Source organism: Caretta caretta, chromosome 5 (genome assembly GCF_965140235.1).
Source record: "Caretta caretta isolate rCarCar2 chromosome 5, rCarCar1.hap1, whole genome shotgun sequence".
In the NCBI taxonomy this organism is placed as follows: domain Eukaryota; kingdom Metazoa; phylum Chordata; order Testudines; family Cheloniidae; genus Caretta; species Caretta caretta.
Window position 1 is genome coordinate 101,407,540 of NC_134210.1, and position 229,944 is coordinate 101,637,483.

Below are 229,944 nucleotides of genomic sequence, written 5' to 3' on the forward strand. Positions count from 1 at the left end.
TCCAAGGCAGCCTACGGGAGATTCAAGCGTGTAAGAGCAGCTTGAAATCAAACCGTGCCCCGTGCTTAAATGGTGATGAAATAGATGTTGGGGCTCAAGCCATTTCCCCCCCCATGCGTCTGGCCCAGAGAGTTGATGCAGCAGAGAGTTGGCCAGGGGTATGCACTGCCCAAGCCTAAAGGAGACAGGGCACAAATTAAGCACTGCCTGTGCCTTTACTACGGTGCCATCCTTGCACACAGACTTTCTCAAAAGGGGGCATTTCAGAGAGGTCTGCTGCACTGATATTCCTCAACAAGCCACGATACTAAAAATGGATTTCTAGTCTAATAATTCCATTGCTGAGGAATAGTTTGGCATAGGGACAACCACTTGATCTACCTGCCTGAGGTTTCCCATTTAGAAAATCGAGATCACTTTCTCACAGGGATGTTGTGAGGATTGGTGAATCCATAGGTAGAGTACTTTGAAGAGTAAAACCCTTGTGTTTTCATTCTCATTGATTAAAGGCTAAGCAGAGCTGGTAACCTACAGTTTAGATTGACTTAAACGTTCAGTTGTAAGACCCACTGCCAGTTGCTTATGAATCTGCCAAACTTCAACTATTTGGGCTGAAATTTTCCATGCCAAGTACCTGGCTTGGGCAAAAGTTATGTATTTACTTACTTTTAAGTTTCAAATAAAAAGTGATTCAGCCATTTCTGAGAGTGAGATAGGCAAAACAAGATAGTTTGCCCTATGTTAAAATGTTCTTACAACATTTGGTTGGGAATCTCTAGTCCCTCCATCATACTTTGGAGCTGGGACTTGAAATTTTGCAGGATAGTGATCCTGGTGTCAGGGATGTGTCTTTTGATGTCCTCCCTAAAATCTGACCAAAGTTAGACAAGTTATAAGCCTTTGAAAAAGCTCAGGGTGCACATGGTCAATAGACACTTGTTAGAGTTTGGCAACTAAATAAGAGTCTACCTATAAGGATCATGCTTATAGAGTCTACCTATAAGGATCATGTGGAGGTTGAGAAGGATTTACTCCGTAATTACTGCTCCTGGCTGCCGTGGCCTGCTCTGGCACGGGAGACAGCACATATTTCCTCCTCTCCCCAGCAGCAGAACTGCACCGATCCCACCCCTGGAGGCCCTCTGTACCCATAAGGGAGCAGGCAGGATTTGCCCCTTCAATTGCATTTTTAAAGAACGTAAATCAGTCCTGGGTTGATACATGAATTTTAAACTGGAGCAGATTTTTACAATTGTTTCATGCAAAAAGTGTTTGCAATGGAAAAATGGACAGACCCTTCCCTAACACAACACTAACTAGCTAATCCTTATTGTGACGTGTTGTGTGGTCACATTCTGACTTCAACACAGAACTGGGTTTTCCAGTTACTTCAGTGGTACATTTCTCTTTTTAATTTAGTGGTGGAATCAAGTAATAAGAGAAAAGGGTTATTGACTGGAGCTGGTCAAGAATTTTTTAACAAAATGTTTTTCCATTAAAAAGTGGCAATTAATTGAAACCAAAGCTGTTTGCAGGAAAGGGATGGGATCAACTAATTTCTTGTTTAAAAAAAAGTTGTTTTTTAATTGTTGAAACATTCCTTTTTCACATTTTTTGAAACAGGTAAAATTACTGTTGTTTTGAACTTTATGTTAATTTATATTTTAAAAGGTTGAAAAATGTAAAAGGTCAAAATCAAAATGAAATGTTTTGAAATTATTGAAACAAAACATTTTGATTCATCTGATCCAAATTTTTGTGTGTCTGATTTTCAGTTTGTGAAAATTTTCAAGGGTTCAACTTTTTCTCCCAGTTCAGGATGGGAACAAATTCCTAAAATCTTGAAAATTCTCATGGTACAGGAAAGCCATTTTCTTCTAACTCTGTTATTAACTGAATAGAAAAAGCAGGCTAAACATTGTTTTGTCTGAGAATAAGGATTAGAACACTGGCAACAAAACTTTATCAAGAGCAAATATTTGCTGCTGAGACTTATAACCCTATATATCTGCTGAGACTTATAACCCTGTGGATTTGTTTTCTCAAAGTTATACCTCCAGAAAAAGAGCCATTTTTCACCATTGCTGTGGGTTTCTAATTATTGAAACACAGCCATTATACTGTATTAAGGAATACTTTCACACAGACCTGAATCCAAATTGGCTCATAAAAGCCAGGCTACAGATTGGAACAACAAGAATTCCTTAAGAACTCAGTTGTCATATTGACAACTGATTTATTAAAGCTTCAGCCACCATTAGTACTATATAATATCAAAAATAGGTTATAAAGATACCTGCCACAATATGTTAAATTTAAAAAAAATCCAGAGTATGAAATCAGAGAAACACGTGTGAAAATAACATTCAGCCCTAAATATTCAGAGATGCACAGGATTAAACACCACAGTCTCCTGTAAAACTTTGAAAGTTTAGGGATAAATGTCTGATTCAAACCCCTAAAAACAAGGAGGTGCAAATTAAGACTTATACTCTGTGGCAACTTAGAGCTAATGTTTTACTTACAACTTTTCATTTTGGGGTATATTTACTGAGGGTCCGGTTCTGACACTCTTATTTGCATTGGGTCATTCCATAGAACAACTCAGGAATGCTCATGGAGTAAGGGACTACCCAATATGAGTAACGATGCCAGATAGGGTGACCAGACAGCAAGTGTGAAAAATCAGGGTGGGGGTAATAGGAGCCTATATAAGAAAAAGACCCAAAAATCAGTACTGTCCCTATAAATCGGGACACCTAGTGCCAGAATCAGGCCCTGTATGAGCAATAACATCATTGTGCATCTTCTGCCAGTATGGGGAGGAAGCAGAATTGAGCATAGGCACAAGCAACTACTTTCGCTCCGACCCTAGTCCTGGGGAAATTCAGCAACTCGCTTGTTGCCAGTAGGGTGACGAGCAGGAGAAGCAGCTCAAAGTCACATTCCATTTCTCCTACCTTCTTAACAGGAGCTTGGAGTTTTGCTCATACGAATGCCAACAGTGGTGAGGAAACAAAATATAGTCTAATATAGCCACCGTTAGCCCTTTATACAATCCTGCCTGGGGATATACAAGGCTGCTCCCTGGAGCCTCTCCCCTAGAGCAGTCATTAGTGCAACTCTTCCCATGTGCAAACAAGCTATCAAGTGAACCACTAGCTATGCCACATGTTCCAGTAGGTTTCTTAGATCTGGTTCACCTGTTACTCACTGCTTATGTAGCAGGAAAAGGAAGTCCATTGGGAATGAGAACAGCTGTGTCAAGGCTCAAACCCACTTATTCCACATGCTGGATTTGTAAAATGGCTGTGTAGACAGGAGAAAGGATCAGTACATAATGACTTCTGATGGAGGTCTGAAATCAAAGAAGGTAATGGACATGCACCCATACGTATTACAGCTGTAGATTCATCAGTCTGCCTACATTGGCCCTGTTGCATTAGGGTTGGAGAAAATATTACTTGGGTTTTATTGTTTTAGCTCTTATGTTATACAGCTTTTCTTTCTGCTGTTTGGTAAATCTTTTTTACCAGATGTTAGGAAAAAAGATTGCCGCTAATAGTTAAAATAACCTGTAAACTGTATACAAAATCTTAGGCATGTGCAAGCTACCAGTCGAGCTGTAAAATGCACTATATGCAAGGGAAGCATGCCCTCCCCTGCCACTAGAAAATCCTTCCACCGTTATAAAGTATGTTTAAAAAACCAACAACAACAAAAAAAGTCCAGGTTGGGATTTACTTCTCTTTGCAAGATTTTTCCTGTGCATGGAAGTTATTCCAAACACTTCTGGAATGTGAAGGATGAGAAATAGACCCTTCATTAATTATACCTGGTAAGTAAGAGGGACTGTGGACTGGTGGGAAGGTGCTAGAGTAGAGTCATGTGGCTAGGGCTTAAAGTGGACGAGGTGTAGATAAAAGTTAAAAAACAACAGAGATGTCCAAAGTGGATCTTAGACAAGTTGTTCCAACAGGAAGAAGGGGGCATTATAACAACTACATTTATCTGTTTAAACTAATGAACTAATTAAATTCTATGGCTGACACTCTAGGTCTTCCTTGTAGGTATTTTTTGTCGGAACTTGTGTTTTCTCCTTGTGTGACAGGACATGATCCTGAGAGAGGCAGAACACCCATGTCTCCCATTGAAGTCAAGCAGTTTACACCCAGTTTCTAATTGCCAATGTATAACACATCCAATGCTATCATGCGTGAAATTGCACGTGCACTCTCCACCCTCTCTCTCCCCTGTGCAGCAGAGACACATTCTGTGTGAGAACCTGTTCATGCTGCCAAGAATCGACATGTTGCCAAATGGTCATTTAGCAAGAGATTTCCCCATATAATCTAGAAGTTACACACTTCCAGTTATGGCTACTCTGCCTCATGGATTAAAGGAATATTGGAAAGCTTGATTTATTTGATTGAAATTCTGACAGGATATATTTTTGAAAAAAATCTTACGCTGAAGCAGCCACAGATTAAAGGTTTGATTTTGAAAGGTGCAAGAGAAAGCACAGCTCCAGCTGAAGTCAGGGGGAGCAGCAGATGCTCAGTACCTCTAAAAATCAGGCCCTCAAGGCTATTCTGCTCAGATGATATCACGCTCTATAACCATGACAAATTATGCCTTACGGATTGTGCCAACTGAATGGCCTTCTCCAAATGGTCTCCTACGGGTATGCTTCAGAAGCTTTGCAGATATATTATTTCATGGTCTAAATTTCACTCCTTCTAGCTGGCATTAAACTAACAATTCACTACATAGCTTAATCCTTTCGAACAGTACTTTTTTTTTATCCTGTATCAAATAAAACTGGAAAAAAATATTCTCAGCTGTAGCTTGATAACTGGACACTTTGGACTGTACAATGGTAATACAGTAGTGGAACATGAGTCCTTAAAAATGCCCTGGTTGTTTCTTTTAGCTGCCAGCTCGAGGGAAGCTTGTTAATTATGGCCACCTAAGAGAGTGATATATTTCTAGACATTATAACCGGTGACTGCATAAGGCAGAGGTTGAGATTGTAGTACACAACTACTGTATGTCCAATAGTAGGCTCTGTATTTTTGATAAAATCAAAGGAAATACATTTTAAAATGTGCAAATGAAAACACCAGCCTCTTGAAATTAACACATACTAGAAAAGAAGGCAAATGTCCATGTTTAGTTGTCTAGTCCAGTGATTCTCAGTTTTTTCCATACGAGAACCCTTCTCCCATTGAACCAGATGGAAGGGGCCAGGTCACAGCCCCTTGACACCCATTTGTAACCCTCCACTCCCTGCACCAGGATTAATGACCTCCAGGTTTTTCCAACCACAGACACAAGAGAATCAGCATGGTACTGTGAGTAAGGCAGAAGAGTGGGACTTGGGAAACCTAGGATCTAGCCCGGCTCTTCCACCAATCTGCTGGGTGGCCTAGAGCAAGTCATAGTGCCTCTTTGTGCCTCATTTTCCCCACCTGTAAAAATAGTGATAATATTTACTGTCCTTGGCAAAACAGTTTGAAATTATATCTGTGGATTAAAAATGCTATATAATTGCTATGCTAAACATAAAATTGAGATGGGTCTCCAAGCAAAAGCCCAGTATACCCCTGAGTTATACAAATACTTGAGACTGGCCTCTTTAGTATCTGGCCCGATTTGTTTGAATTGTATGCTGCTTTTTGTCTAGATGTTTATTCACTAACCCTCTCCCCTCCCCCTCCCCCCACACAAAGTGTCCATTCTAACTACCCTCTCCTCAACTTCCTCTTCTGGCTCTGCACCTCTCCTCACCCCCTAACCTACTTCTTGGTGGGTCTCCCCTCCACCCCACTTTTCTTCTTACCCCAATTCCTCATTGTTTGCGTCTTGTTCACCTCTCCTCACTCCCATGATCCCAGTGGTTCTGCCCCTCTCCTTATTGAGACCACTAATAATTTGGCCACTTCTCTGTTCTGCTAGTCCCCTGGCACTGCAGCACTGATTCTTTCCTCTGTGGGAGCAGTGGCTACTTCACGGCCCCTATATCCATAGGACTGCAAGCAATTCCGGGGTAGGATTTATAAATTGAATCCATAAAAAGAAAATATAAGAATATTCAATGTGATACTAGCATGTCCTTTACATACAATAAAGGTAATTTAATATATCATTTGTTTATGGTATCTTGGCAGGCAAAACATTCAGGATTTTTTTTTGTTTAGTGTGGGTTTCCCTCCCTCCCTCTCTCCCTTTCATCAGGGATGAAATAACCTTTCATCAACTAATCAGAATATCCACCTAACAAATATTTAATAACTTCCTTCTTTAGTCTGCAGATTTATTTTATGGTTCTATTACAATTCATATCCTAACAGCAATAAAACCCATTTATCAAAATAAACCCTAGTATCTGCTAATGATTGTCTCAGTCTTTGAAGTGCCTTTGATTTCTTCTTTGGCTATTAATAGAAACAGATATGATCTAAGGGCAATTATTGCTTCATTCTTATTGTTTGAATATTTTTAAATTACACAGCCGAAGGAATTTAAATATTGCAATAACACTGAGGCTATGTTGCATAAAGCTCAGGCCTTTGATAAAAACAGTATTAAATAAATGAGAAGGAAATTATTCTGTTAATCAAAAGGAATGGTTTCAAATGGCATCAGAAATTCAAAACAGACCAGATTAGTCCTTTGAGTTCTATATTCTCATTTTAAACATTAATCATTAACTCTAGAAGCAATGTAGAAAGTAGACAAACAGCACCACCTGCAGTGAGAATATTTAACATAGCCTATGTCAATGTCTGCACTGATCTTCTCTCCCTGTGAAAAACAGGCTTCATTTGGTCTACACCACATTATGTTGCTCCCTCTGGTGTGCAGAGGTGAAAAGCATGGAGACCCGTGCATGCTGATTCAGTAACTGGTATCAATTCCACCACCCCATCTTAATTAGGTGTCTTTATTTGGGTGTGCAATTTTAGGTACCTAAATTCAAAAAATTTAGCCTCAGCCTTTCTGTAGATCCAGTTTCCTGCGCCAGATTCTGATTTAAATTGTACCCATGTAAATCCAGAGTTACTCCACACTCTAGATTCATGCAGGTGTATCTGAAATCGGAATTTCATGCCATCTCTGTAAAATAGGAGTAACAATATTTACCGGTACATTAGGAAGTGAAATAAATTTTCAAACAAATGAAAATACACCATCTGCTGGAAGGCCATTGTAGGAGCTGCGTGGGGCAGAAAGTATATGGAGCAGTCCCATAGGGCTGCTTGAGCATCCCCTAAAAGTTGTGGATAGAGGCCAGTCTCCACACTTACTGTGCATAGGCAGGTGTGGAAGGCTGCAATAACCACAGACTATGAGACTGGTGTGAAGGAAAATCAAGTGATCCCAATCCCATGCACAAATGGCACAGAGGAGCAGCGGTTTTTGTTCCAACACACACTACAAGATTCCCACTAAGTGCAGCAGCTTGGCCGCAATCCATCTCTTTCTCCTTGTGCAGCTTGAAGGAGGAGGGGTTGTGAAGTCCACATGCAACAATCCCCATGCGCTCCCAGTGGCACTGCTGAGAGGCACAAGCAGGGACTTCCCCTTGCAGCAGCTTCCGCATTTGGGGCAACAACATGAGCAGCTGCGGGTATCAAAGGCAGGGAAAGGCTCAGCCTACCCAAACTGCCTGCGTGGCCTCACCCACACTCCACCCCCAGTCCCCCTCCTGCTTCCTGCCGTGGCTCTTCTTTCCCATGTGGCCAAGCCCCGGGCCAGTGGCACCGGAACTGTGGGGAGGCCCATAACCCTCACACTTTACTTTTTGCCGGGGCGGACCTTGTCCCCTTCCCTTCCTCTTCCCCACCAGACCCCACCAGCCCACCTCCTGGCCAGGCCAGCGTGGAGCCCAGCCCAGGAGCCTGGGCAGCTGTGGGGAGCCGCGGCGGACCCTCCACTTGCCCGCGGGGGCTGAGAGCAGCCCCCGACCTATGTCCCCACCCCCTGGGCTCCCTGTCCCCACAGGGAAGGAGGAGAGTCTGCAACCCTACGCCAACTCCCCACAGCTGCCTGCGCAGCTCTCCCCAGCCCATCTCCAACCTGGGGTGGGGCCTCTGAGGTGCAGCCTGGCCATGGTAATAGCCCCACATGGGCAGCTGTGAGGAGTCGCAGACCCTCCACCTGCCCCGGGTAGGTGGGGAAGCCGGGTGGCAGGGGCTGCTTGGGCCCCCTGCACTGTGGGCAGGTGGAGGGTCCGCCACGGCTCCCCACTGCTGAATGCCCAGCTCTTATCATGGCTGGGCTGCAGCTCCGAGGCCTCTCTCCCCGCAGCCAGAGCTGGGTTGGGGAGAGCTGCACAGGAAGCTGTGGGGACCCTGGGTCCCTCCACCTCACCTGGGCAGCGGCCCCTAACCCCCCCGCCCCCGCCCCTTTTGGGAGAGCTCCAGTGCCCTTGCCCCAGGTTGAGGCTAGTGGGGGCAAGTCTACCACTAGGGACTTCAGGAGGCTGGACCCGGTGCTCATGACACCCGGGGCGAGGGGCTGTGCTGCACCCACCCAGTGCTCCAGGGTGGGGATGGGGCATGCTCAGCTGCCTGCCCACTTGCTGGGCACTCTGGAGCTGGGTGGGGGCTCGGGGTGCTGGTGGGGGAAAAAGGGTGGGAGGGGCAGAGCCCCAGGCAGAAAGAGCGTGCCAGCCGGGGACTAGCCTCCCCACGCCCATTGGTCACCCGCTGCCCATAGGTGGGAATTTTGGGTTCCCTGCAGCCCAGTGCTGCCGCCCATCTGCATGTCCTTTCTAATCTCAACAATCTATTTACATCAGTTTACACTGACAAGCCATCTACACAAGGAGAGGGCTTGAGTCTTACTTTGCCAAGGTTTCCTATTTTGTATTCTCCTTTACAGGACTCAAAGGCCTGCTCTCTTAAAAAGGGGTCCCCCACAGCTGACAAGCACAGGGCTGTAATCAGGACAGAGCAAGTAGGGCAGCTACCCAGGGCACAAGGTTGCGGGGGCAGAAAAATGACCAAAAAAATTGTAGGAGAAGTAGTTTTCACTTGCTCACCCCAGGTGCTAAAATGCGGAGTTATAAATACTGGATAAGCTCATCAGCATCTCCCTTTCTTCAAGGCCACATCCCCTTTATTATTGTGGTATGTCTCAAGCACAGGTATGTTGTAGCATAGCCCCATTTCCCTCCCCCATTGTTCTTTTTACGAAGAGTGGTATGCATCTGTATACCATGCTGAGTAATGGAAGGGTGTGTATGGCCCATATTTTATAAATATTAGCGGTATTCTGACAGATTTCAACATGTTAGTCTTTAAATTAAGTTCAAGCTCTTCTTTTCTTTCTGCATTGTTGAAACCCTCTTACTATATAGCATGTGGCTCCGAACAATTTTCAAGAATTTGACAGAGTAAATACTTTTTTAACAATGCAGGGTAAGGGTTTCTGAAAGCAGATGAATTAAAGAAATTGGCTAGTTTCCCAGCTGGTATAAATCGATGCAGCTCCATTAATGTCCATAGAGCTACACTGATTTACAGCAGTTGAGAATCTGGCCCCTTGTGTATCGCATGCATTGGATGTGAATGTTACATGAAGATTTTATTTACACACAGCCTCTGACCTGGTAGTGATTTGTTAGCAAGTGTATTGCCTGGGGAACTGCTGGAGGGACTATTGTATTTTGAAATATTTTTTAATTTTTATGCAATAGGGTACAGACCAACGTTTCTGCATGATTTCTAACATTTAGAAGTGAAATACTGTGCATACATATGGTACTGCATAAAAATGATGCCTGCCTGTCTATACAAAAAAACATACTCTGGTTATTTATTGCTTTTCTAAAATGATCTATAAAAACGTCCTCACTTGTTGTTGATCAGGGGTTGGGAGAACTGAAGCCTAGTTTTTCAGCCTTGTTTGATGTCATCGTCCAGTCTTGCAGTAACTGATTTTGGTAAAATTCTCCAGCCAAAAAAAGATGGAAGCCAGAATACTCCTGTATCTGATGTAAAACACAACCAGGTAAACATCAAATTAAAAAAAAATCCAAATGGAATTTTCCCCCCCATCACTGTTTATCTGGGAAGGAGCCAGTTAATAAAGTCATATATAATATTTCCTATGAGAAGACACTAAAACAAGTAAAAGATTTAATTTTTATTAATGCTATCAAAATAATATTCCCTTCAAAATGATCATATTTTATGTATAGTTTCTATGCTGTCTTATTTATTTTATTACTATAAAGTTGTGAATATAATTAACACATACAAATGCAGTGATTTAGAAACAAAAGTGCCGTTAGTCATAAGATTCCACTGTGCACACATTTAAAATTGTAGTTCTCTGGGTCTATTGTGCCATTCCTTTTTAGGTAGAACTCCTCACTGATTTCTGTGGGGACTTCTGCATAAAGATCTCAGCTCAGCAAAGCACTTAGGCCTGATCCAAAGTCCATTGAAGTCAGTGGGAAGATTAAAGTTAAGCATGTGCTTAAATGCTTTGCTGGATCAGGACATAAAAGACTTATCATATGTCCCAGCATTACTGATAATTATAACAACCAATGCTGAGCAGGTCATCAAATGAACTTTACCACTAGAGGGTAGCAAATACCTGTTTGCTGTGACGTTTTCTGCCTCAAGCAGGAGAGTGAATAGGAAACAAAGGTAGGCTAGGAAATCTCAAGCCAACATAGCAGGTGGAATAAATACTCATTTGGGGCCAGATACTGCTCCCATTGAAGAGAACAGCCAAGCTCCCACTGAGCAAGAGCCGACCTGTTGTGTTTTGAGAACCCTTTTCTGTTTTAGTCTCAATAACACACTACTGTGGTGCACATTATTAACAAGAACAACGAGGAGTCCTTGTGGCACCTTTAGAGACTAACAAATTTATTCGGGCATAAGCTTTCATGGGCGAGAACCCGCTTCATTGGATGCATGGAGTGAAAATACAGGAGCAGGTATAAATACATGAAAGGACGGGGGGTTGCTTTACCAATTCCTGAAAGACAATCCCTCACTCTCACAGACCTTGTGAGACAGGCCAGTCCTCACTTACAGACAGCCCCCCTCAACCTGAAGCAAATACTCACCAGCAACTACACACCACACAACAAAAACACCAACCCAGGAACCAAACCCTGCTACAACCCTGGTGCCAACTCTGTCCACATACCTATTCAAGGGACACCATCATAGGACCTAACCACATCAGCCACACCCTGAAGGGCTCATTCACCTGCACATCTACCAATGTGATATATGCCATCATGTGCCAGCAGTGCCCCTCTGTACATTGGCCAAACTGGACAGTCTCTACGTAAAAGAATAAATGGACACAAATCAGATGTCAGGAATTATAACATTCAAAAACCAGTCGGAGAACACTTCAGTCTTTTTGGTCACTCAATAACAGACCTAAAAGTGGCAATTCTTCAACAAAAAAGCTTCAAAAACAGACTCCAGCGTGAAGCTGCAGCACTGGAATTAATTTGCAAACTGGATAGCATCAGATTAGGCCTGAATAGAGACTGGGAGTGACTGGGTCATTACAAAACCTAAACTTAATTTCCCCAATACTAATTTCTCCCTATTGTTACTCACACCTTCTTGTCAGCTGTCTGTAATGGGCCACTCTCATTACCACTTCAAAAGTTATTTTTCCTCCCTTGGTATCCTGCTGTTAATTGATTTATCTCGTTAGACTGACCTCACACTTGGTAAAGCAACCCCCCATTCTTTCATGTATTTATACCTGCTCCTGTATCTTCCACTCCATGCATCTGATGAAGTGGGTTCTAGCCCACGAAAGCTTATGCCCAAATAAATGTGTTAGTCTCTAAGGTGCCACAAGGACTCCTCGTTGTTTTTGCTGATACAGACTAACATGGCTACCACTCTGAAACCTGTCATTATTAACAAGAAGTATTAATCCAACCCTGCTCTGAATGAAGAACTTTGAGCTGTGCAAACTGCTTTAAAATTAGGAAAACCTCTGTCTTGTGAAAAATTTAGTAATAAAACAGAATAAATTATTTTCAGAGGCTTACAATCATCTTGGATTTAATTGAAAAAAATTCATACCTTAAATTTTGTAAATTAGCATTACTTGCTCACTGGGCTAGAAAGAAGTCCCCAAAAATAGTGTTGGATTTGCACAAGTAGATATTTAGGCAAGGATTCAATGTTAAACTAGTAGGGTCTCCAATTTCCAAGTTAAGACAACAGAATTTGACCCACAAGGAAATTTTTCTGACATTTTTCCTTTGCAAAACAATAGGTGTTTTTAAAGCAATCAAAATATATATTTTCATTATATTGCTTGAAATATTTATACAGAACAGTTTTCTTATTGCTCTATAGTGACAGATACAGAGTCCAGACCACTGACTTTCATATAGCTGTAAGTACAGGCCCAGTCCTCTACCCAGAATGTCCTGTGAATTTACTGGGAGCAGGCCTTTGTTCATACCTGTTGACAGCTCTGCCAGAAATGATGCCTCTGGTCCAGAGGCAGGGATTTGTGAAGCAATTGGGTCCAACGGAGTTGGACTTGCTCTCTGTTTCATTTGTATGTACGTACCTGACTACAAGTAACTAAAGGACTTTATATAAGAAATAGGCAAAAAATAGAAACAAGTGTAACACTTACAAATACTGGATGGTGAGAAGAGAAGTGAGTGTGAATGGCTACTCAGATGGAGCATGTCATAAATCAGACAGCCTGCTAGAAACTGAGCTGAGAGAAGAGAATCACCAATCCACGCTGAAACTTTGGAGTGAATTGTTGCAAACTGCAGCAGTCTCTTGCAGAGAAATAAATACCCAGGGCTTAAGTCTGATCTCACTCACATTTCACTATTATTTATACCAGTGTAAAAATGTCTTCAGGGGTGTAGCTGCAATGACTTCAGGAGTGATTCCTGATTTAGGCCTCACTCCTGCAATCAGATATACTAGCATGGCCATCTGCACTCACAGAATCTCACTGACTCCAAGGAGAGTGGGGAGGGCACCATGTGGGCATCCCCTATGCAGATACAAGTGCATGACTGAGGTTTTATACAGAGTTAAGTGAGAGTAGAATCTTGCCTCCAAGAATGTATCGAATAGTAAACAATACATTAGGCAACCCTTAGCACCTATCCAAAATGAGAGTGGATGCCTATGAATTAAAGCAGTGGTTCTCAGCCTCTTTCCTACTGTGAGTCCATATTACTAATCTAATCGCCTTTTATGATGAGATTACTGGTTCTGTGGATGAAGGGAAAGCAGTGGATGTATTGTTTCTTGACTTTAGCAAAGCTTTTGACACGGTCTCCCACAGTATTCTTGTCAGCAAGTTAAGGAAGTATGGGCTGGATGAATGCACTATAAGGTGGGTAGAAAGCTGGCTAGATTGTCAGGCTCAACGGGTAGTGATCAATGGCTCCATGTCTAGTTGGCAGCCGGTATCAAGTGGAGTGCCCCAAGGGTCGGTCCTGGGGCCGGTTTTGTTCAATATCTTCATAAATGATCTGGAGGATGGTGTGGATTGCACTCTCAGCAAATTTGCGGATGATACTAAACTGGGAGGAGTGGTAGATACGCTGGAGGGGAGGGATAGGATACAGAGGGACCTAGACAAATTAGAAGATTGGGCCAAAAGAAATCTGATGAGGTTCAACAAGGACAAGTGCAGAGTCCTGCACTTAGGACGGAAGAACCCAATGCACAGCTACAGACTAGGGACCGAATGGCTAGGCAGCAGTTCTGCGGAAAAGGACCTAGGGGTGACAGTGGACGAGAAGCTGGATATGAGTCAGCAGTGTGCCCTTGTTGCCAAGAAGGCCAATGGCATTTTGGGATGTATAAGTAGGGGCATAGCGAGCAGATCGAGGGACATGATCGTTCCCCTCTATTCGACATTGGTGAGGCCTCATCTGGAGTACTGTGTCCAGTTTTGGGCCCCACACTACAAGAAGGATGTGGATAAATTGGAGAGAGTCCAGCGAAGGGCAACAAAAATGATTAGGGGACTGGAACACATGAGTTATGAGGAGAGGCTGAGGGAGCTGGGATTGTTTAGCCTGCAGAAGAGAAGAATGAGGGGGGATTTGATAGCTGCTTTCAACTACCTGAAAGGGGGTTCCAAAGAGGATGGCTCTAGACTGTTCTCAATGGTAGCAGAGGACAGAAAGAGGAGTAATGGTCTCAAGTTGCAGTGGGGGAGGTTTAGATTGGATATTAGGAAAAACTTTTTCACTAAGAGGGTGGTGAAACACTGGAATGCGTTACCTAGGGAGGTGGTAGAATCTCCTTCCTTAGAGGTTTTTAAGGTCAGGCTTGACAAAGCCCTGGCTGGGATGATTTAACTGGGAATTGGTCCTGCTTCGAGCAGGGGGTTGGACTAGATGACCTTCTGGGGTCCCTTCCAACCCTGATATTCTATGATTCTACAACAGAAAAATTATCAGGACCCCTCCAGTGTATGCCAAAAGAAAAAGAGGGAGGATCACAGCCCTCAGCCTGTTGAGGGATAGGGGTGAAATCTTAGCTCCATTGAACTCAAGAAAAAACAAAATGGTTGCAAGCCCTTCAAATAACATACAAGCCTCAAACATACCTTACTCTTCTGCTGCCTTTATAATATAGGATTTCATGATTTTAAATAGAGAATGGGTGTATTTTTCATATTATTTCACCCAATTGAGTGCCATAGCAGTATATGACACAAAACAAAGTTGTTTTGTTTTTTGTTATGAAAGGGCCTAGATTTTATCATTAATTTTAAGAGGTGGAAGAAAGACATGTTTGTTTTATTTTCGGGTTTTATGGATTTTGTAAAACCCTGCAGTTTTTTTCCTGTGAAACTCAAGCTGGTAACTTCTTTCACGCTCTCTTTATTTTTCAGTTTAAGGAGTTTTGCTCTAGGTTAATTAATTTCTGGATGCTTTGGGTAGGGTAAGAAGGGAATGGTCTATATTCTTCAAGGTGAAATATGTTGCTGTATAAGAATGCTTCCCATAACCTCTTACCTCTGAGTCTGATCGGAAATGTACTGTCAGCCGCCATGGACACGCGCTCAATGTGCTAACCCTTAGTATGAAGGTACATTGTCACGGACTCAAGTCTCTCGCTAGGTAATTAGGAGCTGGCCTTAAATATCACTCGTGGTGCGTGTGAACATTTTCTTCCCCTCTTGAAAAGCAGATGCCTCGAGTTAAAAAGACCTGACCTGATCACCTGATCAGTGAGCACGTCCTGAAGTATTCTCTGTTAACACAGTAATTTAGGCTGCCAGCCTACGCAGTAAGGGCCGGATCCGTCCCCTTTGATGTCAGCGAGAATCTTTCCATTCACTTCACTGAGCGTTGGCTATCACATCATATTGACCGCAGAGAAAGATTTGAGGTAGGAAGCGGGGCTGGTGTTGTGTAATTGGGGACGGAGGTTTGGAATAATCTTGATCACCCTTAATGTAGCCTTGAGGCGCTTCTTAAAAGTCTCTAACTCTACCAGAGGCTATTTTCTTGCCATTTCAGAACCCGATCCTGCAGTCCAAAGAGTTTGGCGTGAGTTAGGACTGCAGGGTCGGGCTCAAACACCGCTGATGAATGCTTTGGCCTTTTATATTTTAAAAACACGAAACAAATTTTAATGATGAAGTATTACAGTTTTAAAAAACGGGTGCTTACCTAGGCAGAGGTTTTGGCATGATACACATACTCGTACATAAAAGGAATACTGCAAGCGTGTAATCCCAGTGTACATCATCTTTATAATGTGGTATTGTCTCATTCGGAATACAGCTCATCTCTGCAGGGATGGGGGGTTAAAGATAATATGAAAACCATGGTTTCTTTTGATTGGGTTCATCAAACGTGAAAACCCTTAAATACTAGATAGTTTTTCTCTTTATTTTTTTAAAGATAAATATCTGTATAAAGTCGAAGAAAATGATTATTAGCAATAACACATAGCTCTCTGTATTAACCCAACTAGTCACATAATAAAACCAATGAAATCATTCGTTTCTGTTTCACCTGAGGAGATATCATAAGTATCAAGTTAACAGTGTGGCAAGATTCCAGTACCTGCGGACCATTCCTTAGAGGCACTTAGATGGCCTCATCTCAGAGCCCTCCGCCCCTGCGGAATTTAAGCACCAGGAGGTGGGTTATAGATGAATTTTCAAGGGAAGTCAGAATGTACGCTGCCTTTTGGCTGTGATACATTAACTGCGCGGCCTCCCGTGTGAGTTAACATTAGGAGGGGGATATTTGATTTTAAAGAGGAAGAAACAAATTATTTAGGTGAAACTTCAAATATGTACAGTCTGAGGGAGGCGGTTCATCTTTTAACTGTAAAAAAACTGACGGTCAGAACGATTCACTGACTGTCCATTTCCTAGTCACGGGACAGAAAGGCGCAGGAGAAGAGCACTGTTCGGTGTTAGGCTGAAATAGCCAAAGCAAAGTAGTAACTGCTGATGGTTTCTAATTGCACAGCAAATTCTGAATCTCTTGTCAGTTCTCAGCGCCTCATCACTTCAGTGCGAACCACTTTCCCGTGCCATTTGCCCTCATCCACAGCCCCCTGCAGTCTACGGAATGACTCCCATTGACTCAATGGGTTTTGGGTCAGGCCTAGAGTCCCGCTGTTTACTCCAGTTCTCCGAGTCCAGAAATGTAGGATCGTTCAGATTTTTCTGTGCATTTGGCTGATTTAGAGGAAACGTCATTTTGATTGTTTTAAATAAATATGCAGCTTCCTCGTCGTTTATATACATTGTATATATTTTTAATCCATGGATTAAAGTAAAAACGACCAGGACAAAAGTGGAGTGTTTATGCAATTATTGCCGATTGTCTAAACTGGTTTGAGATTTTTTAAAAAAAGATTCCTTCCCCCCCCCCAATCAATGGAAGGGGGGGGGGGAACAGATCAATGCTCTGATTAAGACAAGGAGTTACCTCCTGGGAGAGTTTGTTCCTATTTACTTCAGAAGGAGAAGGAGAAGGAGCTAGCCCTATTTCAGAGAGGAAGACATTTTCCTTTCCTTAGACAGTTAGAAATTCTCTGAAATAGGACGGATCATTAATTAGATTTGTTACACACTGCGGGGCCGATCCTGCACCTAGTCCAAAGGCAAAATGCAAATGTTCAAAAAAGATTCAAGGATCGACCTCGTAAAGGGAACAGAGCCTAAACACCAATCTAAACTACCAAAAACTACTTCCACACAAAGTTTATCCTTCCGGATACAGGACCTGATCCACTTCTTGCTATACTGAATGGGAGCAGAATCGGGTCCTTCGCACATTACTGCTTCCTTTAAATCGTCTTGCTCTGTGCAGCCTGCCAGGCTGGATTATTAGCCGTTGGGAAGAAGCATATTAAGCATGGCGCAAGGGAGGGTTGCACTGTCTGGGTCCTGTTTTAATAATCAGAGAAATGCAGCCTGGAAAAAGAAAAAAGGCGTTGGCGTGAACAGGCTCAGGAATCCTTAACTTTTCAGGCGACAGGTGACCACGCGTTACAAAGCGAATAAAATAATCCAGTGCCGCTGAGAGTTGATCATACAATTACAGGCAGACTGTGACACACAGGTAAGCGCATAAGAAAGAACCTTCATTTTTCGTGAGCCTAGTAGAATCTTGTAACACCCCATCTCCACCTTTAAATGGCAACTCCACTAAACAAACAACGCAGGTTGTGCGGGCGGGGAAAGCTACATTCATTTTGGATGACGAGAGGCGTTATCTTTTTTGAGCTCAACTCTCTACCGGTTCTTCTGTGACCAGCCAGCAGCCCGTACACCGGCGGAGCATACGGGTTCTCAGTAGCAACAGGAAGTTTTGCCTCGATTTGTGAGGCAGAGGCAAGTACACTGCGCAGACTGCAATGTGATGGGATCATATTGTGTTTAATCTCCTCGCCCCCGGTAACTAAACAATTTAGAAGTCTTAAGGCGTAAGAAGTGTTGGCTGTAAGGAGTGAACCAAGGGAGCAAGGGTTTTGCAATGCTCCAGGGCAGGTACCTTCCCTGGGAACTGTCATTAATAATTTTATTAAGATGATGTTGAAGTAAAAAAGAAAACGGTAGAGAGTTTAAGCATAGAAGTTTCTGGTTATCAGGGAATAAGGTACAGATTATCAAAGGGTCTGAAATTCGGTTTAGGAATGGGTGGCATAAGGAATACATAATCTGCAATCTTCCCCATTGGGGGTAAAAGTTTAATGGGTCAAAGTACAGACACTGAGCTATGGGGGTTATGATGTTCATATAATGGCTATGTTCAGGTGTGGAGTATAATGAGCGGATACCATGATGAGCATGGATTTACCCTCATTTGGTGGGATTTAATGTTCAGTGAGTTTATGGTTCCAGTTCATATGGTCCAATGTGGGCATTGACTTAGAGGGACTTGCTAAACCCTACCCCCGATCTTGGCTTCTGCACTCTTCCCTCCTTTTATATGTCAGCTCCATTCACTGCTTTCCTTTCAAGACACCTAAACTAGCAGTGAGCTTCGCAAGAATGTTCTTTCTGGTGGTATCCCTCCTTGCAGACTGAGATGTGGAAATTACACATTTAAAGGTAGATTTAAAACAAATACAATTAACACATTCACCTACCGCTAAGAATCAGAGAAACCAGTGCCATTTGTTTTCCATCTCCTAGCTTGTTTTCATTGCTCATTGTGGGGAGGAAGGTGACACCTGGTATCCCAATGTACGGGTCCGATTCTGCTCCCAGTGAAGCTAGGGGCAGTTCGGATCTCAATTTAAATCAGCTTCTACTGGGGCTTGAACAAAAAAACGCCTCTGATTTTATCAAATAACATATAGAAATAAACCCTAAATCTAAATATCCGAAACACTTGGAAATACCCTAAATACACCCCCTAGAGGGCCTTCGAAATGACCCTTTTGTTCCCATTAAAACATAAAAGGGAAAAGGTCTCTTTCGTTTGGAAAGTAGGCAGCTAGATTTTATACATATTATGATGAGCATATGCTTAATTGTGTTATCCTTTGTAACTGACTTCAGAAAAAGGAAAGACAAGCACTGTATTGTTTTTTATTTAGGCTATACACAAGTTTATGTTAACATTTCCCCACGGAAGCTCCAAATACAGATCACAGGCAATAAATATTCAGCTGCAATGTCTATTTATATTGCAAACCCGTTACAAGAGGAAACACAGGATACATAAGTATTGTACGTTTGGCATTTTGAAAAGTTTGTCGTTCAAAGGAGGAGAAAAGGAAACGTATTATAGGGGAAGTTGTCCTGTGTTTGAAGTTTTTGTTTGAATCCCACAAGTTACCCACTTAGTTCATTTCTCACTCAGATAATGCAGACCGGATGCGCTTTTGACGTTGCACAGGGAGAGAAACCGCAACGCTCACTATAGTGCCCGGTGACCTGTTCCTTAAAAAAACAACCCGCATTTAAAGTCTTTCGCTTTGTAAACATTTGACAGACAACACACGTCCGTGAGGGGATTACTTGCTGCATGATCGCCACGCGCCAGAGCCGGAGCTGCTGCAAGTTTAGCAGAGTCGGTCAGTTTCAGCTCGCAGCATAAAGTCAGGCGCTCCATGACAATCGCCACCCAGAGACGGATGGGGGGGGGGGGGCAGTGCACAAGCCGCCCGCCCCGACGGCAAACGCGAGGCAGGGCCCGGCCAGGGCAGTTCCCGATCGGAGCATGAAGTTGTTTGAGGCGCTAACGCCACCCACCAGGGTGTCCGCGCAACGTCCCCGGCAGGGGTCGCCGGAGGCTGGGACCGGGGTGGCGGTGCCAGGCCGGTCCCCTTGGGCGCTAGAAGGCGGCCGGTGCCGCTCCAAGGGGCAGCAGCCTGGCAGGGCCCGGCCCGGGCTGGCAGCCCAGCAATGCCGCCGCCGCCCCAGGGACGGGCCGGAGGAGGCGGGCGCCCTTCCCGGCCCCCGGGGCGCAGCAGGCGGCGTCCAGCGGCGAGGCCACGCCGAGCAGCGCCGCGGGCAGCAGGCAGGGGGCGCGGGGCAGGAGCTGGGGCCCGCAAGCCCAGGCGGCGGCCGGCGGCGGCGGCAGCAGGGGCCGGGGGGCCGGTTCGCTGCCCATCAGGATGCTCTCGATGCTGAAGGAGCAGCCCCGGCCTGGGGCGGCGGCCGCCTGCTGCGCCCCGGCCGCCTCCTGCTCCCGCAGCAGCAGCACCCCCAGGTGCAGGGCGCAGCCGGCCGCCCTCCGGCGCGGCAGGGGGCAGGCGGGGTGCAGCGGGAGCCCGGCCTCGGGCGGCACGTAGCGCAGCGGCTCGCGGGGCAGCAGGGCGCAGGGCGGGCAGAGCAGCGGCGGCCGGGCCGGGGCCGGGGCCGGGGCCGGGGCGGGCGGCGGCGGGGGGCGCTTGAAGCGCTTCCTGCGGCGGAGGAAGCTGCCGTTGTCGAACATGCCCTGCGAGGCCGGGTCCAGGCCCCAGTAGCTGCCCTTGCCCGGGCTGCCCGGCTCCCGCGGCAGCTTGACGAAGCAGTCGTTGAGCGAGAGGTTGTGGCGGATGCTGTTCTGCCAGGCGGGGAAGCGCCGGCCGTAGTAGGGGAAGCGGCCGCGGATGAAGGCGCAGATGCCGCTCAGCGGCAGCTTCTGCTGCGGGCTCTGCAGGATGGCCATGGTGATGAGCGCGATGTAGGAGTAGGGCGGCTTCCCCTCGGGTTCCCCCTGCCGGCGGGGCTGCCCCTGCCCGCCGCTGCCCCCTTCCACCTCCTCGGCCCCCACGGTGTCGATCTCCTCCTCCTCCTCCTCGTCCTCCCCATCCGAGCCCCGCGCGCCCAGCTGCCGGCTCATGGGGCCGCTCGCCCACCGACGCTGGTGCAGCCCTGGCCGCCGCCTCGCCGTGTGGCTGGGAAAGCCGCGTCCGAGCCCTTCTTATACCCCTCCCCAAGACAGCGGGGGGAGAGGAGCTGCTGGTCCCTGCTACAGCCCAATGGGTTCGCAGCTGCAGTGAGGTCCCTAAGTTCTGGGCCCTGCCCACCACGGAGCGGGAGGATGCTGAGTCCTGGGGATGTGGTTGCCATTGATCGGGCAGTGGCGAGAGCAGGACGCTGGCGGAGCCCCCAGGAAGCAGCTCGGGAGGGAGGGGTGGCCCACGGGGCTACAACTCTCAGGCTCTTCAGCCATCTCTCCGTCCACTTGTAGCGGGTGAGAGGCAGGTGGCCATGGAGAACGCGCATTTACAGCCTTTAGCGACGGAAAGATGCACCCGGTGCTCGTCAAAATGTGCCTGCGCAAAGTTATAGTCATCGTAAACTTCGCCGCCGTTCGTCACTAAGATCTGGACTGGAATCACTAGCCCCTGCTCGGCGCTGCCTGCTGAAAGGGGCTGCTTGTGCAGCGGTGGCACGAGGAATCTGCAGCGGCGCTTCTCAGGGCTGCTGAACTGTGATCAGGTGGAGATTAACATCCGTAGGGATTCGGGGATTTTCAGAGGGATGGCATTTGAAGTCCGCGCGTGTGGTTTCCCTCCTTACGAAACCCAAACGCTTAGACACTCCAAAAATGAAAGCTCACCACTGCTATTAAAGCCAGAAAACTTCTGCAATCAAATAGTTAAAATAATTATATCTCCTCCCGCTAAAAGACATCCAACAGCCCTACTCGCTGACCCACACGGCCCAGGGTTTGTACTGAATGAACACGTGCACATAAGCAAAAGGTCAAATTTTCAAATTAGATAGGCGAGAAAACGCTTTATTTTAAATGCTTGAAACTCAGCACAGTTAAATTGTACATGCATAGCAATAAGGCGCTATCTCCGGGCGACAGTCGGGTCGGGCGTGGTAACAATGTACACTTGACGGCTTTGTTTTAAGAGCTGAACTAACGAACAGCAATTTGGAGACTAAAGTAAACAGATCACAGCGCAGAGCCGAAGTTGGGGAAAGGTGTTTTTATGAAGTTTGGAGGCTGGTGGGTTCGGAGAGGATTTCCTATTGCCGTTCTGAACGAATTCCCACTTCCCCTCCGCTGCTCGACAGCGGCAAAGGCTAGACGTTCCCTTCTGCTAATAAGTTACACACACAAAAGAAACTATGCCAAGTATTAAACAGCTGGGGCAAAAGGTCCAGCCCCAGGCCCCCAGCTGGTCAGCTTGGCTTTTGTAAACTTCAGCTCGTTTGCAGGTGGATTTGGGCATGAAAATGGCAAGTGACACCGCACATGGGAACTGTAGAGGTTACTATTTACCTCCCAGCTCTGCACATGAAAACAGAAGGAAATGGCACAGCGGCAGTGGGATTAGAGAAGAAAAATCCGTAAGAACTGTACAATTCTCCTTCTGTGGATTTGTCTTCCGCTCTGAAGCCTGGTGCATACTGATCCTAGTTTTTGAGATCGAGAAGTCAGAATAAGGACATTTTCACCCTCTTCTCACCTAGCAGGAAAACCCTGGGCAAACTGAAGTTTACTTGGGGTCACAGAAGCCAGCCTGCATATCAAAGCTTTCTCCTTGCCAGCATTTCCATGAACACACACCGTCTAGTCCGTTACAGGATATCCATTCAAGTGTTTGCTCTCTTCCTTAATAGCGGCTACATTTTATTTACCCATACACGGCTTCATCTCTGTGCCCGTGTTTGCAAGAACCTTAGTGCTTTGTCATTGTACCCGAAGCAATGTCCGTAATATACAAAGACAACTCTGGAAAATATTCAAAGTACAAAATGAAAATAAATTCATCCAGGCTAAATGATTTATAAAGATGAACGGAGCAATTTCGCTTCTGAGAAAATACAGACGTGAGGAGGAACAATAGAATGAGTTTACTATGAGTCTGGTGCGGCATGCCAGAGCTTTGTCTTGATGTTAGCACGCCCAATAACATTACTTCTACTAAATGTAAACACTATGGGGGAGAAATTTCCACTTGTTCATTCGATCGTTATAAAGGAAATGTACATCACTGCGTAATTGCTGTTATATCGGTACTAATTTTAAAGGGAGAGAGGTTAAATCAAACCGGTTTTTCTTAAGAAAAGCAGCCGTGTAGGTTTCCTCTTTCTGCATACAACGAACGGTCTGGTTACGTTTAGATGGCTGGCTCGGATCTTTACACCACCACGCTGGGGGTGTTGCCCGGCCTCCACTAATACAATGTCATCTGTTTTGTTTTTCAGCCAGGCAGTTCAGAAAACAAAGCTGTAATTCTAGCCGAAAGGGTAGGTCTCCCCAGTCTTCCCCTCACTTCGCAAAAAAAAGTAACCCCCACAGATATAAAGCTAAGGAGCTGTTAAATCAATGACAGAGGTGGAAAGTAGCATCGCTTAGCAGCGAAGCAGAGGGGTGGAAGCGGCCACTTCAGCCTGGGTTTTTCTAGCTTTAAACAGTTTCGCCCATATCTTTTTATGATGTAGCAAACAAATGATGTAGGCTATAAGAGCAGGCTGCGCCCTGCTTTCCCTCTGGCGGGTATAATTAACCACGCCTCTTCCGGGATCTTCTTCATATGAATTGGACCCTCCGAGAGCGTCCCAATGAACTGGGGATGCTGCTAATCCATGCAGAGGGTCTAGGGGATGAAAACATTCGCTGCAGTTGGGACCTGGGCACGAATTGATTCTAAGGGCTGCAGTGCAAATTTGTTCTCACTGAACAGTTACAGGCTCTGCCTCGCCAACCTACAGGCCAAACTCAACTCAGAGTTTTAGCTCCAAAACCTGAACGTTTCCTGACCAGATCATCTGTTGGATCATATTAAAGAAGTTCTGTATTAAAATCTCAAATGAGTTTGAGTCTCCATAGTTTAAATTCCATGGTATTACTAATTAAGAGGTCTCTTGGTTTTTGGTATGGTTTCGCTCCCTTTTTTTGTGTGCAACTTGCAAGCTGCTAATTGTGATAGTACATTCTGAGACAGTCTGTTCTCAAAGCAGTTCTTTGTAACAGCTACTCACAGAGAGAGACTCAAAGCAATACTTTGTAACAACAGAAACAGCACCTAGAGACTCCCCGCCCTTTTGTTGTATTCATCTTGCTTTGTTAACAATTGTGATTAAAATAGAGATAGAGGATGTATGTGGATGGATGCTTGGTGTGGATAATAACTGAACGATCAGGGAGGTGCCAGCCTAAGAATCCAGCGTCCATCGGCTGAAGAAGGCGTCAAGTGGAAATAACTAGAGGACCCCCGGAGGGCAGACTGGAATCCACCCAACAGCCTCAAGAATGGGAGAACCAAAGAACAAGATAACATCTGGCAGCACAGAGCCATCAGGAATGTGCCATCTGCTGATTGATTCAGCAACAGCATGATGAAGCAATTCCCATAGATTAGCATAAGAAGAAATTCCTATAAAAATGGACTCTAGAAAGTGAGAACTTTGGGGTCTGATTCTGCAAACCAACTTCCAGGAGCATCAGATGAGCATCTGACAAGGCCCTGCTCCCTCCTCATGTCCAGGCCGCCTGGCCAGTGGCTTGGCATGAGCAACTCTAAGGCTGGTAACTATGATAACAACCTTACAGAACCTGTCTCTCTCTCTCTCTCTCTCTGTGTGTGTGTGTGTGAATGAATGTGTGAATAAATATGAAATTGAATGGAGTGTTATAGCTATAACTAACTGCTTACTATGATTCTTTCTATATTCACAGTAAATGTGGCATTTTGCCTTTTCCCCTTTAATAAGATCCTGCTGGTTTTTATTTTATTGGTATAACACATCATCAAAGTTAAACTCAAGGAGGTCTTCTGCATCTTCCAGAGTTGTTTTTGGAAGAGGGGACAAGAATGCAAAATCGATTTTTCTTTACCCACCGAATGATTTTTTCAAGGTGAACAATTATGTTAAGCAAATCCTGGCAAAATGAAATTTCCCCTATCAAGATAGGAGATTCTGTTTTGATCACCAGCCCTGGAACTTTTATCTATAGAGGTGCTGAACTGTGCCAGCTTTGGGCTAGAAAAAAGTTAACTATTTTTTTCCCCCTAAGGAAAGATGTGTGATCACTGGGGTGTGTTCTGGCTGGCAATCCTGCATTTCTTTCTTACCCGCATAATTCGCTTTGACTCCGGCTGGAATCTGGGGTAAGCTTCAGGGGGAGACCACTGGTGATTAGCTGTTCCTTGATATTACGGGATCCTTCCCAAAATCAAACTGTTCCCCTGCCCCCCAACTCTTCTTGGATGGGGACTAATATTTAAACTCTTCCCCTTGTTTATAACTACAGGGCTAACAAGTCATCTCTTCCTGATACCCTCTGCTAAATATCTTCACATTATACTGTACTAGCATAGCATTATGGCTACTCCATATATCAGAGGATTATGTCACAAACACTTTAAATGAAGTGGAGAGAAAATATCATGGATCTTCACCTGAAATAGAAAACAACATTGTTTCAGTAATATTTGTGGTCCTGATCCTTACCCTCTCAAGGAAAACACCAGTGGACTTCAATCAGTGCAGGAGAAGCCCTGCTAAATTAGCCCAGAATAAGGTGTGTAGGTTAAACAGGAAGTCAGTCTATAACAATCTTCTTTTGAACTACACTATACTGAATGAAAAAAATATCAACCTAATCCACCCTACATTATGAGAAGTTAAGGTTGCACAGTTAAAGAATTAAAATGAATGCAAGATGCATGTCTAAATTCCCAAGGAGGTTTAGAAAACCTCAGCCAGGATTCTTTGAGCAGTAATAACATTCATCTTGGATATGTACATTTTCTTCTTGTGCCTCCATCCTCCCCAAAATAGAGATCCAGATGCTTAAACCTCAGTTTGATCCCAATTTACGCTGAAAGTTGCAAGAGCAGGCACATAAAGTGAATGTTAATGACATAAAACACATTCCCAAAAATAGAGGTAGTGCAGTACATCTAGCCAATTGGGGCCCTAACTTTTGCAATCCCTTTCCTTTTTGTTTCCGCATAATAGGAGGAGAGGCAGGAGTGAAGTGGATCCATAAAGCTGGATACGTGGAAAGGACACCAAACAGTCTGTGAATAAATATCTCATTTAAATACAGTGGCACCTTGTTGCCTTACTTGGAAATAAGAGTAAAGAGGGGCTATCACTAGCTGCTTTTGCCAAGGTCATATGGGCAAAAGTAGAAGGGTGCAGGGGACTGACAGTCAGGGGCTGAGAAAGGGAGACACAGAATAGAGCTACTTTTCCCTACCTTATGCTAAGAATTGGAGAAGGCCTTAGCTAGCAACCTCAGACCAGCTGATGGCAGGCCGGCAAAATCGCAGACCAGAGGAGCCAAGTACAATCACCCCAGAAAATGAGGATCCAAGAGGGGTGGAGGAATATGGAAATAACTGCAAGTGGCTTAGATCAGGCTGCACAAGCCACTTTACTTACTCTGGTGGTACCTGCTGAAAAGTGCCTTCTGTGCCACCATTGCTGTGGAGGAAAGGGCGCATAAGGAGATATGTGGGCAGCCTGCTGAGACAGACGGCATACAGGGTGGGCTAGCTGGTTGACACTAGCTTGGTTGCTCTAGAGAGACAGAGTCAAGGGATGAGGAGAGTCCCAATAGCAGAGATCTAAAAACAAGCAAGGTTAGGGGAGAACAGAGCAGGAGCACAGGCTGCAGCTCCTTGCTGTGGAGGTAGGAGATGGGGGAAGATCACACCTAAAAAACCTGAAAAGGCTGGTGCTATGCATAAAAACAAGATTCTGCTTAGTCCTGACTCTTCAGCTTCAGTGAGCCACCAGCATCCAGGACAACAATCAACAGCATCCAATCAACAGGATGGGAGCATTAGCCTCAGAATTGTTTTGGGAAGCTCTAAAATTCTCTATTGTGGATGTGCACCAGATATAGTCATTCATAATACTACATGACCCACACACAAACATAAAAAAAAAACCTTATCCTTAATTATTTCTGTGAATACATATGATATTACTATTGCATCATTTAAACACATGCCAAAATTTTAGAAACACTAATTTACTCTATTTTATTCTATAACATAAATGCAAATATTTAAACAGATGATTTTGAATTCATAACAGGAGTAATGTCAAATTCAGAGTTTAACAGTTCTATAAATTGCAAGAGCAAACTGAAGCTTCTGTACTGCATGTCATCCATTATTATAAAAGTCTGCAGTGTTAAGGACAGATTTTTCTTCTTCTTTGTGGTGTGATGTCAACTGTTTTCCTGTTTCTCTGTCATGGTAGCTATAAATACTTGTTTAAGGATATCCTTATCCAAGTTCCTGCCTGTAAACAGACAAAAATTCATATTTTCCAGCATATCACAAAATAATCCATACATCAATGAAAAACAAGTATACAAACACCTGTTACATACTAATGAGTTAAAAACACAGGCTTATTATAATGATCTTAAGTTGCAACTTTAAGCTATAGATTTCCAAACAGGCTACAATAAGGTATAAAATAAGAGAAATGGGGAAGAAATGCTGGATTAATCTTCATTAAAACTTCAGAGTCAAACTGGAGTTTAGATAAAAAAAACAACCAAAAATCTTAAGAGGTGTGTGGTTTCAACATTAATTATGAACATTTCTGAAAGAAAACATGAGATCAGCCTTTAAGATTACATACACCTAAAAGGTAATAAAATTTTTTCCTTATGGAGAGTTATCAAATCTTTGATTATAATCATTCCCACAAGCTTGTTTTTAATCCTAGATTTTTTTTAAAGTTACATATAGACTTGGAAGTATTCAATTTTTTAAATCGATAAATGGTCAGTATACGTCGATGTCACTGTACACACAAACCAACAAAATATTTCCATCAATAATCACAATTTACAGACAGGCAAAGAAAAAAAAGAGTGCCACTTGAGAATTTAAGAGTTTGATTTAAGGATATTTACTTGGGTATATTTTGACAGGTGATGTTGATAATTTCCATTTTAACTGCTATGAAGTGTTAACTTTCTGAATATCAGTGTCTTCTACTGTCATTAAATACTGTCTGACCCCCTTGTCCCCATAATGTCCCACAATTGTGAAAATTTAAAATTGATAAAAACTGAAAAAGGCTTAAAACCCATAATTTTGTGCCACAAGGAAAATGTAAATTATTAAAAATGCTTAAAAATAAACTACTAATATTCATCAAAATGATAAAAATTGAATTCTCCTAATCCTACATATATAATATATAAAACATACATACACATATTTTAATTACACACACTTCATATATGCATACAATTTATGGACAATTGTATTTTATTTACTTTGTTTTACCCGTTGAAGAATTGTAGTCTGACTTTGGTCAACTGTTTCTCACAACAGGCAAAACTAAGAAATGTGTGGTTTCCTCTTACCTATTAGAACCAATCTGTTTGTTCTTTCATCATCCTCTTTCCAGATTACCATGGTCTCTTCTAGATCATACAGTTCATGGACACCTTGGACAATCACCTGGTGAGATTTGTCTTTAATAGACACCAACCCCTGATCAGGACGACAGTTATTGTTATTATCACAATAGAGCCTAGAGGCTGTAATCTGAATAGGAACCACATTGTGCTAGGCACTGTACAAAGAGAATACAATAATTTGAATATAAGACAACACAACCCGCAGACTTAACAAATAGGAGGAGGAAGACCAGATAAGGGTAATGCTGGTCAGATTATATTACATTGTCTAGCTAGTGCAATATATGTTTTCTGATTCAACTGGAAAGTTGCCAGGATTTTTAAATTTTCATTTTTAGCCTATGTATTTCAATTGTTTAAAAAGCCAGTTTAGTTAATATAATGTATGTGTGACTGAGAACAGCACACCGTTTCCTATCACAGTAGGTAGACAGTACAACACAGAGTTTCTTGGTTATGGATAATTATGATCAAGTTGTTGACACCCTCAGTTTTTTTACTATTCTAAAACAAAGATATATGAATGTGTATGACTGTCAATATTTTAAAAAGGCTCAGCAACATAATGAAGTGATTAGAGCCAACACAATGAGACCACAAACGAGTGCCAAAAACTCCCATTGGAAAGATCCATTAACACTTCATAGAAAACCTTGCAAAACTTTCTAGTTACACACATCTCTGATTATCTTATATACTGTATCTTTTCAGGAGGATGGAAGAGGTTTTAGTTTTATTTTTTATTTATACACACACACACACACACGGTCATTTGCATTAAAGTAGGATCTTGTCAGTCAGTTCCTTTCTACTTATTCCTCATCTGAAATCCTGAAGTCCTAATCCTCTGTTTGACAAATTAACTGGTGTTAAGATGACTGTAGTGTCAAACAGGACTATAACTTCTGGTGGGACATAAGCAAAAAGATAAACTGTGGCACCCATACTACAACTGACTTGGACACATCTGCATGGAGGCCCATTTATTTCAATGAGGCTTAGTGCACAGACACTTGCAGGACAGAGGCCTTCCTTATACATTTTGCTTTGATTCAAGTGCTCAGTATAGTAAAATGTGGGGAAAATGCAGAACATATATTGATACATAGCAACATTATTTCCTCGCAGACTGTATTTTCTAAGTAGTATCAGTGGGTTTTTAGATTTTAGGGAGGAGGAGGACTGAAGACAAACAAGTGTCCTGATTTTCTTGTAGTAGGACCAGACAAATATATAACCAATACTGAAAGTTCAAGTAAAAATAATTATTTTGTCACTCAACTGTTCACCATTACAAATGCTGTTCTCATTAAGCAATAAGAAAATAAACCTGAACATATTTTTTCTCTTTACTGTACGCTATTAAAGCATTGACAGAGTTTTGAATGTGCATATTTTCTGTTATGACCTTTTTAACCAGCTGTTTGTTTTTGGGGGAGTAGGTAACATACACTGAAATAGAAGCTATTTATAAACTCCTTGCAAATACAGGACAATATTTTCCTGAGAAATTTCACTTAATGTTTGCATATCCATTGATTGCTTCTTTAAAAATATCATCTCCTCAGGTTCTCAGGTTTGTAGAGAATGTTAAGTGTTGACTTTGACATGTTTCCCCTCAACTCCCCTTCCCGAATTTTATGGTGCATTTCAATTTCTGCAAGTTATGTCAAGAAGTATAATTACAACCCTAGGTATATTTTCCAAGTGAAGTGACCATTTTGGGTGTGATGGGATGGGATCTTTCAGAGGAATGACAACACACAGAAGGAAGATTTCAAGGACTATATAACATTCAAGAGCTGGCAACCAGGGCTTCTGCAAAGAAAACTCAACATTAACACAACTGACCATTATGGAATAGCTTGTGACTAGCCCTACAGTAGCAATACAGGGGAATAAGGATTCTTCCACCCTTGCACAGCGAGCTGACCATAATTCTAGCCTTGGTGCTTGGGGGAGTACAGGAACTGTGCTTCCTCCCACTAAATCTAGAGCAAGTGGGCTGAGAGTAAAGGGAACGATGTATGGGTCTTCTTCCCCCGTGTGCTGGCCAGCAGAGCTTGCTAGCCATGTGGGAGGAATGAAGCGGTGGGAGAGAACTGCATCCTGAAAAGGAAGTTATTACCTCCTTTCCCCTAGCTCAAATGAAGTGATCCAGGGATGGGGCAACTATGAACATTCAAGGATATGGCTGGACTGTTTTATCCTTAACAGGAGTAAGGGAGTTAAAAAATAGAAGTTGTTATAAAAAGTTAGATAAATTTAAAAGCTGAACCTTGAGTCTTATGACCTCCATGGGATGACCAGCCTTGTCTTTCACACTCCTCTCCCACAGAAGATTCTACAAATAGGAATATGTTTTTAAAAACTGAAGCTTTACACAAGTGATAATTTTCTCAAGTGGTGTAGTACACAGTTTTCAGGTAACAGTTATGCAGCACTCACCTGAATAAATTCATTGAGATTTTCTTCAGTTGTGTTTCCTAACATTTCAAACGTAACTGTGACAATACTCTGCAAGTAGAAAGATCTAAGCATTAATATTCAGTTATTCTAAATTAGAGATGAATAAACTTAACAGTTCAATACCTTATTTAAAACAAAATGTTTGTACACTTAACAGTATAAATTAGGAATTGTAACAAAAACCCCCAAAGGAAAAAATATCCGCGCTACTGGTTCTGCTCTAATATAGTCTATTACTCTGGTCATTTCAGCTGTTTTTTATAATGTCAGTTTAAGGAATATGATTCCCTACAGTCAATACTTTTGGGTATTTTGATGCCATAACATTTCATACTGTAGAACTCTGAACTAACTGATATTTCGTCCTTTTAAACAATTGTTAATATGACTAGGCTGTTAATACTGATATCTTTCAAACGTGTTTAATAAAGTTACTTCCCTTAGCTATTTTTTTTTTGTATCTTCATGGTTGTTCCCATTCACCAGCACAGTTTCACTGCGCTGATACACGTGTGTCACAATAAGGGGGTTCTCTTTTAATGCACCAGACTTCATCCTGTCATTGCTGTACACTTTTTATGCTATGAAAAAATAAAGATTTATAAATAGATCTCTAAATAAAAAAAAATAAAATGTTGTATTTTACCCAAAAGTGAACGACGGATTACTACTTACAGCCTGATCATAGACAAGAAAAAAAAAATCAATGTGCCAATGTCCTGTTCAGAACTGCTGGAATTAATTATTTCAAAATCCATTAAGAACTACGTTTTATTTAAAGCTCAACATACAAAATTACCATCTCAGTGGGGTGAGAGAAGGTAGGTGAGGTGATATCTTGTATTGGACCAACTTCTGTTGGAGAGAGACACTTTCAAGCTTACACAGAGCTTACTTGAAAGCTTGTCTCTCTCACCAACAGAAGTTGGTCCCATAAAACATATTATCTCACCTACCTTGTCTCTCCAAGTGGTTATAAAATTTGGAAAAAAAATAAAATATGACTAAAGCAGCAATTCTATTAGTTTACTCAATGACAGAATAATTCACAAAATAAACCAACCCACACCCCAAACAAGAACTAACATTTTGTTCACAGGTAACTTCAAAAGAGGTACCGAGTCACGTCTATTATGCTTCACACATATTGAAGCTATACTTCTATCGACTCTCCACATGAAGTCAATAAGCACCCTTTATCCTTCAGAAGAGCTTGTAGCCAACTGTGAGAAAACTCCCTGCTCTCATTTACACCTCGCACATCTCAATGTTTTTTTTATAAACTGTTGAGTGTTAAACTAAATAGGGATAACAACAATGAACTCATACTGTTTCGTAGTGGAAATGGGCTGCTGGTTAAACAGTACCACACTACATAAACAATAATCATTTCCTTAATGATATCAAGTTGCTACCTCCCACATAAAATTCACGTAGTATTATACTTAGTACCTCTTTTCCCACTAGGTATTCATTTAAGTGTTTATGCTATTGTATTTTAAGAAAGACTTAACACATAGGATTAGTGTGAACATGAATCTGAATTATGAGAGAAATTCTGAACTCTTAGGCACTGGCCACAAAAATCAAATCTAAGCATAATGTAACTTAAGTTTAAGCATTAATTATCAATCACTCTCTGCCAAAGAATTTTAATTATGGATGCGTTGATAGCAACTCCAATAATCACGGTCACACTGAGATTTGAGCTAAAGCAGTGGTTCCCAAACTTTTTTCTGCAACGGAGCCCTTTGGCATCTGACTAAATTTCCCAGGCCCCTTTCATTTTTATATGTAGTTTCATGTTGCAGTTATTGTATTACTTATTTTGTTATTAAAATAAGACTCACAGAGGAACCAAAAGTAAACAGTCTGCAATTATAACAAGTTATTTATTTATTTATTATAACAACCATTAAACTGTGTTATCAAAGTATAGGTAGGTATCATAGAACATTATGGAAAATACAGTCAATAATCAAATATGTTATGACAAAAGAAATCATAGGTATTGATATAAAATATAACTATAGTAGTTTTGTTAAAACATTTAAATTTAAAACTGAAATAAAAGAAACATATGGTCTTACTCAGTGTGATGAGTGGGCCTGCCTTTGTGAACACAATTTTGATATATTTTGCACAATATTTGAAAGTTTCAGCCTAAAGCTCTTGCATTGTATCCAGTTTGTATCTATATCTTGATTTTAATGAGATGAGTGCCGAGAAACCACTTTCATGCAAATAGGTAGCGGCGAATGGGATTAAAAACAAAACAAAACACCACAGCTCTGGCTTGACAGCCTTGGATACTTTGATTTCTGTTACAGCCAAAACTGGATCAATGAATGCTTTGTAAAGTCCATCTTCAAATCTCCATCACAGAACAATTCCATTAGTTCCTCCTGTCTTCAATATTCAAATCCTTTGATGGTTTTGCTTTTCTAGCAAAGAGGTGTTGAATCCAATTGTTGGCATCATTCTTCACAGGAAAATATTCTTGGAAATTGTCCTTGAGGTTTACTCAAATGCCGAAAAATGTTATATTTTGCATTTTCATCTAAAATAAATCTGATAAAGACAATCAAAATTGTCATTTGTCACACGACACCACAACTGAATCTTTATCATCATTGCTTCTCCTTAGTCTTGATCATCATACATGGTAATTGATATTCCTTCCCTGGAGATCTAAATTCAGTTAATTTAACTGAGAAAATACGTCCTTCAAGTATGCCAGCTGTGATTGTCTAAAAGGTGCAATTTGGCTGTCTGAAAATTCAAAAGGATACTCCATGGAAAACGACGTCTCTGAACAAACAGGCCAATACCTTCCCTCGGGGGAGAACCAATGGACTTGTGTTTGTAGAAGTAATGAAAAGTGTTCACTTCCCAGGTTACTGCAGAGTGTTAAATATGCACAAATTCACAGGATGCAATTTTTAAAAATTCATGGTTTTAACATCATTTAACACTGCCTTTAATTCTGCTGATTTTTTTGCCCCCAATGTTTCACAACATATGCTAGAACGGTACCACTGCATTTTTGGTGGCACTTGACATACTCGAGCGACAATTCCACTCAATTTACACCCATCATTGCTTGAGCTTCATCAGTAAACAGACCAACACAATGCTTTCGTAAAAAAAAAAAAAAAAAAAAGTTATTAAAAAAATATCTTCTGCTGTTGTGCATGTGGGCAAAGGATGACACCTCATCAAAAATATACCAAACATATGCAAGAAGATCAGCAACATCTGTTGATTTGCAAGGCAATATACAGACTCAACTGCAAGCGAGACACCAGTTTTTCCACATCATCACTCATGTCACGTAGTCTGCTAGATAGTGTATTGTTCAATAATTTCTAATTGCTTTCCTTGCTTCTCTCCTAGTATTACGTTTATTCACTGCTGGAAGAATCAGTTCTTCAGCAATTGTGTGTGGTTTTCCAACGTTAGCAATTCTATAGCTAACTTTATACAAAACCTCGAGAGCTTTATGATTGACATGGTTTGTGTTAATAACATGCTGTTTTCCAGCCTATAAGTCGTTTAATTTTTGTTTGAAAAATTCTACAGGCTAATCTATGTACAGAACACATTTTGTAGGTAAATGTCAGCAGAGTTTGGCTGGTTTTAAACACTAATTAGAAAGCATTTTGTAACACAAAACACAGTTTGGCAACTGTATATCTTCTTGTATGACACAGGTAAAGCCAAATTTATGTGAAGTTCATCATAGTTCCTCTTCTTCTTTATTCTTGCATAAAGTTTGTCACCTTCCATATTTTCATATTTCACACCAGTGACGTGTCAATAATATTTCCTTATTACTAGCTACACTTTTGTTGTCACTTTGATCCTCGTTGATTTCATGTTCGTTCAATAGTAGATATATTTTTTCTTCTTATTGGTTCCGCTTTTTAACCACTGGTCCATTTTTGTCACAAAACAGTTATTTTCATTTTAACTAACAGTTTCAGTAAGCTTAGCTATGGAGCTGTTTGAAGCCTCTGAAAATACACATATAGACAAATACACCGAGTCTAGTTTAGTGGTGTCAGGATTCCCCGAAAACCTATACATGTAACTTTATCTGTATTTCTGTTTCCCCTAAATGGGGCTATTACTTTCCGAGGTTTCTGAGTCTTGAAATGAATGGCAAGAAAAGTGTTTCTAAATGCTAACAGGGGGGTTTAGTCCTGAATATGCAAGTATTGGTACTAACGGAATGCCTCTGCCAGCATGACCTCGCATACATTGTGCATATGACATCACGGTGTGTGGAGAATGGCATTTTGTTCTCACAATGGCATCCTCCATGCAGCAAAAGTGCTGGAATGCTGTTCCAGTGAGTTCTGGCCCAGGTACAAGGGACGGACCCCCCACATAACCCCTGGTGGACCCCACTTTGGGAACCACTGAGTTAAAGTCCCATTATTTCTCATTTTAATATTTTGAGTTTAGTTTCCAGGTTTAAGACCACTGGGATTTCTATAATGCTGTTTTGTCAAAACATGACTAACTTTGCTGATTTCCCTTTTCAAAATTTAGGCCCAGTTTAACCTTTTTGCAGAACCACAACAGTCCACAAAACCTCTCTCTCTCTCTCACACACACACACTCTAACATTCACAACAAGCACTTTTGGTTTAAGTGCAAAACTTGCAAAAACAACTATTCCTCTAGTTCATCATAGTGTTTTAACAACAGCCAATGGAACAGTGCACCCATCAGCTACTTCAACTATGTGATATAACCTCTTTGGTTCTGCCTCCATTTCACACAGCAATTGCCCTTATGCCTCCCCTACATCATGCCACAACTCTAATTTTCAGAACTTCTGGGGAAATGCTAAAGTTCACCAGAGAAAGTCCTGATCTGACCACCTTCCCTGGTTTCACGGAACATAGCTCCGTCTGTGTTAAGTCCAAGCTGGGCCTTTCCCTCTCCACCTGCTGGAATTGTGGGGCCCCAGGTGAGGGAGGTGGCATGGAGTTCATTTATGTGAGCCTTCCCTCATTCCCTGACATACGCTACCGAGCACAAAGCAAGTATTTTTATAATTCAATTAACTTGACAGTGTCCCTTTAAAATTTGGCTGTCGCCCATATTACTGATTATATTGTTTCAGGGTCTTTTGTTTTTATTTGAAGGTTACTTTAAAAAAATCCTGGATAGTTTTGAATTGCTCAGTGAAGACAAATTTGACAAAGCATTCTCGTTCAGTGTCTAACGAAGCATTCATATGTTAAAATCACACCTTCCTCCACAATGTATTTACCTTCTCCCCCACCACCCTCACCAGTGCTTTCATTGTTCATTTACATTGCATGTCTGGGTTCTAAATAAAGTTTCAAACTACATAAGGAGGGAGTCCCACTCTCCCCGTTTTAAGCAGCAAAACTAAATGAGTGCTCTTTAAATGAAAAGAGCAATTTAGACTAAGGCAACAAGGGTCTTGTAAGTTCCAAACATAAAAAGAAGATGCCACAATTACAATGCTCTCACATAGAAACAAATCTACTCATTATTTAAATAAAAGAACATTTTAAATACAGCGATCCCTATGTGGCCAGCAGCATCTTACAAGAGACAGATAAAAATGGTCCAAAGGTGAATATTAAAGCAAAAATCTATTTAATATCAGAGCATAAATTTTGGAATACGTTTATGAACTAATCCAAAAAAAATGCAAGACATTTATATAAAAGTGTCAGTGTCCTTAACCCTGTCAGAAAAATATTTTGTGCCTCACTAAACCAGAGGACACCAGAGTCAATATTTTTGAATAATTATATCCTTACTACACATAATGTGATTTTGTTCCCTGGGTTTCAAGTAAATTGAGTTTTGTAATCCACTGCATATTTTGTAACCCTGGTTACTCATACTGGTGGGGTACCCAGTTATATTTTATATGATCTTACGTGCATGACTCCATGATATCCACAAGAGTCTCTGGGGGACATGTCCATGTACCAAACAAACAAAAAATTCTCTGCTTTCACTCTTCTCTGTGACTTCCATTGTCTTATCCCTGTCTTTCTCACACTGAAAGCTATTTTTGCCCTGTATAGCACCAAGCACATTGTCAGTGCTTAACAAGCAATACAAACAACATTGAACATAGGTCTATTTCTGTAGCAGTGATAAACTGGGCTTCTCCCCCACTCCCTCCAATTTGATTTTTAGTTTAGGAATGTTTAAGGAAGAAAACATTACATTTTCCATTAATCAAGTAAAAGAAAAATCTAAGAGGTAATAATGAACCACTTCCTATTGTTAAAAATGCAACAATGACAATTCTAACTCTGTACTAGACAGAGGGTCAAATTCTGCCCTGACATACACCCTAAAAAGTAAAGCCTTTATCCTACAAACTCTGTATGTGCTTAATTTTAGTAATGTGAATAGTCCATTAAGCACATGCTTAGCTTTACTACCATGAGCAATCCTATTAACTTCAATGGAACTGCTCACAATAGTTAAATAAGCATGTACTTAAGTGTTGGCAGGATCAAGGCCTAAGTACGGCAGATTCTAGTCCAGAGAGTTATAAACCCACAATTATACAGTTTTTCTTTGTAAAACAAATTACAAGCATCTATGTAAGAAAATTTACACATATTGGGCTAATATGTCCGTTGGCTTTAACCAAGATTCTAAATGTATACATGCATAAGTTGGTGCCCAACTACCCAATTTATACACGCAAATACTGTCTGGGTGCACAAAATATGCATGTGAAAAATAATGACTACAAATCTAGGGCCCAGTCCTGTACATGAATACTTTTAATTAATTTCAATGAGGCTACTCATGCGGGTAAAAAGAAAAGGAGGACTTGTGGCACCTTAGAGACTAACCAATTTATTTGAGCATAAGCTTTTGTGAGCTACAGCTCTCTTCATTGGATGCATTCAGTGGCTAAATTCATTCATGTGGGTAAAGTTATTTACATGATTGTTTGCACACCACTTTTGAAAATACGGCCCACTGTATATGTTTAGTTCAACAGAATAAAGCACATCCATATAGAACAATGCATGTATTCAAATTATTCCTTAATACATTATCATTTAGTTAATGCCCACTATAGATCACATGATTAGCATGCAATGCCTAACATGCAGCAATTACCCAGATGGATTTTGTTATCAGCAGGTTTAGTAGTTACCTTATCTAGGTGTGGGTGTGTCGTCTGCACATGCTGCAGCTTTTTCTGCAAACTGAAGAGAAGTAAATGTGAACCTTGCATTGTATGAGACGCAAATACTTAGCTACTTTGTGTTACTAAAGTATCAAAAGGACTACAAAGAATATATATAAACATAAATGAAGCATTATCTAGGTACAGATTGAATTTTACATGAACAAGAAGGACAAAATAGTAAAAATTAGTATATTTAAAATATTTTCGTACTTAGTTTACTTTGAGATACATATGTAATTCTAAGTAATGTGCACCTATAAAACTTGTCTCAAAGTGTGTTCTGATCACCTATACATATACATAAACCCATACACACATTTTGTAATACACAGCAGCAGGCATGGAAATTACTTTAATTCCAGCACACTGAACAGATGTGATGAGAGTCATGTGAGAATCAGGAAGACCAGAGAAGAAAAGGTAGCAGTAATCTATGCCAAAAATGGCCAGAGTATGGTCAAGCATGCTGGAGCAGCAGCAACTGAATGAAAGAGACAATTTTTGGAGATATGGCATAGAAAAAGCCAGAAAAAAAAAAGTAAGTCTTGTCATCACCATTCTGACTGAGAATTGGATCAGTGATCACTAATACAGATCATGTAAACAATGATTTGATGATATATACAGAATTTTTAATAGGCAAAAAATACTTCCTCCATCAAGTGCCTGCTTTATAAATCTTGGCTTTCCTAAATCTTATTTTAAGAAAAATATTGCCTATATATTTCTATCTACCTACACTTTCAGAATGCTTCACATTTGATCAGATGCAAGGGGTGGACGGAAATTGTAAAAGGCACTGCTCTGTTATTCTGTGAGACAGCACACAGATAAACATTTTCCAGCAGATTATGTCTTCAACAATTGTAGCATATATTCAACTACAGGGAGGCCAAGGACTTCAAAACAAAACATCTGCAAGGTTTTAAGAACAGCGAGGGGTAAATAGGTAAGAGTGGGTTTAAAAAGAGGGGAGGGGGAAAGTTTGTGTGTAGACAAGCTGTTGGAGTGAATTAGTCACCCCAGGAGTCATGATAAGGAGGGTGTCAAGTTTAATCCTTCACAGCTGGTTAATCTTTGAAGGATTTTCTCTGTTTTGCAACTATACAATACATCTAAATACCAATAATTTAATTTTACTTGTTTGTTTAATCACTGCCAAACGTCGTTTCATAGCTATAATGTCATTTCCATAAACCAAACACAGTAAATGGAAAGGACCTTTTGATTACTTGAGTGACATTTGCTACTGTAAACAAAAACAAAAGGGACGAAGGCTAAAAAAGGGACTCATTCTTAAAATAAATCAAAGCATTAAACTATTATACAAGTTAAATCTATGCTCAAATGGCAAAATACATGGAGAGTTTATATATCTTAGTTATAACATATGCACAGACAGCTGGCAAAAATACAGCTGTTGCAAATAATAATAATAAAGGTTTTGAAATAAGTATTCACTTTAATACTCTAAAAATGCAACAAATCAACTCTCAGCCAACTTTTGTGTCAAAACGAAGGGCAAACTGAGTCATCCCAACAGTATTACTAAGAACACAAGGCAAAAAATCAATGTAGTCCTTCCTTTCCCTACTTTAAATCATGTTTTTAAAGTTATTAGGGAGCAGGGCAGGAGAAAGGACCTGTAGCATTTACTAAAACAAGATATACTATGTGCCAGCTTCCTTCCAGCTCTGCTAATGAAATTAATCCCTAACATGAGACACCCCTGTTAGTTCAGTCCTAGTCCTCTCAAACCCAAATCATCAAATTGTATGTTTTGTGGTGCAGGATAATCCAATAAGGACTAACGTGAGGCCACAACATAAGAGTTTAGGATGGCCTAAGGCTCTACATTTGAACCTAGGTCTCCAAGAGAGAGATGGTCAGAATAACCCCAAATTTTGGGGGGGTTCAAAATTTGAATTGGACTTTTGTGGCTCAGACTCATTTCTAACCTAACAGAGAAAAGGTTTGTACAGTAATTTACCGTGCTTAGAGCCCTCAACGGTCTCTCACTTTAGATTTAAGTTTACCTGTAAAGTCTATTCTCACTTTATTATAAATTGTTTAAAGGAGAAGCGCTAAATGGGGCAAAAAAGGCATAAGAAAACTATGTTAAATAAATAAAACATTTTTACACATCTCGCACTTTTGCTTTCCTTGTGTCATTTTTTGGTCTTCATCCACACTGTATCGCAGGGGAAAGAGGTACAACTGTATTACTTGTCAACTCAGTGTATGAAAATAAAAACACATGCTGATCACTCAGATGCATTTCCAAATAGCATGGCTTGTTAAAATTGTGAGTTAAATATCACAATTTTAATTGAAGAAGAAATATTCAAAATGAAGTACAGTAAGATTTTAACAGAAAGCCTTAGTTCAGGTGCAGGCTTATATTAGTAGTTTGACTACACATTTTACTTTTCAAGAACACTAGTGTAAAAATAAAATAAAATAAAAAAATAAATCTTTCAAATATTAGAAACTCAGGAAATTCAGAACTAACGTCCCAGATAAAGTAATCCATGCTACATCAACTCTGTCTCTGTACAAATGTCAGTTTACCATCACCCTACTTTGCAGGTAGCTTACCTAAAATGCACATCACAGAAACTGCTTTTATAGTTTCACGCATATGTCTTCAATATAAAGTGTGGTAATTTGTCACTGTACACTTTTGTTCTGTGTGTGCAAGTGCTCTAATGTGTCTAATTACAGATTTGTATTTTTTTTCAGTAAAGCACATAATGTAACACCACAAAGAAAGCTGTAATGCAGCGTAACTTCCAAAGATCTCTGTGACTTCAGACCTGGCCACTGGGAGCTGCAGGGTCCCGCCGCCTCCCGCAGCAGGAGGGAGCTGTGAGGTACCCCCGCCGCCTGAGGTAGCAGCCCCTAAGCTAGTGGCCCCAAGCTCTCAGCTGCTATGGGAGCAGGGGTACCCCGGCTACCACCAGACGGGGGGGACCCTGGGCTGGGGGGACCCTGGCTACCACCAGACGGGGGGACCTCTGCAGCCCCCGGCCCGCCCCGCAGTGGCAGGGGGATCCCTGCAGCTCCCCATTGCGGCAGTTGCAGGGGGGTTCCCGCAGCTCCCTGCCATTGTGGGGGGGCAAGGGGTCCCTGCAGCTTCCCTCCGTTGCTGGTGACAGGGGGGACCCTGGAGCTCTGAGACCCCACTGATGGTGGGGTCCCAGAACCCACAGCAACCCCGCAGCTGCCCAGTCCCTTCCCATTTTATTATGGATATTTTTAGTAAAAGTCAGGGACAGATCATGGGCTTCCCTGAATTTTTCTTTATTGCTTGTGACCTGTCTGTGACTTTTTCTAAAAATATCCATGACAAAATCTTAGCTTTAATTATGATTCAGACAACCTAGTTAATTAAGACAACCTAGCAAGCACTGATAAAATTTAACTTTATTTTATCGATAGATAAGGTAATATAGTCTGATTTTCTGTAGGCATTATTATGTGGGGGCAGAGTAAGGTTGTTTGAGAGCCTTATTTGAGAAGAGCAACCTTAACTCAATACTCTCTGGGTGCTACTTCTGCAACTCACTTAGAATCTCAAAGAGGGGTCTGGATGAGAACTTGACTGAAGGAAGAGGTAAGGGAGACACTTAACCTACTTTTCTGTGGGCATTATCAGGTCTTCAATCCCCAGTGAACCTCGGAGAGGGTTTCTTGACCACCCTCACAAGCTTTTTAATAGAAAAAAACTCTGTTTTCCACTGTCAAGTGATCAAGTTGCAGAGAGAGGCAGCTTAAAATGTAAGAAAAGGGACTGAAGGTTTTTCTTCTTCAAATGAATACTTAGGTCTTCAGCAGTCAGTTGACAGCCTATACACCAAGAATGCCAAAGCTGACGTTGCCTAGTGACGTTATTAAAGGAAATGTTAATAACTTTTGTAATTACATGGAATTTGTGTCTTGGGCACCCAGTAAAGTGGGATTTTGCTCTTTGCTACAAAATGGCGAAAAGATATTACACTTGGCTCTGTAATTAACAACTTTTAGGTTCTCTAAATATAAATAAATATATAATATATAAATCTCCTTGTTCAATTCACTTCAAATGTTTTTTAAAAAATGTACTTTATTTTTAGACAAGAGGCCACAATTCGGTTTATAATGGAAACTCAGTTGCAACCTTAAAGTGACAGTGTCTATTTTGTGCAACCATTTCTTATGATTTCCTGTGTAATCAATTGCTGAAATAAAGATTATAAGGTTATACTGTACCTTATCCCAGATAAGCTATCAAAAGCATGCAAGTCTAAAACTTCACAGAGATCAACTCTAAAAGAAAAAAAACAAACAAACATAAAACACAGCCTTCATACTTTTCTCAACTTAAATATTTTATAGTTGTAAACAACAATGCAAAAAGTTCAGCTACAAAACAGGCTTGTGATGTTTGACAGACACAAAGCTATTTGAATGATTTTATTCACCAGATGTAAAGGTATTAGTTAACTGTCTCTTAAAGCAGACTATTGCTATGATTCTTTTGTTGCATTTTTAAACAAGTTTTCAGTGGAAAAAAAAAACTATTTAATCATGTAATTAAAGACTTATCATAATATAAATGCACAAGGGGCCTGACTTGACTTTGCAACCATAACATGCTTTGCATATATTTTTTGTATGTTATTTCCCAGATTTTTAAAAACACACAGTGAAAACTAAAAACAAACACAATTTGCATTATGTGGAAACATACGCCCACATGGGTCAGCTGCTGGGCTGGAACCTTTAGATCTTCTATGAGCTCCAGTCACTGAAGGGAGATGAGGCAAACATTTTAACAATGAGTTTCACAGCTGTTTGCTGACAGCATAGGAATGCTGAAATTCAGGAATCCTCAGTTCTATTCCAGGTTCTGAGGGGAGTTTATCTAGTGGTTTTCAAACCATTCAGCCCTTATTTTCTTCCACCCCGAAGCTTAACAGACCCCTTCTGCCTCAGACTCGTCCAGCCTGTTCTTACCCCAACCCATTTCCCCCTCACCTCCATGTCCCAGGACCTCAGGTCTTAGTTCCTGTGTCCAGCACATCAAGCCCTGGTGTGGAGTCAGGAGGAACAATTGTAGGGAAAGTCCTACTCAGATTCTGCCACTATGGCCTAGAGCATACTCACTAGAATTGGAATCTGAAGAATTTAGTTGCCAAACTAACAAATCTGTTCCGAGCAGGTGACAACAGATTTTCAGAGTTCCATAACTCGGCCAAATTTGGGTGGAATTTCATGAGGACAGCAAAAGGCACACACCGAAGCCAAGGCAACTCCTCTTCCAAATTTGAAGTCCTGGCTTGAAACTGTGGTGCTAGAGCTTCTCAACAACACAGCTGAAAAAGTGGTTTGCTTTTGTTTTGTTTGGTAAAAACAGGGGCAAATCAATGTATTATCACTAACTTTGTTCTGAGAAATAGCTGAACAATTTTTGCTGAAATTCTTGAGCTCCACCCTCCCCCTCCCCCAAATTCAGCCTGAGGCAGACACCCAGCATGGAAAATTTCAGGCCAAATAGTTAAAGTCTGGCAAAGTAACAACAACTGAATACAGGGTCTTATAACAGATAGTGTTGGACAACCTTAACTATAAGTGTTTCTACCTAGGTCTTCTGTAACACACACACATACTCACCCCTTTTCAGAAAAGTACAATATATATTCCCTTACATTCCAGTTCAGGTGTCACTGCTAGGACAAATGGTTGGCTTTACAGAACTGGTTATTTTGTTATTGAAAATATGAAAACAAGGATATGGTTAAAAGGAAAAATCCACAGGCCTATGGGTCTTGGCCAATTATTATTATTAAACACGTACCCACCAACAAGTATACAAAGCTGTTTCTAGGCCGAAAGATTTTTAAGGTACAATGCATAGCCTACATAAACCTCTTCTTTAGTTTATGACCAGCTGTGTCTGATCTGTCTGTCTCAGTAGTACTCCATAAACTCATACTAAGGTCATAGAAACACTCAGGCAGATTGTAAATGCTCCTACCTCTTGCATAATATTGACTGACAATGGACAGAAAAAAATCTTATTTAAAGGATGTGTGTTCTCAAGTACCATGCTAATAAGCTAATTTTACTGTTAATCTAACTGCGTAACCATTTCAAGTTTTGGACAGACAGTGCAAGATAGAGAAACAGTGTCAATCTCTGAAGAGTATTTAACTAGGAACATAGGAGCTGTCATACAAGATCACACCTGAAGTCAGCGTAGTCCAGTATCCCATGTGATCAGCACCAGAAGAAGGTATAAGAACCCTGCAGCAAGATGTGGGATAATTTGCCTCCCACACCAAGTCTTCTCCTAATCCTTTATAGTTAGATACTGACGTCAACCCTGAAGCATGAGGTTTAATATCCCTTTCAAAATTGTTAGTATTAACTATAACTCTGGATTTTGCTGTTAACCATACAAATGTCCAATTTCTTTTAATCTTGCTAATTTCTTGGCATTAACAACTTCTAATGATGTCCTGTGGCAATGAGTTCCACAGTCCAATCATACATTGTGTGTAAAAGTTTCATTTTATCAGTTTTGAATTTGCCATTATTTAATTTCATTCAACATCTCCTTATTTTTGTGTTAGAAGACAAAGATGAGAGAAGCTCCTGATCTACCATTACTATATATACTTTTATCGTGTCCCCCCTTATTTGTCTCCTTTCTAAGGCAAGCAATCCCAACATTTTCAATATCATTTCATGAGTTTTTCCAGGTCCTAATCATTCCTGTTGCCCTTCTCTGAACTCCCTCTAATTCAGCATTTGATTAAATTGAGGACACTGAAATATAGCTACACTTCCCTCTCCAAAAAAGCCATTTAGCGGGCAATACGATCCATGTAATGTTTTAAAGATTATATACTATTACGTTTCCTGCTTCATAAAGGAATTTGAAATTGAAAGATGTTGCAATAGTGCCTGCAGAGCATCTCCTCTGCCACTGTGCAACGAGGGACTGATTCCTTTCTATTGCTTTGCCCTCTTATACCCTGCATACAGGATGTATGCATGGAATTTAGGATTTGTCCTGTTCTATGGATGTCATAATATGTATGACCAGATCAGCACAAAACCCAGATTTTAGTATTGTCCAGCCAATATGCCAAGTTTATCATCATCATCATCGTCGTCAAATCATGTACAAACAGTGAGGACAGTGTCCCCGCCCCACCCCACACACTTTCCCCCCTCCTGCTGGACTTGGAGTCACCATTGTATTCTCACAGACATTTTCCTCCCTCTCTACATAGTCAACTGTTTCAATAAGAATCACATAAGCAAACACACATACTATTACCAGGGTTACAGTCTCTAGATTCACAGTACTAGCAATAGTTAATGGAATCTATAGTTTTGCTGCAGAAGTCTAAAAAATATTGCAGAAACTTTAAAACCAAAGCTGCATCAGAATAAAGGAGCTACTGTTAAGGGCCAGATTTATAAATGCGCTCAGCATCCATAAAGGGGGATGATTTTCAGAGATGCTCAGCTCCCATTTAGATAAGTAAATGAAGCGGCCAGATTTTCAGGAGTGCTCAGCATCCAGCAACTCCCCCTGTCGCCAATGGTAGCTGGTGGATGCAGAACCGTTTTGAAAAATCTAGCCCTAAATGTTAAAAAGCCCACTGAAGTTATTAACTATTCTTTGTTAAAAAGAGCCATGCTGATTTAACAAAAATTATTTAGTTAAGATCACCAGAAAAAGCAATTAATGACCAATGGGAAACACTCCATAATAACTGAGTTTATGATTAAGGACCCTCTGTAGTACTGTTTATTCTTGTTCCAAGTATTCTTCAGCAGAATTTAAAAGTTAATAAGAAAGGAGTGTGAAGTTGTAAAAGCTTCTTAAACACATTTCACCTTCCTACTTGAACAAAGCAACAAAAACAATAGGAGGGTAATCCATATAAACTAACATGACAGTCACTGCAAAGAAGACTTTTCATAGTGCAACAGTTTAGCAGCAGGACAGAAAGCTTCCAGCAAGGAGCAGCTTGCAAGCAGAATTTCAAATAAGTTAAATCAATGGACATGTTAACAAGATTAACATTATTGGAAATGTTAAGCATCCAAACACTGACCATCAGATCAACTCAGACACAATACCATCTGAAAATTTCTTTAATAAAATTCCATGGTGCTATAAAAAAAAAAAAAGCATTTCTACCTATATTCCTATATTGGCACCGACCAGTCTTATCTGAGCAGCTCCATGAGTGAGAATGGCAATAATCTCTCTTCCCCTTCCCTGTTAGGGAAGCTTAGGGGTTTGTGTGTGTGCTTGTTTTGGTTTTAATAATTACTGAACACACAAGAGAAGACTGTTGGTACAAGTAAGGGTACTATTGTGGGAGAGTGCGAGAAAAGGTGTATGTTTTGTATTTAGTTCTGAATGCTGGGAGGTTAGTTATTCTTATTTCATCTGGCAATCTTGGGCCAGCTCCTGTCTGCTACACCCACAATTCTCCCCCTACTGAGCAACACTTCTTTTGTTCCACTGACAAAAGTCATCACCAAAGATCAAAAAATGAGTTGTCCTTTAGGTGTTAAAGAACGACTCCATGCAGGGCTCTGAAAAACAGTACAATGATGTTGAACTGGGCTCTGGGTTCAATAGGAAGCCACTGCAGAGTGGGATGATGTATTGCTAGGAACCTATGCTGCTAAGCAGGCAGGCTGCTGCAGCCTGAACTAGCCCTTTTAAAGTATAGGGCCTTCATTCATAGATACAGAGAATTTCAGTAGTTGAGCTTAGGACTGCCTATGGCCAGATACTAGTCTGCCAAGATCAGGTGCTATCTTTTGGATGCCCGCAGATGAAAGTGCATGTTTTTTGCCACTGTTGGGTGTCCAAATGTAGTGCAGAATGAAAGAGGATCCCAGAGCTTCAGACCAATAAAATGAGAGGAGATGTCTTTAGTAGATAAGGTAGTTATGGAGATTTCTTTAAAGCACTTCCTTCTTCTCACCCGCATCATCTCAATTTTGTCTGGGTTCAGCTTCAGCCAGCGCCTCTTCATACAAGCACTGATCTCAACTAGGCAAGTTATAGCTTCCTTTACATTAAAAGGATGCACAGATGAGTGTGATCTGTCCACTGCTGGCATGTTGGCCTGTGCTGTCTCACTAGCTCTCCCAACAATTTCATATAGATAACAACAGAATGAGGGAGAGAACAGACTTGTGGGACCAACCAAATGAGTCACAGAGATGCAGGAACAGTTGCCAATAAGGATCCCTTTGCTTAATTCTGAGTGGAATGACCTAAGCCATTTCAGGGCATTTCTATCTACCCCTATGCTGCCTGTGAAGGAAGAACAGTAGAGTTTGGAGGTCAACTGTATCAAATGTCAGATGTCCAGCCATACTTCCTGTCGATGGGCACAATATAGTAATGCACCAGAGCAATAAGTGCTTTCTCTCTAGTTCAACACGTGCTGGGTTGAACTAGAGTAAACAGTAGATTTTCTTGAAGTCTTTAAATCAAGATTTTAGGATGTCAAATGACTCAGTCAGAGGTTATGCAGGAGTGGGTGGGCGAGGATCTCTGGCTTGCAATGTGCAGGAGGTCAGACTAGATGATCATGACAGTCCCTTCTGGCCTTAAAGTCTGTGTGTATTTGGTAAGGCTATAAAAGGGAAGGTGTTGCTCTATTACTTGGCAGACTTTATCAGATTTTATTAAGGTGTAAACTCCACACCAGGACTTGATTTAATTTTACATCCCATTTCAGCTGTTCATTGGGTACGTCTACACTGCAGCTGAGAAGTGTGATTCCCAATGTAAGCAGACAGACTCACGTTAGCTCGGCTTGAGCTAGCATGCTACAAATAGCAGTATGGACATTGTGGCACTGATGGCAGCTTGGGCTAGCTGCCTGAGCCCAAGCCCCGCTGAGACCCTGGGTCTGAGCTTCAGTGGCTACCTTGAGCCACTACCAGTGCTACAACATCCACATTGCTGTTTTTTAGGATCTCAAGGAATACTGTAGGATAACTAATGCCCTTCAATGGGCACACATCTTCTGATGAAAACTATACTGGTGCATAATATTGCTATAAACAAAGGAAACAATAATGAGAAGTTATATTCAACAGCACAAATACCTATATGCCAGTGTTAGTAGGGAAAACACTTGGAGTAGAAAACCACAACCATTTGTGCTCAATCTATTTTGACCTGTACTGAAATGTAGAGTTCCCATCTACATTTTTGAATATTTATTGATATCTGCATTTGAAAGGTTTATGATGAGTATCTAGCCTCATTTAAGCACTTCAATGTGTGGTACTTGTACTTCATACACAAGTTACTAAACCCTAAATGACATGTTTCAAGAGTGTGCTTTTGTCACAACTTCACTCAGTCCTTTCGATTAAATCCATTATTGGATCGGAATAAACACTACTGAGAGCTCCATGGGAGGTGGGAGAGACACAGTCTTTTCTTAAAAAAATACCACCTTTTCATTTGTCTAATAAGGCATTCAAACCAGAGTGCCAATCAAAAATATGAAAGAGTAAAGCCACTTACTTCTTGTGTTATGACTATTTTGACATAACTTTCAAAACAATTTTGCAGGCACCATTTATTTCTAGGTCCCACTAAATCAAACCTGGAAGAGGCATAAAGAGCTTTACACAGTACATGTGATTAGAGTTTGGCATTGGACACTTATTGGCCTGTTAGGCCTTTTCAGTGATGTGTCATATGACAACGGGTACCACATCACTGAAAAGCTATGTAAATGACCTAGAGATTTCTACATGTAAGCCTCAATTACAGCAAGATTGCCAGCTGCTGTGTCAAGGTTCCTTCCCCACTCTGAACTCTAGGGTACAGATGTGGGGACCTGCATGAAAGACCCCCTAAGCTTATTCTTACCAGCTTAGGTTAAAAATTTCCCCAAGGTACAAACTTTGCCTTGTCCTTGAACAGTATGCTGCCACCACCAAGCATTTTAAACAAAGAACAGAGAAAGAGCCCACTTGGAGATGTCTTCCCCCAAAATATCCCCCCCCAAAGCCCTACACCCCCTTTCCTGGGGAAGGCTTGATAATAATCCTCACCAATTGGTACAGGTGAACACAGACCCAAACCCTTGGATCTTAAGAAAAATGAAAAATCAATCAGGTTCTTAAAAGAAGAATTTTAATTAAAGAAAAGGTAAAAGAATCACCTCTGTAAAATCAGGATGGTAAATACCTTACAGGGTAATCAGATTCAAAACATAGAGAATCCCTCTAGGCAAAACCTTAAGTTACAAAATGACACAAAAACAGGAATATACATTCCCTTCAGCACAGCTTATTTTACAAGCCATTAAACAAAAGAAAATCTAATGCATTTTCTAGCTAGATTACTTACTAACTTAACAGGAGTTGGAAGGCTTGCATTCCTGATCTGTTCCCGGCAAGAGCATCACACAGCCAGCCAGAACCCTTTGTCATCCCCCCCTCCAGATTTGAAAGTACCTTGTCCCCTCATTGGTCATTTTGGGTCAGGTGCCAGCAAGGTTACCATAGCTTCTTAACCCTTTACAGGGTAAAGGAATTTGCCTCTGGCCAGGAGGGATTTTATAGCACTGTATACAGAAAGGTGGTTACCCTTCCCTTTATATTTATGACAGCTGGAATGGATCAGAGCCATCTTGGCTGTGTCTACCCTAGCACTTTTCCAGCCAGTAATGCTCCTCCAGTGGCGTTGCTAGTGCAGTCTCAATAACTGAAAGCCACTGTCGGGTCAAATTTAGCACAAAATTTAATTAAGTTTTTGCAAAATCTAAACCCAATACAAATATAATAAGGATTTTATTTTTTTAGTATTCCAATTCTGATTAAAAACTCCTAATTTTCGTTGAATGTATGCATTTAAACCTTACAAAGTCTGGAATTGCCTAATTGGAAACTGATAGTATATTTTCAATTTCTAAGCTGAAAAAACATGAAGAGAAAGCAAACAACATAAGACTTTTTTTTTTTTTAAAAGTGTTAGTTTTAATCTAAAGTGACAACAGGAAAATAGGCAAGGAGTTATTTAAGTAGTTTTCTTTTAAAACGAATAGGACTAAAAAATATACAGCAACTTGTCACAACAGAAATAGGAAGGGGCAGCAAGTGATACTGCCCCACACTAGAAATTACCTTGATCTCTGAGTTTCTAAAATTTTGACAAGCCCATTTATTGACCTGAAAAAGGGTGGGGGGGAAAAAAGGAGAAATTAGATGTGAATAAAAACTGAATTCTATAATGTAGTGAACAAAGCAGGGAAATGAGAACCAGGACTCCTGAGTAATAATCCAACTCTTATTAAATTGTTGTACAACCCCCATAGTAATCTCCATTTTTATTTCTCTCTCAGCTTGCCAGGAGATTCACTATCCATGACAACAGAGGACTACTGTTACAGAGGACATATTTTATTCAAGCAAAATTCCCCCCAGTTTATACTTGTTGCTGAGCCTAAACATTTTTCCTTTTATTTAGGACATTTTGTTAAAGCAGTGAAATGGGAAAATACTTTTTCAAACTCAGTTTTTGGTGTGTGTTTTTTTGTTCCTCACAGGATGTGGGGATATTGTGGTGGCAGCAGAAGACATTTTTGCCTACACCTCTAACCACTAATCTTGTCCATATTATTTGTTCATTTACTCATAAATGATAAATTATTCTGCATCCTCCTTGCCTCCCCAGATATCTATTAATTATTTTTAAAGGTATCTTTAGAAATATTTAAGCATTGATACAAAAAATGAAGTCTGAAAAGTTAAAAAGGGGTTATACGGTTACTAGATAAGAATGGCAGAGAGTCCTGTGGCACTTTATAGACTAACAGACGTATTGGAGCATAAGCTTTCGGGGCTGAATACCCACTTCTTCAGATGCATGTAGATAAGGATGGTGCACAGAAATCACCACATGCAAAAAAACAAGATTTGTGGAAGTACATAACTGTATCGGAACACTATTTAATCTCTCTCTCTCCTGTGAGCAAATAATTTGTGTCATGGTAATCATGCAATCTCCAATCCCTGTGCCAGTCATAAGAAGCAGAAGTCTATATATAAACAAAAAACTGTCAGTCAGTATAACTTATTCATACTGTAAGTTTCATACCTGACAGCTGTTCTTATTTTATTCAGTTCTTCTTGTGAAATCAAATCTGTTTTATTGATGATTATTAGATCAGCTAGTGCAATCTGCCTACACAGGAAGACAAAATAAAAGAGAAGACTAAAATACATAAATTCATTTTCCACAATGCAAAGTTACCACACTTCCCATGAGCTCAAAAAAAACTGTGTATCATGATCAAAGCAAGAAAGTCTGCACTGAATTAGGAGAACAATCAATATATCAGTCGGACCACATAACACTTTCTGATATACTGCATTGTTGATAGGATTAGGGAGTGTTCCGCTACTAAAAACATTTCTTGCAACTTCTTTGTAAAATTTTTACATTAAAACAATTTATTTTAAATTACAGTGTTAAGGACAAAGCTTTTTTCATTAACACTGTACTCGTAAATTCTGTATGTATCTTACTCTTCATAAACTATGAATGCACTATCATTTTTCCTCCCAAATTTCCTACTGATGATATCACCAGCAAAGTCAGATCATAAACTTTTTAATCACTATGTTGTCTGACCCTGAGCAAAGCAGGTCAAGATTAGATAGTGATTAAAATACCAATGGCCTGTCTACACTAGTGATCCCACTGTTACCACCACTACTGGAACTACACTGGTATGTTACAAGAAAAAAGCAACGGCAGATGAGGCTATGCAGAGTAACACTCACTCTAGTGTAGAGGATTAAACTGTGATCTTTTAGATCCCTAATACTGTGGGATAGGCAATCTATGAACCACTTAGTCCCTCTTACAGTCTGAATTCAAGATAATAAGCGACACTAAAAAATTCTAAAGCTGTTTTTAAAGTAAACCTCCTATTGGTACTATCAATTCTTTTAACTGAAAATAAAGAAGAATATTTCTCTACTTTTCAGTTTACTATGGGCATCTGACAAAACTTTGTATATAGCCTATTTAACTATGTAGGTAGTTTCCCCCTGCCATTTATATGGAACTTCAAAAAAAAAAAAAAAAAAAGAAGAAGAAAGGATTGTAAAATACAGATGCTGGAAGGGGAACTAAAGCGCAGGTGCAGCACTTGAAACTACTTTTGTGCGGGTGGAGGGGGACCGGGAGAGCGGAGGTTGTTTGGGTTTTTTAAACAAACTGACTAGATCTTAAGCCATATGCAGTGTTTTTGTAGCCATGTTGGTCCCAGGATATTAGAGAGACAAGGTGGGTGAGGTATATCTTTCACGGACCAACTTCCACTGGTGAGACACAAGCTTTTGAGCTTAAACAGAGCCCTTCTTCAAGATCTAGGAAACATACTGTGTAAGCTCGAACGTTTGTGTCTCTCACCATCAGAAGATGGCCCAATAAAAGATACTGCCCCACCCACCTTGTCTCTAGATCTTAAGTTGACAGTGAACAAACGACCCTGCGCAGGCCCACTGGGATGACTTTCATTTCCTATGAATATTTACACACTGAAGTTGCTAACTTTTACCAATTTTACATTAATAGTTTTTATACTGATACCTAGTTGCTTCATTGATAAGGCCATCAGATTTTTCTTCTGTCAAATGCTGAACAAAGATTAAAAACAATTATTACATCAAGAGTATTCATATAACAAATACCCATTTAAACAAACATCAAAATCAAGGTAAAAATCAGTTTTAGATACATTAGTCAAGAAATTAAGGGGGATGATATCTACAGTATTTGTATGCCCCGGCTCATCTTTATTATTTGTATAAACAACGTGATGGTAAAAAATATACATCCACCCTTTCTGGAAGTTCAAATCTGTTTCTTTACCAACATTTTTCTTTGGTTATTATCATAGGATTGCTGTAGAATGCTGAGCTTTGACAGTTTTTGTTTAAATGTTTAGGTTTATTGTGAGAAAAAAAGCATTAGAATCCATGTTGTGTGTTAGCTTATAGAGAAAAAAAAATAGGTATTTTAAGATCAAAAGCTAAACAAAAAGAGTAATAATGTATATTTCAAACAAACAGTTAGTTATCTAGGTAACTGCAAGGTGTCTAAGGGTTATTAAACTAGTTTGGGGCAATCATGCATTAGCATCTATCACTTTACTTTTTTGTTTTAATCAAATTTTGCTTATCAGTTGACAAGTTATATCTTTAACTTTTGCCCCAGGTCTGCATGAGACGGCCACCATCACCCAGGAAACCTGTCATATTTTCTGTTTCAAAGGATTGAGATGCACAAGAGTTCATGTCTGATGAGCCTGTGATAGTTACACAGGATTTTGATTATCCCATTATCTGTGCTCTCAGCTAACCCAACAATCAACTATATTATTTTAAAATTGATTTGGCTTTAAAATACTGCTGATTTAAGGTGGAAATAAATTCCACGGCATGCACATCAATTTAAAAAAAATAAGAAACTACTCTTTCAAATAGATTAGTTAGACATCTAAAATGACTTGGTCCTAAAAAAATCCCATTGCATAATGTCAGTCTATTTTTTTCCTAGCTTTTTTTTTTTTTTTTTTAAGTCAAAACTGTTTCTAACTGAACTGTTTATAAACAGGTTGTGCAATAACAGGAGGACTAGAATGAAACCTCTCTTCTGACCTTTTCTCTGTAACTCGCTACTCATCGATTGTATTGCATTAAATGCTGTCAGATTTGTAGCTCTGAAAAGAGCAATGTCAGTGGCCTGAGTGTCAGGTCTTGAGAGTAGAGAACTGTCATTTCAAGTTGCCCAATCGTTTGCCCATGATTAAAAAATGAATATTTCAGATTGCTCGGTGACAATCCCATTAGAGTGATAGTCCATGATATCAATTACCACTTCAGTTTCAATTTGGCTTGCTGGCCACAGGGCACTATTTCTTAGCTCTGCTTGTGATGGGTTGGGTCTGTGAAGCATGACACCCTTAAATTGCTGCCTATTATCCCAGTGTCATTACTTGTATTGCCTTCAGAATTCTTTGAATCACAAATAGCTGCTGAGGTCAGGCTTTGCAACCAAAAGAAATGGACAAGTTAGCAAATTCTTTGTACAAAGCAAAAGTTATTTATCTGGAGTATGACTGAGAAAATTTAAAGTTTCTATTATCCTGAGAGTATGTCAGTTTATTGATTTAATAATGTAAGAGGTTTCTACAGGCTAGCAGAGATGTTAAACATTTACTACGTATTATTTCAAAACTTCTTACTGTTGTTAGCACTGTACTCAACAAATGTAAGAACATGCACTAAACCCAGAAATTGAACAATTATAGTATTCAGGTATATACAGGACCCTGCTCTGTGTAATGAAATTAGTTTTGCTTCAATATAAACCAAAAATCAGCATTTTGCAAGTAATGAAATGTCCAGCATAATGGATTGAAACCAAGTGTGGGAGTCAAAAGGTATTAATCCTTGCTCTGCCACTTCTTGTATGGCCTTGGGCAAAATACATGATCTCTCTGTCTCAGTTTCTTCTTTAGTAAAAAGACTAAAACTTATCTCATAGCGATGTTATAAAGATTAACTGGCTAGTGTGCATAAAGGCTTTTGAAGATGTATAACATTTATAGTGCTTTACATTATTCTATTTGGATAATAAAACACTTTTGCAATGCAATGCAATCTAAAGATAGTGTCCTGAACACTGCGCCTTACTGAAACAGGATATGATGTGCAAGAGCTTCTGGTCACCTAGATTTGCTATCTGAATGATCAGAGAGATTATAAACTTCCACTCTGGGTACCTCTAACTCCCTTGAGTAAAATGTATCTAATGTTAGGAATGTTTAAAACAAGTTTCCAACTTCCCTCCTTCTGATGCCTCACTATTCTTGAAGCTATCCAGAAAATAGAACTAATGACAAATGGCATGCTTTAATTAATCCTTTATAGATAGTGTTAAAAGTTTAAGCACTCTAGCTATTTTGCCAATTCTTTGCAATTTTATTTTGATTCCACTGTTCTACATTCTCCTTCACCAATTGTATTTTGAAAGCACTGAAAAAAAAAAAACCTTCCATAGAATTTTGTAAACTTTACTGCTAGTACATTTTATCATAGTTTTTTCCATTGTTTTACCTCAATGCTTCATATTTGTCTCCCGGACACATGTGTTGTGCATATTAGACCCTTTCTAACCAGATTTTGGAATATTAATAAAAAACACTCAGAGGTCACAAAAATGTAGACATAAAACCCTAAGGAGCATAGAGCAAACAAGGATATCAATGAAAGAATGATCTCTTAATATTTTTATTTCTCTTTAAACACTATCCTTCAGTTTACCTAAAACATTAAGTATGCTTAAAAACAGAGAAAGTATCTAGATGTTAAAATCAGAGAAACGAACTTTTTCATAGTGTTGATCACATTTTAATTGCACCTGGTTTCATTTATGATAATTGTGGGTCACCTCTCATTTCACTCCATCTCACAATATCCCTGTGACAACTACGCTAATTGTCTACAATTGAAAACATGTATTTTTAGCTCTCTTTATCCAAAAAGTTTTAGCCTTTTTGAAATTAGTCACAGTACCTACTGTTCTCATCTCAGTTCCCTTTCCCCTCTCCTCTGGTCCTCTCTCCCCACACATACATGTTTGCCTGCCACCTGGTCCTCTCCTCCTCCACTTCCTTGCTGTATGGTCCTCCTTTAAACTGAATATATGTCTGGCCTCCTGGTTCTCTTCACCTTTGTACATACTGCCTCGTTCTCTTCTTCCCATTCCCCTAGATACTCTTTTTCTAATAGCAGTTCTAAGCCTGCTGATGACTGCCTATTCCAGTCCCTGAGATCAGCTCCTCTTTTCTTTAAAAGTAGCACTGATTGTTCGTGGGGACCAAAGAGGGAATCTTCATCTTTCCAGCCAATTTTACAGTAATCTAAGCTCCGGTTTGCAATTAAGAGCCTGGGTATCTGTATAAATTGCTAGAGACTAAGAGGAACAAGTACCACCTGACCTAACAATTCTCAGCAGAGAAGTGCTCTGCAGACAACAGCTTGTGAACTACTGTGTAACACTACTTCTTGTTCACCTACAAAGCATTACATTAAAGGAAAGGAGAGGCTTTTTAACACCCTTGGATTATCTGGATGAAACAATGCTGCAATTTGTTATGGAACTGCAATTGCAACACAGCTTCATGCACCCCAAGAATTAGAAATTAATATTAGAAGTTAATCCATAAACAAAACATGTAAAAGACCATCACTTCTATCTACGCTTTTGGTTTACAGTATTTTTTAAAATATTACTATCTTACCTGAAGTCCATACTTGGCATCAACAACAGATACAATACCTGGGGGGGGAAAGTTTGTAAGTAACATCTAGAATGAAGAGTACTGATTAAGAAATAAACTGAAAACTGCTAAGAGTACGTTAGCATCTTGAATAATTACAGGGGCAGCAGCAACTTCAATAGTTAAGGTTACACAAGAGTTTTTATTCTAATCCCACTTTCAGTTACTTATAACCTCACAAAACTTTCACCAATCTGGCTGAAAATATAATTGTTTCCTAATTATTTAGGTTCTTATATGGTGCTCATCACTGTGGTATGTGAGTGCCTACCAAAATGGTGAGGTGAACACATAAGACAGATGCATCTTTCTCCTTGTTCCTGTCTGCAGGGACTGGATGTAGGGAAAGGTGTGGTGGTGGTGGTGTTATAGGAGTAGTATTCTGAAGGAATTGAGGAGCATGGTCACTCTGATCATTTCTGGGAGCAACTTCCAGATACACAGCCACTCGCCAAGAGAACCATCTCCTGTCACACACAAGCTTCACTCAAGTTTGTCAGTGGAACACAGCTAGCAAAGGAGTTAAACAAGAACAGAAGGTGAGGTGGTCCCTCATGTATCTTGGACCGATCCCACAGAGGACCAAAACTATGCATTTGAATCAGTATTAAATGGGGGAGTCAGTTAAGAGACAAGAGAACGAAAGGCAATGTGTTCTTGGTGGCCTATGTTACTGAGCAGACAGGCTCTCTCAGACTGGCCAAAAGAAATATATATTTTTCTAAGAAGACTGTTGAGATAATAAGTAAAAAAATGTGAACAAAATAAGCCCGACTACAATACACTGAATATTTTTGAGAGGCTTACCACTCCAGTGGGCCTCAGGAGACTGCAGGGGAACAAACCAACTGGTACAAGAGAAAGAAAGGGGGACAGAGAACAAGAGTGCTAAAGAAAGAGATTGAGAGGAGGGAAAAAACAAACCAACCAAAGATGGGATGTATAGATAAGTAACAAGGTTCAGGTTTAAATATATGTCATTGAGAAAATAATGAACACGAAGTCACCCCTACATAAATACTAGCAAATAAGTTTTCACTCATGCCTCTGCAATCAAGCTACTTGTTTGCTTCTTGAAAATAAATTGTCCAAATAATGCTCACTGAAGTGGGAGAAACCCCTCACAAGTATTATAGAAGACAAACACACTTTTTCTTACCATCAAGATATATGTCACTTCCTAGTTCAGCATCAACCCAAAACATGGATGCCACAGCACCTAACAAGCAAGACATTTAGTTGCAAGATGGATGATGTACCAGAAAACATACAGCTCTAAGCAGTTTTTAAAATCACACCTGTTCGAAGTTGCTACTCTTCAACTTTCCCCCTGATGCCAGAAGAACACGAAATCAAGTATTAAAAATGTTGGTTCTCCAACCATACATTTGGTGCAATGATGATGCTGTAAGTCCTGAAAGCAGTGATAGCAACATCTAAGTTGCGTGAGCTCTAACAGGTACATCATAAAAATAAAAAAATTCAAAACAAAAAAAACCCCTCAACATGACTCTACCACCATGTCAGCAACCACATTTCTTAATTCCAAATTCTTTATAGTTCTCTTCTTCTGTGTTTTTCTCCCCCTTGCACCTCTGCCATTTCACTAAAACTGATCCATCCTTTTGTTCAAAGTAAGGGCTTGTGCTCATCCTCCTCAACCTCTACACTATTTTCTACACTTCTTCCTCTTCTCTGCTCACACTCCTGACTACACTTTCATGATTCTGCTCTCTTACCTCTCCAACCATGCATGTATCATCAGCTTGCTTTGTTGCTCCTTTTCCCTGATCCTTTATCTACTGAATCCCGTTTTCTAGGGTACTGTCATTGGTTCCCTGCTATCCTTGGGTGATCTTATCTACTCTAAGTTTCAGGTACCCCCTCTATGTAGTAGCAGAGAGAAAGGAGGGATTTATGGTGGGAGGAAAAAAGGTTGGATCAGGACTTCTTTTTTCCCCAATACCCTGCCCAGTTCCTCACGTGAGAAAGCAGTGTGGGACACAGATGAAAATAACCCAATACAGCACGCTGGGTTCCATACTAGAAAAGTGCAGCAATTTAATAAAATCAATGTAGATGCATTTAAACCAGTTAATACTAGTTCATATCAATGTTTCTTAAATTGGTAACTGAAGCTTAATTGATACAAGCAAGACTAACCAGTTTAGTGCATCTACATTAGAGGTTTGCACTGATTTCACTACACCAGTGCACTTTCCAGGTACAGACAAGGCATGACCAAGAAAAAAATCCGGAGGCTGACAGCACTTCAGAAAAGCTGCATCCATTTCTTCCTCAATATGTAAGTTAACAGAATAAGAATTTTTGACACTATTAGTAATTTAAAAAAAATAATTAAATTTGGTATTATTTCTGAGCCTGGTACTGGAACCAAGTATCTTTCTGAAATGTCATTTGTGAAACTCCTTTGGAAGAGAATGAACTGGTTTCCAAGTTGATTTTATAACCGTCAATTATAAAATCAATATTAAACAAAATGTTTATTTATTGAACATTAAAGCTTTCCTTTGAACTAGTAATATTTTGTTGAATTGATACCAAACACTACAGTTTTTCTGAAGTCTTCAATTTCAATATTTAATAATGATACATTTTGCTTCATTACTGATGGTTAAACATTGAAATGAAAAAAAACGCTGTATTAAATATCTAAGGTACTTTTTGTAAGAGTAAAGGTGTTAGCACTAGTGGCCTGGCTCAATTCTAACTCAGGTTTATATTTATATTCATTTATATTCCCACAGTAGTTTATGTTGGATATGGCATTTTTCATATTTCCTTTCACATACGTGTGTACACATCATGTCGCTGGAATAAATTAGCTGTTGATATTTCCACCCCAGAAGAGGATCTCTGCAGAGATAGGTAGAGTAATACAATTACAAGAGCTAGATTATCTATTGCCTTGCACCTTGTTTGGTAGTTTATACCTCTGCAAAGCATACAATGGTGTGAGTGGAGAATTCTGACTTGGCAGCATTTCATATTCATATTGGAGAAGTAAATGACTACACGAATCAGTGGAGAATTGATCCCTCACTCTGTAAAGCACTATGGGATTCTTGGAAGAAAAAGGTGCTATTTAAATACAAAGTATTTTCATTTCCTTGAAGGAAAAAACATAATCGTGGAAGGGTAGGCATTACATGTGTCTCTGAAATAATATGTCAACCTGTGCATAAAAAGCAGTTCTGAAAACATGCGGACTAAGATCAGCCAATAAAATTTAACAAGTCAATGCCTTCGCAAAAGATAGCTGCTCTGAGAGGAAAAGGTAGAGGGGTATAATATTCATGGTTATTCCCGAAAAGCCCCAGTACAAAAAGGGGTCTAGTGTCTTCAGAATAAATGTTATATATTTATAAATAAGACATCATAATTTGTTTTGACACGAACTGATTTAACATGTAACAGTGCCACAACATGAAGAGGAGAAGCTGACAGCAATAGAAAGTATTTTATTTTTCAAAGCATCATGGCTCTAGTTAGTGACAGGGCTGTCTAAAAGAATGAAACATATAGGGAAAAAGAATGATAACTGAACTCATTCCAATGTCTAAAGCCATCCAACTGAACTGACAAGATGTGGTCCCCCAAGCATCATTTTCTGTCAACTATGAAATACCTGTCAGCTGTTTACGGTGATTACTCATGCAAGATATAGCAAGGGCCACAAGATCTAATGGTTTCCTGATATCTATTGATTTTTTCCCCCTAAAACCTTAATAGTTTTCCAATTTGACTGAAATAGGATGTGTGTGTAACAGGGGCTGAATCAATGTCCTTTCTTTTAAAGGAAATTACTTTACCATGACAATTATTTGGCTTTGAACTGAAGAGTGTCAGTCTCCTAAATGGGAAATAAGAATTTCCTTCACTTTCTTGGCTAACAACAGGTTTTTAATTAACAGAGGTCAAGGCAGACTGTTTTTAAGATAGCTTTCCTTAATTTTAAAAACATATACATGTCATTTTTGTATACTAAAATGTAAACATCACCCACTGAAGCACTGACTTCTTTTATTACTGGACTGGAAAAAATAAACAATTAATTATATATGTACATACAGCATGAGAGATTGTCTACAAATTCAGCAATATTTAACTCTGTGCTACCAGCTGCGAACTGGAAGTTTCTGTATATTCATCTGATTCACACATTTAGATAATACATTTACCTATTTGACAGTATGCTCTGTGCCTTAACAAAATACAAGTCCATCATTGACAATCCCCATAATACATGTACATAATATATATAATCAAAGCATAATTATAATCTGAAAAGTGCTACATAAAAATAGTACCTCCTTACTCAGAGCCATCAGTTTTTATACCACACTTTTCACTGCCACGTCTGATATTTGCTGCCTGCATATTCTGAGCCACACTGAAAAATATTTTATCATTTTTTCCACTCCTTTTAGCCTTCAGAGCCCATACTGCTGCAGGAGAGAGCGTTGGATACTATTCTGGCTTGTGCAACAAAATTTTTAACGATCCAATGTCATAATTTGTATTGCAGTCAAGTATGTGAAAACATACCACACTATCACACGTTTGAAATAAAAATGCATACTATGCAAGCAAATAAAAAATGATTTCTAACCTTCTTATAAAAACAGGATATTCACCATGGCTATATGACTATATATTATCTACCTGGATCTGCCAATCCAGTGGTTTCTAGTAGTATGTAGTCAAATTTTCCCTTCTTCTGCATCAGGTTCTCAATAGCTTTCAAGCCATTGTCCCTGTTAAAAAAAACAAAAACAAAACAAAACCCTAAACTAGAGCAGCCTTTAGAGGGGCTACAATAGATACGAATATGTTTTATGTTTTTTATTCATATGGAAGATAATGTGGTTTAATCCTTAAAGCAAGGGACTGGTAGTTAGAATTTGTAGTTTATACTCAGAACTGCCAACTACTCACTGTGCAACCTTAGACAAATCGCTTAACCTCTAACTTATTTTAACTATCTGGTAATAATATATTTTTATTGGACCAACTTCTGTTGGTGAGACAGACAAGCTTTGGAGCTACACAGAGCTCTTCTTCAGGTCTGGGAAACCTACTCAGAGTGTCACAGCTAAATACAAGGTGGAACACATTGTTTAGCATAACTAGGTAATATATATGTCAAGGGACTTTCAAGGTGAAGTGGTCCATTAACACCCCTCCAGTCATAGGGAAAGGAAGGGAGGAGGGGAATCTTGTTAGTGGTTTATAAATTGTTGTAATAAGCCATAAATCCAGTGTCTCCTATTCCCTCCACGATTTTTAGTATCTAGCAAAGTTATGAATTTAAGCTCCCAGGCTCGTCTTTTGAAAGCGCTGTGCAGGTTTCTTTTGAGGATGAGAACTGATAGCTCACATAGACAGTGATCCCTTTGTGAAAAGTATTCACCCACAGGTAATCATTTTCCTGTGAGAGTTCATTCAAGAGCATAGTGATTGTCTGATTTCACCCACATAGTTGTTATTGGGGCATTTAGTGCACTGGATGACCTATGAATCTTCAAAGGTGTGTTGGGGGGAGTGTTGATCATTGTAGCAGTGGAAATGTGTCTGCAGGTTTTGCAACCGTTGTTCTGGCAGGGTCTGGTGCCGCTTTGAGTTGGTGTGGTATTATTAGTGACTCAACAAAAGTGTTACTGTACATCTCAATTAGCATTATAAAAGGAATCCAACATGTTAATTACATGCATCAGCATTCATAATGTGACAGATATTAAAAAAGGAAAAGACCTAGTAGGTCACCTAGTCTGTCTCCCTGTCAATACAAGAGGTCACTTACAGTACCTTTTCTACTGCTTTGTCCAAGCAAGTTTAAAACGTTCCAAGTGTTAAAGCTTATACAATTTCCACTGGGAGACTACTCTGCAGCCTAACAGTCTCACTGTCAGAAAGTTCGCACTAATTGGGGTCTATATTACTACCCATAATTTCACCCCTTTATTTAATTATAACCTCTCCCCTGCACCCCAAATACTACCCTTAATTTTTCGCCCTTTACTTTTATTCTTTTCAAATATTTGTAGAGTTATGTCTCCATCACAGTAATCTTCGGCAAGTTATATTCGTATCTCTTAAAACTCTCTTCAAATCAATCCCTCCAGCCCCTGATCATTTTGGTTCTCTTAACTCTCTTCAATAGGTTCTTCATGTTTCTGGACAGTAGATGCCCAAAACTGAACACAGTGTTATTAGTTTTACAGTAGTGCCAACAAGCCCCAGTCATGAGCCAGGGCCCCACTGTACTAGACGCTGTAAACAGAACAAAAAGATGGGACTATTGCAGATGCGGTCGTTATTCCTGCTCCTTGATGTGATACCTCATATATATCTATATCTATCCAAAACTACATTTAGGCAATGTAAACCAAAAATTCTCCACACTGCAAACTCATGTATAATTTGCTGTCCACTATCATTCCTATGTCTTTTTTAGGATTACTGATTTCCAGGTTTCTGCCTATCAAGTATCTGTATTTTGGATTCCCCAACCCTATTTCACATAGATTATTTTGTATTCCTCCCACCCACCAACACTAAATTTCATCATTATGTGTGCTATGTTATGTCCATTTTCAAATTCAAATTGTTCTAGGTCTTTAAGTATTACTTCTCCAACCTCACTGGTGTTTGTAGCTTTTCTCAATATAATACCATCAGCAAATTTAATCAACATACTGTTAATTTCCTTGACAACTCTAAGGCAGGTCTTCCCTCAATTTTGAAGCTCCTCTACCACCTTCTTGAGGTTAAGCATGACTGTTGTCTGCAAGTTATTATGGAACATGTGTGTTCAACGATGGCTCTACCGCACAGGTAGAGCACGAAGGCACACAGGGCAGGAAAATATTAGGGGCAATAAAACCTTCAGTAACTATTTCCATGGGTGACTGCAGACTGGAAGGAATCAACATTTGCAATTTCATCTGCGACAGGAGAATCCTCTGGGGATGGCTCTCTTAATATTCGATTAAAAATAAGAGGCTAAACAAGGGGGCTCTACAATTCAGCTAGTCATAGTTTTATCTAATAAGCAAAGCCTTTCAAATGAGCTACTTTCCAAAATACTATATTTGAATATCTTATGGAGGGCATATTGTACTAATTAGTCATTCTATTTTATACATTGTTATTGACCTCTAATAAACCACTGTGCTCAGTTTCTGTGATACTATCAGTAGAACATTCATTCCTTTTGAGAGTGAGAATTTGCCTTTCTGTGGTTTTTATAGATATTCAACTATTCTTCTTCCCCAATAGGTCAGTCAACATTTGATGCAAGTATGTAAAACAATTATGATACAAAGTAATAAAATACCAAAATTGAAAACACACATTACTTCAAGATTCTGACATTTTTAAAAAAAAAATAGAAGAGCAAGAAGTTCAGCATCATTTAGCTTTTTTTTTTTTTTTAAACGCTGTAGATGATATACCTAATGCCTATCAAATATCCAGGTATACATAATGGACTGTGAAAAAATGAAATTTAAAGAGAGAACAAACCCCAAGCTTACGCCGAATGTTTATATAAACCACCTCCACAAAATATTCCTTACTTTACTGAACAGCACAGGCAACCATTTCTGAGCTCCAGCCATTCTTCATAGAGTTCTCCACCTTGACTTATAGCCAAGGATTTTTCCAAGGCACTTCCTAGAAATACAGGAAGGGTGTAAGTAGCAAATTTTAAACCTACAAACGTGCAACAATACCTGAAAAATAAGATGAGAAAAATTCAAATGGGATAGATTTCTGAGCTTTATTTGTGTTCCATGTTCTCATCAAACCTTTCTGACAAATTCTTTAGACATTATACTTAGTTTAAGCAATCATTTTTATAGTAGGCAAACTTAAGATCCAAGAGCCAGATCATCCTATGAAGAACAAAAAATAAACATGCAAGAAGTAGAAGTATTCCCCATTTATTTGGATGTGTAGGCAGAATGGAGGTGAGGCATTCACGGTGGTATAATAGTCATTTATGCTGACAAATTGAATTTATGTATGAGACAAAGAAAAATGGTTTAATACTTAGCTCTTACACATTTTTAAAACTGCAGACATTAACTGAGAGTTTGTGTGACTTGCTTAAGGCCAATTAGCAAGTCATTGGCCGTACTAGATTTAGAGCTCCATGGTTCTTGACTCCCAACTCAGTGCTTTGTCTACTACTCCTAGAAATAATCTTCTCTCGACTCTGCTCACAGATTATGAATTGAGTTATCCATAGCAAGAATTTTTATAATGAAGATGGAAACTTGCCAACATCACTATAGTAGGGTAGGGGATGGCACAGGTTCTCAGTACTATATCTCTTCATCATCAACAGCCATATAAAAGCAGAGCAAAGTAATCAGTTCCAATTTTAAAAAATTAGCACTAAGTTTCTGGAAAAAGTGAAGGAATCTCATTTTCCAGCTTCAACAGTTGCAAGCTCTACTACAATCATTTGACATATTTCTTGCTAGGGAAGCTTGATTTATTACACTACTAATCTTCTCTTTAGTTTGGTCTTGTGCAAGTTATTTATATTCAATGTTAGTTGAACAGCAATGTCTACGAGCATTCTTTTGAACAAAAGGGATGTGACATATCCCAAATCTATAAGCAAACTTCTGAATTTTTATTGTAGTGTTCATCCCACATGTACACGCTTATTGAGGACATGGTCTCAATTTTACACTGCTTAGAAACTGCATAAGCCACTCCGATAGCCTTAGTTTGGGGATCAATCAATTTAGAATTCAATCCATGCACCATTATACCATTTGTCTGCTTTTAATAGTTTACTTTCCTAAAGCATTTCTTAACAAAACAGGAAAATGTTTATGTATTCCAATTTTTGTTTCTATACAGTATTTCTGTAGCATTACATACCTTCTCCAAACTCATTTAGAATAACTGCTATTCTTTTGGTATGTTGTTCTGTCAAAATATAGTTAAGAAGAGTGGTCTTCCCAGCACCTAAAAAACAGCACAAATTTCAGTAGATCAAAAATAAAATATAAGGAGAATTTTCAAATTCAATATTACCATCATGCTCCTGAAATATACTTTTTAGAAATTAACGACCAATGGAGAGCTAGTACTCATTCTCTGATCTGATACCTTCAGAAGCTTTACATTTTATTTTTATATTTGTAATTAAATTTTTTAAAAATTATTTGTAGTACTTGGAAGAGAACCCAGGGGATTATTGCAGAACTCCACATAAATCTTAGAAGCCTTACTGAGTTCCCTCCATGCCCTGTAAGTCTTAATGGGCTCACCAGTCTCTTCCCACCCATGGCAAATCTTTTGATATAAAATTCTCTCTTTCCCCATTTGATAAGTCTTCTTAACAATGAGGTTACATTCCTATCTATTTTTGCAATGAACTCGGCTGAAAACTGTTTTTTGAAATTAAAGTTTAGGTTCCCAGCAGTCATTTGTTATTCTATATCAATACTGCTGGAGTAGATGTTTCATAGCATTGTGTCGAAAGAAATGTTAATAATTTCATACTAATCAACTAAATTTTAGTCCTAGGCATGAGAACTCAGCTAGGCAAGTTCAGCAGAGTTGATTTCATCTTCTTCTTCTTTTTTTTTTTTTTGGGGGGGGGGGGTTAAAGTTGGCAAAAATCTTCCATGGATTTTTGGAATTGTGATTCATAGATATTTAGGTCAGAAGGGACCATTATGATCATCTAGTCTGACCTCCTGCACAACGCAGGCCACAGAATTTCACCCACCACTCCTGCGAAAAAACCTCTCACCTATGTCTGAGCTATTGAAGTCCTCAAATCATGGTTTAAAGACTTCAAGGAGCAGAGAATCCTCCAGCAAGTGACCCGTGCCCCATGCTACAGAGGAAGGCAAAAAACCTCCAGGGCCTCTTCCAATCTGCCCTGGAGGAAAATTCCTTCCCGACCCCAAATATGGCGATCAGCTAACCCTGAGCATATGGGCAAGATTCACCAGCCAGATATTACAGAAAATTCTTTCCTGGGTAACTCAGATCCCACCCCATCTAATTTCCCATCACAGGCCATTGGGCCTATTTACCATGAATACTTAATTACCAAAACCATGTTATCCCATCATACCATCTCCTCCATAAACTTATCGAGTTTAATCTTAAAGCGAGATAGATCTTTTGCCCCCACTGCTTCTCTTGGAAGGCTATTCCAAAACTTCATTCCTCTGATGGTCAGAAACCTTCGTCTAATTTTAGTCTAAACTTCCTGGTGGCCAGTTTATATCCATTTGTTCTTGTGTCCACGTTGGTACTGAGCTTAAATAATTCCTCTCCCTCTCCGGTATTTATCCCTCTGATATATTTATAGAGAGCAATCATATCTCCCCTCAACCTTCTCTTAGTTAGGCTAAACAAGCCAAGCTCCTTGAGTCTCCTTTCATAAGACAAGTTTTCCATTCCTCAAATCATCCTAGTAGCCCCTCTCTGTACCTGTTCCAGTTTGAATTCATCCTTCTTAAACATGGGAGACCAGAACTGCACACAGTATTCCAGGTGAAGTCTCACCAGTGCTTTGTATAACGGTACTAAAACCTCCTTATTCCTACTGGAAATACCTCTCCTGATGCATCCCAAGACCGCATTAGCTTTTTTCACGGCCATATCACATTGGTGGCTCATAGTCATCCTATGATCAACCAATACTCAAAGGTCCTTCTCCTCCTCCATTATACCTTATATATCTCCGTCCCCATCTTATAACTAAAATTCTTGTTATTAATCCCTAAATGCATGACCATACACTTCTATTAAATTTCATCCTATTACTATTACTCCAGTTTACAAGGTCATCCAGATCCTCCTGTAGGATATCCCTGTCCTTCTCTAAATTGGCAATACCTCCCAGCTTTGTATCATCCACAAACTTTATTAGCACACTCCTGCTTTTTGTGCCGAGGTCAATAATAAAAAGATTAAATAAGATTGGTCCCAAAACCGATCCTTGAGGAACTCCACTGGTAACCTCCCGCCAGCCTGACAGTTCACCTTTCAGTAGGACCCGTTGTAGTCTCCCCTTTAACCAATTCCTTATCCACCTTTCTATTTTCCTATTGATCCCTTCAATTTTGCTGAAAAAATTTACCTCAGCCCTAGATCTAATCTAAGTTTTGAGACCTGTATGGATTTCTGTGAATCTGAGAGTGAGAGGCCAAAATTGGGCTTATAAACATAAATTGAGTTGCAACCTTAACTATGGAGCAACTGTCACCTCTGCTGGTCACTATGTTTTGGGGGAAAAAAATATAATTATCATTTTTGAGGTGGTTGGTGAAGAAGCAGAGCAGCAGGAGCTTCTGCAGCTGGGCTCCCTAGGAGCTGGGAAATAAAAAAATATTCTGCATTGGCTCTCTTGAAACAGAATCTTTTTTAAAATGTCCTTTCTGTGATTTTTAAACCAATCTCATGAATTTTGAATGCTTGGGGTTGGCAATACTGCATTCATACAATTTTGCAGTGCACTTTTTCAAACTGTGTCAAAAGTGTTTGGTCAGTTATACAATCAGTCATGCAAGACATCCATTTAAACACTTGCCTCACATTTTGAGTGCTTACTCATGTAATCTTAGCACTCATCTTTTGATGGAACAAAATGTACTGACTGCTACAGATGGAAAGCCAATTTAAGGTTTGTCTATATAGCAAATTACTGCACAGCAAGCCAGGATGTGCACCAGCTTGCAGCACAGTAATGTCCCATGTGGACACTCCTACAGCGCACTGAAAGTCCCAGAGGGCAGCTCAGCTGTAGATTCACACTACGGGCTTGCCATGCAGTGACTTGCTGTGTAGACAAGCCTTAACTGTGCAGGTCAGGACTCATGGAGCTATTTTATAAGAGTAACCACAGAAGCTCATTTAACTCTCCAAAATGATTCCACAAGCACATTGCAACTTTCTAAAGATAGTGGTACCATGACACCAAGCTTGTACTGTACATACTGTAAATGGAAAACATGTAGTTTAGAGGAACATCAGAAGTGATGTTAGATACGTAGTTATACACTCTTTTTGTCATGACATTTAGACTACTAGGAAGATGGTTGCATGGTTTGTTTGGAGTAGGGCTCCTCACTCGACAGATTCCTCAACTGCAAGTAAAACATATCACATGAATATGAAATACGTTCTATTCAAGGAGAATACGAACAGTCAAATTCCTCCCCATGCACCCAACTGAAGTCACTGTATAATGCATAAAACAAAATGCTGGTTTTGTATGGACCGCCGATAGAGCGCCAGTAAAAAGCACATAATAGCGCGGGTTTGCTTTGTAAAGACCCCACAGAGGAAGCTCAAGGCTTAGGGCTGCTAGCTGAGCTGGTTACCTAAATAGCCTGTGATGATAGTGACTGGGATCTTGGTGCTGTGGCTGGGTTCAGCCTCTTCTCCCCCAACCGCCTGATCCTCTATGGGAACCAGCTCGGGGCACTCCTCCTCCTCCATGGGAGCCTGGGCCATCGCCAGCCACTGCCGCCACAGAGCAGCCTGGAGAGGGAAACAAATGTGAGGCAGGGGAGCCCTGGGAACAAACCCACACACGCCCCCATTTCCCACGCCCCCCAGTACGCACCTGCGCTCCGGGCGGGGAGGGGGAACGGCTCCCCCAGTAGCGCACGAGCCTTGGGGGGCTCCGCACACCGGCGTCCCTCCGCCCCTCTCCCTTGTGCGTCACGCCCACGTGATGGCTGGCCGAAGCGTCACGACGCGCCACCAGTGGCAGTAACTGCCGCCGAATCGGCGACGCCCGGCACAGGAAGAGTTAAAGAAGAAACTGCTTTTCTTGCACGCCCCCCGGGACTCCAGATGCGCATGCGTAGCTTTCTATAGCACATGCGCACACCCCACGACGGGGATTCTCGACTCGCTTGCGCAGCCTGTTCTTTAGGCGGCCGTTCGCCCTATCAGAGTCACGGGATGATTGTCGGCTCGGCAGTTGGAGCGGCCACGTGTGTAGGGGTGGGGGGGGGTGGAGTTAGTCGCGCGCCGCGGGGGTGGGGTGAGGGCAGCGGCTTGTCCAGGTGCGGCTGCGTGGAGCGCTGTGCGGGGCGGTGCCAGTAGTGCGGCTGGCCATTGCTGGTGAGGGCCCGTGCTGAGCATGCGCCCGGGCAGCGTACGGCCACTGTACAGGCCGGTTTGCAGCCAGAGCTGACCCGAAGGCGCGTCGGCCTGGAGCGAGGTCAGCTAATAGGGGAGGGGGCGTTAGTGTCAACGAAGCACCCGAAAATGCAGGCACAGCTGCCTCTCATGCCTCTGTTTTCAGCCCTAGTCCCACGTACAGGGGGCTCGCTCCGGCCGGAGGAGAACTGCCCCTGTTACTCGGGATGCTGGAAATACCTTGGCCTGGCTAATGGGGCGGTTATATTTTTGCTTATAGTCTGATGGATCATATTTTGGTCCAAGGGAGCGGTGACCATTTCAAGTCATAGTAGATTGAGTGTCAGTGAGGGGTATCAAAAAGGCTGTATGCACTTAGAAGGCTTTAGGATGGATCCTGCTTTTTAGCGGTATGATAATAATACCTATCTGTTAAGGTTGCCAGTTTTGTTTGGACCCTATTCCTGGAGGTTTCTTCACATGCCATAATCTTTAATTCCTGGAGATTCCAGGCCAGTCCTGGAGGGTTGGTAGCCCTATAGCGCCTTTCATCCCTAGATCTCAAAACGCTTTCCAAAGGAGGACAACATTATCCCCATTTTACGGGTAGGAAAACTGAGGCACAAACTGGTGAAATGACTTGCTTAAGGTCACCTTGCAGGCTAGTGGCAGAGCTGAGAGTAGAATCCAGGTCTATTCAGTGCTCCACAGCCCTTGGGTTTAGATACAGTACTGCTTTTAGTCACAGAATGCTAATGATCACTAAAAAAAGTGCTGTGTCACAGGTCCATTCAGTCTCTTGTTCATACATTCATTTATATATCTGTGTGTGTGTATATTGAATCGTGTAAGGGATTTAGTTATACAGATAACTAAACTGCAACCTTGTGTTCCTAATACTGTTAGCCATTTTATCCCTCTCGTACAATATTTGTATCTCACCTATTCCGTTTTTATTTTATTTAAACTATAAAATGAGATCGGTAGGGCCAGGACTGTATTATATGTATTGTTACATAGCACCCAATGCATTAATTTGATAAATAAAGCTGTTGAAAATCCAGCATGCTCTCTCACAGTGCTTCTCTAGTGTTTTTTTGTCCTTTGCACCACTTTGTAACCCAAGATCTACTCATGATCCCACCTCCTCTCGCTAGCCCTCCACTTAACACTGTTCGATTTTTAAAATGTTTCGTTATGCTGACCACTAAGATAGTCTGAGAATCATTGCCCTATTGACTACGAGAAGTCTAAATTAAATTTGGGTTTATATGGTTAAATTTGGGTTAATAAAAGTGTTCCTTTAATATCAATTATACTCTTAATCAGTGCTTCTAGTTTAATTACAAAATTTGTTTACATTTTAGTTACTACCATTATTAAGGGGAACATATAGACAAATGTTGTTCTGAAAATTCTCAAATACGGTGGGCTCTATTATGATACCTATATAGTTGTGGGCTCTATTATGATACCTATATAGTTTATCCTAGAACAGATAACAGTCTGGATTTCAACATAAATATCTAAAAAGAAAAGGAGTACTTGTGGCACCTTAGAGACTAACAAATTTTTTTGAGCATAAGCTTTCCTGAGCTACAGCTCACTTCATCAGATGCATTCAGATGCTGTAGCTCAGGAAAGCTTATGCTCAAATAAATTTGTTAGTCTCTAAGGTGCCACAAGTACTCCTTTTCTTTTTAGATATTTATGTTGAAATCTTTTTTTTTTTTGCGAATACAGACTAACACGGCTGCTACTCTGAAACCTATAAATATCTAAGATTACATGATTTTATAGGACAAAGGGAAACTCATTAAGAAATCCAAAGAAAATTATCAAATCCTTTATTTACTAACAGTTTCCTTTTTGGCTTTGGTTACTATTCAACACCAATGAAGTGAAGTATATCTAATGTCCCATTCCATACATCTTGTGGTCACGCCTTCTGTGAAAGGCCAGAAGAGTTGCAAAGTGTATACTTTTTGCTTCTAACAGGGTGCCAGACTCAGAAGTCTTGGATAAACAATCTGGAACAGTAGACAGAAGCCAGTTTTGGACCTGCAGTTCCTCGTGACCACAAAAAGTAGTGAATCAAGTCAATGTATTGCAAAGTAGAAGTGTGCAGTCTCTGCTATTTGAAGGATTTTATGGTTGGTTCATGGTAAAACACAACTTTTAACATTCTTGTTTTCAGCAGAGAAGACGACATTTTGTGTGATATGGGTGTTGTCTTCATGCTGGTTGCTTTTCTGAAGGAGCATTTCTACTTCCAAACTGGAACGGCTGAAGTGTCAATAAAATTTGATTATACAAATTCAGAAAGGAGGGTTGTCACAAAACTGATTTGTATGGTAAGTACTAAAAGCTTCAGAAGGACCTATGAGCTGCTTTTTGGTAGTCCAGCTCTCAAAGCCTTATATAACTCTTCAAATTAGGGGGCATTATTCCCTTTCTAAGATCCTGGAACTCTTATTCAGCCAAGTAGTCAATGGGACTACTCATGTGAGAAAGGATTGCAGAATCAGAAGCTATGTGGCACACCATTGGGATTCAAATCAGTTGGTGTATTTCTCTAAGAAGGCACCAACATGCCTGTGTTTGTTGTTATTATTATTATTATTTATTTTTATTTTATTATATTCCTTGTATTAATCACAGGCTTAAATGAGTGCCTGATTAAGAACAATTTTAGATTATTAGAAGAGATTTTTCTCAGCTTGTGCATAGCGAAAAGGGCAGGGGTGCTGAGAGCTATTTAACCAGACTAAACCCTGTATATAATGGAAACCACTTCAAGCCAGGGGGTGTGGTAGCATCCCTAGTTCCAGCACCTCTGGAAAAGGGGGATGGCATGGGAAGCTGTTGGGAACTGGCAGGCTAGGATAAATGAGTGCATGAAAGCCCATAAATCCCCTTTCAAAAATCAGACTGGATATAATGCTTAAGTTTCTGCTTTTTGGAGATGGGAGACACCTTGTATAAACCTTGCCCAGGTTAGATAAGGCAATGAAAGGAAAGGAAGAAGGTGAAAATCCAATTTACTGGTTGTTTACACTATTCCAGCTTCACATAAATAATAAATTATAAATACTTCAGACCACACTGTTCATTATTTTTCATTGGGACAAAACTGTCAAATCAAAACATTTGGTTTTGGGCTTTCTGCTGGCCTCTAAATTTCATACCCAAACATAAGAGCCTTACTTTGTACTGAAAGTCTTTGACTTGGATGGTGCTGTACTGGCTGCTGCAGCTTTTGGTACACCTAAAGTGAAAAGTTGACAAGATAGAGTATGAAAAAAATCCTCATTTTCCTGTGAGTGTTCATTGTGAATACAGATTTCAGAGGAACAGCCGTGTTAGTCTGTATTCGCAAAAAGAAAAGGAGTACTTGTGGCACCTTAGAGACTAACCAATTTATTTGAGCATGAGCTTTCGTGAGCTACAGCTCACTTCATCGAGAAAGCTCATGCTCAAATAAATTGGTTAGTCTCTAAGGTGCCACAAGTACTCCTTTTCTTTTTGCGAATACAGAGACTCTATTAAAGTTTCAAATGTATTGCATGATATTTACCCTAGCAAGGTAGAATGAACATAAATAAAACATGCCTGTTTAGTAGTGCAGATAATTAAAGCAAACATAGCAGAACTGAAGTCCTTTTCCCAAACAATGCAGCTGGAGTATTTATTTTAGCATGCTAGGAAGCCAGATATATTGCACACACTTTTTATTTCAACTCTCAGAAAAGAACAGCAGGGTCGAAGATGCCAGAGTTCATTATTAATGGTTATTTATCTAGATTGTGGTGGCACTCAAACTGTGTTAGGAACTTTCTAAATGCAGAGAAGACATGGTCCCTGCCCTGAAGGACATACAGTCTGAAAAAGACAAAAATACAGGAAGGATGGAGAAAACAGATACAGTGTACAAGCAGAGAGATTGTGTAGGGGAAGTGGGGAGAGGGAGAGGTCTAAGCAAAATCAAATATACAAGTTTTTTTTCATCATTCAACCTTTGTGGATCAGCTCAGAGTGGGCAGTGGATGCATGGGAGCAATTTGGAAGAAAGTGTGTGGGACTGGGAGAAGTGGACAAATGGGTTGTTGAGACTAGCACCATAGGTTGGGGAGAAAGGGATAATGGGCAAATAAGGAGGAGGTAGTTCTGAAGAACTTTGCAGGTGATCACAAATTGCTTGAATCTGATGTGGTGGAGAATGGAGAGCCAGTGGAGGGATTCAAAAATGGATGACAGGGTAAGAACACTGGGAAAGAAAGATGAATTTTGCAGCTGAATTTAGTAGTGAAAAGGTTACTTCTTGTAATAGCTCTTGCTAGAGCGCACAATATAGTGAAGTTCAAAGTCAGCGAGAGAGGAGTCATACTAAAACCTAGCACTGTGATGACAAACTTTTGAAAAGGGAACTTAACAAAAAACAAAACTGAGGAACCTAGTTAAAGAGATCCTAAAGTAAAAGAAGGAGGAAATTAAAATTGTTAGGCTCAGTCAGTATAGAAACTTTTAAAGCATATCATAACAATCATAGTAGGCAGGCCTACTAAACAAAAACTGGTTAAATGAGTAAGTTAATTATAATTTATATGCCTTATTTATAAACAGAAAATTCTGACAGTCTTAACAATAGTCTTGTGACTGCAATATATTTATTGCTCCTTTTTTCTGTTCCTGTTGTTCCTTTGTTTACTTAAACATCTCTAGAGTGCAAACTTCTCAGACCAGCAATTGTGTGTATTCTGTATTTGGAAAGCATCCAGCACACACAATGTGGGTGCTATTGGAAATAACAAATACATTGCCAGGTTCAAGAGTTGATTTGAGCCAAGTGGTTATCCTTCAGAAAATGGAATTCAAGCCTAATGAAACCAATAGGTAGGCAGGTAAATTCTAAGGTGGAAATTAGGGTCTAGATCCTGCAAACACATAAGCATATGCTTAATTTTACCCATGAGTGACCTCACAGAGGTTAAGGGAACTACTGACATGTAAACTTAAGTAGGTACATAGTGTTTGCAGCATCAAATAACAGACAGCACAAAGAAGGCTGAATTGTTTCCATTTTTTACTTCAGTTTTCACTAAAAAGATTAACTGTGATTAGGTATTTAATACAATTAATATTAACAACAAAGGGGAAGTATCTTGGACGAGAATAGAGAAAGAACAGATTAAAGAATACTTAGATAAGTTAGATGTATTCAAGTTGGTAGGGCCTGATGAAACTCACCCTAGGGTACTTAAGGAACTAGTTTAAGTAATCTCTGAATCATTGGCAGTTATCTTTGAGAACTCATGGAGGATGGATGGAGAAGGGCAAACATTGTACCTATTTTTAAAAAGGGTGGGAAGGAGGACCTGTGAAATTATAGATAAGACAGTCTAACTTTGATACCTACAAAGATACTGGAACAAATTATTAAACAATCAAATTTGTTCAAACCTGGAGAATAATAAGGTGATAAGTAATAGCCAACATGGAATCGTCAAGATCAAAACATGCCAAACCAATCCAATTTCCTTCTTTGACAAGGTTACTGGCCTAGCATATGAAGGGAATTAGAAGATATGATATATTTGATTTTAGTAAGACTTTTGATACAGTCTGACATGACATTCTCACAAGCAAACTAGGGAAGTAATAGTCTTGAGATTAAGTTACTATGAGGTGGGTACACAACTGATTGAAAGACATTACTCAGAGCATGCAATAATTCCCAGTGTTCCTCGGAGGAGTACCTTGTGGGTCTGTCTTGGGTCTGATACTAATAAATATTTTCATTAGTTACTTGGATGTAGAGAGTATGCTTATAAGATTTGTAGATGACAAAACACTTCAGAAGACAGGATCAGAATTTGAGTGATCTTAATAATTTGGAGAATTGGTCTGAAATCAATAAGATGAAATTCAATGAAGACAAGTGCAAAGTACTACACTCAAGATGGAAAAATCAAATGCACAAATACAACATGGGGAATACCTGGCTAAGCAGCAGTACTGCAGAAAGGATTTGTAGGTTATAGTGGCTCACAAATTGAATGTTAGTCAACAATGTGCTGCTGCAGCAAAAAGGCAAACGTCATTCTGGGATGTATTAGCAGGAATGTTGCAAGCAAGACATAAGAAGTAATACTTCCCCTCTACTCAGCACAGATAAGGCCTCAACGGGAGTATTGTGTCCAGTTCTGGATACAACGCTTCAGGAAAGATGTGGACGAATTGGAGAAAGTCCAGAGGACAGCAACAAAAATGATAAAAGGTTTGGAAAACATGACTGACGAAGAAAGATTGAAAGAGTTGGATATGTTTAGTCTAGAGAAGAGAAGCTTGAGTGGGATACATATTTGCAAAATTGAACTCCAAAATTGCAAAATTGAACTCCATGGAACTAGTTGTGAGTAAGGTTCATTGTGCATAAGTGTTTGCCAGGATGGATGCTTATATACTTTGGGGAAGAGGAGCATACAAAATTAGGTCCTTATCTTGCAAACACTTATTCATAGATTATGACTGCATATGATTAACCTTTGAACTCAGTAAGACTATTCCATGCGTAAGGATAAACATCAAAATGTTTGCAAGATCAGAGTCTGAGAGATCATTCACACATATTTTATTAAATATAGTATACAGATGGGAGAAGCATGGGAAGAATATATGTATAAAATGCAAACCCTAAAGGGGTCAGACATACCCACTGAATGATTTAATGATGTTGCTTTTTTATTACTTTTTTACCATTTTTATTTGCTTATTAATAGCTCTCTTATGCTGTTTTATCATCTTTTAACTGCAGTGTCTTAAGTGCCTCAGCAGAGGGCACTTTAAAAAAGAGTTGTTTTTATTTATCAATTAAATACCTACTCAAATGATTCATGTGACCTGACCAAGCAGGTTGCTTATTTGTAATGTTTTAGGTTTTGCGGGTGTGGGGGGTAGGAGATGAATACGGCGAAGGAGTTGTTATTTTTTTTATATTTCCTCTGTTGAGTTTGTGTTTCTTATGAAGATAACCAAAGAAAGTTTTCAACAAAGTATTATTTTTTAAAAGTAACAATTGAATGCTTTCATACCTCCCATCCTTCTCCTCTCTTAAATTTGTGCAACTTCCCCTGGAGGCATGAAAATGCCACTGATTGTTAGTGTGACTATCCGTAATGTCTACATACAAAGGAAAAAGGAAATCAGAGGGTTGTAAAATTAGCTTAGTTCCCTTTCTGAAGCTGCAATGGCACCAAAATGAAATTTTAAAAAGTGTATGGTTTTAAGTTTCACATGCTCTTCTAAGTATATTTCTTTACTACTCTATTTCCACTGATTTTACTGCTTCACTAGGGCTTTCGAGCAATTAAAAAAATTAATCTTGATTAATCACATTGTTAAACAAGGGAATACAATTTATTTAAATATTTTTGGATGTTTTCTACATTTTCAAATATATTGATTTCATTTGCAACACAGAATACAAAGTATATAATGCTCACTTTATATTTATTTTTGATTACAAATATTTTCACTATAAAATACAAAAGAAATAGTATTTTTCAATTCACCTCATACAAGTACTGTAGTGCAATCTCTTTATCATGGAAATTGAACTTACAAGTATAGAATTATGTACAAAAAATAATTTCACTGAAAAATAAAACAAAGTAAAACTTTAGAGCCTACAAGTCCACTCAGTCCTACTTCCGCCAGTAGCTCAGACAACCAAGGCCTTGTCTACCCTGCCACTTTACACTGCTGCAACTTTCTTGCTCACGGGTGTGAAAAAACGCCCCCCTGAGCGCTGCGAGTTTCAGCATTGTGAAGAGGCAGTGTAGATAGTGCACCAGTGCAGGGAGCTACTCCCCTTGCGGGGGTGTGTTTTTTACAGCGCTGGGAGAGTTCTCCGAGGGCCGGTGCCGCGACTACAGAGCCACGCTAATGTGCTTCTGCGGCAGCGCTTTAACATTGCTAGTGAAGACATGCCTCGAATCTGGTTACAATTTACAGGAGATAATGCTGCCCGTTTCTTGTTTACAATGTCACCTGAAAGTGAAAACAGGTGTTCGTATGGCACTGTTGTAGCCAGCGTGGCAAGATATTTATATGCCTGATCCACTAAAGATTCATATGTCCCTTCATCTTCAACCACCATTACATAGGACATGCGTCCATGCTGATGATGGGTGCTGCTCGATAACGATCCAAAGCAGAGCAGACCAATGCTTGTTCATTTTTATCATCTGAGTCAGATGCCACCAGCAAAAGGTTGATTCTCTTTTTTGGTGGTTCGGGTTCTATAGTTTCCGCATCTGTGTGTTGCTCTTTTAAGACTTCTGAAAGCATGCTCCACACCTTATCCCTCTCAGATTTTGGAAGGCATTTCTGATTCTTAAACCTTGGGTCAAGTGCTGTAGCTATTTTTAGAAATCTCACATTGGTATCTTCTTTGTGTTTTGTCAAATCTGCTATGAAAGTGTTCTTAAAATGAACATGTGCTGAGCCATCATCCCAGACTGCTATAACATTAAATTTATGGCAGAATGTGCGTATAACAGAGCCAAAGGCATACAGTTCTCCCCCAAGGAGTTCAGTCACTAATTTAATTAATGCACTGTTTTTTAACGAGCATCGAATGGTGGCCGAAGCATGACGGGGCATGCAAATGTTTAGCATATCTGCAAATACCTTGCAACGCTGGGTACAAAAGTGACATGTGAACGCCTGTTCTCACTTTCAGGTGACATTGTAAATAAGAAGCGGGCAGCATCATCTCATGTAAATGTAAACAAACTTGTTTGTCTTAGCGATTGGCTGAACAAGAAGTTGGGCTGAGTGGACTTGTAGGCTCTAAAATTTTACATTGTTTTGTTTTTGAGAGCAGTTAAGAAAAATACTATTTCTTTTGTGTATCATTTTTACAGTGAAAATATTTGTAATAAAATAATACAAAGTGAGAACTGTACACTTTGAATTCTGTGTTGTAATAGAAATCAGTATATTTGAAAAAGTAGAAAACCATTCAAAATGTTTAATACATTTCAATTAGTATTCTATTGTTTAACAGTGCAATTAATTGTGATTAATTTTTTTAGTTGCTATTAATTTTTTTGAGTTAATTGCGTGAGTTAACTGCTATTAATTGACAGCCCTACTTCCTACTGTTACTGATAAGGACTAGTAAAATACTTATTTTCTGAAGTTCATGGGCTAAATTCTGCTCTGTTAACTTTATGTAAGTCAGGAGTAAATATACTGACTTTCTGGAGTTAATTGGGATTTATATCAATGTAAATTAGAGCAAAATTTGACACTTTTCTATATTTATATAAAACAAGAGTGTCCAATTATACTGTCCACTCTATATTTCTCTGTCTTTTTCTTGCATTAGTGTAATGGGTGAAACATCACCAAATCCCTCAGACAGAGGGTTTTCTAGCAGTTGGACTGTTAGAGCAACTGGAAAATGAATCTTCCTATTGGCACAAATGCATCTTACAGGCTATCAGGTAATTATTGGAATCTGGAATTAAGCACTGTAGTGTATGTGCTAAGGGTCCAAACTTTCTTCCATTAAAGTTATTGGCAAAACTTCCATTTACTTCAATGAGAGCAGGATGAGATTGACATGAGAATCCTTTCTTGCCTAAAGATATAGGGCACAAAAAAGTCTCTGCCCTCCCTTTTTATTCTGAGCAGCAAAGGCAAATTTAATGATAAAATATTACACTGCTTTGTCTATCATACATATACCAATACTGTGCCACTCAGCAATTTGCACACAGTAACTGATTCTCTGCAGATATATCACTGGTAATGAAGGAGTGATAATTGCTTGCTTACTGTGAGATTGTTGAGGGGAAAAAGGGGTTTGGAAATGCCTGTCGTGTAAAATACCACTAGATGGCACCTTGAAATACAGATCATATAGTCTATGGGTTGAACAGTTTTCTTCAGCTGTAGATGTTGCCTGTCTTCTAGTCAGCATTTTGATCCTTGGCATCTCATTGGCACTTTCCAAATTGCTGCCTTAGGGCCAGATCCTGCTTCCTTTGATTTCTATGGGATCATGATTAGGCCCTAAGGCCTTCTGTACACTGGGGACATTTTTCAGAATATTCAAACCAGTTTTAAAACCAGTTGGAACACTAGGATAGACAAGACTATAGACCAGTTTTAAAAATGGGTCCATCAGCCTGTGCTTTGTCCATACTCTGGTGCTCCAAACAATTTTAAAACTGTTTTGAATTTTTTGGTAAATTTCCTTGATGCAGACAAGACCTAAGAGTGCAGGGAACAGTAAATGAAAAAAATGTTTAGCAGCTTCTGCTGTTCACATGTACTTTTGGAGTAAGTTCCTGATCACTCACCTTTTCAAAAAAAGAGAGCAGCGATTGCTGTGCTGTAATTATGTATGCTGTGTATTTGCTAAATATACTAGTGGTTTGGAGACTTTTATTTTTATAGGTATTCTTTTCTGCATGTAATCAATAAAATACTTTTAACTTACAAGAACATTTCTCTGTGCTTCTCAAGGACCTAGCTATGTGCACTTAATTGTTGCAGACAGCAAAACAGACACTTGCAATATAGACTGCAGGATATATACAAATATATCTTTAATTATTAATGGTAGTACTGATTAATTTAATCAATTAGCAGTGGACAGCTTTGAACTGTATGTCTCAGGGGACTCCATTAGACAAGCAAGGACTGTAGAGGTCCATGGTCCCATGCCATTTGAGCTGTTACGATAAAGCACTTGCTGAACTTTACTCAACAATTCCCTCCCACCCCTTTTTCGTAAGTAGAACAGGGTCTGAAGCATTTATTCAGCTGTTCTTGAACACTTAGAAATGCTGAAAATACATCTAGAAAAATACATAGCATACTGAATAAAATGAACTTAATTTAACAGGAATTTTAAAAATGATTTTTAAAAAGAAAGAGCAGCAAGGATCAATTCCCTCTGTGGGTCCTGCAGAAGAAGAAAAGGAAAAATTACAAAACATTTTTACAGTATAAAGTACTACAGCTAACACAGATGAATTAGGGAATGAATGGGGAATTGCCTCCTGTTATTTCTGTTCCATTACATTGTGTTTTCTTATCTTTCTGTCTTTAGATTGTGAGCTTCTTGGAGTAGGGACTGATGCTTCTTGAATGTTTGGAAAGTGCCTAGCACATTGTAGATGCTACCATAAACAAATAATGAAATATAGGGTTTTACAATACCCAGTATTACTAGTCTGTACAGTATTTTTTAGGAATATCAAGGGTTTGACTTTCCACTGTGCCCAAGCTGTATGTGGTCACAGTCAAGAGAGTGTGCTGTCAGGGAGCTGATTGTGACTCCCTGATTCATAGCTGTCTGCCTCTGGCACAAATTAAAGTTGCAGAAAAGCAGCTGTACCTTATGCAAGGACTACACCAGTGGAAAGCAATTTTTTTTAAAAAAAGCTGTAAAATGTCCTTTTAAGCTAACACTCCCCCTCCCCAAATGAAGGGAAAGAAGGAGGAACAAGAAGTACAATAGTGAATATAATTACACCACTATACAGAACCAACTTCTGGTTACTGTACAATGGTAACTAGTATATGTCTCTGTCTCTCACCCCTTTGTTACACATAGCTTGATTCAGTAACATATATGTACAAATTTATACCAGTAAAAATGCATATTAAGTAAAGATCCAGTATCGTCTCATCCAGTGGAAATTGGGACATACTGGAAGGAGAAAAACGTTTCCTCCTCTATTTCTTGTGTTAATGTAATCCTGGCTCTAAGTTATAATGAGAGTTCACCTTTCAGCTGGTACACGATTGGAACGATCATCTTTGAGGATTTAGTTGTACCTACCACTCACTGGAGCATGACATTTATTTAATAACAGGATTCATTTTATCATCCCGTATTACTCCTTTGAGTATTCACACCCAGAAAGGATTTTATTTGTTGTGTACAAAGAATGGCGGAAACAACTTACAAAATGGCCATAATTTTTCTTAAGAGGCTGCATGGAAACATTTTGTCCCCAGAAGAAGGATGGGATCAGAACTGAATCGTAGAGATCCTCACTGGAAGAATCCCTTTAATCTAATGTAATGGTTTTCTTGCAAGCCCAGAGTCCGCTGGAAGTTGCTTTCAGTACAAGCGAGAGTGACACCAACTGAGAAGAGTCAGCCTCCTTCAGAGTCTGCAAAGATTCGTTTCTTCCAGTTGTGCAAGAGGAAGCCGAAATATTAGCAAACAAAGTTTCCAAACAGCATGGGAGACAGACGCTTTGCTCTCTCTCCGGTTACCGTGGGGGAACTAGTCCATCCTTAGTGCCTATTTAAATTCCCATCTTCCTGCGTGAACCCCTCTGGACCAGTCAAACATATCGAAGCAGGTTTCTAACAAGGCGAAAAGCTATATTCAGAATGAGGGCTGAATTTCCAGCCGCCTATCAAGGGACCATTATAGTCCAATTATAAAATTGGAGCCGGGCAGGATCCTTACCAGAATTACCAAACGGGAGGGCTTGATGGGGAAGGATGCCCAGGCAGCTCCGGGTATTTTGATTTTCAGCGCACCGGGAGCCCCGGAATTGGGCAGGCTGGTCTCTAGAGGGTAAGTCAGTAGCTGAGCCCTCCCACTTGGCCAATTTCAGTGAGGAAGGTGAAATGCGGAAGTTTCCACCCAGAACTGTCAGATGAAACTCTCTCTTTAGCCCTTGGTATGGTACACATCATAAACGCCCTGGGTGGAAATTACCAGCCTCTCCCCTCCTAGGGATCTTAAAATCCGAGGGACGCTGTCAAGCATGGCCACTTTACCCGCAGCTGACAGAAGGGCATTTGCCCTGAAAATCAACAGGTAAGAGACTTTTCGTGACCTCTAAACTTTCCGTGGCGGGGGTGGGGAAGGCAGCAGCTCTGCATGCGAGAAGATGAATGATTCGGGTGTGGGTTCCCTGTCCCACCGAGACCTCGGGCGTGGAGCCATCTGCACGCCCCTGATAGCTAAGGAGCTCTGCCAAAGTTTCCCTCCTAAGGAGGGAGGCTCCGGCTCGGTGGGTTAAGTTTAAAGCATGTCTCTCGCATCGTGAATTTTGCTTTATAAGATAATGGACACCTCACATTTTAAAGTCTCGTTCTTGTTCACTCTTGGCACAGCAGTATCCTTGGCTAGACTCAACTTGTTTTGTTTTGTTTTGTCTCCTGAAGAAGCTCGCTCTAGAAATCCCCTCCCTGGAAAAACTGATCATTTGTGTGTGTGTTGGTTCTTTATTCACTCGGCATACTGGGTTTATTTTTCTGACAGGTAGGACGTGTCAGATGCCTCACGTGGTTTGCTACTAAGGTTTAATTCCTTTGTCAGGACAAGCCCTGCGTCCGCTTGAAAACTCTGCTCCTCACATAGTGGGGTGAGGTTTTATATGTATGAGATCCCCTCTTTAGATGGAAGAGCCTAAATAGTTTTATGACTGTGATGATACTTTTGCAACACAAGGTTTTTCTTTATATGCAGTTAGTATTAAGATGACACCTAGCATTTTTCTCACATGCTGCCTTTTTATATTATGAATCACCAGAGGATTTAAAATGAAAAATGTGATTCTAATTTTTACCCTGTCAAGACTAACCTTAAACTCCACTATGCCATCCTTTTACTGCTAATCTTTCATTCTCATAGAGTTTAAACTGTGGCCTTTTCTCAGAGGCAAGTACTGATTGTTCAGCTGGTGTGTGTGTTATGGTAGCATTGAGAAATCAAGACATTTATTTTGGTGTTGTTAGGCTAAGAGAAAATACAGGGCGTCTTTTGTACAGCCTAATTATCTCGCTTCAAAAGCCTCAGTTCCAGGTAGTTGGTTTTAAAAACAAATTAACTGAGTTTGCCAATATGTCTAAGAACAAACAGGATAATGATTTTATTACTGACAGTGAGCAAGACCATCTCTGTGCCAGAGCGCCCCCCCCACCCCAAAATGCATAGAACCCCACTTCCTCAGCAATTTGTCGAAAGAGATGGCGTTTACAGTTATTAAGGAAAACGATTATATTATCATACATATACGTCTTTCCCATGATAATTGTCCCATCACAAATTGCACATCATTTTACCTTTCCAAACCCTTCAAGAGTTCATTTCAAGTTGCTGGAAGAATATATTCTTTACAACCGTGTGGGATTATATTGAAAGATTTTCCAAAGGATGACTTAATCCAACACTCTTTTCTTTGGCAAATTTTCCATTGACTTCAGCAGGACCTTTGTTTGAGTAAGGAGTGAAGGACTGGGTCGTATTACAGTTTCTCTACCTTTAGGGCCAGATTCATCAGTCACTCTGGCTGCTTTTTGCTGCTCTTATACTGTTTACAGTTACTTTGTATTGCCAAAGCTGCTGAAGCATACCAGTGAAATTGGCCTTATGCATTATCTATCCAAGCCTCATTTAAGATTGGCTAAAGAGAAAAATTGTGAAATTAGACCAATAGTTTTGTTTTCCTTTTAAATTTGTCTTATAGTTTGCAGTGTCAATGCTGAATGTTTGTGTAGTGAAACAAACAAAGATTGAAATCCATCATGTTCTGAATCTATGATCATAATTTAACAATAATTAGATTTAGTTTACAAGCATTATTCAGGAATGGTTCTGTTCTATAGAGCTGACATATGTGAAAAGTGACGAGAATGGTAAAAGTTGTGTATATTTACTAGCAGAAATTATGTTCTAGTCCCCTCTTCAAGTGTGACAGATTACTACTATATGGACCAAATCCTATTTGCCGTGTTATGTGAATTATTCCATTGACAGTAGCACTTGGCTCTTGGTCTTCAACAAAAGCAAACTTCATGCACAGCAGCAATGTTCACTTTTTTTTTTCAAGAGACACTGTCAAGATAAGTAACTGTAAATCAATGGGCTAATTCGTCAGGCCATGCAGCATAGAACACGCTCCAGCCGTGGAATTCAATCTCCTTTCTTCAGGGTTTTGGTTTTATTCCTTCAAAATGAAACATTTAAACACAAATTCAATTTACCAGTCGTCTCCTTTCCCCTGAGGGGGCTTCTGGAAGGGCCTATCTGCTCCCTATTGGATTACTCTCTACAGGCCTCCTGTCTGGGAGTTAGGCAAGCCTCTCCTCTCCCTTCTTATTCCTAGCCTGCTCCCTGCAGCATTCTACAGGACATCTGCCTGAGAATCCTATATAACCTGGGTTCTTTCCTTTGCCCCAGGGTCTCCTGTAGGAGCCTACCTATTTCCTGCTTCTGAACTGAACTACTTGCTGGTACTTCTTAATTATTTATTTTATTATTATTATTTATTTGTATCACTGTAGCACCTAGCAGCAGTGCTTAAAGTGTGCCTGCTTGCAACAGCTCTCAGACGGGTGAAATAAAATTTATATTAAGCCCCCTCTGATTGGCTGTTTTCCCCACCTCCTGGCCTAGAGCAGCCAGTCTCCCCTCTGGAGGCAACACCATTCTCGCAGGAGGGACATGCCAGAAGAAAAAGCCCAGCAGCTCAGAATGGCTCCACTCTCTCCTCTCCTCTGCCCTTGCCTCCCCTTTCGTCCCCTCTTATGAGCAATAGGATGGCAGTTCTACTCCTCCCGCCTCTTCTTTCCCTCCCTGCAACACCAGCCTTGGGAAGAGAAAGAGGGGACCCTACTACAGCCCCCCAGGCCTGGGAGAGGGGACTGGAGAACCCCAAGAGCTCAGGAGGAGCAGAGGTGAGGCTGAGGGGGAAGAATTGATGGGGCTGAGGTTGCAGGAGAGAGGTTTGGTGGAGGGCAGGAGGACAGCCAGAAGTGATGTCACTTTCATTTCTGTAGAAAGTGATTGACACCCCAGCTGCCACCATTATGTAAGCACTGTCTAGGGGCCCTAGTTAAGAACCAGGACCCAATTCTGCTAGATGCTGTACAAACAGAACAAAAAGATGATCCTTGTCCCCAAAGAGTTTGATCCCAGCATCAGCTGTCCCCCAGATGATCAGTCACAAGTGGAGGTACACCCAGTGGCCTTTTGTTTAAAGGGCCAGCCACCTTCTTACTGTCATGTAAAAAGTATTCTTTACCTATAAATATCACCTTTGATCACTAAAACTGAAAGTGTACTAACATTTCATTTCACTTTACACTATTTATATTGTTTGTTAAATATTTCCTTCACTCAGCTTTTAATGTTTGCACTTGTCTCACTTTTTACAGTGAAGATAGAGGTGTCTATTTTATAGTCAATTTCACTTGTTGGTTTTCATGCACTAGGACAGTGCAAGTCATTTGGGTTGCAAACAGTGCAGGGGAACAGTTATCATGTTACAAGCAATGTTAATTTAAAACATGTCTCATTTTTATTCATTTCTTAAAATACCTTCAAACTTGCAAGCTTTGCATGTAGTCTGTATACATAAGCATGCCTTCCTGTCACTGTTACCCTAATCTTCCCTCCCCCACTCCTTTTGTTTGCTTGTTACCAGTCAGTTGCATCCTGTGCGGTCTGATCCTCCAGCCACTTAAGCAAGTGTTTAACTATACTACTCACATGCATAAAATTGCTCATGGCACATGTATGTTGCAGAACCAGGGCCTTTGATTATAACTTTTCAGGCCAGGGACTGTCTCTTACTATGTGTTGGTTCACACATAGCCAATACGACCCAGTCCTGCAATCACACCTTAATTTGCAGGGTAGGCATATCCAACCTCACCTAATCCAATTCAAATAAGGTGATCCAGTGACCTTCCCAGTTATACCAAGCTAACATCAAATAGCTGGGTTGACCAGGTACATCTTACATTACCTTCTAAAGTGTATCAAGCTTAAATAAAAGGGCAAAGATCTTTCTCTAAGAATGCCCTCAGTGAGTTAGTTCAAACTAATCAGAAGTTAGGGACATACTTCAAGAGCATGACAGCCTATCACGACTGCAGAGATGGAGCATACAGGGTAAGATGGTCTCAGAGACAGAACAGAATGCATCCAGTGTGCCTTAATAGTTGTGCCCTATTTATGGGTTCCTGGCATGGACATTTTGCACTGGATTGCGTAAAACCATTTATTATATTGATAAACACAAGATATTAATTATCTGCAAGTCAAAAAGATATACATGTGTATTATTTCAGAACTTCTGATGCTTAGGCCAAGCTATTTCTTTTAATGAATTTGTATTTTTGTAATGAGAATGTAGTTAACAAAATTACAAAAAGATTCTTTGTATTTGGGAAGTGTACTAAAAATGTATCCTGATCACATTTTATATTAAGGATACCTTAATATATGTGTTTTAAAGAACTAAAAATTATTGATAGATGTTTTAATAAATTGTTAGGTCAATAGGCTGGTTATATCCATGGCTTATAATCAAATTAATACCATCTACTGATGTTCTTATAGCCATCTATAACACATACTTCTCATGTATGTAGCATGCTTATAACATCAATTAATCTTTTATTAATCCTTTATGAACATAAATGCACCCTTAATATAAAGGGTGACGATTTAGCCGTTCTCTCAATTACTTATACTGGCATGGCAGTGATAGGATAAATTACCTTTTTTACAGTTTATCAAATCTATCTAATAAATTAGTTGCACGAACAAGTAAGAGCCGAATGTGACAAAAAGGTTGTGCAGGATTGAGCCTGCATCACATGAGCTTTCTCCAGTGGGACTAATCACGTAAGCAAGATTTTCTCAAGTGAGTAAGGTTTTGCAAGATCATGCCTCTAGTTAGTTCATTTAAAGGCACTCAAATGTTAATAAATTTGAATGCATTTGAAATCCATTCCTTAAATATACAATACACAGTGGCTTAGAAAATCATTATTGAGCCTTTTTTTAAAACAGATTTTTCATTTTGTGAGCCTAATCTTTGCTGCTAGAAATGATGAAAAATACAGTCTAAAGTTGCCTGTTGTTATGGGAACAGACTGCTTTTCACATACTACATCTGTGAGATAATAGTGTTTTTGTATTTGGCGTGTGCATCATCTACCACTAATAACAGATTAAGAATAAAATAGGATTTATATCCGTTTCATATTTCATATGCAACAGCCTTTCTATTAGTAGTTTCCTTCATTACAAAGGCCAATTTTCATTAGACTTTTATTTACATAAAAATTAAATATTATGGGGCTGATTCTGTAAATCTTCCATGTGAAATTACTTGGAATTCCATGTGCAGAGAGGCTGCAGACTAGAGATGTATCCTGGTTGTTAAATACTGAGTATGCTATTATTTTTGTTTTAGATCCTTTTGCCTCAGCTATAGGGGATTCTTGACAAACTATGCTAGGAATATCAGTTAAAAATAATTGTATACTACTATTTCTTTTTCATTCATTTTTACTTTTCTTTATTTCCTTCTTTTGTCACTAGGCATACTGGAACGTTTTCCCAAGAGGGGGAAATATGCATTTCCCTTTGCACATCACTGGTAGAGGTGCTGAACAGATCTTAATAGCGACTCACTTTTTTCCAATTATTTATTGAGGACTAAATCTTACAAGCCTTATTCACGTGAACATCTTCACAAAAAGCCATATGTCTCCCCCTTCCTCACAGCAAACCTTTGAAAGGACTTCTCTTTGCTATCATGGCTTTGTTGTCCTAGAATCTTCTGGGCTTGTATTTAAACAGGAACCAGATTATGCCTGTCCTTTATGGAGACGTGCAGAAGGGAGAGAGCACAAGACATCAATAGGAGTTGGGTGCCTAAATATCTTTGAGGATCAGGGCCTAAGCCATTCTCCGTCACACAGTATTCAGAAGGGTCAGTTGCAATTGCATTCACTGCACATGTGTGTATATCCAGACTGCTCCCGGGGATCATCGCATTGGTGGAGAAGCGCTGGGACCACGATTCTACCCCCACTATACCTCAGTTAGGGCCTCTGGAGTAAGCTCCACCCCATGATATGCCTCTGTGTGCCTGCATTTGCTGCTCCCTAAGGCAGACTGTCTCTTGGGTACTTCCTGGGGGAGAATGCATCTTTACACCTCTTCCCCACTCCAAGGGAGGGATGTGCCTTACAGGGACTACTGAGCTTTAAGTAATTTCACCACAGAGGGAGTCAGGAACATTATACTAGATGAAGTGTTGGATCACATCCAGTGTAAAAAGCTTTATAGATAACACAGCAAGCTTTTCAACTGTCTGTAAGGTTATTGTTTCATCAGCCCTATAGATAATAAATTTGCCTTTGTCAGTGTGTTTCTAATGACTAGGGAAATTAGTATGAGGCCTAGTGCTTTTTAATATGTTTTAAAACTCTCTTAATCATACTTTACATTTGCTTGAGGCACAATTTAACTGGCCATTGTGGAGGGATCCAAACCATGTTTTAGAAACAGGATTAAAAAATCATGTTTTGGCTTGGATCTCTACTTGAGCTAAAGCACATTTTAAACTCAAGGTTTGGCCCCCTCCACATGGCACATCAAACTATGTTATTACCCAGTTCTACCACAACCAAATTAAAACTGTGTGTTCAAACAATGTTGTAAACCTTATGCCTAAGAATCTCGCTACAGGAAAATAACAGTGTTATAGCTTTTTTTTTTTTTTTTTAATCTCCAGTGTGGTTGGGAAAAGACAATTCTGTAACCATGTTAAGGAATAACCTTTTAGCCTGTGTTTTAGTCTGTAGCCTATTATGTTTTATACACTGTCAATAAAATGAGTGATGATATGGATGTCCCTAACCCTGACAAAGAACTGTGCTAGCCCATGTTTCTTCATGCAGTGTAGATGGGCTCTGAATTAGCATGGGAGCAAGCTACGGAACGGACACCGAGTTGTATTTCTAAATTATACAAATATTATTTCAAGATTACCACCATAATCCTAATTGGTTAATTCAAATGTATAATGTTTAAAGAAATCTCTATAAGTATCTTTCTTGTTGCCACAGATGTGTTTATTTGGGGCAAGTGTCTGGCTTTTATAGCGAAAAAACATACTAGAGAGGTAACACATCATAGGAGGAAATTTGGTTGCGTCTGTTGTTTTTGAAGACCAAAGCTCAGGTAGGTTTGTAAGCGAACATTGCAGAATGCATATACATCACTGTGACAAAGTGTATAGGCACTCCTATGGCCCAATGTACAAGAGGTAGAAAGGTTCCCTGCCTATTACATGGCTGGTCTAGGGTGGGACTATAAAAAGAAAGCAGAGGGACATATCCTCTTCCAGCTTTCTGAAAGCTAAAAAGGTGGTGGTTGTTGCCAAGTGATTTTTCATCTTTTTGAGTTAATAAAGGGAGCCTTGAGGAAAAGGACTTAAATGTTTTACCTTCTCTGGCTGGTGAATCTGCCCGTTGGTTTATAACCATATCCAAACAAGAAGATGTGAGAACAGCCACTGAAGTAAGTCAGCAATTAGGAGTACGTAGACACCCAGTCCAGTCATGTATCAGTGAAAAATACCAGGAGCAGCAAATGCAGGCTCCATAATGCAGATCCACTGTGGGCCGCCGAAGAAGCTACTGCAGAAAGAACTGTTTAGAATAAGAAGTAGCCATGGAATCAGAAAGCCACTGAGGTTCATTCAGTGACAGACATTACGAATAGATATTAAGTAAACATCAGAATAATCGTCATCTGCCAGGGAGTCAGATAGTTCTAGATATCTCCATTTGTTTGTTATAGTAGTTATTTGTGAAGGCTATCATATTTTAATTGTATTTGGGGTCTATTTTGTTTTTGTTTCTTTTAAAGAAAGAGGTAACAGTACCACTAGAATCAGTGGAATCCCTGTTGTGTGATAGAAGTATTATTCTTTTCTATGACCTATGGCAGATGACCAGGGACAGGAAATAAAATTTAGTCTCTGACCAACAAAACTCTGTGTCACAGCATTGTGGAAAGTGTCATTATACCTTTTGATGACAGATTTCACACTTACTTTAAACATCTAAAGTACTTTAAGATGTTTATGCTGTAATTTATGGAGCAGTTCTTTTGTTTATGACATGGCAAACATTAATCCTACTCAGCAAAAATACATTTGTGGTATGAGAAAAATGTTAATCCCATCTGATGCCAGGCGGGAAGGTTTGTATTCATCTTTCTAAACATTTACTTCTGTTTTTCTGTGAAAACTGGTAAGGAAGCAAACTGTACATATTCTACATCCTCTGCCACTTTTAGGTTATATAGTAGTCAAACATGATAGTTTATTGGAACGGTTGGAATTATTTGCCATTTTTCCTCCTCAACTAGAAGTTTTCTGGTGTTAAAAAAACATACTTTAGACTATCATCACTAATGAAGAAAAAAATACCCTGGAAAGAGTTTAATTGATAATGTACCCACCTTCATGCTTGCCATCAAAAATGTAACTACAGTAAAATATGCTCAAACCAAAACTTCAGCTCCAATATCCTCAAACTTTGAACAAATTCAAATCCAGAATCTGCAGCTTCTTTTCATGGGCCTTTTGCAGAAAATTTAGGGTTGCTAATTTTAGTTGTATGTATTCCTGGAGATTTCATCACATGACATAATCTTTAATTAAAGATTAATCTTTAATTCCTGGAGAGTCCAGGCCAATGCTGGAGGCTTGGCAACCCTAAGACATACCAGTCTCATGTGAGAGCTTTGTTCTTATTTTGGGAAGCTGCTTGTACAGCGCTTCTAGTGACCAAGGAAACTACTCCACAATGCAATCCACAACTGCATGATGTAATGCAAAAGTGTTTCATCGTTCCCTTCTGAAACCCCTGCAGGCTGGCTACTTCTCACATAGCAGGAGAAAGTGGCATGTTGGAGTGAGAATTAGAGCAAAGGGCCAACTCTGCATGTTTCCATTCACAAGCTGGCTATTATGGAACCTTTGAGAGTCCATCATTTACTTCATTCTCAGACTATTTGAATGTACTTCAAAATTCATAGCACAACTCTGCCAGAATTGCCAGGATTTATCTGGTTTGGTATCAAGCCATGTAAAACCACTGAATCTGATATGATTTCCATGCAAAATAACAAAAAACCTGGGCCAGGTTCACTTGAAATTCAGATGTGATTTGCCAGAAGATTAAAATATCTGGTTCAAGTTTTGTCTTTATAGAAAACATGCCAGGTAAAGCCAGTTTCACCTGTTCTGGTTTGTTTCAGGTTTTGTAACAAAGGTCTTTCTCTTCTTTAAGTCAAAATCTGCTCTTTTCTGTAATGATGTCTGAGTTCAACGGATCTCACTTGCTGTAGAAGTCCTTAGAATATCAAGTTTATTGTAACTAAGGCTGTAGGTTTAACTTGTACAACCACTGTCTTGAAACCAAGAACTGTGCTCTGGAGGAAATCCTTTCTCTGCTAAGATATAACATAAGTAGGCACAGTACCACTTCTTCCTCTGTGGTCTTTTAATCATCCGCTGCCCTGCTGCTTATATGAAATGTCTGCTTTTTAAATAACTTTTAAGAATAGGTTAGAAATTGAGGAACCACTCTTTCCTTCTAGACTTCAGTAATCCGTCACACAGCCAAACTGGGTGCTAGTATTTTTCCTTAGAGTGCAGGTGAACGTGACTGGATACCATATATTTTAGATCAATAACTGTGTAATCTGTGTTTGGTGATAAACATAATGACAACAGCAGCAAAACCCTTACCCAAAGTAAAATTAAACAGGAGTCCAAGCTTTCCCAAAGCTTGAAAGTGTTCACATTGGGCGTTGTGTTTGATCTTTGTCTGAAAATATAATTAGCTGCTAGTAAAAAATTGTGTGCAAACGATTTAATTTTCCATGTTCTAATGAAATTATTTCCAGAGTCATCAGATAAAAAATACATTAAAGTCTCTTTGTAACAATTTATTTGTAAACTTAGGGCCAAATTCTGCAGGCTTTCTTACTCACAGGAGCATTCCCAATTACTCCAGTTTGTGGATAAATTATAGGTGCTGCTTTGGCTCCTGTAAATGTCAAAGTTAAAATTCATATAAACCATAATGGGAGAGAGATTGGACTCTTAACAGTGTGTGTGTGTTTGAAAAAAGTAGTGTCTCAGACACATATTACCTTCAGAAACAACAACCCTAACAAAAACCCCAACAATGTAAGCCTTTCTGTTTATTAATGTTTAATGTCACTCTGTTTCGATTGGTTTCAGAGTAACAGCCGTGTTAGTCTGTATTCGCAAAAAGAAAAGGAGTACTTGTGGCACCTTAGAAACTAACCAATTTATTTGAGCACGAGCTTTCGTGAGCTACAGCTCACTTCATCAGATGCATACCGTGGAAACTGCAGCAGACTTTATATATACACAGAGAATATGAAACAATACCTCCTCCCACCCCACTGTCCTGCTGGTAATAGCTTATCTAAAGTGATCATCAGGTGGGCCATTTCCAGCACAAATCCAGGTTTTCTCACCCTCCACCCCCCCACACAAATTCACTCTCCTGCTGGTGCTAGCCCATCCAAAGTGACAACTCTTTACATAATCAAGTCGGGCTATTTCCTGCATAAATCCATGTTTTCTCACATCCCCCCCACCCCCATACACACACAAACTCACTCTCCTGCTGGTAATAGCTCATCTAAACTGACCACTCTCCAAGTTTAAATCCAAGTTAAACCAGAACATCTGGGGGGGGGGGGTAGGAAAAAACAAGAGGAAACAGGCTACCTTGCATAATGACTTAGCCACTCCCAGTCTCTATTTAAGCCTAAATTAATAGTATCCAATTTGCAAATGAATTCCAATTCAGCAGTTTCTCGCTGGAGTCTGGATTTGAAGTTTTTTTGTTTTAAGATAGCGACCTTCATGTCTGTGATTGCGTGACCAGAGAGATTGAAGTGTTCTCCGACTGGTTTATGAATGTTATAATTCTTGACATCTGATTTGTGTCCATTTATTCTTTTACGTAGAGACTGTCCAGTTTGACCAATGTACATGGCAGAGGGGCATTGCTGGCACATGATGGCATATATCACATTGGTGGATGTGCAGGTGAACGAGCCTCTGATAGTGTGGCTGATGTTATTAGGCCCTGTGATGGTGTCCCCTGAATAGATATGTGGGCACAATTGGCAACGGGCTTTGTTGCAAGGATAAGTTCCTGGGTTAGTGGTTCTGTTGTGTGGTATGTGGTTGTTGGTGAGTATTTGCTTCAGGTTGCGGGGCTGTCTGTAGGCAAGGACTGGCCTGTCTCCCAAGACTTGTGAGAGTGTTGGGTCATCCTTTAGGATAGGTTGTAGATCCTTAATAATGCGTTGGAGGGGTTTTAGTTGGGGGCTGAAGGTGACGGCTAGTGGCGTTCTGTTATTTTCTTTGTTAGGCCTGTCCTGTAGTAGGTAACTTCTGGGAACTCTTCTGGCTCTATCAATCTGTTTCTTTACTTCTGCAGGTGGGTATTGTAGTTGTAAGAAAGCTTGACAGAGATCTTGTAGGTGTTTGTCTCTTGACAAGATCTCTGTCAAGCTTTCTTACAACTACAATACCCACCTGCAGAAGTAAAGAAACAGATTGATAGAGCCAGAAGAGTTCCCAGAAGTTACCTACTACAGGACAGGCCTAACAAAGAAAATAACAGAACGCCACTAGCGGTCACCTTCAGCCCCCAACTAAAACCCCTCCAACGCATTATTAAGGATCTACAACCTATCCTAAAGGATGACCCAACACTCTCACAAGTCTTGGGAGACAGGCCAGTCCTTGCCTACAGACAGCCCCGCAACCTGAAGCAAATACTCACCAACAACCACATACCACACAACAGAACCACTAACCCAGGAACTTATCCTTGCAACAAAGCCCGTTGCCAATTATGCCCACATATCTATTCAGGGGACACCATCACAGGGCCTAATAACATCAGCCACACTATCAGAGGCTCGTTCACCTGCACATCCACCAATGTGATATATGCCATCATGTGCCAGCAATGCCCCTCTGCCATGTACATTGGTCAAACTGGACAGTCTCTACGTAAAAGAATAAATGGACACAAATCAGATGTCAAGAATTATAACATTCATAAACCAGTCGGAGAACACTTCAATCTCTCTGGTCACGCAATCACAGACATGAAGGTCGCTATCTTAAAACAAAAAAACTTCAAATCCAGACTCCAGCGAGAAACTGCTGAATTGGAATTCATTTGCAAATTGGATACTATTAATTTAGGCTTAAATAGAGACTGGGAGTGGCTAAGTCATTATGCAAGGTAGCCTGTTTCCTCTTGTTTTTTCCTACCCCCCCCCCCCCCCAGATGTTCTGGTTTAACTTGGATTTAAACTTGGAGAGTGGTCAGTTTAGATGAGCTATTACCAGCAGGAGAGTGAGTTTGTGTGTGTATGGGGGTGGGGGGGATGTGAGAAAACATGGATTTATGCAGGAAATAGCCCGACTTGATTATGTAAAGAGTTGTCACTTTGGATGGGCTAGCACCAGCAGGAGAGTGAATTTGTGTGGGGGGGTGGAGGGTGAGAAAACCTGGATTTGTGCTGGAAATGGCCCACCTGATGATCACTTTAGATAAGCTATTACCAGCAGGACAGTGGGGTGGGAGGAGGTATTGTTTCATATTCTCTGTGTATATATAAAGTCTGCTGCAGTTTCCACGGTATGCATCTGATGAAGTGAGCTGTAGCTCACGAAAGCTCATGCTCAAATAAATTGGTTAGTCTCTAAGGTGCCACAAGTACTCCTTTTCTTTCTGTTTCGATTGTAAGCTCTTTGGGACAGGAGCTGTGTCTCTCTATATATGTATACAGCACCTAGCAGAACCCCAATCCTTACTGTGACCTTTGGGAACTACTGCAACACAACTATTAAATCATGATCAGTCATCATCATCATCATCACAGGCAATACCCAACCAATAGCGACTGTATAGTCCTTACATGTATAAAGATATCATGGTGCTGGGCATGATGCAAATCACACATTTGACAAAATGACAATCAAGTTTTACTTTATATTCCAATTACACACCTGCTTCTCACTAATTTTTAATGAATCAGCAACAGGCTTATACCCTCCTGTCTGCTTTCCAAATGACCAAAGAATAATAATAAAAGCAACTGTCCAAATTTGGGGGAAATTATTTTGTTTACAATAGTAGCCAACCCTATTTCAATGTCCCCCTTGGTTTAAAGCCACAGGGGAACATAAACATAGTAGCAGTTGCACCTTCTAAACTAGAATTGAATAATGGCTAAGGAAGCAGTAATAAAGCTGTCAGCCACAGGAAAACTGTATAAAGACCAAAATGTGTCAGCAGAAACATCACAACAGGGATCCAATCTTGCTGTTCTGAAACAAATTGCAAGGCACGCCAAAAAAATGCCACAACTTTGAATACGCAAAATCCTGCCTCCTTGGGGAACCAGGGTCAAAGCACGGCAGGGTCAAAGCACAAATAATGTTCTTCCAACTCCTATTGCTAATCTGTGTAATAGCTGATTTGTTTTAGCTGTCCCTGTGGCTTTTGAAGTGGCCTTGCTGTTATTACAGCCAGTAGGATACATCCGTTTCATTCACATGAATGGTATTGTGAACTCCTCCAAAGATGCCAGCTGTAAAAGAAACATGATACAGAATGGAAGGAAAGGTCCCTTCCACTCCAGAGAAAAATGTCCAGACATGGGTCTTTAGTTAGTAGCGAAAAAGAAGGACTTAATTCCATGGACTGATACTGATTGCCAGATTTAACGTCTGAGTCTTTTAGTTACTTCTAAGCTTTGGTAGTAGTCTCCCCCTCCCCACCCCCCCGCCAAGGGTAAGGTGGGGGGAAAGAGAGAGAAAAAGTTTCAAACTGTTAAGCTAATTGTAAATTTTACAAAGTTGCTTTTATTGCAGTAGCCTTTTGTTAATGCAGTCCTTGGATTTGCTTTGAAAAACTTTTTAATGGTATAGTTTTTGTATCTGGCTTGAAAATAAACACTGAGTGGAAATGCCTTGTGTTTCTGCTGGATGAAAGATTGAATAACAAGAGTAAGAAGTCCAAAACTATATTCTCTGCCCCAGTATGGAACTACATTTATTTTGAGCTCAGATGAAGTTGTGAGCTGGAATAAAATGTCCTTGTACTCTCTTTATAATAATTTTGTTGGAATATGTTTCTGGATTGATAGGAAGCTGTAGACAGTACAAGTATGCAACAAATTAAAAAGGAGCATATTGTCATTTGCTTTATGACATACTAAATCAAAATATTAGCCTGGGTGTAAATGAAGGCACAAATATCTTAGAAGTTGTTCTGATAGAACAGTCAAGGACTCATCCTTTTGATTTGGTTAGACTATACTGCTGACAATCCAAGATTTTCTACAGAAAGCAATTTAAACAGCCCAGCAACAAGCAGAGAGACGCCCTAGCTGCAAATTTTAACTTTGGATCCAGATCCAGCTTTCCTATGGGATATGCATATTTAATGGTTTAGTTCAGAGTCTTATTTATTCAAAAGTGCATTAAAGGAACTTTTGATCTAAGTTTTTTTGGTAAACTAGTATGAGAGAACCCAGAAGCAAGCACTGAATAATAAGACTAGATAAAATTGGATTAATTTTTCTGGTACAGGTGACCTATGTATATAATTTTGTATGTTGTTTACATTTTTCAGTCACATTGGGGTAACAGATGAGCTTTATTAATCACAGATCCCATTTTTTCAAACAAAAATAATTTTCCATTCAAAATTAATGCTGTGTGAAGTCATTCAGGAATGATCTAATGTGTCCAATTCCATTTTTACATCCACTTTTACAAGTTAATTTTATGTATTTACAGGCAGTTTGAGAACAGAGGTGCATTAAACTGAATCTTCAAGTTTCATATAGCTCCTTGTTTTCCAGGAAGTGCCAGTGTACTGATCACATGAAAAACTGTAGCTGAAAAAGTAAATACAGTAAATGCATTCCTTGGCTGTTTTCTCTCCTCTAAACCTAGCAAGTAATAATGAGATTGGGAGACAACATAAAATGTTGTTCTATACATTTAATACCTTAAACACAGAAGCCACCACTGCATGCACAAACAAATCTCTTGCACTACCTCATATCCTTTGTGCTTGATCCACAGAGTATGATTTTAAAAATACACAAGCACATGGACCAAGGTGACCGAATCCTGAGTCTTCAATTTGTTTATGTGGTAGGGAAATGTGGTTGCTCTTTCCCCCACACTGCCAGAAATAGTTTACTTGAAGTTAATTTGTGTGTATGTTATATTCCTCTCCCTGAAGAACAAGCAGCTAAACTGGAGTGCTTAAAAATTCTGAGTGCATTGAATGACTGGCATGTCTAACCACGGATGAAAATGAAAACTGGCCTTCTGCCTGAGTTTCCTACTAACTAGCTGACAACATAAAGATGAGGATGATGTTCTGTCCCAGAGTTCTTCATCCATTTCTGCACAGTCTGCTGCACCCCATGCTGACTTTGGGAAGACGTTGCACGACTGTCCAGCAATTAAAATTCAGTTGTCCAGTCTGGGATTTTTGTTCCCTTCCTAAGCAGAGTATTTCTTAACCTGATAGACCCTGAATAAGGCCATGACAGAGTGCAGAGGCCCTATCTGAGCAGCAGCAGACAAAGAGTGAACTGCTAGCCCAGATCAACCACACCTGTGAAGAAGGAGGTAATGAAGCAGAGCTGTGGTACCTGAAGGCCAGATTAGAAATTTAGAGGAAAACCAGGGAACTCTGTTAAAAGAAAATACTTCCATTGGTAGTGAGAAGGGAAAAGAATCTCTGAGATAGATTTCTATGCTTTGTAGCTAAAGAGCTGGGTTGTAGTCTGACCTGTTGTGGTTCTGGCTCCCCCCCCCCCCCCCCCGCCCTGTTTACTTTCTTCTCTAGCAGAATTTTTTGTTTGTTGCAACCAGAGAACTCTCAAACCTGAGAATAAAGCCACAGAAGAATTATTTTAGTAGATGATTTGCTTCATCGCTATTAGACAAGCAGGTCCATTCCTCAGATTAACAAAGGTTTAACATAAAGTTAAGCATAGGCAACATGTTTGGTTTTTTTTACAGAAAATCATAAATGGATGCATAATTCTGTTTAATGTTACTTTTCTTACAGAAAGTAGGAAAAGCCAAACCAGTCCATGTATAATAATAAAGATTTTTTCTGCTGTATTTTATGGACCCCCCCCCGCCCCGGTGTAAATGCATATATACACCCATCCTTTGAGAGACTCCTTCTTTCCCCCTTTTTAGTTAACCTCTTTGGTTTTTTGTAGCCAATGAAGCTCTTTCAGAAGCCTGTTCTCAATTCTCTAAGAGTACTGGCTGGATAGATAACTTGAGTGATAAAAGTTTCTCTCACCAGTTCCTCCAATTAGATAGTTGCTGATTTCCTTTGAATGATGTCAACTAAAAGGTGTATACAACAGACACTTACCTTTAAGACCAGCTTTTCTCTATTTAAAAGTTTCCACTTTCCAGCTGATGAAAGATCTCTGTGAGCTTAAAAACCATTCTCTTCTGCTCTGTTTTATATTTACTCAAAGTTTTGTACTGTACCTCTGACCACCGTGGCACCACAGTGCCTGCTGTGTTCTTTTCAAATCTGTCTTTAGCAGATCCAGTTCAAAGGAGGAAAACTTTGACGGGTAGATTTTAGAGTGAAATCCTAAGAATCTGCTATATACGTTATGTGCGATTGTATCTTTGCTTTAAAGACAATTTATTATATTACTTCCTAATATTGATACAATGATTGTCCATATACAAAAGCATATTTCTCTTACATGTGATTAGTCTCCAGCACTTTTTTTGTAGCGCAGACTAATGTGCCTCAGCGGGGGATCACTCAGCCTCTCTCATCTCATCCACAGTTCAATGAATTAATTGCATTACCATTCCATTGTGGGCCTCGGAAGCTCATGGCATATGAATGTTCGAAGTTTGAAAATGGCCTGTTCATTTCTAATACTTTTGTTTCTTTCTTGTTGCGATTGGTGAATTTTTTACCGATCAGTTGCTAATTAGTATTTTTGCTTTTGAGAGTGATTCAAGACATCGTTTTGCCTTGCAATTGGCTTTCCATATAACTGTATGTGGATAGAGTTATTGATGAGTAGTGATTTTTCTTTTGAATATCTTCTCTTGGACATCTTCATCAGAAGATTCTCCCTCTTCTGGGCACTTATAGCTGTGATCTGCCTGTCCCTCATCCTACTTATGTGACTGGTACTACCCAATTTGGAGAGCCACTTGTTCTCATTATGCTGTGAGCCTGACCCAGAGGTCCTTGATCTTGCTGGGAATCTACTGATTTCAGTGGGCTTTGGCTGTGGTTTTATGACATGAGCATAAAATTAAGAGACGAGCTATCACCATTTTAAATTATTGCTCAAGTGAACTAGGTCAATTAGGAGTGTCCAAGAGAGGGTCTAAAATATTCTAAAAAGAGAAGGTAACTTGTTTTCATTTTCTTTTCTGTTCCATTATATCATTTAGGCCTAATCACTAACCTAAATCATGTTCTAGCTCTGAGGCCCTCGTCCTGCAATGAGCTCCGCACCGGCAGTATTCTCTGAATGTGGCCCATGGGCTTAATTACACTTTAATAACCTGCTGTCTGTAACCACGATTGCACTGTTGGTTTAAGAGTATTATACAAATTGTACACTTTGTTTAGGAGAGGATTTAGGTGCGGGGGGGGGGAGGGGTGAACTGTTAAGTCACAACTATAATGAGCTGTTTGGAAAAATTGCTGCAGGATTGCATATACTACTTGAAAGTCAATGGGCCCCTGGGAAAATTCACCTGGTGTAGGAGCAGGGACTGCTCCAACCCCCAAGTGCAGCCAAAAATGTCGGAGGCCCCAAGGTGGCATAAAGCTACCTTTGCTTTCCCCCACCCCTCTCCTTTTCTTGTGGGTTGTGCCTACTGATCACTGCAACATGGAATCTGACCCAGTGGGAATTTCACCTCTGAATTTAGTGACAGCAGAATCAAGCCTTATGACATTTTCTCTACAGTCAGTTGTCTCATTGAGTATTACGCAAAAAAACAGGGACCAAATAAGAGCACGGCACTGTTATTGCCATATCTATATGTTTGGGGACAATCTCAGGAATGCTTGCTCAACTACTAGTGGTTGAAACTGGTCCTGCAAATGGTTCAACACATGGACCCTTGCACCTGCATGGAGTCATTTCTATAGGATCAGGGCCCAATGGAAGTTGAGTTTGTGTATATCTAAGGGTAAAATCTGGCTCTTGTTTTCTCAGTGAGTGTCATTGTAGATCTAGCTAGCGAGCAGAGTTTGTTTGCAAAACTCATGTAGTACAGATATCCTAGTGCACAATATTTTTAATTTAGCAGAAATAGTTAAATTAGTAAATGAAACAAGATATACTATCTACTTCAGTATCTAAAGTTTATTAAATTGAACCAGCCTTCTTTACTTTATCAGTTTCCTGTAAATGTATGTAATTTTTTCTTCAATATTGTAGTGTTCCTTTTCAAACTTATTCCTTCTGTTAGATAGTGAAAAATCTGTGGGATCAAATTAATTTAGGGTGACCGATTGTGTGTACCACGTTGGCTGGAACAGTCCCTTTTTTAACCCCTGTCCCTGCCGTCCAGAGTTTTTTGGGAAAAGTGGGCATTTGTCCCATTTGCTTTTTCCAACTTGCTCAGTTGGCAAAAGCAAATGGGACAAATGCTCACTTTTGTCAAAAAAGGTGGAGTGCGGAGGAACGTGCAGGGGACAGGCCGAGATCGAGCGGGCAGTGATGCTAGCCCCAGCCTCATGCAGGGGGCAGACAGGGCTCAAGCGAGCAATGATGCTAGCCCCAGCCTCGTGCTGGGGGCAGACAGAGCTCGGACAAGCAGCTCAGGCCAGCCCCATGCACGGGGGGTGGGAGAAAGGGATGGCTCGGGCTAGCCCCCTGCGGTGTCCCATTTTTCCATTGGGGAAATATGATCATACTAAACGCATTGCCTCTTGTAAGGGGCATAACTCCTCTGAAGGCCACGGAGTTGCATCTGCTTACACCAAATGGTGAGTTGGGGCCTGGTCTGTGTGCTTCTTTTCCCTGTTGTAGCTCAGAACAATGCCCTGTTCTAGGGGCCTAATCACCCCACAACCTGTATAATTTAGAGACATGTTATCCCCTCATCTAGAGTGACATCTGTTTTTGGAAAACATTTAGCCATAGTCTGCCAGCAGATGAATGCTGCTACAACTTTCATTAATGTCAATGAGACTCGTGTGGTATGCTTCACAGGGCAGAACCTGGCCCATTCTCTTCAAAGGAAAATCCTGGGTTCAGTAAAACTGAGACTTACTTCATGCTGTGAGAGACACATGATCAGAGATTACTTGTAGTGGGAGATGAACTGGAAGAAAATCGACTTGCTATACAGTTTTTGTTCTCTTTTTAAAAGTCGCCCATATGATCTTAAACACACCAGACACTGGAAAACCACGGATTTCCCCTATGTGCTTTTTTACTGATGTTTTAAAAACACTTATTTCTCTATTGAATCAGCTCAAGAATCCCTCAACATTTTGGCTTGTTAAAGCCTTGTAGTGCCAATACTGAGTAAGAACATATTTTTTCTGTGATATCTTTTCTTCCTGTTCCATAGTAGTACTTCGGCTTTTCAGGGCTGCTTTTGCTCTGGCTGTAAACATTGTTGTTTTTAGAGTCAAGCAAAGTCTCGGTCACACTTGACAAGGACCCTGAATTAACAGCTGCTTCACAGGCAGCTGGGGACTGGAGAAGAGAGAAGAGAAGGTGCAGATTGAACAGGGAAGCCCCATCTTGTTGGATCTGATAAGCCTGATTATCAGATGGCTGAAGAACCCAATAATGCTCACTAGCATTAGAGGAAGGAGTGCTGGGGAGAGAAGAGCCTTCTCAGTTCACCACATCATGATGTTTCCCTAACCCCGTGCAGGTTGTCCCATATAACAAAGAACTTTTCTGATTCTCCTCCAATGGGAGACTGGACTACCTAATTTCCTTTAAACTTGAGACCTGTTCCAAAGCAATAATGCTGTCTGAAGTGAAGCCAGACCCTCCTTTACCACACTTAAATATAACCCTACCCCAAGGAAAGCCTTCTATAACCTGAAAAAGGAGAAGAGCCCGAATCTGCATGAAGTCCACTGGGGACTATGCTATTTCCAGTCTGTTTGACTTGGAAGAGGCTCAGATACTATAGTGATGGGTGGCAGCACAAAACTGTAACATAGATAATGTAAACTGAAACACTGAGGATCAGGTTCATTGCTGATATAACTCCATTAACTTCAGAAAAATTACACCAGGGATGAATGTGGTGTGAGGGAGATTAAGGGCCTGATTTTCAGAGGTGCTGAACACTTGTAGCTCCCACTGATTTCATTTGGAGTGGTGAGTGCTCAGCATCTTTTGAAAATCCAGTTCTGAGCTCAGCATCATTCAGTGAGTCAGTTGCAGAGCTGGGAATAGATTCATGGGCTCCCAATATCCTGCTTTTACCACTAGACACTCTGGACTCTAGTGGATCCTGCTAAATATCCCATCCCATGGTCATGTGACAATATTTTCTTGATTTCTCCAAAGAAGTTATTGTGGGGAAGATTTTCAAAAGTGCAAATGGCAATTAAATGCCTCACTCCCATTGACTTGCAGTGGGAGTTAGGCACGTAATTGCCATCTGCACCTTTGAGAATCATGCCCCGTGTTCCTAAGGTAAAATATGTAAATAACCAGCTTCAAAACAAAAACAAAAATTACTCAATCATTATTATGTATTTTTTTTTATTTATTTCCTGAGCCTCATAGAATATTTACCAGGAGGTTATTAAAGAAAGTTAATGCAATGAATCTGATTAGTGGATTGTTAACTCAATGGGTTTGATTGGCTGACTGTACTATCAATCACCTTGGGATTTTCAAAAGCGCTTGGCATTGACCTATCTCTGCTCTCATTGAAATCAATCAGTGAGTACTTTAGAAAATCTCACTCTTATACATTCAACTGATACTCTTATTAAGACTACAATGTTCTGGACTGGTGTTTTTGTTTCCAGGTGCTAATGACAGCACGCTGTGTTATTGATCTGAGCATAGGATTTTATTGTTCGGTCAGTGAAGTCTTGTCTTATTGCTTTTTTTGGTCCATGAGTAGCTCATTAAAAATGTTTTCCCTCTGTGGTGGTCCCTCTCTGTTCGCTTGCTCTATAGTAGTTACTTTGCAGGACGGAATTTGCAGACTATTATTAAATATTGCTACTCATGTTCCAATTACACTTGATTTTGGGTCAAATTCTTCTTACCAGTTTATATTTAGTTTCTCAGTTCCAAGAATTTAGCTTAGATAGCACTATATCTATTGATGGGCGAATGAACAGAATCCTGAGAATACAGGACTGTAAACGTTTTATGAACAATTCAGTGAAGGCTAACACTTGTTACAAAGCAAGAGGAGAGCAGGGAATAATCAAAATATGGTTCCAAACATTAGAGTACATCATTAAGCTGCTTAAACTCTAGGAAAAATATTTTATTATCTTATTTGAACCTCAGATATTCATAAATGTAGAGTTGAAATTAACCAGTGTGCCCTTAACATTTGTTGTCAGTTGGTTTTGAATTGTGGACAACTACTGCACTACATTTAAGTTTTTCTGTTTTAATTAAAGGCATTCATCAGCAGAAATAAGGAAGCAATTTACCCTCCAACCAAGTGTTGGACAGTTTTGTCTACGAAGTATAAGCGCCTCTGGCTCTATTCAGCTGGTAAGTACAGAGATTCGTTTTTTATGTATAGTTTTTCCATCTATATTGATTTATGTTTTTAGGCTGTCACTGAACTCTTCTTGGGGGCTGATCTTGCTTTCTGCTGCCCTCTGCATAAGGCTGTAATAGAACTACTGCAATGTGAGCTGAGGCACCTGTTTGTTTGGAACGATTGTCAGTGATGCCCAGGGCCTGAGATCGAGGAGCATAAATCAAAGGAAATAAGTGACTGTGCAGATTGTGGCTTTTTGCTGGAATTGTTTGAGCCCTGCCCTGTAAGCACATATAGGCACAGAGGTGCGTGTGCTGTGTGCTGACCGGAGGTGCTCTGCAAAGACGGGTGCGTGCCCAGAATAAAAAGGGGCATTACGTGACCAATATGGCATGGCTCAGCGCATGATTTCCTACACTTTCATAGCATGAAGCATTTGGCACTTATTGGAAAGAGGACTGTGCATTAATTGGACCGCTAGGTAACAAATTTTGTCAACATACTTCAGTTTCAGTGCTTTTTTCTCATGTGATTGTCTGTGGATAGGTGACCATTTTCTTGTATTTATTCCTTATTGTAAATTATTTGACAAACAACAGCAGTTAACCTAATGTAGGTTGATTGTCAGCACTGGGTTTGGTTGTGTTTTGGATGCACTGAGGTAACTGAATTACTCCAGCCTAGGTTTCAAATACTTAGCCATAGAGAGCAAAGAGACAGGACTGGATGTTTAGCTTTATACTATTCCATGTTAGAGCCTTTTCAGGAAGGTCTTCAATGCCAAATACTTAACGAGGGAATGCCTTCCAGATTTGACTTCTTCCTACATGTGCTAACAACTGACGGGCCAAATTCTGGCCAGCTCTCCACAATGGGGGTCAGACCTGGAGGCCAAAAGGTATCTCATCTCATGCTCCTATGCAGGGACTGTCCAGAATCTTGAAGGGCAATGTGATCCCTGCTACCCGCAAGTGTGCTAGGTGCTTGAATGGGGAAGGGGTTAAGAGGGACCGTGGCTCCTCCCCCTCCCCCATGCCAGTCAGCAAAGCTGCTTGGACAGGGAAGGGGTAGTATGCCACACCTTTTTCAAAGGTGGTGCAATAGGTGTGTTGGTGTGCACTGCTTGGAGGTCACTGGCCTAGTTCTGCTTGAGTCAGGTGCTGCATAGCCCCCTCAGCATCTTCTCCAACCTGCTGGATGTCACACAGGGAGGAATGTAGCCCCTGTTTATTATAACAAGAGGAAATGTATTCCCATTAAATTCAAGATCTTTTTAAAGGCCCGTCAAAAGCAGGGGAGATTTGGGAGTATCTTATGCTGTGAAATAAAACCAGAATGGGATTTTGACTCTTTTCTGAGTAGTAGTAGGAACAGGCAGAGTATTTGTGCCCCAGCGATTGAGAAAACTGGAAATACTGTAAGCATTCACTTCCTGTGTGTCAGGGCTTACCACTAGCGTTTTGCTCGCTTCCTCAGTTTGAAATGCTGTGGTGAGGGCAGGGTTTTCTTTCTTCTTTTGCTCTCAGAAACCTGCTTCTGCTGTTAGGAAATTTGGTAACATTACATTTCACTTCCTGTAGCCGCCATTTTGTGAGCTGTCACAACTTACATGCCTCTAATCCATCATCTAAAAAGGTATGTCTGCTGTAGTGATTTATGGCTATTTCTGTAAGATGCTTAAATTGCTCTTCATTGGATAGAGTGTGCTGTGTGTGTGGGGGAGGGGGGAGTACAACAGTGTATCATAAGATGCAATGATGACCTTTCTTTTGAAAATCTGCATTTTTTTCTGTTAGTCTATTATGTTCCATCTCTATTTAGCTTTATTCTTTCATCCCTTTTAAAATTCTTATCTAGAAAATGTGCAAAACTGCAAAAGTTAAGAGCACATAATTCAAATGATAAAGATTATTATTGCCACCTAAACTAGACAAGTTAGAAGCCAAAATAAAATGCGATTGATTTGATTGATGAAAGTGGGTGGTGTGATGTTGGAAAGTAAATACAATGGTTGATTTTAAAACTGGATTTTAATAAGCAAGATCGTTTTGTTTGCAAAACACTATGTCTTCAGCAAAAAGAAAAAGATTATAGATATACTTATATGCATTTAAATTACCTCATTTTTTAAAATATTGTGTAAACTAATACTATGGAACATTATATAACAATATCTGCAGGTATATGTCTTACTAGGGCTGTCAAATGATTTAAAAATTAATTGTGAGATTAAAACAATTAATCATGACTAATCCAGTTTTAATCGCACTGTTAACAATAATAGAATACAAATTAAATTTATTATAAATATTTTTGGATTTTTTTCTACATTTTCAAATATATTGACTTCAGTTAAAATGCAGAATACAAAGTGTACAGTGCTCACTTTGTTATTTTTTATTACAAATATTTGCACTGTAAAAAAAGATAAACAAAAGATAGTGCAATCTACAAGTCAAAGCATGAAGGAGCATATAAATGTTTAGCATATCTGGCATGTAAATGCCTTGTGACATGAGCTGCAACTGTGCCATGCAGTGCTTTTTCTCGCTTTCAGGTGACATTGTAAATAAGCAGTGGGCAGCATTATCTCCCATAAATGTAAACAGACTTGTTTGTCTGAACAAGAAGCAGGACTGAGTGGACTTGTCGGCTCTAAAGCAGTGGTTCTCAAACTTTTGTACTGGTGACCCCTTTCATATAGTAAACCTCTGAGTGTGACCCCCCCCTTATAAATTAAAAACATTTTTTTATATATTTAACATCATTATAAATGCTGGATGCAAAGAGGGTTTTGGGGTGGAGGCTGACAGCTCGTGACCCCCCCCCATGTAATAACCTCATGACCCCCTGCGGGGTCCCGACCCCCAGTTTGAGAACCCCTGCTCTAAAGTTTTTACATTGTTTTATTTTTGAGTGCAGTTATGTAACAAAATAGTTCTCCATTTGTAAATCGCACTTTCACGATAAAGAGATTGCACTACAAAAATGGTCTGAGGTGAAGTGAAAAATGCTGTTTCTTTTGTTTATCTTTTTTACAATACAAATATTGGTAATCAAAAATAATAATATAAAGTGAGCACTGTACACTTTGTATTCTGTGTTGTAACTGAAACCAATAAATTTTAAAATGTCAAAAAACACCCAAAAATATTTATAATAAATTCTATTATTGTTTAACAGTGTGATTAAAACTGCCATTAGTCACGATTAATTTTTTTAATCGAGTTAATTTGTTTTGAGTTAATCACTTGAGTTAACTGCAATTAATTGACAGCCCTAATTACTACATAATGCTTTAACTAGCGATAGTTCTTTAGGACTTAGAGGATATTTTTGAGGATATTTTGACTGCAGTGCCAGAGACTGCCTGAACTTAGTGACTATGGAGCATCATGTGTAGATGCTGTGTTTCCTACTGTCCCACTGAGACAAAATTACTGAGTCTGTGGATGCAATGAGATTGATTACAGAGGATCTAGAGAGATGGGGTGAAATTCTGGTCACATTGAAGTCAATGGAAGTTTTTGTTATTTGCTCCAATTGGTCCAGGATTTCATGCATTGTGGCTTGTGTTTTGTCAAAAATCAACTTGTTCATGGTTTATCATCCCCTTTAAAGAACTTGATTGGCCCAACAAGCTAGTAGTGAGAAGACAACCGGGAGAGATGGATATATACTTCAATAATAGCAATCCAAAGGAAAAGCTCAAGTCCATATCAGTCTTGCTGAAGGTGCTTCAGCATCAGCTAGCTCTGTAGTCTTTTAAGAGCAATTGCAAACTATCCAGTGATATGATCTGACAATCCTGTAGTTGGGGATTTCCGCACACATGGAAAGCACCGTCAAATGCCCAGTGCCAACTATGTATACATGATCTGAGTTCAATATAGATGTACTTGTCCATATAACACTGGCAGCACATACAGTAAATATAATGAGAGTAGTACCCTGAACATTTCTGACAATCAGCATATGGGGAATTTTTCCTCCTGGTTCTGTAAATGATGTATCTGGGCATGGAGTTTCATGATACACTTGCTATAGATACAAGCACTTGCTACTGAAAATACCCTCAAGTTCTTAAAAGTGGAACATGACTGATGTAGAAAGGGAAGGATAAGAATAATATGTAACAAGATGTAAACAGGACAAAGTAAGAATTAATAAAAATTTTGCTCTTTGAAATGTAAAATACCTATATCCGAATTTTCTATAAAGGGGGCTGGAAAACCCCTTTTTATAAAGCTGAATCCAAAGATCCTTACAAGTAAAAAATCCAAACCAAACAAAAAACAAAACCTGCCATTGGCCCAAAACCTGAAGTTCTTATATTTTACTCAGTTTGTACACAGTTGAAATATGTGTTACCTTCACTGAGAGTTTTGCCTCAATAAGGACTTCAGGATTTGGTCCATAGTTTTTATTTGTATGAAAGAACCTTGCATGCAAATAGAATAAATCTCAGATGGAGTAGTTAGTTGTAGTAATATTGAATATAAAGGTTGTAATGGTATAAGAAACATCAAATGCCTTATTTTTCTTAATTGCTGAATATTTTTTATAATCCCCAGCTATAGAACAGTATGCATGAATTATGTGATCTATGTTTATCCCCCTTTTTTATTTTGGTACTTTCAGGAAACAGTCATTTACAATATTTGGGCTACTGTTGTGACAGAGTCCTTGTTCTTGATAGTCAAGGATAGTTTAACAGGCTGATTTGATAAATATACTCCAGTGGACTTCCCATTGGTACACTAGTTATTCCAATCCTGTAACTATCTTTCATGGGTCACACTGTACTTAGGTTTCCTCAGAGCTCACGGGAAAGGAAAGATAGATTATCTTAAACTGTGTCTTTTAACTCACTTCATTACTTATAATGGAAACCTATAATAGGGTATAAATAGTCTTTGAATATGACTGGACAGTGTTTCATTGTCTTCATACAAGCAGCTTATTTTGTATTAGTTACACAGTAAGGAAAAAGAAATAGCAGTACCCTCTACATTTGCAATAACTTGTACATTTATATAAAAGAAAGTTATATATCATTCTAAGTGACGTTGTTCTAAGATGCTGTTTCATAGTCTCTTTTCCATTCTGCAGTAGGAAATTCAGTCACTATTGTTGTGACTATGCAAGTAAAAAGAACAAGCCAGTTGATAGTGTGTGCCGTTGGAAGAGTTCACATGTTTTGAAACTTTGTTCTGAAGAGGATGTACCACCTCAGAATGGCTAATTAGGTGTGACTAAACATCCTTTGGCTTTATTAAGTTGCAGCATAATATACTGCAGAAGTGGCAGATGCTTGAGGTTTCTGATGATGGAGACAGCTGTTCCAGGTGTTTCTAAAGATTTACTGTGGTGACAGTAGGAAAATATCATAAAAATAAAAGTCATCTGTTCTAGGGAGAGGTGGGAAAACAACCCTGTGCTTATATTTTGGATGGTAATCTTATTGGAGGTCCCATGGACTTAATTTGGAGTTGAGTGCTCAGCACTTCTGACAATCAGGATCAAAGTATTTCAGACAGGAATCCAAATAGTGTGCCATTTTGATGATTTTGGCCTGGATTGTTTGGGCTGGGTGTCAGGGTCTTCAGACCTGCCTTAGCTTCTGCTCCTGCTTCAGGGACTCAGCTATCATGGCCTGGATATTGTTGCCTTTTACTGAGGATGTTAGGTGCCCTTTGACTGCTGCCTGCATGCTGTCTGCTTCCTGACCCTGCCTCTGGGTCTCGTCATCGGCCCCTCTCCACTCCTATCTATCTCTGCTTCTGCCCCCTTTCTCACAACTATAATGATCAGCCTGGGCTGGGAGACTGAATGATTACATGGAGTAGTGGTCCAACTGAATGGGCCTGTAGGGGGCCCCAGATGTGCTTGAACCAGCCCTCACTTCCACCAGTCAGTGAAAGTTCTGAATGAAGAGGAGCTGCAGATTTGGGCCTAAACTTAGTATGTTGTGTTTATTTTCTAATTAATTAACTTTTTCCTCTTCTGCGCCTTCCATTTTTAGACCGATCCTTCACTAACCATTTTATTCTTTGAAGAATTTTACTTGCACGCCATAAAGGAATAGAGACATGCTTTCTAGGTTTAGTAGGGGCAATAAGCTTGAGTTATTTCTTTTAAAAGCCCACATTTCTATAAGACAGCTATTTATTTCTATTCTCTCCAGCCTCCGTTTTATGACGCAGTGGAACCAGTGGATTTTGAAGGTTTCCTGATGACACAGCTGAACAACTTAGACTCAGAAACTGTGCAAGAACTTGGTGACTTTCCCGAAGATGATTTGGACATTGTCTTTACTCCAAAAGAATGCAGGACTTTGCAGCCTTCCTTGCCTGAAGAAGGGTAAGGAGAGCTTATCTGGAATAGTGTGTGATTAAAAAGGTATTGAAAAGGATGTGTGCAGATTCATATGTTTCCAATTCAGCAAGGCACTTATTCACTTTCCTAACATTAAGCAAGGAACAGTCCCATTGATTTCAATAGTGGTGCTCACATATTGAAGTTAGGTAAGTAGCTTGCGGAATTGGGAGCCTATGAAAATGTTTCTGCAAAGGCATGGATGACTATTGTAATCTAATTGATGGAAGAGGGATTTGTTTCTGAGACTGTAATTTTCTCCAATAAATGCACATGATGGGACTGCAAGGCCTCTTCACCATCCAGCTCATGATCCACAAGTTATAGAGTTTTTAACCAAGGTATTTAATAAGACAGTATCCCTTTAAAACAGTGGTTTTGAAGCTTGGTTTATTTAATTAAACTCATAGTAGAAAATGCCTGATTCAGCTCCCCCACCCCTACAGCGCACACACTTCTTGCATAATTGCCTGAGCAGATGCAGCTGCCACTGCATGAGGCTAGAGCTCTCTACGAGAGCCTAAATGTGAGAGCCACTTTCAGCCTAAACTTGTTCCCCTGAACTGTTCTCCTGTCCATGTGTTCCTCCCGTGCCTGCCTGCTGCCGATCTCTCCCCACCGCATAGAATTTTTGGGGCAATCACTCCAAGGGTCTGAACAATAGTCCACTAAAATCCAGGGGAATTTTTCCAGTGCCTTTGGATCAGGTACCAATTTGCCAAGCACTGCCACTGTGGCAGCAGAATTGCAGAAATATGTTTAAGCTATTTAGGGTAGCTCTGCTCTAAAAAAAGCCAGAAGACTTAGGGCCCCCTTCTGGAGCCCTTATGTGTGTATTACTCCTGTTGAGAGTAAGGGGGTATTTACATGCATATAAGGGCTGAAGAATCAAGCAGCTAGTGACAAATTCTACACTCATCTACAGTCTGTATCATGCAAGTCCTACAGGTGTGGCACAGCGGGTAGGTGTCAGGAAGTGGGATGCATGCAGTCAGTCCTAGAAGTCAGAGCAGGAGTCAGGACACAAATCCAAGGGTCAGAAACTGGATGCCTCAGCCATGGGTCCCAGAACCGTGTACCTGCAGACAGGGAAGGCAGAAGTATATCTGGGTCCAAAGCTGGAATAAGGCAGGCTCTGTCCCAGTAGCAGGCCAGGGATCTGTCTTGTTGTACAGACTGCCCTCCATGCTTCAATAGTGGATCTGAACCAATCAGCAGTAATGGGGGTGCTGCCAATCAAATCTTCTGTGGGTGGCATTGCCTGTGGTGCCTAGTCTCCCAGGGATTACAGAGCATTGGTCATAGCTTTGTCTTGGCTGCCAGCTGGCAGTGCGGAAATGGTGGTCACCCTGCAGACATTGGTTCTGGTCCAGTAAATCTGTGCAGAATTTGATCCTGAGTCATTAAAATAAATCATTTTATTTTGATGGCTGCCATTGGCGTAGCTGCATTGGTAGCAAAGGTCCCATTCCTGCTGCAGCAGTAGGTATACTGGAAGCTCAGGCCAGACTAAGTGTTTTGGAGCCGGAGTGCTCAAAATGTATAGGATTTAGCAACTATGCAAGGACTCCAGGGAGATCTAATAATGCCACTTGCTAGAATTGTGAGGGAGCAGATTGTATCCTGGCTGGCCCATGTGTGACATAGGGCTCGGCTGTGTGGGGACAGTCATAATTGCTGATGTTTTAAAAAAATCCAAGAACAGTTCTAAGAAGGAGCTTATTCCATGCTGGCTTGATAGGAATTGTTGGCAGCTCCAGGACAAGTCGCGGCAGGGGTTACCTGGCAGCCATCCCCTGCAAAAGGCAGTGTGGGAAAGTGTGCAGCTGGTAGTCCCCTATACAGCCTGTAAGGGTGTTGAGGTCTGTGGGTTCTCCTTCAAAAAGACAGCAACAATGAGTGTAGACCATGGGGGAAGGAAAGGGCCAGAGCTTAATTTCTCTTTCTTATAGGTAAAATTGGCCCTTTTTGTGTTTTGAATCTGGATCAAAACCAGCCCCAAAGTTCAGGGCATGTTTGGATTCAGAGTTCTAGTTGGGCCCATCTCTGCTCCTCTCCTTTCCGATATTTCAGAATTCAGAGATAAACAAAAGAGATCCAGTTTTCTTCTAAAGGGCCGATAATGACCACAGTTAAAAAAAAAAATGAAGCAGTACACATACTTCCATTCTATTTCTTTTAAGTCTAATGGAGGGTGTATAGGAAAGGGCACACCGTTAATTCTTAATGTAGCGTGCTTTTGTTGTTAAGGTGTATTAAGAATCTAAATGTGAAATTTAGAAAAAACACAATTTCTTTGTTGGTGTCTAAACAATTTGATCACAACCAAATTGATTAGAGAGACAAAAGAAGAACAGACCAAAAGAACAGCTGCAGCTGGGCATCTGAGTGGCTTGGCATTCGTTAATCTGTCTGCGTCTCTGAGCACCTTGTGGTCATATAGGGATGAACTTTAAACTGCTGGAATCAGGCACCGTGTGTTCCGTGCTCCAGATTCAATCCTGGAGCTGGGAGATGCAGGCCAATCAGAATCCCTTTCCTCTCAACCGACCAATGGGTGCCAGAGACTCCAAGGGAGTGGGGAGGTACCTGGTGCCCTCAGCAAGTGTCTTCCTCCTTTGTTCCTGGGGCTGTCCCCCTTTGCTGCTGCCATCAAGTTCCTCCAGTTGTTGGGAGTGGGTGGCATTTGTGGTCATATAGGGATGAAGCACCATGGGCTAAGCATAGAACTGGGTTCTGTTTCTTGCTCGGCCACTGACTTGCTATGTGACCTTGGGCAAGTCACTAAGCCCCCCTCTTTCATTTTCACTGTCAGTAACATGGGGATAATAATATTTACATAGCTATCTACCACACAGGTGTTTTGTGAGGGTAAATTTGGTAATCTCTGGAAATAACTTTAACCACGTAAAGCACAATGGACCTGAACTGATACCCAATGAAACCATTAGGAGTCTTTCCATTGACTTTAATGTGCTTTGAATCAGATTAAATATTGAATAAGTACTAAATATTGTTAGTGGTACTCCCATACAGATGATGGGCATCTTGGAAATACCTAAGACAGCTAGAGAGAAAGACTAAAACTATGAGCAGTAGAGTGTTTTGAACTAGAAAAAATGATGCCTTGGAGAATTTTTTTAACAGGTTTTAGCAGAGTCAAAAGCTAACTGTGTCATGGGTCAACTCTAATTATGAGTTGGAATAGGTGTGCAAAACTGTTCTTCTGCAAATTGGTATAATGTTGGGTTGTTTCACTATAAATACAAGTGTGTGACAGACAGATGGAACCATACCAGTTGAATTTTGGTGTGCAAGCAGTCACATCTAGTTAAATTTGAAGTCGGCAACGTTCCACTACAGATCTCCCCTGTTTCACAGAAAGCTAACAATGCAAAACCAGTTCATTGTGTTGTGCCTGAGTGAAAAGCACAAAAATTCAATTGTGGAAGAAATTCTATGTTTAGTTTATTCCAGAAATTTTACAGCGGGGGAGATCTAGTTGCTTTCTGGCCTTGTGCACCGCTCAGGAAGTTCAAAGGGGCCAGAACACAACTGAGAATCTGACCCCATGGGTCAAATTCTGTCCTCATTTAAACTTGTGCAACTCCTGTCAGAAAATGGAAAAAATCTGGAGTTGCATAGGTGTCCCTAAGATCAGAATTGTCCTGGTATGTATAAGTGCCCACAAATCATGAGAGAACTCTTAAATGTTCTACAGCAGTACCTTCAATAATAGTCAGACTTGGGCAAGCTAAGGATGGATTTTCAACCTCATCTGCTTTTGTTGGGTTAAGTCATATCCACGCTAATTATTTAACATAGATTTTGTATGATCTCCTAGTATTATACATCGAGATGGCAATTAAATCCAAGCATAAAGGGCCATATGCTGCTTTTGATCCAAGTGCACAGCTGCTGTTCGTGTCAGTGGAAGTTCTATGGATATGGCTCGAGTAGTATTTGGCCTTGTTTGTTACTTCGTTAGAAATCACTCAGCCAAGCCATCTTTTAAAATGTAGACCATGTGCTCAAAATCACATATGATTGATCCAAGTTAAACATTTTCTTATGCAGTTGCTCTACATTTAGTAATCATGAACTTAAATATAAGTATTTTCTTCCTATTTTTCCCCTCATTGTGGATAATTTTTCTTTCCTTTTGGTTTTCACATGGAGAAAGAAATATCTAGTTTTGCAGCACATAAAGAATTACATGAAAAAGAGTGCTTAAAAATGTGTCAGAGAATACTTCCAGTGCTTCTTCCATCATATAAATCCTGGAATAGTCAATAAAATTTTGCACAGAGGGTGCTTTTTGTTTAAAAATCATTTTATATAAAATAATTCATATAATAACATAAAGATTGTGGTGACTTATAATAATAAACTCTTTTTTTCTGGGACAGATTAGAAGCCATTAACACTCTGATGTTTGGAGCTCCTGCTTAGATAGATGATTAAAAATATTACTCTGTTTCATTCTGTAGCAAAATAAAAAAAACATTTTTATTTTATTTGTTTTAGATAGTAGGCCCCAGTGTTAGTGAAGAGTAGCAGTGTTCTCTTTTCACTGGAAGAATGTATAGATTCATGCTGGGTAAAGTCCTTATAGACCCTGTCTCCAGTACAGGGACAATAGTAACTAGCTTGAGACAAGTTCAGCTAACCAGCTTCAACAGCCATTGTGGATTTATGTGCACACAGCGGCTTTTAACATAACCCCAGCCATGTTTGGATGTTCACATCTACCATGGTAGTATCTGTACCTTGAGAAAATCTTCATAGCTGTCCCCCAGTGCCTGAGCAAGAGGTAGAGGGCCTGGAGAACACGCACACACAGTAGCACGTGAGGCAGTACACTCTGAGGTGTCCTGTAGAGAGAGCAGGGAGGACAGATCACCAGCCAAACCAATTGAAAGGATCTTACCTACACTACAAAATCAAAACCAAACAACAAAAAATGCTGTACCTGTTACAGGAAATTTATTGTTTGCTAATTTAGGGTATGTTTTCACTGGAGCTGTAACGTGTAATTTTCGGCATAAGGAGACATACCTGCATTCGTGCTGATCGAGCTAACCTGCTAAAAATAGCCATGGAGCTGCAGTGGCATGAGGGATAGGAGGGGCTCGCTGCTCTGACTATGATCCTGTCTGAGACCTTGCGTTCATGCCTGGACACTTTCTTTTGTTTTGCAATATTTTATGGTTGCCATAAAATGTTGCATTAGTCTTGTATTCGTGAGCTACCTTGAGTGGTAAGTAGTTAATTATGTTAAAACCAGAACAGTAGCAAATATTCCAGCAAGATAACGCATGTAGTACAGATCAATCTTCCACTTCTCAGACATGACAATGTTTTTAAAGTATTAACATGTATTTTTTATTATCTTTCACAGTGTTGAATTGGATCCACATGTCAGGGATTGTGTTCAGACATATATTCGGGAGTGGCTGATTGTGAATCGAAAGTAAGTTGCATATTTGCAAATAAAACAGCAAATACCTTTCTGTATTTTAACATAATATGTGTTATTATAACTAATCCCACAAAAGAGAATTTTGAATAGCTGAAGGTAATAGTGCATTTTCAGTGCGATTTTTAAATTGTTTTGTTTTGTTTGGGCAGATGCACTATAGTTAAAAATTCTTACTGTTGCTTCGTTTTTTGATAGAAGAACAATAAATCCAGAGGGAAGTATTTCATATTAAGTGATGAATGATTTCTGTGCAATATCAATAGTGTATTTTTATACTACTCATTTTTAATTGCTACACAATAGCCATGTGACTCTATTTAAATAGATTCACATACTCCACTTTTGGGAGGAGATGTAAAACGGAGGTCCTGATCACTTGTGGTCATTAAAATTCCCATGGCACCATTCACAAAATCCTGACCAAATCCCAAACTGACTAATAACATTCTCTCTACTTAAATTCTGTCTTCCTTCTAAATATGATAAGGTACTCTTCATTTCCTGTCCTAAACTGTATGTGGTGTTGCTGTGTGCTGTTAGACCGTTTTTCTGTGTCATCCCCAGGATATTTGTAATTCACTGGTGGATGAAGGGAATCCCTGTTCAGAGTTTACATGTTATTTAAGTTTGTGAAGTGCTTTGGGATCTGTCAGGGTAAAGATCTCTAGATAAATGTCATTTTTATCATTATAAATAAGATGGGATAAGGAAGTAAAAATGTGTATTTCCATTGAGTTCAAAGGTATAAACACAAACTTAAGTGTTTATATAAGACAGCTAATCACGGGCTCTGATTGCAACTCGTGTGGAGATATCTAAACTAGTTTTAATGTAGCTGATTGGGTACTGGACTGGAGCAGTCAAGCTGCAAGGGCATGGCTTTAATGTTTACTAGCTGCCCAAGTAATTACCAGGGTTCCCGCCATGCTTGTACAGCCTGTGTGGAAGCTGGTGCTGTCACAGATTCACTGCTCTGGCATGTGAGCTAGCTAGACTGTCCAGGTACGTCTACATGAGCTGCAATCAAATTCTGTGATTGCCATGGTGACATACCCTTAGTTTAAAGGCTTTTGTAGGCAATAGAGCTTTTTAGAGTCTGTATTTTTAAAACGTTTTAAATGCTATTGAACCTGTGTCTCTGAAGATTTGCGGAGAGATGGAGAAAGAATTAAATCTGTCCTGCTGGTTTAATTTATAAAGCTCTGTCACCTTTGTCGGTTTCGACAGAGAGCCAGGTTTCAAAGATTATTTCAGAATCTCTTGTCAGATAACAGATTGAATGTCAAAGCCAGAAATATCATTTATGGGTAGACTTCCACTGCTGCCAGAACACGCCTATGCACTGGAAACAGTTTCTTGTGGAGTGTGTCCAATAATCATCAGGACATACCAAGCGCAGTTCGTTCAAGAGTAGTATTAGTCAAGTAGGTTTGCTGGATTTACCTCCTTCAGCAATAAAGTGGTTAGTGAACTGTTTTGTACTTTAACTTATTTGATATTATCAAAATAAGTGGAAGCAAAATGTGGATTGAAATTGTGCTGAGAGTGTCATTTCTTTAACCTCAACTTAGAATTTTGAGATAAACTGATTTCCACTGGAGACTTGAAAGAGAAACACAACGCCAGTAGCCTAAGCATGAGTTCTGTGTCACTGTCTCTCCCATGAGAATTGACTGTAGTCATATGATTGTTAGCATACTGTCAGAGTCAGCTACCTTGTTTCAGATAATACTTTGAGCAGTTGCAAAGCTATTCCCGCAGTTTATATTAGTCAGTGTAATTCAAGGTGCAGAGTCAGTGACGTACCTATTGAGAGCCCCATTAGCAAGGGCTTGAGAGTTGCTAAATGCTTCAGCTTCCATTAGCTATTTTGAGGAGTATTTTAAAAAACGTTAAAGGGATTCTGTGGGTGTCCAGGCTGAAGTGCATAGTTTGTTAGCAACTCCCTTTTTGGCAATTGGTAAATTAATCAGATCATATGGTTAGGCTTGGCTGAATTCCATCTTTTTTTTTGTAATTTCAATTTTTTTTTATTTTCCAGCATATTAAAATTACGTTTATGGGTTTGAATTTTCTCAGTTGCATAAAACTACAGGTTTTAAGCATCCCCCCGCCCCCGAATTTTTATTGATCTGAATTTTCACAGTTGCAGGAAATTAAGGGCAGGGTTAGAGTTAGGGCAGCACTGACAGTGTGCCTGAAGGGACTCCCCACGCTGACAGCAAGCCCGCAAGGGGCTCCCAGCACAGTCGAGAGACATGTCCCAGAGGGACATGCTGACAGCTTTCCGGGAGTTGCGCGGAGCCAGGCAGGGAGCCTGCCTGCAGCGCCAACCGGACTTTTAACGACACGGTCAGCAGTGCTGACTGGAGCTGCCAGGGTCCCTTTTCAACCGGGCGTTCTGGTCAAAAACCGGACACCTGGCAACCCTAGAGTCACTAATGATAAGCTAGCAGTGCATTTCACTCTGAATATCTACACTACACAGAGCATGGATGCTCTCTAACTGTGACTCCCTTTACAAATTTTTTTTTGGTAAGTGCCCTGCAAGTTTATGCCTCATTTAATCTATAAAGGGACTACCTTGTAAAATTTGTCTGTGTACACAAATGTAGTAAGCAGTAAAGTAATAGAGACAGACAACAGCATATACAGAATATTACAAAATGCTCTGATGAATTATGTACATATAGATGTAAATGAAGTCATACAAATACTGTTTCCTATACACACACATACTCAGGCTTATGGTATGTTTTACTATCTTGGTCATCCGGGTAAAGGGAATTATGCACACGTGTTTTTTGTGAACAGTTGCATCAAAATATTTGAGGAATCAAAGTAAGAATTGGGAGCCAGGGAATATAGGTTCTGTTCTGTTCCTGATTTTGCTACTATCTTGCTGTGACCTTGAATAGGTTATTTAAACTATGCATTGGTCAATCTGTAAAAAGATAGTAATAATACTCCATTTGGAAGGGCATTATAAGGCTTACTTAATATTTATTAAGTGCTTTGAAATCCTCAGATGTACAAAAGTATTTTGCATGTGTATATATTTCTGCTGAATATATATAATATGTATATATACATGGGTACATGGTTGCCTTAATACTGAGCTGAGAATGAGTTGAGATGTATGCTACTCAAAGGCTGCTCTAATTTGTGCCTGGCCAACCACAGTTCCTTGGGGCCAATAAATAGAGCAGGGGTTCTCAAACTTCATTGCACTGCGACCCCCTTCTGACAAAAAAATTACTGCATGACACCAGGAGGAGGGACCAAAACCTGAGCCCACCCAAGCCATGCTGCCCCAGGCAGGGGGGACCAAAGCCAAAGTCCATGGGCTTCAAACCCAGGTGGGAAGGCTTGTAACTTGAGCCCCACTGCCCAGGACTGAAGCCCTTGAACTTTGGCCACAGGTCGTGGGGCTCAGACTTTGGCTTTCGCCCCAGGCGGTGGGGCCTGGGCTTCGGCTCCAGCCCTAGACCCCAGTAAGTCTAATGCCAGCTCTGGTGACCCCTTAAAATGGGGTTGTGACCCACTTTGGGGTCCCAACCCACAGTTTGAGAACTGCTGAAATGGAGGACTGAGGAGCCCTCTTCACACCCACTTTTCCTCTCAACTGGAAGCTGCAGGGAGTGGTGATGTACAGCTGAAAGGAATGGAAGAAGGTCAGAAGATCTAGGGAGCAGATAGAGGCGTGGCAGAAAAACACCCTTCAGAGATGTGGATTAATGAGGAAGCTGATGTCATTTGTCAACTTTCACCTAAAAACAAATTGGAAAGTTCCTGCGGAGAGAGACAAGAGGGTGGAGTGGGGGTTCAAGAAGAGAAAGAGATGTAGAATAGGCAGCAGAAATTGTCAGATCAGGATTCAGTCAGGGAGGAAAAATGGAGTTGCTCTGGTCTGCACTACAGACCTATCTGAGTATAACTGCATCACTCAGGGGTGTAAAAATCCACACCCCTGACATAACATAGTTATACTGACCTAACCCCTGGTGTAGACAGCACTACATTGACCGGCGGATACTCCCATTGACATAGCTACCACCTCTCAGTAACTAAGCCGATGGGAGAACTCTCTCCTATTGGCTTAGAGGGTCTTCATTGAAACACTACAAAACTCCAAAAAGGGGTTAGACATTTATAGGGGTAGTATCCCAAGTTCCATTAGGCAGAATAATTGTTTTGTAATGTACGACCCTCATTCTTCAGGACATAAGACAACCACTTATTTCTGACACTTCCCACTGCAAGTTTTTCTATAATTGTCCACTGGAGGTTTCTTGCATGTTATTGAATCCTGGCCACCATCCGTGACTGGATAGCTGGTAGATCCATAACTGCTGTCATTGACTGGGAGTGTGATGATGGCTGGGGGCGCTGTTCAGCCCAGAGGCTGCTGTAGCAGTTGGGAAGGCTCTGCTTTTACTCCTTAGAGCGGGAGTGTCTTCTTCTAGGCCAGTAGTTTGGGCTGTTCACTGAAAACAGGGCTTGTCGCTTTGTCAATGTTAACTGCCGTCATGTGGTGGTATTAGAAAAACTTTTCAAAGTGAGTATTTTCCATGAAAATTTTTGGAGAAGCAGGAGGAAAAAAAGTAATTTCTGGTATGTTCAGTGGTTGACAAGAAAGTTGAGCACTTGAATAATTAAAACTGTTTGCTGAGGTTTAGGTGGTTTCTTGCTTTACCTCCAGGAACAATAAAACCTCTTTTTGAATGTTAGGGACTTTAAAATAAAACAGCTTAGAGTTCCTGTCTTTCCTCCTGGGTGATTAAGGCAATTCTAGAATAAGGTCACACTCAAGGAGAGCAGGGATGTCAAGGAATGGTGCCTTCTCTTTTATGACTTCATTTTACATTCTCAGTGAACGGGTAAACAATTATAATTCAAACACATTGGTGCATATAATTCAGTTACTCTCCAAATATAAGGGCAAAAAAAGTGTCTTCCTGATCCATAATTACTTATTATCACTTATGCAAGGCATCAAGGCATTAAGGTGCTTAGCTGTTGCTTTGGAAAGGTTATGGAAAGGAAGCTGAGCAAATCAGAATATTTTAACTGAGAGAAGGAGACTGGCTATAAAATGTTAGTACGGAACATATCAAAATGTATGCATTCCTGATATGGCACTTAAAATGTCACTTGGATACCTGATGAATATCATGCTGAATGTAGAAGACTTTACTGTTAAAATTATTCAACAGAGCTCTGAACTCATTGCATTTCTGTTTAAATCACTAAGCCTGTTTCATGATATCTACTTCCTTATTCCTAATTTCTCTCTTGAACAATGTTAAGCCATGACATTGCTGTAGTATTTGGCTCAATTGCCAGCAGCAGCAGGGAATAAATAGCACCACAGCAGCCTTCCTCACAATATGGAGTTGTGCTATGGAACTTGTTGCCCGCAGAGTTAGGGTTCAAACTTCCTGTGGTTTTACTCTTCCGATCTGCAGCACTTCATCATTTTATGCTCCCTTTTGCCTTCCATCCTACCTCTTTGTATGCACTTCACCCAGAGATCCTTTTGCTTGTCAAGATTGTGATATTTAATCTGGGAAGTGAATCTGGGAGAGCAGTAGTCCTTACTGTTCCTTTCTGACAGTTAGTTTGCAGTATGCCAGCAATGCCATTGTTAGACATTTCTGCTTGTTTTCCACACCAAAAGGCCACTGAGTGAGCAAGTTGAGGGTAAATGAGACTGTGCATATCTTTTACCATATCAAACACAGAATGCATTGGGTGTGCTACATTAAATAAAATATAAGGGAGCTCCATTTAAAACAATCACAAACAAACAAAGCAGCATGTGTGTTAGGACCAACACATTTATCTATGCATAGTATTGAGAGATCATCTTTGTAGGCTAATGAGTGGCGCTGGAGGAAGAGGGTCAGGACTCACGAGGTACCCAGTTTGCTGTGCATGCTGGGGCCAGGCTGCTCCTCAGTGCAGGTCTTTCAGCAAGGAATATTGGCCTCTCAGTATCCTCAATAAAGATCTCATTCTTACCGCTCTGAAAGTTACTAAATACCCCTTCAGAATTAAAGGGGAATTGTAATGTATAATAACTATTTGAATAAATTGTACTTTTTAAATCAAACAGACCAACCAGTACAATATAGTAGAGTTGTGCTATGGAACTTGTGAACTGTTGTGAACTGAAGAGGTCTCTTGGATTTTGGTCATGGACTTCTTTATGAGTGTGCGGCCATTTTGGGGGAGGGATAGCTCAGTGAGGGGGGAGGGATAGCTCAGTGGTTTGAGCTTTGGCCTGCTAAACCCCGGGTTGTGAGTTCAATCCTTGAGGGGGCCATTTGGGATCTGGGGCAAAAATTGGGGATTCATCCTGCTTTGAGCAGGGGGCTGGACTAGATGACCTCCTGAGGTCCCTTCCAACCGTGGTATTCTATGATTTTCAGTCCATCATTAAACTAAGCAAAGTTCCAGCTTCCGTATTATTTACTGCAAGACAACACGCTGTCCTAGATCTGGCATGCATGCTGGTTCTCACACCTGTGAGATAGCTTTTAAAAATAAAATAACAAGAGGTGCCATCATTTCAGCAATGTCATTGTAAGTCCTGAATTCATTTCTATGGCATATCTTAACCTTGTTGAGGCAGTTAGAATAATATTTTCATTGAGATGTGTGGGACTGTAACTCATGATTCCTATAAATTTTAATGTGGGCTATGCAGATGAAACCAAGACAAAAATACTAGGTTAGATCAAGCAGACCTAATGGTCTGATTTAAACCCCAAAATAGTACTAAATGTGCCTTGTAGAGGTCAGTACGCAAGACCATTCCCGTAACTGCATTTGCCATATCAATTTGCAGCACACAGGGTTCCAGTAACGAGAGAGCTTGGAGACACACGGCCATCTGAGCTTGGGCTCAGGGGACAGGGCAGGCTTGGGCTGGTGCCACAATGTCCACACAGCTATTTTTAGCATGCTAGCACAAGTCCCACTAGCACAGGTCTGTCTGTCCAGGCTGGGAGGCTCACTCCCAGCTGTACTTTTGTCACTACAGTGATGATCATGGCAGAAGAACCTAGATAAAATTGTATGAATTCCAACAGCATGCATTATAAGTGGCATGTCACACACCTCAGCTGCTGATAGAGTACCAATGTAAACATCTACGCCAGTGGTACTCAGCCTAGTTACGATTGTGGGCCGCATATCAGCCCACGATGTGTGATGTGGGCTGCATCCAATACTACTAGGGTGACCAGATGTCCTGATAAAATTGGGACTGTCTCATAATTAGTTGTTTGTCCCGCATCCCGACCGATGTACGGTCGGGACGCCATTTGTCCTGATATTTTGCTTCGGCAGCACTCCGGCTTTTTTTTTGCTTGGGGCGGCAAAAAACCTAGAACCGGTTTGGGGGGGGGCGGGGGGAGGAGGGGAGGTGAGCCTGTGGCTGCCCCCTCCCCCCCACGTGTCCCAATATTTTGTTCTTGTCATCTGGTCACCCAAAATACTACCCGTATGGCCCTGAGGATGTCACATGGGCAGCAGCTGTGTGCTGATTGGGCTGCAAGTTAAGAACCACTGATCTACGCTATCATTGAATATGGTCCAATCATTAAACCTTTGTGAGATTTTAATGCTGTAATTTAAGTGTCAGTTCACTGAATGAGTCCACTTGCAATCCATAGTAAGTGAATGCCTCCTTCTACAAAGTATACTGCAGTCTTCTATAATAATACACTGAACCGCTGCCTTGTCACTATTGTGAGATGTCATGTTGGAATCTTTACTGTAAAACACTCTTGTCATCGGGGTTTGCTGGATTTACAAATGATTGCACTCTACTATACTGTAGTATGGATTATGTCAGCACATGCTGTATCCTAGGATCTGCTTGACACCTAGTAGTGGTTCTTATTTAAAGTACACATTCCAACACATCCACTAATACATTTCTTTGTTTTGCCTCTTCTGCACTTGACCATTATGGTCATTAAAGTCATATTTTGTTGATAACATTTACAGATAGGATTTCTTATCCAGACTTTTCTTCCATGCCAAGTTTTGATGGTTTTAATATTAAATAATCACAGTTTATGAAATTATTTTTTGGTTATTGGAGGTACTACCACATGCTAGGTATTTTTCCTCTCTGCTTTTATCTGGCTTTTCAAAAATCAGAGTTAACGATACATTTGCTACCCTGTTTAACAGACAGCCTGTATTTTGAAATGGAATCTATTAATATTCTTTAGTCTGTATTGCATTTTATTGTTTACACTGTACAAGTGCACAGTTTGAAGAGGCTAAGGAGTGCTGGCTACGTGTGCTGGTTAGCCTTAGATGTGTCTTCTGCCACGGCAAATTGAAGCTGAGGTACCATAACAGCAGTTCAGAAGAGACCAGTTTCTAGTGTGTTCCCTGTAATGTAACTGCACCAGCAGGGTACCAGCTAGAATGCAAATGTTCCTAATCAGGACTCTGGACAAATCAATCCCTGTAGGAGCTGGAGCCTTTGAGGAGCCAGTCGTAGGAACTGTGCCCACATCAAGCTCTTCTGTTAACTGCACTGTGTAAGAGTTGAGTTGCGGCGCTCCTTTCTCCGCAAATTGTGATATAAACGAATGATCCTTTTAAAAAATACTGTATTATGAAAAGAGCCTGCAAACAGAGTGGTACCCCAAATAAACATTGCATTCTTTAGCCCATTAAAACAGTGCCACACTGCCCTCCTTGTGCACTAATACTTCACATGGAACCTTTTTTATTTGCTTACTTTGTTTATTTTATTTTCATTAACTCTCCCGCCATCCTGACTGGCCGGCTTGTGTTATTTAAAGAAACCAAGGAAATTCAGAAACTTGCACCTTTAAAAAAAAGGGATCTCGAAAGGATTTTCATAAGACCCTTCAAAAACAAACGTTCGAATCGGAAACATTGGATTGCAATGATGCCAGCTATCAGGTATTGTGCTTCGTCTATTTAAATTAGATTCTCAAATATCCTGCCTTCCTTTAAAGGAGGCTCCCTAATCATACAGTTATTTTTATGTTATGCTTTGATTATGTTTTGCAGTATAACGCTGACATGCACATTATTTATGCATGTGTGCCTTCAAGGCGAAGTTCTGTAACCACTGCAAGAGTGCAAGTATGTTAAGGCAGGCTCATAGCATTGATGAGCAAAGACCCTTCTGGGCACCAGCCTGGCCCACTGCACCTCCAGGGGTGTTGACCTCAATAGAGGGCAGGCAGTGTTGCATCTGCCAGTGTCCCCTCGAGTTTTCAGCCCCAGTGTATGCATACACATGCAGCTTTGGAGCTTGATCTTGCACCACTGAAAACAGTAGAAGTTTTGCCACTGTCTTCAATACAAGCAGGCCCCGCGGGTGGAGGAGGATGACATGTACTGCTTCCCTGTTTCCCTTGACGGCACTCAATGCACAGCCAACACTGTCACATTTTGGACTGGGCTGGCCTCCAGCTAGGGTGATGGAGAAGGGAAGGATTTAGTGCTTTAGTTGCCCCCCTCCTTGGAGACATTATGTTGCAGAGGTGGCTTCCGCCAAGGTCCTGAGCAGCTGCTGACATTGACCTGGGATAAATCTGGACCGGTGTAGTTGAAGTTATGGAATACAAACCATATTACTGTTGTTGTTCTCACCTGTGCAATTACCTGATTCCTTTCTGTTTTCAAAAGTGAGCACAGAGAACTCTCTTCCACCATTTTTTACCATCCTGTCATCCTTCTTGAGCACAGAGTCAAGTTAAACAAGGAACTGCCTAGATCACTAGTCTTTTGGGTCCAATATAGTCTCAGCAACTCATGAGCTGACTTCCCTCACACTTCCAAACTTTTGAGTGGGACTGGAGGGAGAGGTAAACTGCAGCTGGATCTTCCCCTCCATTCCTAGCAGTGGGACTGAGGACTGAGGCAACTCCTATCCCATTACTCCCTCTCTTGAACTTTGGGACCAATGAGGAAGGTAACTCATGGCCCAATCCTCCCAACTCCCCTCCAGAAGCAGGACTGGAGAAGAAGAGGCACGCAGCCTGGCTTCTTCACCACTATCCCAACTCTAGCGGCAAACCCAACTACACAACAGGAGTTTTTACTTGGGGTCCTTTAAACAGTAGTGCCAGCTCATGAGTACTAGTGTCACCATACCCGGTACAGCTCCAATCTCACACTGTAACTCCCAGCCACAGTGCAAAGAAATCTAAATGATACAAAGTGGTCTAAAAGTCTTCAGTAATGCATAATAGATCAATTTTATGAAGTAACTTTAATGTATTATTATCTATTATTTGTGGTAGCACCTAGAGGTCCCCGTCAAGAATTGAGGCCCTGTTGTGTTCGGCACTGTACAAACACATAACAAAATCACTGCCCCTTCCCCAAAGAGTTTATAATCTAAGCCTATTATGAGAGACAGCAAGTGCAGAGTACAAGGAAACAGAGAGGACCAAGTCATGTCGTCAGCCATGGATAGCACGCTGTCTGCCTACCTATCACCAAATGTGATATACGCCTAGCAGCATGGGTGAGTTTGAGGAAATATTTGAAAGAGGATAACCCCAAGTAAAAACAAGCTCTGAGTAGCTCCAGTGTCCAAGTTATCCTTTTTTGTTAGAGATTTCAGTCTTGTGTCTCTCTCCAACAGGCAGATCCCAGGCCCTTAAATGTACTCTGTGATGAGACCGGACAAACCACCCTGACATCGTGTGACTTTAATCCTCGCACCCTGCAGCCCGATCCACGGCTGGAAAATCTGCTGCAGCATGTTAGTGTGGAGGACTTTGAAAGGCAGAACGAAGAAGCACGGCGAGCCAATAGGCATGCCGAGCTCTTTGCCCTCTACCCAGCCACAGACGAGGTGAGCTCTGAGAACTTTCAACATGTGCGTTTGAGTCTCACATTTTTGGATAGAAAATCTTAAAAAGTGTATTAGTTTCTTCTGACACTAATAAATATGGGAATTAGAGCCCCCTGCAGAAGGTAATGGCCTCTCAGTCTGCTGATCCAAGGAAGCTCCACAGGCCTCTCTGGCTACACAGTTACAATGTCTGCTCCTTATTCAGAGGGGGCACTTTCCCTAGGGATGAGCTATGGGCTGATATTCAGATGACATTTTGTATACGGCTGTTGGGGTCTGACTGTAAGTAAATATTTGGCTGTATTTAGCATATTAATTAAATCAAAATTTGATTCACCCATCCCTTAACTTCCACATGGGATAGGGTATGTGTGATACCAGCTGAAGCATTAAGGACCAGTGAAATTCACCCCAGTATAGAAGGCTACAAACATTCTTTACTCTAGGGGCACAAATGTGTGGGGAGCGTCCACTCTAGCCCTTTACAGATGTGTTAGGTACCTCCCATTAATAGGTGAACAGTTAACAGGAGGTTTAAAAAAAAGTCCACTGAAGATTAGGTTGTGTCTTCAGAGCAAAAAGGTATCAACCTTGATTAGCTTCATCTAGGTTAAAAACTACTTGTGCCTTGTCTCCATTAGGATTTTGCATCGAGATAGCTCTCCTGATTTGAAAATCACATCTTATTTTGCAGTGACGATAATGTCTTCAACTCTCTTACAGCCATGGAAGAGGATGTTTGGATGTGTTTTGTGCTAGGATCAGGGTGGGAATGCTACCATGTGGCCCCGTTTATTTTAAATGGTTTGTGTGGAAAATACAGGCATTGTGGTCAAAAGTCCAAATCTGTTTAAATTTATTATTTTTGACCCCATTTTACTAGACACTGTACAAACACAGAATAGAAGTGGGTTCCAGCCCCAAATTAAATGTCAGCTTTTACTTTTCTCCTTGTGAGGGGGAACACTCTTCAATTAAGGCAATACATTGCAATCAGTTTGTTTATAGTAATTGTCTGGTTACACTGAGTAAGGGTTCCATATGTAATTAATAAGTGCCTAATAATGTGGTTAATAATAGGAGGATGCAGTGGAGATACGACCAGTTCCCGACTGCCCAAAGGAACATCTGGGCAACAGGATTTTGGTGAAGCTGCAAACACTGAAGTAAGTGTCTTTCTATTTCTCTCAGGATTCATGTGACCATCACATGCTTATTCTTTTGTGGTGTAGAAAACTTGTGGTGACAAAGTCCCTGCTCTGCCTTGGTGGGTCTTGCGCTTATTGGTGGATTTGCTCGCCTTGGAGCTTCACGGCAGCCCTCAGCTTGGCCGTTTTTCTGAACCCACAGTCCAGGTCGACGACTCCTGTGTCTGACCAGGAGTTGGGAGGATTTGGGGGGAACCCAGGCCCGCCCTCTACTCCGGGTTCCAGCCCGGGGCCCTGTGGAATGCAACTGTCTAGAGTGCCTCCTGGAACAGCTGTGTGACAGCTACAACTCCCTGGGCTACTTCCCCATGGCCTCCTCCCAACACCTTCTTTATCCTCACCATAGGACCTTCCTCCTGGTCTCTGATAATGCTTGTACTCCTCAGTCCTCCAACAGTCCGCGTTCTCCCTCTCAGCTCCTAGTGCCTCTTGCTTTCAGCTCCTCACACGCACACCACAAACTGAAGTGAGCTCCTTTTTTAAAAACCCAGGTGCCCTGATTAGCCTGCCTTAATTGATTCTAGCAGGTTCTTGATTGGCTGCAGGTGTTCTAATCAGCCTGTCTTAATTGTCTCCAGAAGGTTCCTGATTGTTCTGGAACCTTTCCTGTTACCATACCCAGGGAAAAGGGATCTACTTAGCCTGGGGCTAATATATCTGCCTTCTATTACTCTCCTATAGCCATCTGGCCCGGCCCTGTCACATTGTATATCAGTTGGAATATATTTCACCAGCACCCATTATAAGACATCTTTAATGTCAAAGGTCCATTTGGATTCCTTGTTCTTTCTTACGCTGATACTTGTAAAAAAATTGTCCATCTGTGGTTAAAGAAATGTTCAGACTGTCAAGGAGACAGTGTGAGGAAAAACCACCCAAACTATGTAATAAGAGCAAACTCATTGGTCTTTGTGTGTGTGTGTTATTGGATTTTTTTAAATAGGGAAGCAATCTGTGCCAGGAATGTGCTAATTTTTGTTATTCATGGCTATGATTGTTTTTCTGAAAACATGAGAAAGTACAAGCAGATAGCAATTTCTCTCCTGCTCCTCTGCAAGTCATCTGTGTGTGCACCTACATATTACTAGAGGACATTACTTCAGAAATGATTGTTAATTTCAAGAAATAGTGAATGTGAAAGTCCTGCCAAATGCCATTTCAGCATGGCAAGAGTCATGATTGCGTCATCCCAGACCCTCTTATTTGAAGATGAACCAGATCTTCAGAGATGTGACTAATATCCATAGGGATTAACACTGAGTTAAATTAATGACATTAGCCTAGGTGAAAATGAAACTTAATCACATCTTCCCACAACATCAGACCAACAAGAATCGGTCCTGCATGCTTAGTTGACAGCAACCTCAAAGTCACTGTAAACTGTCCAGCTGCCAACAGCCCCCAAAGCTGTTGTGGCAGTCAGGGATCATCAGGGTGTAGGAATGCTCTGCCCATGCCCCCTTTCTTCCAGGCACATCTCTTACACCAGAGGCTGGGAGTTGGGGTGGGTTAGGAATCAATGTGCCACTGAAGGAGGAGTCTCCCACACTGGAGGAATCCTTCACCAGGCAGAAAATGCCATCTGAGTGCAAAGCAGATTTAACAGACAAGAGAACCAGGTACCTTGTCTTTCTAAAGGTTAAAAAAATCCCAGACCCACAGATCTCCCAAAGTTTGGGAGAGCTGGGATCTGGATCTAAACTTTGTGTCTCATGCCCGTCTCTCCTTTCCTCATAAAGAAACCAGCAGCTAAAATAGAGCCTTTACTTTTGAATAAGCACAGTCACAAGAATGAAGTATTAATGTTCTGTGTCTCTCTCCTCAACAGATTTGATATAGAAATAGAACCATTGTTTGCATGCATAGCCCTCTATGATGTAAAAGAAAGGAAAAAGGTAAGGGCAGAGCAGAGGGAAGGACAATAACAAAACATTAATAATGTACTGGCTAATAACAGTCTGTTCTTTTTTCAGCTGAATTTCATTGAAATTTGAAAATGCTGGGACATTTGGCTCTGTACTTCATATTATTCTTTTGTGACTTGTCTTTTGAAGTTACAATTTATGGTATGTTGCCAAAACTGGGCAATTTACCCTGCTTTATAGGAAGTATGGTAAAAATCTGCTGTTGTGCTTGTTCAGCTGGAATTCACGTGTATGAAATGCTTGCAGCAGATGATCTTCAATTTACATGGAGCACGTTGCACAAAAATGTGTTCTGTGGCTATTTATGATCTCCTCTTTACAGAACCCCTCTTTGCAAAACTGGTTTCACTGTGAAAAATTAAGGACCTAGTCCTGAAATATATTGAGTCCGCTGTGAGGTGCTGAGTGGTCTCAACTTCACTGGGCCCATTAAGCTTAGGGGTGCTCAGCACTTTGTGGAATAATGGTCTAATCCTGTATCCATTTAAATCAACAGGAATTTTACATGCGTACAAACTTGCATTTCCATATTGATTTTGCAGTTCTAGCTACTGCTTTTTTAACTCTTTTTGTATCTTATCTTCTTATGTTCTCATGTTTTATCCTTTGATACACTTTTGCTTTGCAATGGATTATAACAAATAACTATATGGGAATTTTGTTTTTTGTGGTTTTAAAGATCTCTGAAAATTTTCATTGTGACCTGAATTCAGAACAGTTCAAAGGATTCTTACGATCTCACACCCTCTGCATTGACTCATCTAGTCAGGCAAGATCTGCAGTATTTTCTATCACTTACCCGTCTTCTGATATCTACCTAGTAGTAAAGGTATGTAGCAATGGCTGTATCATTCTGTTGGTTTCTAATTCATGTTTTCTGACTATAGCTATGGTTTGGGTTCGTGAAGATGAAGTTTTCAGAGAGGGTAGTAATAACCAACAAGAATTTCTTGTTGCTTAGTTGTTTAGAGATCTTCTGATAACACTGGTATCACAGGAGTAGGAATCTATTGACATCTCTGTCACACCAACTGACAGTTATATTGCTGCTCAGTGTACTGCTCCTATAAATGTTAATAGCTTTCTGTGCCACTGTCCAAGAGAAATTTAAGAACAAAACGAAATAAGCCATTTGATTTTGAATTACAGTTAGTGCTTTCAGTGAATTACCAGTTAGTGTTGATTTGGTGTGTTTATGTATTTTTTCAACTCTCAGATGAGGTTGGTATGAGCTGTTTTTTTCATTTAGGATACACTAGCTTTTCCCTGGTTCAGTACACATACAGTGACACTCTTTTTGCTTCCTTATTAAGCACTGATTTGGAGCTGGGAGAATTACTATGATGGATTATTCCACAGAGAAAATCACAGGCATTTTATATTATGTATTTGTTTAATTTATGAATAGTATTAGTACTGGGCTAACCTTGTGAAATAGCCCAGCTCTTTCATACTTACAGAGAAGCAAAAACAAAAGATTGTATTTTTCTTCATATATGTTTTCCTTTTATGGCTTTCATGCTTTTACTATATTGTGATAGATTGAAAAAGTCCTCCAGCAAGGAGAAATTGGAGACTGTGCCGAACCCTACATGGTTCTAAAAGAAAGTGAGGGTGGAAAGGTAAGTATGATACTGTCAAGACTGTTAAATTCTAACAAAGTGGGGGGCGGGGGTGACATAAGGAGAATTGATATTGCAATTAGAATCTGCAAAACAATTAATGGAATCCTGGTTCATGTGAATGGCTAAAAAAATCGTAAGAAGATGATGTATGTTTTTATTGTTTGCTTCTTCTGAAATCAATAACTGGAAAGTTTTTTGAGCAATGTTAAACAACCAGGGGCTGAATTTTCAAAGTTTGGCTGGCACAAATATTTGCACCATGTGTGGACACAAACCACTGATTTGTGTGTGTAAATCATCGATTTGTATATGTGGGCAGTTAGGCACCATCTCATCAGATGTCTCTTTACTGGTTCAGTTAATCATTATTTACCTCTCAGAAGGGGAATGATAATGTTTCCTGGATTTCTAAAGGTATCTTACCATTAGGTTATGTCTGCTCTGTGAGTAGGGGTGCAAATATTTGTGCTAGCTCTCACTGAGTTAGCATGAATAGAAATATAGTAGAACTTCAGAGTTACAAACGGACCAGTCAGCCACACACCTCATTTGGAACCAGAAGTAAGTAATCAGTCGTCAGCCAAGACCAAAAAAAGAAGCACATACAGTACAGTAATGTGTTAAATGTAAACTACTAAAAAAATAAAGGGAAAGTTTAAAAAAAAATTGGCAAGGCAAGGGAACTGTTTCTGTGCTTGTTTCATTTAAATTAAGATGGTTCAAAGCAGCATTTTTCTTCTGCATAGTACAGTTTCAAAGCTGTATTAAGTCAATGTTCAGTTGTAAACTTTTGAAAGAGCAACTGTCAAGGTTCCTCCCCCACTCTGAACTCTAGGGTACAGATGTGGGGACCTGCATGAAAAACCTCCTAAGCTTATCTTTACCAGCTTAGGTCAAAACTTCCCCAAGGTACAAAATATTACACCCGTTATCCTTGGACTGGCCGCTACCACCACCAAACTAATACTGGTTACTGGGGAAGAGCTGTTTGGACGCGTCTTTCCCCCCAAAATACTTCCCAAAACCTTGCACCCCACTTCCTGGACAAGGTTTGGTAAAAAGCCTCACCAATTTGCCTAGGTGACTACAGACCCAGACCCTTGGATCTTAAGAACAATGAACAATCCTCCCAACACTTGCACCCCGCCTTTCCTGGGAAATGTTGGATAAAAAGCCTCACCAATTTGCATAGGTGACCACAGACCCAAACCCTTGGATCTGAGAACAATGAAAAAGCATTCAGTTTTTTACAAGAAGACTTTTAATAAAAAATAGAAGTAAATAGAAATAAAGAAATCCCCCCTGTAAAATCAGGATGGTAGATATCTTACAGGGTAATTAGATTCAAAAACATAGAGAACCCCTCTAGGCAAAACCTTAAGTTCCAAAAAAGATACATAGACAGAAATAGTTATTCTATTCAGCACAATTCTTTTCTCAGCCATTTAAAGAAATCATAATCTAACACATACCTAGCTAGATTACTTACTAAAAGTTCTAAGACTCCATTCCTGTTCTGTCCCTGGCAAGAGCAGCATACCGACAGACACAGACCCTTTGTTTCTCTCCCTCCTCCCAGCTTTTGAAAGTATCTTGTCTCCTCATTGGTCATTTTGGTCAGGTGCCAGCGAGGTTACCTTTAGCTTCTTAACCCTTTACAGGTGAGAGGAGCTTTCCCCTGGCCAGGAGGGATTTCAAAGGGGTTTACCCTTCCCTTTATATTTATGACAGTAACCATAACGTTTTGTTCAGAGTTACGAACAACCTCCATTCCTGAGGTGTTTGTAGCACTGAGGTTCTGCTGTCAGAGCATAGCTGCAGTAGCCGGGGTAGGGACAGCAGAGACATGGCCTGAAATTGGTGGATATGTACCCAGCATAGCCAAGCTGTGCCCCCCTGCCACGACCCGTTCTCCTGCAGCTACGCTGCTAGGTATACTCACACTAGCTCAATGAAAGCGAGCATGAGTAGGTGTACATGAGCAGGGGATCACGCCCCTAGCTGGCGTAGCCTTCGAACGTCAATTTCAGACAAAGAGCAGTTATAATTATGATGAAACTGTTCAGAATATATATAACAATGACATCTATTGACTTGTTATGGTGAATATCAAGAATGCATATTATACACTCAACTGTAAATATATAATTACTGACTCTTTATATAATGGGTACTATTTACTCGGCTTTATGGGGGGGACTTTATCTTGTACTTCTGGTCACTAGTTCAAATTTGGACCTGGTCAGTGGCCACATGAAAGCAGTTGTAATCTGACTACAGTCCAGTAACCTACTTTATGTGATGTGAGTTGCCTGCACCACACTACCTCCCAGATACCATGGTAGTGAGCTCTTCAGAGACAGAGGAGGAAGCTCACCCCTGTGCAGAGGGTCAGTAAAAGGCCTATGCAACACGTAAGTCCCATTTTTGAGGATGTAAGTTGACTTAAGTGATGTCTAAGCCTTTAGGTGGCTCTCTTCACAAAGATGAATTTCATCCAGAAAGAGAGAAACCGTCTTTGCAGTTGCATGTACTCGAGCTGACCTTGTATAATATGTGCCTCGTACAATGATATGGACTCCCCTTGACTTCAGTAGTCATTGCATTGGGTCCTGTATAAGCAGAATTGAAGGAGGCTGAGCATACACAGTGAAAATTGCCTTCACATAGTCATAGTCAAATTTAGGCCTTTTAATATGTTGTATTTTCCTTTCTTTATTTTAGAGCAAAGAAAAGGTTGAGAAACTGAAAGCCCAAGCTGAGTCCTTCTGTCAGCGTTTGGGGAAATACCGGATGCCTTTCGCCTGGGCTCCCATAAGCTTAACCAATTTCTTTAACTTTTCAATGCTTGAAAGAGAAATGTCTGAAGCAGAAAGTTTAAATGGTAATAGTTTTAATATTCTAATCAATGCAATGTGAAGCTTTAGTAGCAATGTTAATAGGGTACCAATGTGTCAAGAGCATTCTCTTGACAACAGTTTTGTAGTTAAGAACTGCTCAGCTTTCCCTTCCTTTCCCCCATAATACTCACAAGTTGCCATGCTCGTCAGCTGGAGCCCCCTAAATGCATGATCTACATATTCCCACTGCACGCATTCTAGCCCTGACTTTGATTCTACACCAGTGTTATGGCAGTGGAATCCCATTGACTTTAGTGGCGTTACTCTTGATTTACGTTGCTGGAAGATCAATCCTTTTAAGTCTTCCACAGTGAATAGAAGGCCCAATCCAACAACCAGCACACACCAGATTGCCCCACTTCCTGTCATGCTATGGGCTAAAGAAACCAATAGCATCGTGCAGCAGCAGCAATGATATTCGCTCAACAGAATAAATACTGCACTTACTACATTTTTTTACATAGCTTTACACTGAGTTGATGGAAAATGCAAAGTTAAGGTCTTTTGTTGTTCCCCTGAGATCACACGGTGCTTGTGGCATTTTAGGACTAAATTCAGGTATATTTGTCATGCTTTATGGTAGACTTTATACTGACACAAAAGAAGATGAATTTTTTTAAATGTAATTTACGCTTGAAGGGAAAGGAACTACTGGTGACAGAAGAACGATGATGCTCCAAGGTAGAAGACTTTCTGAGAGGAGCCTCAATTCAGAGGACAGTTATGCTGTGTCAAACTTCAAAGCGACCACTCTGACTGTCAACACCTTTATAAAACAGGTACAGTATGCTCTTTATTTTAGAGTGTGTGGAGTTTTATATTGTGCTGGTAAACATGAACTAAAGTAAACTGAATTGAAAAAATTCTGCTCAGTGTTGTAACTGGGGAACAAAAGGTTAATTCATACAAAACACAGAGTTACCTACTCACTCTTTGTTTTGCAGACATATCTAATTCATGAAAGTAGGTAACAATACTATGCACCCTTATAGCAGAATTAATTTGTCTTTCTGCTGACAGGAAGGAGACCGACTTAGTGACGAAGACCTATTCAAATTTTTAACTGACTACAAGAGATCTTCTTCCTTGCAGAGAAGAGTGAAGTCCATCCCAGGTATGGAGTGTGTTTAGGATGGGATGCGAAATAGGCACTTAACTCCAGTAAATGCCAATGAAAATCTCAGCCCTCCTGTGTAATTATCCCCGTGGTTTTTAGGGCTATAAATTGTGTTATGAGGGAATGTCTTTATTTTATTAATGACTTCATCAAGCCAGCCATTTTTGACCTGCTAATTTGTTCATCCCTGGCAAACAGAGATTTATAGTTAGTTTTATATTCTAAATTAGTTCATTTTCATCAATAATTTACAAAGCGTTCATTCCGTTTTTTGGTTTTACCTGAAGTTTTTGAGGAGAATGGGATTAAAGCAGAATCTCAAGATCCTTACTGATTCCCTAATACCTTGTTAGAATGGGGATCAGAGATTGGGTTGGGTGATTAAAATGTTTACTCTCTTTTCCTTTTAATTGACTCAGTGTTAATTAAGCAGAGGGAGAGACTGAATTTGGCTTCTCACAAAAGCTTGACTAGCTCGTGCTTTTTTGTGATGGCTTCCTTGAGCTCCAGATTCTAAGCTTTCATTTACGATACATTATGTCTCTAGCCCTTGTGGTTGCTAAGAAAACCTCTAAAAAGTGAACAGAATGTAACCAGTGCAGGAATGACTGCCTGGGTCTGTATACAGCCTGAAAGAGCAGCTCTGGGAGGTGTGAACTGCCCCCATTCACCTCAATAGAGTATTAAATATTAAGTTTAATTATGACAATTTAAATGTTACCATGATTAACAATTTCACTGATGGTCACAGCAAGCAAGAAAAAATATGGAAAATCATATTCTGAAGATCTGCACCTCATTTTACTATCTTAAATAAGGCAGTGCTTGCTTTGTGCACAAAACTAGAGAGCATCACTACTTTATTTCCAATTTAAATCCTTAACAAATGTTATCCTTTTTGCATGGGTGAGACTAGAAAGTCAACTCAGCGTATGGTATCCCTTCCTTCCTGTCTACATGTGAATGTGCAAAGAGTCTTGTTGTCTTTATCAGCTGCTCCATATATTAAGTGTCAGGACAAGATCAGAAATTAGGATAATTGAAGCTGAATCCAGAAATCACCTCCATCAGAACTTGTTCAGTATGGGTGACTTTCTTGATAAGGACATATTATTAGACTGGAAGACCAACAAATTCCAAAGTGTGTGTGCCAAGGAATGCCACTACGTGGATGGGGATAATGTGGGTGCCAAAAGCTTCAATGGCATGATAAGATCGCCAGTGATGGTCATAAATTGAATATCCAGTGAGATCACCTTTAGGACCTGCCCAGAGATCAATCTGGGAAGTGCTCAACCTGCAAAGAGGCCATGTCCCTTTTGGATTTACTGTGATGATGCTGATGAAACCTGAAGAGAGATTTTATCTTGATGTGTAGGGATCTATGTGGGTTACTTCCCTGTGTATCCAGATAAAATACTTTCTCCAACCAAAATTTCTTTCTTCTGCAGCCCTCAAACTAAAAACCCAAATTCCTATTTCCTAGTTACTTCTTTTGACCTTATGCATATTTGGTTTAGTTTTATTCTTCTTATTATTTTTAATGATAGGCTGAGCTTTCATGTAATTTTTTTAAGGATTACTTAAATTGGAGATCTCCCCAGCTTCAGAAGTCCTCAGTTGCTGTCTCACCCCTGAGTTATTACAAGTGAAACCATTTCCTGAAAACCGCAGCCGTCCTCAGAAAGAGATTTTGGAGTTTCCAGTTCGAGAAGTATATGTTCCCCACACTGTTTATAGGTAAGAAAAATGGATTTTTTTGAAAACTGTTAAACCCATATTCCAAAAATGATTATGGTATAATTTTTCTCCGATTCATAGAAACTAGAAATTGAAAAGCATGTTAGGTTATCGAAGCCTGTAAAGGTACAACCATTCTTTAATCTCATTACCCAATACAAGATCGGATCCCTACTATATGTTCTGCAGTATGTTCTCCAGTCCAATTGTAAATGTCCTGAGCAAAGTGTTTCAAAAGGGTTGAGGAACCAGCAGCTCTCATTGACTTCAGTAGGTACTCAGACAACTTTACATAGCTGCTTATATATGAATTTAGGAACCTAACTTTAGGCACCCATGTTTAAAAATCTTAGCTTTGGAGTTCTGACTCCCAGTCTCTTTTTCTAACTATAAAATCCCACAGACATCCCTGGAGAACAGAGGCCTAGAATTTTAAAACACTCATGATGCAAGACTAATTATATTTTCATTTGTGATTTTGTTGTATCCTTTATCTTGTCATATAATAGGAGTAACATTCACAGCATTGGAGCATATTTGTACTGAACAGCTTTTGTAGTTGCCATGTGTCATCTAACTACCCAAAGATGCAGTTTATTGCTCTGTCTACTCCATGAATAAGATCCCTTCTTATATCACTTCGCAAAATGTATTAGTCTTTTCTGACTGATTTAAAAAGGTAGACGTTCTAAAGAGTACAAATCAAAACAGGTTCCATCATTTCTTACTAGCCTGGCAACACATTAATCCCAAATGAGCTATGAATATCAAGGGAATATTCTTCAACACACTGATGTACCATATGGTAATGCTAATAATACACAGGCTGGAGATTTGTGGCTCAAGGAATGTTCTGGGATTATGTACAGTTTTAGTTCTAATATTTGTATTTGTTTTTGAAATTTGATGAAAGGAAGAGAGAATGTATTGCAGATTTTTTTTAAAAAATCAACAGCAGAGCATACTGTACGGGACTGGGACTTGGACAGCAGGGCCAGTTTGATTAGCAGGGGAGATGTGACTATCACAAATGAGTCAGGGAGTGTGATGCTTCCTGGGGGTACCCAGGTATCACAAGGTGCATCTTCACTCCAGCCTTCTTGCCCCACAGATTGTGCCCAGAATCTACTCATTGTGCAGTCATAGCATCATTTATTTTTGAGTGCTCTCCACCAGTACAGTCCCCGTGCACCAGTCTGTTTGAAATATCTTTCGCGCTTTTGGCCCTCTCCTCAGGACCTGAGGGGAACAGAGGTCTCCCTTCCCTGAGGTCTCTGGGCTCAGCTAGCCCTGTTCCCCACTCTCACTCCCCTCTGCATTTCCTTCCTGTGCCTCTTTATCAGACTGGGGCTGATGGGCTAATTGGCTCTGTATCTCACCCAGCCCACCAGCCTGCTTCTCTAATTACCTCAGTCAGCTGTCTCTGGGGAACTAGTTGGCCTCTAAGTGATCCGAGTGCAGGTTCACCTTTCCATTGCCTGCACTCTGTCACACCAGGGTTGTGAGACACCTCACTACCACCTCTCCTTAGCATGAGGAAGCCTTGTCTCTGCCTGCTGTGGGTCAGCTCTCTGACTCCATTGGTCACAGGCAACACAAGCCCTTCCTTCCAAGCTTCCACAGGCCCCACACTCTATCTACAGGTTAGCTATAGGCACACTCCAACCCCCAGCATCTCCTTGGCGTGCCCAGCCCCTGTTCTTCTATATTCCCAGATGAGCGGTTCCCAAAGTACCAATGCACCCTGGCTTACCAGTTGCAGCTCTGATCACTGCTCCGCTTAACACACAGAATTTAAATAAGAGTATAGTGAAAACAAATAGCAGTTTATTTTAAAAAGTACAGGGATTCGAGTAAGAGCAAGTAGAAGTACTGAAAACAAAGGATTACATGTAAAATAAAAAGCTTACGTGCATTCTAGAGCCTAGACTTAATTAAGTAGGTATTTCTCTGTTTTATAGAGCAATGCTCACCCAAAGTCCTCCCAGCATCTTGCAGCCGGACTTAGCTGTGATCACCCTTTCATGTGGCAAGTTCCACTGTCCGCTTGCCTCCTCGGTGAAAGATGCAGGGTGTTTCTTGGTACCCTTGGTACTATCAGGACAGTCCTTTGTTCTTTTTTATAACCAGGACACCCTCTGCTGATTGTTTTTTTTTTTCTCCTCAGGCCTCCCTCTCTTGTTCACTTTACAATCTTTTAATCAGCATCTGGTTCTGTATGCAACTAAGCTTCCATTGTGAGACAGATGGGGAGAGAAGCATTTGCTATCTCATGCTCAAAAGGAACCTGTTGCCTCTGAATAACTACCTTAACTCCAGGGTTTTGAGAACATAATTTCCAGTATAGATGCTTAACTCCTGCAATACTATCTGTATGTACATTTCAGAATGGTTATGACAACCAGTGGGCTACTGGCTCTTGATAAAGACCTTACATGACACCCTTTGGTGAACTTAATATGCATATATCTGACCCAGGGAATCCCTGCAAAGACCTATGCATCCCCTCTGGCCTCTGCCAGTTGGCAACCAGCGGTTCCTGAGTCACAGGGAGAAAAGAAGCTGAATAAAGAAATAGGAAGTTTAATAACTTTTTGAAGGAGAGTGGCAGAGGCCCATGTTCTCTGAAGGCGGGAGAGGGTGAACAAAGGCCAGGTAGAACTTAACCCTAAGAAATCTATGTAGACAAGGTCACAGTCTGAGATTGGCGTTTGTCTCTTGCCAAAGTACGTTAAGTAACCTAGTTAATTAACTGATATTTAATATCTACATTTGTACTGATCCTTGTCTTTAGCTGAATTGAATCGTATGAGAGAGGGGATGGGTGAAAACATAAGAGTAATAGTTCATTGTTATTTAGTATTGTTGTTTTGTTTATTTGTATTACAGTAGCACCCAGAGGCCCCCACTCAGATTGGGGTGAGCATCATTGTACTGGGCATTGTTCTTACACATACTGAGAGACAATCCCTGCCACAAAGACATTGCAATCTAGATAGTGAAGACAGACAAAGGATAGAAGAGATTTCCATCATTTTATAGATGGAAAACTGAGGACTTGTCTACACTTGCAATGCTGCAGTGATACTACTAGGGGTTCTCCCATCGGGGTAGTTAATCCACTTCCCTGAAAGGCGGTAGCTAGGTTGACGGAAGAATTCTTCCATCTACATAGTGCTATCTTTGCTGGGGATTAGGTCAGCTTAACTAAATCACTCAGGGTTTGTGTATTTTTCACACCCCTGAACAATGTAGCTATGCCAGTGCAGGTTCCCAGTGTCAATGAGCCATAAATCACAGGGAGATTAAGTGATTTACCCAGAGTCATACAGGAAGTCTGCATCAGAGTCAGAAACTGAGCCAGATCTCATGAATCCAGTCCAATGTCTTAACTAGAAGACTACCCTTCTTATTGTTACCCTATAATTAGGGCCCTACCAAATTCAGAGTCTGTTTTGGTCAATTTCATAGTCATAGGGTTTAAAAATAATAAATGTCATGATGTCATATATTTCAATCTGTTGTTACTTTAGGTGGCCTGACCCAAAAGGGAGTTTTGAGGGGGTGGGTCACAAGGTTATTGTAGGGGGGTCTCGGTATTACCACCCTTACTTCTGTGTTGCTCTTGCTGGCGGCGGCGCTGCCTTCAGAGCTGGGTGGCTGGAGAGCGGCGGCTGCTGGCCGGGAGCCTGGCTCTGAACACCGCCACCAATAGCAGCGCAGAAGTGAGGATGGCATGGTAAGGTATTGCCAGCCTTACTTCTGCACTGCTTCCTTCGGAGCTGGGCCTTTGGCTCTGAAGGCAGCAGCGCAGAAGTAAGGGTGGCATGGTATGGTATCGCCACCCTTACTTCTGCGGTGCTGTTGGCTGGGTGCTGCCTTCAGAGCTGGCCACCTGGCCAACAGCCGCTGCTCTCCAGCTGGCCAGCTCTGAAGGCAGCGCAGAAGTAAAGGTGGCAATACCATGACCCCCCAACACACAATAACCTTGCAACCCCCCCGCAATTTCCTTTTGGGTCACGACCCCCTGTCTGAGAAATGCTGGTCTGTATATGCTAGGGTAAAAGTGCACAAAAGACCAGATTTCATGGGGGGAGACCAGATTTCACAGTTGGTGATGCATTTTTCATGGCAGTGAATTTGGTAGGGCCCTGACTCAAATTGTTGAGGACCCATTCCACACATACTTGTGCTCAAAGACAGATGAATAAGAGAGAACTCAAGCTTGGAAATCTGCAATGTAAGAAACTCATTCACACAAAATGACCCTTTTTGAAACCCATGTCAGTTTATAAGGCCTTGGCATAGATTTCTTAGGGTTACTTCTGCAAGTACTGAGTACTCTCAACTCCAGTGGGAAGTGAGGGCACTCAGCACTCCCCAGGATCAGGCTGCATGATTGCAGATTAATTACATGGGGGGAAAGCCTCCTCTCATTGTTCCAAGAACAACCCCAAGGACTTCAGTGGGGCTGCACTGGTATAACCGAGAGGAGAATTTTGGCCCTTAATTTGTAAGGAATGCTGAAGGATGAAGAGACGTGTGACTGATCTCATTGTAAAGATTTAAAATTTCACGGGAGTAGGAAAATTAACCCTCAGTAAGTGGTTTTGGTGGAGCTATTTTAGCAGTAAAAATGCTTTAGGAGTGTCGTTATTCCAGTATAATTACTGTGTATCTGTGCTGTTCAGCCACTTGAGGGTGCAGTTTCTTCACTGTAGACCCAGAAGCATTTTAATGAGGAAAGTTGCAGTGTCTTAAGCATGAGTGAAAGAGGATGGAAATGAATTTCTTTTTTTCAATTTGCAGCATTTCATTCAAATATTTCTATAACTCAAGTGGTTATACAATTAGAAGGGCAAATACAAATTAGCACGAGTAACATCAAATCTTTAAACTCACAGATACTAGCCAACAAAACCAACCAACCAAAAAACACGATGCCAGCTTTATACCCTAGTGCTATGGACTTATAACAGAATATAATTTTAGGGGATAATTATTTGTATCCTTTATTAGCACGTTACCCTGGACAGAGGTGGAAATAGTGATACAAAGAGAATATTTATTTGGATAAAGTACACAAGCGAATGGAAGTTTTTTACAGTGATAAGCTGGTAAATTTGAAGTCTGCCTGTATGTGTGCAGGATGGAACCATCAATGAAATACCCTGTCTCTGATGGGTCAATGGACTTTTTGCAAAGTTCTAGGTCAAGTAGTAGATTCCCAAATTTAGGTTTATTTTTATGACATACTTGTAAAAGAGTCCCCCGTAGCTTTTTCTCCAAAATGGAGGAAGCCTGGCCATGCCCAGTCAGTGACACTAGGTGCCTCCTGCACAGGCCTCAAGTGGGCCTGCCCTTTGTGGGCCTTCTTAAAGCCCTTCTGATGGGGGATCTAAAGGAAAGTTAAATGCCCCCGTGCACCTGAGAATAACTTCTTCCCAGAGCCCCTCAAAGGGGAAAAGGGCCAACATTAGTGCTAACAGTACAGCATCTGTGTAGTGGTTTTCAAGGAATCCCTCTGGCCTGGCTGCTGAATCGGGCTCACTCTGTCAGGCTTTCCCTGGGAGTTCACCACACTTCCCGTAGGGTCGGGGTGGAGATTTCCTCCTTGATGAGAGTTCCCCCATGGCTCCAGGAGTTGCTCCTGAAGTCTCCAGTTTGCAGATGACACTAAACTGGGAGGAGTGATAGATACACTGGAGGGTAGGGATAGGATACAGAGGGACCTAGACAAATTAGAGGATTGGGCCAAAAGAAATCTGATGAGGCTCAACAAGGACAAGTGCAGAGTCCTGCACTTAGGATGGAAGAATCTCCTGCACTGCTACAGACTAGGGGCCGAATGGCTAGGCAGCCGTCCTGCGGAAAAGGACCAAGGGGGTACAGTGGACGAGAAGCTGGATACGAGTCAACAGTGTGCCCTTGTTGCCAAGAAGGCCAATGGCATTTTGGGTTGTATAAGTAGGGGCATTGCCAGCAGATCAAGGGACGTGATCGTTCCCCTCTATTCGACACTGGTGAGGCCTCATCTGGAGTACTGTGTCCAGTTTTGGGCCCCACATTACAAGAAAGATGTGGAAAAACTAGAAAGCGTCCAGCGGAGGGCAACAAAAATGACTAGGGGACTGGAACACATGACTTATGAAGAGAGGCTGAGGGAACTGGGATTGTTTAGTCTGCAGAAGAGAAGAATGAGGGGGGATTTGATAGCTGCTTTCAACTACCTGAAAGGGGGTTTCAAAGGGGATGGATCAAGACTGTTCTCAGTGGTAGCAGATGACAGTACAAAGAGTAATAGTCTCAAGTTGCAGTGGGAGGTTTAGGTTGGATATTAGGAAAAACTTTTTCACTAGGAGGGTGGTGAAGCACTGAAATGTGTTTCCTAGGGAGGTGGTGGAATATCCTTCCTTATAGGTTTTTAAGGTCAGGCTTGACAAAGGCCTGGCTGGGATGAATTAGTTGGGGATTGGTCCTGCTTTGAGCAGGGGGTTGGACTAGATGACTTCCTGAGGTCCCTTCCAACCCTGATATTCTATGATTCTATGATTCTCCTGCTCAAGATGACCTCTTTCCCCAGCTGACTGTAGTTTCCTCCTTTTTAAAGGCCTCCTCCCTACCATAGGTGATTGACAAGGCCAGAGGGGCAGGGCTAGCCCTGCACACAGGATCCTTCCAGTGCCTTCCTCATCTAGTGTGGGCTCTATAAATCCAAATCCCATCACACATGCTGAAGGTCCTTTTCTACCAGCACAAAAGCTTTCATAGATGACAAGAAATATCTTGCTTTTCTGAAAAGTGGATTTTTCTAGTTTAACAGCAGAGGCAGAATCTTTGTTATAGACTGTGGACCTGACTTTGATTTTGCTTATGCTAGTTTTTATACTGGCGGAATGCCATTCCTTTATTATTCCCGGTTTACACTAGTGAGATCACAGCACTGTGAAACAGAGCACTCCCTTTCGTTGTATACCTGTGTTTCCTTAATAAATGTAGTTTCACACTGAATGACAAGACAACTGAAGATTTATTTATTTCAGTAACTTTTTTCTGTTCTAAACAGCAAAAAAAAAAAAAAAAGGCCTAAATCATGTTGTTTAAATGTATAAATTTTTCACTCCATGAAATGTAAATGAAAGTGATCCTGCACCCTTCCAGAGTAAAATTTTGGATCTAGAGCGTAGTGATTTGCTTCAACAGTCACTAAGCTAAAACAGACACAGTCCTGCTTTTGATACAGGAAGTGTTAGGCTTTTGTTTTTAAGGGTTTTGAAAGAAACTCTCGGTTTTGGTATTTTTATTGAAGCTGCTAATTAGTGTTCTCGGGTGTTGTGATCCCCTGTGCTTGGGAGAGAGTTTCTAGACCCAGCCTCTGCTTGGCTTCTGCTTTTAGGAGTAATGGTTCTGTCTAGTCTGGAAGAAAAGGTAATTCATTCATAATGGTCCCCATTGCTGTCATGTTTTGCTCACATGCTAACCACTTATTTATTTTAACTGTGGAGAGGTAAGATTTTTCACTACTCCCTTGTGCTCATGCTACACTTGAGATCTAAGGGGAGGAGCAGGGAGTGTTGTACCTTCACAGCTTCCATTGCTTTGCTCACATTTTAGGTTGGTGATGCAATCGCTTTTGCTGATACTTGGCTCTGGGTGAACTTTTCTGTGCTCTGGCCCACACTCCAAGTTCCTGTATTAGAGGGATTTCTCTCAGACACTACATGCAGTGTTAGCATACTTGGGTTGGTGGGGGGCCTTATGAGCACAGCTGCCCTACTTGTGTCATACTTCTGGGGCAGGGCATCTCACCATGCTAACAGTTTCACAGTTGCTCTCTGGGGTAGAGATTGCCCCCTCCCCGTTCCTTTATTTGTGCACCAGTTCTGTGGATTCTAGCACTGCATTGGTTTGTTTTTCTTTCCAAGGGGTTTAAATTGCCCAACTTCATTTCTCTTTGTTTAAGAATGTGGTCCCTGCTGATGTATTGCACTCAGAGATCCTGCCATCAGAGGCCCCATTTATGTTTGTCTGTCTTACTACCTCTCTGCTTCTTTATAGATCTCAGGAAAGAACAGTGCTTAAGCCACTGCTTTTGGCAGAGGGGATATGACACAATATCCCACTTCTTGTTTTTACTATCCAGGAGTAGGTCCAGCCAGTCCCCACTTGTGTTCAGTGGGGGTGTGACTATGTGTGCGTGTGCACACACATGCCTGCTTGTAAGGTTTCCGGAAGTTGCTGTGCATTTTTTTTTTTTTTGGTGCTAAAATAAAAAAATAATGAATTCTATTATATGTTACTTAACATAACACAAACCATGAAAAAATGAAAGTCTAGCAATCAGCAATCTAGTGGCACAAGCATCCCGCCTGCATATAGCTTGTGTATCACAGTGCTTTCAACTGATGCATTACACCCAACATGCCAGAACAAATTGCATTAGTTATGTAATATACAACTGGTGAACTATATACCATATGGCATGACGATCCCTGTGCAGTCCAATCAGTCAGCTGAGAAACTGAATAAAACATGGATTTCCATAAACTTCATGATAAAGTATAGTTCTAAGAAATGTCTAAAAACACTTTTTTTAAACTCAGATGCACTGCTCTAAAAATGTTTTCGCTCATTCTTTTTAATATTAAAATATTAATTAAATATTTTATCTTAAAATATTTGCTTTGTAACTAGTGTTTGCGGATCTACAAAATTTCTGTTAGGAGCAAGCTAGTTGGTAGCTGTCATATTCACGCTACAATAACAATATTTTTGAAAAACTTTTCAGCACCTTGGCCATACAGTTTGTTAAAAGATAAAAACTATTGACCAAGACAGCCTCTAGCTTTCTTGCATGTTAGCCATCTAATCAAGATAGAAATCCTAGTAGCATATCTGCACTTACACTGCATAGATCACTGGTAAAATATTTTAATCCTGTGATTGTCTTTCATATACTCTCATGTGCTGATAATGTTGTGTTCTGCCTCTCAGAAGAATCTGCTATTTTCTTCCTCATTCCGTTGGTCTTTGGCTGTCTGGCTAGTTTAATTTTTGGCCTAACCTGTGTAGCAAAAAGTAACAACAGTGCAATGTGGTTAAAAATGAAAGAGAGAATTACAGAAACTTAATGCAAGTCATTTATAAAGTATACAGGGAAATCACAAGTTTTTCTTTCTATAGGAACTAAAGTGAGCATCAGTCTTCCAGAGATGCATAGGAATCAAATGATTCCATTAATCAACAAGTACGCATCTCCATTCTTTGGGCAGGCAGAATGTTGTGACATTAGACTGCAGCCCTTTACCCTTGAATTCTAAAACCAGCTTTGCTACTGACTCCCTGCATAGCTGTGGGTGAGTGGCTGTATCCCATTGGTAAAATTCCTGCCATGCAGGAATGTGACACAGGTTGATGATATTTATACAGTACTTAGAAGATTAGTGCCAGGTATTAGTACTGTCATTGTTTGAATTTCCAACTCCTGGTGCCAAGAATTTTGGCGGATCTCTGGTCTTTCATCTACCTTTTAGGAAAAAACATATCCCCACTGTTTCCCCCTGTAACAGGAAAAGCCCTTGAGGCCGGGACCCTCATTTTATAGTGTTTGTACAGCACCTAGTATGATGGCTTCCTAGGTGCTACCACAATACAAATAAATAATAATAATGTTACCAGTTCAGTGGATCACTGTAGTCTTCCAAACTCAAAACACAGGCCCGCAGTGAAAAGGCGAATGGGGAAAAAACGATATGAAAAGCCTACCTTTTTCAGCAACTTTTGAATGAGTGCATCTTGTACACTAATTCGGTCTTGCTGCAGCTCCACTTCGGTAAGCAACTCATCAATTCTTACGCTTTGAGTGTGCACAAAAGACTAGGAAGAAGGGGGAGGAGGGGAGAAAAGAAAAGATGACTTTGAAGCTGCAAAAATCTTTGAATGTGTTCCAAGGTTTGGTTGCAAAATACTGGGGCATCTTTTTTTTAGCTGGAGGAATGATCAGAACTAGAGCAGAACATTATTTTTAGAGGCAAATCTTGTAGTCCCCATGCAGGTAAAATTCTCAATTAAACCAATAAGAGTTTTGCCTGAATAAGGACTGCAGGTTTTGTCCCACTTTTAATTGTATGTGGTAAATGAATTCACCACTACAGTTTTTGAATAATAATTAGTAATTATCAAGCTATACAGTGAACAAAAATAAAGACAGCTCAGACCCGGAAGAGCTTACATGTAACCACATAAGTCTTAAATAAAGAAAAAAATGCAGAGCAAAACAGACAAGCCTGTTTTCAGCTCATATGGTAATAGATTTATGGATTAAAAAAAAAGTCCTATGTCTAGTGTCCACTTTTACTGAGAATCACTATAAGTGAATAAATAATCATGCTAAAAGATAGATTAAGAAGATCAGGTGTTAAAAACTCCGGTACTTACCATAATGTCAGTCATACTCACTGAAGTACTGGTGTTAGTCTTGTAATTTAGGGCATTCTCTATCTTCTCCTCTAAAAATTCCAGCCTGGTGTTGAAAGTCATTCTGTAATGCATCACTTCAGCAAGTTGGTTCTGGAGCTCTGCAGAGAGCCTGCCCAGAACTTGGTTCCTAGTTTCAAGTTGCTGAGTTTTCTCCATAAGACCATTTCTCAGCCTCTTATTTAGGCTGACCTGCTCTAGTAATTCTATCAAGGAGTTGTTAAAAATGTTGAGCTGTTGAAAGATGTAGGTAATTTTCTCTTTAGTATGGTCAACCTGCTCCTTTAACCCAGCTCCAAGCTTCAGGACACCTTGAGAGAGCACATGGATTTCCTCGCTGGAATAATGAAAGTGGGCACCTTGCATTTCTTTCTTGCTTGATGCATAGTTGCCTTTGGTTACAGTGTTTAGAGAATGTGCAATACTCAGGAGGACCAAAACAGATATTTTGTGCATTGCAATTTGTAAAGATTTTTAGCCTCCTACAGATCTGCCAGCCTGGTCTAAGAAAAGTTTCCAAATGGACCACTTTGAAGGTCCCAGCACAGTGGGAGAAAATGTGAATGCGATCAACAATTAGAGCAAAGTATTTTCAAATTCCACAGGTTAACCCCTAACTTCCTATTGCAGTAGAAGTGCAGCTGTTTAAATACTGGGAGCTGGAGGTTTAGTGATGAGTGTATGCTTTAAATTCCAAAATATTTTGCATTGAAATTATATCAATCAAAAACATCCTGGGAAAAAGAAGATATTGAAGCACGTGAGATGATGTATCATATCACTTAATACATATGACTACACAGGAACATGTTATCAGTATTTTGGGAAGTACTAGATTACATTAAATGTCATGTACCAACAAGGATAGTGCTATTTATTAAATTTACGAGGCCAAAATAATCTCCTCATAATTATCAACAGTATCAGAAATGAGGGCTATTTAAGGAACATTTTCAAGAAACTTCTTTTGTTATCTTTCAAGCATATTGTCTGCTGTATGTTAAAGCCTAGAGTTAATGATCATCAGAAATTTAACCCGTTAGTTCATTAATAAAGATTTAATACGATTAGATTTGGAAGTAGATCAACCCTTCTGCTAGTGCAGTTGGAGAGAACCTAGATCCTAGGATCACGGAATGAACAGGAAAGTTGTGGTTCCACAAACATTGTCCCTGTACAAGTCCATGAAATTCCCCATTCCCTTTTTTTCTAATACTCACAGAAGGCCCTTGGGTCAATGTACTTTGGGGTCGAGTTAGAGAGCAGGCCTTACTCCTGGCTTATCCTGTGGATATCAGGTTTTAATGGTACTTGAAACATTAGCATCTCCCATTGTGTCCCTTGCACAAGTGTGAATGAGCCTTCCTTCTGGATCTCCAGGATTCATGGGGGCTGGTAGGTCACAACCAATTGCCTCTTGTGCATCCCACAAAACACCCACTTGAGTGGATGGTTACTTGGAAACTCCATGAGATGGACCTCACAGAGTTATACCCAAGCCCCAGCGTAAACCTAATCTGGATCTGAACACTTACTCCGGAACTGATCTCTAATTTTAAGTATAAGAAAATATTATCCAGGCTATTATCCATATTAAAAGTAAAATCATATTTTAAAAACCTAAAGAACTATGGCCATCTTGAGAATTTATGCATGTACTTCCTTTTAAAATAATGTAGCATATTAAAATTCTGCAGATGCACCATTTCTTCTGTGTTTTCTAAGTTATTGAAAATGAGCTTATATAGTCAGTAAAATAACTGCAATTTGGGATAAAGTTTACAGCCATTTTTCTGAAGACCTAATAATGAGTGAAAACAATAGAACCAATAGAGACTATGTTGACATATACTAAATAACTGCATTATTTGTATTTATTACCATCAGCAGCAAGTGACAAGGTTAATTTAGTGATCACAAAAAGAAAAGGAGTACTTGTGGCACCTTAGAGACTAACCAATTTATTTGAGCATGAGCTTTCGTGAGCTACAGCTCACTTCATCACAGTACATCTGCATATCAGTCCGTGTTCTGTATTAATAGTGTCTACCTAGAGGTATATTGAATTTTATTATGTGTGGTATTCGTGTCCTAGTCATCCACAGACATATCTATTGTTGATTAAAATTTGAAACCCAGTCACACTGGGATGTAACTCACAAGTAGTTGTGTAACTTAGTATGAAGAACTACCAACCAACACAACCAATAATTATGAGTAATGTCATTTAAGCACAAAAGGGTCAAAGTCTTAAAGCCTCTGTGTATATTTTATTTCGGTGGAGGATAGATCTGCTGTGCCCTGACCATGAACTTGGCCACGGTCAAGTCAATGCAGTCAAATTTCATGGAGATGTAGGACAGGACAGCGAGTTCAGACCACAGTGGAGTTGTACAGTGTGCAAGTCAGGGCAGGGTTTGACCCCATTGTGTTTAGACAGAGCAGCACAGTTGATCTCTCTTCAGAGGGTTCTCCAACCCAAGTCAGTGTTATGTGCACGGTAAGGATTGTTTCTGTGAATTGGTGATTTTACTGAGAGACTCTAATTAAATTAGATTTGCATTAATTTTATGTTGTCATCTTTATTTTATTAATTATTGTCTTGTGGACTTGCATTAACACTGTTTTGTTATTATCTTGGCCAATGTTTTGTCTTCATTTGACATCAAAACATCTTCTCCACAGTTGAGCATTTATATTGCTTTGACACTGACTTGCACAAAAATTTTTCTACCATAATTTTTGACCTTGTAACATGGTGTCCAAACACTAGCACTAAAGGAACTCAACTTAAAAATCAGACTTCTGTCTGAAAATGTTGTACCTGCTATAGTTACAAATCACAACTAAAATTACTAAAACTGAAAGACATTAGAAAAACATATGTTCTTCTGTTTTAACAGTATGTTTACCTTTTTCATAGTCAGGCTTCACGTTTCCCCTGGATAGTCAGTTGATTTTCCCAGGCTTTTGTTTTTGTTTTTTGTGTGTGTTGAGGTTTTTGATGGAGCAACGGAGGAGAGAAAAGCATTTACAAAAACAGAAAAATGCAGTTGAAAGTAAGAAAACCTGGCAGAGAGACTTAGGAGCAGAAGTAGTACCTGAAACTACTTACATCTTTAAAAAAAGTTTTAGATCTCCAGATGCTGGTGTTCATTTAACACTATCTTGAGAACAGTAATTGCATCATGCTATACCCCATTTATTTATATGTGAAACTAGCATAATTGAAAAATACTTGAGAGTACCCATAAAGGATTTTTAAAGAACATCAAATAGGCCTATACTGGTGAAATCTGGAGTGGCAGGTGGTTGTTTTTAATTAAACTACATTGTACCTCAAGTTTGATGTTCGAAATCTGATGCAAGTCATCTTCAAATTATGTTGGTCTGTGTTCAGAAAAACAGTTTTACCTTTCAAAAAAAATTCTGGGAAGAAAGTTTGCAGTTGGGCTGACATCATTTATGCTAAAGTTCACCCCAGCATGATTTTGAAATGCTGAGATTGTTATTAATTGGCTTATGCAATCAGCCAAGCCACAGCGTTCTTATCAACCGTGTTCCAGGACGCTGAGTCATTTTGCAGTCCTCAGCAATGTGTGTCATAGTTTGTGGCTGCCCACACTGACATAGTGGACGTTGCTGAGATAATAAACCCAAATGGAGATGTTTATAGTGGCGAAGCTAACTCAGTCTTTAGCTGCGGTGATGCTTGTATAATGCTGGCTAAGTAAAGAGACAGTTTACAGTACAGCAGTTTGAAGATGACATCCCACAACTAGAAACAAAAATCAGTGACTGCAGCTGAGTAAATCCCAGAGTGTTTTGCCCAGCATAAGTGCTCCATCCTAGAGGTCATAGGGTAAGGTTTCCCTTACGAAAATTAATCTCCAAAAAAAGCACTCAAAAAATAAAAAGAGAGAAAAAGTTGCTTATTTTTAAACAGAATGGGTCAAATCCTGAGCCCTGGTGTGGCCCCTTTGCATCGTCACTTTACATCACCCACAGCTGTCGTGAGGCGAGGACTCACCGGTGCGGCACCTCCTGCTGGTCATCTCAGGAATTCGCTCTTTCCAGCCATCGGAGCGCCCTCTGCAAGCCGGTGTCTCGCCTGCCACTGGCCCCGTGTCCCTCCTGGTGCCCTTTTCCTCCGGGTTCTGTCCCAGCAGTATTCCCTTGCCCTGGGTCTCCCCTCCCAGGGGAACCCCCAACCCTCTAAACCCACCTTGCCTCAGTGGCTACTGCCAGTCATTATCTAGCCCCCGCTCACTGGGGCAGACTGCAGTGTAATGGCCACTCATCACTGGCAAGGGGGTAAGACCTGCTGCTTTTGCCTATCCTCAGGCTGCGCCTCTGCAGTCCCAGAACCTTTCTGGGCCTTTACCAAGGCCTGCAGCCTGGGGGGTTTACCAGGCTGGAGCTCCCCAGCTCCCTTTGCCCTTCCCCAGCACTGCTCCGACTCAGGTACCTTGCTCCCAGGCAGCCAGTCCTTCCCACTCCAGGACTAGAGGAGACTCCTTTGCTTCTGGCCCCCAGCCCACAACTGGGCCCTGATTGAGCTAGCCACAGCTTCCCCCAGCTGTTCTCACTCCCCTTATTTCCAGCCACAGCCCTTTCCAGGGCTGCTTTTACTATTGGCTCCCCCAGGGAAGCCGTCTCCCAGGGCTGTTTTAACCCCTTCAGGGCAGGAGCGGGTGACCACCCCGCTACATTCACCCTTACCTGTCTAGTCTTACTGGCTGTTACAAGGAAGTGTAAATGAGAGCACTGAGGTTGCACGAGGAGTCAAGTTGCCCCCTGACTGTTCTGAAAATTGGGGGAGCCAAAGATGATATACGAGCCACATTTACCCAGGCACCGACTTTACAATGTACTGGGGGAGTGTGTGTGTGCACTCAACTTCCAGCTCTACTCCAGGCCTTGACCCCACTCTACCCCTTCCCCCAAGGCCCCACCTCCACCTCGCCTCTTCCTGCATTTGCATTAGAAGAGCTAGATACAGCCTTTAATGGAAAGATTAACCATACTGGGATACCTTTGCTTTCCTCATGACCCTTTCCACCAGATACAAATGTCTAATGGCTCTGTGCATTGATCTCCCTGAAAGAGGATGTTTCAACCTTGTGTATCAGTTACTTTTCTACTTTTATTGAAACCAAGAGTAGCTGTGACACATAGGCCAGAATGTGTCCATTAGGCACAGCTTCACTGCCCCACTGGCATTACCTGGAGAAACTGATCCCCGGGGAGACACAGTGGCTCCTGGAGTTCCCCAGCCCTACAGGAGCATGCTGCTGTGCCACAATTTAGGAGAATGTGCTCCCTCCCATGCATGGCCTGCTCGCTGCTGGTTGTTGCGGTAGGGAGGGTGTTCTGAGTATTGAGCAGGCAATCCAGACGAGTGAGAGGTAGTGTCACAATTTACCCTGCAACTCTGGGTGCCTTACAGTGCTTTGCTGCTGGAGTTCCTAGCCTGGGATGCTCACAACCAGTTTACAAGCATGTAGGTCCCACACTGACGTGTCTGTGCTAGACAGCCCTGGTTCAGCAGCTCCGACCACAACGGCCTGCCTACAGCCCCACTTTGGCTTCCACCAGCTTTGGTTACTAGTTGCAGGGTGAGCCCAACACACTCCCAGTCCCAAATTTTCCCCAAACTGTGTACTCTCTAATGTCCTGCCCCCTCCTGGGCAGTTTGGAGAAATAATAAAGTCCATTTGTTCCTCTAAAGACACAAAAGCTACCACCTTGCCACATTCACTGGAGTTAACATTCACTTTAATTCAAACACAGGACTAGAGATTTAGATTAATAATAAAACAAATGTATTAACAAAAGAAAATAGGATTTTAAGTGAGTTAAAGTATAAAAGATAACGTTAGAAAGGGATACAAGCAAATAAAAGTGAAAACATGCCTCTGAAAGTCTAAAACTTAATCTAGCAAGGTACAGATTTTGTTCAAAATGCTTTTTCTCACCTATATTCAGTTTCCAGAGAGTTCAACCCCTCATTGGCGGAAGGATCCATCTTTCTCAACATGCAAGAGCTCTGTTCCTTTTTCTCTGTCTAGTGATGGATGCAAAGATGGCTTCTGTCTTTGCTTGTATCTTCCAAAGTTCAATGGCTTTGTTTCAAGAGGCAGGATTATGTCATGCTGTTCTTCCCTTCCTGTCTGTAAATGGGGCTTCCATTGTTTTGATTCCACCATGCTTAATTCTTAGAGTAGACAGGTAAATAGCTACTTTTCTCCTGTCTGGGAGGGAACCTGTTTCTGCCTGTTTGGCCACAGACTTTAAAACACAATATCATTTAGTATCCATAGTTCCTCATAGGGTGTCAATACATACATTTCACAGTTGTATTAATCACCAGTATGTCATTAGCTTTCAGAAAAGACCTCACTCTATACACTTCTATAATACAGCAATATTGTATTCAATCAGTTGATTCAATTGCTTATCACCTGAGGTTCGCCCCCACCCCTGTAATTATATACCAGTAAACCTTTGCACTGTAGTCTTCTGAAAAGTAAAACCCAGACCCAGCTTCTCTCTCCTGCTGGGGCATAGACACTATGCTGGCTTCTCCGTGACTTGTTAGTGTGAGGTTTGCCTACACCCCTTGTTAGCTTGAGAGGTCCGTTTACACAATATGTAAATACATTCTCATTGTCATTCAGAGTACTTTGGAAGTGACTCGCAGGAGGGGAAAACACATTCCTTTGTCTGGGGTAGACTTGTTTACCATCTCCCTCTGATATGTCTGATTTAAACACACTTGAGTCATAAATCTAGCATATATCTGTAACATTTCATACCCATTGCACAGATACCTCACAGAAGAATATAAAATAAATGATCAATGAGTTGTTAGTTTTCCAGTGATACCTCATGAGGCATATTTTGTACAAAGATTAGTACAGTAGTATGTAGGATGTGAATACAGGAGTGCTTAATGTCCAAGAGAGCCATGTCCGACTCCCTGTTTTCTCTCCCTCTGTTGGGGTGGCTTGTAGTCTGTGTGAAGCACTTGTGACCAGGAGGGCTGCTAGTTGTATCTGGTTCATGCATAGTGCGAGGAAGCTCCATTTACCTTTATGTTCCTGACCTTACACAGACCAACCAGGACTTGCCACACTGGCCCTTTACAAATGCAAGATATTTAGTGCCAAATGCTGCCCTTTACTGTCCCTAGTGGTGGTGGGGTTTGCAAATGTGAGACCAGTGGAGATACATGAGCATAAAAGGGGTCAGAATTTGGCCCTTATCTATGTACTTGCTGGATTAATTAATACATTGGCGCCTCCTCATATGTGTAGTCAGCAGAGAGCTCTCTGTTTACACGTGATTTTATACATCTTTCATCTTAAGTCACATCTAAATGTAAAATCCAGCACTCAGGGTCATTATGTGGATTTGTGACACCCTCTATAGAGCTGCAGATCCATAAACCAATGAACAGATTATACAATCTCTCCTATATGTGTTTTTCATCTCTGACAGGTGTAATATTGATAATATCCTTTGTTTAATAAGTCATTCAGCCGAGCATAATTCAGTAGAAGTTACCAATATATTTTGCACTTTCCTTAGCTGTTTCATAACATCATGGTGAGAGAACCTAGCTGAGTGGAAATTGCATATAAAAATGTAAATGGTAGATTGCATTACTCTGCGAGACTTGGCACACAGCAAAATGAAAGGCAAGTCATGCACTTGTTTGTCCGCTAAGACATGCTGTAGTCCGTCTAGCATTCCCTTGCTGATAAACCAACCTGGGATGTGTTTTTAATTTCACTGTGAAGCCTGCTACATCTCACAAAGTACTGCAACCCTAAACATTGCAGTACACGGTGATAAACAGACCTGTGTTTTCTACATCTCAGTTTGTTTGTACCAAAAGAATAATAATAATTAATAATAATAACAATACTTATCTCTTAGATATAGCGCTTTTCATCAATTGATCTCAAACTGCTTCACAGTCTATAATATATTTATCCTCACAAAAACCTCTGTGATGTAGGAAAGCACCATCATCCCCATTATAGAGATGAGGAACTGAGGCACAAAGAGGCTAAAGAGATGTCGAGACTGCATGCTCTTTACAGCAGCATGTAGAGTACATACATGACACCGCTCACCCCAGCACATGTATAAATATTTATTGTAGATGGTGAGACACTGCTTAGGCGAGTAGAGTAAGGACACACCTGATCCCTGTGTGATGAACCCAGATACATAGCCTGCTTGGCTCTCTACAGCCCAAACAGTGCCTTCCCTATTTACACTGCTGTTTTGAGTGGTGCAATGTCTCCCCGCTGTTGGAGTCTTTTCCTGCTGCAGAGGAAGTCTCCAGCAGTGAGAAAAGTCTCGAGGCACTCGAGGCAGCAGACAAAGGCTCCGGCAGCTTCCTTCTGCTGTAGCCTTTCCCCACCACAGTGAAAGACTGGCAGAGGGGAAAGGCTTTGGCAACTCTCTGCTGCTGGAACCTTTCCCCACTGCTTCCCCCTGGCCAGATAGTCATTAGTCTACTTTAAACACTGACAACATGTGGCAGAATCCTAGCTAAGAAAGGCCCCCCACAGCTGTCAGGCCATCATAAAAACAACTTTCATAACAAACAGCCGTGTTTTTCTCCGTTGGGGCTTTCCTCAGAACGGGATTGCACCCAGATAACTGAATGGCAAATCTGGCCCAATGAGTGGTATGAAGTGACTAGTGTGCTGCTGTTATAGCATGCACAAATGCAGCTTCTTGTTTGTAATTAACTCAATATTGTGCCAGCCCCACAGAAGTCAACTGTAGTTTTGCCGTTGACTTCACTGGGGTCAGGCTTTTAGCCTTTGATTTTGAAGCACTGGAACCGACTTTCCAAAGTGCTGGGGGTGTTCGACCCTGGCTCTGCCTCAGGCCCCTTCCCCCCTCCCCCATTCCCCCAAGGTCCCATCCCCACCCCGCCTCTTCCCACCCCTGCTCAAACCCGCCCTGCCTTTTCCCACCCCCACTCCACCCCCACCCCGCCTCTTCCCACCCAGTTCCACCCCCTCCCCAGCACACCGCATCATCACTCCACCCCCTCCCCACCAGAGCCTCCTGCACACTGCGAAACAGCTGATTGCGGCGGGCAGGAGATGCTGGGGTAGGGAGAGGTGCTGATCCGCGGGGCCCATCGGCGGGTGGGAGGCACTGAGGGGATGGAGGGAGCTGATAGGGGGGCTACTCGTGGGTGCTCAGCACCCACTATTTTTTCCCCATGGGTGCTCCAGCCCCAGAGCACCCACAGAGTCAGCACCTATGTGAAGTACCCTTATGTATCCTTGGGCTTTGATCCTGCAGACTCTTCCACTCTGATAGCCTCCCCTCCACTCCCCAAAGTCAATGGGTCTTTGTGCAGGTGCAGTGATCTGCCTATGTAGAGAAGCTTGCAAGATCTGGAGCTTAGTTAATTGTAAAGGTATACTGCATTTCCAGGAGGAAGCTGCATTTTTTTTTAAATATGTGTATAAACATTAGTAAAAATAAATCCCCCAAACCAGACACCAAGAACTACAGGCTGAAAAACTATTTTAAGTGCCATAGTTAATCTGCTATCGCTATTGAGTTGTTATAACCTTGGCAAATGTGAAACAGAATTGTTGAGTTTATTCAGTGAATTCTTTTTTTTTTTTTTTTGCATCTCTGAGCATATCCTTCATTCAGAGCCAATTTCTCTGTAGGAGAGAAGCAGCAGCCCTATCCAGCAATGCTCTATATTTGCCTTGTGTTATTAAGAAGTTCTTATAAGCTTTGTTTTTGCTCTTTAACATTTGCAGACAATGTAGGCTCACTTTCCTGAATAGAGATTTTTGCGTTTCACTGCAGAAAGCAGGAATGTTCATTTATTACGGAATCAGCACATTTTATTACATGAAAATGGTCTTCCTTTGTTTCCATATCAAATTGCCTCATAATAAGCTATATCACTAGGTTCTGGAATGCTAGGGGAATGAAGGATTAGCTGAGACTCTGTACCTTGAACTTTCCCTTCCTTGGCAAGGAAAGCTTTAAATGCTAGGTCTGAGTGTTACGAGATTTTTTAAAAAAATTTTTATTTGCCAGCAACTATAAAAGCAGACAGCTGCTGTCTAATGAAAGAATAAACTAAAACAAAATAAAAAATCAGTGAAATACATCATTGCAGCTCGGGCATCCAGGCGGCTTTGTATTGAACTAAACAAAACATTAGGCGGACCCGGATCAAAAAGTGTATGTGTGTGTATTGTTTGTTGGTTTGAACCAAATACCTAGTGAAAGTCAAAGCCAAGTGAGTTTTTGTTTGTTTGTTTGTTTAGTAGAAATCAATTAAACTCCTCTAAATCTCTCCTATTCACAGCTTCCTTCCCCATAGAAGGTACAGGCTCCTATGCTCCCCTGTTGGTCATGTAGTCTCCTATCATCTTCTACCATCTTCAGTGAGCATCTGAGTGGCCCTTGCTCCTCCTAGATCTTGGAGGACCATCAGATGGCGTATTGCTGTCCTATATGGATAGATAATTATAAAAATTATATATATACAGAGAGAGAGAGAGATTTGTTTTAATTGTGGGCTAGTTGCTGGCTTGATTTCCCCCATCCCTCCATCATACATACCAGTTAAGGGTCTCCTGAGAAGAGTGATGGGAACAAGGAGCTTCATTGGCCCCTATTCTCCAGCAGCAGGACTGGTAACAGTTGTTCTCTCTGTCTGTCTAGCAAGCCAACTAATGTAGGTATATCTTTGCCATGGTATTTGAGTGGGACTTGTATTTGTTCTCACATGAGAATGGAGATTTCCTTAGGCCCAAACATGCTAGCTTGTCTCTCAGCCCTAGAATAAAAGGGCTGGGCGACAGGGTTCTTTGGAAGAATGGGGGAATGCCAGGTTGCCCTCTCAAAGGCATAATTTATCTTTAGGAATACCCCAAAACATATGCTCTTTATTGTGCAGCACCAAAATCTTACCCTTTTCCAACAATCTCTGTAGATAGAAAGAGATCTTTCAAAGCCTTCAGTCTCTAGGTGGAATTACAGCATTGGGAGAAGAAGAACCGAGTCGATGCGATGCCCAGGACTTTGTTCTTCAAAAGCAAAAAATTGTTCCTTACTCATTTACTTTTCCTTTCTTTTGCTTCCAGAAATCTCCTTTATGTTTACCCACAGAGGTTGAATTTTGCAAATCGACTGGCCTCTGGAAGGAACATTACCATTAAGATTCAGTTTATGTGTGGAGAAGATGGTACCTGTGCAATGCCGGTAATATAGACTAAATAACAGGTTCAGACATCTGTGGAGCATACTCAGCTAGCTGCAGTACTGACAAAGCATGTGAAGGGTTGACTTGTGGCCCGATGCTTCACACACAGCTATGATTTTTTGTGGGCCTTGCACTGAAACCAGAATGGTTTCGATCACAGTGCTCATGAAGCATGCAGCAGTTCGCATCAGGAAGCGGAGCTAAAGGACCGAGGAACAGCAGAAGAGACTTGTAATTAGAATGAAACAGGGACATATCCTCCTGTATTCTCTAATGCTTCATGTATTACATGAAAGAGTAAACACTCTGTAGCTTCTATTTAAAAAAGAATAACATTGCCTTCTATGTAAGTGCCATGTTGGGAACTCTACCAGTAAATCCACAGAGGTTCAGAAACCTGTTAAGAGTGTTATATTCTGTGTCCCACTGAACTAATCCTGTGCACTATGAATACACAAATATCAGGTCCATCCAAGCACTGAGGATAGAACCTGTGACCTTGACACTGGAACAGTAAACAGATCCACAGTGAGACAGAACTGGTAAACATCTTTGTATGCAGATGACTATTCCATTCAGCAGCCCAAGATATCTAGATATCTTTGTGTGGGAGAAACTGCAACCTTGACGTTCTTTTAACAAAGTTTTCTTTTAGATGTTTAAATATACAGTATTGAAAAAAGTATTTAAATCTGAGTGTTCTGTTTTCTGTCAGCATGTTGTCATGAATGGGGTGTGTAATATATGTATGTCCCATTCATGACAACCTGCTGATAGAAAATAAAATACTGTCATTTTTCAACATTTAAATCTTTCTTAAAGGTGATATAAAATCTGATAGCTATATGCCTGATCACCATTACTTTTATTTTTGAACACAGATCATTTTTGGAAAATCTTCAGGTCCAGAATTTTTGCAAGAGATGTACACAGCTATCACATATCATAACAAGTATGTGTACTATTATTAATATTTTTTATTATATATTAAATACCAGTCATTTTCTCAGGGATGCTTTTAACTGTACATAGCTTTTAAAAACCCACACAATTGATTAGTGAAATTCCATATTTTTCTGATTCCAAATATTGCTTTGAAGATTTGTCCCATTCAGAATTGAAATAATCCCATTCATTGAAATCATGGAGAGTGGGGTGTATTATTATTATTGATGATGATATTAATGTTAATAACAATTAGTTTTATTTTTCAGAAGGAAATTCAAGATTTTTCCCTATTTGAAAGTTAAGAAGTATGTCCAGAAGTAAAAAGTAGTGCTGGGACTTTAGAATATTCCTCATTTGGGTGAATTAGCTGTTCCAAACAAATAGAAACACTCAGATGAATTTGGACCCAGAATTTAGGTTTTGTTAAAATGAGTGTTTTAAGATTAATAGAAGGCATTTCTGCAAGCGTGAAGAGAAGAGACATCTGAGGTGCCTCAATGTACGCTCTCCATTTCAGCAGGGCAGCTAATTCATAGATTTATGTTTACTTATGAGTACATCATTGGCCTACTTTAGCTAATACACATCTTGATACATCTAGCTATTTGACTAGAGACTTAGACAACTCATATCATAGTAGTATCTGGGCCCCTAAAGGCAAGGTAGCCTTCCTGCCTGTTTCATCTTTCAATATGTTTGTGTTTGGTATTTTTAAAACAGGTCTCCTGACTTTTATGAAGAAGTGAAAATTAAACTGCCTGCTAAACTCACAGAAAAACACCACCTACTGTTCACATTCTACCATATCAGCTGTCAGCCAAAGCAAGGAGCATGTGTAGAAACCCTCCTGGGATATTCAGTAAGTCACTTGTGATTTACACTTCAGCTTCCTGTGCACACAGGCTTTTTGTACAAATAACTAACTAATTTCCTCACTTAGTCCCCAGCCAAAATGGCAAAAATGCTCTATTTTGTTATCAGAGAGTCAAGGAGGGTGAGGTAATATCATTTATTGGACCAAATTGTGTCTGCCATTCTGGGACCAACACGGCTACAACAATGCTGCATGTATCCCCTTATAACAATTTCCAGACATGAGTAATAGGTCTTGATTTTAACACTTCCCAGCAGCCACATCTGCATTCAAATGTTATGGCTTTTGTGGCTACATCAAAAGAATGAACAAGCACAGATAGAGACCACAGACTGGATCAGATGCCCTGATCCTGCAAAGACTTCTGCAGGTATTTAACTTTACACACTGAGAGTGGTCTCAGTGAAGTCTGACCTTATATCATGCACTGGCTCTTTCCTACGTCAATTTAAAAAAAGAAAAATGAGAAGTTAAAAGCATGAAGTAATACACTTGTGTGATGCATTTCTTTGTCCTAATGTTGGGAGTAATAAGTCTTAACTTAGATGGCTTGCTCGTTGGAATGTTCTGTATTTTTTTCTTTAATCAATAAAGGATTTTTTTTAAAGTCAGGAAAGTGATGATAAGTATAATAATAGTTTACATGCAGAGAATTTCTTTCAATCCAGAAGATCCCAAAGTGCTTTACAAACTTATGGCCTGCAGTCATGTGCAGCGCATGAACTGCTGGCTGCGGGAGGCTAGACCCCGGCCGGCCCTGCTCCCACCACCCGAAGACTCACACCCCTTCCCCCGCCGAAGCCCCCCTTTCGTGTAGCCCCTACCAAATGCAGGGCAGGCAGCCCAAGCACCTCCATCTCTCCCCCCGGCCCTGAGTGATGGGTGGCACGGCCTCAGCCACGCCAAGTCCCAGCTGCCCTAGCCCCAGGCCCCGTATGCTTCCCTGAAGAGGAGCAGCCTGCCTGGGCTGGGGCCAAGGGGGAAGGGCAAGCAGGGCTTCTGGGAGGAGCGTGGGCAGGGCCACACCAGGCTGTTTGGGGAGGCACAACCTTCCCCAGCCTATGCAATGTGCCGCCCATGCCTGCAATCAAATTGTGGAATCACCCTTTGTTACATAAATGTTTCCAGTGACTTCATGTTTGCAGTGGTGGTGTAGCCGTGTCAGTCCCAGGAAACTAGAGAGACAAGGTGGGCGAGGTAATATCTTTTATTGGACCAACTTCTGTGGGTGAGAGAGACACGCTTTCGAGCTTACACAAAGCTCTTCTTCAGGTCTGGGTAATGTACTCTGAGTGCCACAACTCAGTGGAACAACAAGGTGGAACAGATTGTTTAACATAAGTAGTAAACACATATTTCAAGGGTCCATTCAAGGTGAAAGTAAGCTCTAAAGCTTGTCCTTCTCACCAACAGAAGTTGGTCCAATAAAAGGTATTACCTCACCCACTTTGTCTCTCCAGTGACTTCGTACATTCCTATTGCTATCTGCATACAGCACCACTTACGTCCATTCACCTCTAAGGTGAACTATGTCAGTGAACAAATTCTCTTCACAACGCTGAAGGGAAGGGAGATGTTGGCCAAGGATATCAGTACATTGCGGTAACAAAAATTCCATAGCATCATTGATACCCATGAAGTATATAATGGACCTTACTTTTTGCATGCAACCTCCACATAGTAAGCTAGCTGGAAGTCAATTTACCTGCTTCAGAAGGATCTGAGTCTACCCCTAACTTTTTACAAAATATACAATAAAAGATTGTGTTACCAGTTGTAAAGTTTGTACTATTCTTATTGGCCCCATTCCTGCAAACTCTGACACAAATACTTACCTTTATAATGGGAATTGTCCCACTGAAGTCAATGGATTCCTCATTTGTCTTCAGGATCAGGGCATCAGTTAGTTTTCTTTGTCTGCAGGGTTCCATTCACTGAATTAAGGAATGATTCCAATCTGTTATGCTTGAATGTATTCCCCCTTTCAAACTTGAGTGGCATCAGAATGCAATGTATCCAAATGTTATTTGGATTAATCTTTCTGATGCTGATCCAAGTAATCTTGATGGCAACTGTGAGGGCTCAATTCATCCCTGGCATAACTTTACTGAAGTCAATGGAATTACTCCAGAGATCTCTTTCGCCCAAGATGTGTACTACTGTGAATTAGAAACACTGACATTTCGTATATACGGACCCTATAACCTCCCAGGAGGATTCATCGGAACAATTTATGCCAGTTGGGAAGCTCTGTGTTTGTTTTGTTCAGAAAGGATATATTTTAAAAGCTGTCCAAAGTGTTGTAGATGGGGGCGGGGGCGTGATGACACTTCTGCAGTAGCTATCAGTGAATTGAAAATGCAAAGATTTTGGCAGAAATTACTGTGGAGCCAAAACTGTTCTGGTCTATATCTAATCATTGTTCTGTTGACTGTAATTATCACAAACTAGATAGATAGCCATATTCTCCTGCAGTAATGAATATCACTTTCTTTTTGCCTCATCTGTTTCAGTGGCTGCCAATTCTATTAAATGATCGTCTCCAGACTGGACATTATTGTCTTCCTGTTGCCTTGGATAAGTTGCCTTTAAACTATTCAATGCATTCTCCAGAGGTAACAAACAACGTTACTAATAGATACTATTTCCTCAGTTAAAAGGGCACTGTTGGTATTTTAGGCTCCAACGTTTGCCTAACTTGATTGGAGGAACCCTTCCCCATGCTTAAACAAATCAACCAACCAATCAACCAACAAAAAGACTTTAAAGAAAATCCCTAAACCAAGTGGCTCTGCAGTCGTGCACCTGCTTGTGGGTGCCAGAATAATCACTTGCTTGCTGGTGCAGGCCCTACAGACCTCCAACAAGCTCCGTCCTTGGGGTTTGCGTCATATGACCCTTAATACTCTCCTGCTACTTAGTGGCTCAGAACATCCAGCTATCCCACAGTGTATGGGAGTGTCGCTGCCTAGAGGCTTCAGGAAAGGTATTCCCAAGGGTGGAGAAGAAGGGATCAGCCTCCCCCAAGAAGACAGTGAGGAGTAGGGCAGAGCCTGTAAGAAAATATTGCTAATGTAACGGAGACCAGACAGATTCAAACTGCATCACTGACCCCAATCTCTCTGGCAGAGCAAACCAGAACCCCGGTGCAGAATAGTTTAGAGTGAAAAGATGTGGAATAAAAAGGCGATACGTGAAGTACGTCTAATTTGTAATTAAAAAAACCCTTAAAAGCTATGTGCACTCTATGTAAACAGTATTTGCTATTTGGCTACTTACAGGAAAAAGTGCTAAGCTGATCATCTTGTTATTTTATCTTCAACACAGAAAGTTCCATCACAGTCACCTCCAATTAAATGGGTCGAAGGGCACAAGGGGGTGTTTAACGTAGAAGTGCAGGCTGTTTCATCTATTCACACTCAGGTAAAGAATCTACAGCCAGTCTTTTACATGCAACATAAGCTTCATTTGAAACAGGCTGCTGGGGCTTGGATGGCTGAGGGGACTGGTGAATGGGATACAAAGCTCTTCACCTCTTGGCTGCCCATTCAAATTTTGGTGATTTTTTTACTTCTTAGCCAACCATCTCAATTGCTCTGTGATTGCCTGTAGTTGCAGCAGTACAGAATATGCAGTAACTGTCCAGCATCACATGCCGAGAATTTGATTGTATTCACAGGACAACCACCTGGAGAAATTCTTCACTCTGTGTCATTCTCTGGAAAGCCAAGTCACCTTCCCAATTCGTGTGATGGATCAGAAGATCACAGAGGCTGCCCTGGAACACGAGTTGAAACTCAGCATTATTTGCTTGAATTCCTCCCGCCTTGAGCCCCTGGTCTTATTTTTACACTTGGTGCTGGAGAAACTTTTCCAGCTGGCTGTGCAGCCCATGGTTATAGCTGGTCAGACAGGTACTTATTGAAGCATGGCCTTCGACTAACGGAATAGCAGTAGTATTGGAAAGGGCCCACAAGCAAACCAGGTGGGTGGATGGGAGACATTTTGCTAAACTGGCTGGCTCTAGTTTGATATTAGTTGGTTTAATTTCTAGAGGGTATTTATGGGACTTTGAGATAGGGGAGTGTTCAGTTTCCTGCAGCTTATTCGGGTAATCAGCACGTGCTCTGCACCCAGGTACAGTATCTGCAGACTGACATTTATATCAGTAACCGAATATTCAAAGTTATAATCAATGCCAACACAAATTTTGGAAGGGATATTAAACCTTGTGCTTCAGGGCTTAAGATAATGTCTGACTGTTAGAGATCAGATCAGGAAAAGATCTATGTGGGGGGAGCAGCTTAGCCCACATCTGCCAACTGCAGGGTTCTTACACCTTTCTGTGAAGCAATTGGTGCTGGTCACTGCCAGAGAGAGGATACTGCCTTGGATGGATGTTGGGTCTGATCCAGTCTGACAATTCTGATGTTTCTGTGTTAAGGTCTAGATTAAACAGTGACTGGCTTAGATGTTATCTGCTCAAAGAATGCCCTGATTTAACCAAGTTATGCCCTTTAATGCTGAGACTAATTCTTTCTCTTTGGTTCACAGCCAATTTCTCCCAGTTTGCCTTTGAATCTGTGGTTGCAATAGTGAACAGTCTTCACAACAGTAAAGATCTGAGCAAGGACCAGCATGGGAGGAACTGTCTCTTGGCATCATATGTCTACTATGTGTTTCGCCTTCCAGAGCCTCAAAGAGATATTGCCAGACTAGGTATGCTTGCTGCCTACTCCGTAAAGTAATTCCCTTCTCCCTGACCTGCCCGAACCCCTCAGATTTTAGGTAGCAGGGGAGTGCATGGCTCCTGGCATTCAAAGTCATTTGTGTTCAGAAGGAGCAGAATTTAAAAGGTACTTTAATGTATAGTCCATGCAAGAAATAGGAGAGAGGGCAACAGTGCAATGGGTGCTATAGGGCAAGATGGTGCCTTTGGGAGCAGCCCTGAGCAAGCTCCAGCACCCCAGAAGTAGTCTCAGGTGGCACTGTGCCCTGCTCCCAAGTAGTGGTTACATACCTCTCAGCCTGCCATGGCCCAGAGGTGGGACATGGCATCTGACAAAGACATACACAGACCTGTTCAGGTGGGAAACTTTAAAATGTTGTGGGATTCCTTCCTTCCATGTAAATTGCTCTCTCTGGAACCTCCATTTCTGAGTGAGGGGACCCCAGATTTATGTGCCATGTTGGTAACTCTGGGAGTAAAATCCCTCAAATTGGGGGACAATAGAGAGGGATGGGTAGTGACTCGCCTTTGATCTATACCAGCAGGAAATTACTTCCCTTCTCCCACCCTGTGTGCTGGTTCAGCTATTCTGGAAAGAGAGAAGGGGGATGGGGCCATGCTTCACCCATTCCCCACCTACCTGCTGCAGGGAGGGAGTAAGCAGATGTTTTTGTTTTCCTACATGCCTGGACCCAAAGAGACGTGTGTGGGAGGGTTATTCCCCTGCTCAGGTGTGTAGTCTGAACTCTTCCTGAATATTTGGCTGACATTGGAATGTGGTAAATCTCAGGGCTTATCCACACCTGGAAATTTACTGAAAACAGCTATTCCGGAATAATCATTCCTGAGTAGCTATTCTGACATATTTCTGACCAGCCCTCGGTTTCTATCACCTGCATCAAGGGTGGAGATAGTTTTGAGCCCAGATGTGTGTACATCATTCTAATGTGCAGCAAGGAACTAACGGGCCGTCTCGGAAGCGGAAGGAGAAAGGAAGGAAAGAGAAGCTGGTGCTCTGGAGCTTTTGCTCTGATCTTCCTCTGGTGCTCTCTGTCTTGGGGCTGTGCCGGACAGCCCACCACCCTGCCCCTAACTCTGCATCTTCTGGCTCCGTGCCTAGTTAGGTTATCAAAGGTGAGGTTGGTGGAGAGGCTTTCAGAATCTACATGCTGTTCTTGCTCTGTTTGCTTTAGGAGCACAGAGTAAAACAGGCTTTCATGAGATCATAATGTTGTTAATATGATAGCCAGTCCTGGTTAAAAAAAAAAAAAGAAAGAAAAAAAACCTCTTCCCATGACCAGGTGCAGCAGGAAGTGCCAATTTGCCAGAGTCTCGTTATTACACATTTGGACGCACCACAGCTGTGTCTGTTGGGTCCAGACTTCTCCAGAGCCGGGTAATGAGCTGCAGCAATCCAGATATTCCTGGTACACAGACTGCTACTGATGAGGAAGTCAAAAACATCATGTCATCGAAGGTAAGGGAGGAAAATAAAGCTTGGTAGCTAGAGATGGGGTCTAACCCAAAACCCAGATGGAGGACCCAGATTCAGACTTTGTGGGTGGACTCATCTCTACTCATATATGCTGCATATGCCACCAAAAAGTCTTGCTGTTCACCTGGGAGCTAAAACAGCAAGCTAAAGCTCTGGGGCCAAATATTTAAGTCCTTTCTCAGTGTCCCAGAGAAGTCAACAGTAGTTTGATATGAGTAAGGTCTTCAGAGCTTTGTCTCTGGGTGGATGGATTTTGTCTCCACTGCAGGATGTGCATATTTCAGGTCTCTAATAATTCTTTTCTTGTGTTCTGAAAGATCCATACATATCAATGCCTAAGGTGTTTGTGAGGGGCTTGATCCAGCTCTTGTTCAAGTCAATGGGAAGAGACTGCCGTTGACTTCACTGGGAGCTGGATCAGGCTCTAATGAGGGTTAAACACATCTTACAAAGAAGAATTGCTCTTCTATTGCCGAGAGGGAAAATATTCCATTTCTTCACAGCCATTTTTTAAAATCACAGTTCCTGTTTAGTTCTGAATGTGTGCACTTGAAGTGAAAGACTAGGTGGGATGTCCGTCATCGGCACAGTGATTTTACATCAGCTAGTATGGGCACCAAAAGCATCTGCTTTTGTGATGAATTCTTCTTTTCTGAGTCCTTAATTTACCCATTGAATTAAAGTGAAACATAAACTGATTTTTTTCTTTTTCTTGTTCAGAATTACATAGATTGTTGATGTTAATTATGTGTAATATAGTGCTTTTGCAGTGGTTTGTTCTCAAACTTGATTATAAGACACTCTCTGAATCTGTTCTCCATCCAATGTGCATGTGCATCTCCAGTTAAAGCGAATGAGACTTATGTGTCTAGCTTGAGGGAAATAAAACAAAATAAAGGAGAAGAACTAGTCATATTTGCAGGTTATGAATCTTTGAGTTGTTTATATGGATATATTTATTCATCCATATCAGTTTTTAATAGTGTAGACTTGTATTTAATTGTTTATGAATTTTCCTGCTATTTGCTGTGTCCTAAAACATAACTCAGCTCGAGGAGTTTTTTAATTTACACAAATTAAAACAAAATTAACATGCAGGTTAATAAAGCTGCATCACATTAATAACAACGTTGCAGGTTATTAAAACTTGCATCACAGCAGTTTACAATGCTTGGATGAGTATTGCCATTTCACCACCTTTTAAATGGACATTGTTTTTAATGAAAGAAACTCCCAGATGTCATTTTATTTGGTGGTTCTAAATTTGAAATTTCCTTGAAGAACAGCTCTTGTTGAGTGGATGAATTAAGAGAGCTTTAAAGTCTAAATGCAATACTTGGCCACGTGGTGGAGGTATTTACATTACTTTCCTTTGAATTCCAAATCCTGGCACTGTTTCTCTCCCCTCTCTATTACAGGGTATGTGTGAGAGAGAGGATGGTAGGGGAGATTTGTATTTTTTTTTTTTACAGCTAGCAGCTGACTCTCCTTTGTATAATTAATTAGTTTTCCCCCTGGCTTTTGGCCCTTTTCTCCAGGTTGCAGATCGCACCTCCAGTCGGATGTCTTTCTATATTGAAGCCACCAACGACACATCAAACGTGTCTGTAAGCCCAAGACCATCCAATAAAAAGGTAGAGTGCCACATGATGCGAGAGCAATCTGCAGCCTGGCTGAGATGTTTGCAAACAGCTGCTAAACCAGGGGTTCTCAAGCTGGCGGTCAGGACCCCTCAGGGTGTCGTGAGGTTATTACATGGGGGTCGTGAGCTGCCAGCCTCTACCCCAAACCCCGCTTCACCTCCAGCATTTATAATGGTGTTAAATATATAAAAAAGTGTTTTTAATTCATAAGGGCGGGGGGTTGCACTCAGAGGCTTGTTATGTGAAAGGGGTCACCAGTACAAAAGTTTGAGAACCACTGTGCTGAAACAAACCTTGCCAGTAACACTTAGATGAGGAAAGAAGTACTTGTGGCACCTTAGAGACTAACCAATTTATTTGAGCATGAGCTTTCGTGAGCTACAGCTCACTTCATCGGATGCATACCGTGGAAATTGCAGCAGACTTTATATACACACAGAGATCATGAAACAATACCTCCTCCCACCCCACTGTCCTGCTGGTAATAGTTTATCTAAAGTGATCATCAGGTTGGGCCATTTCCAGCACAAATCCAGGTTTTCTCACCCTCCACCCCCCCACTCTCCTGCTGGTAATAGCCCATAGATGAGCTGCAGATGAGGTGCAGCAGAGAGGGAAAGAATTAATGTATCAGTTTTGACAAATAAGCTTTGTGCCATAAAAGTTATGTTTATAACAGGGAGGTTGCCCAGTAGATAAATTAATATATCTTCATTTTTGTATCAACCCCCTCAATCTCAGGCTCTTTAGATTCTGTTTCCCAAGTAGTTCTGGCAAGTAACAGCATGCCTTACAGATCAGTGTATATGATTGGAGACTCTTTACTTTGACTTGTAATGATCGTAATGGACCAGTGTCTCCCAAGGTAAAGGAAGGGGAGTGAAGGACTAGCTGTGGTCTGAATTCACCAAATTGGCTTTTTTCCTGCTCATAGTTTTTGAAACCAACCCAATCTGTACATGTTCCAGGGTAGCAGTTATTAGGAACATAGGAACTGCCATACCAGATCAGACAAGTGATCCTTCTAGTCCAGTCTGCTGTCTCTCACAGCAACCAGCAACAGCTGTTTTAAAAGAATAGATACCCTGCAGTAGGTAGTTAAGGAATAACTTGCCTAAAGGGGAAGTTTCTTCCTGACCCCTGTTAGAGTTTGAGTTATGTCCTGAAGCATGAAGGTTTATATCCATTCCTAATTCTTGAGGGATTTATTTTTATCCTGTCTAATGTAAATTGAGATGTTCCCATTATCCATATAAATATCCGGTATCTCTACTTGTATACTTTTTGTATAGCGAATGGACCATGCTGCAAAGTTTAAATCTGGATCTGAACTGGGTTTTCAATTCAGAGTCGTCTTTACACAGTATTGTTTTCAAGTAGGATCCAGGGCAAAGGTCCTGCTTTAAGGATTCCTTTATTCCCACCCTTTAGCATTCACTGTCCTCCCCTCCCACCCCCAACCTCAGAAACGCTGATGCATTACATAGACGCGCTGAGACTGAATATAAGCTAAAATTCACTCCCTAAACATATTGCCCGAAGCCAATGAGTTATGGGCTAGAGTAATGGCTGCTTCCCATCTGCACCTTCATTTGGTGATTCCTCAGCACTGGATGTGGCTACAGTGACCCCTCACCCCACCTGTCCCCATCACTCCTCTCATACCAGCTTATTTAAAGCAGCAAAGGTGTAAATCTCCCCAGCATATATGGAGTGCGGAGGCATCCGTGCACAGCAGCTCCTTCCCCATCACCCCCTCACACAAAAGGCCACTGTAGTGTGGAGGGCCTTGCATACACGGAGTGAATTGCACCCACACAGTATTGGATTGAGGGTCCAGTGTTGGAAGATGAGTTGAGTTTGAAATAATTTCTAACCATGCTGTGTTTCTTGCCTAGCATTTCCATGAAGAGCTAGCACTGCAGATGGTGGTCAGCACTGGCATGGTGAGAGAAACCGTCTTCAAGTACGCCTGGTTCTTCTTTGAGCTTCTGGTAAGATTTTGTTCACAGCATTATATAACAGTTGAGAAATTAAATGCCATTTGTGCCCAAAATCACAGGTGCAGATTTGTTACTGTCTTAACCATCTATACCCCCCAATGCATCACAACCCACAGTTTAGGAACGTGCCCAGACTCTGTGTGTGTGTGTGTCCGTCCGTCCATCCGTCCAGCTAATCTTCCCCATAAGAGTAGACCTGAGACACAGAGTGCAGACTGTCCTCCAGATCTGAACCTCCCCAAAGTTTGGAGGTATCGGGATAGGGGGTTTGGTTCAGATCCAACTCTCCATGGAGCCCTGATGACTCCAACACATAAACAGAAAAATCAGCCTTACGGAAATCCTCTGAAATAATTTATCCTAACTGTAGCCAGCAGGATCTGGCCAGGGTCGAGGATTCAAAGAACCCTGCTTATGTTGTGCACTCATTGGTCCACAGCTGGCAAAGCACTGCAAGACAACAGTCAAGCTAGGATCTTTCCTTCATTCCAGATGTATACCAGCTGCCATTTTCTCTAGTCTGCTAATAGCATGGGCCACTGGCTGCAGTGCCTGGACTCCACACACTGAGGTTCTCCCATGCAGGCCTGAGGTGACTGATGTCACTGAAAGTGGTCTGACTTATTGGTGAACACTGGCAGCAAATAAACCATCCAAAAGCCAGCCAAGAAGTAGGAACTCATTCAAAGAGTGATATGCCAGGCCTGTCATCATGAGGGGTCAGAGCAGCAAGAACCCTTCGTTAGCACAACAAGGACACACATCCTGCATTCTCTCTGATCTCAAACTGCTGATCAATGATCTTCTCTTTCTTTCTTATTATTGAAGCTCTGATTTAACTGTGAGCTTTGGATGTGTGAGGGATTGCAGGATGGAGACTAGAAAATGAGTGGGTCAGGAATGGAAAGGTTTTTCAAAAACGGATTTGACCTTTCTGCTGCTGGCTTCTTGCACCCCATCTGTGTGGTGGTTGAATGTGGCGCTTTCCTTCTAAGTACCAATGTTCTGTTACAATGTCAGCACCTACATGAGAACATGGCAGTCCAGCAGGGGTGGTGTGCTTTGCCATGTATATTTGGTAAAATAGGCATTTATATTCCAGAACTTGAGCAGAGACAGGGTCTAGAGTCTGTAGTACTTTAAGAAATAAAAAATAAATAGGTGGCATGTAGGGAGAAATTGAATCTTTTCTAAGTGTATGTAGCACCTCAAGAGTGGAGAGTATGTCTGATGCCTGGAACGGTCTCCCTCTCCTGGTATACCAAATGACCATCTGCCCTTCTTTCAAATCCCTCCTTGAAACATCCTTCTTCTATGAAGCTTTTCAGAGGTAATCTACCATAAAAAAGCATTTAAGAAATATCACACATTTTTGATCTTGGAACTTAGTTTAGGTAACAGCTGTATTGTCAGTCTGTTCTAGATCCTAAACCTTTTGGTTCAGGGACTCTGCATTCCTCTGTATATTATGTACAGCACCAAGCGCAATGATGAAGGATGAAATCCTAACATTTGCACATAATAGGTACAGCAGAAACAGCAGGAATGCAAACCTCTCTGTTCTGTCCTGCCAACTTGCATCAACCCTGACCTACAGGGGCAACTTCTAGGAGTGAGAATAGTTCAGTCTCCATTTTCACTCAGTCCTTGGGCCCTCTGCTGACACTGACAACAAGTATGCCAGTTGTAATGGTGGTTTAGTGCAGGTGAAATTGACCCTCGTGGGAAATCAGGACCACAGTGCCACTGTTAAAGCAATCATTCGAAAGTAATGGGTTTTGTTTTGCAGATAAAGAGCATGGCTCAATATGTTCATAACATTGAAAAGCAACATAGTCCACGAAGAAGTCGATTTTCAGATCGTTTCAAAGATGACATCACCACTATCGTCAACGTGGTCACCTCGGAGATCGCAGCACTTTTAGTTAAAGCACAGAAGGTAAATGTGGGATACAAAGAAATAAATGTAACATTTCCTAGCACTCTTTTTGTGGTTATTTCCCACAAGACCTCCTGAGCCAAATTCAAACCTGGTGTAACTTCATTGACGTCACCGAAGTTGCACCAAAGATGAATTTGACCCATTATTTCTATTTTATCTCACTTGTGTCAATCGTGTTGTAGATTCTAACATCCTTATTCATGTTGCATAACACCTTATTCCATGAGTGGTTCCATTGATTGCCATGGGAATATTCAAGAATTAAGGTAACACTCACCCTGGGGAAGGTTTACAGAATCTGGTTCCAAATGATCTCATCACCAGCTTCAGATGCTGTTAATATGAAATTCACAGATCAAAAATAAAATCCTTACCTCACTGTAACTCTTTCCTCTAATATATTTGAAAATCAACATATTTGGTTATAAAAATGGAAGAATTAAAAAACCTAATTTACTTATCACCACTTATGCCATTTGTTTACATTATGAATTTCAGTTATCTTGGACAGTGGAAATAGATTAGTCAGTTTCATTCTCTGGTTTTCACACACGAGCAAAATGCTATGGGAACGTTTAAATAAAAAACAGTGTCACTGTGACCTTTAAAAGCATTTCATGAAAATACGTCTGTTCACTTAAGTAAAACACTTTTTAACAAAATTTTAATTTATGCCCTCCATGCATTCAACCATGGCCTGTTTATGGCTTCTTTACAGATAAGACACAAATAGTCTTAAATAGGCAGTACTGTTAATTAGATCACATTCTGATAGGGTGAGGACACAGGGTCTAATCGTGAATGTTCTCCATGTGTGAAAATACTGCTGAAGTGCCTGGAGGGTTTAGAGAACTGGAAGCGCGTCCCCCTGGCTGACTTTGCCCAGGCTAGGAAGCTTCTGCGCCATGAGAGTAAGAAAATATTGAACAGTATGAGATCACAGAAAATAGCTTTATATATCTGAACAGAAAAGACAAAAACATGAAAAAGTGACTCTCTGAAGACCCTGAGGGGCTGTAAAGCCACTCTCTCTAACATGAGACACTGAAGGCTATACAATTCCCTCAGTCTCACTTCCTGAAACTGCTCTATCAGTCATGAATAAGCAACCTCTGTGGGACTTGAATACAAGCTAATTAAAACACACCCGCATATGTACACACCAGAAGCAGTCACACACACACAATCAAACAGTTCTTTGAACTGAACTACACATAGAACCAAGATTTTTAAGGTTACATTCAAATTAGTAAATTTCAAATAACTCAAATATTCAAATAACTGAAAAATTCAAATAACTCCGGCCTTATTTTCAGAGGCACTGAGCATACACAGCTCCCAATGACTTCAGCTGTGGGTCCCTGAAAATCAAACCATTAGTAAATATTCAGAACTGAGCTGCTTAATCATAAAACCTAGAGATTTGTCTTGCTGCAGTTTTTTTGTCACGAGTCTCAGATTTACGGTTTCTAAATAAAATATTTGATGTTCAATAAATAGAGTTAAAGAAACATTTTGTCAAATCTGTGTTAAGTATTTTAGTATTCTGTAAATAGTAAGCATTCAATTATTTTTAAAAAAATGAGCAGAAATAATTGCAGCTGTAGGAAATGCAGACAGGACCTCAATTCCATTTCAGTGTTGTCATTTGCAAGGTTTGCATAACTAAAACTATTTTGCCTTACTGTGATATCCATCTCTGTGAATAACAGCAGAAATAAGTGTATAGGAACAACTCTGTAGATTTTCATAAAATCATACACATTAGAGCAGGAGAAAGACAAGTCTAGCCATCCCCTCGTAAGCAGAAGGGCTATTCCCTACACTGTATTTTCCTGTATTGTGTCAAATCTATTTTTAAATTATTCCAGCAATGGAACTTCCACACTTCACTTGGGTGAATGAGTCAGGTGATTTTATATATTATAAACCACAAATTCTTTTTTTTTTTTTAAGGAAACTGAACATGCAGAAAAGATCAACATTAGCTTGGCATTTTTCCTGTACGATCTGCTTTCTCTAATGGACCGTGGATTTGTGTTTAACCTCATCAGACATTACTGTAATCAGGTACGCATCATTTAGGACAGTATCTGAATGAAGTTTAGTATTCTGTTCAGTTCTGCTTCTGACTCATTTTTCCATCAAGGCACTGGCATTAGTAATAGTGCCGAAAAGGCAGGATACATTCCTTGCTTAATGGAGCCTGGGAATAGGCAGTGAATGCTGTCCGCAACCATGTGGATCACAGGGGATGTGCAAAAAGTGGGAGCCCCTCCCTGCTGTTTCCTGAGCCTCCCTCCCCATTAGCAGTAGCCACTTAGTGGACATACTGCTTTTAGGCCCCCTGTCATTCCCACGATCTGTATCTCTGCCAATGGCACTCAGTGCACAAAGTGGAATGCCTCTATGAGCAGTATTAACTTTTTCATAATTTACCAGTGGAAAAGTCTCTGTATTTGGAGGCTAGCTTGCTGTATAGAACAAACACCCCCTTCTTCTAGGCATACACCCCAAGCTTGTGAAGTCACAATTGTATAGTGTTTGAACAGAGGAGCTTGGAGGAGTAAGTGGGAGAAAATGTTTGTGCTGACCCTGCTCCTCCTCTGGCACACACTGGCTACATTTCGGCAGATTTTTCATGCCTCTGCTTCCCTCTGGACCATGCCACATGGTCTTAGATTAAAAAAAATCCATCTTGAGCTCTAACCTCTTGTGTTCTTTGAAAATATCTTTGCTTCAAAATCCTCCTAGAAAATCCTAGTATAAAAATGCATGACGTCTCAATTATTTTCATACAAGTTATTTGGTGTTTCTTTATTTTTTTCTAAGCATTTTGATGTTGTGAGCCATATAGCCTATTTCCATGTTTACCAAAAGAAGGCCAAATTCTCCCATTGGACACGTGCACAACTTCCACTGAAGTTCACAAGTGTTTTGTCACACAGTTTCTGCTGTGGCATTACACCTGTGAAGGGATCTGGCAGCACTCTTGGAACCGTATGGTGCATAGTGCAGGAGCAGATTCCTTTGTTTAGTTTGCCACAGGCACAACAGATTTTTAAAAAAGTTAATATTAGTATGCACAAAGGGGGGGCGGTGTGGGTGGGTGGGTAGGGGGGGAATCCTTCAAAATTACTGTCCAGACAAGCTTGCTAAGGCAATTGCATTTTTTCTGGAAGGAAAGAATAACTGATCCTTTCTTGGGAGGTCAGCCAAGTACAGAAACACCCCCACTAAACAGAGAAGGCCTAATGGATGGAATCTTGTTAAACACAAGAATCCAGGGAGCTTTTTACTGTCTGTTACTCTGCTCAGTTACTTTTATTAAATTGGCTGATTCTGTTTTAGGAGGAGGATATTTCTCTGTGTACAGCTAAATTACCCGTGCTTGTCACATGATATTTCTGTTTGTTTTTTCTAGCTGTCAAACAAGCTCAATACCCTCCCCACCCTAATTTCTATGAGGCTGGAGTTCCTAGCGATTCTCTGCAGCCATGAACATTACCTCAATCTGAATCTCTTCTTCATGACTTCAGTGTCTGCACCAGCGTCCCCCTCTCCCTCTCTGTCGTCACAGGTAGGCATCACTCACATGTCTGCCGTATCACATGTCAGACATCCTGATATGAAGTACGTATGTGGAGAACTGATGGTCTTTCCACTGCTGCTGTATTCAGCTACTTAAGTCAGGATTCATCAGTCTATAATCATCAAGAGTTGCGAGCTCCCTTTTGTAGAAAAGGGGCAGAAAAGACTAATATCAACAAGGTGCTACTATGAAGCTGAATTACACAAGTTCATACATATCATGCCATGCAAACGTGGGGGAAATGTTTGTGGGAATTTTCAGTCGGCGCAGCTAGAAACACCTATTGAAAAAGCTATGGCACACCCACTGTACAGCAATGACTGTGCTTGTGAAGATGCAGCACACGGTACTATCAGAAAGATGGAACATCTGTTTGTGAGGGTCATAGCATATGGAAATATGTGGCAGACTTTGCATTCTGAGCTTTTGCACATGTTCTCACTGGTCATCTTAAGTGTACAGGCAAGTCAATATTCATTAAGGCAATGGTTTTTCTTAAGGTCCGTTCTGACCATTAAAATAAATCTTGAGGCTCTGAGAGTCAGGATTTCCCAATGTTGTTGCTAAAGGCTGATTCTTGACACCAAACAGTTGGAAATGAGATTCCACTACTAAAGATACCAAGGAACTCTGCATAGCTATCAAAACCAGATACTGCAAAGCAGAGCCTGGCAGCTACCACTTAGAATCGATCTTCTCCTTTGGCAATATCATCAACTCTTCCCTCCCTTAGGAGTCACCCACAAAGTACAACCTACTCGAGCCACTGGGCTTTTTGCTGCTTTTGCATGATTTGCTACAGTAGCTGGCCACCAATTTAGTAACTCTGCTCTGTCTACAGGATAGTTGCTAACTTGAGTGAGATTTTGTTGCCATGGGGATAAATCTTGTGGAATTTTTGTTGAGAGCTCATATATGAAATTCATTTAAACGGATGCTCCATGCCCCTGTATTACTGCAAACAAACAGCTACGCCTGCATCTATATGGCAGCTGAGATAGGACCACTCTGTAGGGGTTTTTTCCAAATTCAAGCCTGCACTATCCCAAAGTTTGGGGCGGGGGGGTGTTCAGAAGTGGGGTTTTGATTCAGCCCATTATGGAGCTAGGGGTCAACCACAAAGTTGGGATCTGGTTTTTATATGTTTGTTTTCTGCTAATATTCAAGCAAATTTTTTGGCAGAAATATTTTCAAGTGAATATTGAAGAATATTAATGAAAAGCAAATTGTAAAGCTAAGTATTTGCACTGGAAACAGATTCTAAGAGTTATGCTCACCCAGTCAGGAACAGAAACGTACCAAGTGACCTATGGCTCAGATCCATGGTTACAGCTGAGTAGCTGATAGCACAAACTCAGCAGCAACTCTGCTGATCCTGGTGTGGCTGTGCATCAACCCCAGCCATATGTTATAGCAAATCGAAGGCTGCTCTAAATTATACTGGCTGCCAGTGACCCCAGACACTGCCAGGATACAGGAAAAGCATGTTCAGACCTCCTTCTTGCTGGCCACATTTCTGTACCTGCCATGGGGTATTGAGGGGGTGCACGTGGCAAAGAAGCCACTCCGCAGGCTCTGCACTGGGGTGATCTTCCCATGGTTGGCTATGCCAGCGTTAGGGCTGCTTTGTGTCAGCAGAATGGTACAAACTCTACAGAGCAATCTGAACACAGGGTTGATTCTGGCTTTGTGTCCTATTCAAACTAACAAACACAGCTTGTTTGCATATCAAACACTCGCACCGAGTTGCTCATGCATAATTAACACAGAGGGTTAATCATAGAAAGTATTCACTGAATAATTCCTCAAAACAGATTTGAGAAAATTGTAAGCAGACCACTGCAAACAGTAAAAGAGGCTAAATGCATTGAAGAAATTACTCTGTTATAATTAAAAAGAAAAGGAGTACTTGTGGCACCTTAGAGACTAACCAATTTATTTGAGCATGAGCTTTCGTGAGCTACAGCTCACTTCATCAGATGTTTACCGTGGAAACTGCAGCAGACTTTATATACACACAGAGAATATGAAACAATACCTCCTCCCACCCCACTGTCCTGCTGGTAATAGCTTATCTAAAGTGATCAACAGGTGGGCCATTTCCAGCACAAATCCAGGTTTTGCAGGACAGTGGGGTGGGAGGAGGTATTGTTTCATATTCTCTGTGTGTATATAAAGTCTGCTGCAGTTTCCACGGTATACATCTGATGAAGTGAGCTGTAGCTCACGAAAGCTCATGCTCAAATAAATTGGTTAGTCTCTAAGGTGCCACAAGTACTCCTTTTCTTTTTGCGAATACAGACTAACACGGCTGTTCCTCTGAAATCTGTTATAATTGCACGCTCTTCTCTAGCTTTGCATAGCTCTATATATGCAGGGGAAAATTTTGTTTCAGAGAGATTTTGCTCAATTTGATTGAAAAGCTTGACATTTTTATTATACATTCCAATATTTCCCTCAGATGATTACCTTGTTCCCATGTTGTATTCAGTTGTTTACAGTAGAACAAGCTGTTAGCTGTATTTTCAGGGAGTGGCACTATTGTCTGTTTAAACGAGTTGTATTTTCTTTGATCATCCATTAAAACACCTAGTATACTTTTGCAGAATTCAAGCTCCTGCTCTAGTTTCCAGGATCAGAAAATTGCCAGCATGTTTGACCTTTCGGCAGATTATCGTCAGCAGCACTTTCTGGCTGGACTGCTTTTCACTGAACTGGCAGCCGCACTGGACACGGAGGCAGAAGGGTAGGTTTCTCAGTTTTTAAGAGGATTTTTTCTGATGGCCCTGTGATCAGTACTCAGTAGGGTCACATGAGAGATGTGGGTTTGATTTTTAGGTCCAGCCTCTTGCTTTCCATTATGAAGATGCTACAAAGGCAGTATGGTCAGCATAGCAAGAGAGAAAACCACTTATTGCTCCCTCTGCCTTTGGAGTAAAATTGATAGTGTTTCACTGGCCTTGTGTACCCTGGAGAATGTTGGTGTGTTACCTTCCATGTGCATGCTTCTAACAAACCACATGTTAACCTCCATGTGCATGCCTGTAACAAACCACATGTTAACCTCCATGTGTATGCCTGTAACAAACATCCACTGCAGAATGGCTCCCATGGAGCCCAGGCACCCACCCCACCATTTGGAGTAGACTTATTCTGAGCAAGGTGAACTATCAAGTTCTCTGTCTCGGAGGGCAGCTGTGGTGATATAAAACCATAGGAAAAATAGGGGCTAATATATGGTACAAGAAGCATATGGGGCAACTTCTTGAAGAGGGAACAAAAAGTTCTGTTGGAAAGGATAATCTCTCTTAAAGATAACATATCTTTATGCAGAGTGTGATGAACACTAGCCCTACAACAGTTATGTACAACGCTTTCTGCTTCAGTCAAATAAACGTAGTGCTTTCACCCTGTGGATAATTACTTAGTGGTCACTTTGTAATAAGGCAATAGTACGATTGCTTTGTAGGCAGAATGTTCTCCCCCAGTGAATGCATGTGTATTATTTACATGCGATAATGATAAGTAAATATGGAGCAAAAATGTCATTGGGAATTTCACATCCCATCAGCGGGAATTTCACTTGCTCTTAGCAAGGTGAAGGTCTTGAAAACACTGCTGCCTTCCATCATGCTGAAGGATTTGGTTAGACAGTTGCCATACTTGACCATTGCAAGGGTGTGACATGTTTCTTTAAATCTGTTTCTCCACCCTGTTGAAATTGCCTGGGACAGTTTTCCCTACTTTGCAGGTGTGAAGTCTGTCATCTGGATCAGGATTTATGTAGGGAAAGCAGACTGAGATGTTACTCTCTGGTTATAGCATAAAAATTATCCACAGAATATTTATGAACTTCCTTCACCTCAATCGTCTCTCATAGCCTCTTTGATCCATATAACCTGCATGTGTCTCAGTAACAGAGCTAGTCCTTGTTTGTGCTGACAGAATCAGTAAAGTGCAGAGGAAAGCGATCAGTGCTGTGCACAGCCTGCTGAGTTCCCATGACCTCGACCAGCGCTGCTTAAAACCAGAGGTGAAGGTCAAAATTGCTGCCCTTTACCTCCCTTTGGTTGGGATCATTTTGGATGCCCTGCCACAGCTGTATGACTTTACAGGTAAGACCTTCTTTTCTTCCCTTATTTGACCTCTCCAAGTGACTTCATGAAGTGAGCTGACAAAATGTAAAAGAGATTGCCTTAACTACTCCAAACATGCCTGCGAGTGCAAATGTTTCTTTAATTAAAAGTAAGTTGGATTTTCAAGTACAGAAAAATGTTTATTCATATACTATAACTTAGAAACTGTACAGAAATAATAAGGTGAGCAAATGATAGAGCAGTGCTTGATTATACATAATGCTATATCACTGATTAATTAATAACTATTCTGATAGATGGCTAACATATAAACATGGTCCCTGCCGTGGAAGGGTTACAATCTAATATTAAGATATAAATGGGTGTAACAAACAATAGCAAGGAGAATAAGGGTAACAATGTTATGTTGTTACATTATTTAGCTAGTGCGCACCTAGATGAGTTGGATACTGTTAGATTTTTTTGTTTGCTCACTTTTATGCTGTTTGTTTAATTAGGAAGTAGTAACAGGTTTACAAACTGACTTGCTCATTTTATGTACTCATTTTTCTGTTATTTGATAGTACAGTTATCATGGTGCTGTAGTTAAAAGGAGCATTTGCAGGCAAATGTGACTAGCAGGCTCAAGAGTCTAGAATAGAATTTTTATCCTAAATCACGAAACTACAAATACTGTTCTCAATCTTTAATCCTTTTAAAAAATAGTTCTCTACACTGTCCGACCCTGTCATATTTGACTTCAATGAGTTCTTATGGATTTGTCGCAGGCAGCAGGTTGCCATTTTTTTTTCAGAGAAACCAGCTATTTATGTTCTATTGAAAGGACAACGCTGTGCTACGTGCAGAACTACCATTTGTTTTCATGAAAAATTCAAGGCAGCAAAGAAAAACATATCACTGTTTTGAGAAATACAATTTTTTACCAGTTATGAAAACCTTTTGTACATGTCTGGAATAAAACAATAATATTTGGAACTTCTGTTACCACCTGCCACCCAAGAGTGTTGAAACACATTACACACACTGGTTAAACCTCACCATGCTCTGTTAATCGAGGTTTTATCCCTATCTTGTAGATGAGAAGACTGAGGCATAGCAAGGATAAGGCCTAAACATTCAAATGTGTCCAGTAGCTTGGGGTGCCTCTGTTTTGGGGTACCTAAATCGAGATGCCATGAGCTTAGTTTTCAGAGGTACTGAGCACATTGAAATCAGTTGGAGTTGCTTAGCACCTCTAAAAACCCGACCTTTGGTGTCTCGAGTTGAGCACTGAGTATTAGAGGACCTTGTAAAAATTAGTTTAAATAACTTATTTGCTCAAGGTAACTCAGAAAGCCTGTGGAAAAACTGGGAACAGAAGTGAGGAGTCTTGAATCCTAAGCCTGTCTTTTAACCAGTAGGCGCCACCTCTCTGTCAGTAGTTGCCAGCTTTGTACAGTATTGTGTTGTATGTGCGAGATGGGCCATCGACAGGCAAGGATGGCAAATGTGGGTAGCCCAATGTGCAGCCAAGCCCCGGACGGACTAACGTCTAAGGTATTGTTTGTGTATTTCTGTGAGAAATCTGCCACGCAAGCACAGCTTTGGTGATAATGCTCAGTAATGTAATGTCATTGACCCTGGCATTGGTGATTTAATCCAAGCAGTGCAAAGCACTGGTTTGACGCTGTAGTTCAGAGCCATCCTGAGACCCTTTAGTGGCTTTGCCTCTGAAGCATAAATCAACTTTACCAGACAGCAGGAGTGGGTTAGAACAGATCCTTCTATCCTTGTGCTTATTTGTATAACCTGGCAGTCTGCTGGTAGTTGCAAACTGTCCAGCTAATCCTACATAATAATGTGGGATTATGCTGTGCAGAGTCAATGGGGCATTTCACATGTAGTTTCAGAAGCCCGCAGCGGGAAAAGTCGTACAGGGAGTCCCGAGGAAGAGCAAGAATCTACAAACCCAATCAATCAGTCTGTTGCCTGGGCCATTGCGGGGAATCAGTTCAACCTTCTAAGGACTTCAAGTGCACCTCTGTCTTCCCTGGTATGTCTGCATTGCTTTGCCAGGCTTTCTTTCTGGCAGTATTATTTTATTATCCTCTCGCTGAGGTTACCCTAAACCGTCAGAGTACGAGAGAGACAGGCTCCCTGCTTTCAATTCCAGTGCTTGGCCTGGAACTGCTGGGAGCAGCCACTACAGGGAAAGACCAGCTTTGCCCCCATATCTATGGGCTGGAGGGAGAACAATCAGTAGCCCTGTGGAAATGGTACATGTGGAGTCTGGTCAGCACTTAGGAGCTGTGAGAGGCTTGAGCATTCTTAGTGAGGGTGGGATCTTGGGAGATTTTAGCTCTAGCAAGTTTCTACTGTGCACGTACAATGTCCCATTTTTCAAAGGCTGATAAAAATTGGCCAGATTTGTGTGGATTTTGACAGGGATGGCAAAAGTCATACGCTGCAGCCCTGCCACATGTCAAGTCCCTGCTCCAAATCATGGGGGGAATAGAGCATTTCAAAGGAAAGGTTGCCAGAATTTTTTCAGATAGGTAAAATAATTTATTTTCCCCTGGCCTCATGCTTGGAATTGGCTGAACCATTTTGGCTGGAAAATAATAATAAATAAATAAATAAATATTAAAAAGCCTAAATCAGACACCCATCAGCTCAAACGGGTAAAGTTTGCCAAAGTTATAAGCAACTGAAAACAGGCTTTGTAATGGAAAATGTCAGACAATTAGCCCTACCTATGATAAAGCTTTCTGTTACATGCTTTATGCATTTGTACAGGTTTACCTTTTGTTGCCGTTTAGTGTTGGTCTCACTTTTGTAAGCATGCATAAACAAAAAATGGTTTCTGTTTGCATTCAAATGTTCCTAAATCCTTTTAGTATCAAAATAGCAACCTTTTATACATCCATATAGGGCAATATTTTAAAAAATAATCATTCAAGTAACTGCCACAAAATATGTGCACACTCACAAAAGGGTCATTACACCTATAAATTGGTAAATGTGTGCCTAGTACACACTTAAATAGTTAAAAGTATATTCTTGTGTGCTCAGTTACCCTGACCGCAATTATTCCTTTATACAAGCATGGAAATATTTTTTGGGCACAATTTGGGGTAATTGCTTTTAAAATGTGGCCTATAATTTATGGCCCAGATTTCCAAAATTGCATGGATGTATCTGTGTGCGTTAATGACCACTGAGATGTGTGTATCTGTGTAAACACGTTACATTACAAAAACAGTAGGAAACACAACAGGAAAGTCCTTAACAATTAGAGAATTCTATCTCTACACTACATGCTAACAAATCTGATGTAGAGATAACTACCAACCAGTGCCCCTTTCTCTCTCTCTCTCTCTCTCTCTTTTTTTACACACATGCACTTCCTGTCTACACAGCCTCAGCTGTATGTTATAAATATTGCATATGGAATAGATGAAGCACTCTCAGCATGAACTATGGTTTTGATACAAAACTCCACCAGTATTTAAATAATATTACTGAACCAGTATGATTTTTCTCTTTTTTCTCCCTCCATGGAACACATTTTTTATCTGTTTCTAGCCCTACAAACAGTACAACACATTAAGTCCTGATACTACTCGCAACCTTTTGATCTGTTTCCTCTGGATCATGAAAAATGCTGAACAGAGTCTAATTCGGAAGTGGATTGCAGATCTTCCATCCATGCAGCTGAACAGAATTTTAGATCTTCTTTTCATTTGCGTTTCATGCTTTGAGTACAAGGTAAATGGAACTTTTCACTGATACTTTGTCACAATTTTTTAACAAACTCTAGTGCAATCCTTCCCTGGCAACCCATAATTCTGTGACTGGAAGAGGTTAAACTGGCTTTCTTGTCACCTGATCCTCACCATTGTTAGGGATGAGTAAACCGATTCACATAAAATAATTGACCCAAGCTTTTGAACAAAACTCAAATTAAACTTTTTATGAGATCCTATAAAGTTGTTTTAAATTATTTATTGATTTCCTTTTTGTGTGGCTCTGAGCATCTTACTTATGAATAGAAGCAGGAGAGCCAACAGTTGTGCAAATGAGTCTGTTTTACCATCATTTCTCTGCTGAGACATTCAGATAAGGAGCCAGGCTTTTGAATATATCTGTCTATCTAAAGTAAACCTACAATCTTTGGAGTTTCACTCACCATACATTTTTACATATTTCTATAGTCCAGTTCCTTTCCTCTTTCCCTCCGGCACATAAATAGCCCGTGGGAAGGTGGGTTGGGGTAGCTTCTTTCCACGCACTCTTTCTTCTACCCTTTATAGTGAGCCATGAGATGGAAGAATGGTCTTGTGGTTCAGGCATGGGTCTGAAAGTCAAGGCTCTTATCTAAGCCACAGATTGCCTGTCTGAACCTGGTCAAGTAGTTTTTGTGATGAGCCTGTTTCTTCATCTGTAAAATTGGAATAATACTACCTACCTACTTCACAAGGGAGTTGTGAGACTAAATACATTAACGCACGCAAAGCCCATTGCATAGAAGATGCTACAGAATTGCAAACTATAATGGTAGCATAATGACAGTGGGGCCTTTTGAAATAATGGAGCATCTTAAACAATCTGTCCAATTCCACCTTTCTCCTTACTTCCAGCTATCCCGGTGTGCTTAGAAACAGTACACACACTAGCCCTTTGACAGTGTGCATGTTGCTATTGTACTTTGATCGTGTGTGCCCTGTGCCCCTTTGATAGTGTTCAGTGCCCTCTGCCTGATCTGGAGACTGTAGCTACAGCTTTGGTAGTACACTTCGGACGAAGAGTTAATTTGACTATATGTACTTTAAGGGGGCTGCTCAGAAACCGATCACTGAAACTTTCTTTCTCATGTATGTCCAGGGCAAACAAAGCTCTGACAAAGTCAGCACCCAAGTGCTTCAGAAATCAAGAGATGTAAAAGCCAGGCTAGAAGAGGCTTTACTGAGAGGCGAAGGAGCCAGGGGTGAAATGATGAAACGCTGCAGGACACCAGCTGGTACTTTCCCCCCCACCCCCTCTAATTTTTAATTTAATTTTTATCAAAAGACTTCAAGTGTGCTGTGGATATTAATGTTCTTCCCTTTGTGTCTTTGGAAGGCAATAAAAGCTGCAAATGTATTTCTCTCCCTTTCGTGCCCTTGCAGACTTTTCTATGCTTTGCTGTGGATAAAAATGTTTTTAGCTTTCAACATGTATAATATGTGAGCTCTTCTTATGCTAGAAATATGCAGTCAACATATCTCAAAAAATCACATGTAATGTTTCTTTGATTCTGTTTTAAGTTATGCATAGTCTATTAATAAAGGGTGAGACACTGTCAGTTACGTTAGGCCCAAAAATATATGGAGAGACATTTTATGCAATTGGAGACTGAGTTTCAGCCAGACCTCAGTCCACCCTCTAGTTTTGTGGACATATGATTCATGTTTGTTGCCTCTCAGTGCCTTTATATGTGATGCACTCCATCTATAAATTTAAAAAATGATTCTTCTAACTGCTAGAACTCCAAATCCAGCTGGGAGGGGTGGGGGAAGGATCTGAGAGTCAAGCTGGGTTATGTTGACTTGTGCATCATTGCCAGAAAATGTATTTTTTGTCTGTAATGAGGATCCACTTAAAAATTCTGTGGATGATGCCCAAGCCAGAATAGATTCTAACTCACTCTCCCATAGTTGTATTGGCTCTGCAGAGCTAACAGGAATGAAAAAATAGTTAAAATATAGGGCTATGCAGGTGGGGATGTTAAATAGAGGGATGCTGGGTCCATGGTACATTCACCCCACCTCCAAATCTTATGGCCTCTTCGCCATGAGGATAGTATTCTGTATGGATATGTGGATCAGAGGGGTGGGTGGAGCCAGAGAGCAGCTGTTTTCTGAGAGTTGGGAGTTATTGTTGTTCCAAGCAACATTAATTTCTACTGGGCCTCCCCTGCATCTGCTACTGTGCAGTCACATGGGGAGGCTGTCAGAAGAGAGGAAGACTACCTAGGTAAATCTGTGAGGCCACTGGGCCTTCATGAGTGTACTGAGATTAGTATCTCTGTGGGTCTAAGGGTTACACTCCCTACCTGATCCATACAGAACAAATCCTGCCCCTCAGATGGATTGATGAGGAGCATGAGTTGAAACTCACATTTCCTGCCCCTTATATGGGTTTACATGGCCCTTTATTTTATCAGAATTGAAAGCAGATAGGATCCAGAAAATGTAAGAAGAGCAGATCTGTAAGGACATTCCTTTTTATATAGTTGCTTTTCTGACCATATCTTTCTTGTAGGAGCAGAAGGAAAAAAGTGTGTGTGCTTCCACAAGTAGTCTGTGTGCACAGTGATGTCATTATGTTAGTGCCCTCGTACCAGGAAGAAACATGACAGTGGTTTCAAAAATATTAAAAATAAACAAGTTGCTTACACAGGGAGGCAGTCGATTCAATTAAAAATGGATTTTTAATTTTCTGAGGCATGTGTAACAAACATAAATGTATAAACCCAGATTTTTAAAAATGATTGACAATGTGCATTTACTAGCGTCCAGGAGACTTAAAGCTGGAAGATTTGAAAACTGTCTGACTGTTGCAGAAATGTAGATCCTCCTGTACGATTTGATATCAAAATCCAGATCACCCCTCTGTGCTTTAATCTTGCTGACATATGTTGCCCTCTTAGGGAATGACAGATTCCCAGGGTTAAATGAAAACCTGCGTTGGAGAAAAGAGCAGACTCAATGGCGGCAGGCAAACGAGAGGCTAGATAAGTAAGTCATTTAATAAATTTATATCTCTTTTACCAGAACTAACCTTATTTTTCCCAGGATGATTTTATTACAAAATCCACAGCTTCAGTCCAGCCCCAGTCTTCAGAGGGGTAAAGAAATCAAAAGTGATTACCTAGCACAGTGGTTTTCAACTGTGGTCTATGGACCCCTGGGGGTCTGCAGACTATGTCTAAGGGGTCCACGAAAGGTTGTTGTTACTATAGAACAGTGGTTTTCAACCTGTGGCCTGGGGCCCTGTGGTGGTCTGCAGACTATGTCTAAATTTCTAAAGGGCTCCACACCTCCATTCGAAATTTTTTAGAGTCTGCAAATGAAAAAAGGTTGAAAACCACTGATCTAGCGCAAGGATGCTGGATGTTGCTGTTACACAATAAGGAGATTGTAAATGCTTGAATGAGATGTTTACCCTGTTATCTTGTGTTCATTAACTGCATGAGTGACACTGGATCACTGATGCATATACTGAAAACCCATAAGAGGGGGTTCTATGACTTATGTGGTGGTGTAGCTATAGCTACTTTATATATACAGCATGGTAGTACATGCTTAGTCTCATTAAATGGAAAGCAGTCTGGATCATTTGTTAAGCTGGTGCAAGCAAACAATATGCATTTTAATACAGCTAAATGTAAATGTATACATCTAGGAACAAAGAATGAGTAGGCCATACTTGCAAGACTGGGGACTCTTATCCTGAGAAGCAGTGACTCTGAAAAAGATTTGGGGGTCACGATGGATAATCAGGTGAACATGAACTCCCAGTGTGACGCTGTGGCCAAAAGGGCTAGTACAATTCTTGGATGCGTAAAGAGGGGAATCTCACGTAGGAGTAGAGAGGTTATTTTACCTCAGGATTTGGCATTAGTGTGACCACTGCTGGAATGCTGTGTCCAGTTCTGGTGCCCACAATTCCAGAAGGAGGTTGATAAATTGGAGAGGGTTCAGAGAAGACCCACAAGAATGACTGCAGGATTAGAAAATGTGCTTTATAATGCTAGGCTAAAGGAGCTTAATCTATTTAGCTTAACAAAGAGAAGGTTACAAGGGGTGACTTGATCAGTGTGTGAATATCTACATGAGGAACAAATGTTTGAAAACAGGCTCTTTAATCTAGCAGACAAAGGTATAACAAATTCTAGTGTTTGGAAGTTGAAACTACCCAAATTGAGACTGAAAATGAGGTGTAAATTCTTAACAGTGAAGATAATTAACTAGTGGAACAATTTACCAAGGGTCATGGTTAATTCTCCATCACCAGTCATTTTAAATTCAAGTTTGGATTTTTTTTTAAAGATATGCTGTAGTTCTAAAGGAATTATTTTGGGGAAGTTCTGTGGCTGTATTTTACAGAAGGCCAGACTATATGATCACAATGGTCCTTTCTGGCTTTAGAATTTATGAAATCAGGTGAGCAAAATTTGACCTTTTGTATTATATTTGAGTTGACTTATTTGCAAAGGGGAAAAGAGTGACATATTTTTCCTGTTGCAAGTTGTAAATTGTGATTTGTGGATACAAATTTCTGTCACTCTCCAAAGTATGAATGCACAGGTAAAATAGATCAACTTAATCAGCAGACTGCAGTGATAAATAATTGAATGTTTATAGTTATAGAAAACTGGCTTTTTATTAATCAGTTATGCTACTAGCAGTACCTGCATGCTGTGTATGCCAAGCTTCTACAAATATAGACATTTGGAGAGTTGCCATTTTTCCTTCTTGTCCATTCTGAACCTGAATTAGATTAATTGAAAGGAATGCCTTTCATTCTGGCAGTGCAGTAGCCTCCCTATATTAAAATTGCAGTGACTTTCCATGATAATGACCTTCTTTAGCTCCCTTTTTAATTTTTGCTTGGATAATTGGTTTGGCTCTGGTTTTCTGTGCCTGGGTTTTGTAAATGCTGTGAAAGGTAACTACATTGTTATCAGTAATCATAACTGTTTTTTTAGAAGAGGTTTTTGGTTTTAGAATTCATTATAATTTTAAAAAATGACAAATCTTTGTCCACTCTGCCTTTTGTTCATGTATCTCTCATTTCCTCACGAAAATCAGATTGATGCCATCTCTTACTGCAGTATTTGTACAGTCCGGAGATTGCTGGTACGGCCTAGAAATACTGGGCTAAATAATGTAGCAGTTTTAACTATGGAATGAAATGCTGATTCAGTAGGATTAATATAATTCCCTTTTTGAAAACAGAAGTTGAAACTTTGGGACCAAATTTTGTGGTCCTTTTCAATCTTTCATAAGTAAAATTCCTATAAAAACCAATGGATTTACTCCTTACTAAGGCAATAGGATTAGGTCCTTAATTACCCAATTGCCATGATAAGCAGAAGTGGACCAAGGAGGCACAGAGCAGGGGCTTATATATCAGACACTATCCCCGCTCCGTTGCACAGGAATGGGATAGAGGCAACTTTAGCCTTGGGGCTGCAAAAGCAGTCTAGGGATAATTAGGGATAAGGATTCTGTTTGTCAAGAAGATTGTTTATACACAAATTTGCACTGGTTGAGCTAAAAAGTGGTGGAAACCCCTGTGTGGGTACTCTTCTTTTGGTTTAAAAGTGGCTTATTATGGTTTAGCTTATAACCGTTCCTAATTGACTTAAGCTAAACCAAAATAAACCTGGCTTAACCTGAAATAAGTGTTCGATACAGCCTTTTGCACTGGTTCAACTAAATCAGTTTAAAATCACACCTTTAGCTAAACCGGTGCAACTCTGCATGTACACAAGGCTTTTATGTTTATATAGCTGTGTCTACACTACTGCCTATGTCGGCAAAACTTATGTCACCCAGGAGTGTGAATATTCCACCCCCCGAGTGACAAATGTTACACTGACATAAGCACTCATGTTCACAGTGCTGTCGGCGGAAGAGCTTCTCCTGCTGACATAGCTTATGCCGCTCGCAGGGGTGGGTTTTTTTACGCCAACAGGAGAAGTTTCTCCTATCAGCATAGAATGTCTTTACCATATGCGCTGCAGCCGTACTGGTACAGCTGAGCTGCTGCAGCCCTGTAAGTATAGACATGGCCTACGGCACTCATCGCTATGGTATCTGAGTGTTTTGCTTGTCCCTAGTGATTTAACTAGGATTTTAACACTGGAAAACTATTTGCACGTTGTCATTTTCATACTCCAGAAGGCATTCGGGAGTCAGTTGGTAGGCCACATGTTCAGGTTTGCATATGCTGACACTTGTCCTCACTTCTCCTTGCCCTACCTGCCTTGAAGTAGTTTGTAGTCACTGTTATAGCTTAAGTGGAATGTCAGGAGAGGAGTCAATCAATCGGAGTGGCTAATGTACAGGGCGTGAATTATCCAGTGGTTGCTGGAATGGTTCAAAAGAACGTGTTGTTTATTTAATTTGTGCAGTCTTCACTCTTATTTAGCAATACATGGCTTGATTATTGCAATCGCCTCCTGGCAGGTCTTCTCCATCATTCCCGGCTTTGAATAAATGTGATCAGTCATGTTACACCTGCCCTTACTTCCCTACCCTGGCAGTCTATAACACTGCCAAGATGACTTGAAGATGGCCATGCTGGTCTTCAATAGCTGAGATTTCCAGCCTCATCCCAATATAAATTTTGAAGCAAATGTAGTAGAAATGTAGCAAACGTAGTAGAACATTCACAAAAAGCAAATTGTGAATTCACACCAGACACCTGATGGTAAGAGTTATTCATCCAGCCAGGGGACAGAAACACACCACGTGAGTGATGAGTCCTGTCAGAACAGCTCTGATTTCAAATACTGAATACTCTCAACTGAGAGTTTGCAAATGTACTGGAGCCCAGAAGTAATAATGAATACAGCTGAGCAAACCACCTCATGATCCTGGGTAACTCAGGGTCAGCGAGTAGATGAACTTCGTCATTTTTTTGGGTTACAAATAATTCATCAGGCTCAAGTCATCATCCTGCTGAGAGATCTAGAGGGCCTATGTTCCAGACCTCCTCCCTGAGCCTTGTCATGATACAGGTTTGCTCTTTGCCCCATCATTCCCTCGACTCTTTTTAGGGATGCCACCATCCCTTCTTAAATCGACTGGCGATGGCGCCTTTTGCTGTAGTGGCCTCAAGTGTATGGGACTTGCTGCCTCTTCTCATACACCTCAGTCCATCCCTCCCTGGGGTGGGGCATGGCATCATTTTATAAATATTGCTCATTATTAGGATGTTATTGTGCCAAAGGAAACTGCATCTTCTATTTAAAAATATCCGTCGGCCTAGTTGTAGGGCTTTTCTTGGGGATCAATGGTCTAAAGCAGTGGTTTTCAAACAGCGGGTCGCAACCCAGTACTGGGTCACAGAATGTAAGGCACTGGGTCACAGCAGCTCTGGTCAGCACCGCCAGCCGGGCCATTAAAAGTCCCATCGGTGGTGCTGCCCAACTAAAGCAGGCTAGTCCCTACCTGTTCTGACACCGCACTGCGCCCCAGTAGCAGCCAGCAGCAGGTCTGGCTCCTAGGCAGGGTGGCCCCAGAGCTCCATGCACTGCCCGAGTACTGGCTCTGAACTCCCATTGGCTGGTTCCTGGCCAATAGGAACTTGGGGGCAGTGCCTGTGGGCGAGAGCCACGTAGAGCCACTTGCGCGCCTCTGCCCAGGAACCAGACCTGCTGCTGGCCACTTCCGCGGCTCAGCACAGTCTGCAGTGCCAGGACAGGCACGATGCCTTCCTTAGCAACCCCACTGCACTGCTGACCGGTAAGCCCGCGCCCCAATCCTGTGCCCCAGGCCTGAGCCCCCCCCACCCCAGAGCCCCCTCCCGCACCCCAAACCTCTCACCCCTGCAGCCCTCACCCCTGCTCCCCAACCCTCTGCCCCAGCCCTGAGCCCCTCCCACCATCCCAAACCCCTCTGCCCCAGCTCCACTGGGTCATGGACATCAACAGTTTTCTTCAACTGGGTCACCAGAAAAAAAGTTTGAAAACCACTGGTCTAAAGTACCAACTCCTCCCAATTACCCAGTAGTCCTTAGGAAATGCCCTTCAACAAGGTGATTGTTGCTTGTCCCTATGGGAATATTCAAAATGCTGTCACTTTTACTTTGCCCTGGTTTATACAGTAGGTTATTATTCCAGATAATGGGGTACTTACTGTATGCTTTAATAAGAGCTTCTTTTCATAGAACAAAAGCTGAGCTAGATCAAGAAGCTCTGATCAGTGGAAACCTGGCTACAGAAGCTAATTTGATCATCCTAGATATGCAGGAGAATATCATCCAGGTGAGAAACTGCACGGTTAGCTCTAGGCCAGTCCTGGCATCCTGGATGCCAAAGAGAGTGGGATTCATTTCTCTCTTAGGCAGTACATTTTAATTAAAAAGACTTTGGAAACATTTACAATCTGAAATAAATAAAAAATTATCCTTCGTTATCCCAGCATGTTTTTAAAAAACAAAACAAAAAAGACCCCAAGGGCAAAATTGTCATCTGTTGGTGCAAGCCCCTTTCACGCAGTGGGGTTGCAGCCGTGTAACTGAGAAGAGACTTTGGCCCCGGTTATTTATAACAGTACTTGAAATCCAATTTCAGTTGGCTTTAGAGGGCACTGGGGTTTCTCAGCTCTGACTGAGGTGGGTGGAGGAAAGAAGGATCTACATTTATTTCAGGAATTTGTCTGAGGATCTTAAACATTTGGGACTGGGCTGGCCTGATGGACTTTCAGAGTAGCAGCCGTGTTAGTCTGTATCTGCAAAAAGAAAAGGAGGACTTGTGGCACCTTAGAGACTAACAAATTTATTTGAGCATAAGCTTTTGTGAGCTACAGCTCACTTCATCGGATGCATTCAGTGGAAAATACAGTGGGGAGATTTATATACACAGAGAACATGAAACAATGGGTGTTACCATACACACTGTAACGAGAGTGATTAGGTAAGGTGAGCTATTACCAGCAGGAGAGTGAGGGGGAAAAAAACCTTTTGTAGTAATAATCAAGGTGGGCCATTTCCAGCAGTTGACAAGAACGTCTGAGGAACAGCGGGCGGGGCGGGCGTGGGGGGGTATAAACAAGGGGAAATAGTTTTACTTTGTATAATGACCCATCCACTCCCAGTCTTTATTCAAGCCTAAGTTAATTGTATCCAGTTTGCAAATTAATTTCAATTCAGCAGTCTCTCATTGGAGTCTGTTTTTGAAGGTTTTTTGTTGAAGAATTGCCACTTTTAGGTCTGTAATCGAGTGACCAAAGAGATTGAAGTGTTCTCCGACTGGTTTTTGAATGTTATAATTCTTGACGTCTGATTTGTGTCCATTTATTCTTTTACGTAGAGACTGTCCGGTTTGGCCAATGTACATGGCAGAGGGGCATTGCTGGCACATGATGGCATATATCACATTGGGAGATGTGCAGGTGAATGAGCCTCTGATAGTGTGGCTGATGTGATTAGGTCCTATGATGGTATCCCCCGAATAGATATGTGGACAGAGTTGGCAACAGGCTTTGTTGCATGGATAGGTTCCTGGGTTAGTGGTTCTGTTGTATGGTGTGTGGTTGTTGGTGAGTATTTTCTTCAGGTTGGGGGCCTGTCTGTAAGCAAGGACTGGCCTGTCTCCCAAGATCTGTGAGAGTGATGGGTCATCCTTCAGGATAGGCTGTAGATCCTTGATGATGCGTTGGAGAAGTTGCCAACTGTGTCCACAGACTCCAACGAGAGACTGCTGAATTGGAATTAATTTGCAAACTGGATACAATTAACTTAGGCTTGAATAAAGACTGGGAGTGGATGGGTCATTATACAAAGTAAAATTATTTCCCCATGTTTATTTCCCCCCGCCCGCCTGCTGTTCCTCAGACGTTCTTGTCAACTGCTGGAAATGGCCCACCTTGATTATCACTACAAAAGGTTCCCCCCCACCCGCTCTCCTGCTGGTAATAGCTCACCTTACCTGATCACTCTCAGTGTGTATGGTAACACCCATTGTTTCATGTTCTCTGTGTATATAAATCTCCCCACTGTATTTTCCACTGAATGCATCCGATGAAGTGAGCTGTAGCTCACGAAAGCTTATGCTCAAATGAATTTGTTAGTCTCTAAGGTGCCACAAGTACTCCTTCTCTTTTTCCTGATGGACCTGTGGCATTGCTCTGCGTTGTCCTGTGAGATCTCGGTTTTTAGTCCCCAATCCTACAAAGGGCTCTGCACAGGACAACCCTTATGCCTGCTTGGAGCCCCATTGGCACAAGGGTCTGCCCATTTGAAGCAACTTGCCAGATCAGGCCCTTAACATGAAGAGGCCAGGTCCTCAGCTCAGGGTACAGTGGTTACAGTGGAACCATGACAATTTATCCCATCTGAGGATCTGCCTGCTGGGATGTGAGCATGTGGAGGCAGTGCAGAACACCTTCACCTTGTATTCCGCTGTAACCCCTGGCATTAGAATCATAGAATATCAGGGTTGGAAGGGACCCCTGAAGGTATTCTAGTCCAACCCCCTGCTCGAAGCAGGACCAATTCCCAGTTAAATCATCCCAGCCAGGGCTTTGTCAAGCCTGACCTTAAAAACCTCTAAGGAAGGAGATTCTACCACCTCCCTAGGTAACGCATTCCAGTGTTTCACCACCCTCTTAGTGAAAAAGTTTTTCCTAATATCCAATCTAAACCTCCCTCACTGCAACTTGAGACCATTACTCCTCGTTCTGTCATCTGCTACCATTGAGAACAGTCTAGAGCCATCCTCTTTGGAACCCCCTTTCAGGTAGTTGAAAGCAGCTATCAAATCCCCCCTCATTCTTCTCTTCTGCAGGCTAAACAATCCCAGCTCCCTCAGCCTCTCCTCAGAAGTCATGTGTTCTAGACCCCTAATCATTTTTGTTGCCCTTCGCTGGACTCTCTCCAATTTATCCACATCCTTCTCACCAATGTCGAATAGAGGGGAACGATCATGTCCCTCGATCTGCTCGCTATGCCCCTACTTATACATCCCAAAATGCCATTGGCCTTCTTGGCAACAAGGGCACACTGTTGACTCATATCCAGCTTCTCATCCACTGTCACCCCTAGGTCCTTTTCTGCAGAACTGCTGCCTAGCCATTCGGTCCCTAGTCTGTAGCGGTGCATTGGATTCTTCCATCCTAAGTGCAGGACCCTGCACTTATCCTTATTGAACCTCATCAGATTTCTTTTGGCCCAATCCTCCAATTTGTCTAGGTCCTTCTGTATCCTATCCCTCCCCTCCAGCGTATCTACCACTCCTCCCAGTTTAGTATCATCCGCAAATTTGCTGAGAGTGTAATCCACACCATCTTCCAGATCATTTATGAAGATATTGAACAAAACCGGCCCTAGGACCGACCCTTGGGGCACTCCACTTGATACCGGCTGCCAACTAGACATGGAGCCATTGATCACTACCCGTTGAGCCCGACAATCTAGCCAGCTTTCTACCCACCTTATAGTGCATTCATCCAGCCCATACTTCCTTAACTTGCTGACAAGAATACTGTGGGAGACCTTGTCAAAAGCTTTGCTAAAGTCAAGAAACAATACATCCACTGCTTTCCCTTCATCCACAGAACCAGTAATCTCATCATAAAAGGCGATTAGATTAGTCAGGCATGACCTTCCCTTGGTGAATCCATGCTGGCTGTTCCTGATCACTTTCCTCTCATGCAAGTGCTTCAGGATTGATTCTTTGAGGACCTGCTCCATGATTTTTCCAGGGACTGAGGTGAGGCTGACTGGCCTGTAGTTCCCTGGATCCTCCTTCTTCCCTTTTTTAAAGATTGGCACTACATTAGCCTTTTTCCAGTTATCCGGGACTTCCCCGGTTCGCCACGAGTTTTCAAAGATAATGGCCAATGGCTCTGCAATCACAGCCGCCAATTCCTTCAGCACTCTCGGATGCAACTCGTCCGGCCCCATGGACTTGTGCACGTCCAGCTTTTCTAAATAGTCCCTAACCACCTCTATCTCCACAGAGGGCTGGCCATCTCTTCCCCATTTTGTGATGCCCAGCGCAGCAGTCTGGGAGCTGACCATGTTTGTGAAGACAGAGGCAAAAAAAGCATTGAGTACATTAGCTTTTTCCACATCCTCTGTCACTAGGTTGCCTCTCTCATTCAGTAAGGGGCCCACACTTTCCTTGGCTTTCTTCTTGTTGCCAACATACCTGAAGAAACCCTTCTTGTTACTCTTGACATCTCTTGGTAGCTGCAGCTCCAGGTGCGATTTGGCCCTCCTGATATCATTCCTACATGCCCGAGCAATATTTTTATACTCTTCCCTGGTCATATGTCCAACCTTCCACTTCTTGTAAGCTTCTTTTTTATGTTTAAGATCCGCTAGGATTTCACCATTAAGCCAAGCTGGTCGCCTGCCATATTTACTATTCTTTCGACTCATCGGGATGGTTTGTCCCTGTAACCTCAACAGGGATTCCTTGAAATACAGCCAGCTCTCCTGGACTCCTTTCCCCTTCAAGTTAGTCCCCCAGGGGATCCTGGCCATCCGTTCCCTGAGGGAGTCGAAGTCTGCTTTCCTGAAGTCCAGGGTCCGTATCCTGCTGCTTACCTTTCTTCCCTGTGTCAGGATCCTGAACTCAACCAACTCATGGTCACTGCCTCCCAGATTCCCATCCACTTTTGCTTCCCCCACTAATTCTACCCGGTTTGTGAGCAGCAGGTCAAGAAAAGCGCCCCCCCTAGTTGGCTCCTCTAGCACTTGCGCCAGGAAATTGTCCCCTATGCTTTCCAAAAACTTCCTGGATTGTCTATGCACCGCTGTATTGCTCTCCCAGCAGATATCAGGAAAATTAAAGTCACCCATGAGAATCAAGGCATGCGATCTAGTAGCTTCCGTGAGCTGCCGGAAGAAAGCCTCATCTACCTCATCCCCCTGGTCCGGTGGTCGATAGCAGACTCCCACCACTACATCACTCTTGTTGCACACACTTCTAAACTTAATCCAGAGACACTCAGGTTTTTCTACAGTTTCGTACCGGAGCTCTGAGCAGTCATACTGCTCCCTTACATACAGTGCTACTCCCCCACCTTTTCTGCCCTGCCTGTCCTTCCTGAACAGTTTATAACCATCCATGACAGTACTCCAGTCATGTGAGTTATCCCACCAAGTCTCTGTTATTCCAATCACGTCATAGTTCTTTGACATCACCAGGACCTCCAGTTCTCCCTGCTTGTTACCAAGGCTTTGTGCATTTGTATATAAGCACTTGAGATAACCTGTTGATCGCCCCTCATTCCCAGTATGAGGCAGGAGCCCTCCCCTCACAGACATTCCAGCCTGTGCTTCCTCCCGGTATCCCGCTTTCCCACTTACCTCAGGGCTTTGGTCTCCTTCCCCCGGTGAACCTAGTTTAAAGCCCTCCTCACTAGGTTAGCCAGCCTGCTGGCAAAGATGCTCTTCCCTCTCTTCGTAAGATGGAGCCCGTCTCTGCCCAGCACTCCTCCTTCATGGAACACCATCCCATGGTCAAAGAATCCAAAGCCTTCTCTCCGACACCACCTGTGTAGCCATTCGTTGACTTCCACGATTCGACGGTCCCTACCCAGGCCTTTTCCTTCCACGGGGAGGATGGACGAGAACATCACTTGCGCCTCCAACTCCTTTATCCTTCTTCCCAGAGCCACGTAGTCCGCAGTGATCCGTTCAAGGTCATTCTTGGCAGTATCATTGGTGCCCACGTGGAAAAGCAGGAAGGGGTAGCGATCCGAGGGCTTGATGAGTCTCGGCAGTCTCTCCGTCACATCGCGAATCTTAGCCCCTGGCAAGCAGCAGACTTCTCGGTTTTCCCGGTCAGGGCGGCAGATAGATGACTCAGTCCCCCGGAGGACTAGGATTAGAAAAGTGATGCCCTCCAAAGGGAGTGCCATGTAGTTCTTTAAAGCCACATAAAAAAGACTCAGCCAGCAGGAAGATTATGAAATTTTACCGAGGGAAAGTTTTACCTAGGGAGGTGGTGGAATCTCCTTCCCTAGAAGTTTTTAAGGTCAGGCTTGACAAAGCCCTGGCTGGGATGATTTAGTCGGGGATCGGTCCTGCTTTGAGCAGGGGGTTGGACTAGGTGACCTCCTGAGGTCCCTTCCAACCCTGATATTCTATGATTCTATGATTCTATGAAAACGTGGGACTTTGAGGGTGGGTATAGAAATGTGCTGAGTTCACAATGGATAGGAAGGATCCTTGGAACACTGAGAGGCACAGGGAGGACGCCTCTTTCCCTTTCTACCCTGATCCATGAGAAGCGACTTCCCTGTTCCTGTTTTGTAAGATAAAACACAGTGTGGTGAAGCATTTTGTTTGCAGCCTGCGAGGGATTCCAATCTTGGTCTCCTGGACAATAGAAGAGAACTTTAGTCCCTGTGCTTCTGTTTCCTGTTAGCTTGCCTAGTTACGTGAATACTGTTCTTCTCTGTGTGTAGGCGAGCTCGGCTGTAGACTGCAAAGATAACCTTTTGGGAGGTGTGCTGAAGGTCCTGGTAAATTCTCTCAGCTGTGATCAGAGCACCACATACCTGACTCATTGCTTTGCCACACTCAGAGCCCTCATTGCCAAGGTAAACGCTTAAAATACTTGTTTCTGTCTTTCTGGTTAAGACATTAGAGCCACATTTTCAGAGTGGAAACCCAGTTGCACCCATCAGAACAGGTGTTTTGTACAGACACGCTGGTGCATGCATGACCGTTCATGATTGCGCAGGGCTGTCTGCTTCCAGTCCTTGGAAATATTGTTGATAACATGGATGGAACAACTCAGGTGGAATAAAAGTATTGTATTGTTTTTGCTTCTAGCAATGTATCAATGAACACAGAAAATTATACTGATAAAAATGTATAGCAAAATTCCACCCAAAAGGATTGGTCACTTCAGTTAAAATAGTTATTTAAATTTTCAGGAATTTGATTGTGCTGAATTCATGAATATAGTAGAAATTAGATTATTACAGCCTCAAGACTAATTTCAGATCAATCACCTGAACTAAGTGGAATTCTTCCCCCTTTAAGCACGTGTAATTGAGATGAGAATTTGAGTTTGTTGGTATATTTTATACTATTTTTTTTCTAAATACTAACACAAATTATCCCCACACTTTCCCTGGTGCATCCCTGCTGAAGTTAATACAGTTTCACAGGAGCAAATAAGGGCAGATTTTGGCCTACTGTCTTTATAACATGAATCATACCAGATTTGTTATCTTTTAATATAGAGTCCTAAGAGAAGAGCCTTATTCAGAATATTTTAGCACCTGGCAAAGGAGTCATTCTCCTCCGAAAAAGGATTTCCAAAAAGAATTTGTGAAGATCCTAAATGTAAAAAACAAACAAACAGAATAATTGTGCCCAAATTAGTGTCTGTCTTCCATTAAATATGGATAAGCAGATAAGATTAATGATAGGGTAGTTTCCTGAGTAGTTATGAAACTCATAAAGTACAATGGAAATTTAATTATCTTTGGAATCTTCCGTTAAAGTGACTTATGACAGATTTCAGTAATAATAATGAGTGTATCTTCCAATTAACATGATTTGGTACTGTAATTTATGAAGCAACCATTCTAACTCTTTAAAATGCACTATAGGTGTGTACACGTTGCTTTATAAACCAAATAAAAATGATGGGACCCTGTGCCAAAGAGTTTGCAATGTAGGTTAGACATAACACAGACAGATGAGACAATGACCCAAGGGTGGAGGCTCAGAAAGAGGCACACAAGGGTTGAAACAGAGAGAGATAATGGCATGTGTTCATTGTTACATGCACACCTTCTAAGTTCCTATCTATGCACAAACAGTAGATGTGTATCTATATGTATTCTGTTTAGAATGTGAGCTCTTCAGGGAAGTTGCCTTCTTTGTATTTCACAGTGCCAAGCACATTGTGGGGCTACCAGAACCAATAGCAATCTGTGTGTCTCAAACCTATCATAAATCAAAAGTTTGGAGCAGGGTCTCGGATGGAGCTTAGTGCTGGAAGTTTTGGGGAGAATGAAATTGTGTGGTGCCAGGGGATAGGGTGCCAGCAGGATGTGAAAATATCCAATTAGTTCCATATTCTCAGTGCACTGTTGGCATATTTCTTCACCCCTTTGTGTTGGTGTGCTTAAAGTCTTGAAATACCAACTCTCACAATCTTACTGCAAATCTTGCCATATTTGGTGTTTTGCTTAAAGCTCCTGGAGTCATGAGATCATCTGAGAATCATAGCTTTTGTTTATTTTTTCAAAGAGTAAATTTCTAGCCCTCCTAGGTCTGGAGGAAAGGTTGAGAAACCAGAAGCCACATCAAAAGAACCCAAACAGTATGGTCTTTAAATCTCATGATTTTTTGAGCCTGACTCGTGACATTTGAATGCTTGGGGTCGAATGCCCTGATGGTGTCTTCTCTGCCTCTCTTAGTTTGGAGACTTGCTGTTTGAAGAGGAGATGGAGCAGTGTGCTGACCTATGTCAAAGAGTTCTCCATCACTGCAGCAGCAGCATAGACATCACACGAATTCAAGCCTGTGCTACCCTTTACCTCCTCATGAGACACAGTTTCAGCTCCATCAGTGTAAGTTATTAGATACAGCAAAGAATTTGATGCCACTCTTTTGCATTAGAGTTTAAAACCAATACTAAAAATGATAACAAATTGAAAAGATTTGTATGGAAGGAGGAGGTGCTGTGCTTTTGCAGGCACACCTCTGAGGCACAATTCCTACCCTGCTTGCCTTCTGCTCTGTGGGTGGCAAATGATAGTTTGTTTGTTTGCTGGCCTATATCAGCAGCAAATTGCAACATTCCCACTCCCCCAACATCTCCCACAAGCTCAGCTTCACTGGCTGGCTCATTGAGGGAAGGGAGCCAGGACTCCACCTACTCATTATCCAGCTGTTCTGATGGGGTCTAGCAGGTGCAGATAGCTCTCCTACACCTATGTGCCTGGACCTACGGTCCAGGTAGCATGTTCAGGGAATGTGACAGAGAGGATTCTTACTTCCCCTTACACTCTGCATAGATACATAGCCTAAGACACCATGTAGCCCTAAGGTGTTCACATGTAAAGTACTGGGCCAAAATGACAGATGGCATAAGTAGGTACACTTGGCCCATTGTATTTAAATAAGTAGAAAAGATGCGGGTTTACATCCCAAGAGCACACAAATGAATAAAAATGTATGGTGCCTGTGGCAAATTAATACATTTGAATCCGTACACCTTGTAGCTATTGCATGGCCTTTGTTTTTCTTTCTCCCCCCTACCTATAAAGAATTTTGCAAGAGTGAAGATGCAGGTGACAATGTCCCTGGCCTCTCTGGTTGGTAAATCATCTGATTTCAATGAGGAGTACCTCAGAAGATCCTTACGAACGATCTTGGCGTATGCAGAAGAAGATATGGACATGCAGCCAACCCTGTTTCCAGGCCAGGTTAGGCTTTTTGTGGCTTCTGATGCTTTCTTCAGGACCTCTCATCTTGAGATGCACTGGAATGAGATCTCCACACCTGAGCATTCCTAAACCAGTAATATTGAAAATTGGGGTGCAGATGTTGCTGCTTGCACCCATCTCTAATTTAATGAAGGGCCACACTTTTAAAATCAGAACAATCTAGACAATATCAAGGATGTCTGGAGTAAAAGCTGAGCATAATTCCATGGGATAACCTTACAGTGATCCAAGTAGAACTTACTGTAGGTTAGATTCTTCTCTTAGCTATGTATACATGATTCCCCTTGAATCCAGAAGGAGCTACATCCATGTACAGTATCTGAGACTGGAATTTGTGTCATTACCATAGTACTGCCAATCTGAAAACATAACTTACCTCCATTCCTCCAAAACCCAAAGCTGTCAGTGAAAAATGACAAACCTTATTTTAAAGGCAACAGCCTAGAAGTTATGCAGTTAGGATATTTGCACTTCTTTGTGTGGTTGAGTTACGAAACTGAAAGCTGAAGTTCTTCCAACTACCCAAACAGTTCCTGTATAAAGGGAATATATTATTTTAAAATGAAATATACAGGTAGCATCTCTAATTATTCCTGGTCACTTGAGTTACCCTGGTTTCACCCACAGTTTGGCACACATGTTGGCTAATCAAATTTCCCCTTTTATGCATCCCGCTTTATAAATCACGATGATTTCATAACCGTCATGAGAAATGGGAACCTGTCATTTTCCAAAAAGAAAAGGAGTACTTGTGGCACCTTAGAGACTAACAAATTTATTTTAGCATAAGCTTTTGTGAGCTACAGCTCACTTCATCGGATGCTGTAGCTCACGAAAGCTTATGCTCAAATAAATTTGTTAGTCTCTAAGGTGCCACTAGTACTCCTTTTCTTTTTGCGAATACAAACTAACACGGCTGCTACTCTGAAACCTGTCATTTTCCCCATTATCAGAGCAAGACAGCTATATATGGAAACCTTAGTTTAAAAAAAAATCCCACTCTTTTCAGTTCATAAGGAAGTGACTGCATTACTAGCAACCACCACATCTAACTGTGAGATAATGAAACATCTGGTGCTAAGAATTGCAAAAACATCTGCTTAACATTATATTGCAATTTTCCTGAACCAGAAGTTGCACTCCATTTAGGGATGAGTATTATAGAGTTCATGAACAAAAGGAGATGGACTTGTTTGATTTGATTCGATAAAGCTATTGTGTGTGTGTGTCTTTTGCCATGTCATTGTTCTGTTAGTTGCTTGCTGAATGAATATGATTGGTAAAGCCTGCACTTCACAGTCCTGCACTGTGACTTTTCTTTGTGCCAACAGTTAATAGAGTAAACAGTAAATCATCTTGTGTTGATGCTGAACTTTTAATCAAACCCTGAAGCATGTGTGGGTTTTATGTGTGTGTATCTCCAGGTGAAGGAGCTGCTACATAATCTGAACAGTATCTTGTCAGACACAGTGAAAATGAGGGAGTTTCAGGAAGATCCAGAGATGCTCATGGATCTCATGTACAGGTGAAACCTTCTCATGCTGCTGTTGAATGAATTAAAATGAAGGAAACACAAAGGGCCTGTGGGGTTTTGAGAGAGATCCCCAAGTATTTCTTACTGACAAGCTCTCCAGGTGCAGTGTTTAGGCAAAAGGAGCTTTTTCCTTATGATGTAACATACAAAGTGCACCAGTCAATTCTCTACATTTTAAAAGATTTTTATAAGCCAATTTTCAATTTCATTTGTGATGCAATATGCACATTGTAAGCACTTATGACGATAGATACGTATTTTTTTAAAGAAAGAAAATAAACCCAATTCAAATCTATTTCTTGACCTGTGTTGCTAGAATTGCCAAAGGGTATCAGACATCACCTGACTTGAGGCTGACTTGGCTACAGAACATGGCAGAGAAACACGCCAAGAAGAAGTGCTACACTGAGGCAGCCATGTGCCTGGTCCATGCTGCCGCTCTGGTTGCAGAATACCTGAGCATGCTAGAGGATCACAAGTACCTGCCAGTGGGCAGCGTCAGCTTTCAGGTAGAAATAATATGCGTTTTTTTCTGTATCTGGGAACTCTTCTAGTGACTTTGGGGAGGAGTTGCCTGGCACCAATCAGAGTCAGTTAACTGAATCCACATCTGGGCTATCTAGAAGGCAACATTCAACAGTTGTATAATGTACCCCTTTTCCCCGGACCTTAGTTTGCCACCAGACCTCGTTGCTTAACACTGAGTTGGGACCAACTGTTGCTAGACTGCTGGAATACTTTACTGAATACTTTAGCTGTACACTTTACTTCCTACCTGAAACTGTTTCATAGTTTTGCCGTAGGCTGTTAGACAATGCTTCCATCCTGGAAGTAGCTGAAAATTTGGTAGATATCTAATTCTGAAGCACTTTTGGCTACTTTAGAATGAAAGTTATTATTATTACTGAATGGGTAGCTCCAGTTTTAGGTACATTAAATGTCTAAGGTGTAGTCTGTAGCTGAATGACATAGCAGCCACAAAATAGAGCAAGTAAGCACCTCATTTGTAGGCAACTCATGCCTATTAATTGAATCAGATGCACAAGAAACATTCTAAACATAAAGGGCTAATTTCTCACCAACGTGTGGCTTTTTTTAACATGTAACTAGCATTTATTTAAATGAATTATCTACCTGTGCACCAATGGAAGAGAGACCTCCTTAAAAGTGTCAGTCCAACCTAGGATTTCTACAGTTGTCCTGAGCTTACACAGAGGTGAAGAAGAGCACCGTGTAAGCTCAAAAGCCTGTCTCTCTCCCCAGCTGAAGTTGAGCCAATAAAAGAAATTACCTCACCCACTTTCTCTCTAACTTATTTGCGAAATTCCTAGATATAGAAGGTGGGGAGACACACCAAAGGTATTCCATACCATCATTTGGTAGGAAATCTTGTCTCGTTTACTCAGCTAGAATCCACTGATCTTTTCAACATCAAATAGTGTCTAGAAGCATCCCAGGTGGATCTGCTCTTCTCATCAAAATACATGTCTGGAAAAAGGACAGTTGAGCCATAGTGCTCTGTAGTAGAGAGGTGACAAAAAAATATTCTTGCTTAAGGATCCAGAAACCCCTCAATGACATAGCCATTTATCTGAGCAGAATTGAGGTTTCAGTTTGCTCTGTAAAAAGGCAAAATGGTGGGCATTATTACTGAGCCTTTCAAGTGAGGATCTCCAAGCACTTTACAAACATTACTTAAGCCTTGCAGTGCCTCTGAGGTAAGGATGAGAGTGGAAGGGATGATCTTGTGGCTAAAGCACAAGATTGGTGAGACCATCTGGGTTTTATTCAGAGCCTGGGCTCATACTTATTATGTGATCTTGGGTCAGTCACCCACTGGACCGCTTTCTGTTTCCTTATCTCTAAAATGAGAAAGATGAGAATACTTGTCAGCTCAAAGTGCTTTATTATTGTTATTATTTGTATTACTGAAGCACCTAGGAGCCCCAGTCATGGACCAGGACCCCACTGTGCTGGGTGTTGTACAAATACAAAAGCAAAAAAGACACTTCCTATGCCAAAGAGCTTACAATCTAAGAAATGTTTGTGATATATTTTGAGCTGTTGGATGGCAGGTGCTATAAAAATGTAAAATATTAGTATATAAATATTATGTTAGGTCAGCAGTAGTATTATCCCAATTTTACAGGTGGGTAACCTGAGGCATAGAGAGATTGAATGACTTTCCCTAGGTCCCTCACAAAATTATTAGTAGAGTCTTGAATTCCAATGCCCAGCCCCTTATACTAACCAGTAGCATCACATTTACTCTTTATGCTGTGCAAGACAGAACAGTATATTGTAAGAATGCACATACATAGCTTATTAGCATTGTAGACCTTAAAATCTTTCCTTCAACAGAATTCATCTTGGGCCTGATTGTCAGTTACACAAAGTCCCCTTTACACTGAGTAAAGGGGACTCAAAGGGAGCGTAAATTACATTTACATCTAATTTAAGGCCACTTTATATTCCCTGAACCAGGATGTATGTTGCATAAATGAGAATCAAGCCCCTTGAGTTTGTGCTATTTAGAAATGTTGGCTTTTCTTAAGGAAAACTAAGTATATGTGGCTCAAAGAGATTATAGACTATTCAGAATTGAAACTTGTCTGTTGTTCTGTAAGCTCCTCTAAATGTCCAGAATTAAATTAATTAATCCAAGGATTAAACAAATTGCTGTTAGGATCATGCAAGTTCAGGAGCTTTGGAATTCTGCAGCTTATGTGAGTGTGAAACTGGATACAGCTACCCAAAGTGTTGCCTGGATGCTAAAATATTCAGGATCATCTGAATCAGTAACTTATTTGTTGTATGCAGTGCTGTTGTAGCCATGTTGGTCCTAGGGTATTAGAGTTACAAGGTGGGAGAGGTAATATCTTTATTGGACCAACTTCTGCTGGTGAGAGGGACAAGCTTTTGAGCTTACACAGAGGTGAAGAAGAGCGCTGTGTAAGCTCAAAAGCCTTTCTCTCTCCCCAGCTGAAGTTGAGCCAATAAAAGAAATTACCTCACCCACTTTCTCTCTAACTTATTTGTGATATAGAAGGTGGGGAGACACACCAAAGTCTTGCAGATCAAGACAAAAGCTGCAGACCAAAGTAAATGGAATGTTGTCCTGCATACATTTTTCAAAAGATAACGCAAACCACAGAAATGTATAGAAGAGGTGCTCAGATACCACAGTTCTGAGCCAGTAGAAAGGGGCTGTGGGAAAATATTTAGAGCCAATGAACAGATAATTTGATGGCTGCAATTTCCTCGGCTTCCCCTTTATAATAAATCACTGCTCCGAATTCTCTTAAATTTCCCATGAAAGGGCTCATAAAAGACAGTACTAAACTCCAAGTACTAAACAGCCTGTGAAAACACATTGGGATACTGGGATGAAAAGTGCAATACATTTGTTAGGTATCAGAGGGGAAGCCGTGTTAGTCTGGATCTTTGCTGCTTTTACATTTGTTAGCTAGATTGTAAACTCTTTAGCTCAGGGATTGGCTGAGGGATTGGCTTTTTGCTTTGTGTGGCTTGAATTACAGTGAGGCCCTGAACCTCGATTGAGGCCTCTAAAGGCTATCCTGATATAAATTAATTAATAATGAAGTGCCAAAAAAAGTTTATACGTATCTTCCAAATTCCCATTATTTTTGAATCCTGGCAGTTTAAATAAATGTGTATAAGAATTAAACAAATTCTAGTGCTGATGAATGTTTGATATGAATAATATAGGGTGAGGTTCCCCTTTGTGCTAGGGAAAGCACAGGCTTTGTGTGTCACTGAAGTCCCATTTTGGCCACTCTGTTCTTTGGACTCCCCGTTAGGGTTTAAATGGGACTAAAGTTACACACAGGCCTTGTATGGGTGCTCTGCACAGAGTGAATTTCTCCCACAGAGAAGGAAAAATTATCACAGATGAGATGATCACAGTGGTCCCTTCTGATCTCAGACTCTATGAAAATGTGCCCATAAAGCTGCAGTGGAGATGAGTATCCCTGTGCAGTGACTGATGTGAGCTATCAGAACTTTAAGTCAGATCAATAGTAGTGGCACTTGATCTCTGCCATTTTAGAAAAAGGCCGTTCCGAAATCAAATTGCCAGCTAGCTGGCATTCTCCTCCAGCTGAGACAGAGTTCAAATGTCACTTTCTGTTAAAAACATGAGACTACATGTTTTCAATTAAAAACAAAAGCTAGAAATTGTTGCAGCTATTGAAAGCTACTGATGCTGGGGTATCTTTATGTTTATGTGTATTTACATATAATTTAACAATGCTAATGTTATAATGATTTTGCATTTATATGTTGCTTTTCATTCAAATGGATGCCAAAGCATTTACCAGACTTTACTAAGAGGCCTAAAAAACTTAAATGCCTGATCCTGTGGGCTTTATTCAGTATATCTTCCATTAAGAAATTGACTTCAGTGGGAAACTTACCTTCAGGTTCAGGCTCTAATATGTTACCTGCAGTAAAATACCATTAAGGAGCACTGAGACTGAGAAATCAAACACGTATAAGTAAAAAAGAATTCCAATATTATGGTTTCTAAAGCAACATCCTCTGCATTGCACTTTCTCAGACTTGCATAAGTGGAGTCAAAACCCATTTAGCAAACTCCCCAGAATAATTCACCTTTGGGCTGATATGAAGCATGGAAAATTTAAGCTTGGAAGGATTTATGGAGGAGGCAATTATGCTCAGCTGACAAGGGGGAAGAGTTGTTAGAGTGAAAATGAGCACCATGGAAACCTTTAACCCCCCACTGAAATGCAGCTGCCTGGAAGTCTCTTGCCTGCAGAGGGAATTTTGGGACTGGTGGCAAGTTTGGTTTCAAAATACTGAGGTGGGAGGGAAAAGTCGGGATTCTAGTGACAAGCCCTTTGATCTCTTGTGCTGGGGTTTATGACGTGATAAGAGCTTCTTTATGGAACGTAGCCTTGTATCCAGCAGCTGGACTTCTGTTATTTTATTTCTGTTGTGTTAAGGCTCTTGTCAGTGAAAAATCTCTGTTGCAGGGTGTGCCTCTGTGATAGTCTGTTGGTTTTGGTTTCCATGCCCTGTGGCAGTCTCTGTTGTGATCTATTTCAGAATATTTCCTCCAATGTGCTGGAGGAATCTGCTGTTTCGGATGATATTTTGTCTCCAGATGAGGATGGGATATGTTCTGGGAGGTATTTCTCTGAGAGCGGCCTGGTGGGGCTGCTGGAACAAGCTGCAGAGCTCTTCAGCACGGTGAGTGAATAGACAGGGCGGGCTAAATTCATCCCTGTATGACTGTGCTGAAGATAATGGAGTTACCCCAGGGACGATTTTGGCCATTGGGTCAGACTCACTCCTGTAAGTGCAAGGGAGTGCAGTTTTCACTTCTTGTGCCCTCAGTGGTAGATGCATGGAGTGGGGACTTATCCCTGGGGAATGGCAAGTTTAACGTTCTGCCGAGGCTCCTGTAGGACACCCACCAGTACTGGCTCCCAGGCTGGCCATGCCCACTTCTGGAGGGGGGGATTGCTGTGCCCCAGCTGCAGGCAGACTGATCACTGCTTGGGGCTTGCAATTTGGTGAACTGAGCCCTCTGGTATAATCCTGATATAGTAAATTTGAAAAAGACCTTCATATTACTGCATAGACTATAGACCCTAGGAGTTACCCATCTGCTTTCATACAGAGCACAGCCAGAGTTTAGCCTCACAAATCACATTTACTTTAAGGGGAGTCATGTAGTTAAACTCCGTCCAACTCAGCATATGTATACGTTGTTAAGGAGCTTTGTGGATGTTTGATAAGACATTTTACTAAATTAATACATGGTAATAAAATTATACTCCTGTAGGCTCATAATCACTTTACTGATTTTTAAAAGCTAAAACAGGCATCATATCAGAAAAATGATCTTATAAAATAACTCATCCTACAATGCCTGTAGTGAAGATCCAATCTCTTTATATAGTGCATGAAAACTCAATTTCTTTCCTTTTTTTAATTTCCTCTTACAAGGGGGGATTGTACGAAACTGTGAATGAGGTCTACAAAATTGTCATCCCCATACTGGAAGCACATCGAGACTTCAGGAAGCTTACCTCTACGCACAGCAAGCTTCAAAAAGCCTTCGACAGCATAATTAACAAGGTACCTGCTACTGCTGGTTCTCTATGAGCAAGTTGTGTGTTGCTGTGCTGCAGTGTTTGCTTATGGGATGATGACGATAAAACCATACATACCAAACGGGAGCACTTCCTTCCTCTAACCTGAGTTTCCATCTGCTTTGGACTACATGTTATTGTAATTTAGATCTTGCCTATTAAGGACAGTCTACACTGAAGAGAAACATAATGACTCAGAGAGACATGGGAGAGGATTATAAACAACATGTATACAAAGAGATTAACAGAACATTCAAAATATTTTAAAGGGACACAGGGGTTAAAAAAGATCACAGGTAAAATTTAGATCAGGTGAAAGCAGGCATGATTACGTTTGGCCATACACATTCAAAAAGAAAAACAATTTTCTTGCCAACGTTACTTGTGCCTTAGATTCCAAAAACAGAAGAATTGTAAAACCTAATTTACTTTTCAGTATTCATGTTGTTTCTGTATTTCTCTTGGTTTGGACAATGAAAATAGATCAGTCAGTTTTGTTTCTAGTCACTTTCAGGTTCTTGTGGACTTTTACAATACTACAAAGTTTTGAGAGTTGCAAATACTTGAATGTTGATTAATGTTTGTTTTTAAAATGCTTCCACTGGAATTTTTTTAAAAGAAATATTTCTATTGTTTTAGATTTGCAAAAGTGAGTTCATACAAAACCTAGACTTTGAGCCAAATTTGAACCAACGGTGCCCCTTTTAACTTTTATAGTTTTTTTTTTTCCTAATAGGAAATTGAACTGTGCTATGTTAAACTAGGTGATATTATATAGGGCCATATTTTGCTCTGAAATGTGGACAAAAATAAGGTCCATGGGGTTCCTCATGTATAAATCAGATGAATAAGACATAACAACTGGATTATATTTAAGGAAAGAAAAGCTAAATATAAACTTTTCCCCCCCTTTATCAATCAGGGTCAAAAGCGAATGTTTGGAACTTACTTCCGTGTTGGTTTCTATGGATCCAAATTTGGGGACTTAGATGAACAGGAATTTGTTTATAAAGAGCCTGCAATTACTAAACTTCCTGAGATTTCTCACAGACTTGAGGTAAAGAGATCATAGTTGTATAACTTCCTGCTTCGTGTTATGCTTTCTAAGAAAATAGGGGGGTGAATAAAGAAGTCACAGCACAGCAGCTGTAATGGTAATGTACAAAAGTCAATCAAGTTGATCTATATCTCAGATCATTCTGTCTTTGTATCTGATATCTTGGATTGCCGCCCCTTTTACAGCAGGTTGACGTAATGTCAGAGTTTTCATTACCCTGTGGTCCCATTCTTGAGGTGGCTGGCGTCCCTCCCTGTATAAGGAATTCAGGGACTTAACCTGAGGGGATGTGAGTTTTGTTTTGAATCCTTTTGAACTTTTGCTTAGGGTAGCAATGACAGATTCCTCACGTTTCCCCCCTCGTTTGCTGGAACTCTGCCTTTTACTTAACAATTCAGTGTTGGGACTTCATCTGTAAGGTGTCTAGGCCTCTGCAGACTTTAACCCTTACTGTAGCGTACTTATTGCATTGAATCCAGAACTTATCACAACTCCTGGTCTTGATCAGAGCAGCACAGATGACTTGCATTGCATTGGGGATGGGTAAAATCATCTCTGAATAATTATTTTTTTCCTTTTCAGGGGTTTTATGGTCAGTGCTTTGGGGAGGATGCTGTGGAGGTTATTAAAGACTCCACTCCTGTAGACAAAAGCAAGCTGCATCCCAATAAGGTACGGAAGGTATTAGCCCAGCTATTCATGTCCTGCGAACAGAACTGAGCACTGAGTGATTGAAAAAAAGGAGAGTGCGGAGCTGCCTGTGAGACCTTAATGCTGACTCAGACAATGAGTAAAGCTGAGATGTGTGTGTGTCCATATTTGATGTCCAAAGCTATCATAAAACAACCTGGGGTGGCAACGTGGTCCAGTGAATAGGGCACTGGACTGTAAATCAGACACCCTGATCTCTGTCCCTCCTTGCTCTGCAGCTGACCTGCTGTGTGACTCTGGACTTCACCCCTCAGTGCTTCAGTTTCTCCAAATATAAAAGGCTCTAGCACCTGTGAGCTCTAGATGGACAGTGCTACATAAGAGGTCCTGGGAACAGAGTAATAGACTTCAGAATGCAATACGAAGAGAGTCATCACAAGAGGGGAGGAAGGATGGTCCATTGGCTAGGGGCACTAGCCTAGGACTTTGGAGATCTGGGTTCAAGTCCCTGCTGTACTACAGACTTCCTAGGTGACTGTGGGCAAAGTCACTTAGCTTCATGGTGCCTCAATTCCCTTTCTGTGCCATGGGAATGATAGCATTACACAGGGGTGTTGATAAATACATTAAAGATTGTTAGGTGGTCAGATAAGTACCTAAGATAGATAGACTTGAGCGTGGAGTAAGAGGCAGTCTCTGAGACAGCCAGATCCTTTTCTATTTAGACTAAGACACTGAAGTTCACCTGGAATTGGATCTGCAGCCAGTGCGGAGTTCAGAATAAGCATATTATGACGATAGGAAATCCTGATCACTTTCTAGGGCATAGTGGCAAACTATATCTATTCCCCCTTCAATTTTTTGTTTAATATTTGTGGTTTCCATTTTTCTTTTTTTTCTTTTCTTTCTGTGCTTGTTTTCCTTAGTTTATATTGAGCTGACATTAGTAAAAAAGGTACACGAGTGGAAAAAATAAGACTTGTGTTGTCTGTTCTGAATTTTGATTTCTTTAGTACTTCTCCCCCGCCCCAACCCCAAAATAAAGTCGATGGGCAATCTTGATTGGAAAACATACAGTCACTGCCTAGAGGCCAACATGTGAGTTTTCTTTGGTATGTTTCAATCAAATGGTTAAACCCATAATGGGCCAAATTCTCCTCTCACACCATTGTAACTTCATTTAAGTCAGCAGGGTTTCACAAGGGTATATTCAGCGCCTAGGTAGTCCAGTCCTGCCCCATTGAGGTCAGTAACAAATTACTTGAAGAGGCGTGGTACAGACGCAAAGTGAGGGAAAGGAAAGTGGAGATACAGAACGCAGAGGCCTCTGAGCAGGTTCTGGACAACATGAGGCCATTGCAGCTGTGGTAGAATCAGAGAGGTCCTGCTGTGTGTGAGAGCAAATTAATAATAAACAAACCATAGCCCGTGTGCTCGTCTAGTACATGCCAGCTCACTGTGAGGCTCCATGATATTTCCTGCATTCCATTTATTTGTCTTGGCATTAAAACAAAGATTTTTCCTTCCCTCTCCTCCAGGCCTACATACAAATTACATTTGTGGAGCCCTATTTTGATGAGTATGAGATGAAAGACAGGGTGACCTACTTTGAGAAGAACTTCAGCCTCCGGCGTTTCATGTACACCACCCCTTTCACCATGGATGGTCGCCCCAGGGGGGATCTGAGTGAACAGTACAAGAGGAATACTATCCTAACCACAATGCATGCCTTCCCCTATGTCAAAACCAGAATCAACGTCATTCAAAAAGAAGAGGTAATGGACATCTTTGTGAGAGCTGTGAATTTGAGTATGGAGTTCAGCCATTAGATAGGATTGAGGGTGTTGTTGGAAGGGGATGATTTCAAGCTCTGTGCTGGGTGAGGAAAGTTTACATTTCTGTTAAATTGTACACTGACTGGCACTATAGAAATGCCATAGATTAGGTCAACGGATGCATGAATGCATGCTTCTGCTGGCTTCTGGAGCATTGGGGAGACGGGTGTTCCACATAGCATCCCAATTGTAAGGCTAATGGCAGAAGAGGTGTGACAGGAACGAGAGGAGAGTCCTATTTTCAGCTATACTTCCCTGTCATCAAAGACCAGGCTGTTTGCTAAACCTGACTTAGTGTTGGGGTGGAGGAACTACTCCAGATAGAAGCAGCTTTGTAAAAATAGGAAGCACAGTGACTATGTTAGCCGGGAAGCCAATAACCTAGAATCAAACTAAATGCAGATATAGGACTTGATCCAAAGCCCACTGACATCCTTCCATTGTCTTCACTGGTGTATGGATTTGACCCAGAATTTACAGAGGTTAACTTTGGCTGGTTTGAGTGATATTAGAGGGATGGGAGAGTCTGGGTTGAAGATGGGGATTAGCTCTGTGGGGGGGGGCAGTAGAAGGGAGGGAGGTGACAGCCCTGGGGTGAGAGTGGGGAGGTGGCCAGTAGCAGGGAGATTCAGGAGAGCTTTTGTGTGAGGGTAGGGGTTACTTGTGTGGGGTGGGGACAGTAGGAGGACAGGGGGAAAGCCCAGGTGTGAAGGTTGGGGTAGGGTCTTGAGGCTGGATTGCGGTATCCTTTGTGGTAAAATGTGTGTGTGTCTCTCAGTGGCCTTTTCTCCCTGCAAAAGATGGGCACCAGCAATTTTCCTCCCCACACTCCTCCCCAGTAATATTACTGATTCACTTGCAGCCATGAGGAGTGGTGAGGCAAAGGGAAAAATAGGCTAAAGAAACTAACTTTTAAAAAAGTTTTATAAACAGTATTGTACCAAAGTAGAAAATGCAGCTTTCAAAAAATGTATGTACTAAACATAACTTTAGGAGGTGGTGGGGAGATGCAGATGCAACACTACTGATTGCTAAATATGGCTCATAAGTATGCTAATTAAGCACTTGTGTTCAGGGCCCCAAGCAGGCCCTGAGTGTTTAAACAAAAAAGACAAAACTAACAAACAAGCCCCTCCCACACAAACCAAATCAAGAATATTCTGGGTACATTGATGCTAGCCCAATTTGTTCTCTATGGGCTGAGTGGAGGTCACAGTCAAGTGTGGCTTCAAATATCTTACTCTGAATAAATGTTTTCATCCCTATCCCGGCAATACCGTATTTACTATGGCACCAGCGGCACCATCAAACCGGGCCCACACTTGGAAAGGACCCATAACAACTACATGGGGGCCCACAAATATGTTTGGCGCCAGACCCACAAAGGGTTAATCTGGCCCTGTCTTGGTTTTGACCACCCTGGCTGTGACCCAGCACAAAAACAGCTTCCCTCAGCTGCAGTGCCTGTAACAACTGTAATACAAGTATTACTCACATAATAATGCATCTATCCTTACGTTGTATTAGTTCATTTTAACCCCAATTGAAGTTGCTATTGAAGACATGCAGAAGAAGACACTAGAACTGGCTGTTGCAACGAACCAGGAGCCACCAGATGCCAAAATGCTCCAGATGGTGCTGCAGGGTTCTGTTGGAGCCACTGTAAATCAGGTAAAGGTCAAGCTCAGCAAAATAATGTATCTTCTGCACAGCCTTTGGCATGTTTCTTTTTTCCCCAGTGTGCTTTCTTCTACCTCTTTTTGTCTTGCATTTGTGAGAGTACTTCCAATCAGACTGATTACTTACAGATACCCCTTTGAACTCTGTCCTCTGTGGTTCATCTTTGCAGACTAACCACTAGGGATGGGCAAACGTTTTTTTTCTGAAGTTCAGAAAAATCAGGATAACTTTTTACCTACCATGATTTATTTTTGTAAATCTTTGCATTTCCTCATTCTGACCCAAAACAGAAGTGCTAAAATGTTAAGAGACAGGGATTCTTCATCCCAAATGGAAGCAAAAAATATTGAATCTCTCACACCAGCCTCTTCCCATTACATTTACAGCCCAATTTTGCAGTTGCAGTGGATTCAGAGAGCGCAGCTAATGTGTGGCTATGCATTTGAACCTCTAAGCAGTTACTTACACTGAATTGACTCATCTTTAGAGAGATTTTTCCTTCACAAGAGTACTAACCATCTCATCAACTTCATTCATTTAAGGGAATACTCAGGAGTAAATCTCTCTGGTGGGGGGCCACTAGAATCCCAGAACTCTTAGCATGCAAGAAAGTACCCCCAAAAGCCCCACAACACTCAACTGAAGTTTATTACAACACACACTCCTTAACAAAAACCAAACACTATGAAGACAAACTAAGAGGAAAAAAGCAAGGCCCTAACCATGCCTCAGCAGAACTTGGTTCCCCTAATCCAAGGGTAGTCAATAGATGGACTGCGGGCCAAATACGGACCGCCAGTTGCTTTCAATGGACCACAAAATTTTTTTATTTACTTCTTATTATCATTATTGTTATTATTTTTGTATTATTTTCTCTGGAGTCTGGACCTTGACTATACCTTGACCAAGAAATTTTGATCTTGATAAAAAATAAATTGATTACCCCTGCTAATTAGACCCTAGTCCCTTCATTTCCTACCAATGCTCCTGCCACCAAACCCGCCACCAGATTGAACTCCTTATAGGAACGTGCTGTTTTGTACTGTGGAAAAAACATTCTTTTCATGTTCTTATCCGTCTATGCTAGCAGTTTTGTATTGCCACCCATCACTGTGCATCTTCCATGTAAACTAGTTTGGCAGTAGGAAAGTCCCTGCTCACTCCTTTCCAGATGGAGATAATCCATTTTCTTTTCACAGAGGAATCAATGGCAATAGGGGATGATGGACAAAAGTAGAACAGAACAGAATATGTTGGCCTAACCTTTGATTGACAAAGAAAAGAAAGGGTGGCAAGGAAGCAGTGATTAATGCAACACGGTCAGGGAAAACCCTTAAAAGGGCAGCTTCCTGCTACAATGTCAACAGACAATTTTTTTTGTCACTCCAGCAGTGAAATAAAAAAAACCAAACGCACTCTAACCAAATAAATCAGTTTTGTGCTTCCTTTTCAGTTAATGCAGGAAATATATGTTTTGTAATATACTGTGTTATTCCTATTAGGGACCACTAGAGGTAGCCCAAGTGTTCCTGGCGGAAATTCCAGCAGACCCAAAACTTTACCGACATCACAACAAGCTGAGATTATGCTTCAAAGAATTTATAATGAGGTGAGTGAAAGAAAAACTAATTGAAGATCTGTTGAAGCTGGAGTGTGGAACTGTAGCCATGTTAATGTCATTCATAATACAAATCAATGCAGTAAACATCAGGAGCTAGATTTTCACACCATATATAGGCAGTGGTGCTGGAACATTTTTTAGAGTGGGAATGCTGTGCCCCCCCCTTACCCCTGTCTGCGCCCCCCACACCTCCTAGAGTTGGGGCCAGGAGCAGGGCCATGGCTCTGGGAGGGGGGGATACGGCCGAGGCTGGGGCCACAGCTGGGGGGCAGCTGCGGAGCTCTGGGCGCAGGGCTGGCAGCAGGGACCTCGCATTCGGGGCTAGGACTGGAGCCCCAGGCATGGGGCCAGCAGATGGGACACCCAGGCACGGGGCCAGGAGTGGAGACCCATCTAAAACCTGGGGGTGCTGAGGCACCCCCCAAACCCATACTTCCTGCACCTATGTATATAGGTATTAGTCAATTGAAACTCGGAATTTCCATTCAGCGGAAAATTTCAACATTTTGAAGTTTCCTTTCAGCCCGAATCAGAATGAAAAGTTGAAATTTCCCAGAAAACAAGAATTCTAAAGAACTTTGTTTTGGAAATGTTAAAACAGAGTGCTTTGTTAACTTTTTGTCAAATTTTGTTTAAATTGATACATTCGTACTTGTCTCTCAAATTTGTTGACTCGGCATTTTCTGGCAGAAAACTGTTCCATGACAAACTTTTCAACCAGCCCTGGAAGGCAGGCACATTTGCATGTATGCAGATGTGCATGCTTGCTTTGAGAGTGTATTGCCCAATATGCATGCAAATCTTATTCTGCATGCTCACACTGTCAAATGTTTAACCATCTAGTCGTGTGTGCATGCACATTGAGATGCGAGTATAAATGCAACTTCACTGACTTCCATTGGAGATGCATCCATTTACTCCAGCACAAATTTAATCTGGTGTCACGATGGTCATTGAAATGTGTTTATTTCCCTCATGTATTTTTAATATCTAATGAATGGTAAAATCATGACTAGAGGACTGTATGAATCTGGCAACAAATAATCTGACAGGTGGAAATCTTGCTTTATTTAACACAAACCCACTATAATATAATTTTAAAGTGTTTGTCAGAATTAACCAATGTGTTTTTTAATCTTTATTCTGAGAACAGATGCGGTGAAGCAGTGGAGAAAAACAAGCGCCTTATTACTGCAGATCAGCGGGAATATCAGCTGGAACTCAGAAAGAACTATAGCAAGCTGAAAGAGAACCTTAGGCCAATGATTGAGCGGAAAATCCCAGAGCTGTATAAACCTATAGTGAAAGTCCACAGTACAACAAGGTACAACTAGGGCAATGGATGTTGTTTGTATGCTAACAAAAAGAGTGCCTCTTTATTTGTGAGACTGTTCTTCCCTCTGCTTCTGAGGTATAGCCCCAAAATTAAATAGAATTAAATATTAATTCTGCTGCTCAAGCTGTGATACCACAAGGCGAAGGACAGATAGAATTTTTACACGAATATAAGAATCAGTTTAGAGTTAGGTAATTAAATGTCCCGCCAGCTCCTCATTATTTGAAGCCTGTGATGTTTCCCAAGGTACATGAGAAATATATATATATATTCCAGCACCTGGTGTTTATCAATCATGAAATAAGTGTGATCGTTTCACTTCAGGACTGCATGTTGCAAACCCAGGATCCAGATATATAAACTGTGGGATGCTTTATACTTATTTGCGTCAAGGGAAAAGAGTCAAATATGTCTATCAGGTATTAAAATATCCCATTGTGTGATTGACAATCCCATGTTTTATTTATGAATTTATTTCATTTCAGGGATTCTTTTCGTAACTCTAGTTTTAAGAAATACGAAGCCAATTCTTCACAGAACATCTAAGGACTGTCTGCTTCAGAAAAGAAAGATCCATTTGCTGTGGATCAGCTATGAGAGGATACTCCAATGCTATGCAACCTGGGAAACTCTTCTCACAATGTAACATGTACATGTTCTCAGCCGTTCGCACTGAGCGTTCAACGAAATGTACAGGACCAAAGAAAAATGGGGATTGGGCGGGAAAGAGGGTGAAAAGGGGGTTGACTTAGGCTGCTTTTGTATTTATTATAAAATATTGTTCAGAGAATTATGAGGGATAGATAATTGAATAATTGACTTTACTGTGCAGGGGCCAATCACTGTTTACAAAGAGACAGAACTTCCTGGGGTTTGACTAAAGTGTCAAGAGTATCAGTCCAGTATGCCTAATGGGCACTGGAGAATGTTGCCCATATAGGTTCCTGTTCTGGACAGCACTTAAGCATGACCCACAGGACTGCCACACAGTCTGAATGTTGAATGCATACTTAAATGCTGTCCTAAACAGGGAAGAATTTAAACGTGTGTAAGTGCTTTACTGAATTGAAGCCCTAGGACAGAAGTATAATGTTTACAGTAAACTTTGCTCACTTATTGTACTCCGTGTATCACAGCAATCTGTGTACATTTTTTAAAATAGAAAGGACTTTTTCTTACAAGTCTTCTCACAGTGAAGCTTGAAAGGCAAGAAACAGCAAGCAGTAATTTCTGCATAACTTGCCTATCCTCAAAGATGGATCTTTTTAGGCTTGTTTTTGTTAAATATGTGAGCTACTACTCGGTGAGACTAGGATTTTTTTTAAGCAGTGTCATGTTTAGTAAAATTGACATTAACAGTATAGCGCTAAACTATAAGTGATGCAACTCTTAAGTACACAGTGGTCTTTTAGAGAGCTCTCTGAAAAGAGATGAACTACAGGAGTGCACTGTGAGGATTGCCCACAATGCATTTCATCTTTGTGAGGTTTTAAGACATAATCATAATTAGCACTTAAATATTTATAATAAATAAACAGTGCTTTGCACATTCAGAGCCCTGTACAAACATTAACTAGTTGATCTTCACAACACCTCTATGAAATAAGCAAGTATTATTATTCCCATTTTACAGATGGGAAAGAGAGAGAGAGCAATATGCAGTGACTTGTCCAATGCACCTCGTGAGACAGTGTCAAAACCAAGATTTGAAGGCAGGAACTTCTGTCTCCCAAAGCCACACACTCAGTCATGCTGACCACGTGGACTCCCTTAATTCTTATTCTTTTAAATTCAGTTCTATGGAACCAGTAGTGGTGCTTTTTAAAGCGTCAGGATTTAATGGTATCATTCAGTTTTACACCATCTTGGTAATTTTTTAGTAAAAGATTCACATGGTTGTGTGAAATAGAAAAAATACTTTAAATAAAAGGCTGTCTGCTCGGTGACTAAAATACGAGTTTTTTAAAAAAATAAACCAAGGTTTCTCCCTCATACTTTGTTTTCAGAGTCAGAGCCAGTCAAAGCATTTCAGAAGGGACAGTGGAATTTCTTTAAAACTTATGGAGCATGATTCTCATTTACACAAGGACCCTGCACACTGCTTTGCAGTGTAAGCATAAATTATAGTTTGGCTGCTGGTTCCTTTGTTTTTAATGTCATAGAAGAACTGAAAGCATTTGGACCCTTCATGGGCATCTCCAATCTTGCCATTCTGAAAATGCGTACGTTCCCCCAGCATTTACATCAACAGCAGAGCACAGATATGTGGAAAAGTTCAAAGGAGTGTTTCTGAAGTTATTTGTGGCAAATCCTGAGATTCACACCAGGATAGGAAGAGGAATGGGTTAAATAAACACTGGCATTTGTACCGATGTATAAAAACAAACTATTGTGCTGTAAGACTATTTCGCCTCCCCCCCGCCCCCGCCACGCCCAGAAAATTCAATATTTCCAGAGTAGGTGCGCTGTGCATCTTGAAGCCAAAGCATCTGAAGTACGTAAGTAAACAGTCTATTAAATTAAAAGCCAACAGATGCCTCCAGAGAGTGGCTTTCCTTTAATTAAATTGCTTTGAAACATTTACAAACTAAACAGAAGGTTAATTTCCCACAGCATGCTAACTATGGATTCTTTGCATGCCACAACATTGTGCTTTTATTATTGTTTTTAACACCCTTTTCTGAAAGATGATCAAAGTATCTTCAAGATCACAATCCACTGACTCCACGCCCCTTCCTCCCCCTCATCCAGCTTCACTGATCTCAAGATGTTTATCATTTACAGCTAGCTAATGAAAACCTCAGGTAATCAAAAATGGGAAACCTACAAATATGCTGCATACTGATTGAGCTGTGTGCACTGTGTTTTGAGTGTCTCAGTGTTTCATATTGTGTGGTCCTGTACAATGGGTCTATTAGTCGAAGAAATACTTTGGAAAAATCTACAATAGTTAATTGGGGCTAGACTTTGAACCCCTTCCTCCCATTGGTGAGCTGTTAATTCCATGCATAATCTCATTGCTCACCAGTGTCAGTAAGGGTTTCCAATTTGCATGTCATCCCTTGCAAAAATGAAACACGGTGTGCATATTTAAGAGCTGAACTGTGTAAATTGTAAAAGTACTGAGTTCTGATATTCCATTTTGCAATAAAGTGTAAGTTTCAGTAAAAACGGAGAGACGCAGTTGTGTTAGAGTGCCTTGTATCTTATCCGTGTCCCCTTGAAACAAAGCTTGACTAGTAACTAACTTTTCATTCTCTTTATGGAAAAAACCCCAAACGTTTAGGGTAAAATCCTGACCCCAGTGAAGTCAAAGGGGAGTTCTGCCATTGACTTCATTGGGGCCAGGGATTTGCTCTTGGGGGGTACAGATTCTATAGAATCACAGATTCCATTACGTGGTTTTCATGGCTGTTATACACCTGCTGCTTAGAAGAGTGACTTGTTTCAGGCTTCCTTACTGGCTTCCTTTTTAAAACTGTGCTTTAGTGCCCATGAAAGGAGCCGGACTGAAAGCCCTTGAAACTGCAGTTCCCGCTCCACTGAACATACTGCGGGGGGAAGCAGCAGACCCGGCTTCTGCATTTTGGCCCATCAATGCTGCTCAACATTGCTCTGGGAATTGTCTCAAGGGTGGGAAGTGGAGAGAATGTAGCCCAGTCTCCATGTTCATTCAGTTCTTGACTAATCTGGTGGAAGAGCCAATCAGGGGCAAATGGAGTTATAGTTCTATGATGTGGAAACCTTTTCAGAAGGAACTTAGCAGAGACCAAACTCATTTCACATAAGCTTTGCAACAACCCTCAGATACTAATGACTTTCAGATGCATTCACTATTGAATTAGTGATTTGAATAAGTGATCTTGATGTGAAAGATACCACATCCCACCCACAAAAAAACCATGCAGACCTTCTCCATTGCTTATTTTAATGCAAACCCACCTATATTTAAAAACATGTTAAAAGAACCACAAAATGTAATCCGTAAAAATGAAGTATTTTCTGCCACTGTGCATTGTGCCTGTGACAAGTTACCACATTTAGCACGTTTGCACATTAGCAGATAACAGCAATTGTGGCCTTCCCTAATAAACTGAATAGACAAAGTGAATATTTTTATATGCATTTTTGTTGTAGCCATGTCAGTCCCAGGAGATGAGAGACACAAGGTGGGTGAGGTAATATCTTCTATTGGACCAATATCTACCATCCTTTCAAAAAGGAAAGTGCTTCCACAAGAATTCCTTGATCCTCTCTGGAAGCCTTTAGGAAAACAGGGAAGGTAAAACTCAATATTTCTAAGGTTCAAAAATACCAGAAAACCATTTAAAAACAGTATTTCCAGTCTTCTTTATCTATCATGAAGAAGGGGAAAAAGGACACTTTTGTCGCTCTCCTTTGCCAGTCACCTTTAAAAGAACTGAACAACCTGTTTTCAGGTATCAAGAAAATCTGGAAGTGTTCTCCAGGGGTGTACTGTGTCTTGGTTTAAACACTCAATCTGCCCCTTGAAACTAAGCCCTGGGGTGGCATTTTCCCCAGCTGATAGTACCAAAAAATGAAGGAGCTGGCAGCAAGAATAGCTTTACAATAACTAAGCTGATGTTGCTTGCTTCAAAAGTTGAAGATATCTCAGCAGTCTGGATCTATGCCATCTTTGCTCTAATGTCATATTTCTGGCTTTAATGGTTGGAGAATAATATTAAACCAACCGGGTCTAAAAGATTTCCAAGAGACCTGCTTATGTAATGATCTCAAACAATTGACTAAGTACGAACAAAGTTCTCGTAATCCACAGCAGTCTGGGGAGAATAAAACCAGCCCTCAATACTATTTAAAACTGAATGTTCTGCTGGGATTGTAAAGAAATCAAGTTGCCCCTATGGTCTGCAGCATTTTTTGACAAAAGCTGCTGCTGAGTAGAAGAAAACCATCCATAACGAAATAAATAAATGAGTGATCAGAAGGCGAAAGTTAAAAACAAAGACTGCAGCACAATGACATCTGCGTTAAGGCCAGATTTATGTGCTGAATACACCCCACTTACTAGGCTGCATGTGGCATTCCATACCAAAATAAGGGTTAATTTACCTTAAGAGAGACTGGAAAGAAAAAAATTGCCCTTTATGATGTGTGAAGAAAGCCTCTCATTAAAATAAATTGGAAATAGCAGGTCCTGACTTCCCTGTTTTGCTGGACGATTCCTTAAAAGACTGGAGAACTGACACATAAAAGCAACAGCAAAATAGGCTGACGTCCTGAGTGTAGATTTGCTATCACTCCATTGCCGGAGGAGGGGACATTGAGTCTATGAGCCTGAATCTCTAGTTTGTTACCGCCAGTGTATGAATGGCTCTGTGCTACCCAGAAACATGAAATATCTTTGCATCACTCCCATTTGAAGCCATTGAGGTAGGGAATTTACTGGGGATGTGGCCTGGTAGAGACAGCATGCCCAGAGCACTAATGTGCTCTGGTTATTTTGTGCTACTGGAAAGGCCTGTTGGGGCATCTCTAATGTACGCTAGATGCCAGACAAACACCCCAATGGGTCCAAAATGAGAAGTGTGAAGTTGACTTAAGCCACCATTGCATCCTTTTCCCTTTGTTTTTAAGCTGAGTGGAGTGGAGCTCCTGTGGAATGGGAGACCTGGAACCCATAACTGATACTTTGTCTCAGTCTCTCTCCCTCACTCCACTGCTTTTCAGTTGAGGGCTGGGAGCAGCGCAGAGTTTCAGCTTATTCTGTTTTCATCCTCCCATACAAGTTCTCATGCTGCCCAAGGATTCCTCTACCAAAAAACATGATATTCCTGCTGTTTCCACTTTTAGTTTACTTTCAAACTTCTCTTCTCCTGGCAGGTGCTGCTGTGCTGGTGACGTTCCAGATTGCAGCCATCTGTGGTGGCCTGGGTACCAGAACTCTAATCACAGCTCATGATGTCACAGATGGATTCATTGTGCCATGTTGTCACTAACCCAAGTGCTAGGAGTATTTCAGGGAGGGAGGAAATTGTTTTTGAAAGGTATGCTAATCCTTATTTAATTGCTGACTGGCCCCTCAACCAGATGAATAGGACTAATTATCACACCCTATTACTGTGGTTATAAAGTTGATCTTAGCTCAGTTCTCAATGTAACTTTGCAGTTCACCATTCAGTCCAGCCTGTCTCTGTCTGGGGTTAGAGAGCTCTACATTCCCCTTACCAACATCATGTTCCCCACTTGCATTCACCTGCTACGCAATTTACACCCTGCTACTGTACACTGCTGTACTGACATTACCCTCAGACCAGGGCACAGTAGTAACTTACCCTCTGTGAATCTACAGTGAAGTGGAAGTAGAAAGGCTGAGGGAAAGACTCCTCAAGCAATGATAAACATGGGAGAGACGGCTTCCCATTGATGATCCTTTGGCACAGAGTGTTTAGCAGCACTGCAAGCCAGTGAACTCAATGCCTTGGAGGGTGTAGGTAGGGTGTCCTGCCTCACATGGCTTAGTAGTGATCCAGGTGGGCTCTGTTGTAGTGTCCTTTGGTTTGCTGGAAGGCAGGCCATTGTAAGGGCTTTGGGGAGGGAATGTAGACTGAGGAGGAAACAAAAGACATTTTCAAACCCTCTGTGGGACACAGTAGCACTCTGGGGAGTATCTACAATTAGGAAAACATCTCTTTCTAGCGGCACCATTGAAATAATGAAGAAGAACATTGAAATTCACTCATATGAGTCCCAAAGAAGACCAGAGAGGACTGTACAATAGCACATAGAGGAGAAACAATAAATAATGTGCACACTTTAGTGATTTACTGGAATGGCAATAGAGAATCTGCAGATACTCAGTACCACCGTATCTGGGCTCGATTCATTCCCATGGCATAAGAGGTGCAAGGGGCATCTCCCTAGACCAGACTGGCACTGATGGAAAGATTCACTCCTACTGCCTGCTCTCCTTCTTTCAGCTAGTGTGAGGCATCCTTAAGTTCCGCTGGGAGACCCAAAGGATTGCTCCCTGCAGAAACGGCTGAGGGAACATGGCAAATTGGACCTTTCCCACTTGCCTTGGCCGTACCATCTGCCCAGGCATTCCACCTGCCTTCATTTGGGTGGGGCCGGTGCCTGGCAGATTTCCAGCAGGAGAGAGGACGTTGTGGCAATTTTCTACCAGTGTAATCGTCTCCCATGCAGACTTCCTGCTGCTGGGGGATTCCACCAGGGTTTATGTCAGCTCTTAAAAACAGAAGACTTGCCAGACTCGTTCATTCCCATGATCCATCTAGTGCAGTTTCTGTCTCTGAGGGTGACCAGCACCAGAAGCTTCACAGGAAAGCACAGGAACCCCACACAAGGCAAATGTGGCCTAAGCTGCCCCTTCTCACCCTCATCCATACAATGCTGCTGTAGATCTCACAGTGATCTGTGGGGCACAAGCTTCTCATACTTCAGAGCTAATCTAGTGGCAGCTTCTTTCAGGGCAGGTTCCCACAGATCTACGGAAAAAAGGAAATGAGGAATCTATTCTTTTCTTGGTTGGTTTTTTTGGTTTGGACTTTGGTCAGAGGTTAGAACTGAATCTTCATGATTGAATCCTAATTACCCAATATAAGGTTCCTTATTTATTGAGCCCGTAGTGGAAATCAATCAGTAGGAAAGAAAAATGAACAGCTGGCCTAGCCCAATGCACCACCCTTTTAATTAGTTTTTTCTTCAAGAAAGGCCTTCTCACCTACTGATATGTAATGAAAGAAATGTTCTGATGTAGTGTTATCAGAGTCCACTTGTGGATCTAAAGCTGGGATAAAGTTTGGGAAATCCTGTTCTAGAAAGATGAACAACAGCTTGATGAGCATGATGAATTAATTGGCCTTAGTGAAGGCAATTTATCAGTTATACAAACTCAACATGTCTATGCACAAAGATCCCTGCCAGCTTGGGGTCTGGGTGAAAATGTGCATTTTAATCTGAGAATTCCAAAATACCGATATTTGCTAAAGAGCAGGAATGGTAGGAAAAAGATCAAGGTGATGGTGAACTTTTTCACAGCTTGATAGCGAAAAGAAACAGTGAATATGAAAACAGGAGTAAAATACTGGGGAAAAAAAAACCCCACAAATCCTGTGAAGATTCTAACCATTGTTACAGAGTTAATTCCTGGGATAAGAACTTATTGTACATTCAGAGCAAATGTGAGGAGGGCTTTAAACTAGGGTCACCGGGGGGAAGGAGACCAAAGCCCTGAGGTAAGTGGGGAAGTAGGATACCAGGAGGAAGCATGAGCAGGAGAGCGCAAGAGGTTAGGACTCCTGCCTCATACTGAGAAAGCAGGAGGATCAGCGAGTTATCTTAAGTGCCTATACACAAATGCAAGCAGGGAAACAAGCAGGGAGAACTGGAAGTCCTGGCACAGTCAAGGAATTACGATGTCATTGGAATAACAGAGACTTGGTGGGATAACTCACATGACTGGAGTACTGTCATGGATGGATATAAACTGTTCAGGAAGGACAGGCAGGGCAGAAAAGATGGGGGAGTTGCATTGTATGTAAGAGAGCAGTAGGATTGCTCAGAGCTCCAGTATGAAACTGCAGAAAAACCTGAAAGTCTCTGGATTAAGTTTAGAAGTGTGAGCAACAAGGGTGATGTTGTGGTGGGAGTCTGCTATAGACCACCAGACCAGGGGATGAGGTGGATGAGGCTTTCTTCTGGTAACTAACGGAAGTTACTAGATCGCAGGCCCTGCTTCTTCTGGGAGACTTCAATCACCCTGATATCTGCTGGGAGAGCACTACAGTGGTGCATAGACAATCCAGGAAGTTTTTGGAAAGTGTAGGGGACAATTTCCTGGTGCAAGTGCTGGAGGAACCAACTAGGAGCAGAGCTCTTCTTGACCTGCTGCTCACAAACTGGGAAGAATTAGTAGGGGAAGCAAAAGTGGATAGGCACCTGGGAGGCAGCGACCATGAGATAGTCGAGTTCAGGATCCTGACACAAGGAAGAAAGGAGAGCAGCAGAATACGGACCCTGGACTTCAGAAAAGCAGACTGACTAGCTCAGGGAACTGATGGGCAGGATCCCCTGGGAGAATAATATGAAGGGGAAAGAAGTCCAGGAGAGCTGGCTGTATTTTAAAGAATCCTTATTGAGGTTACAGGAACAAACCATCCCGATGTGTAGAAAGAATAGTAAATATGGCAGACGACCAGCTTGGCTTAACAGTGACATCCTCGCTGATCTTAAACACAAAAAAGAATCTTACAAGAAGTGGAAGATTGGATAAATGACCAGGGAGGAGTATAAAAATATTGCTCAGGCATGCAGGAGTGAAATCAGGAAGGCCAAATCACACTTGGAGTTGCAGCTAGCAAGGGAAGTTAAGAGTAACAAGAAGGGTTTCTTCAGGTATGTTAGCAACAAGAAGAAGATCAAGGAAAGTGTGGGCCCCTTACTGAATAAGGGAGGCAACAGTCACAGAGAATGTGGAAAAAGCTAATGTACTGAATGCTTTTTTTGCCTCTGTCTTCAAGAACAAGGTCAGCTCCCAGACTACTTCACTGGGCAGCACAGCATGGGGAGGAGGTGACCAGCCCTCTGTGGAGAAAGAAGTGGTTCGGGACTATTTAGAAAAGCTGGACGAGCACAAGTCCATGGGGCAGGATGCGCTGCATCCCTTGGGGGGAAGGGATTTGAACATTGGCCTGTGAAACCCAGGGGTTTGAACATTGGCCTGCGAAACCCAGGATTGTGAGTTCAATCCTTGAGGGGGCCATTTAGGATTCTGGGGCAAAAATTGGGGATTGGTCCTGCTTTCAGCAGGGGGTTGGACTAGATGACCTCCTGTGGTCCCTTCCAACCCTGATATTCTATGATTCTAAAGGAGCTGGCCGATACGATTGCTGAGCCATTGGCCGTTATCTTTGAAAACTCATGGCGATCGGGAGAGGTCTGAGATGACTGGAAAAAGGCTAATGTAGTGCCCATCTTTTAAAAAAGGAAGGAGGAGGATCCGGGGAACTACAGGCCAGTCAGCCTCACCTCAGTCCTGGAAAAACCATGGAGCAGGTCCTCAAGGAATCAATTTTGAACCACTTAGAGGAGAGGAAAGTGATCAGGAACAGTCAGCATGGATTCACCAAGGGCAAGTCATGCCTGACTAACCTAATTGCCTGCTATGTTGAGATAACTGGCTCTGTGGATTAGGGGAAAGCAGTGGATGTATTATTCCTTGACTTTAGCAAAGCTTTTGATACGGTCTCCCACAGTATTCTTGCCAGCAAATTAAAGAAGTATGGGCTGGATGAATGGACCATAAGGTAGATAGAAAGCTGGCTAGATCATCGGGCTCAACGGGTAGTGATCAATGGCTCTATGTCTAGTTGGCAGTCAGTATCAAGCGGAGTGCCCCAAAGGTCAGTCCTGGGGCCGGTTTTGTTCAATTTCTTCATAAATGATCTGGAGGATGGTGTGGATTGCACTCTCAGCAAGTTTGCAGACACCACAAAACAGGGAGGAGTGGTAGGGATAGAATACAGAGGGACCTAGACAAATTAGAAGATTGGGCCAAAAGAAATCTGATGAGGTTCAACAAGGACAAGTGCAGAGTCCTGCACTTAGGACGGAAGAATGCCATGCACTGCTACAGACTAGGGACCGAGTGGCTAAGCAGCAGTTCTGCAGAAAAGGACCTAGGGGTTACAGTGGATGAGAAGCTGGATATGAGTCAACAGTGTGCCCTTGTTGCCAAGAAGGCTAACAGCATTTTGGGTTGTATAAGTAGGGGCATTGCCAGCAGATCGAGGGACGTGATCATTCCCCTCTATTCGGCATTGGTGAGGCCTCATCTGGAGTAGTGTGTCCACTTTTGGGCCCCACACTACAAGAAGGGTATGGAAAAATTGGAGAGTTCAGCGGAGGGCAACAAAAATGATTAGGGGGCTGGAGCACATGACTTATGAGGAGAGGCTGAGGAAACTGGGATTATTTAGTCTGCAGAAGAGGAGAATGAGGGAGGATTTGATAGCTGCTTTCAACTACCTGAAAGGGGGTTCCAAAGAGGATGGATCTAGACTGTTCTCAGTGGTAGCAGATGACAGAACAAGGAGTAATGGTCTCAAGTTGCAGTGGGGGAGGTTTAGGTTATATTAGGAAAACCTTTTTCACTAGGAGGGTGGTGAAACACTGGAATGGGTTATCTAAGGAGGTGGTGGAATCTCCTTCCTTAGAGATTTTTAAGGTCAGGCTTGACAAAGTCCTGGCTGGGATGATTTAGTTGGGGATTGGTCCTGCTTTGAGCAGGGGGTTGGACTAGATGACCTCCTGAGGTCCCTTCCAACCCTGATATTCTATGATTCTATGAAATGCAGAGTTCTTCTTAAAATGTTCCAAAACAATTTAAAGGGAAAGAATACATGGCCATCTTAATTTCCAGAGTCCAGTGAATATACACATAATTTTAGAAATAACTGCATCCCTACTAAATCAAACCCTCTGCAAATCACAGTCTGGATTTTGATAGGATTCCTTAAAATCACATTGTCCTGTGCACACTAAAACAAGAAATGTTAGAATGCAGATGCTCCTATTGTCAGACAACTGAGAAGAGATGCCAAGCAAAAGTGGAACTTTACGTAGGGACTGAACCTTTCCATACAGCTAAATGCACACTGATTATAAAGTTTAGTGTTTGATGGGTTTTTCACCCTTCTAGGGGCTTGGAGCACTGGGGAGTGAAATTTTCTCTTCAATGTTTCAATAGTGAGTTCTAGATTAAATCTAGATCATAAGAATCTGGAGGACTTTCCTCCAGAACCTTATAGTAGTTAAACTTTATTTTGCAGGGCAGGGGGAGGGGAGCTAAAATATTGATAGTACTCTTTTAAAGATAGGAAGACAGACAGGAATTACATTCCACCTAGTAAATAATTTCTGGAGTTGCATTCCTGTGCACTCATGCAAAAATCAAGTACAATGTAGAGTCACAAATGTGCATAAGCCTAATGGAGAGATCTGAGATAGGATCTGGCAAACTGCACAATTTACCCTCAAGCACTGAAAACCCAGATACTAGAAAGCCAGCCATATACTAAATTTCACATCCTTTTGGATTGAATGACATGCACACACATGCAGCTCTTTAAAGCTAGCCACAGATATAAACATTGAAACAGCGTTCAGGGAATGCATTGGCTTCTTTTGTGCTTGTGAAATCCCTCCTATTAAATTTACATGCAGAAACATAAACCTTGCAGTGTACTTTACCAGTGGAGTGCGGTACTGGGGCTGGAATATAAAAGAAGATTAAGTATACTT

General features: G+C 41.1%; 4 protein-coding genes and 1 long non-coding RNA gene across 7 annotated transcripts; 1 reads left to right on the forward strand and 4 right to left on the reverse strand.

Moving 5' to 3' along the window:
• Nucleotides 1-19,052: 19,052 nt before the first annotated feature.
• LOC125636380 (uncharacterized) lies at nucleotides 19,053-20,881 on the reverse strand. Its single transcript, XM_048849352.2, has one exon. The coding sequence runs from the start codon at nucleotides 20,807-20,809 to the stop codon at nucleotides 19,817-19,819; it is 993 nt and encodes a 330-aa protein (XP_048705309.2). The 5' UTR covers nucleotides 20,810-20,881; the 3' UTR covers nucleotides 19,053-19,816.
• Nucleotides 20,882-26,904: 6,023 nt separating this feature from the next.
• LOC125636379 (zinc-regulated GTPase metalloprotein activator 1C-like) lies at nucleotides 26,905-69,323 on the reverse strand. Its single transcript, XM_048849351.2, is given in 17 exon segments — nucleotides 26,905-27,140; nucleotides 27,143-27,195; nucleotides 28,280-28,409; nucleotides 30,615-30,680; nucleotides 30,785-30,853; nucleotides 37,989-38,040; nucleotides 42,276-42,332; nucleotides 50,205-50,249; nucleotides 51,178-51,264; nucleotides 52,681-52,727; nucleotides 56,399-56,436; nucleotides 57,597-57,656; nucleotides 61,124-61,215; nucleotides 64,039-64,135; nucleotides 65,360-65,446; nucleotides 68,827-68,986; nucleotides 69,072-69,323. Coding segments are annotated over 16 exon segments (1,197 nt in total). The 5' UTR covers nucleotides 68,960-68,986; nucleotides 69,072-69,323; the 3' UTR covers nucleotides 26,905-27,056.
• A 10,877-nt stretch (nucleotides 69,324-80,200) lies between these two features.
• Nucleotides 80,201-82,246, reverse strand: LOC125636561 (uncharacterized). The gene is made up of 2 exons (XR_007356641.2): nucleotides 81,586-82,246; nucleotides 80,201-80,576 (listed from the first exon to the last, which is right to left on the reverse strand). It is a non-coding gene; the product is annotated as an uncharacterized LOC125636561 (long non-coding RNA).
• Nucleotides 82,247-82,299: 53 nt separating this feature from the next.
• On the forward strand, nucleotides 82,300-220,812 carry DOCK8 (dedicator of cytokinesis 8). 2 transcript variants are annotated; one of them, XM_048849840.2, is made up of 48 exons: nucleotides 82,300-82,457; nucleotides 104,198-104,294; nucleotides 110,474-110,649; nucleotides 116,066-116,137; nucleotides 124,981-125,104; nucleotides 126,804-127,016; nucleotides 128,097-128,182; nucleotides 130,053-130,119; nucleotides 130,829-130,978; nucleotides 131,691-131,771; nucleotides 134,499-134,658; nucleotides 135,314-135,453; nucleotides 135,695-135,788; nucleotides 137,369-137,531; nucleotides 159,164-159,281; nucleotides 160,164-160,234; nucleotides 160,951-161,089; nucleotides 163,618-163,719; nucleotides 164,432-164,527; nucleotides 164,784-165,018; nucleotides 165,659-165,823; nucleotides 167,135-167,310; nucleotides 168,867-168,962; nucleotides 170,870-170,965; nucleotides 172,764-172,913; nucleotides 174,873-174,986; nucleotides 176,341-176,496; nucleotides 179,115-179,254; nucleotides 180,454-180,623; nucleotides 182,489-182,637; nucleotides 184,170-184,352; nucleotides 185,469-185,604; nucleotides 187,276-187,363; nucleotides 192,528-192,624; nucleotides 198,782-198,916; nucleotides 200,756-200,908; nucleotides 201,608-201,766; nucleotides 203,212-203,312; nucleotides 203,638-203,830; nucleotides 208,410-208,553; nucleotides 209,316-209,447; nucleotides 210,384-210,518; nucleotides 211,101-211,190; nucleotides 212,708-212,944; nucleotides 214,532-214,675; nucleotides 216,187-216,293; nucleotides 217,459-217,629; nucleotides 218,127-220,812. In XM_048849840.2, the coding sequence occupies exons 1-48, from the start codon at nucleotides 82,405-82,407 to the stop codon at nucleotides 218,185-218,187; spliced, it is 6,315 nt and encodes a 2,104-aa protein (XP_048705797.1). In that variant the 5' UTR covers nucleotides 82,300-82,404; the 3' UTR covers nucleotides 218,188-220,812. The 2 variants fall into 2 exon arrangements, with proteins under 2 accessions (XP_048705797.1, XP_074984852.1); XM_075128751.1 differs by lacking the exons at nucleotides 82,300-82,457; nucleotides 104,198-104,294 and adding an exon at nucleotides 105,835-105,921.
• LOC125636560 (angiopoietin-related protein 3-like) lies at nucleotides 115,087-148,567 on the reverse strand. 2 transcript variants are annotated; one of them, XM_048849841.2, is made up of 3 exons: nucleotides 147,969-148,567; nucleotides 147,297-147,407; nucleotides 115,087-115,538 (listed from the first exon to the last, which is right to left on the reverse strand). In XM_048849841.2, the coding sequence occupies exons 1-3, from the start codon at nucleotides 148,461-148,463 to the stop codon at nucleotides 115,413-115,415; spliced, it is 732 nt and encodes a 243-aa protein (XP_048705798.1). In that variant the 5' UTR covers nucleotides 148,464-148,567; the 3' UTR covers nucleotides 115,087-115,412. The 2 variants fall into 2 exon arrangements, with proteins under 2 accessions (XP_048705798.1, XP_048705799.1); XM_048849842.2 differs by lacking the exon at nucleotides 115,087-115,538 and adding an exon at nucleotides 139,342-146,595 and having other exon boundaries at nucleotides 147,969-148,565.
• Nucleotides 220,813-229,944: the final 9,132 nt, after the last annotated feature.

What these genes read in the sequence shown, in the direction of transcription:
- LOC125636380 (XM_048849352.2), bottom strand. Translation starts at nt 20,809, where the DNA reads ATGAGCCGGCAGCTGGGCGCGCGGGGCTCGGATGGGGAGGACGAGGAG.
- DOCK8 (XM_048849840.2), top strand. Translation starts at nt 82,405, where the DNA reads ATGGCCACTTTACCCGCAGCTGACAGAAGGGCATTTGCCCTGAAAATC. An exon ending in GCAATGATGCCAGCTATCAG is followed by an intron (nt 125,105 to 126,803) that starts GTATTGTGCTTC and finishes TCTCTCCAACAG; the next exon opens with GCAGATCCCAGGCCCTTAAA. An exon ending in ACGCTGCAGGACACCAGCTG is followed by an intron (nt 185,605 to 187,275) that starts GTACTTTCCCCC and finishes TTGCCCTCTTAG; the next exon opens with GGAATGACAGATTCCCAGGG.
- LOC125636560 (XM_048849841.2), bottom strand. Translation starts at nt 148,463, where the DNA reads ATGCACAAAATATCTGTTTTGGTCCTCCTGAGTATTGCACATTCTCTA. An exon ending in TGAGTATGACTGACATTATG is followed by an intron (nt 147,408 to 147,968) that starts GTAAGTACCGGA and finishes CCTTCTTCCTAG; the next exon opens with TCTTTTGTGCACACTCAAAG. An exon ending in TTCAAAAGTTGCTGAAAAAG is followed by an intron (nt 115,539 to 147,296) that starts GTAGGCTTTTCA and finishes CTCTCTCTACAG; the next exon opens with GACACCTCAGAGTGTACTGC.